The sequence below is a fragment of the Homo sapiens genome, chromosome 4 (genome assembly GCF_000001405.40).
Source record: "Homo sapiens chromosome 4, GRCh38.p14 Primary Assembly".
Lineage (NCBI taxonomy): Eukaryota > Metazoa > Chordata > Mammalia > Primates > Hominidae > Homo > Homo sapiens.
The window spans coordinates 31941540-32229897 of record NC_000004.12 but is presented as its reverse complement, the minus strand read 5'-3'; the positions used below and the strand labels follow the sequence as shown (position 1 = coordinate 32229897).

General features: G+C 35.9%; 5 long non-coding RNA genes across 6 annotated transcripts in view, besides 1 other annotated feature; 3 read left to right on the top strand and 2 right to left on the bottom strand.

The window, feature by feature from the left end:
* The window catches only part of LOC102723846 (uncharacterized), a 13410-nt gene extending 6585 nt beyond the window's left edge, over positions 1 to 6825 (bottom strand). The window contains exons 1-3 of one of the 2 annotated variants that reach the window (XR_427508.4): positions 4777 to 4874; positions 1755 to 1891; positions 1105 to 1310 (exon numbers count right to left, since the gene is read on the bottom strand). This is a non-coding gene — a long non-coding RNA (uncharacterized LOC102723846). Of the gene's footprint in view, positions 1 to 1104; positions 1311 to 1368; positions 1892 to 4776 lie in introns of those variants that run through there. The other variant, XR_007058442.1, reaches the window with a different exon arrangement.
* A 67666-nt stretch (positions 6826 to 74491) lies between these two features.
* On the bottom strand, positions 74492 to 232519 carry LINC02506 (long intergenic non-protein coding RNA 2506). Its single transcript, NR_125936.1, has 3 exons — positions 232076 to 232519; positions 83631 to 83845; positions 74492 to 74584 (listed from the first exon to the last, which is right to left on the bottom strand). It is a non-coding gene; the product is annotated as a long intergenic non-protein coding RNA 2506 (long non-coding RNA).
* On the top strand, positions 89120 to 93434 carry LOC124900845 (uncharacterized). Its single transcript, XR_007058441.1, has 2 exons — positions 89120 to 89203; positions 93298 to 93434. It is a non-coding gene; the product is annotated as an uncharacterized LOC124900845 (long non-coding RNA).
* Positions 95694 to 96253: an enhancer, noted in NCBI's record as "OCT4-NANOG hESC enhancer chr4:32135267-32135826 (GRCh37/hg19 assembly coordinates)". NCBI's record gives its function as "activates a minimal SCP1, AML or CMV promoter by ChIP-STARR-seq in primed H9 embryonic stem cells {active_cell/tissue: H9 hESC(primed)}" and the evidence as "EXISTENCE:reporter gene assay evidence [ECO:0000049][PMID:30033119]".
* On the top strand, positions 207476 to 224045 carry LOC105377651 (uncharacterized). The gene is made up of 4 exons (NR_134682.1): positions 207476 to 207597; positions 220083 to 220146; positions 222185 to 222231; positions 223876 to 224045. It is a non-coding gene; the product is annotated as an uncharacterized LOC105377651 (long non-coding RNA).
* A 6720-nt stretch (positions 232520 to 239239) lies between the features above and the next one.
* Positions 239240 to 245405, top strand: LOC107986222 (uncharacterized). Its single transcript, XR_001741502.2, has 4 exons — positions 239240 to 239638; positions 240071 to 240251; positions 241610 to 241824; positions 243091 to 245405. It is a non-coding gene; the product is annotated as an uncharacterized LOC107986222 (long non-coding RNA).
* The last annotated feature ends 42953 nt before the right edge of the window (positions 245406 to 288358 follow it).

Here is a 288358-nt window from a genome sequence, read left to right as displayed (position 1 = left end):
CAGACAAAATACCAACCCTAGCACCCTAGCATTTGATCATATTTTCTTCCTGGAGAATTATTTCCAATAGAAGGAATCTAGACTTTACTCAGATTTCTTTTGCGATTATTAATGGATGTACATTTTGCAGATGAGTGAATTTACTCCTAACAATCAAGCCCAGATTGATCCATTTATAGTTAATTACAAAACCTTAAGTAGAATAATGGTTAATTATTTCATTGTATTTTGTTTGTATACTCTAACAATTAAAAAATTGGCAGCTATTAGATATTTGCTAAAAGTTAATATTAATCCAAACAAGTTAATTAATTAAAATTAATATTAATGCAAACAAGTTATTTTTCTATAGTTGTAGGAGAAATTGAAAGTTATATGGGTTTTTCTGTTCCTCAATGAGGTGAAATGACATTTTAAAGGACAGGGATAAAAGTATCCCAATATAATGTTCTTAACATAGAGTTAGGTAAAATGAACGATGTGCGCTCTAAATATTCACCGGACAACTAGCATTTTCTAAGCAATTTTCCAGCTTGAAGAAAACTACTTTTCATTAAAATTGTGGCTCATGAGAAAAGTGTAGTCAGGGAATAAAGTGTGTGTGCATGTGTGTAGATGTGTGTATGTGTGTGTGTGTGTTTGGAGAGAGAGAAAGAATATGCTTTTTGAAAACTGTAAACAATTTAACACAGCAATGTATTGTGTTAGACATTAAAGGCCAATAAATGCTATTAGAATATGGTGTTTTGAGGCATATTTCTTTAGAGGTAAGGGGTTCAGAATCAAGACAAATACACATTTATTTTTACTGAAAACTAAATTTGTTTTAAAGTCGTTGAGTAATGTAATTAAAGTCATTCAATTCAATCATTTAGAGTCTTCACCGATACACCAAGAAAGATGAGAAGAGGAAAGCAACTCATAAAGATCATCTAAATATCATTTACAGATTGATTGTAATCAATTACCAATGTCTTCAGGGACTTCATGCTCATATACTTGTGGACTCTGCTGGAGTATGGCTGCTAAATGGTACACTAACGCAAATACAGCATTTATGTGCTTTGTAACATAATCCATCAACTGCCAACATCCATAACTCACCTGACAAATACCTAGGTATTTATTAATTTCAGGTTCTTCTTAATTTTTCTGTTCATTATTCTATCGCTATGCCTATGGATGTATTCATACAAGTCATAGTGTAGCAGGAGAAACTGTTAAAGCAATTTCTTTCCAAAATAACTATCTTTTGCAACAATGAATTCAGTCCAAAAAAGAATTTCTTGACAAAGCATTTTCTTCTTCATCTGGAGAAGAGTTAAAGAAAATAAAGAACAGGATCAAAAGAAAATTATATTAATACTGTTTGAATATTTATTGACCTTTATTATTGGTTTGATAGTTGTGTATAATTATTTCCTACTTTACAATTTCTATACTTTGAAGCCACACCAATTAAACATTTTACAGGTCCATGCCTTAAAAACATTATTGTGTAGAAAAGTTAATTTCCCAATGAATGCAAAGAAAAGCAAACTTTCTCAGACAGTTTTGCAAAGCTAAGAGCTTTATGAGCCCGACATATACAAATAATTATAATAATAATTGCAATGGTAATAAAGATAGATAACACTTATTCAGCTGTTGTAGATATATAAATTTTATATTTAAAAACTAAATTCCAAGATAGATACTATTATCATACCTTTTACATAACATAAACTAAGGCACAGAGAAGTGAAGGTACTTACACAAAGTCACACAGCCAGTAATTTAAAGATTTAACACACAGCCAGTAATTTGTAAGATTATAATTCAAAACCAAGCTGTCCGGCTCCTGCATAAGGTTTCAAATGTTGGATCAATTGCAAGTTGTCAGAAAGGAGCTCTGGGAAAAAATAAAATAAAATACAGTAAAATTAAACTTAAAAGTTCTAAGACTTATTTAGTTCTTGGTAAAGAGCAAAAACTTGGAATTTCTTTGAGGTTTAGGGCAAAAATGACACAGCGATTTATCATGAAAAATCAGGATTTATCAGCTGGCAAATTGATTAGGTTCTCTTTTAATTTAAAAAAAAAAACAAAAATGTAAACATTTGAGTTACTAAAGGGTTTATTACTCAGTAATTAGGCTCTTTGACTTCCTGAGATCAATACCAATATTTAGAACCCTCCATTTGATTGGTACCATGAAGTGCTTTTTTGCTTAGAAATAATGATGCTAGGAATGGTGGCAGAAAAGCAGTCATAAAAGAAGAAGTGGGAAAGAAGCAGCCAATGTCATGAGTTTGTTTGGGAAGATAAAATGAAAGAAAGAGTAGTTGAGGAAGTTAAGGATCTGGAAATTTATTTTATTAAAGCTATTCTTGCTTCCATATTTACCGTTTGGAAAGTCTTCATAAAACCCTTTCAGGTAGAGAGAGTACAAACAAGTAGTCCAATATGAAAAGTATTCAATGAAAGTTCCACTTTCATGTGGCTTCTCTGTATATGCTAAAAGAAGTCTGTAATCCTGGTAGCCAGAAAAGATCATATGTAATTGCATCTTTGTTGTTATTTTCCCCACATTTACCATGCAAATATATTTTTGGTTTACAGCTTTCCTAATGTTATGATATAAAAATATTCTGCAGCTTCTGCTACCCTTTCTTGCTAGCCAGACCAAAGTCATCACAGCAGTTAATTTTTTGCAAGTATTTATGTTCATAAGATCACCTTTTCCCATTTTTATAAGGCTTTGTAACAAGCTCAATAAACAGTAAAAGGATGTATGTACTCCTACATGGGCTTTTCAGCTCTGGAGTTAGTCGGCCTCAATTTTTGCCCAGTCTTCACCACTTACTAAGATGTGATACCTTGTCATCCCTCTGTGCCAAGGTTTACTCATTTGAATAATGGAAACAACCAGAAATATTCGTCTTTTAGGGTTGCTGTGATTATAAAGTAAATTATCATGTGTAGAGCAATTGGCTTGGTGCCAGGCACATAGTAAGTGGTCAGTAAAAAGTTAAGAAGCATTGTTATAATTTAGCTACATGGTATAGCTGGGCAGTTAATTTTCTTCTTCAATTTATAATATCTTATTAAGGATACCATTTATAGAGTACAAATTAACTTCTAGCCACTTGGCTGAGTTTTACATACACCATTTTATTTTAACATCTTAAAAATATTCTAAGGTATATATTATAATGAATTATTTTTACAAAAGAGGCTAAGAAAAATTAAATCATTTGGCTAAATGTACACGTCTAGAAATATGATTAAAATCCAACCCTGTCTGATTGTCCCCATTTTAAATACTTAAATAATTCTTATTTCTTTTAACAGATCCTCTACAGAAGAATGGCATTAAAAGCAAAACCAATAAAAAGCCATCTATCTTTGCATGGAACAACTCTAGTGCTTTCACCTAGCAGATTTACTGGCCAGATTCCTCCTCAGGACTGAGGCTCTCATTCCTCCACTGACTACAAAATGTGACTGCTGATAACTCACAGCTGAATCCCACTTCAATACAGAGGAAAATGCTTTAGTCATGGTTAAGTTCTTCAGTCCTCATTCAAATGCCTGGTCAATGGAGAGATACAAAATCTGGCTCTCCTTATTCCAATTTGGATATCACTGAAGGACCAGCCCAGGTCCAGTATTATCATGTGATCTGCTGGGTGCTTGTTGTAACCAAGTTGCAGCTTAATTTCTTGTTTTTTCCATTTCGGCTTCCCTCAATCTTTACAGTTATGATATCTCCAGTTCTCCCTCACAAACTACCTGCCCTCAAATATATGTCTCAGAATCTGTTTTTTGAAGAGCCGAAGTTCTGATAGGTCTCCTGCTGTTTCTTAGCAGTATATGTTAAAGCCTATGAAAGAAAATATATGTTGCAGAAATTTCCAATACACTAATTCTGTGATGATTTATTGGAAATAAGCTAGTTTTTTAAAAGATATTTCTACTTCAAGTAAGTTTTAATAATTCTGAATTCAATAATAATTAGATATTATATGATAGGATTTTAAAAAACATTTTTCCTCTGTAAAATCAGTTAATTAATATCTGTTAATAGCTTTGGAAAAATGAAAAAAAAAGCTCATCTCTTCCTAAAGTTTTTACTATATTTCCACGCTCATTTTATAAGTATGAAAAAATTAGAGCTAAAACACCCTGTTTACAAAATGTACTCTGGCATAACTTTAGTAGACGTAACATTGGTTGCTGTTGAAATGAAAAAGACCATATAAAAATTGCAATTTCTCTAATATTTTAGAAAACAGTATTTTATCATCACGATTTAGCCTTTTGAAATAATTTGATACAAACTCTGCATTTTATAGATTTAAAAACCGAAGCTTAGTTCAAACAACAATTTCATGACAGAAAATGTATAAACATATTTATATGAATTTTTAAAAATCAGTGATAAATTCTGCTCTCTTATAAATACTATTTATCATCTGTAGAGAGAAAAATCTAATAGTTTAGGTGATGTAAAAGGGAAACTGTGCCCAAAATATATAAGAAATTTTTATAAATCAAGAAAAAGTTTCCAAAAATAGAATATGAACAGAAGAAAGAATCTAAATGTCCATTAAATAAACTAAAATACTTTAATTCCAGGCCATTTGCGGTGGTTCACACCTGTAGTCCCAGCACTTTGGGAGGCCAAGGTAGGCGGATCACTTGAGGTCAAGAGTTCGCTACCAGCCTGGCCAAAATGGTGAAACCCCGTCTCTACTAAAAATACAAAAATTAGTTGGGCATCATGTCACTTACCTGTAACCCCAGCTACTCAGGAGGCTGAGATGACAGGGCCGCTTGAACCCAGGAGGTGGAGGTTGCAGTAAGCCAAGATCGTACCACTACACTCCAGCCTGGATGACAGAGTGAAAAAAAAAATTAATTCCTTTTGATAATCAGAGAAAATATATTAAAATAATTATATGGTGGTATCACATTAGCATATATTAAAATTAAATTCAATTGAAGTAAAAAATATCAGAACATGCTACCTTAAAATATGTCACCTTAATATATAAATTATTTTGAGCTGAAGGTAACTGAGAATCAAAAGATAGAGAAAAAAACCTCTGGGACCTTCCTTGTCTTACTAAAAGCAGAAACTTCTAGGAAATGAGGACTGCCACAAATCCTGTCTACAAGGAGGTGCGTGACCATGAGAAGACAGGAAGCTAGTACTGGAATTAGTCTGCACAAAGAAAGATTATTAAAATAATCCTTTTCTTTAATTGGTTTCCACATATATTGACCTTCCCACAATTTACTAACCTCAGAAGTTCAAACTTCCCTTTCTTTTCTCTAGTCAATTCTCCACAGTTTATCACTTTTTGTTAAAATGGTATATATGTTTCTGAGTCAAATACTTCTGTAGGTTTTTTCTTCTTTTGGTGATACTCTCATATACATAAAAATATTAATAAAATACATAAGACTTTTTTTTTTTGAGATGGAGTCTTGCTCTGTCACCCAGCTGGAGTGTAGTGGCATGATCTCGGCTCACTGCAACATCCACCTGCTGGGTTCAAGCGATTCTCCTGCCTCAGCCTCCAAAGTAGCTGGGACTACAGGCACGCGCCACCACAGCCAGCTGGTTTTTGTATTTTTAGTTGAGACCGGGTTTCACCATGTTGGCCAGGATGGCCTTGATCTCTTGATCTCATGATCCACCCACCTCAGCCTCCCAAAGTGCTAGGATGACAGGTGTGAGCCACATAAGACTTTTATGCTATTAATTTACCTTTTATTAATTTATCGGTACAAGCCCGGCAACTGAACCTCAGAATGTAGTAAAAAAGACATTTTTTTTTCTCCTCTGCACTCCTATTGTGTCTGACAAAGTTCTAAGAGCTTTATCCTCATTGTTTCTTTTTCTGAAAATGTACAGCAAACTAAGGAATGAGTATCTTCTTCATAAACATGAGCAATCTAAAACTCAGGGCAGTTAAGAAATGTAAAAGAAAAACAAAGGTAAAATTTAAAACAAGATTCAATATTATTGAACTTCAAAGTCTATAAATCTTCATTAGGACATATACACAGCCGACTTTTGAAAATCACAAATTTGGATTGCATGAGTCCATTTATATGTTTTTTTAAAAATAAATATTTTGAAAATTGTTTTAGAGTTTTGCAACAATTTAAAAAACTCACAAACCATGTAGTTTAAAAATACTGAAAAAAATCAGAAAAAGGTATGACAGGAATGTATAAAACATACGTAGATACTACTGTTTTTGTATCATTATCATAAAATATGCACACACATTTTAAAAAGTTAAAATTTATCAAAACTCACACACACAAATACTTACAAACTGTCTATCAGGCCACTCACATTTGAAAGAAATGTAAGCAAATGTAAAGATGCAGTATTACATCATAACTGCATCAGATTCACTGTAGTACATACTGTACTTCTCTAATAACTTTGTAGCCACCTCCTGTTGCTATTACAATGAGCTCAAATGTTGAGAGTATCTGCTTAAAACATCTTGTGATACTCATCATCTCTGCATGACCATTTTGTCTCTCCAGTAATTTGCCTGCCATAGTAAAAAGTGATTTCTCATGGTTATTGTGTATTTTTAGCCATGTTTAGAGTAATATTATCAACCTTGAATAACATCATGAGACCCATAAAAAGTGTTGCTAGTAATGTAGAAGCGAAGTCATGACATAACAAGCAAAAGTTGAATTGCCTGAGATGTATTGCAGATTGATATCTGCAGCTGGGATAGCACACCATTTCAAGATAAATGAATCCAGCATAAGGAGTATTGTAAAAAAAAAAAAAAAAAAGAAAAGAAAAGAAAATTTCTGAAGCCATCACTGCAGCTATATACCCCAGGCATAAAAACCTTGCACTTTTAATAAAATACCTTTTTATCTCATATTGGAAATGCAGCTTTTACATGGGGGCAATATTGCTACAAGAAAGACATACCTATAGACTCTAATATGAGTTTTTAAAAATTTGAAGTCATTATATTATAAGATAAAACAAAAGGAAAATGAGAATCTAATGTGAAGAATTTAGAGTCAGCAAAGGATAGTTTAATACTTTTACAAAGGTGTTTGGTTTTTAAAAAATGTCAAGATAACAGAAGAAGCAGCTTATGCTGACCAAAAAAACAACAGATGGATTTCCAGATGCCGTTAAGAAAATCACTGAAGAGAAAATATTTGCTTGAACAGGTTTTTAATGAAGTAAGTGCTCTATTCTATAAAAAAAAAAGCCACAAAGATCATTAATTTGTAAGGAAGAGAAGTGAGCACCAGGATTTAAAGCAGAAAGGAATAGGCTAAGTCTACTGTTTTGTGCAAATGTTGGTGAGTTTATGATTAGGGCAGCTCTTATTTGTAGAGCTGCTAACCCCCAAGCCTTGAAGGAAAGTGATAAATGCCAATTGCCAATCTTTTGTTTGTACATGTTTCTCGGACAATGAGAATACATTTTCCAGATTGGCTCCACTGATGCTTTCTTACTGAATTCAGAACCTACCTTGTCAGCAAAGAACTGTCTTTTAAAATTGCTTCTAATATTGGACAATGACCCTGGTCACTCACAACTTCATGAGTTCAAAACTGAAGGCATCAAAGTGATCTTGCCACGAAAGACAATGTCTATAATTCAGCCTCTAAATTGGGGTGTCATAAAGACCTTTAAGGATTACTCTATGAAAAGGATTGTCAATGATACAAAAGAGAACTCCAATAGAGAGAACATGTTGAAAGTCTGGAGGGTTACACCATTGAAGATGTCATTGTTGTTATAGAAAAGGCCAAGTTTTTCAAGGACCAACTGTGTTTGTATGTGTTGGCTGAATTAGAAGATACAACTTTGTGAAAAAGAAAACTTTGAGCCTATTTCTTCTTAATTCACAAAGATAGAGACTATGCTATAATTATCTTTGTATCTCTAGTACCTACCATAGCAAAAACAACAAAGCTAAAAATTTGATTACATCCAGCACTAAAAGGCTGGTGTCATATTTTTATATCTACAATTTGTAATATTTTGATAACACATTCTAAATTGTGGAATATTTTTATGTCTAAATTTTGTAATATTTTGAGAACACATTCTAAATTACTACCTGGTTCACTGTGAATGGCTTAACCTGGTTAAATGTTTGGCTTGCAGAACACATACATAGAAAACTGGAATCATGCTCTCCATGATAGTAATTATGAAAAATGTATATGACAACTATTAATATATCAATGTACAAGGTACATTTCTTCACAGTATATTTTGACATATCACTATTTTTACCCCAAATAGTTATAAAGCAGAACAAATCAATGTTCTATAGTAGTTTTGATGCAAGATGGACACAGATCTGTCTTTCAATGAAGCCTCCATCTTAGCTTTGGTGAAAACTGCTACATGAAAACCAGAGGCATAGAAAGGAGCATTCAGATGAGAAGAAACCAAATCAGCAAAATACCAGGAAGCTCCAGGTGAACATTCTTTGTGCCAGAAGCTAATTATATGTGGTGAAGAAAACAAATTTCTGTAATACCTATCCCCAAATTTGAAAAAAATTAAATAAATTGAATCTTGGCTGTCAAAAAAAATACTCAATAATAGGTAAATATTCAAAGCAACACCTAGGTCAAGAGATATAATGAATTTTCAACAATCCCAAAGACATCTATATATATTAAAAATTATAATACAAATAAGGAGGCCGGGTGCAGTGGCTCACGCCTGTAATCCCAGCACTTTGGGAGGCCAAGGTGGGTGGATCATGAGGTCAGGCATTAGAGACCAGCCTGGCCTACATGGCGAAACCCTGTCTCTACTAAAAATACAAAAATTAGACAGGTGTGGTGGTGGGCACCTGTAGTTAGTCCCAGCTGCTCGGGAGGCTGAGGCAGGAGAATCACTTGAACCCAAGAGGTGGAGGTTTCAGTGAGCCAATATCATGCCACTGCAACACAGCCTGGGCAACACAGCAAGACTCCATCTCAAAAAAAAAAATAAATAAATAAGGGTTAACCCAATTTACTGTCACATTCTTGTTCAGTAAGAATGCCTTCTCTCTTATTTGTGTACCTAACACTTGCTGATAATTATAAGTTTATTATGATAAGTTCATTTAGTCAAGATTCCTTATGGAAGCTGATTTCATAATCAGAGTAATTAGTTTAAGGAGATTTTAGTAAAATAATTTTTTTAATGTGGGCAAGATTTAAGAAAACCAACAGGGAATAGTTCAGTATAGCAGGGTTAGCAAAAGAGAAGCTGTTACCAAACATGGGAAAGGCAAAAGCAAAGGAGCTATTGGAGAGAGACATAGCCCACAGCAACCCAGGAGAGATGAAGTATATATTTCTGAAAATTACTTTGGGCAAAGAACCAAAATAATACAAACCAGTGCTGGTATGGATACTACTTTCATCGTGGTAAACAGCAGCAGGCCACTTTTGGGAAAGCTTGAGGGAAGATTCACAATGTACATCAGCTGCCATGTTGTAAGATCTGTTCTCAGAAAGACCCGGTATGCCCAAGGTTAGGTCAATCCAAAGCTATGAAGTGGTTAATGCCTAGAAACTTAGTATGAGGCCATTTATCCTCACAACAGTGAGTTGAGTTAGGTGTCTACCTGCTTAATGTGGATATAGTTTTGCTGTTATATGTCAAGCAGCATATTAGTAGCTGATGTTCTATTTTGTTTCTAGCAATATTGTGATAAATTACCCAACACCACAGATACTTGTGTGCACAAATTCTGACCACCATTTTTTGTGTATGGCTTATTGTAATAATTCCTTCTACCTTATCTCTGGTAGTTAAGTCCTGTCACCCACCTCTACTACTTTATTATCCTCATGCCCAGTGAGATCAGAAAATTCAACTTTATTATAGCATCCCACAGTAATCTCTGGCTCACAGAAGACAGCTACCATTGAGCATTTCAAGGATGTTTACAAACCCTCTCATCAAAGCATTTCTTAGTATAATATCTTCCAGTTGTTATCATCTGACTCCTTCAGTTGGTATGAAAAGGCAATGCCTTAACAGATTTTACATGACACATTTCTGGCATTTTTGACTCGTAGACTATAGGCTATTACATTTACCAGGCTTTAGTTAGTTAATTGAACAGATCACTGATGCCACACCCAGGTTCACAAGATAGTACATTCATCTTGAATTTGAGGATTATGAAGCCATGTCAATAGATTTTACCCAATACAACATTACAGTTTATCCTCCTGGACTTTATACCCTGGAACACACTCACATAGATGCTTCTGCAGCCTGAGTGATAGAAATTGGGAATCTTTCACAATTTTTTGGCCCATGTCCTCCAAGAGTAGGCCACATAATTGTAAGATGCATGCCATAGATTATCAGTATTTTCTGGCAAGGAAGCTATATACACATTCCTCAAACATATGAGCGATCCAATCCCAGAATTCCATTTCGAAGGTCTGTTTCCTAGGGTCACTCCTGGGTACCAATTGTTGTATCACTTGTTATCTTAGCAGGAAGCAGTTAGACTGGGTAATTCTAGACAAGTTTAATAAAAGAAATATTGTAATATTCAGAGTTTATGAAAATCAAAAGGAAACGTACAGTATTCCAGTACTAATATGGTGGTTTTCAGATTAAAAAGATAGTCATCCTTAATCCCTGCAGTTCTAGGTGTACCTATTGCTCCTTTCATTGAGAGGCCATATATTTTTCCTCCTCTTCATTTCCAGCTGCCTTATGACTTGTTTTGACCAGGAAGAAAATGTCGTTAAAGTGACGCTGAGTCATTTTTGAGACCAGCTCTAAAGAGGCCTGACTGCTTCTGCTTTCACTCTCTTGGATCCCCGAGCCAATATGTAAGAAGCCTGGCTACCCTCCTTGAGGTAGAGAACCATTCAGGTCTCAGTATTTTCTGACACCCAAGCTAAAACTTCCAGCTGGATCCTGCTGCATGTGCTATCCTAGCCAACACAATGTGAAACAAAGATAAATGGCCCCCCAAGTCCCTGATACAATTAAAGAATCACAAAAAAAGTGAATATTTGTTGTTGAGTTACACAATTTGGGAGCTATTTGCTATGTGGATAACTGAAATAGCTAGTAACAGTGAATCACTGTATCACTCTCAGATCTGAAGTATATGTATTGTATATACCTTTCCAGGATGAGCACAAATTCCAGCTTCTCTTTGAAATTTCATGCAGAAGTAGCCTATGAAACCTCTGGATTTCAGCCAGGCACAGTGATTCACGCCTACAACGCCAGCACTTTGGGAGGCTGAGGGGGGTGGATGACTTGAGGTCAGGAGTTTGAGACCAACCTGGCCAACATGGCAAAACACCATCTCTACTAAAAATACAAAAATTAGCTGGGAGCGGTGGCACACACCTGTCATCCCAGCTACTTGAGTGGCTGAGGCAGAAAAATCACTTGAACCCAGGAGGTAGAGGTTGCAGTGAACTGAGATTTAAAAAAAAAAAAAAGAAACCTCTGGTTTTCTAAATCACTTATTGACAAAATAAGGACTGTATCCTTTATAACCAACATCTTAATTATAATTATTTTAATTATTTTTTCTCCCCAATTATGTTGTTGATCTATGCTATGGGAAATCATTTTCATTTGACTCTCGATATAACCTTGAAAACATTTCCATGAATTAGAGTAGGAATTAACACAGAAAAGACTTTGTGTAAAAATACATGACAAAGATGTTCATCAACAGTGGTCAAAATATTGAATTAGACATGAGATTAAATTTTCTTAACAGAATAGTAATTTTAAAAATTCAGTGCATTTATATATTCACTGGCCATTAACAAAGAGTAACTACTACATTCATAAAAATCAATAACTTTTATTTCTACTATTCAATAATTGCTATCTTTTATCCCTAAAGACTAATATGCTTGTGATATATATATATATATATGCATATATATATATATATGCATATATATATATATATATATATATATATATATATATATATATTCAGTATCAGAATTTGCATCTAAAACACTTACACAGAATTTATAGGTTTTTCCGAATCATTATTGGCCATCAATTATATATGTCACATTGTAATGAATACAGTTTTCAGACATAGTGATTTTCATCATTAGTATGATAGTACCTTTAATCTATGATGAATGAATATCCTGTTAGGAAGCATGAAATTAGTAATTGCTAAAATTTGAAAAGTACTTCCTATATACCCTGTGCTTTCCTAAGAGATTTTCACATTAACTCATTTAACCCTCACAGCAGTCCTATGAGTAATATTATTATGATCCCCATTTTACTAGTGAGGACACTAAGGTACAGAGAGATTATGTGAAATTTCTACATGTTAATTGGCTGCAAAACCAATAGGATGGAGTATTATTTTTTATAAGGTCCCAGCAGCTATGTGGACACACCTTGATATGTGAAGTTTATCATTCCATTTTCTTTTAACTATTATCTTTTGGAGTTACTGTAAAGGTAAGTTATCAAAGAAGCTCAGTGGTTTTTCTCCCTTCTTTTATTTTTGGGTTTTCTGTATCATTTCTTCTGTTCCATCTGAGAACATGCTATCTGTTTACATAGTGTGTAGAAACACATAGCTCAGGCCTCTTAAAATTTTTCACAGATAGCTTAGTCAACTTGCATTTGATACATTTGATATGCACTATTTGTTTGTAACACTGGCAAGAATATTTTATTTATATTATTATTATTATTATTTGAGATGGAGTCTCGCTCTGTCGCCCAGGCTGGAGTGCAGTGGCACCATCTCGGCTCACTGCAAGCTCCACCAACCGGTTTCACGCCATTCTCCTGCCTCAGCCTCCCGAGTAGCTGGGACTACAGGCACCCACCACCACGCCCGGCTAATTTCTTTTTGTATTTTTAGTAGAGACGGGGTTTCACCATGTTAGCCAGGATGGCTACGATTTCCTGACCTCGTGATCCGCCCGCCTCGGCCTCCCAAAGTGCTGGGATTACAGGCATGAGCCACCGGGCCAGCCTGGCAAGAATATTAAACCAGTTCACACTTCGTTATGATTGAGATAGTAATGATGGGAGTGATGGCCCGTCTGGAGTGGCCACTGCCACGACACCAGCTGCAGTGGGGAGGCATGGCAAGGGCCACACACTACACAGAGCTGGTGGGAACTGGGAACCGGCAGAAGCCCCACCCCCTTCCAAGTTGGAGGAGCGGGAGCCTCACCCTCCTAGGCACAGCTGTAGCTGCCCAGCAGTGGCAGTGGACCAGGGCATCTCTGTACTCTTGGGGACCCAGGAAGCACCTCTGCCCCCTCAGGTTCAAAAGTGCCTGCTCCCGTTGCCTGGCCTCTCCCTGCTTCTGACGACCCCACCGATTTTGGAGCAAAGTTGTGGCTGAGCCCAGGTGCTGTCACAATCTGGCTTGGTGTGCACGCATTCGAGGCAGTGCTGACAAGCCAGCCCCTGCCACCTCAGCCCCCTCTGGACATTGAACCCTGACGAGCACAGGACGGAGGCTGAAGGGGGCTGTGAATGGCTTGGTGTGAGCCTGCAGACACCCCTCGGCACAAACAGCCTGGGTGCCATGGGCACCATGGACGGCAGGTTAATGTTGGCAGGAAGCAGACAGGCTCCTGGGAAGAAAGGGATAGGTCCTCAGTGAAACCCCACCTTCAGGCCAGGGACGGCCTGAGACCTGGGGGCTGGGCTGCCAGTTCCATGGACTGGAGTTAGAAATTATGGTGCTCTTTCTAGGCCCACCCATGGCTGCCCATGGACCAATCAGCATGTACTTCCTCCCCTCTGAAGCCCTTGAAAACATCATAGTCAGCCAGACTCAGGCAAATGAAGGGATGAAATGCTTACAGAGAGGAAATATGTATTGTGGGTCTCCGCTCCACTGAGAGCTGGACACTTGGGGATGACCTACCTGTGGAGAGGAGTGATCCACTTTGGGTCTCCTCTGAGCTGTTCTTTTGCTCGACATAAAGCACCTCTTTGCCTTGCTCACCCTCCTCTTGTTCAGGTACCTCATTTCTCCTGGATGCAGGACAAGAACTCTAGGCCTGCTGAATGGCAGGACTGAAAGAGCGATAACACAAACAGGGCTGAGACATACCCCTTGCTTGCCACATTATGGGCCATGAGAAGGAGAAAAGAGTGAAGGAGAGAAGAGCTGCAGCTCTTCTGGGAGCCCAGATGTAGGAGCTCCCCAGGCCAAGTCTGTGACACACTCTTTGGGGCTTTGTGGTTCCTGGCATCTCCAAGCTTTCGGGTGCCACTGCATTTCCCAATGCCAGCTGTGGAAGCTGCTTGCAGTATGCCTGGTCCAGCTACAGCCTCTCAGAGAGCCAGCACCTGTGCCGGCACCTGGAGCTGCCAGCCCCACCACAACTGGCGTGCTTTGCTGTATGACCTGGTTGTGCCGCACGCTCACTCGCTCACACACCCCTTGCCGCTCTGCACCTGGTTGCCGCTCCGCTCCTGGCTTATCCTTGGCAGGTATGGGATCTAGACTGGTAGAGCAAGCCAAGTGCAGCCTGTCAGGCCACGTGAGCAGAAGGAGCCCAGCAAGCCTGAGCAAAACTCAGGCAAATGTGCCACTGGTCACAGAGGTTTCCAGCCAGAAAAGCAACACCCCAAGATCCTGTGACAGTAAGTTAGGCTAAAGAGAATCATGATTCGTAAATATCACAGTCTTCAAGCAGAGTTACAAACTAAAAAGCTAAGTGTTTACCTGGGGAAGAAATTGTGGAGGTGAGCCATGCTTCCACTTAAAATCTGTAGACCATATATGGCTGTCCCTACTCTCATTAAAGAGCAATACATGGAGCTATTTATAAATTAATTTTTCTATGCATTTTGAATTAAAATAATATTCCACGTAAAATATTCCAGTAACATTAAATAAATTTAAAATGTTCTATTTATCTTTCAGAAATAAATGTTACTTTTCTGCTGCGAATGTGTTCATGGAATCACGGTGCAGGTATTGCTTTGTATTACCTGTAATTCTGGTAGGTAGCATTTGTTACTTCCTCACAAAGATACAAAGAGAAAACTGATTTTAGTGCATTAAAAATACTGTGCTCCATGTAAATCAACCTTGTACACATTAAATAAATATAATGATGTTTTTGCCAGGTAGGTAATTGTCACCCAGTAGAGTTAACACACTTCGTTCAAATGAATGGAGAAGATAAATAAGTCTAACTGTGATAGACTGAAATAATTTCCATTTAGAGGCAAGGATGTCAATGAATAGTAACAAATATTTTTTGTCCTTGAATATATCGAAAAAGGTTTTAAAACTGTGTCCAAATTTGTTATATATTTTATATATACATAGAATGCTTTTCATGAACTCTTGATTGGCTCTTGTTCCCAAATCACTCTGACACTCCCACTGTGCGCTCACGGAATGGTGCCTATAGGACGCATTTGAAGGAGCAATTTCAGGCATATTTTGTCCTTAGGGAGGTAGGCAATCCAATCCCACATCATATTAATTGTTCTTCAAATTCAGTTCCATTGAACAAACCACACATCTGCCTGGCCTCCCAATTTCTTTATGACTAAAATCCTCACTGTGTATTTGAATAAAGTAACAGACTTTATTTAAATATCCATTAAATGAATTCCCACCCATGGCTAGGTGATATGCTAGAGAAAACATACTACTGTTATGACTGCAAAAATCAGTATAAAAAGCCTACATTAATTCTTATGTAATGGGTCTTATCTTTCACTCAAATAAATGTATAAAAAATTCTCTATACTCATAACAGCACTTTGGCCAGAAAAGACTTAAACAATGAAATTGGGCAACAGAACCAACTGCTGAGAAACTGATGAGTACTTAAATACAGCAAACATAAAATATATAAAGAAAATGAATCTGCATGCATTAGTGTAACAAGTGAAAACAGTATAGAAATGTAACAAGGTGGATAAAGTATAAACCATAGATTAACCTTCTTATTGGTTGTGTGTCCTTGTACTAGTCTACTATGCTCTCTAAAAATTGTTTTTTCTTTTTCCAAAATGTGAGAAATAATGCTTACAGGATTTTATATAATTGTAGAAATAATAGCCATCTTTAAGCAAATCTATATCAAATCCTATATAGGGTAAGCATTCAATAAATTATGAATAGTCATTACTATTTTTACTAATTTTACTATTATTACTAATAATACTGTTCACTATTGCAGATAACTTTAGCAATATTTAATTTTAAAAACTCTATATTTTAGTTAATTCATTTTATAGATATTTATTAAATACCTACAATATGATGGGCACCATTTTAAGTCTTGAGTTATCCAATAGACTTGGTCTCAATATCATGAAGCTTTATATATTTGTACAGGTAACCATAATTAATTAGTAATAAAATAAATAAAAAGTAAATAAATAGAAAATATTAGAAACCAGTAAGAGTGACAGCAGGTACTTAACTTGTGTGGTTAGGAAAAGCCTTCACAGGAAGCAGAAATGTGAGTTAAGGTTTGCATGATGAAAAAGATCAGCTTAAGTAAATCTCCTGACACTGGGTATATAATTCACCCAAGACATTATCTAACATTTCTCATCTTGTAGAGATTTAAATATTTTAAATACATAATGGACTTAGAGTTATTGATTATTAGCAGTGATATGTAGTGCATGGACCCTCATTAATGATATGGCTTACTTGTAATATGCAATTCATTACTTCATTCCTACTTCATGCTTCAATATATATGAAGCAGTTTTCAAACATTTTAATTTACATATTGAATGTGTTGCCTGTCATGAAGGCAAGCAGCATAGTGGCTAGGAATTTCAGGGCTATATCTGACTTCCTCGGTTCTCTTTCACAAACAACCCTATAACTTGTACAAATTATTTTATATGTTTAAACATTTATAGTGTCATTAAAAATCTAATAATAGTATACATCTTTCACAAACAACCCTATAACTTGTACAAATTATTTTATATGTTTAAACATTTATACTGTCATTAAAATTCTAATAATACTATACATGTCATGGAATTTTTAATACTATATGAAATGATATTCATAACCTAACCTCAGCATCTGGCATATGCCAATGATTTGGTTTTAAGTAATACGATTTAACAAGATAAGAGAAAGGAGCTAGACCACTCTTTTTTTTGTTTTTGTTTTTTTTCAGTGTGAGAGACACTATGATAAAGGCACATGCCCAGGGTGGATTGAAAACACATAGAAAAACCTTTACCTCTTGTTGAAAGGGGGTCAAAGGACAACTATCAGAGAAGATTTTACATGTCAATGAATGAGTGTTCTCTAAATGACTTACATTCATGGTTTTCAGAAGTCTATTGCAGATCTGATGCCACTTGTGAGAGTAAACTGTGAGGCTTGTCCAAGGACCTTTTCTGCTCAGATTAGTCATGTATGTGCTGTTTGAATCTATTTGACATTACAAGTTGGGGATGAATAATAAAATATAAACATTATGTGTAGTTATCTCTAATGTTTCCTTCTTTTTTTTTTTTTTGAGACAGAGTTTCACTCTTGAGTGCAGTGGTGTGATCTTGGCTTACTGGAACCTCTGCCTCCCAGGTTCAAGTGATTCTCCTGCCTCAGCCTTCCGAGTAGCTGGGATTACAGGTGTGTGCCACCATGCCCAGCTAATTTTTGCATTTTTTTTTTTTCGTAGTAGAGAAGGGGTTTAACCATATTGGCCAGGCTTGTCTCAAACTCCTGACCTCAGGTGATCTGCCCGCCTTGGCCTCCCAAATGCTGGGATTACAGGCATTAGCCACTGTGCCCGGCCTCCTGGTTCTAGAAAAATAAAAATAAAAAAATCTTAATTCCTATCATTTATAAATATAAGTTCAGGCCACACATTGAAAGACTAAATCTTTAAGAAGAGGGAATTTAAAAATACATCTGTATTTAGTACTTTGAACAAAACTGTTAAGTTGTGCCTTGGAATGAATAATCAAAATCCAGATGAAAGCCTACTGAGTATCGTCTTGAATCAAATAAGGCATCTAGAGAATAGACACAGTGTGCCCATCTTGTAGAGACAAGATTAGAGGAATGAGGTCTTATTTAGATAAGACATGATATGCCATTTTTATATTTAGCTAAAGTAGTCTATGTCAAGTAAATCATCATTCTACTTCTAGAACTAATCCTCAATTAATGGGAATATCTCTAATTATTAAATGTGTGTGTCCTTACAGCTTTAAATTTTGAAACCTGTTCTCAGCCTAAGCAATGGCATTCCAGTGCACTTGTTAAGACAGTCTCCAAGTTCAACCTCCTCCCCGTTTCTTCTAATTTTGTACCCCAGTTGCTGTATGTCTGCCTTATAGAATAGTTTGAATGCATTGGGCTCTTATTAGGTAACCTACCTCCTTTGTTGCGTGAATAACTTATCTGAGAACCTCACTGTGAACAAATCTGTGCTGTCAAACTAAATACCAGTAATGGCTGATTCACAAATCACTTCTTCTTGAATGAAATTCTGGATCTTACATTTAACTTGGACCATTGTCTAATGGTTCTATGCACTGGAACACCACGTCTTTCCTATCATTTTTTCGGACTGGGCTGACAGTTCATTCTTCAAACTACATTGAATCTCAAAGTATTTATCTCATCATTAGAATAACTGTCCCAGAGTTTATTTTTAGAGAACTCAATAATCTCTTTGGGTTGGGGAAACATACACAAACCAGCCACAATGAAATCTCATAATTACAAAGCATATTATTTGATTTATACCACAATAATCGTATTTCAACTCACATTTTCATATGAAGGGAAAATTTAAATCTATGTTTCACATTCTCCAAGTGACGTTCTGGTTCATTTTAATTTCAGCCACTGAGTTGATAGGGCTCAAAGGAAAACAAAATGGATTTATCCATCACTGAACACAATTAATCGTATATTGGCCTCTTTAGGAATGAAGTTAGATAAAATGACTTAATCACAATTTTTCAGAGGGAAATTATAAATAATTAACCACTCTGACTATGACTCCTATAAAAGAAAGTGAAATTCAGCACACCTAAGCAAATGACAATCAGATAAGGAAATTACTTACGAAGAATATTCCATTATTGTAACTGCTTCTGCCCCATATAGCAATACCTACTGGCTAAGGCTACTACTTTTTAAAAATAAAACTATCTATACTAAGAGTGGAAGTCAAATGTATCCATATAGCGGCACAAATAACTAAATAGTTTACAAATATCTCCATGTTTTACCAATAATTCTGCTTTTCATTAATTCATATCTAGGAAAAATTAAAAATGAATGTGAAGCTGTGCATTTTATCAAATCCCTAAAACTGAAATAGTTTTTATGTCTGAATCCACTACAGAATATGTTTTGGGCATAACCCTGTAGAATTAATCCATGGGGAATTAAGGATTTGTCAAATATAGCTATTTATTTGATACAGTTTTCTCAGTCTGCAGGTTTAGAGACATGCCCTGAAAAGAAGCATATTTGTTGATGATACATAAGAAAGATATAAATAATTTATTGTCATACGAATAATTTCTTGTCAGATGAAGCAAATATTAAGTCCTTTTGTTTTTGGCACGTGCAAAACTTTGATGGTGTCATATGCAGTAAAACATCCAACCAGAATAAACAAACAAACCATATTAGTTTGCTAGGGCTTCCATAGCAAAATACCACAGGCTGAGTGTCTTAAGAAGCACATGTCTATTTCTTCTAGTTATGGGGGCTGGGAGTCCAGGAGGCTTGGCTTGCTCTGAGGCTTGATTTCTCTCCTTGGCTTGCAGATGGCTACCCTCCTGAAGTCTTTTTCTCTTTTTATAAGGACATAAATAAAAGTGAATTAGGGCCCCACCCTAGTGGCCTCATTTTAATTTAATCACCTCTTTAAAGACCTTACCACCAAATATGTCTATATTCTGAGGTACTGAAGATCAAGATGTCAACATATTAATTTGGGGAAATAAAATTCAGCCCATAACACCAACAAAATATAGCAAAAGCTTACTCCTTAAATCCTTCAATTTGCTCTGCAATTTCTTTAATCTCATCTATAAAATACTTTCCAAAATCCTTTGTAGCTGGGTTTCAAAATATTAAAAACATGCTGCAGCTGAGATGCAGCAGGTTTTGCCTCAAAGTTGATGGCTGATGAATGATCAGGATAATGGTTGCTGAGAGTTAGGATGGCTGTGACAATTTCTTGAAATAAGAAAATGATGAAGTTTGCCACATCAGTGGACTCTTCTTTTCATAAAAGATTCAAAAGAACTTTTGCACAACAAAGGAAACTAAGAACAGAGTAAACAGACAGCCTACACAAGGGGAGAACATTTTTGCAAACTATGCATCTGACAAAAGTATAATATCCAGCATCTATAAGAAACTTAAACAAATTTACAAGAAAAACACCAACAACCCCATTAAAAAGTGGGCAAAAGACATGAAAAGACATTTTCAAAGAAAACATACGTGTGGCCAACAATCATATAAAATAAAGCTCATTGTCACTGATCATTAGAGAAATGCAAATCAAAACCACAATAAGATACTATCTCATACCAGTCAGAATGGCTATTATTAAAATGTCAAAAAGTAACAGATGCTGCTGAGATTGTGGAGAAAAGGGCACACTTATACATTGTTAGGGCGAGTGTAAAGTAGTTCAATCATTATGGAAGCCAGTGTGGCAATTCCTCAAAGACCTAAAAACAGAAATTCCATTTTACTAAGCAATCCTATTACTGGGTATATACCCAAAGGAACATAAATCATTATATCATAAAGATACATGCATGTGTATGTTCATTGCGGCACTATTCACAATGGCAAAGACAGGGAATCTACCTAAATGCTCATCAGTGATAGACTGGATGAAGAAAATGTGGTACATATACACGATGGAATATTATATGGCCATAAAAAAGGGCATAATGTCCTTTGTGGGGACATGGATACAATTTGAGGCCATTATTCTTAGCAAACTAATGCAGGAATAGAAAACCAAATACCACATGTTCTCACTTATAAATGGGAGCTAAATGATGAGACATACACACATGGACACACAGAGGGGAACAATACACACTGGGATCTATTGGCAGGCAGAGGGTTGGAAGAAGGAGAGGATCAGGAAAAATAACTAATGGGTACTAGGCTTAATACCTGGGTGATGAAATAATCTGTACAACAAACCCCCATGACACAAGTTTACCTATAGAACAAACCTGCACATACCCCTAAACTTAAAACTTAAAAAATTAATGAACTTTCAATAAATAAAATTAAAAATAATTTTAAAAAGAAAAGTATAAATCACTGCAAGTTCTTCAATGGAGCATACATTTATATGATTTATTAGAAACATTGGAAGGAGAGGACTGAAAGAAAGAAGAAGGGGGTCTCTTGGGGAGCAAAATGAAAAAGAGTTGTTACCCAAAGATTAGGAAGCTGCCTAACAACCCTAGATGAAACCTACAGTCCACAATCAGTGAAGCCACTGAAGGCTTTTGCTACAATTGATACTGGTGTTGAGCAAGATACCGAGAGCCCACCTCTTGCTGATGGGTGTGTCACAACTGGCAATTGCTTTCAGTTCCCTGCCATTGTAGAGATGTCACTGTTACGGGACATGTGAAAGAGAAAAGAAGATATTGTCTACTTTCTTCTTTCTAGTCTCCACCTAGTGCTTCTCACTGGCAGAGCTTCATAGAAAGCCAATGGACAAAGGAGTCATTTTTGCGTAATAATTTTGGCTTTATAATAAACCTTGATATTTGCTTAACGAATAAAAAATATTTGTAGCATGTGATGCTGTTTGATAATATTTTACCCACAGAACTTTTTTCATAATTACAATCAGTTCTCTCAAACCCTGCCACTACTTTATCAACTAAGTTTATTTATTGTTCTAAATCTTTTGTTGTCATTTCAACAATGTTCCCAGCATCTTCACCAGGAATAGATTTCACCTTAAGGAACTATGTTTTGTGTTCACCCATAAAAAAATGACCCCTCATCCGTTAAAGTTTCATCATGAGGTTATAGCAATTAAGCCTCATCTTCTGGCTCAATTTCTAATGCTAGTTCTCCTGCTGTTCTCATCACATCTGCAGTTACTTACTATATTGAAGTCTTGGATCCTTTAAAGTCATTCATAAGAGTTGGAAACAACTTCTTCCAAACTCCTGTTGATGTTGACATTTTGACCTCCTCTCATGAATCATGCATGCTCTTAGTGGCATTTAGAGTAGTGAATCATTCCCAGAAGCTTTTCAATTTAATTTACTTATATCCATCAGGGAAATCACTATCAATAGCCTTACAAAATGTATTCCTTAAATGATAAGACTTGAAAGTCAAAGTTACTCATTGATCCTTGAGCTGCAGAATGGATGTTTTATTCACAGGCATGAAAACAACATTAATCTCCCTGTGCATCCATATCAGAGCTCTTGGGTAATTAGGTGTACTTTTAATTAAGAGTAATATTTAGAAAGAAATCTTTTTTTTTTTCCAAGCAGTAGGTCTCAACATTGGGCTTAAAATGTTCAATGTTCAATAAACCATGCTGTAAATAGACGTACTCTCATCCAAAATTTGTTGTTATACTTATGAAGCATAAGCAGCAGAGTAGATATGACATGATTATTAAGGGCCCTAGGATTTTTAGAATGCTAAATGATCATCAGCTTCAGCTTAATGAACTAATTGAATTATTTCCTAATGAGAGTAATGTAGTGTGGTGCATGCCCCCACCCAAATCTCATCTTTGTATTATAGCTCGCATAATCCCCACATGTCACAGGAGGGACCCAGTGGGAGGTAACTGAATCATGGGTACAGGTTTATCCCCTGCTCTTCTCATGGTAGTGAATAAGCCTCACGAGATCTGGTGGTTTTACAAAGGGCAGTTTTCCTGCACACAGTCTGTTGCCTGCTGCCATGTAAGATGTGCCTTTGCTCCTCCTTCAACTTACACCATGACTGTGGCCTCCCCAGCTACGTGGAACTGTGAATCCATTCATTCAACCACTTTTTCTTTATAAATTACCCAGTCTCACATATGTCTTTATTAGCAGTATGAAAATGGACTAATACAGAGAGCCAGCCTTTCCTTTGAAGCTTTGAAGCCAGGCATTGAGTTCTTCTCTCTAGCTATGAAAGTCTTACATGGCATCTCCTTTCAACATAAGGTTGTTTCATCTACATTGGACATCTGTTGTTTGGTGCAGTTATCTTCATCAATTATCTTAGCTAGATTTTCCAGGTAACTTGCTACAGCCTTGAAGCCTTGACATCAGTTCTTGCTGCTTCACTTTGTATTTTTATGGTATAATGATGACTTCTTTCCTTAAACCTCTTGAAACAATTTCTATTGCTTCAAGTTTTTCTTCTGCAGTTTCTTCACCACTCTCAGACATTATAGAATTTAAAAGAGTTAAGACCTTACTCTGGATTAGGCTTTGGTTTAAGGAAATGCTGTGGCTGGCTTGGTTTCATCTTCTTTCCACATCACTAAAATTTTCTCTACATCTAAAATAATGTTATTTTATTTTATTATTTGTGTGTTCCCTCGAGTAATACTTTTAATTTTCTTCAAGAACTGTTTAGCTGAACATGGTGGTTCACATCTATAATCCTAGCACTTTGGGAAGCTGAGGTGAGAGGATCTCTTGAGACCAGGATTTTGAGACCAGCCTAGGCAACTTAGCAAGACCCCATCACTACAAAGTAAAGAACATTAGCTGGGCATGGTGACATGTACATGTAGTCTCAGTTACTAAAGAGGCTGAGGCAGGAGGATTACTTGAGCCCAGGAGCCCAAGGTTTATAGTGAGCTAAGATGGTGCTACTGCATTCAAGCCTGAGTGACACAGCAAGATCTTGTTTCTAAAAAAAATTAAATGAATAACTTTTTATTTGCATTCGCAAGTTGGCTAGATGTTTGATACAAGAGAGGACAAGCTAATGGACTATTTTAGCTTTCAACATGCCTTTTTACTGAATTTAATCATTCCTCACTTTAGATTTAAAGTAAGAGTTGTGACTCTTTGCTTCATTTGAATACTTAGAGGCCATTGTAGGATTATTAATTAGTCTAATGTCAATATTGTTGTGTCTCAAGGAATACGGAGGAGCAAGGAGAGGAAGAAAGATGGAGAAAAGCCAGTGAGTAGAGTGAGTACTTACAACACACATGCTTATCAATTAAGCTTGCTGTATTAATTGGGTATGGTTTGTGGCACTTCAAAACAATTACAATAGTATCATCAAAAATCACTTATCACAGATCACCATAACAGGAATAATTATAATGAAAAAGTCTGCAACATTGCAAGAATTACCAAAATGTGACTCAGTGACATGAAGTCAGCACATACTGTTGAAAAAGTGATGCCAACAGGCTTGGTCAACATTGGATTGCCACAAACTTTCAATTATGAAAAATGGCAGTATCTGTGAAACAAGAATGAGATGAGGTATACTTATGTTATGGACACACTCCTTTACACACTCAGCTCATTCATTCAACAACTATTGACAGAAATCCATTCTCCTCCACTAAATAGTTTTTAGTTATCTTCATATCAGAGGCCACTCCTTGACCATCTCCATTATTCAAACATTAAAAGTTGTCCTTTCCATAGAGAAATGTCTAGAGCTCTAGTCATGTTTCTTTTCCTGTTGTTTGTTTCTTTGTTTTTGCTTTTTCTAGAACGTATCTCTGTGTTGGTATGCACTACACATTTATTGATAAATTCCATCTTTCCTTTAAGTTCCACAGCCACCTATTTATCTCCATAAAATATTTATGTCCATAAGAGTTTTATCTGACAAGCACCCCTGTGTAGTATATTCTAGAATGAATTATTGCTTTAAATTGCTGAAACCTATTTGTCTGCTTTTTCTTTCATGCTATTAAATCACATAACCATCTATTAAAGACAAAATCATGCACACCTACCTAAATTCAACCCATCTAGGGACACTAGATGTAGAAATTTAATCCCATAGCAAATTCTATCAAATTTGCCCTTAATGTATGTGTGGATTTTACCCAGTTTTCTTCAACTCAACTTTTAACACAAATATCTCTCACTGGGACAGCGGCACTCTTTTCCTACCAGGAATCCCTTCTTTTTACTTTTGTTTCCTTTAATTTATTCTCCAGGAGTCATGCCTAGAACTTTTGAAAATATGTCAGAACTATTATTCCCCAATTAAAATTTGGAGGCAGGACTTCCAGAATGCTGGTATAAGATGCTTAGAGAAACATCATTCATTATGCTGCTGAAATTTAAGCAAAACCAATCATTCAGATTACTTGAAGATTGCTGAAAGGACTTACAGCAGATTGAGAAACATTTATTTAAGAAAATCTATGAAATCTTGGTAAGAACATTGAGAAGCTACGGCTTTCTAATAGGTATTCCTCCCATCTCCCCATGGCTTTGCTTTGTAGAAGATATGTTTTAGCAGGCTCAGGGCCATGTGGAAGTCTGCTTTGCTATCACTTCACTAGGATGAAAGAGCTATTCTGGATGATTTCAGAAGACAGAAGCTATCAGAACATCCTATTTTTCCACAGCTTCATTCTGTAGAAGGACTACATCAAATCAGTAGCAGCAGACAGACAATATCCTACCCCCACCACGAACTCCCACGATGTAGGCAGGAGCCAGGCAAGACAGCTGGTAAACAGCATAGTACCTTTTTTCTGCACAGCACTATGTAGCAGAAAAGCTGAAAGAGTGGGCTTGGCAGCTGCATGGTAGTTCGTATCTTCCCTTACTTCCTTGAACAGAAAATCTATTTCAGGTAGATGCAGCAGCCAGTGAACACCAGCAGATCCCACCATCTGGCTGGAAAATATTCATACTGGTATTTTAGCCCATTGTCTGCTGCTATGACAGAATGCGCAGACTGGGTAATTTATAATGAAGATAAATTTATTTCTCACAGTTCTGGAGGCTGGGAAGTCCAAGGGTATGGTGCCGACATCTGGTGAGAGTCATCCCATGATGGAAGCAAGAGACAAAAGCCAGCATGCAAAAGGAAGAGAAATGGGCCCAAGCTTATCCTTTTATCAGAAATCCAGTCAAGCAATCACTAACCCACTACCACAATAATGCATTCACGAGCACATAGCCCTCATGATGTCATCACCTCTAAAAGGTCCAAACTCTTAATATCATTACAATGGCAGTTAAATTTCAACATGAGTTTTGATGGGGACATTCAAACCACAGCACAAACCATGTTTATAGCAGCCAGGTGTGGTGCTAGTTTTAAGCTCACCTGCACCCCTTCCTCATATGTGCATATGCACAGCTCCTGCTCACAGTGGGGTAGCACATAGAGAATGAGCTACTCATCTCCTTTCCTCCCTCCCAATTGCTACTGTTCCATGAACAGAAGTTCTCCCCATGGAGGGCCTGGCCAAATTTCAAATAGTGGTCTTTGCCAAAGGGCCTAACTACAATCAATTAGAACCAGGAGCAACACATTCTCAGGGATTGTAAAAAATAATATACAGTGGAGGCATCATTTAGAAATTAGTAAAGGCTAGGCCATCAAGAAGCTTAATGGGGAACTCAAGGAAAATGATATTTAAAGACAGCATGGCTTAACCCAGTCAAACCTTGAAGGGCAGAAGACTGTGTACATACTCATGTCCTTGGGCTCTGAAGAATATCAGAAGCTTTATACTCTTTACTGAAATAGTCTAGCCAAGTAACTAAACAAATAAACAAGAAAACAACAACAAACTCTAAAGAAGGGGAGATCAGTCTCCAGAGTTGCTATATAGTGTTTTGTAAAGTGCACAGTTTTCAGTGAAAAAATAAGAGACAAGCAAAGAAATTGGAAAGTGTGACTTATCAAACGGAAAAAAAAAAATGCAGACAACTGAAATTGCCTTTGAGGTGGGTCAGATAAGATGTCAAAGCAGCTGTTATAACATCCTTTGGACATTAAAGACCTAAACTAGTTTAGTTTTAAAAAATTAATATTACTGTAGTTAGCATATTTAGTAGACATAAACTATGTTTAGAATTTAAAAATAATATAATGACAATGTTTTATTGAATAGAGGATGTCAATAAAGAGAAAATTATAAAATATAAGGTATAAATGAAAATTCTAGAGTTGAAAAGTAGAATGCACAAATAGGAAAAACTTCATTAAAGGAGCTATAGTTTTGAGCTGGAAGAAGAAAGTATCAGCAATATTGAAGACAGATGAATGACTATTATGCAATATGAAGAGCACAGAGACAACAGAATGAGGAAAAATGAATAGATACTCCCTATCAAAATTCCAGCTGCTTTTTGGAAAATAATTGACAAGCTGTTTCTAAAATTCATCTGGAAATCAAGAGAACCAGAATAACCATTATAACCTTGCAAAGGAAGAAAGAAGAAAAACATACATTTCATCATGTCAAGACTTTCAAAAGCTACAGTAATCAAAACAAACAGTCATTGACATTTGGAAATTTGTGTGTGTGTGTGTGTGTGTGTATAAAATTGAATTTACTCTTCAAAAATAAATCCGTAAGTATATGATCGGTTAATTTTCATCAAGGGTGCCAAGAGAATTGAGTAGGAAAAAAACAGTCTTTAAATAAATGATGCTGAGACAACTGAATACACACATGCTTTTTAATAAAGTTGAAGCTCATAGCACACACAAAATCAACTCAAGATGACTCATAGACCTCAATTAAAAGCTAAAACTATAAAATCTTAGAAGAAAACACAGGGTAAATCTTTATGACCTTATGTTAGGCAGTGATTTCTTAGATAGAATACCAAAAGCACAAGTGACAGAAGAAAGAATAGATAAGTAGCTTCAAAGAACACCATCAAGAAAGTAAAAAGAATCTACTAAATAAGAGAAAACGTGTGAAATTATCTATTTATAAAAAATGTGACTGGGCGCCATGGCTCATGCCTGTAATCCCAGCACTTTGGGAGGCCAAGGCAGGCAGATCACCTGAGGTCAGGAGTTTGAGCCCAGCCTGGCCAACATGGTGAAACCCCGTCTCTACTAAAAATACAAAAATTAGCTGGACATGGTGGCAGGCACCTGTAATCTCAGCTACTCGGGAGGCTGAGGCAGGAGAATAGTTTGAACCCGGGAGGCGGAGGTTGAAGTGAGCCAAGATAGCGCCACTCCAGCCTTGTGACAGAGAAAGACTCTGTCTCAAAAAAAAAAAAAAAAAAAAAAAGAAAAGAACATGTATCAGGATATATATATATATATATATATATATATAGAAAGAATTCTTGAAACAAACTAATACAAGATAAATAAAAAAATTTAAAAATAGACAAAGGATTTTAATAGACATTTCTCCACTGAAGTTATGCAAATGACCAATAAACATAAGAAAAGATGCTCAACGTTATTAGTCATTAGGCAAATAAAAACCAAACCACAGTGAGATAATATAATATGATATATATTTATTAAGATGGCTATACTCAAAAGCACAGAAAAGTGTTTACAATGATGCAATCTTACTCATAATAGTGCAGAAGGAGAAAACTACAAAGTCCATCAACTGATGAATAAAAAAAAGGTATAGTCATGCAATGACATATTATTCAACAATAAAAAGGAATTATGTACGTGATATAAGCTATACCAAGGAAACCTTGGAAAGCATTATGCTAAGTGAAAGAAGCCAGTCACAACAGACCACATATTATATGATTCAATTTAAACAAAATGTCTGAGAAAAATCCATAGGCACAAAAAGTAGATTAGTATATTCGTGGTGGTCTAGACCTGGTGAGGAGAGAAGGATTGAGGGGAATGAAGAGTGCTTGCTAGTAGGTGCAGGGTTTTTTGGGGAGTAATGAAAATATTTTTAAATTAGATCATTTTGATAACCTATAAACATGATATAAAACCATTGAGTTGTACCCTTCAGATGAGTGTATTGTATGTTGTGTCAATTCTCTCTCAATAAAGCTGTTTTTAGAAATAAGAATAAATATATAAAGAAGAAAAATTTTAATTTATTATCAATACATTAAAATAAATTAAAATTACTTCCTCCTACATCCATATAAGATCCTTTAGTATCCATTCCTGCTTACTTCTTCTTTCTCATTTCTAGCTACCTATCTATCACTCATTTTCTCTAGCCACACTGGGCTCTGTTCATTTCTGAAAATCTGCCAACGTTTGTGTGTTTTTCAATATTAATACAATTGCAAAGTTTATGTCATCTGCTCTCAACTACCCCAACTCTATACTAATGTTTCTTCAGCATTGCTAAAGTCCCAGAAGTAATTTAACAACTCAAACAGGTTTTCTCTGACCATGCTTTTATAATCAGTATATTCTGAACACTGTCTTCATGATACTTCAGAGGACTGTTTACATTTTTAACCTTTTTATTGGCAGTTTCCTTTCACTAGGATTTAGTCTTAATGAACATAATCATATGATTTTCACTCACCTTAGTATATCCAGTGGCTAGTATAACACTTGACATGAAATAGGCTTAATTGTTTGTTAATTGTTATTAGTTGTTAAATTAATAAAAAAAAGCAACTTCTGCATTAGCTGTGCCTACCTAGCACCTACTATCTAATAGTGAACAAAATATTAGGCTAAATATCAGAATGAATAGTAATTCCTCTGTCAGCAGTGAGTGGATGAATAACTTTGGAAAAGTTTGTTAAAATGCAAAATTTTCATTTTTCTCCACTCCAAAATGATGTCTCTGATACCTGTTCTTACAAGTCTTACAAAGACCAGGCGTGGTGGCACATGCCTATAATCCCAGCTACTTGGGAGGCTGAGGCAGGAGAATTGCTTGAGGCCAGGAGGCGACAGAGCGAGACTCTGTCTCAGACAAACAGTTCTCAAAAATAAAACTGTTCTGACAGCTGTCAAAATGAAATCGTACCAAAGATCTCAAAAAAGAGACACGAAAAACAATCTTGCAATTGTACCAACCACAAGTTTTGCAGAAGTTAAAGAAAATAGCAACCTGAGAAAACCCCAAATCACATCGCCTTCTCTTCTCTAACCCTATAAGTCGCTTAGTCTTAAGTGTTACCTAGATTTATAATGTTCTCTGCTGTGGATCAACTGATTTAAGCCTTCAACATCTATTTGAGTCATTTTTTACTATTTGTTTTTCTACTTCGACACTTCTTAAGGGCAGAAAAAAATATTTTTGTATATTGCTCGCACTCCCTCAGACCTAATCAAACTCCCTTGCTCATAGTGGGCTCGCAATAAGGTCAGATGGTTTCACAATCATTTCACAATACAACAAAGCCAAGTTTTGGGTTTCTAGACCTTGTGAATTTTCCACATATATTTCCCATGTAGGTAAAATGAGTTTTTACTCTACATGCTCAATATACGTTCCATATTTTTTCTAGCTAATTAATATGTTTTTAGCATCTGTGTGGTCTTCTCTGCCCTTATTTATTTGTATGTTTTTTATTTTTTGAGACAGAGTCTTGCTCTGTCACCAGGCTGGAGTGCAGTAGCACAGTCTCAGCTCACTGCAACCTCCACTTCCCAGGTTCAAACGATTCTCCTGCCTCAGCCTCGCCAGTAGCTGGGACTACAGGCACACATCACCATGCCTGGCTGATTTTTGTATTATTTAGTGGATATGGGGTTTCACCATGTTGGCCAGGATGGTCTCCATTTCTTGACCTCGTGATCTGCCTGCCTCTGCCTCCCAAAGTGCTGGGATTACAGGTGTGAGCCTCCACCCACATCTGTGCCCTTCTTTTACAATGACCTGTCTCCATTCCAGAATTTAAGACATTGACCTAATTCACATCTCAAAATCATTTACTAATATAAGAGTTTCCTTGAATACTTCTGAGGTTAGTATATTAAAGACTCAACTTCTTCCTATACAACATTACTATTATGGTCAAATTACACAATTTATGTAGAAATCCCTAGTTACCTTTTTAAAACTGCAAGTTGTATAGATCACACAGAATGCAATTTGGAATTATTTTAAAAAGCTTCATAAAATAAGTATGGGAACTTGAGGTCAATAGATTATGAAAATTAAATATGCAAAGAGAGAAAAGGACCTGAACCAAATTAATATTCATGCTGTTAATCCTGGTTTTATGTAATAAAATTTAGGAATATTTGCCAAGAATGAAAACTGAAGCCTGCAAATATTCTAGTATTTATGATTTATAGACCAGCACAAAATACAGTCATTTGAAGAATACAGTTGATACAATAGCATCCATAACAATATCGGAAGTATTTTTATATTTAAATGTAAGTATTTCTTAAGAATATAGAAAGGATCTATATCAGAAGGCTCACCGAGTTTGTAATAGAAAATAATCCTCCAAAGACACCAGATTCCTGATTGTAAAATATACTAGAAAATTAAATATATATAGTTTTATAATAATGACTGATGTTTGAAACTCACTCTGCACTCATTAAAATTGAGCAAGCTATCTGATATCTATAGATAAATCTTTCTATTCAATTGAATCTAAGTAACATTCTTCTGTGCTATGAATATACAGAAAATACTTATTTGATGGAAAAGATTATTTTCAATACAAAAATGTTTTCTAAAGGAAAATCTTTACAAACACATTATAAAAGTGTATACACACACTTGTAAGATTGACATGTTTAGATATAGTTTTGAAATTCAGGTCAATAACAAAAAAGTTTAAACATACAACTTACTATATTTATAAGCATAGTAGAATAAAATAAACATTATTTGAAACACACCAGCAGTTTTAATGCCCACATAGAACCTACATCAGTATGAACAAGCTATGATGTTGATGTGATGGAAACACATGTTATATAGTATGTTGCATCTGGTAGCTATGTGAGCTTGGGCAATTCACTTTGGCTGTGGAAGTTTCAGCTTCTTCATTGCTAAAAATAATACTTCTATTAATGATAATAAAAAGATTTGTTTTTTAATACACAATGTCTGGTGCTCACTGTGTAGGGCTGTGCTCTGTGTACTTTCCAAATACTATTTCACACAATGCTCCATAACTTAGTGACATGAGAATATTAATACCTCCATGTTTTCAGATAAGAAAATAACTTAGAATGGCTAAATAAGCTATCCAGATCAAACAGATAGAAAGGTTTGACTATAATTATAATATTATCACCTAACTTACAAAAATGCTGTGAAAATTAAATGAGACAAGAGTCATGGATTTATTTTGTAAAATAAAATCAACACATACAAAAAGTGTAATAATGGTAATAGACTCAATTTTTAAAGTAATGTTTTAGAATAATTATTTAGCATAAAGCCAAATGAGACATATATATTCAAGTGTATACATTGAAATACACATCGCAGGCTCTCAAACATTTGAAGATACAGGAGTCAGTGCTCAAAGAATTTCCCAAGATAAACAGCACAGAAAAAATATACTGTGCATAGAATTTTATTTCTTCAATTAAAAAACCGAAACTTTATTTATCCTGGCTTTTTTATACATATTCTTCTGGTTCTTTTATTCACCTATTTTATGGATACAAATCAGTGATTTTTGGTAAATTCACAATGTGCAACCATCACCACAGTTCAGTTTTTAAAATATTTTCGTTACCCCCAAATATTCGTTTTTGCCCTTTTGCAGTCATCTCTGTTTCCATCCAACATTCCAGGAAACCTAATCTACATTGTGGTGTTTGTTTTACGTTTTTTAAGCGACAGTCTGGCCGTCACCCAGGCTGCAGTGAACCGGCACGATCATGGTTCATTGCCACCCTTGATCTTCTGGGCACAAATGATCCTCCCCTACCTCTGCTTCCTACGTAGCTGAGACTACAGGTGACACTGCTATCTATGCCTGGCTAGTTTTTGTGGGAGCTTTGTTTGTTTGTTTGTTTTTGGGATTTTGTTGTTGTTGTTGTTAGAAATTGGTCTCGCTATGTTGCCCAGACAGGTCTTAAACTCCTGGACTCAAGTGATCCCCCTGTCTCTTTATCCCAAGGTGCTGGGATGAAAGACATGAGCCACTGGCACCTGGCCTTCTAATATTCTTGTCTCTAGATTTGCTTTTCACATTTCATATAAATAGAATTAAACAGGGTATGCTTTTTTGGAAGCACGGCCATATTGTAGCATGTGTTGATATTTAAAAAAAAAAAATTGCTGAACAGGCCGGGCGCAGTGGCTCATGCCTGTAATCCCAGCACTTTGGGAGGCCGAGGCGGGCGGATCACGAGGTCAGGAGATCGAGACTGTCCTGGCTAACATGGTGAAACCCCGTCTCTACTAAAAATACAAAAAAATTAGCCGGGCGTGGTAGCGGGTGCCTGTAGTCCCAGCTACTTGGGAGGCTGAGGCAGAATGGCGTGAACCCGGGAGGCGGAGGTTGCAGTGAGCCGAGATGGCGCCACTGCACTCCAGCCTGCGCGAAAGTGCGAGACTCTGTCTCAAAAAAAAAAAAAAAAAATTGCTTAACAGTATTGCACTGCATGGATATACCACATCTTGTTTATTCATTCATCAGGTAACAAACATTTGGATTATTTATAATTTTTAGCATTCTTAATAATGCTGCTATGGAAATTTGCTTATAAATTTTGGTGTGGACATACAGTTTCATGACTCGGGTGGGTAGATATCGAGGAGTAGAGTTACTGGGTCCTATGGTAGATTTAAATTTAACTTTTAAAGAAACTATCAAACTCATTTCCAACGTGATGTTGGACATCTTTCCATGTTTTTCTATGGGGAAATATCTATTCAAAGATTTTGCTGATTTTTCATTGGGTTGTATGTTTTCTGATTTTTGAGTGGTAAAGGTTCTTTAGATATTGCAGATATAGTAGTCCTTTTATAGACATAATTTTCAAATATTTTCTCTGAGTTTATTGCTTGTCTTTTAAATTTTCTTAGATGTGTCTTTTAAATAGGAAACGCAACAGTTTTTTTTTTTTTTTTTTTTTTTTTTTTTTGAGACGGAGTCTTGCTCTGTCGCCCAGGATGGAGTGCAGTGGCGCCATCTCGGCTAACTGCAAGCTCCACCTCCTGGGTTCATGCCATTCTCCTGCCTCAGCCTCCTGAGTAGCTGGGACTACAGGCGCCCGCCACCACGCCTGGCTAATTTTTTTTTTTTTTTTGAGACGGAGTCTTGCTCTGTCGCCCAGGCTGGAGTGCAGTGGCATGATCTCTGCTCACTGCAAGCTCTGCCTCCCAGGTTCACGCCATTCTCCTGCCTCAGCCTCCCGAGTAGCTGGGACTACAGGCGCCCGCCACCACGCCCGGCTAATTTTTTGTATTTTTAGTAGAGACGGGGTTTCACCGTGTTAGCCAGGATGGTCTCGATCTCCTGTCCTCGTGATCCACCTACCTCGGCCTCCCGGAGTGCTGGGATTACAGGCGTGAGCCACCGCGCCCGGCTTAATACATTTTTCTTAACCCATATTCACATAGCTTTCTTCTATGCACATGACTTTGATTTGGAACTAAGTTAAATCACAAGAAAGAGTTTGAGTACCTATTTGCTAGTGTGATTTGTGGCAGACATGGCATGATCTGCAACAGAGATAGTTACTTACTGATCTATCACACAGTTTCTTAACACAGCGGCTTAATGAATGGTTCTGGAGTGTCAAATAGTAAATCATTTTCAGATTGCTCATATTACTTGAGACAACAACTTTCTTAATGGCCCAGTTCTGTCACATAGTTCCGTCTGTTATGTCTTTCAGTGACTATCAAATCACTTCTGGCTTAAACTAGTTAGAGTAGACTCTGCTGACTGCTACTAAGAACCCTAGTAATATATATGCCTGCAGAAATTAACCGCAAAACTTTAGTATTCTACCTTGGGGAAAAAGGAACCAATAAAGTGTATTTTATGAACAACAGAAAGTACCTACTGTAGTATTACTATAACTTTTCCTAATATCACTTAATAATGCCACATTTATGAACATCAATATTTTTTATAGTTCTGAATATGTACACTCAAATCTACAGAGCACATAACTATAAAATATCTAAAATTTGAGACATTTAATTTTTTTTCTTTTTTATGTTTATTTTTACATAAATTTGAGATCATATATCTGCTTATATATTTCAGATTATTTTGATGTGTAATGATCATTAAAATTAATGCTGTGAAATTATTGTGAATGATTCTGCAATGAGGATGAAGAAATTAGTCACTATGAAGGCAGTTCAAAGGTTCACTTTTAGCCTATGATTTGATTGATGAGAAAGTCAATTAAATCATAAAAATACAAATTCTGATTGAAGAGAAGGGAAATTCATCCAACAAAAAGAAGAATGAAATTGCCCAAAGAGTAAATTTCTATTTAAGGGAAGAATAAGAAACAAATATAGTTTTTAAAAATATAAACATAAAAATTGTGTTTCTCTTAGTAGAGACAGAAAATAATATACATAAATTAAAATATGTGTGTATATATAAACACATATGTATGTGTATAACTTTGCATATATATTACTTAACATATGTTACTTAAGTTTGCTGTGTCTCGACAGGGGTTTGAAAAGGAAGAACAAGTTATTATGACTATTTAGAACAGAAGTGTTTACGCTTCTGTCTAGATGAGTTGAAAAATATCTTTTAATGACAGGTACCATTCCCTGGCAATTCTTCTCGAGGATTCACCACAAGGCAGATCTATATCAGCTTTATCTATATTAAGTATGTAGGTTATAGTGAGAATGCTGGGCTTCTATCGCAAAATTGAAAAGAATGCAGAAATTAAAATTTTCCGAAATGAATTACAAAGCTGATGCAATTATTTTCTTTCTCTTCTAATCATCTATTATTTCTATACAATTGATAAATTATTATAACATACATTTGCCATTCATTCATTTATTCAAAAACATGTATTGTAAACACGTAAACTATTTGGAGCATTTCTCTTTACCTGGTTAAATAGTAGATAACAGAATCCGTATGAACATTCTTCATCCTGTTTCTCTGTTTTGATTTTTAGAGACAGGTTTTTGCTAAGTTGCCCATGTGGGCCTCAAACTCCTGGGCTCTAGTGATCCTCCCATGTCAGCCTTTTGAGTTGGTGGGAATACAGGCACACACCATCATGCCTGTCCTCCCATCCTATATTATGAATTAAATAACATGTTATTTAAAATGTAAAATTTTCACAAACTACCTGTCAAAATAGTCTTTTTTGAGGGGGATGGGATTCATATTTCTATTTTCCACATAAGGAGACATATAGTATACAGGCTCATTATTTAAAACTAAGAAACAGAAAATATGGTCCACACTGTCTTACAAAAGTAATTCATTTTTTCTAGTTGTCGGTTTCCTTATATAGAAAATGAAGATAATAAGATCTCTAAGATGAGTTTATTATAATTTTCTATAACATTATGAATTCTAGCATTGGAATTTTTAAGCTTCAGAACCAACCAATTTTGACTTTTAAGTTTAATATCTGTAGATAATGAGTTTGATTTTTAAAAATAATGTAAGGAATATAGGGTCAAACATCGCCCATAATCAACTTTAAAGTGATTACTACGCCTGTCTCTTTACATTCTTCCCCATAATTTTTCAGTTCTGATATTAAATTAAAACCCCTAATGTTGCACACTAATTTTCTAATATTCTTGCTCATATAATTTGGTTTACACACTTTCCAGTGCTGATTTTGCATCTTCAGCATTATTTCACATGCGAGAGAATGTTAACTTGCAAAACTGAAATGAGATTTCTATACTTTCGGGATTTTTCCATTCACTACCACATAAGGTTGCCACAATAAATTTTTAAATGCATATGACAATCAAAAATTATGACCAAGAGTTATAAAGATTATATAGACAATCCAAAGTTTTTCTTTTCTCAATTGGTGTTAATAATAACACATCTTACAAATTCAGATAAATTAACTAAATTGTTTAAATCACAAAACTAGTAAATATAATATCAGAGTGAGGAACCCAGCACCAATTTTTAGCTTCCAGGGTCTTGGTGCTGGTATAAAGAAGGATTTAGGTTTCCATCTGAAAAGGAGAAAATAATTAAACATGAGGTTTTGTAAAAAATATTATATTTGGTCTCATCTGTTTCAATGATTTGAAAATAAGCTCCAATATACTCAGGCTACAACAACAAAACACCATAGACAGTGTGGCTTAAACAACAGAAATTTATTTCTCACAGTTATGAAGGGTGGAAGTGCAAGATAAAGGTGCTGATGGAGTCATGTTCTGGTGAAGTTCCTCTTCCTGATTTTCAGACAGCCACCTTCTTGCTGTGTGCTCATATGGTCTTTCCTTGGTGTCTGAGCACACAGAGAGAGAGAGAGGCAGATAGGGAGAGATAAGAGAGAGAAAAAGACAGAAAGAGAGAGGAAGAGAGAGAGAGGGCTTCCTCCTCTTATAAGGCCACCAATCCTAGTGGATTAGGACCCCCACACCATGACCTCATTTAACCTTAATCACCTTCTAAAATGTTTCCATATATTGTCACATGAGGGGTTACAGCTTCAATATAGGAATGGGCGTGGGGGGTGGCGCAATTAAGTTCACAGCAAAGCGCATACTGACTTTCATAACTGCCATATAATCTCCAAAATGATTCTGTCTGGGAGCCAGACAAATTCCTGGAAGACATATGTATTATCTCACAATGATAATTTTAGCTCTTCATTCTTCTTACCAGAAAATGAAACAAGACAAAGTTTGTTATTTTTAGACAAAATTGACCTTTCTGTTCAAAATGAATTGGCACTCAATGGTCTCTTATGTAAAGCAACAGCTAATAAGAGGAAAAATGAAATGATTAAGGAACACTTAAGAATTAGGACTCAGACCAAAATTATCCACAAGTCGAGACCAAAACTATGAATAATAAATATCAGATAAGAGAGGGTAGAGCTAATGCTAGAGGAAAATGTTGTCTGAGTTAATTAAGAGTACCAAGATAAGGAGTTTTCAATAAAAGAAAAATGTAAATTTTTTATTAGCCGTCTATATTTCCTAAATTTATTAAATACCAGCTTCTTGGCCAGTATGTAAATTTAGCAGTTTCATAAACTGATTCTTACAAGTTAGATATGGCTTTTGATTCAAGATAATATGTCCCATTGAACTTTCACCATTAATTAACAGCGCTATGGAACTTTTAGCTTTGTCATTTTAAAATAAACCTGTGAAGCTTTACACTTTAATTTACAATGTATGTGGCATTTATGTTCTCTCAAATTTTCTTTCTTTCTTTCTTTTTTTAAAGTGCAGTTTTCCTTTTGCTTGCATTCTTTTTTTTGGGGGGGGGCACATTTATTTATTTATTTATTTATTATACTTTAAGTTTTAGGGTACATGTGCACAACGTGCAGGTTTGTTACATGTGTATACATGTGCCATGTTGGTGTGCTGCACCCTTTAACTTGTCATTTAACATTAGGTATATCTCCTAATGCTATCCCTCCCCCCTCCCCCCACTGCACAACAGGCCCTGGTGTGTGATGTTCCCCTTCCTGTGTCCGTGTGTTCTCCTTGTTCAATTCCCACCTATGAGTGAGAACATGCTGTGTCTGGTTTTTTGTCCTTGTGATAGTTTGCTGAGAATGATGGTTTCCAGCTTCATCCATGTCTCTACAAAGGATTTTGCTTGCATTCTCAGCATTCTCAGGGTATTTGAGTGAGTTAGCAAAAATTTTTTTTTCCCCTCTGGCTTTTTTTAATTTTTTTTTTTCCAGATGGAGTCTCGCCCTGTCACCCAGGCTGGAGTGCAATGGCATGATCTTGGCTCACTGCAACCTCCGCCTCCCAGGTTCAAAGGATTTTCCTGCCTCAGCCTCCTGAGTAGCTGGGATTACAGGTGCCCGCCACCATGCCCAGCTAATTTTTATATTTTTAGTAGAGACGGGGTTTCTCCTTGTTGGCTCGCCTGGTCTCTAATTCCTGACCTCATAATCCACCCCACTCAGCCTCCCAAAGGGCTGGGATAACAGGTGTGAGCCACAGCGCCCTGCCTTCTCCCATATTTTCACACCATTCTCAGTTTCTCTATGCGATAAAATAGTGATCAATTCATTGATTTCTAAAATGGTTTACAAAATAGAAATTCTCTCTAAAAGCTGAAGGTAGCATGAGCCACAAAAGCTGACTTCCTCTCCATTTTCTGTTCATGAATCAAATAAGACTCCTAGAGAAAGAATTTCTGAATGGTAACATCTGAAATTATATTGTTGCTCTCTCTCCTATCAGGTTCAGTTCTCCATTTTGAGCTATAATTGTAGATATTCTCATCTAAATTCCATCAGGACCACTAACCCAGTTAGTAAACTTTCAGCTAACTATTTTTCTTTTCTTTTCTTTTCTTTTTTTTTTTTTTTTTTTTTTTTTTTTTGAGACAGAGTCTCGCTCTGTTGCCCAGGCTGGAGTGTAGTGGTGCGATCTCAGCTCACTGCAATGAAGGAGCTTCATTGAGCAACAGAACAGCTCTCAGGAGACCCAAAATATGTCGCTCCTTTCTGCAGGCAAGTCATCCCAAGAATGTCCAGTTCTCATCAGGAAGTAGACCTGTGATGGGTAGCTCCTTTCCACAGGCAGGTCATCTGGATGATTCAAGGAGACCTGAGATGGCTAGCTCCTTCCCGCAGCTGGTAGTCCTGATGTCTGTGTGAGTCTGGCTGAGTCCAGGGTTTTTATGGGCTCAGAAGAGAGGACATGTGTGCTGATTGGTTCAATGGTGGGCAATGAGCAGGCCCAGAAAAATCACCATAGGTTCTCCAGGCCACAGACTCCACTCTGAACTGGCATGGCAACCTGGTTCCCAGGCTTCAGGCCGGCCCTGGTTGGAAGGTGGGGTTTCACCAGGGACTTGCCCCTTTCCACCCAGGAGCCTGTCTGCCTCCCACCATCAACGTGCTGTCCATGGCACCCAGGCTGTTCCTGCGGAGGGATGCCTGCAGGCCCACTCTGAGGTGCTGTCAGCATCCCCTGCCTCCCTCTCATGCACGTGAGCACCTGATGTGGTTTGGCTGTATCCTTACACAAATCTCATCTTGAATTGTAGTTCCCATAATCCGCACTTGTCATGGGAGATACCTGTGGGAAGTAATTGAATCATGGGGATGATGGTTTCATAACGGCTTTCTCCCTTTGCTCGGCTCTCATTCTCTCTCCTGCCACCCTGTGAAGAGGTGTCTTCTTCCATGATTGCAAGTTTCCTGAGGCTCCCACAGCCATGTGGAACTGTGAATCAATTAAACCTTTTTTCTTTATAAATTACTCAGTTATAGGTATTTCTACCTAGGAGCATGAAAATAGACTAATAAAGCACCCAAAATCTGGAGGGGGCTGAAGTGGCAAGAGGTTGGTGTGTTAGCATCGCCTTGGGTGCACACACACCCGGCCAGGTCGTGACAGTGTGCAGTCTCGGCCTCAACTTTGCTCCACACTACAGCAGGCACCAGGAGTGGGCAGAGGCCAGGGATAAGGAGCAAGCACTTCTTAGCTTGAGGGAGCAGTGGCTTCTCGGGCCCCCTAGAGTGGACGGATGCCTAGGTCCACAGCTGTGGCTGAATGGCTGCAGCTGTGCCCAGGAGCACCGGGCTCTCACCCAGCCAACTCGGTAGGGGGCAGGGCTCCCACCTGTTCCTGGCTCCCGCTGGACCTGTGGAGCGGGCAACCCTGGCCACACCTCCCCTGCTGCAGCTGGCTTCTTCACAGGGGCTGCTTTACATGGGCTGTCACTGCCATTATTAATAGACCCTCAATTTTATTATGTTGAATTTTCCAAAGCACTCAAGTCTCTACCAAAACGAGTAAGAAACCACTTACTAATGAGGCAAGTTTCTGTTTATTCCAAGTGGGAAAACAAACATTTTAATAGCCAATTATTTGGCTTTAAAACAGGTAAGTAAAAGTGTGATTGAGTCTGTTTGCTAAGATACTGCTATCCTTGTTTCTTTTTTTTTAAACAATCAACATAGGGCTTGTGGTCATGAGAGTATAAAAATAATATAATTTTTAGAAAAATAATTTATTTTTCTACTAAAACTTTATTAACAACTATACCACACTAAAGTGTAGCTACAGACAAAGTTTAGAATTTTGAAATTCACCCACATTAGAATTTTTGTGACCCCTGGAAAAAAATGAAAACATGTACTTCCTCCCATTTCCTAATTGGAAAGTTATGAGTGGCACTAATTTATGGCTTTGGAAATTAATTACTTCTGGCCTAGTGCAAGGAATAGAAAATACAAACCATAATTTAAATTTTAAAGAAAGATTCAAGAAAATTAAAATAAGACTGAGAAAACTTTTTTTCTCTTACAAATTCCCACACTATTCTTTATAACCAATTTATTACAAATATTCATTCAAAAGTTCATTTTAGTTACTAACTCCAACTGCAGAAATATGCAAATAATATCCAACTTTTAGTAATAACTTGATTATTTTTAGTAATAATTCATTCTTTTTGAAAGAGAATCAGTTCAGAGCTAATAAGTAAAGTACAGTAATTTGCCTATTATTATGTATCATAAGCCTTAAAGTTATTGCTCTAAATGAGTATTTCCTGGGAAAGCTATAACTACTTAATTCAAATATCTTTAAAAACTCCAAAATATACTGTGAAACACAGTATTTAGATACATAAGAAAATCTACAAAGACCGAAATAGTTTTCTGATTACTCCATTTGCTTTGTACTTGAATTTCTAATTACAGTGGTTTTTAATCACAAATGTGTCCTGAGTGAGCTGAAGTTTAGATAAGGCCCTATTTTCTGCAGTAAAATAATCAGTTAAAAACATCCAACCTTTATACTAAATTCCATTTGCTTAGATAGTAATAAAATTATGCACTTTAAATAAAAGTAGGGGGTATTTGATAGGTTGAGCATTTTAGCATAGAGAAAAATCTAGCATGCACAAATAAAGCAGAAAATTGTAAATTAACAAAATCGGGGGCTAACAGTGCTCCCCCTCTTTGCAAAAAGGCCATTTAAGATCACTTAGTCAAGTTAGAGATTTTTCTGTTTCATATTATTGGGTTTTCTAAAGTAATGGAATTGATTATAGAATGCTTAAATTTCTATATTACTGAAGAAACAAATTGAATTACTATAAATATTTAGTCAACAAGAATACATTGTTTACCAGTGCTTTTTTTTTTTTTAAGCATTATCTTTGGCTTTGTAATTGACACATAGTTTTAGTATATGGTGGCTTATATGATCATTAAATTAAAATTTAGTAAGTCTTTAAAAATGCAGACAGATAATTAGAATTACCAATAATACAAAAAATAGAGTAATTTGACCCTATTAAGTTAGAATGTGTAAAGTTGGAAGGATGTCTAGAATTTGTCACAGTGGTCATTGCAATCTCTTCATTTATTTCCATTGGGGTATAAAAACATCGCTTTAACTTCCTATATGAGTTTCAAGTATCTAATGAATACTTCTATGTAATAAAATCCCATATAAGTACACTATATGAAAGACTTACTTTATTTTATTCCACTGGAAACATAATGATTGAGAAATATTTTCAAAAACTTGAAACAACAGCTGATGTATAGTATTATCTATTAATTGTACAAATAAAAATGGAATAGAAAATATTAGCAGTATCAGAAAAATATTTAACATAAATTTTCACCGACAATCTAGTCTAGGTTGCAGATTCTAGACTAGATCTGTAGAGTCTACAGATGTAGCATACATCAGTCTGGAAATTCCAAATTTAATTTCCATTCAAAATGATTTGAAATACTATTTCATAGTAACATGTGATAACACATTTGCCAAAATGCCTCTCAATCTGTTTCAACAGATGTTGAAAAATAGCTACTTCCAATTTTATAACAACTAAAATAAGTGGGGAAAAAACTTAGTGGAAATAATCTTATTACCAGGGGGTGGAAAAAAAAGAAAGAAAAACAGATACTATACAGATTTGGCACTATATTACTCTCAAATATTCACTGAACGTACAAAAGGTGCCGGTGTTGTGATTAATACAAAGCAATAGATATTCTGACAAATCATCACCATCTGGCTGTGAATTATATTTCTGTTGAGCATCTCTGTATTTTGTTACACTTTCAACCAAACTATATGATGATATTTGGGAAACTCCTCTTTCCCATGTTTTAAAATGTTTTTAAATTATGTCTGCTTATCATTGGAGCAGAGGACATTTCTAAGAAGAGCATCAAAGCTTTTGCATGCCAAACAGTATCTTTCAAGAAAGCCTCTTAAATGGCACTGTAATAAATAAAATAATAATAATAACAATAACAATAATAAAATCTTAGAGTACAAAATCAATGTTGAAAAATGCTCATGCATAACCAGCAACATGGTTCTAAAAGTCACATCACTCAGCCTGTACTAATAAGAAAAATCCTTCTGATGAACTATTTAATTGAGTTTAACAAGGCTGTTTATAGCTAATCTTAAATGCACTAATAGGAAATTGAAGGCCGATACTCAATGTTAGTTTTTCTCTCTTTAGATCTTGGTCATAATTACAGTTTGCTCTTTAATTATTCTGCCTCTCATTTTCAATTTATGGTTAAGACCAACAGCATGCCCCAGAGATCAAAAGTGCTGAGGTGGACAGGAACAGAACAGAGGACAGCAATTCCTTTAGCCTCTGGCATATGTGGCCCAAACAGATTCTTTTTTATTTTTTTTTAACTGATTGTTCCAAAATAAATATGAAGATCGTTCTAGGAAATCAGCGTGTAGCTCCTCAAATGCAGGCCAAAGCAATATTTTATAGCATTTTAAATATATTTTATTGTGTGACTAGCATTGAATAAACCCATGGATCTTGGGCTATAACACAGTTTATCTAATGCCAACTCTGCAATTTACTGGCTTCATGCCATTGTAGAAGTTTCTTGAGCTATGTTTCAGTCACCACGAGTTTAGGAATGACAACATAGCACCAGTTACAAGAGTTGTTTTGTTGACTACCTCAATTAATATGTACAAATTATTTTGAACAATGTGTAGTACATTGTAAGCCCTCAAATTTATGTAAAATATTACCATTATTTTTTATCAAAATACTTTTTGTGATCATTGGAAGATCTTGCTAATTCCAAATTGGAGGTATTTTCAGTTGACTTGAACACCTTCCTTCAAATAGGAGTGCATAGAATTATGTAATCAAATATTTTTCAGCATAAAACTGAGAAGTTAATGGATACAACAAAATAACAACATTTTAAGTCATTTTATTCATATAACGCATATTGTGTCCACTCAAAGAATCCATAGGCTGCATTGTGAGCTGCTTTTCCATTATAAACTACAAATATCTTTCTAAACTGCCTCAAACATCAGTTCATTGTAACAAAAGAGGAATGGAAAAATCCCAAAAAAGAATTAAAATGTAATTAGACTGTAGGAGTAGCACATATGCTTGACCCTTTAGTGATATGAATAATGAAATAGGTTTAAGAGATTAACAGGACCAGTATAAACCAGTCAGGATAAAGACAGAATCCATTGAGCAGATGATATTTTAATGTCAATCAGGGCAAACAGAACTATGCAGGATATGACATGAGGACATTTATTGATTCATTTGTCGTTTCATGTGGTCTAAAGGAATAAAATGTTAAAAATTAGTTACTCCATGTGAAATAGTTTATTCCTATAGGACTGTTTGGTGTCCTAAATTGTGTTCCTCATAAGATTTTCAAGCTTTCTCTTGTCTCCTTTAAATGTTCAGGTCAGTTTGATGTGTGAATTATGTATCCTTCTAAACCCTGATTATATAATCTGGTCATTCTGTCTTTCCTGATGTCCTAATGCCCAGATGAAAGTAATCTTTCCCTTATCTAAATTCTTATAGTATTATGTCCATGAATCTCTCAATTCCTTTCACTATCATGCTCTAAAAATTATGTAAAAATGTTTGCAACCAGAATTCCACAGATCCTCACAACCTTTGTTAGGAATGAGGCCATATGAAATCGATGGACTCAGGCTTAATTGGCATGTTTCCCCAATATGAATGTTGTTGGGCCTCAACTTTCTCCCTGAATACCTCCAAAATACTTTTGGAGTCCTCATTCCTGAGTCCTTGAGGTATCAAAGAGGCACAGCTTTCTGTAGTAAACAAGGCATGGTGACTTTTTTCTTTTTATCACAAATTATAGGAAGGGCAGTCATAATATAACAATATATTTCCCTGATGTATTGCAAAATTTAGTAAAACTGTTGCTTCAATTTTTTTTTTCTGATAGTCACCTAACTCTCACAGCCTCATATGATAATACTAATTGCTAATACCTATTAAGAACTTACTATCTTACCATGTGCCAAACACTGTTTTAAATTATTTCCATGAATTGTCTTGTTTACTCCAAATCCAAATTCTTTGAGGCAGGCACTATTATTTTCACTCCCTGACCCTTTTTATAAACGGAGAAAATGAATCTCAGGAAGGGGAAACAGCTTACTTCAGGTCACATTCTTTTCCAGTGGCAATGCCAAGATTGGAACCCAGGTGGTCTGACTCCTGAGCCTGCAGGAAAAGAAAGAGGTGGCTGCATAGGGGGCAGATTAGAGTTCCAGTCATTGCAGTCTACTCAGAATTGCTCTACTAAGCTTGTGTACCGGTTTCATCTTCATGCCTGTTTTCTTTCATTGGGTATCACCCTACATTCTGAGAAACTCCAAATAAAGGTATCACTAATGATAGTCCCTCTTTTGTTCAGAGGTCTCAAATTTATAACTCTTTTGGACTCTAAATCAGGGTGGGCAAAAGGTTTACATAAATGGTCATGGAGTTAATATTTTAGGATTTGCAGGCCACACAGTCTCTGTGACAATTACTAAACTCTAAGGTTGTAGAATGAAAGTAGCCACAGAGAATATGCAAGCAAAGGGCCTGGGCTAGACTGTGATGTGAATGACTGGGAAACAAAACTTAAAAGAGGCACTCATTTTCAGGATCATTTCAATGCAGGCTATTGAAAGTGAATGTCTCCTTAAATTTTTTGCCTTGGGGCTTTATGTGTTTCATCCTAGTCCCTCCCCTGAGTATACAAATGGGTGAGGCTGTGTTCCAATAAAATGTTATTTACAAAAAGAAATGGCTAAGCCCTAAGGTGGCCTTTGGGTTATGGATGGCAGATCTTTGTACTACGTGCACTTGATTTCTCATAGTCTCTGAGTGTCTAATTATTACAAAATATATAATTCATACCTGAGTCATTATAATAGTCCATTCTTACATTGCCATAAGGAACTATCTGAGACTGGGCAATTTATTAAAAAAAAAAAGAGGTTTAATTGACTCACAGTTCCACAGGCTGTCCAGGAAACATTGCTGTGCAGGCCTCAGGAAACTTACAATCATGGTGGGAGGTGAAGGGGAAGCAGACACATCTTCACTGGTGGGGCAGGAGAGAGAGAGCAAACGGACAGATGCTACATACTTTTAAACAACCAGTTCTGATGAAAACTCACTATCACGAGAACAGCAAGGGAGAAGTCTGCCCTGATGATCCAATCACCTCACACCAGGCCCCTCCTCCAACATTGAGGATTCCAATTAGACATGAGATTTGGGTGGGGACACAGATCCAAACCATATCAGTCATCTTTATATCCCTTAAGCTACTTAGAAGGAGAGCATCCTGAGCATGAAAGAAAGTGAATCAGTAAAAATAAAAGAACATATCTGTACAAAGATGTAATTCTTTATAGCCTTTGAAATTTATCAGCTCTTAACAACTCACCAAAATACAAGTGACTCTGAGTTGAAAAATCTCAGATGGAGAAATAAATTTTGAGTGAGAAACAGCTGTGTTGCTTCCTTATGTCTTACAGAGTTGTAGGCTGATTTTTGTCTTGGAGGATATTGAAGGAAAGGAGATAATTCAGTGTTTTGACTTCAGAAGAATATGGAAAGAAGAAGAGGGAATATGGATTTCAAAGAGAAGTGGAATGAAAGAGAACATGGCAACAGCTTGGGGAAAAGTGAATAAATACAAAGTCAGGAATTATAATAAGAATTTCAGCCAGTCATAGTTGGCTTGTTCTCTCCAATATCACTACTGCACACTTGGACAAGTGGTTCAAACTTGAACCTGCATTTGGTCTACCACAGGATTGAGATATTGCCCTATGCATTTGGCAGGATTAGGAGCAGTCTTACCAAGAATTCATAAAACATTTTCTCCCACAAGAGTGAGTTTACAAAATAAAATAAAATGCACTGAGGTATTTGGCACCTAAAAGGTGATCACACCTTTTGTTGGTGCCATCATTGGTAGTTATAGGAGAGTGGCAATGAGGAAATTTCAACAAAGTTTCTCAAAGTGATACCACATGCAAAATGATACCACATGAAGGTGCTCGTAAGTGCTGTAAACTATATGACATGTTAATGTTATCAGATATGTGAAACACACTAAGAGAGTCCCAGAAATAAGTAGGCAGTTAGATCAGCAGGAGATTTACATTTTACATGAGAATTTGAGAGCAAGAATAGGACTTATGAGTTTCATGTTTAATATCAATATAGTTGGTCTACATTTGAATATATATCTACTATAAGTATCAAATGATAAAAAAAGCAAAAGACATCTCCTTCTCTGAAACTTCATTCAACAAAATATGTAAAATGGCAGACAAGTATATTAAACATGATTTTCAATACACTTTATTTCTATTTTCCGCTGAGAAGTGACATCAATGTATACTCAAATGTTTTTCTTTCTTTTAGTGACTTGATTTTTAATCTCATCAGAGAAACATTCAGAAATAAGATAGTTATAAAAAAAAGTTGGTATCCTATACACGGGGTCCTGCATACCCTGTGATACCTCAAGACAAAGGGTAAAACTAGGAAAAGTTGCCAGAAAAAGGTCTTCAAAAGTCTTCATGGTTTGAATAAGCATACAAATGAAATCTTATTTCCTATAGTTAATAAATCAGTTTTAAAAATGATGACATTAGGCCTTGTCCATTTTATATTCTGAACGTACAGCACATTCTGAGGAGAAATAATCAGAAGAAAACATTTATAGTATAACTGGGATGAATCTTATTTTACTAATCAACTTTAAAAATAAAACATATTAATTCTTCCTTTCACTACATCTATTCAATGATGCTCAAAGCCATGATAAACTTGGACGTTGGGGTCACTAGATTCCCTCTATCTTGGATTCTTAAAAGAGAGTATGATAGAGTTTGCCAATGTCACTGGACAATTTTTAATATTTCAATATATTTGAAATTAAATGTGTAAGACATGGAAATAGTCTTATTTATTGTGTGTATGTTTTAATTTTTCCTAATAACTCTAAGTTAGAGTCCAGATTTCTTTAGGTTATTTCATCTAGAACTTTAACTACACCCAGTAGGTAATTTCAACTGAACCAAGTGAGAAATTCACTTAATTCCCAAAGCTAAGACCAATTGATAAATGCTGACTTTGAATAACATCTTCCATTGTACTCTGTCAGTAATAGAAAAAAAAAAGGGAGGGGGGGAATCAAGAAGTTACAAAAATGCAAAAGCAGACACAACTTAAGAGGAAGAAAGGTAAGGTGGATGTTGGTGTCTCCTAAAATTTTGTTTTCATTTTCATTCTACTTTAGGGCTGATTTCTTCTCCCTCAGAAAGCACATTCCTTCTAATTTAAATTACATTTATCCTTGTCTATTATTTCAGCAGTTGATTACGTTTCATGTCACTACTGTACTAAGAAAGGACCAAAAAGTTTTTCATCCCCTGCCCAGCATGCATTATACTTTTTTCTTTTTTATTTAGAATTGTTTGTACATTACAAGGAGACTCAAGTGGCCCTATGCAGCACAAGATGACCATTTCTCTTACTAAATCAAAGAGAACATCTCAGTTGCACAGCTAAGAGATTTTGGAAAGTTTTTTGCAAGTTATATCTCCATGCTTTCTAACAGGCTTAAAATAACTGGTCCTTTTTACAGTTCTCCTTTTTGCCCTTACTTCTCTACTCACTTAACTGTTACAAATGTATACTGCTGGCAAACTCAAATTGAGTCAAATCCCATAGGAACTCAAGTTCAGAAACTTTTTTTATTCTTTTATATCACTTATGTTGTGTGATGAGCATAAGAGAATTGATAAATGTGCCCTTTCGTGGGATGGGAGTTTAGCATAATACAATACACTTTTTTTCTTTAATCACCTTACATATCAGAAATTGCAGCATAAAGTAGGATATGTACCATATTTACCTGAAAAATCTGACCAGTTTTAAAATCTAGTAATACAGTTGAAACACAGCTGTGAGAATTTTACAAGTGCAGAATAAAAACAAATTCTAGATAATTCTGAAAAGATGGTAGTGTAGGAAGCATCAGAAATCTATCTCCCCATTTAGACATCAGTGGCACTGACAGAATCTGACTGATGTAACTATTTTGAAATGTTGGAGTCCATTGAAGGCATTTAAATTTCAGGAGAAATCTTAGAGGTTAAATTACAGTTAATTTCAGTCAATTTTAGCTCTTAGCACAGTAGCAGCTACCCATCCTTTACCCCAGCCATGTAACAGATGGCTAAGCATGCATTCCAGGAACAGCTGGCACATAGTTTGAGGGAGCCAGAATGGGTAAAAATCAACCTGTCCTCCAAATATCAGAGATCTGTGCTCTTATATCTGGTTGCTGCTTGATGATCACAGAGGAGTAGAGAGACAAGTGACCATTGTTGTTACACCTTCTCCCATTGTTGCAAGCCCTGCCTCCCTCTGTTTGAATTGACTTTTAAGGATTTAGAGAGCTGGTGTCCTTACCCTTCCCCCTTTATTTTTCTCTTTTTCTTCTTTGGGTAGACAGACATTAAAGACTAGGACTTTCAAAAGTAACTGCATATATGGGGAAAATTAGGAAGTGGTTGTGCATGCCCAGGGAAAGACACAGGCCCAGAAAAGATTTGGAAAGGCTTAAGTTTACACCTCAGGGTGATTACTGACAATCAACTACCCTACAATAATGAAAAAGACAATAAAGAAAATCAATAACCATAAGCAGTAGCAATAGGAAACAGAAATAATCTAATTTCTAGAGTTACCACATTATTAGATGCAATGCTCATTTTTCAACAGAAAATCACAAGACATACAAAGAAAGAGAAACGTATGGACTATTCAAAGAAAAATAAATAATTACCGTAAACGGTCTCTGAAAACACATCATGGCAAGTCGACTAGACAAAGAGTTTAAAACAAGTATCTTAAGGATACTCAAAGAACTGAAAGAAGATATGGAGGAGAAGTAAAAAGAAAAGAAAAGAAAAGAAATTCTGGAAAGTTCTATTGATAAAAGGTACAATAACTGAAAGAAAAACTTACTAGATGGATTTAAAGACAGATTTCAGCTGACAGAAAAAAAAATCAGAGAACTTAAAGATATGAAAAATAAAATTATTGAGCCTGAGGAACAGAAAGAAAAGAGATTAAAGATTGGAGTGAATAGAACCTAGAGGACCTCTGAGACACCATCATTCAGAACAATGTACACATGTAGGAGTTCTGGAAAAATAGAGAAAAGTAAATCGTAGAGAAAATATTTGAAGAATTAATGGTTGAAGAAAATTCCAAAATTTGATGAGAGACATGAATATAAACATACAAAAAGCTCACTGAACTCCAGGTAAGATGAACCCAAGAGACTCATACTGAGATATATAATCAAACTTCCAACAGACCAAAAGAGGAATTCTGAAAAGCAGTAAGAGAGAAGCCACCAATCACAAAGAAGAGATCCTCAATAAGATTATTGGAAGATTTCTTATCAGAAACATTGAAGACCAGATGTCAGTAGGCCCATATAGTCAAAGTACTAAACAAACAAAGAAACAGTTAACTAAGAATTCCATATGTATAACCAATTATTCTTTAAAACTGATAAATAAATTAAGACATTCTCAGATAGATAAAAGCTAAGAGAGTTTGTTAACACTAGATCTGCCCTGCAAAAAATGCTCAGGTCCTCTTGGGGAAATTAAAGAGTACTAGACAGTAACTCAAAGTTGTATATATAAAAAAGAACATCTCAGTAAAGCTCCAGTTAAAACTGGTAGAGGAAGACTGGTTCCAGTTTATCTGGGCTTTGTCATTCTGAGCTCTCAGTCAAATTATGCACAGAAAGATGGCACACTAGTCCCAAATTAATGAAAGGTAGGCCAAACACTTTATACCCCCATCTTTACATATCTTTCACAGACTACTTCAACCAGATGTGAACTGATAAGAGACAAATGGAGATGGAAATGCTCCGTATCTGTCTTTTGAAGAGTAAAGCAGCGGATCTCTCTGACAGCACAATATTCCATTGTTTCTTAAACTCAGGGACTAAGCTGACAAATCTCTAGAAACTGTGACTTTTCCATCCTTCCAAATTCCCAGAAAGTTCCCCTGGAAAGAATGAGGCCACCTGTAATTAATGTAACATAAGAAATTATGATAGACAGTCCTAATGAAGAGCAGATAGATGAGGCTTGGTTCTCCCTAAGCCAGATGCTGGGACGAGGGTTTGAATGCAGATAGTTTTCATAGGATGTGATTTCATGTAAAAGAGTGGGGAGTAACATAAGAAAAGGAAGGGATAAAATGGAGATTTTCAATTTGGGCAACTGGGACTCACAGTGAACCTCTAGGAGATTGTGTAGAGCATGCCTACAACTTGTCACACCTGAGGGCAAAGAAGCTTGGTATTTATCTACTACTCTTTTCCAGGAGTCACTGAAGACTGTTCCTGGGGGTGTTATCTCCCTGTCATGAATGCCTTCTTGCCAAGCATGCTCCAAGCAAAGAATGCCTTTAAGTGCAGAGACCAGGTATTTGCAGGAGAAGACTGTTAAAAGGTAAGGGAATGGTAAATGCAGAGAGGATAAATTTGACACATCAACTCTGTCTGCCACTACCAGGTGGTTCCATTTCAGCATCATTAGTCACAAGTCTGGAGAAGTGAGGAGAATAGAAAAATACAGAGAGACAGACTCTAAGGAACATGATGGAACCATCTATCCATCTGTAGTCACTTTGGGCAGGAAATTATTTTCTTTGCCATCTCATTATTTTCTTTACTCATCTGTTAAATTAGGATATTAATATTTCCTACCCCATAAGGTATATGTGACGTTAAATGAGTTAATATGTGTGAAGCACTTAGAACACTGTTTGGCTCATGATAACTGCTCAATAAATAGCTCAGCTCTGCCTAGTCTGTAGGATCGAGAATACATCGGAAGTCTCATTCCCACCCATGATACAGAGATTGGACTCTCTCTTAATTATTTTAATGTCTTAATACTGGTTGTACAAGCGTTTAGGAGACTCTTGCCTCACTAAGTTGGATAGAGAAAGCCCTTGGATGGACCTAACCTCCTGGACACTTCCTTTCTTATTACAGTTTCTCCTGCTGAGCAATCTATAGGGCTAGCTTCTGCCTTAGTGTCCTGCCCAGTGTTCACACCCTCACCAAGGCTGGATCCTTGCCCCTTCCTTGCCCGTGGACCTTATTGGCAGTACCCTGAGCTCTACCAACCTCTCCACTGGGGGATAGACATTGAATCCCCAACCCCAAGATATTCTGGAGTTTCGATCCAAGGAGATAGGCCCCACTTGCCTTCTAGTATCATGTACTACTAGATATCTCATCTGTTTGTGTCACCCTACCATAGGCCCTTTACATGAAACCCTGAAAGTACAGAACAACAGATTAACTGGATTTAGTAATAGGATCCACAAAAGCCTCTACTCTTAAGCCCCAAACCAAATACACACAAGCAGGATGGGAGAGTGATGAGCAATGACCTAAGACTTGGCAAAGACAGGGTTAGATGGCATGGCAAGCCCATAAGAAAATTGGCCAATAGTCCAGTCTCTATTCCACGTAACCATACTCTACCAACTCACACAGAGCCAGGAGAAGCAGCCTAGCAAGCTGAGGCTGTCCAGACCTATCTGGAAACCAAAACTGGGCCTTGAAAAGCTGCAGTCAACTATCCTTTGCAGGGGTGAGACCTCGAGGCATCAAAGATCCTGAGGCCCTGGTGACAAACCAGGGTACACCTTCCTGAGCCACTCCAAAGAGGCTGAAAGAGGGAGGCCCAGCATAATCATCTGAGCATCTTCTGCCTTGTCCTGTGATGTCACTGCTAAAGCTCCCATCTAAATGAAGGCCACCAAATTTTGTCTGTATCTGATGCCCCTGGTTCTGCAAGCTCTTTTGTAGCACTGGACTCTGTCTCTAGCCTCTCTTGAGTCACCCCTGACAAGGCTTAGCTTTCTATCTGGTATTCTGGTTTTCATTCCGTGCTTTTCCTTCCATGCAGTTCCCAGCCCTGAGCCTGTCTGGAGTTGAACTTCTCTGGGATTGGTCTTCTCCTTAGGGACTGGTGGCCACTGATAACGGCTCTTCCAGAACAGGGTTTGCAAAAAGGTAGGGAAGCAAGCCTGAGGACCAAGGGGAAATACTACTTTCACCTTAGTGGCCCTTTTTCTACTCAGATTTAGAATAAATGTGTGCTAATAGTAGTCTTTTTTTGAAAATGCATTTGCATGTGCTGGGACCTACTAGTGGACTGAAACTAGCTGCAAAGTTGACTGTTTGGTAAATGTAAAGAGTGATGGATTCTCTTAGGTGCACATGACTAACAAGAGATAGTGTCTATCTTAATCAAAGATCTGTTTGAATGAGGAGTGTACTTTATTTTTTTAACTTTAAAAAATTTCACAGGTAATAAATGTTTATTATAGAAAAAGGAGATAGGTCAAAGCAAAATTAAGACAAAAATCTCTCTTCTTCCCACATCTCTGAAATAATCAGTTATGTAAACATTTTTGTGCAAACTTTCCATATCTAAATGCACATATCTAAATAAATGTCTAGCTGAAAAACAGCCAAACAAAGCAAAAAAAATTCTAGCAATGTCCTCATTAAATATCATTGCTTCAAGGCATCAGTTTTCTTTAACTCAACTCAACTGCCATTTTGTTAGGAAGTGAGCTGACAGATACACAACATGAGCAATGGAACCTCTTGCTTAGCCCTGGGGTGTGTAAGCCAGTTCAGACAAGCATCATGAATCTGAAAGGGACTTTGTAGTCCAGTGAAAAGTAGGAGGTAGAGTGATTGCAGATCTGTAATTGGCTCTGTATCCATCAGGATCTGAGGTCTCAATAGGCTTGTCCTATTCCAGTTTGCTTTACCTTGAAACAAAAAGTAACCTGAGGATTCAGGGACTGAAAATCTTTTGTGGGAATTCAATGTATGAGGGAATGTATATAGGAATACACAGGAGCAGAACTATGAAGAAAATAATCTTACTGCTTTTTCAGAGGTTGGCTTTTATCTGATAATGGAAGTCAATGACTTAGCTTTTTTTGCAATGGAAAATTTAATGCCAGTTTTACCTGGGGATGACTTATTCATTAAGTATGTATTTATTGAGCACCTATTTTCAAAGAGCTAGATATTCAACCATGAACAAAAACAATAATTACTGCTGGTCTGTCAGGACCTTATACCTTTAGGCAAATAAGATAGTAACCAAACAAGCAAAAGAAAAGAAATGTGGTAAGTGCTGTGAGCAATATAATAGATATACTGTGTTGTGAGAGCACCTAACAAAGATTTTCACCTTAATTGAGGAATTCTTGGTAGAGAAAGTGACATTTAAGTTAATACATAAAGGAAAAATGCATTGGGTATGGAGGAAAAGAGAACACTAGGCAGAGGGACCAGCATGGAACAAGAGATAACAATGCACATTCAAGAAAGTGAAAACAGGCTTGTATGGGCATGTGGCGCAAGATGAGGACTGAGAAGTCAGTGAGGAGCACACCTCCAAGTTCCTTTGGGCCATGTTTACATCTCCCTCCTTATAACAAAAGTGACAAAAGACTTGAGTGTTGTAAATATGGATGAGTGTATAACAGGAGGTGCTATAGAGGAGGATTGTGTTTAGAAATTATCATTGTGGCCACATAAATAACGGTTTAATTTTGTGGACGTGGGTGTTAGGAGATTATTACTATAATCCACAGAAAAGATAATTTTTACTTGGACTATAGTAAAGATGGGCAAAATCTAGGCAATCAGATAGTTCTGAAAACTCGTTAAGATATAAAATAGAGAGAACTTGACAGACTACAAATGGCTGGCACATGAAAATACTATTTCTAGGCTTCTGGTTTGTGAAAATGGTTTTACATCAGTACTACTCAATTGAGATGGAAGACTCTGGGATAGGACAATATTGGGATGCTTGGCTGTGGCAAGAGATAAAAGCAACAAGAAGACAAAAGGATACCTAGGAAAAACATGATACTAAGAAATTAATATCATATAGCACTTCCCAAAGTTCACTAACATATATCCCATATGAAATGCTTTATTACAGGTATCTTTTATTAAAACACAAAGTTAAGAAAAGTTACCAAGTCAAGTTTAAAAACTAGAAGGTTTTTAGAATTTCATTTTAATTGACAAATAATAATCATATATATTTATGGGGTAAAATAGGATGTTTTGATATGCAGTTGTGATGTTGAATGATTAAATCAGCCTAATGAAATATATCAGCTGCCATGATTTTTTATGATAAAAACATTTAAAATCTACTACTTTAGCAATTTTGAAATCTGTACTGCTTTATTGCTTATTATAGTCACCATTCCGTGCAGTGGCTCACTAAATCTTATTTTTTCTGTCTGACTGAAACTTTGTATCCTTTGATCAACATCTTTTCTTTCCCCATGACACAGAAAGACAAGTACAGCATTATCTCACTTATTTGTGGAATCTGGATTTTAGTTTCAATAATCTGTAGCTGCCTCCAGATTTCAAAGGTAATCTGCTAAAAATGTGTAAGTAAAATAGGTCACACTGATGTTCTTATATATTAGTATAGAATTATCTGATTCTTAGTTTCACTTATCATATATGTTTACCAAGTGTGGAAACCTGAAAATAATTTTACCATATATTCTGAGAATAAACCAATGTAATACCTTAGAACACTTAAATTCTTAAATACTCTATTTAACATTCCATTTCTTTCTTTTCATTTATCATCTGATAAGATTTGGCTGTGTCCCTACCCAAATCTCATCTTGAACTGTAGCTCCCATAATTCCCATGTGTTTTGGGAAGGACCCAGTGGGAAACAATTGAATCATGGGGGTGGTTTCCTCCATACTGTTCTCATTGTGGTGAATAAATCTCACAAGATCTGATGGCTTTATAAGGGGTTTCCTCTTTCGCTTGGCTTTCGGCCACCATGTAAGACATGCCTTTGCTCCTTCTTCACCTTCCCCCAAGATTGTGAGGCCTCTCCAGCCACATGGAACTTGTGTCAAGTAAGCCTTTTTCCTTTATAAGCTACCCAGTCTTGGCTATGTCTTTACTAGCAGAGTGAGAACAGTCTAATACAGCATTCCAAGTCAAGGCATCATAATCTCTCATTTAGAATGCTGAAGTTGTTTTCTAGCCAGTTCTCTCCCATTCACTCATACCTCTCTCAAACCCTTTCTCTTCTATACCACAAGTTTTATCCTTTGAAAATCCAAATCTCTCACCTAATTAAAATCCTTCAAGGACTCCACCATTCTTAAGATAATGACCAAAATCCATTACTGGACAACTTTTCCTGTGGCCCTGAAATAATTATTTATTGTGTTTTCTTTAACTTAAAAATGCAATTACAAATATATATTTCCAACCTATCTTTAAGTACTTGCAAGTTTTAACCTCTGCCGACATCAGCATTCTTATCTCTTTTCACCTCTTACTCTTACTGCATCAACACATTGAATTTCTCATGTGTTCCTTCTCACATGATCCTTCTTTCTTCAGAATGCTTGGTCATGCTTTATTTTCTGAGTCCTCTGTTCCCTTGTACCTGCCTCTGATGTCTCATACTTGTGGAATTAACAGCATTTGAATAGTAAGTCAATAAAAATGTTTAAAGAAATCAAAACAAAATGCACTTCCTTGACCAGTCATGTCCTCTCCATATATGGTAAAAATCTGTCCCCAGACTAAATCAGATACACCTGACATGAATTCCCATTGTTCTCAGTCTGAAACTTCTATTTAAATAATAAATTACATAAATAATCATATTTAAATTAAAAATTACATAAATCATCATATTTAAATAATAAATTACCCAAATCATCGTATCTAAATAATAAATTACACAAATCACCTTCTAATGAGTTTTTTTCTGGCAAATACAAACTCTTTGAGATCAGAGCTAGATTTGTCTTTTTAAATATTCATCTTGTTTATTATAATATAAACTTTGAGGAAAGAGATTATTAAAACTTTCTTCTTCACTACAGTCTTTTAAAGAGCCTCATACTGTTCTTCGCATGTGGAAGTCTCTCAGTGACTATTTGCTGAGATAAAAAATAAAACTAGATTCTTAGACACTCTATATTTTGGTGTCTAAAATTAGGAAATGTGAGTTTCATTTTGAGTCAGGAAAAGTTGGTGATCTTGTTTTCCACTTAGGAGAAAAGGATGGGATCATTTAAGAGACAGCTTCCAGAGGATGACACATTGTGGTCATACTCTAGCTTCTCTGATGTGACTTGCAAGAGAAAGCTCAATAGAGCCTATGTTGTGTTCCAATAAAATGGTGCTAAGTAGCTCTTCAGGTCAACAGCACTTGAAAAATGCAATAATCATCACATAAGGGAAACCAATGCTCCCAGTAGACATCATTATAATGCATTATTAAATGAATAATACAGAAGGCATAATTAAATGAAGATCTAGAAGGCTCCTCTAAAGGGCAGTACATTGAAGAGCAATAAGAATCAGAGAGTGACAAAGTACTATCTATGTCCACTGCCATCTTCCTAGTCTTAGACAGAGTTTGTATTTAATTCATTTTCAGTTTGCATAAATTGATAGCTTACTTTCTGTAAACTTGTTTGTATGTGTTTGAGTCCATAAAGTAAATTTTCAACTAGTGTTAGGTTCAATTGAGAAAGTAACATATCTTGATGGGGGCTCCAGGCAGGTTATAATACACGAAAATAGGACTTATATCTCTTTAAGATAAATTATTAAATACTTAACAAGGTTTACATTTAGGAACTAGAAAACCTAATTTTAAAACAATTTTAACTGTATTTAACCAACCATTCTGATCAGCTATTTCAACATTATGGTATCTAATACTTCCCATACCGAATTCTAGTTACTTTTTTTTTTTTCTAACTACAACTACATTTTCAAAATCCTCTACAATTCAGACCTGTATTTACCTAAGTAGCCCAGGAGAATAAGTTCAGACATAAGGTAGCCAAATTAAATATTCATGGTTAAAAGAAAAGAGTTTATAAAGTTACATGCACACACACATACACATACACTGTGACAAAGATGAAATCATTCTTTTTTAGTTTCTTTGAATTATATATTTTTTAAAAATACGTACTTCTAAAAGATAGAAAATATTTTATTTGAAATGTAAGAGTTTCCTGCTGCTTTGACAAAAGTTGTATTTTGTAAAAGACATGTGATTATTGAAAGATGTGAATATGTTTTAACTTTCCAGGGATGAACTGAATAGTAAAAAATAAAATAGGTGCAATAAAACAGCACTGTAATTCTTACCTTCGATACAACTAAAACCTTTGGGAGCATTTTTTTAAAAGCATGAATATTTATATTCACTTCAGCCAGTTTTTCCTTCTCTAAGTAATTTAGAAAACATTCATTTTGCGGGCTTCAAATTTACTTCTATATATGCATGACATTAGAATATATATTTCTGCCCTGAAGTATTTTCTGGTCATTATCTCCAAATGCCAGGTAACGATTACCACTTAGATGTCCTTTCTGCCACGTCAAATGCAGCATATCTTAATCATCATTGTCTTCCTACTTTGAGTTTAGTATTCCTGTTGAACACAATAGTTGCTTAAGTCACAATCTTACTTTTTCTAAGTGCTCTCTTTCACTAACTTTACCCCATGCCTAAAATACCTGAAGCCTTATATGTTCTCTATGTTAAACACTCTTTGAAGCAAAGCAAGTTACAAGTAAGTAAACAAGCAAGCAAATTTATTAAGTAAAAATAAAACTCCCCAGGCATGGTGGGTCACACCTGTTATCCCCGCACTTTGGGAGGCCAATGCAGGTGGATCACCTGAAGTCAGGGGTTCGAGACCAGCCTGGTCAACATGGTGAAACCCCGTCTTTACTAAAAACACAAAATTAGCTGGGCTTGGTGGTGCATGTCTGTAATCCCAGCTACTCAGGAGTCTGAGGCAGGAGAATCACTTGAACCCGGGAGGCAGAGGTTTCAGTGAGCCAAGATCATGCCATTGCACTCCAGCCAGGGCAAAATGAGGGAAATTCCATCTCAAAAATAAATAAATAAATAAATAAATAAATAAATAAAATTCATAATTATATTTTAGTTAACAAGAAGATGAACTTTAAAATATATATTCTCCTGATCAATCCTTCATAGTGACCTGGATTCATGTCTTTTATTCTTACCACGCTTGATTCATTCTAACTAAGAGCATCACACCCGAACCACTCAAATACAATTTTCATCTTCTTTTCCAAATACCACTGATATGTTTATCTTAGCACAACACAGAGTGATCAGAAAAACAAACAAAACAAAGCAAACATACAAACAAACAAACAAGACAATAAAGCAACTAAAATAAAAAAGGAAACAGCAGCAACCCTTTATTCACAGTTTTGCTTTTGGTGGTTTCAGTTACCCACAATCAAGTTATAAATTGCGCTCTGTTCTGAGAAGGCTGATGAAACCTCATGCCATCTTGCTCTATCCTCCCTGAGACATGAACCCTCCCTTTCTCCAGCATCTCCATGCTGTGTACACTATCTGTAGGATGGTCACATAGTACCTATCTCGGTTATCAGATCAATTGTTGCGGTATCACAGTGCTAGTGTTCAAGCAACCCTTAGTTTACTTAATATGGCCCCAAAGCACAAGAGTACTGATGCTGGATATTGTTATAATAGTTCTATTTTATTATCAGTTACTGTTGTTAATCTCTTACTGTGCCTAATTTGTACATTAAACTTTATCATAGAAATGTATGTATTGGAAAAAAGCATGGTATATATAGAGCTTAGTACTATCTGGAGTTTTAGGCATCTACTGGGGGTGTCTTGGAGCATAACCTCCAGGAATGAGAAGGGACTACTGTATGCTAAATTCATGCAACAAAACATATGCAATGACCAAGAATATCCAACTTGGTGTCCTACTATCTCATTTTCTGCTGAAGCTTTTCACTGATTCAAACTTTTCTATCTGTCCTTCATGGTATATTTATGTTGTATTTTCAGGTGAATGTATATTATGTATTTATATAAATTGTAACCCCTTTGAGGTCAAAAACTGGGACATAAAAAGGTGTATTTTTTTGGTGTCTTTTTGGTATAACAAACAAGTCTTGTGTAAATGCATTTCATTTAGTATATTATCAAAAGAGATTACTTAATTTTCAAAAATTTAAATTTAATTTTTTTAAAAAATAATATAAACTACATACTTGCATTTGTAATAAGTTAATCATATTAAATGAAGCCTATCACTATTAACAACTAGATACCTGGGACAAATACACAAAACTTATATGAATTAGGTGAGCGTTAGGATTACCGTGACTTCTATAAAGAAACTTTCAGGACTGTCGTGTAGGGAGAGAAAAACAAAGCAAAGAAAAACAATCTTGCTGAATCATGAAGAAAGAAATAAAGATTCAGGGAGGCTGAAGTAGTTCACATTTTCAGGGTAAATTACTAGAGAGAAAAGGATTATACAAGGACAGAGGTTTAGAAATATGGACAGTTACTAACATAATGGTTCGACTCAGGGTTTTTTATCTTTATAATGGTGAAAAAGCAACGTTCATTCAGTAGAAACTGTACTTTGAGTACTCATACAACTACTCTGTCATTTAGTTTCAATATTCAATAAACTGCATGAACTATTTAACATTTTATTACAAAATAGTCTTTGTGTTAGATGATTTTACCCAACTTGTAGGCTAATGTCGATATTCTGGGCACATTTAAGGTAGGATAGGCTAAGCCATGAGGTTCAGCAGGTTAGGGATATTAAACGCATTTTTGATTTACCATATTTTCTATTTATGATGGGTTTATAAGGACAAAACAACATTGTAAGTCGAGGAATGTTTCATGCATGAGTCAATATTTCATATTGGATAGAGGAAACCCTCATCCTGATAAGGGAGTATACTGTTCACTGGATAAGTGATTCCTACTTTGCTAGAGAGACAATGACACAAGCTGGACCACAAAATGAAAGTCTTACATATCCATATAGGCTAATTTTAATGTGACTATATTAATATTTTCATAAAAAATAAAAATTCCAGAACAAAGTCGTATTTGGACCACAAGTATTAGCCAGGACTGTCTATGCAAGACACAAGGTACATGCTCGTCTAGAGGATTGTAAGCCTCAAAGGAATCAACAATGGGAACAGGCTTAAAAAAGAAGAAAGAGGAGGAGAAAGAAGAAGGGAAACAGAGGAAGAGGAGGAAGAGAAAGAGGGTGAGGAGGGGGAAAATTAGTGGAGAAAAGAAAAATAGAAGAGGAGAGAAAAGAAACCTAATATTAGGATGCCATAATGAAGACAGACCTCTAGAATAAGTGAGATATCACTGCTTTTTCCAAGTCAATCTGCTATTTCATGGGAATCTTCTATTCACAATTAGACTGAAAAATAGCTAATGATCATTAAATAGTGTTTTGATTATGTTGAATCAAATCAAGTTTTAATAAAGAAGAATGGCAAAGACCATACAATAAATGTATTGCATATGAATAACGACAAAAGGAAATCGGGAGATTTGCTCTGTAATAAGAGTTGCTTTTAAACATGAGAAGGGAAATGAATTAAATGTATACTAAAGGCCACCAAGGAATTTAACTAGGAGGAAAGTGGAACATTAGGAGGAGCTTAATTTTAATTTCACATAAGTAACAGGTTTTCAATAGAAAAGCTGTTTAAAATAATAAGTACTGCCATGGAATGCAGTAAAATTTTAGTCATTAATGTTTCCATTCATCCCTTTATCAATTAATATTTATGGAATGTCAGCTGATAACAAGAAATGATGAGAATAAAATACAGTAGTTTTGCTTCTCCAGAATCTTATAGCTTAGTAGTGGTGATAATCACATACAATAGATATCCAGAAATTGAAATAATATATTAAATATATATATATATATATATATATAGAAGAATATGCACAGTCACTTTGTAGCCAGATAGCATGGTGTCAATTCCCAGCTTAACCATCTGCTAACCTTTAGAGAAGTTAAAGATTCTTTTGAGCTTCTATGTCTCATTTGTATAACTGGGATGACAAAATTCATTATAAAGTAAAATGTTGAAAGTTAACGTGCTTTGCACAGAGACTGGGATATAGAAAGCAAAAATCAGTACCTATTTTATGGAAAAGAGAATCACTGATATGAATCTTGAAAGATGAGGAAAATTTTAACAAAGAAAAAAGAGCATTGTAGGCAGAGGAAGTACTATGGGCAAAGGCAAGCAGGAGTGAGAGCTCAGGATGCACTGAGAAATAGAACATATAAAATTATCAGAAAACTGTGAAGACAGCAGTCATCTAAAATAGATGTACCATTTTGTGACATATATTTTATATATATATAAAATAAAGTTTTCACAATCATAGTCTGTAACAAAGGCAAGTAATCGGAGAACACAGAAGAGTCTTCTTTTACAATATTAGCTTAATATGTTGTTTAACTTAAAATATCGATGCTATGTTCAATTTGAAAAGCAAAATTTGTAAAGAAATATTAGCCAAGTCATGTATTAGATGCTTTGACATATTTCAAGAAATCTTAAACATATTCATGACATCATGCTTGGCAGAAATACTGTTTGTATTATTATATGTTCATCAAATAATTACATATTAGGATAAGAACAATATGTATAACTTCAATGATGCACACTTAAAAGAACTCGATGCAAGAGCTTACCCATAAAATGAGTATTTATGGCATTTACTACTCTAAGGTAACAAGTATTATAATAATAACCACCATTTCATGAGATCACTATATAATTATTTAGTGATATATAATTATATATGTATATACATATACATATATTTGTGTGTGTGTGTGTGTGTGTGTGTGTAAGACTGATAGTCATAAATCACTATGAAAATATATATGAAAATAACCTCATATATATTTTAGTTTCAGTATCGGTACTGAGTTTATGGTGGATAATTCAGGCACTCTCAATTTCGTTCATTGCTATTTCTTCATTGCTCAAAACAGATCCTGGACTTTTGCAAGTGCCAAGAAATAGATGCTGAATGAGCAATTCAATTATATAAAGAGGGCTCATCCCTTAATTTACCACAAGTCTGATCCAGCATGACAATCTCCAGGTTACAACCAATGCAGAATTAATGTATAAATGATGACCGATGTTCATTCAGTTTAACTTCCTGCTGCATTTGGGAAATCAGCAGAATATAGGCATTTCTATAATAATTTTATATGCATTCCATAAAATGTTATCACTTCTAGGTACTAATGTGGAAATTATTTCTAGACCCACAGGATCCCCTCAATATATTTTTAAAAATATTTGAATAGGAGGATATCCATCTCTGGCTTGACATGTTCTCATGTGAGTTAAAATAAATTTGGGAAAGTAGGTCAAAGGAGGGAATGTGACAGAATTACAAAATAATAAATATATGTAAGTTCTGTGTTGTACAATACCCTAGTCCTATTTAAGAAATGAACTGTTGATTCAGTGATGATTTTCTAAATATTAATAAATGGTACTCCTTCGGTGAGTATCTAAGCTACGTGGATTTTATTTTGCATTGTTATCTACTGACCCTTACAGAACTTTTGATTAGAATCATTATACCACAAAATTGAAGATTCAGTGAACATGAATTTCCAGCATATGGCTTGAATGTTTTTTTTTTACTCCTTGTGTTTATTAACATACAAAATTGCTGATAAAAAAGAATATAGTCTGAGGAAATTCCCATGAGTTGGTTAGCAAGAAGTATTTAGAAACAGATGGAAAAATGGAAGAAAAATATGGACATTTGGCAATATTTTCTCTTTTATTCCATTTCAGATATGCATACACACAAAAACTGATGGAAACATATGTTCACAGATATTAAATAATTTCTCTGACTTATTATACACTTCTAATTTCATATATAAGGAATAAAATAGGGAAGTATCACTCATAATAGAAATAACTTTGACTAGTATCGTAAAGTATTCTTTCAGAGAAAGAGAGAACCCAGGCTTTTCATAGAAGCTGAGACTGTAGAGTTTATAGGTGGTTCCTGAAAGGTGCCTGGGTGGGCTCTTGATGCATAATGGTGAACAGCATCCAGAGCAAAGGTATAATTAAGAATCGAGAGACTATATTTCAAAAAATCAAAAGTGATGGCTTGTGAGTAGGGACAGTCAAAAATATGGATATATTCTAAATTAAAATCTCTACAAATAAGGGCACTAAAAAAATAGTGAGCAGATTCAGAAGGGCAAACAAGAGAGGAAACTAAGAAAGAATTGTTTGGCTGGGCTTGGTGGCTCACACCTGTAATCTCAGCACTTTGGAGGCCGAGGTGGGTGGATCCCTTGATGTCAGGAGTTTGAGACCAGCCTGACCAATATGGCGAAACCCTGTCTTTACTAAAAATACAAAAATTAGCCGGGGTCATGGCAGACATCTGTAGCCCAGCTGCTCGGGAGGCTGAGGCATGAGAATCACTTGAACCCAGGAGGCAGAGGTTGCAGTGAGCCATTATTGCACCACTGCACTCCAGCCTGGGTGACAGAGTGAGACCCTGTCTCAAAAATAAAATAAAATAAACAGTTGTTTGAAATAATGTATGCAGTGGGAGAACACGTTATCCACAGAGTACTCATGTTCTTTCAAGTGATATTCCAGTTCCATGACATTCTTCAGAAAAAAATAAAATGTGTCAATAAATGAAAGAAAATTTTGTCTTCTCCAAACAAAGTGAGGCAAAAAGGAAGAGGAATTTTTTTCATCTATAAGGAAAAGTAGAAACAAAAAGTACTTAATATGCAAGAAGGCATCGTCAATGGTACACCAAATTAAGTCATTGTTTGACTTTCATTCAGACAACACAATCATTAGCTTTTGTGGTCTCTGTTAGGTTGACCATCTTGCATATTAACTTAGAAGGTTGCATTGGTTTGGGATGTGATATTGAGATTATCTCCCCTTTGCTAATGATTAAGATGTCAAGTAATGTGAATACAGAAATAGCTAAAAAGGACTTTTTTATTGTTCAGATAAGAATGAGGATATTTTAAGATCTCATATCTATAGTAATAATTTTTTTCAACTGAAATATTGATTTGCCATGTTGTGGGATATACAGTTGTCCCTCAGTATTTGCCAGGGTTTAGTTTCGGGACGTCCTGATTATACCAAAATCTGGATACTCAAATCCTGCAGTTGACTGGGTAAAACCCCCCTGTATGAAAATCCACCTATATGAAAAACATATTCGGCCTCTGTATATATGGTGTTTACATCCCACAAATACTATAGTTTTGATCTGCATTTGGTTGCAGATGTGAAATCCTTAGATACAGAGGACTGGCTGTATTTACTGAAAAAAATTCTGCGTGTAAGTGGACTCATGCAGTGTAAACCCATGTTGTTGAAGGGTCAACTGTATTTTTATTCATGGCAGCCAGCCCACATTGTGAGAATATACTGGTACAGAATAAATAAAAATTAATAAATGGAAAATGACCAAAATAATCAATCTCTTTTAATTTTGTGGGAGAAGTAAAACCAATCAGTCAGCCAAACAAAAAAAAATACCTTTGTCTTTCTGGGGGAGCAATAGCTGCCAAACAAACCTGAATGTCACTCTGACCTCCAATAGAATAAACTCAAATAGAATAGTAGATTCTGAGCTTTCCTGGGTTTAACAGCCACTGTTCTGACTCCTTATAAAGGACTAGTAAGGCCTTTTTCCTTTCAAATTTATTTATAAAATGCCTACACCATTGAGTTCAGGAACAGATCACTTGGTAAAGACCCTAGGCCTCACAAAGCAATGATGTCCCAGTGACATTATCTCTCTGTCTTGTCTTGTAATTAGTTACTCTAATGTGTGATGAAAGCTTAATTTTGTTGTCTAGGATAATAAGAATAAACACAAAGTAAAGGACACCTAAAATATACAATCTTTTGCCAGACAATACAAATTAGATATAAACTAGAAAGTGAAATGATCATACGCTGTATATGGGAACAGTGTAAATGTAGATCATGAAGTCATTTGATGATAGTTCAAGCCAGGGCATACCTTGTTTAACATCTTTCGGATGTATTTAACTTTTAGTGTTGGCTTTATATAATCATTAAGACTCTGAGGAAGTTACTTATTCAGTTATACTCTTTCAAAACTCTCTAGATGTTGCCTAATTTCCCTACTTCTCTTTATTGAAAAAGTATTGAAGCACTTCTTGAAAGAGATGTCTATCCTCACTGCTTGCATATTCTTGCCTCCCATTCTTTCTTGAATCCATACCAGTGAGTTGTTTGTGCCTATTCCTCCACAGGAACTATTCTGATCGATATCAGTTCTGAGTCTTCCTGCATTTCAGCTGTTATCATTGTCAATGGTTTTTCAGATTTCCCTCTTGAAACACTCTGCTCCTGGTTTCTAAGAATCCACGCTTGCAGAGTCTTCCAGAGTATTTTTCAGTATTCTTTTATTATTCCTCTTTCTTACCTCCCAATATTAAGATGCCGAATGGCTCAGACTATGGACTAAACTTGTTTTGTTTATTTACACTCAGTTCTCAAATTTCATTTGACTGCTGATGATTTTCCAAAATGCATTAATAGCCCAGATCTCTCCACTTAAATCAAGATACATATATTTAATTCCATTGAATGAAAAATAATCTCAAAACAGAAATATTAATTTTACTAACCAAATCAGTTTTTTCCAAGTGTTTGCCATCTCAATTTATTCATTTTTGCTCAGTTAAATTTTTCCATTAATTTTTTCAATGCATGCTATGTTATCCAGTCAAAAGTATTTCTTTTGTCACTCTCTTCACCATCTTTATCCTGATATTTATACTTCAAGGCACTTATTGCTATTGTCATAATTTTATATTTATTAATTTATTTGTTTACTCTCTTATCCTTCATAACACATAAACTCTGAGGACAAAAGTGTTTGCTTTCTATTTGACTATTTCACCAATGCCTAAAACACTGGCAGTTGAGTGTTTTTCTGATTGAAAGAATGAATATACTCTACAGTTATATGCAGTTTTTACTCCAGCATATATAAGAATATCTCATATTCTGAGAGAATCTACCATTATATGATCTTGGTAGAATCAGGATCTGTAATGCAACTAGGGAAACTTTACTTTGTACACTCTCCTTAGATGACCAGTGTTTTATTCAAGGATATTGAAATGAAAGGAAATAATGAACAATTACAGGCTATTTGAGAAATCATTAACTCTGCAGAGAAAGTGTTAATTATGCCCAATTGTGTTAGTGGCCCTGTGAGTCTGGCTGGGTTATTAGTGGTAAAGAGCATCAGCTGTGTCTGCCTACAAAGCCAAACCTACTACCTACCTCATCAAAATAGACTGCCCTATTTTTCTACCCCTGATTCTTAGTACACCTAAATCCTGCTGCTTATTTAACTAAAGTTCATCTCTCACTCAGAACATAGAACCCCGGTTGTTATACATGTTCTTCAGGAATGTTGATATGGCAATTATTAGAAAGACCCCAACTCATACCTATGAAGTCAGAATTTCCATTTGAGTTCATATAACTGTCTCTAAGATTGGATTAAATAAATCTCAAAGTAAGTATCTGGTCTACAAAACTGCTTTGAAACAAATATACTATTATTGTTCCTGTTTATTAAAAGTTTAAGTGATTTCCTTAGAATTGCACAGATAATGGAAGGCACAGATGTTTATCTAGGACATAAATGTGCAAAGTGCTTTTTTACCCACAATTTTGTGAATAATTTATCATTAATTCAATTTTAGTTAAAATTTTACAGGCTGAGGCTCAAAGAACTTTTAGGAAGTTGCCTTAGCTTTCAGAATGTGTAAGTTGTAGAGCCTTAATTTGATCTCAGGTCTTTCGCAAGCACACTCACTCTTAACTCACCCGGAGTGAGTCAAGGCTGCTTATCTCCATCTCTTCCCAGCAATCACCAGCACGACTTAGGAAGAAAAATCTGAATTAAAACTTCAAATCTTGACACATACAATATTTTTTAATATCATTGGCAGTTTTTCCCCTAATTTAGAAAACTGAAACAGGCTCAGACTTGTTGAGTGAGAATTCAACAGCTTATTATTTCTTTGAGGCTATTTTCTTCCTAAAATTTCTGTCACTGTAGGAACTGAGCAGCCTCACAAAATGCTGACATTAAACAAAGAGAGCCAATTTTCAAAGAGAGCTGTTGAAGTATTCTGAGGTAGGACTTTCCTATCAGTTAAAGTCTAGAAGTTATTTTCAATTCATAGAATTTAGTTCGAAGGAAAGAAATGTGCACTACTTAATACTAAGGGTAAGGGCAAATAAAAACATGATCTCATCAAAATTCTGAATAAGATAAACCTTCCACTACATTTTCTTCTATTAACTTCAAAATTATTTTTTCTGCTTTCATTTTTTTCTCTTCCTTTTAAACACCTCGGTTTCAGTGCTTAAAGTGATATAACATTTAACATGATTGATACAGTGTCCAGCATAAAGTAAATTATCAATAAATATCACCTATTATTATTTTATTAGCCCTCATTGAAGGATATATTATCTCTGCTAAAAGCCAACTCTCTTAGAATTTTGATTAATAGTATATTAGTTCAATCATAGTGGTGTCATAATAAATAAAAAGAAGAGAACGTAACAGGAGAGAATAAAACTTGATTTAAGCCAAAACTATTCTGAAGTTATTTATATAACCAATATTTTATAATGGTATAAAATATTGGTATAATATTGGTTTATGCCATTATAAAATATTGGTTATATAAAGAGTCACTTTCACTTATGGGTCAGGCTGATTGGATATTAATAAGCAATTAATTTCCTGTAATTTGGTTCATTAATCCACAAATGACAGTGATATTTTTAGAATGACATTGTCTTAAAAATAGATCCATCACGTTCATTTGAAAAGGAGAAAGGAAGGAAGGAAGACAGGGAGGGAAGGAAGGAGAGAAGGAGGAAGGAAGGGATGTAGGGAAGGAAAGAGCAAGGGAAGGAGAGAAAGAAGGAGGGAGAAATAGAAGTTCATACTCCAGAATGTATCTTAGGGGACTCCTCTTGCTTTCCTAGGCTAATTCTGTTTGCTATAGTTTTGTCTTAAATTTGTATGTTTATAGTCTTCTGAAGAAGATTTGGATGATTAGCTATAGATTTAAATTCTACATGTCCTTTTCTCTACCTCAATTAATCCAGAGCTCCACCACAGAAAATCAACAATTGATTATTTATAATTGTTATAATATAAAATAGTATGTGTCATAATCTTGTATCAGGTAAAGTCAGCATATTAAAGTGGTAATCTATATATTTCAAAAGTGACTGGAAGCAGTTAAGATAACTATTTGAAGCCCAGCTAGTACCAGACTTTTTAAAAAGGAAGGGGTTAGTCAAGTTTTACTCCCATATAGCCTTAGTCTCATTTCATGATTTAATTTTGTAGAGGGAAACTTAGCTATTGTTTACCTATGTCAACCTCAAAAGTTTGGGGAAATTTGAATGCAGACAAAGATCAGTGATTAGACAATAGAAACAATTGAAATTGCAACTAAGCTGGCACGGCGGCTTATGCCTGTAGTCCCAGCACTTTGGGAGGCCGAGTTTGAGTGGATCACCTGAGGTCAGGAGTTCGAGACCAGCCTGGACAACATGGTGAAACTCCATCTCTACTAAAAATATAAAAATTAGCCAGGCGTGGTGGTGGGCACCTGTAATCCCAGCTACTTGGGAGGCTGAGGCAGGAGAATTGCTTGAACCCGGGAGGCAGAGGTTGCAGTGAGCTAAGGTTGCACCACTGTACTCCAGCCTGGGTGACAGAGTGAGATTCAACCACACACACACACACACACACACAAAATTAAATTGCAACTAAAAGTAAATATATGTAGTTCTACAGATACACAGTGGCTATAAACGTGAAATAATCACTCTTTTAATCACTCTTTTAAGTATCTTCCAAGATGTATAAAACAAAAGACAAAAACAAGACTGTGTTGCTTAAACATTTTCCGAAAACTGAATACAGGAAAAAAAACATTAATTGAAAATATGCGCTAATGTTTACAAAACTGAGAAACTGGGACTGCTTAGGATTTTTGTACCTTTCATCACTGGTGGCATGATTCTTTATCCCATAAATCGTCCTACCTCCAAATGATATGTGCCTCATGGTCTTTCTTTTGTTATCACTTCCCTCCTACCTAGGTAGTTAGCACAACTTCAAATACCAATTCACTCTGTCCTTGAAGAATTTCTCCTACTTGCTGTGCTTATAAAAAGTCATTATGGAACACTTTGGAGTAATCCCAAGTTTTAGACATAATGAGAGAGAACAGGTGCACAGAGAATGAGAAGAATTTATTATGCACATTATTGGATTTTTTTTTGATAGAGTGAGTCTAATTGGTTAGATCCATCAAAATAAAGCCCAGTATCATATTAGATGACTTATCTCTACATATTTTAAAAGGTGAAAAAAGGAGTGTGGATGAGTGAGTTGTGCAAAAGTCTAGCAGTGTAATGTCTGTGAGGTGTTACCTCTGTATTTACTAATTAGTCTTGTGACTTTGGAACGTGACAGTATTTCTGCCTCTATTTTTCTTAATGTGCTTGTTAAAAAGAAGGGATATGTGGTGAATTAAAATGGGTAAAAATACAAATTCAAAATATAAGTTTTAATCAAAGTGATATGATTAAATAAACAATGATTAAGCACAGTTTTTCCTATGTGGAAATATACTGCTGTAAATTATGCATATATGGGAAACCTGAGGAATTTCTATTTCTTTTATAATCTCAAATATTATGTTAAGTGTTACATAAATATGTATACCATAGAAATACAAAATTTCAAATGCAATATATCAGAAATAATATAAAGGTATTTTTTGGCCATCTGCAACTCAGTTATGTATTCATCTTATGAAATAACCTAAAAGTATAAAACCATTTCATGAATAAAAATTTAGATATGCAGAGCTATTGAAATTACTAAAATATTCAGAATTCATTTTGATTTCCCTTGAAGGTACACATATAATTTTATAATAAAATTGCTTTTGACTACCTAAAGATGATGTTTTCATGCAGAAAATTTCTTCTGTTAGAAAAATTAATGTTAATGAGTTTATTTTGAAAATGCTTAAATGTTTGGTTATTAAGTAGACTTTTGGATGTAATTTTCAGAAAAAAGAATAGTGCATAGTGACCTCCTTGAATACATAAACCTTTTGGCATTAGTTGTTTTGATTATTTATTATTGTAATAATTTTGTTCTCTCATCCATAAAGCCTAAGCAAAAATACAAAACGTTTTTACTTTTAAATAGTATTTTATATATACATACACAACAACAACAAAACAGCAGAAACAAACTTAGAGTGTAAAAGTTAGATATACCTGAAGGAGCCCAGTGGCAAAAGCCAGGCATTTGTAGATATCAACTGGTTCAGGTCCTGGCTGTGCACATATTTGATGTATGATCTTGGGCCTCTTGCAAAAACTGTCTATGCTTCACTGTTTTTTCTAACATAAAAACATTGGAGGAAAAATGTAATATTGATAATGCTTTCCTCATAGGGTTATTGTAAGTCTTAAATAATATAATCCATAAATGTGAAACACAGTGCCTGGGACACAGTAATCATTTAAAAAGTATTGTTATTATTATTAGCCATTACATTTTACATACTCTCTTCATATTATTTGTCCAACAACTTTTTTACAAATAAGCAGCATTTCTTATTTTTATACATACAATCATTGGACACCATGAAAATTAAAATACTTGCTCAATTAAAATAATATAAAGTTCCATAACTGAAGCCAGAATTTCAGATTGAAATATTTAAGAAATTTTCTAATTATTGTTACTTTATTTATTCATCCATCCATTTATCTGGTCATTCATTTAAAAGAATATTTAAATGAATATTTTTGAGCAAATAATACTTCATTCTGTGTACTCTGATATGCTCTAGGAATAAAATGGATAAAATGTCTGCTTAGAAGCAATGGAGGGTAAGAAGGAAGGAAAGAAGGCAATAAACCCATAATGTAAATGGGAAGTAAATGACAGGGGAAAAATGAAAAAGGGTCTTAGTGGGGTTAGCAAAACAAATCTAAGGAATTAGAAAAAGCAATCCCAGGAATAAAATTTAAGCTGAGATTTGATGAAGTTTACCATTAGAAGTAGTAGTACTAGGCCGGCGTGGTGGCTCACGCCTGTAATCCCAGCACTTTGGGAGGCTGAGATGGGTGCATTACCTGAGGTCAGGCATTCGAGACCAGCCTGGCCAACATGGCAAAACCCCATCTCTACTAAAAAAATACAAAAAAAATTACCCAGGCATGGTGGCATGTGCCCGTAGCACCAGCTATTCAGGAGGCTGAGGCAGGAGAATTGCTTGAATCCGGGAGGTGGAGGTTGCAGTGAGCTGAGATTGTGCCATTGCACTCCAGCCTGGGCAACAAGAGCAAAACTCTGTCACACACACACACACACACACACACACACACACACACACAAAACAAACAAACAAAAACAACAACAACAAAAAACAAAGTGGTAGTATTAGTAATAATACTACCGTAAAATGAAGTTTTTGAAAACTTCCCACACTCCAGTATCTATGCTAGTAAGAAGCTGAATGGAGATTTAAACCAACACATTTTCAATAATATTCCTCCAGCAATGGGAGACAGAAGTAGAACAAAGAATCCCATGAGTTCCAGGCAGAGGAAAAGATATGTAAGAGATAAGGAAGGGGCTAGTTTGTTTAGTACCCTCTGAACCAGGTTAAGAAGTTTGAGTCTAATCTATGAGTGAGAACATGCGGTGTTTGGTTTTTTGTCCTTGCAATAGTTTGCTGAGAATGATGGTTTCCAGCTTCATCCATGTCCCTACAAAGGACATTAACTCATCATTTTTTATGGCTGCATAGTATTCCATGGTGTATATGTGCCACATTTTCTTAATCCAGTCTATGCTTGTTGGACATTTGGGTTGGTTCCAAGTCTTTGCTATTGTGAGTAGTGCCACAATAAACATACGTGTGCATGTGTCTTTATAGCAGCGTGATTTATATTCCTTTGGGTATATACCCAGTAATGAACAATGAGAACACTTGGACACAGGAAAGCGAACATCGCACACCAGGGCCTGTTGTGGGGAGGGAGGAGGGGAGAGGGGGGAGGGATAGCATTAGGAGATATACCTAATGTAAATGACGAGTTAATGAGTGCAGCACACCAACATGGCACATGAATACAGATGTAACAAACCTGCACGTTGTGCACATGTACCCTAGAACTTAAACTATAATTAAAAAATATATATATAAAGAAGTTTGAGTCTAACCTAAGGAGTATGGAAAGACAAAGTAGAATTTAAAGTGCAGGAATAATGATCTGGTTTGGAGTTTTGGAATGTCACACAGATTCCAAGGAAAAGAGACAAGTGGTGGACTATATAGAATTTGAGGTGAGGTATGATTGGATAGCACTTACTGATACTGAGATGAGATAGATTCTGGCAATGGTGGTAGAACTGGTTAATATTAATATTCCACAAAGAAACATAGAATCAATGTGATTCTGGAGTCAGGGATGACTCCTGGTTTAGATGTGAATAAGAACAGCACGATGCTTGAGCAAAATGCAGAGATAAAGGATTTAATTTTAAATACATTGAATTAAACATACATTTAAGCTCAGTAAGGTATTTGCTATTATTATGTTTACATTTATGATGATGGTGACGATGATGGTGCTGGTGATGATGACAACATTTATTTGGAGCAAACCCTGTGCCAGGAACTGTTCTTCACATGCAGCAAGTCATCTAGATTCCCCATTGAGTAAAATAAACATGTTAAAAACATTATAATGGATATAACTCATAATACAGTGATTAGTCAGCCAATCAGCAAATGTTAAAGATAGATTTCTTAACACCAAGATAGTTCTGTGTTGAAGATGAAAGACGGTAGGAGCTTAAACTAGGCAATTAAACTTATATGGTGAGGAGAAAACACAAAACAAAACAAAAAACAGCTGGGTGCAGTGGCTTGTACCTGTAATCCCAGCTACTCAGGAGGCTGAGATGGATGAATTGCTTGAAGCCAGGAGTTCAAGACCAGCCAGGGTGACAGAGCAAGACCTTGTCTCTAAAAAGAATAAATAAATAAATAAATAAATAAATAAATAAATAAATAAAATGGACTATAGCAGAAGCTAGCAACACCAATATTTATGGGAAGAATCCAGAAAGAAGCTTATGAGCATGAGATTGAGAAGCTGTATCCAAAGAGCATTTTAAAGTTACTGAGTAAGCAACACTGTCAAATGTGTTTAAACATAAAGTTTTAAATGTTTTCCATTGGGGAGAACAACGGGTTACTTTCTAAAGACTTCTTGTAGTTGAGAGAGAAATATAATAAAAGTAAGTTTAAACACTGATTCAAAAATTTAACTTTGAAGAGAAAGTAATAAATCAGTATCTAGAAACCAAAATAGGGGTTCAAAAAGTTTATTTTTAGATGAGAAAAAAATTGAGCATATTTATTAGGTTGGTGCAAAAGCAATTGCAATTTTTGCCATTAAAAGTAATGGCATGCTGGCCGGGCACGGTGTCTCACGCCTGTAATCCCAGCACTTTGGGAGGCTGAGGCTGGCAGATCACGAGGTCAGGATATTGAGACCATCCTGGCTAACACAGTGAAACCCCATCTCCACTAAAAATACAAAAAATTAGCCAGGTGTGGTGGCAGGCGCCTGTAGTCCCAGCTACTAGAGTGGCATGAACTCGGAAGGCGGACCTTGCAGTGAGCCGAGATTGCACCACTGCACTCCAGCCTGGGCGACAGAGCTAGACTCCATCTCAAAAAAAAAAAAAAAAAAAAAAAAAAAAAAGAAAGTAATGGCATGCTACTGGGAAAAAGCGGAGAAGGAGCAGATACCAAACAGTTGCTGTTTTACAGTGTATTGCATTGTTATAGAGGAATGCCTCAGGCTGAGCAGTTTATAAAGAGAAGAGATTTACTTTGGCTCATCGTTCTGCAGACTGTAAAAGAAACATAGCGTCAGCATCTACTTCTGGTGAGAACCTCAGGAAGCTTAAAATCATGGCAGACAGTGGAATGCGGAACAGCCATGTCACGTGGCAGGAGAAGGAGCAAGGGAGAGAAGAAGGAGGTCCCAATCTTTTTTTAACAACCAGCTCTCACATGAACTTATCACTGGAGAGCACCAAACCATTCATAAGGGATCTGTCCCAATGACACAAACATCTCCCATTAGGCCCCACATTCAACATTGGGAATCACATATCAACATGCAATTTGGAGTGGGCAAACATCCAAACTATATAACTTGTTACTTTCTAAGACAAGATCTCTGAATTGCATGGTTAGGGAGTGGTATTCACTAAGGCAGTCGTTCTCAACTTAAGATGATTTGGCCTCATGTCTGAAAACGTTTGTCACAGCTAGGGGTGGCCGTTTGCCACTGGCATTTAGTGGTCAAAGGGTTGCTGCTAAACAATGTAAAGTGAACCCGTTAAAAAAATGCCAATAGCATCAAGGTAGAGAACCTGTACAGTAAAGGCACAGGTAGAGCCTTATAAAAGAGGAGGAGCTATTGTCCCAGGACAGAGAAGATGCGATGCTGCCTCATTTGAAGACAAAAGAATTGTTGAGGACATCTAATGACATTAATTGTAAAAATACAGACAACAGCAAATAGCTTTTAAAGAGAGTACAGAAGTAGAAGGTTAAGGAAGTGGTCCTGAATGCCACTTAGGGTTGTTAATCTGATGTTTACTGGCAGTGGTCTTAAAGTTATATATATATATATATATACACATACATACATACATACACATACATACATATATATACACACACACACATATATATACACACACATATATATGTACACATACACACACACACACACACACATATATATATACACATAAATTCAAAACCATTTAGCAATCCTGATACGTGATTTGGAAGGCTGGTAGATGGGGTTAAAATTGAATATTTTATGAAGAAATGAAATAGAAGCCGAAAAGAATGAGAGTAGGATAATCATATTGTAAAAGTTAAGCCATGAAGAATTAAGAAGAGGGAATAGCTGAAAGTTGGAAAGTCAATACTCTGGACATTATTGAACTGGTATATTGGGATTAATTGGTATTGCTATTATTTAAATGTTATTAGCCTATTGATAACCATTCATCAGATTATTACATAAATCCACATGAAGTTTTAAATTAAATGATTTATCAATTATTTGACTCATTTTGAACATTCAAATATCATTTTCTCACTCGTGAAAAGTGCAGAATTATGTAATTTAATAATACTGAAATAAATGAAATTAAGTTTGGAAAACATTATAGTTTTTAACATACATATCACAAAAATCATCTAAATGTATTTTGAGTGCTTACATTACATATTTAGGCTTATCAAAAAAAGTTAAATAATGGAAAGAAAAGAACAAAGATGAAATTCAGAGAACAGGGGAGTTTTGTCTTCTTTTGGGTTGCTTTAATTATAATTTAATATCTTTACAAAGGTAATTTGAAAAAATTGGGATTGTCAGGTAGAGGGAGAGTATTGAAGTATGATAAACACCATGTTCAAGTGTTCTGTTAGAATGTCCTTCAAAGTCTTTTTTTTTCTTTTGAAGCTTGAGTATCACATATTTTCATTCCAGAAATACATATTTACTTGCTAGGTCTTTGATGTGTATCACTGAAGTGGGGAAAATAATCCCCCTTACCCCAAAGGATGTTACATTCTTGCCAAGGCCACATATAATAAACAGATATGCAATTGTGTACATAATATGATATTAAATATGATCAATAATATTAAGGAATATAAAGCACACTAAGGAGACAGATAATAGAGTGGGACCTGCTGTTTTATGACGGATGGTCAGAGAAGGACTTTGATGAGGAACTTGATTCCTCTGTTTTGATGATGGGAAATAAGAAACTGCCTATAGGTTCATGACAGTCCCTTTTAACTTTCTTCTATAAAGCTACAAAGTTTTTCTGTTTATCTAGGGCCACAACTTGATAGTGTCTTTTTTTTTAAATATTAAAATACTTGTCCAGGTATGGTGACTCATGCCTGTAATCCTAGCATTTTGGGAGACTGAGATGGGTGGATCACTTGAGCTCAGGAGTTTGAAACTAGCCTGGTCAACACGGCAAAACCCCATCTTTACCAAAAATACAAAAATCAGCTGGGCATGGTGGTGTGCACTTGTGGTCCCAGCTACTTGGGAGGCTGAAGTGGGAGGCTGGCTTAAGCCTGGGAGGTGGAGCTTGCAGTGAGCTGAGATGGCACCACTATACTCCAGACTGGCTGACCGAGTGAGATCCCATCTCAAAATAAAAAAGCCTCTAACTTCATTAATATTAAATCAGAGATATGCAATTATTTAATTGCCACCATTTGATTTTAAAATTTAGATTACTCTAAGCCAATAGAAGATATTGAAAAATAAATGTATTTAAATTAATATTGTAAAATATGAGATTTGGCAGATAATCTGATGATGGTGCTAGCAGGTGGTGACATAAATGAATTCTCCTTGCAGAAAAGTACATTCTTAACTACCATTTGCCCTTAGAATTCCAATATACTATGAAAAGTGAGAATAACCCTCTTTGGACAAAGAAAATGGTTCTTACATAATTCTTCATCTTCAGAAATGGCATCTGTATTTGGAGTTATTATGTAAGCAATATGAATACATAAATAAACTTTAGAAATTATGATATACATTTTCAAAAATAATGTACAACATATAATAAAAACATTTTTCTCTTCTCAGTTAATTAAGTTTGTAGCCAAAGCGAATACACATTTTTTCCTGTAACAGAATAAAATGAAAAGACTAAGAGAATGCACAGAATACCATACAATGGACTAGTATAAGAGTTATCTCTGGGTAAGTAGGGTTAACTTTGTATGGGAGGTATAACAGCAAAACCACTGTGTTGCTCATTTATGAATTAAAAAAATATAGAATGCCTTCTATGTGCAAAGCATGGTAAGAGTTACTACTTATACATTGGCGTATATATAGTCCTTATTTTCATACATTTTATATATTTCTTTTTTTTTGAGATGAAGTTTCGCTCTTGTTGCCCAGGCTGGAGTGCAACGGCATGATCTTGGCTCACTGCAACCTCTGCCTCCTGGGTTGAAGCGATTCTCCTGCCTCAGCCTCATGAGTAGCTGGGATTACAGGCATGCGCCACCACGCCCAGCTAATTTTGTATTTTTAGTAGAGGCGGGGCTTCTCCATGTTGTTCAGGCTGGTCTTGAACTCAGGTCGTCAGGTGATCCGCCCACCATGGCCTCCCAAAGTGCTGGGATTACAGGCATGAGCCACCACACCCAGCCAATTTTATGTATTTCCAAGTGCAAAAGAAAAATACGAAGATAATTTAAACTAGTACGTGAACAGCTTTAGTTTATATTTTAAAATATATGTTACCTCTAATATGGTTAAACTGATGTGTATGTGTGTGTTTCTAGAAGTTAGATATAAGATGGTTAATACAAGCTAGAAATGATACTGCCCTGGATGTTCGTAGTAGTAGTAGAAATGGAAGGTAGTACAAGGATTGCAAAGATATTTTTGAAGACTTGTTCATAGAAGTAATGAGACTCAGAGATAACGAGGAATCAGAGATGAGTTCTAGGTTTCAGGTTTGAGCACATGATATATGGTTATGCATTTAATTAAATAGGGAATAAAAGGGAAATGGAAAAATTTCTGCGATGAGGACAAGTGTCGTTTTAGTTTTGAAATACTGTATGTTTATTCATAGTGACAGAAAGGAATGGGCTGAAGGACTTGGAGTAGGCAGTGGAATCTCATGGGCAAGGAACTCCAGAGGTGCAAAGGCTGGACACACAGAAGCTCACTGATACGTGACTGAGTTTTAGCCATTTTGCTTCCAGGGTAGTCTGTGTAATCCTTCAAGGGCAAAATGCTCATTTCTAAGGACCAACCAAACCAAATTCATCAAGCCTCCCAAGGTTATCCAATAAAAGTTTGTTAGTTAGGGACAGGAACAGCTAGCTGCCCTTAAGCACTTAATCGCCTTGGAACTAACTGTGAGTTGTGCTGTGAAAAAAGTTTTTAAAGAGTCCATTGCTAAAAAACCTTTTTTTCCAAAACATTGAAATCTGAATTTACAGTAATGTAAATAGTAAAACTTTGATGTCAGACTTGCCATTTTCACTACTCTTCAACAAGTTCAGGCTTCAGTAGTTAGTTCAGAATGCACTTTTACAAGAATTACCTTCCAAAGTCAAAAGAATACAAATAGTTTAAAGGGGTTTATTCCTCGAGAATATTTTTATTCTTATGCGCATTTGTTTCAAGTTTTAACTTGTATGAACCTCTCATAAAACAACTGGTTTTTATGAATACACTGATAAGGACAGCTCATTCCTGTTCTTGCCACAGCAAAAATTCAGCCGCTCAAGGCTCCTGCTGGCTGCAACAAAGATTGAACATCCACTTTAAATGCCCTTACATTTTTATCCATTAATTTATATTTTCTTATCTCAAAGATTTTTCCGAGGGAGTCTTTCTTGTCTATGTGGGCAAAAGTGAACAATCATATAGCTATCAAAGACCACCATTCTTCATCTTTCTGAATTGTCTATTTTACCAGAATAAAAATTTATTTGATAATAGAACCTGCCTCTGCAAAGCATGATTTCACAACGCTGTTAAGTGTACCTTTAAAAGTAAGGAAGCTCCCCAAATTACAACTAAATGATCAAACAGAAAGACAATACAACAAAATACGATAATAATCTTTTTTCTTCAATACAATTTTACACAGCCAAACAATTGGTAGGACATGGTTTGAATCTCTATGAGGATTCATAGCCAGGTTCCACTATTAATATGAAGTAGAAAAAAAATAAAATGAAATTATTCCTATTATCTTCTTTCATAAAACAGTAATTCATTTAAAAAGCCTCATGTATATTATGTGCTCTCCAAATATGTTCTTCATTTTAGCTATGAGATTGTCCATTTCCCAGCTGAAAAATACAGATTCTGATGTTAAACCTTGCCATGTCCCTAAAAACTCTATTGGCTTTGTAGTTTAGAGTAACTCCAGGTGAACTAGATTGCTGGACATGTTACAAATAATATTGCTTTTATACGTTTGATTTAATGTTGAGTATGCCTACTAAGTGGGGAGGCATAAAGGAAATCCTAAGAAAAATTTATATGAATGAGTGTATTTTTATTTCGACTTTGCAAAATTGCCTTAGATTATAAGTTTCTTACACATTTTATTTCATGATTTATTTGTGGCAGTCAGCATACATAGGGATTTGACCAGTATTAGGGAGAATAATGATGAAGACTTACTTTCAGTTAATAAATACTTGAGTAGCTAAATGCGTGAGGCGGAGTAACACCAATCTGATAAATGTGATATTTTAGTAAAGACAGAAAAGAAAATCTACTATAAATTATGTATCATATATCTGTTTTTGTTTTGAAATTAAATCTCATTTTAAACAAAAAATAATCACTCTAATTTGGCAAGGTTATATTGAATTATTAAAAAATCTGTACTTATGAGTATATATTAAATTATTTTTTACTATATATAAATATATATTATATTATATATTAACATATTATATATAAACATATATTAATATATTATATATATTAAAAATATATACTTATGAGTGAGATAGATTTTCAGATGTCTATGTGATTTTTTTGTAGATAACAAACTATTTGGAGAAGATGACTTAAATTATTCAGGCAACACATCTTGGTTATGTACATTATTTGATTTATCAAATAATTATCAATAGTTAAATTTGTGCTATATAGAACTGATGTTAGACCGACAGGTTAAAGTAATATTCATGCCCAATAAAATACTCCTGAACTAAGTATGCTATAATGATATGAAAGATGACTTGGCAGATTTTTAGACACAGTAGGTTTCATTTGGCAAAGGAATATTCTAAGAATGTTTTTCCCCACTCCCAATAGCTCTACCAAGTCCGCTCATTTCAATTCTGAGAGTTTCAAAGTTGAGTTTAAAAAAAAGACCTACTTGGCAGCTGTTGCTATTACTCTGTCAAATAACTCACCCATTGTCTAGCTCTCAGTGGTGGTTATGTGGGAGGTCCCATAGTTTCTTTCCAGCTGTTACTTAGTCTTGGATAATGTTTTTGGTTCTGTGCAAATCCCAGCATGCAGACTGCTCCTTATAGCCTCAATAAAATTCCATTTAAGCCAAATGAATTAAAAGTTGGTATAAACAAAGTTTAGAAAAAAATAATTAAGAACTCTCTCTGAACTGGCTCATGACTTGGAAGTTTCATCTTAAATAAACCTGTCACCTTGCAGGATAAAATACCACAGGCAGATTTGCAGTAGCCTGATCCTACCTTTTGCTTTTCTGAGCAAACTCTTAAAAGAGTTAGAAGAGCTTCTACAGAAATATCTGGAGCTTAAGAGTTGGCAGCATCTGTTCAGTATGATAACAGTAGCAGTCTTCTTGGCGGCAGCCTAAACCCTAAAATCCCCAAATATACCCAAGACTGAGAATCAGAGAAAAAAGGTTGCATTAAACCATAGTTTTCAAACCTTCCGAAGGTAATCACATCTGAAAAAGAGCTGTACCCAACTCTCCCTCCTCTGTCTCTCTCTCTCTCCCCCCCCACCAACACACACACACCCCATAAAACTTACGCACACACAGTAGAGGGAAAATGAGCTGGTATAGGACAGTCAAATGCAAAGTGAAAATGAAAATAGAGTGTGGTTTTGGAAACTGACTAAACGAGACCCAGTGGTTATTTACTGAATTAATCAATGAAATGACTTTTGGATATTCAAACCAATATTGGATGAGTAATATGCTTATAAATATATATTGCATTGAAACTTTAACTTTCAGCGACTTTCCCTATTCCTATATTAATATACCTAATTTTTGTTCTCCCTTACCTGTGCTGCTAATTATCCAGCCAGATAGCCTGGGCTTTAATCTCAGCTGTGTTCCTTATTTGCTGCCTCATTCTCTCACATGTAAAATGAAGATAAGCTAAATAGCCATCTCCTTGGTTAAAACAGTGCTAAGCGCATCATAAAGACATGTAAGTGCTTTTTATTATTATTCCGCAATCATTTTTACTAGAAATTTCTGTTGTTCACTGATGTCCTATGCTTAGACGAAAACATCAGCAAATGAGCTGCAACTGGTCAAGTACAGACACATCCTGTTGTTTCCTTCTAAAATGATGCTTTTGTTCAAATAAATTAATTGACCTATTAAAATGGAAACATTTAAATCTTCCCCAAAAGACTAATGTTTTCTGGATGTTACACCTACATAAGCATTGACAAAAAACAAGGCTTTATTTCCTCTTTTTTTATTACAGCATTCATGAGTGACATACTAATGATTGTAAAGTTTTTAAAATGTAAAATAGGGAAACATCTTAAAATTTATCAAGCTCTAAGTACCAAGGTCATTGATTTCAAAGAAAAAAAAATGTCTTCTCAGAATAAGAGATTAAAAATTACTCTAGGGCCAACATATATAGAATTTAAAAAATAATTTACTATTCATGGCTTTGGGCTATTTTTAAAGTTTTTTTTTATTTTTTTCATTGTTCTATCTATTGTACTATTTAGAAACTGTTGGATGGCTCAGAAAAGGCCAGTTTCCTAAAAAGGAGGCCGATTGTATTTAATCAATATTTTAGTTATTCTCAGTCAACTGTATTTTTCAATTGCCTTAGTTACACCACAAATTGACATACAAAGACTATACAATATCTAGGATTAAGGAAACAGACATAGCAAAATTATATTTCAAGAAATATTTTCTAAAACAGAGGATATAAAGAACATAAATACATTGAAAAAAAATCCCCACATTAAAGTGGACTCTATTGGTTATCTTTGTCTAATTTGTTTCATAGGATGTGATTTAGGGTTTGAAATGTGAGGAAAGGATAATGACCATAATTTATATCATTGTTGCTAGTATTAAAATAGCAATATTTATTATTGATATGACTGGTTGGGACTAAAGCCAGCTGTCCGATCCTAAGGACCCAGGGAGAAGTGTTCCTTCTCTGTGCTTTCTGGCCGGCATGGGGGAACATATACCTGCAGGAGAAGTTAGTTTCTGGTCTCCAGGGTCCACACAAAATTCTGCAGAGGGTTAGGTGGGTAGTCTGCCCTCTCCTGGCCTTCCAGGCTGCTGTTTCCTTGTCCGCAAGGCGACCATTTCCTGACACTTCCATTTAGGCTTCATATTCTTTGTTTCTTCCCTCAAGTTCACAAAAGCTTGATTTGATATGTTCCATTTGTAAGCAAAATATCTGCACGTTGGGAAAGAATACAGAGTAGCTTCAGCACTTTGAACCAATGAGGCTTGTGATAAAGCCTTCTTGATAGCATGACTATCTGTTTGCCTGCTTGAAAATGTTGTAGAACGAAAAATGCCTATTGGTTATATTTTGAGGCACCTTCATTCCTCAAGTGTGAATGAAAAATTGCATGGTTATGCTACCTGCTGGTTTCACATACCTTAGCCATTGTAATATGTTAGCTTTCTCATAACAATATCCTTTCTTCCAAGCAATGTTACATCAAGGAGTGCATATCCTCCTTGAGTTTCAAGGTACCTTTGCTTCTCTGTGTTGGACACTGGATAGTGCTAACCTTAACCTTTTTTTCCCATTCTATAATCTTCATTGGCCTTATAATATAGATCAAATTCTCTATTAATAAAGATGCCCTGTCATCAACTACATTCTACGGCTAGGAAACTTGGTTTTGTGCCTTCTATCTATATAGCTGTCTCAAATTCTCCACAGAAATAGAATTCTCAGGTAATTTCCTAGCCTAGAAACTGAGCATTCGTGCTAAAGTTTACTGAAGTCTTTTGGTGTGGCAAAAACAGTGGTGAGTTAAGAGAAAGTACAAGGTAATGTTTACATATATAAACATTTAGTAGTTCCACCTTATCAGTCATTTTGCTTGTTGCAGTTTCACTTACCCCAGGTCAACCTTGATTCAAAAATAGGTGAGTAAGGTATTATACAATGGGGTATTTTTAAAGGGAGAGAGAGAAGGAAAGACAATGTCCATGTAAATTTTTTTATAATATTTTGTTATAATTGTTCTGTTTTATTATTAACTACTGTTGTTAATCTCTTACTGTGCCTAATTTATAAATTAAACTTTACCATAGATATGTATGTATAGGAAAAACATAGTATATGTAAGGTCTAGGCATCTACTAGGAGTCTTTTTTTTAAAATTTTATTTAAGTTCCGGGATACATGTGCAGGATGTGCAGGTTTGTTACATAGGTAACAAACCTGTTTTGTTTGCTGCACCTATCAACCCATCACCTATGTATTAAGTACCAAATGCATTATCTATTTATCCCCCTGCCCCCCGAGAGGCCCTGGTGTGTGTTGTTCCCCACCCTGTGTCTATGTGTTCTCACTGTTCAACTCCCGCATATGAGTGAGAACATGTGGTGTTTGGTTTTCTGTTCCTGTGTTAGTTTGCTGAGGATAATGGTTTCCAACTTCATCCATGCCCCTGAAAAGGACATGACCTTTGTCCTTTCTATAGCTACATAGTGTTCATGGTGTATATGTACCACATTGTCTTTATCCAGTCTATCATTGATGGGCATTTGTATTGATTCCATGTCTTTGCTGTCATGAATAGTGCTGCAATAAACATACAGGTGCATGTATCTTTATAATAGAATGATTTATATTCCTTTAGGTATATACCCAGTAATGGGATATCTGGGTCTAATGGTATTTCTGGTTCTAGATCCTTGAGGAATTGCCGCACTGTCTTCCACAGTGGTTCAATTAATTTAGATTCCCACCAACAATGTAAAAGCATTCCTATTTCTACACAGCCTCGCCAGCATCTATTGTTTCTCGACTTCTTAATAATTGCCATTCTGACTGCTGTGAGATGATATCTCATTGTGATTTTAATTTGCATTTCTCTAATGATCAGTGATGTTGAGCTTTTCTTCATAGGTTTGTTGGCCTTATGAATGCCTTCTTTTGAGAAGTGTCTGTTCATGTTCTTTGCCCACTTTTTGATAGGGATTTTTTATGTAAATTTGTATGAGTTCCTTGTAGGTTCTGAATATTAGACCTTTGTCAGATGGATAGCTTGCAAAAATTTTCTCCCATTCTGTAGGTTGTTTATTTGTCCTGACGATAGTTTCTTTTGCTGTGCAGAAGCTCTTAATTAGATCTCATTTGTCAATTTTTGCTTTTGTTACAATTGCTTTGGTGATTTAGTCATAAAATCTCTGCCCATGCCTATGTCTTGAATGGTATTGCCTAGATTTCTTTCTAGGGTTTTTACGGTTTTGTGTTTTACATTTAAGCCTTTAATACATTTGAGCTAATTTTTATACAAGCTGTAAGGAAGGGGTCCAGTTTCAAATTAGGACTCAGGATTAAGAAACTCACAAAAAACTGCACAACTACATGGAAACTGAACAACCTGGTCCTTAATGACTACTAGGTAAATAACAGTAACCAAATCAGCATGGTACTGGTACCAAAACAGATATATAGACCAATGGAACAGAACAGACGCCTCAGAAATAACGCCACACATCTACAACCATCTGATCTTTGACAAACCTGAAAAAACAAGCAATGAGGAAAGGATTCCCTGTTTAATAAATGGTGTTGGAAAAACTGGCTAGCCATACGCAGAAAGCTGAAATTGGATCTCTTCCTTACATCTTATATAAAAATTAACTCAAGATGGATTAAAGACTTAAACATAAGACCTAAAACCAGAAAAACCCTAGAAGAAAACCTAGTCAGTACAATTCAGGACACAGGCATGGAAAAAGACTTAATGACTAAAACACCAAAAGCAATGGCAACAAAAGCCAAAATTGACAAATGGGATCTCATTAAACTAAAGAGCTTCTGCACAGCAAAGAAACTATCATCAGCATGAACAGGCAACCTACAGAACGGGAGAAAATTTTTGCAATCTATTCATCTGAAAAAGGGCTAATATCCAGAATCTACAAAGAACTTAAACAAATTTACAAGAAAAAAAAGAAACAGCACCTTCAAAATGTGGGCGATGGATATGAACAGACACTTCTCAAAAGAAGACGTTTATGCATCCAACAAACATGAAAAAAAAGCTCAACATCACTGGGCATTAGAGAAACGCAAATCAAATCCACAATGACATACCATCTCATGCCAGTTAGAATAGTGATCATTATAATGTCAGGAAACAACAGATGCTGGAGAGGATGTGGAGAAATAGGAACGCTTTTACACTGTTGGTGGGAGTGTAAATTAGTTCAACCATTGTGGAAGAAAGTGTGGGGATTCCTCAATGACCTAGAATGAGAAATACCATTTGACTCAATAATCCCATTACTGGGTATATACCCAAAGGATTATAAATCCCATGCACTTATGTTTATTATGGCACTGTTCACAACAACAAAGCTTTGGAAGCAACCCATATACACCATGGAATACTATGCAGCCATAAAAATGGATGAGTTCATGTCCTTTGCAGGGACCTGGATGAGGCTGGAAACCATCATTCTCAGCAAACTAACACAAGAACAGAAAACCAAACAACACATGTTCTTACTTATAGTGGAAGTTGAACAATGAGAACACATGGATACAGGGAGGGGAACATCACACACCAGGGCCTGTCAGGGAGTGTTGGGCTGGGGGAGGGATAGCATTAGGAGAAATACCTAATGTAGATGACAGGTTGATGGGTTCATGAATCCACCATGGGACATATACCTATGTAACGAACCTGCACATTCTGCACATGTAACCCACAACTTAAAGTACAATAATAAAAAAAAAAATCCTATAATGCTTACATTAAAAACAAGTTGAATTGTGTAGTTTTCAGAATGAGTTTTTAAATGTATTTCAGATAATGCATCATAAATATCTTTAAAACATTATTGGTTCAGGAAAGTTATGTAGCACCAAATTTATCCTGGCACCTATAATAAATTTTTAATGTACCAAATGTTGTTTTGAAGACTTATCTTATCTCTTGCATGAAGCATTTCCATTTTTCTCTGAGAGTTTGAAGAAGAGGAAGTGAAGTCACTAAACAGTTCTCCTGAGGTGGAATTTACTTCCTTACAAAAATAAGCCTAATTACTCCTTGAATACAAAATTTACTGAAGTAACAAGAAGATTCATATGAGTACTCTGATATGTGAAACAGAAAATATTCAAAGTCTTATTGTCAAGAGTCCATAATTAGAATTCTCTAGACTGAATAGTCATCCTTACTAGACATAAGGATAATTTACTCATACAAGAATTTGTCCATCATTTAAATATTTTGATAGCCATAGAGCACAAAATTATGTTCAGGCTAGCAAGTGAAGTTTTGCATTATCTCTTATGGGGGATTGGTCAGCGTGATGGAAGAAGCTGTAGGGAAAGAAGCAGACCTTTTGAAATGTCAGAAGGCTCTGCAAAACTTTGGAGGAGAATAAGCTGAAGGCAGCTGTTCTCTTACCCTGAAGCAGAGGGTGAGGAGTAGGTACAAGGAAATATAAGAGAGTTTATCTAAATAGGCTTGTTTACTTATGTTGTCCAGAAACCAACTTTTGATCATCCCATTCGAGACTGCTCCCACAAGGGGGAACAACAATGTTAATTACCCACAGATTGTGTTGGTTCCAGGCTTTTGGCATTAGGTCTGTACTGAATAAAAGCAAAGAGCTCCAGCTTATTGAGACTGCTCACTCTTCGGCCACCTACTGCCGGGCAGTCCCTTAACTGCTCTTTCACTGGATACCTGTGTCTGAGTACTCCTTTCATCCGTAGCCCGGCCAGGGTCTGCGGATGGACCCAGCAATCTCTGGCGAAGGCTGAAAAAAAGACTGAAGATGGCAATCTTAAGGTTGATTTTTAAAAAGCATCCACCTACTTGTTTTAGGAAAATTTTCCGATAAATGTTGGTAACAAAAATTAATATCATACATATTATCTGTACATATATGTAAGCATGTATCATGGAGACAATATTATGAAGAATTAAGGTGATAGTTTTCCATTCTTACAGCAAACCAGATCCATCTAAAGCCATTCAATAGCATAGCTACAGTAAGTCAAGGGCAAAAACTACTTCATGAAGTCGACAGAAATAATATAAGGAATACTCTCACCCAATTAGAAAGAAAATTAAAAAAAAAAACAAAACTATTTCTGTCTAAGAGACTGGAACACAGAAAGGAAAAGTGAAAGAATAAAGTAGTCAAACATGAGAGCTCTGGTTCCCTATCAAAACACACACACACATACACACACAGGACTGGGAGATTATACAGGAGATTGAAGGTGAAATTATTAAAAGGCATTTACTAATTGCCCTTTTAGCAGAGTCCATTGTCATGCACAGCTTCTCCAAAATAAGCAGGAAGTGATTAGTTACAGAAGGAGCCTCAGATATTGCTCACAAGCCTCCTGCAGTGACTATGTGGTGTAGTTAAAGTCTAGAAATTACAAATGTTTTGTGGCCAACACGAAACTTATCTGTGAGTCATTGCCTGGGGGGCTTACTTGGACAAGGGCTGAGAGAATTACCAGTAGCTTGAACAGCTTAAGGGCGGGACCAAGTACAGAATGAAGCTCAGACTCTGAAGAATTTGCACTACTAAGGTAGGACTGAGGCAACACATCTGTGCTCTAACTCAGCAATCCCCAACCTTTTTGGCACCAGGGACCAGCTTTGTGGAAGACAATTTTTCCATGGATGGGGTGAAGGGGATGGTTTCGGGATGATTGAGCTGCATTATATTTTGTGCACTTTATTTCTATTATTATTACATTGTAATATATAATGAAATAATTACTCAACTCAGCATGATGTAGAATCAGTGGGAGCCCTGAGCTTGTTTTCCTGCAAATAGTCCAATCTGGGGGTGATGGGAGACAATTATACCCAAAATGTGTTGCTTATGTTCAGTCTACTCTGTATCTCACTTCGATTGTGGTCACTGCAGAAAATCCTGCTTCACAAAGACAGAGTGCTGGAAATGGAAGCAGGGTCCTCAGTGCTTTTGTGGCAATCTCAGGATATTCTACCTTGATTTTAATCCAGAATATATGGAGATCTGAAGTTGTATCAAACATATTTTTAAGGCCACTGTCATTTGCGATATCAAGCAGTTGGTCCTCTTCTAGCATGGCCAAAGTTGATTCACCTGGCTTATTCACATGTAAGTCACAGATCCATTCTTTCCCAGTTTGGGGGTCTTTTGTGGTTAGGTCTTTTGGCAAAGTTGATAGGTGACTATGAACCAGTTGGGAGAAAGAAGGCCCTGGCTCAGTCTCTTTGAAAATCTCTGCTAATGTTTGATACATGTCAAAAATCCCAATATTCACTCATCACCCTGATAATTCCAGTTTGGCTTTGAATGGAGCCACATTATCTGCCAACTTGAACACAGTTGTCATTCTCTCCTGAAGTGACAGATTGAGTTCCTTGAATAGGGTGAATATGTCAAACAGGTAAGCAAGTTTTGCAGCGCACTCTGTGTCACTGAAATGTGCTGCAGTGGTGACTGTTTTTCTAAAAGAAATCTTTGGAGTGGCTCTCACAACTCAAAAATTCTGGGCAGTGGTCTACCTTTAGAAGGCCTGCCTGTAATCCCAGCACTTTGGGAGGCCAAAGCCGGTGGATCACCCAAGGTCAGTAGTTCGAGACCAGCCTGGCCAATATGGTGAAACCCATCTCTACTAAAAATACAAAAATGAGCTGGGTGTGGTGGCACATGCCTATAATCCCAGCTACCGGGAGGTTGAGGCAGGAGAATCTCTTGAACCTGGGAGGCAGAGGTTGCAATGAGCAGAGATTGTGCTACTGCACTCCAGCCTGGGTGATGGAGCAAAACTCCATCTCAACCAAAAAAAAAAAAAAAAAAAAAAAAAGAAAGAAAATAAAGTCATCTCAATTCTGTTTATAAGAGAAGACGTGTGCTCTGCATCTATCTCCTCACAGAGCTGCGTGAACAGACGTGAGTAAGGGCATGTACTTTAATGTGGTTGATCATTTTAATCACATCCTGAAACACGTTATTAAGTTCAGGTGACATTTTTTGGCTAGCCAGCACTTCTCTATGGATGACACACTGTGTAGACTCACATTCAGAAGCAACCTCTTTGATGCAAGTAATGAAACCAGAAAGCCATCCATAGCAGCCGCTTCATCCACGCATATGCCAACACAAAATGGTCAATTCAGTTTTCCTGATATGTAATTATTCAAATAATTGAATAGTTCCGCAGCTGTGGTGTTGATTGGCACCAAAAGTGTACATAACATATCCTCATCCTCCTGAGAAATATGTCACACAAAAACAAGCATTGTTGCCTTGTTGTCAACATCAGTAAACTCGTCAACCTGGATTGCGTACCACAGTGACTCATTAATCCTCTCTAACAATTGTGCCTCATTATCCTCTGCTATTTCATCGATTTGTCTAGTTATGGTGCTAGCTGAAAGAGGAACATGTGCCACCTTTAGAACTGCAGTCACTCCTAAAAGTTCACGGCAAACGTCCTTAGGAGCAGGTGGGGTTAACTCTTCACCAGTAGTAAAGGGCTTCTTAGCTTTAGCAATGTGGTTAGCCACTAAGAGTGATGCTCTTTCTGCAGATGCATTTGATGAAGTGGTGGTCTTCAATAATTGCAGTTTTTCTTTGTGTTCACATTTTTTTTTCTTTTGAAAAACTCCAAGGGCCTCTCTTTTAATACAGGGTGCTTAGACTCCATGTGGCAAAGCAATTTTGAAGGTTTCATGGCTTCCTTGGATAGCCAGTCACAACACAGAATACAAAGCAGAGAATGTGAATCACCTTTTGCAAATAACCCATATTTTAAGTAGGACTCTTGGAATTTTCTTTTAAATGTAGATATCTTTTTGTTGGCACTCTTAAAGTCCTCTGCTGCCTCATCATTGGATTTTTCTCTCTTTTCAAAGAAGCTCTCTGGTGACATTTGTTTTTTACTTATTCTGGCTAGGGTTAGCTTGAGGGCTTACCAATTCTATGACTGAGACAAGTGCACAGTGCAGGAATGAGGCACAGGTGAAAGTGGTAAATAAAATAATGGGTGGACCATGTGCAGACTAAAATAAGTATTGAATTCTGACTTAAAGCCTGCCACCAGAGGCAACTTGTCACTTGCAACTCAGTGATAGAATTTTGATATGAGTCTGCAAGCAATTGATTTATTATGGTCTCTGTATAGTCAAACCTCTCCGCCAATGCTAATCTGTATTTGCAGCCACCCCCCAGCATGAGCATCACCACCTCCGCTCCACCTCAGATCATCAAGCAGAAGATTCTCATAAGGAGTGGGCAACCTAGATCCCTCATATGAGAAGTACACAGTAGGGTTTGTACTCCTATGAGAATCTAATGCCACTGCTGATCTGAAAGGAGGCGGAGCTCAGATGGCAATGCAGCCAATGGGAAGTAGCTGTAAATACAGATGAAGCTTCCCTTAATGGCCCATTGCTTACCTCCTGGTGTGCGCCCTGGTTTCTAACACGCCATGGATTGGTACAACTTTATGGCCCAAGGGTTGGACACCCCTGCTATAACTAAGAATTACTCATCCATACTTCAATAGTGAACTGAGGCAGAGCAGTCAGTGGCTAGTTAGATTAAAGGCATCTCTCAGAGAGAAGGCCCAGAAGATGAAATATAGCCACTGTTCTCCTTGATGATAGAACTGTGACCCCTATCTCATGCCTACCAACCCAAGCCTTCATTTTCCCTGGGACATGAAGTCCCATTTACCCCTACATGAAATATAGGCCTATATTTTGTTCATTAACCTGTGTTCTTGTAACACTGCAGAAGTGTTATCTTGACTAGTAGGGAAGATGTGTTCTATAGGGTCATTCAGGCCCCTGGTTCTTCCATCTTTAGGCACCTCAATTCCCTAAACTGTCAGGATATCGTCTTTATCTACATATTTGAAACAAGGTTTCAAACCATTATGCTTTTTAGCTCAAAAGACGGGGAAAGAAGGGTTTGAAGTCCAACAATTTCCCTTAAAAAAAGGTGATACTGTAAGTTGCACACATCATTTTATGCATGCCGCATGGAGAAATATGGGATGCAAGCAGGCTATGGAATCTAGCTTCTAAGGTACGTTGCCATATTACCACATAATTCTATTACAATGGAAGAAAAAGAAAAAAGCAACCAATTTGAGTAAAAGTTGCTAGTCTACCATACGTAATTCTTGTCAAGAAGACTGAGTTTGTAAAGGATGAAGTTTCTACCACTACCACAGCAATTCTATATCCCTGCCTTTCTTCACTATCTAGCAAGATGATGGATTTACAGAACATTGCACTGGCTATATCAACTAAGAAAAAGCTACATTTCAGTTTCTGATTTTATTGAAATAATGAAAATCTGTGTCTATTACATATATATTCTATTAGACTGCATGTTTAAATTAATTGTGTTTCTTGGTGTATTATATTTCTTGAGACTATAATACCATTTCCATATCATGGTCTGAGATTCCTGCATGATTATTGGTGTGAACTGAATGTTTGTGACCCCTTCCAAATTCATATGTTGATGTGCTAATTTTCTGTGAGTTGGTATTTGGAGGTTGTGTTTTGGGGAGGTAATTAGGTTTAGATGAAATCATGAAGGAGGAGCCCTCATTATGAGATTAGTGCCTTTATAATAAAAGAAAGAGACCGTGCTTCCTTCTGTTTCCACTAGGTGTGTACACAACATGAAGGTGGCCATCTGCAAGCCAAAAAGAGAGCCTTTACCAGAACCTGACCATTGCTGGCACCCCAATCCTGGATGATCCAGCCTCTAGAACTATGAGAAATAAATTTCTGCTGTTCAAGCAACCCAGTCTAAGATATTTTTGTTGTAGCAGCCTGAACTGCCTAAAGAAACTGTGGTCTTGTAAATTTCTCCAACATCATCTCAAATCACTCTCCGAATTGCTCTTGTCCAGGCATGTAGGTCTCCCTGTGTTCCCAGAGCATGAGAATTCACTTCCTTCCCCAGAGGCTCTGAACTCTCTATCTCCTCTGTCTTAATCATACTCTAGTTCTTCACCTACCTGGCTCCTTCTCATCCTTCAGGTATCTTACATAGCACCTCCAGAATGAGCAACACATTTCATGACCATTCTGTCTAAAACCATACCTTTCCTGTTTACTCAGTTACCATAATTAATGATTTTATTTCCTTCACTAAACTTTTCACAATCTGTAACTGTTTTATTTTTAATTATTTAATAGGGCATTGCTTGTCTCCAACATATAAATATAAGTTTCATAACTGTGTAAGTATCTTCTGTGTCTTTGTCACCCTGCTATTCTTTCTGCCAATTACAGTGCATGACACAAAGTGTTATTTAAAAATATTTGTTGAATGAGTGAATTGTATGGATAAGCTCTTAGAAAAACAAATATACAGGTATGTGCATGTGTGTACTGTGAGTTAATCATACTATTTCTCAATAAGTAGACCAAAAGAATCTTATTTACAGAACTCTAAGGCATTTTTTCACAAGTATTGCTAACTTATGACTATAAAACACCATGTTGTTGCCCTTGAGTCATTATGCAATCCAGCTAAAAGTGGATTGCTCTAAACCAACAGTTTTACATTCTGTTCCATACTCAAAGAGAACATATGCCATAGTAACCCTGTCTTTAAGCAAATTTGTGTTGTTTTATATTAGTTCTTGGATTTTATTTTTATGTTTCTTTGAAGGAGTTCGAAGGAGCAAATTTCCATAAAGATGGGGCTTAAATTACTATAGCATCAGTAACTACTCTTCAGACTACATGATAAGCAGCATGATTGAGAAGAAATGTTATTATGTTGTCCTATAGAATAGTGTAATATAGTTTTTCTAATGAGTAGTCAGATTTCCTGCATGTTTAATGACCTCAGGCAAGTGAGGAAAACTCGCAAAGACTTCAGTTTCTTCATCTACAATAGTGAGAATAATGCAGCCCCAATATCTTAGAATTGGTGTGAAGAGCTTCAACTGACACTGTAAATGTTGCCTTGCTTAAACTTACTAAAAACTATATTAGCTAGAAATGATAATCTCCATTCTACGGATGAGAAAATTGAAGCTCATAAAGGTTAAATGCCCTACTGTCACATAGGTGGTGGAAAGCAAAACCAATTTGTTTTCAACATACTCACATTTTTGTGTCCCTAATTAGAATTCTTTATTTAATAATTATTTCATTTTAGATAATTTGGCAATAAGCACCATGGAATAAGTCTTTGAATTTTTTTTATCTTATTTGAAATTATTGGTGTGTTGGTAGTTAAGCCAGTGAGGATGAGGATAGGAGAAAATGAGAAAAGAAAGAGAGAAATGTGGGAGAAAGTCAGATAAGAATGTCTGAAGTGCTAATGATGTCGTATGTTTTAGCAAAATTAGACAAGTAAGTCGTCTCTGTTTCTTTTATTTCACTAAAATGCCCAAGTAATAGAACCTTAGTAATAATTTTTCATGTATTTTTAAGATACATGAAGAAGTCAGTGGAGTGTGTGAGAGAATATCTGCTGTATTATATTTACTTTTTGTTACAAATGAAAGATAGTATTTCAACTCCAATTATGCGGGATGGGAAAAAGCTTTGTCTATTCCACTCTCTTGCTTTCAAAAAAAATACTCTGGAGCAAAATTTGAGACTCTCATTCCTCTATAGTTTTCTATATCCATTTTTCTTTCATTCTTGCTATCTCACTAGAAGCCAAAAGTTACTAATTGAAAAGAATATAAAGTTTTGAGAGCATTAGAGGTGAAAGCTATTTCAATTACTATTTTTGCTGCTTTAACATACTTCCAGTTATGAATGAGTCTGTACGTTAATGTTGTTAAATAAAAAGTGTCTATTTCAGAAACATAATCAGCATATTTTACAAATAACAGACCCAGAGTACAATAGACATTTAAAGTAAATGTTAAGTTGATCCATAAAAAAAAAAATTTTTAGATTTTTCTCTTTATTAATATTCTCTCCCTTTGGCACTACTAGGGTGTTCTGTTCAATTTGAACATCATCATTTAAGATTTAATAATATCCACCCTTTATCGGTTTCTCCTCTCACACATGCGTATAAAAATAACTTACTCGTCTCTTGTCCTGCAACCGCTCTGGCTTAACTCCCTAACATCACTGTGCACGAGGATGCAAGATAGGTTCTTACAAGGTAACTGCTTCACCTTTTTCTGCCTCTCACCTCCAAAAGGGCACCAGAGGCAAATTGAACATTGAGTTATCAAAGATAAGTAATTTATTTTCCAAATAGTTCTCTATGGGAAGAGAGGAGCCTGCCTCTTACATTCATTTGAAGGGCTTATGGCTGTGTGATTCTCTTTCAGCACTCCCCACAGAGAAGCCCTGGGTAGCAGCTTATCTTCCCTGTCCTTGAGAGCAGCATCCAGTCAAGTTGGTTCAAAAGAAAACTACTCACATGCCTATTGTGCTGTTGAATTGCATAGAATTGGATCCTTAAACAATGTTAGTTGATTGCCTTTTGATGAATTTGTCTAAGTTCCTCACATTTTTTTGTCTCCTCATATAACTGGAAATATACATATATTTTGTTGCATATATATATATAATATATATATAAATTATATATAATATATATATATATAAAACCAAGGATCTTAAGGAATTGTTGTTTTTTTAAAAAAAAATCTTAAAAATTAGTAAGGTAGCAAAAAGAAAACCGAAGATTCTGAGACACACAAACAAACAAACAAACAACAATGCAGCTAGTCCATTGTTCTATTCCCCATGTCTGAAAGTGATCTATCTACAGGAAAATTACTCTGGTCATCATTTCAGTAAATGAGAAAGGAGCCATGGGAAAGAGGATTTACTCCACTGTGTTGCCATAGAATACAGCATAACCACCTACAATGAAACTTCAGCAGCTAAGACTGCTCGCACAACAATAACTTACAATGTGATTGCACAACTCACCAAAAATGTCCAAAACAACAGCACTAATAGCTGCTCCAGGCAATCAGCTCTAGAGAGGAATAACCAGTTATGTTTTTGTTTTTGCAGAGATGGCTTTGTTGCTTCCTTGAGGCTACATTTGTAAAAAATATTCTGACCACACTCCACCTATCTGAAATATGCCAGAACACCTGTCAATAAAGGGCAGAGTTTAAACTATGGTGATGTATATTGATTGAATATACAGCTTTGTTTCCGATTAGCTTGCTTCATTGGCCTAATTACTTTATCTTTCTAAGTCTGAATGTTATTTTTGTCACTTAAAAATAGATTTACCTTATAAAATTGGCATATTCTGGGGATTTCAAAAATGTCTTCACATAGAAATAATTTATAACCATTACTATGAGTTTCAATTTTTGAATCTTCTTGTTTTATTGATTATTACTTGTTGGAAATTTAATAACCATTCTTAAATTTACATTAGCCAAATTAAGCAATTAACTTTACTTTGAGAATGACCAACAATGAAAACATAACAAAACCAAACAAAAAACTAAACTGACAGTAGCTAGTAATAATAGGTTACACAAAATAGAAGTGTTTGTTTTTTCTTCTCATTCATAGAAATTTAATATAGAAAAAGAAAATTTAGGGCTAAAATTGCAGCTCCTAGAAGGCCAGGCCCTTTCTATATTGTTTGCTCTATTACCTTTAAAAAACATAATTTTAATAATAGTAATAGCAAATATGTTTTTACTATTTCCTATGGGCCATGAACATAGTAAACAGCTTTACTTATAGCTCACTTAACACTCAAAATAATCAGAATACTATTCCAATTTTACATATGGAGTTACTAAGACACAGATAACACATATGCAGTTGACCCTTGAACATCATGGGTTTGAAATGTGTCAGTCTACCCACAAATACATTATTAAAAATAAGTATATTGGAAAATGTGGGGGAGCATTTGTGACAATTTGAAAAGAAAACTTACCAAAAGTTAGGTATGTCATGAATGCATAAAGTATGTCTAGATAATAATTGATTTTACCATTTTGCTACCATGAAATTTACACAAATTTGCTACCATGAAATACACACAAATCTATTACAAAAAGTTAAAGTTATCAAAATTATGCACACACTTACAGACCATACATGGTGTCATTTGCAGTCAAGAGAAATGTAAATGAAAGTAAAGATGCATAAAACATACCTGCATAAAATTAACTGTAGTGTGTACTGTTGTACTATAATAAATTCATAGCCACCTCCTGTTGCTATTGTGGTAAGCTCAAGTGTTAAATGTGCTTAAAACATCTGCCATGTGATCCTCATCATCTCTGTGTGAGCCATTCATCTCTTCATTAAATTGCGTATAGCAGTGAAAAGTGATATCTCATGGTTCTTGTGTATTTTTCATTGTATTTAGTATAATACTTTAAACCTTGAGTAATACCATGGGACCCATATGAAGTGTCACTAGTAATGCTGAAAGTGCTCCCAAGAATCAAAGTCATGACAGAACAAGAAAAGTTTGAATTGCCTTATATGTACCACAGATTGAGATCTTCAGCTGAGATTGCCCACAATTTCAAGATCAATGAAGCCAACACAAAGACCATTGTAAAAAGGAAAAGGAAATTTATGAAGCCTGTGCTGCAGCTACACCAGCATGTGTGAAAACCTTGCACATTTTGTGAAACACCTTTACATTTTGTATTGAAAATGCAGCTTTCATGTTGGTGAAGGATTGCTATAAGAAAGATGTACCTATTTTACTCTAACATGATTTGAGAAAAAGTAAAGTCATTATATGACAATTTAAAGCAAAAAGGAAGCTGGAGAAATTAATGCCAGCTAAGGATGGTTTGATAAGTTTAGAAAAAGATTAGGCTAAATAATGTCAAGATAAGTGCAGCAGCTTCTGCTGACCAAGAGGCAGTAAATAAGAAAATCACCAAGGAGAAGGATATCTGCCTGAACAGATTTTTAATGCAGAAGAAAGTGACCTGTTCTGGGTGTGGAGTGGGGGGAAGGCACAAAGAACATTCATTAATAAGGAAGATAAGTGAGAACCAGAATTTAAGGCAGAAAGGGATAGGCTAACTCTGCTGTTTTGTGCAAATATAGTCAGGTTTATAATTAGGACTGCCCTTATCTATAAAGCTACTAAATCCGAAGCCCTGAAGGAAAAAAATATACACACCAGCTTCCAGTCATTTGTTTGTATTACAAGCAGACCTGGACAATAAGAACACTTTTTCTGGATAGGCTCCCATTGATGTTTTGTCCCTGAAATCAGGAAGTACCCTGCCAGTAAGGAAATGCCTTTTAAAGTTTTTTTTGATATTATACCATGATTTTGGCCACTGAGAACCCCCTTGAGTTCAGTATCAAAAGCGTTAAAGTAGTCTATTTGCCATGAAACACATGGCTTTAATTCAGCCTCTAATTAAAAGTCATAAGGACCTTTACGGTTCATTATACATGGTACTCTATGGAAACAGTTGTCATCACTATGGAAGAGAACCCTGAAAGAGAGAACATCATAAAAGTCTGGAAGGATTACACTATTGAAGATGTTGTCCTTCTTATAGAAAAAGCTGTGAAAGCCATAAAGCCTAAAACAATAAATTCTTGCTGGAGAAAACTGTCCAAGTGTTGTGCATGACTCACAGAATTGTCAACAGAGACAATTAAGAAAATCATGAAAGTGATGCTGGATATGGCAAAACAAGGTAGGGGATAAAAAGTTTCAAGATATGAATCTTGGGGAAATTCAAGAGCTAGCAGACAGCATACAAAATAAATTAATTAATTTAATTTAATTTAATTCCGGTGCTCACTTCTCTTCCTTACTGATAGAGATGAGTGCTTTCAGACTAGTGTCAGATGGTGAGGAAAAAGATGTAGAATTAGCAGTACCAAAACACAAACTGACAATTACATAATCTACCAGAGGGTTCTGATTACTCAAGACTGCTTTTGCCTTTTTTTAGGATATGGACTTTTGTATTATTTGGGCACTGAAACTGAAGGACATGGTGGAAGAAGGATTGGTATCATATAGAAATATTGTTAGAGAAAAAAAACGAAAAAAATGTCCGGCAGAAATTGCAATGTATTTCCATAAATCTACACTGAGTATGCACACCTGTCTTGCTTTCCCTTTCACTTCCTTCACCTCTTTCTCCTCTGCCACTACTGTGACAAGACCAAGCCCTCTTCCTCCTCTTTCTCAGCCATCTGATGGCCATCCTAGCCATGTCCATCAACATGAAGATGATGAGGATGAAGACCTTTATGATAATCAACTTCCACTTAATGAATAGTAAGTATATTTTCTTTTCCTTATGATTGTCTTAATAATATTTTGTTTTCTCTAGTTCACTTTATTGTAAGAATACAGTATTTAATACATACAACACACAAAACATGTGTTAATTGACTTTTTCTTATTGAAAAACCTTCTAGTCAACAGTAGGCTATGAGTAGTTAAGATTTTCAGGGTCAAATATGATATGTAGATTTTCAAATGCATAGGAGGTAGGCACCCCTTACCCCTATGTTGTTCAAGGGCCAACTTTATTGTCCAAGATCACGCAATCCAAATATTTGTCTTGGCTAAAGCTGCCACATCGGCATTCAAGCAAACAAGAAGGAAGGACACAAGGAAACGCATGATTTTAGGACACTAATTAGAATCCAATGCAATATTATCACAGTGACCTCAACTTAGTAACAAGTAATACTTTGTTGCAAAGTGTACTGGGTAATGTAGTCTTTATTCTGAGAGACTATGTGCCTAGTTAAAATGCTGGAAGTTTCCTATTAAGGAAGAATGGATGTTGGAGAACCACAGGCTATTTCTGTTACATGGATGCATGCACTTCTATTAGATTTTGTCTACATGGATATAAGATATTCTTTATTCAAGCCTACTTTTTAAAATTCTCCTCCTGGAATAGTCCTCCTGCTTATAGCAGATCTTAGTCAATCATTTCCAGAAGGTGAAGGCATTGTGTATTCCACACAAAATATTTTCTTCAAATCATCAAATCAGGCCTCCCTCAAAGTCCTTTCTACTAGTAATTTTAATTTTTAATTTGTTAGGCTAGAAAAGCTAATCTTTTTTCAGACAAGTTCAGAAACTTGGAATGTCTGATCTGTCATTTATTATATATGTTGAAAGTATATAGCATTTCCCAGGCACTTTTTACAGATACTAGTCTTGAACAGATAAATAAGACAAGTCCCTATTTTCACAGATGTTACACTCTAGTGGGGTCAGGGGGTGGAGGAACCAAACAAAATTGTAAGAAAGAAATAATTTGAATTCCTATATTGTTTGCTGAGTGGTTAATATATGCTGTATCTCCTACTTTTAAGAAAGTTAAAATTTATGTGAGAAATAAATATATAGGATTACAAAATAAGTGTAGGTTTCAATTAATAACATAAGTGACCATCATTGTAGGTAGTGCCAAGAACTGCAAAGGGTCTGAGATTTTACTCCCCTTGCAAACCGAGAAGTTTCCTGCCACAGTTTCACAGATCGTGGTACAAAACACGAGACTCTTGTGTCAGAGACAAATGTCATTGCTATTTATAGAACAAGAGGCAGCATGAGATAGACCTTCACATCAATTAACTCTTGCTTCCAAATACTATATAGGTGATCTGGAGTGACCTAGGTCATTATTGTATACACAGTGGATTTGTGTCACAAATGAATAATCCCAAGTTTAGGAAGGTCCAGTTCTTTAAAAGGCCTGCTACCAGACTGCGCACCATTTGCCTTGAAATGGAACATTGTCTTTGTTATATTGGTTAGGGAATAAATATCTCTGCTCTGGAAAGAGACACTTTTTCTATCTTATGAGACAGTTTGCTACACAAACATCTTTGAAGAGATAGCCTAGAATAGCAGCTGATTCAAAATATGCAGAAACCTTGTCTCCCATAGAGAATTGTCTCCCCAAAGATACATGAGACCACAGAATGAAACATTGAGCTGTGTTTGCATAATCAAAGTGGTGCAGGCATTTAAACAACCAAAACACAAGATCAGTATTTTATTCCAGATACATAAAATGAGCATGTTTACGGTATATTATAAGAGATGATGTGAATGAATAGTAAAGAGAGCTTTAAGTGCATTACAGAAACCATACTTCATTCTGAAGAATTCATGAAGCCAGTTAAACAGGCAACATGTATAGTGAAAGCAAAATTTGGGGAAATTTTATAATGAACTTGCTAGAGTGAAATCATCACCATGGATTATGGTCAGAGATGTGTTGCACAGGGAGAATCCACTGACTACATAAGAGCAAAGAAGATAAATACATGCAATGTATTTCCAGTGTCCTAAGCTTAAATAACCATGGAAATTATGGCCCTATAAGGAGAAACAACTAACTCAGAAAGACTTGTTATACAGCTGGAAGAATTAGGCTGATTTGAACTATGTTTAATTTAATCTAGTCTGAAAATATGTAAGTAGAAAATACCCAATAGGAAGTAAGAAATGTGTGATTATAAAAATGTGTTGAAATTGAGCTTTTAGGGGATATGAAACCGTGGTAGCCTTAGTGGTGAGTTTGGTACCAAAGTAAAATCTCAGACCCTTCGCTGGTCTTAAAAAAGTTGTCAATGTTTTTTTCTTGTAAATTTGTTGGAGTTCATTGTAGATTCTGGATATTAGCCCTTTGTCAGATGAGTAGGTTGCAAAAATTTTCTCGCATTTTGTAGGTTGCCTGTTAACTCTGATGGTAGTTTCTTTTGCTGTGCAGAAGCTCTTTAGTTTAATTAGATCCCATTTGTCAATGTTGGCTTTTGTTGCCATTGCTTTTGGTGTTTTAGACATGAAGTCCTTGCCCATGCCTATGTCCTGAATGGTAATGCCTAGATTTTCTTCTACAGTTTTTATGGTTTTAGGTCTGATGTTTAAGTCTTTAATCCATCTCGAATTGATTTTTGTATAAGGTGTAAGGAAGGGATTCAATTTCAGCTTTCTACATATGGCTAGCCAGTTAAGAAAAAAACAAACAACCCCATCAGAAAGTGGGCGAAGGACATGAACAGATGCTTCTCAAAAGAAGACATTTATGCAGCCAAAAAACACATGAAAAAATGCTCCTCATCACTGGCCATCAGAGAAATGCAAATCAAAACCACAATGAGATACCATCTCACACCAGTTAGAATGGCAATCATTAAAAAGTCAGGAAACAACAGGTGCTGGAGAGGATGTGGAGAAATAGGAACACTTTCACACTGTTGGTGGGACTGTAAACTAGTTCAACCATTGTGGAAGTCAGTGTGGCGATTCCTCAGGGATGTAGAACTAGAAATACCATTTGACCCAGCCATCCCATTACTGGGTATATACCCAAAGGACTATAAATCATGCTGCTATAAAGACACATTCACACGTATGTTTATTGCGGCATTATTCACAATAGCAAAGACTTGGAACCAACCCAAATGTCCAACAATGATAGACTGGATTAAGAAAATGTGGCACATATACACCATGGAATACTATGCAGCCATAAAAAATGATGAGTTCATGTCCTTTGTAGGGACATGGATGAAATTGGAAATCATCATTCTCAGTAAACTATCACAAGAACAAAAAACCAAACACCGCATATTCTCACTCATAGGTGGGAATTGAACAATGAGATCACATGGACACAGGAAGGGGAATATCACAGGTGGGGTGGGGGGAGGGGGGAGGGATAGCATTGGGAGATATACCTAATGCTAGATGACGAGTTAGTGGGTGCAGCGCACCAGCATGGCACATGTATACATATGTAACTAACCTGCACAATGTGCACATGTACCCTAAAACTTAAAAGTATAATAAAAAATTAATTAATTAATTAATTTAAAAAAAAAGTTGTCAATGTTGAATTGGAAGGGGTACTGAGAGCCTAAGTAATTTCAAGAATGAGAGTATTCTGTACAAATTGAAAACACTTTCTGCCAAAGAAGGCATTTATTTTCTTGTAATTGTTAATAAGTTGCTATATTTCACAGACCTGAACTCTAGTTTCAATCTGAAAAAATAAAATAAAATTATGCTGTATCTAGTCTGGCAAATAACAGCCGTCAGTTTTTTGTTGTCCAAGAGCATGTAAATACACTGGATTCAGTTAATTAGTAAACTAAACCTTCCTTGTCTAAAAAGACCCTGAATATTTCTTCATTGCTTTATATACTGTGTGGAGTTATATGAAAATTTAAGGAAGATTTAATTATAATTCGAGTTAGTTGAGTGGCACAGAATACACTTTTGCTTTTCCCTCTGGCAGTTCATATATTCATTCCTTCACCCAAACACTTACTTATACAAAAAATGTCTTTCTATCAACAAATGTGCTGGGATGCATTTTGCTAGGTATATATGATACACGAATGAATCAACAAAGTTCGTATCTTGCTTCTTGTGAAGAGTCCTTACGTTGCACCTCAGGTCTAGTAAATGAAACAGTTTGGTTGTGCCTAAACACTTGTCATAACTACCTCAGGCAAGGTTCTTAGCTACAAGCAGCATATACCAAATCTAGCTGACTTAAATAGAGAACGCATTTATTAAAAGGATTGACAGGAACTACCGTCATTCTAGGAAGGCTGAAAACCAAGGCAAGAGCACAGGCAGAAACAAGGAACCCGAGTGGCTGGAGCCACAGCCAAATGTGAACATGTAAACTGAGGACAGTGTATTTTTCAGATCTGTTTCCTGAGTCTGGAGTAGCCCCTGTCAAGAGCCAAGTACATAATGATGTCACTGGCCAGGCCCTATGGATACGTTTACATATCTTGCCACAAGGCATCTCGTGTGCCCTCATGCTTGACCAAGGCCCATGGCACCCCCATCCTTCTGTTACAATTTCCTGATGTGTTCTAATTTTAGTCTTTGCCTGATCCTGCTCCAACACTCTACAATTGGGACTACTCACAAAATTAGCAAATGTAGAAAATAGCCACTCATTGACAAATCCAATGTTTAGATGTTTTGTCTTACACTCCTAAATTAAAATTAAAGCAGCAGTTAACCTTTTTTAGATATTTTGGAGTGTCTAATAAATTCTTGAGGAATTAGATGTGTTTGGGGAATAAAATAGTGAAGACAAATCCTTGCAGTTAGTCACTGTCTGGGGGAAGAAGCTATATAAAAGCTATCAATACTATAACGTACATTCTCACGGAGTTTTGTGTAAAGTATTATAAGAACACAGATGAGAGAATAATTCTGCTTGCAGTAGGCAAGAGAAACTTCAGAAAAAGAGATGCTTCCAGTTATCAAAATATAATTTATACACAAACATAATTTCTCTACTTGTTCAGAGTATGGGTATTTCACTGGGTTTCCACTAAAACATGTATATTTAATTTTTGGTACTTCACAGGGTTAAAGTAGTAAACCATATCCCAATGAACATAATTTGGCTAGCTGCAAACAGCATCCCCGAATCTACAGTCATATGGCATATTGGTCCTATGTTCCCGAGGCCCTAGGCTACACAATAAATTTTCTTAATATTACAGTTGTTGGAATGATAAGGGAAAATAACATGTAACCAGAAAATAGAATCCTAAAAGCTGTTTTTAACGTACCAAGGAAACATATTCTGGAAATGAATTCTTTATCTTTGAGATTTAATCTGCCTGGGGTACATTCTTGGGGAGAGCGGAAGACAAGACAAAGGTAGACATAAATGAAAAAGCATTCAAAAGTTTATATTTTAAGCTTTCCATTTGATATTTAAAGGTGTCGTAGATATTTTTGTGAGCTCTCCCTGTGTGAGCAGAATACATCAGCCTGGTTGCCTGTGGAATGGAGCAAACAGCTCAGCAGTGCTCTCAGCAAGGATCACGCATTTTCACATCATTTAGAGTGTGGGGCCACAAACCCAAAAATGTCACCCACCCTTGGCATCTCCATTAACAGGAGACATTTTATTTGTTTAGTTTTAATTTCACGAAGCAGAATTCCTGAAATAATGGTTTTATCAGCATGTAGACAGATTCCTACAGGGACTGGGACACCTGCTTCAAACTACCTCATTAGCCTAACTCATCTTCTCACTCTGAGCGTGTATTGACCTCTTTTTCTTTCAGGAATGTGAAATATCTGTCTGTTGTGAAATATTTTCTCATCACTCTTTGCTTTCACTGAAAGAGAAATCTTGATTTTTCTGCTGTTGAAAATCATTGCTTTGGATTATAGAACTACCACTAAGAAGGTCCCTATAAAAATATAAATATACAAGAAAATCTAAAATTACAGAAGTGCTTTCCTAGAAACGTTTCACTCACCAATAAATTGCAGGGTATATGCCTCAAGAATAAATGTAAGAATAATTGTATGGATAAATAGATGAATGAAAATTAGTTGGCTATAACTTTAGATAGCAAAGGCTAGGATGACTGGAGAATGAGACTCAGGACACATCCGATTTCTACATTGTAAATATTGGTGAAATAGTTTTCCAGAAATCGTAGGCTCAGATGATGTATTAAAATTGGAAGCAAGCCAAGACATAGACAATTTGTCACAAAGAAATGAGCTACATAAAAAAAGATAAGTCCCCTGTTTTGACAGTATGTACCAAAGAATTACAGTGCGTTGTGTGTATGCATGTGCTCAGGCACATACGTTCACGTGTGTTTAAAAATAGAGCCAATGTGTTTTGCTTACAGGTGTAAGTCAATAAGTCCCAAAAGGCTGTGAGCAGATCCCTGCAATTCCCTGCTAATATCCTATTAATATCTTCAACAAATACTTTACTCCCCTGATTTAAAAAAAAATAAGTTATACAAAAACACTATCCTGATGTTAAGGATTATCTGGCAATTCAGATGAATGCATACACTGATGATTAGTTATTTGATTAGATTTTTGAGCCTGATTTCCCTTGCCATAGACAGCAGCTTCTGAAAAAGCCCAGGAATGAAAATTAATTGTACAAATTAAGATTCATAAGGAGATCTAGGGCAAGTACTTTATCTACATTATATGGACCATCTCTGTTGAGCCTTGCTTTAGTTACCTATCGCAATAGAGCAAATTACCCCTCAGAACTTAGCAGATGGAAAGAGCAAACAATAATTACCTCACAATTGAGGAGCAGCATAGCTGGGTTTTTCTGAATTAGGGTCTATCATGAAGTTATAGTCTAGAGGGTCATCAGAAGGTTCAACTTGGGGAGAATCCACTTCCAAATTTGTTCAGCATAGTAATAGAAGGCCTGTTTTTCAAAAGAAGCTATCGGCAGCAGACCTTAGTTCCTCACCACATGGGCCTTTCCTGAGTCTGCCTGTGTGTCTTTATGACATGATAGATAGCTGGCATTCCCCAGAGTGGGAATGATGAGTGAGGATATAGACATAAATATCATATACCTCTATAAAATAAGGGAGGCTATTACAAAAGGGTGCAATGGAGAGCTATAAAATTAATCTATAATAGTTAAGATTGAACAATAATAGAAAAAAAGGAAAAGTTATAGAAAGCATAATGCAGCTTGACTTGTCAAATACAATAAAATTTAAATAGTCATATTTTCAAAAGAATAAGTGGAATCCCAGAGTCTTACTTGATGTGAAATAAAAAAGCGATAGTAAGCAATATGTACTCGCTCTGTATTAGGGAAATTTTGCTGCATAACGAACTACCCTGGCTGGGCGTGGAGCCTCCCACTTTGGCAGGTTGAGATGGGAGGATTGCTTGAGGAGAGGAGTTCAGGACCAGCCTGGGCAACACAGTGAGACCCTATGTCTACAAAAAATAAAAATAAAATGAAATACAAACTGCTTCTAAAATGAGAGTCTTAAGCAACCTTTATTTTCTTCAAAATTCTCTGGCTAGACTACAAAGGTTTTTTTGGTCTAAACCAACTGTGCTGATTTCTATGCCCAGCCGCAAGCCAGGCTGGTATAGAATGGTGTTTTTCCCATGTCTAGTTGTTGATTGATGTTATCTAGGTTGACAAGGATGGCTTGGCTAAGTGTCTCTCATCATCCAGATAGCTAGCCTAGACTCACTCATTTTATAATAGCTATGTGCTTTCCATGAGAAGAAAGAGAGAGGAAACCTCAGTTTCAAGGTTCTTTTCCAATGTATGCTGGCATCAACATTGCATTTGTCACTGTCCTTTTCTCAAAGTGAGCTCTGTGAACTTTATCTCTTAAAGTGAGATGCTATAAAGTCACATTGTGAAGGGTCTGCAACCAGGGATGTAGAAGACTGGTTACTAATTTTGCAATTAATACACTTTTCAATTATTATTCGCCCCAATTCATTGTTTCTTGAAATAATTTAAGAGCATTAATAATCTTATTTTGGTGAACGGTATACCCCAATCCAATAGAGACTGAAATAAAAGCTTGCATGCTGTAATTGAATTGAAAAAAATCATTCCAAGGAGCAGGAGATAAATGGGAGAAAGCCAGACAGGAAGCAGAAAAAGCCATTACAGTGGCTTTATTATGGAATTATTTAGTTGATGCACTGAGGGCAACTGAGGCTTGATCCCACCAGGACCGTCCAAGGAAACATGCAGAATGGGGAAGGAAAAAGGAGGGAAGGAAAAAAAGAAGGGAGGTTTTTCACCAACCATCACATTCTCATAATTCAGCAGCTACTCCATAGCATGTTAACTACCTCATACTCCCAGGTCATTCTGTCATTAATAAGTGGGTTTCCTTATGTGTGAACCTCAGTAGAGTTAGAAAACCTCCAAGACAGAAAGTGAGAAACACATAGCACAGCTGAGGGGCTGGTTACTGCACAAATGCCTGGAGGAAAATATGGACCAAGAATTCTGTGGGCTACCAAAAATTTCCAATCAGTACTTGAGGAAAGTTATCATTTTGCTTAGAGAAACTACAAAACTCATTATACATGCTGTCTCACTTAACCCCTACTAAAAACATCTGATATACAGAAAAATTAAGTAACTTGCTCAAAGCTATTAATACAAAATTAGTTAGTGAAGAAGTGGGATTTGAAGATAGCTTTCTAACACCAAAGTCTGTGGGCTATTTTTTTTTTTTTGACAGGATCTTACTCTGTTACCCAGGTTGGAATGCAGTGGCATGAGCATAGCTTACTGCAGCCTCGAACTCTGGGGCTCAAGTGATCATCCCATATCAGCTTCCTGAGTAGCTGGGACTATAGGCATGTGTCACCATGCTTGGCTAATTTTTTACTTCTTCTAGAGATAGTTTGTTGCTATGCTGACCAGGCCGGTCTCGAACTCCTGTCCTCAAGCTTTTCTCCCGCCTTGACCTCCTGAAGTGCTGAAATTATAGGTGTGGGCCACCATGACTGACCAAAAGTCTGATTTTTCAAAGTGCTTTACGTCCTATAATTCTTGGCTCATGTGTTTGTGTGTGTGTGTGTGTGTGTGTGGTTTCTTTTTTGGTAGAGATGAGTTGGGGATGACCAGGCACTGATGGAGACTGCACATTCTTTGACATCACTCTATGATGGGATATAGTGTATCTGTTATAATCCACTCATTCTAAAAAAAAAAAAAAAAAACTACTTAGGGACTTTCCATAATGCAACATGGGAGGATATGCAGCCATACAAGAGCAAAGTGACATTAACTGGATGGAAGTTTTCTCATCAGACTGAAGTTGGCTGATAGTGTTTTCTTTCAGGCCACAAAATGCCTGTTCCCTTCTTCATTACATTCTCAGGTAAGAAGGCAGGAAAAAAAAATAAGGGAATGGGTAATATTTTAAGAGGTGCTGGGAATATTCCATTTAAATAAAAATTGTATTTTTATGGTTGTACCCTGGCTTACTCACAAATTCATCAATCAGAACTCTCTATTAATTATCATTTCATCAAATCTTTCAGTAAAAATGATGATGACTGATGAGCATACTGATGTCTCTAATATATTGTGAGTCCATAAAAATACTTCAAGATTATCATTGCAATGAAATCACACTCACTATAGTTTTATCATTGGTTTTATTAAGTTTGGAAAATTACTGGTTCATATACAATATATATGATAATTTCATTAACACTAAGATTTGATTAAAAAGAAAATTTTATTCCTCCGCTTTGCAATAAAACTGAGACTTACTCTAGAAGCAGTTAAGTGTATATGTGTTGCTTCCTGGGATGAACAAAGTTGGTCAAATAAAGAAACCTACTGAATTTTACTGCTGTCTCATAAAGAGTGTATATAGCACCCATAAAGAATATGGTGGGAAAGTAAATTATTTACTGTGAGAACCTTGGCTGTGAAATCATTTATATACCACTAAGGGATTTGCATACAGTGGAGGAAGGAGAGCCTGAGAATTACATTTCTATGCATTTTTCCACTTTTTCCATCTGAGTATAAGGCATTAAGCTTCTTAGGTTTTAGATACAGAATAAAAATCTCTATCACAAAATTTCTGGGGGATAATTGCTGAAGGGATTTCTGATATTTTAAAATTTAATTGTGGTGTTCTTTGTTCTTTAAACAATATAATGGACTTTCTATAACTCTCAGTGTGTTTAAAAGCACTTTATTACCAGGCACTTTATGTGTATTCTGTGTAATTTGAAATATTATTAAACATCTGCCACTGTGGTTCTTAGAGTGTCCACTGAGCCCGACTTGCATAAGAAACATATAGAAAGATCATGCCACTGGGAAATCTACTATGGCTAAGATTCCTTAAACCATTTAATAATACTCTATAAACAGTCTAACGTTCTTAGAGAGTAAGAAATTCTTAGGAAAGAAAACAAAACCATTTTGACAACTAGAGTACCTCTTCACTGAAAAGTAGAATGTCAATCATTTTTGCTTTTTTAAGCCACTAAATGGTAATGTCTTGGCACAGTTGAGATAAAGCAGCAAAGAAACACCTTTATAAATTTTTGAAGCCCATCTTTTTACACAGCACAATAGAGTTCAAAAATGTGTTCACTTGCATTATACCGCCTCAACTACAAAGCAAACACAGGCATTAGAAATAGACAATATCACCATTCTCATTTCACAATTGGAAAAGCAGACACTCGGAGAGGAAAAATGACTTTTCCAAAGTCACACGGAGAGGTAAGAGAAAAACTGGAACTGGAATGTTAAAATTTCATTCTGTGCATTATTTACTCAATATTCCCCGATTTTGCCCTGAATGTACAGAGAAGACAGGGTGCTTTCTATTTCTTGCTCTCTCTGTTACTGTAAAATCTCTCTGGTGGTCCAAAGTGTCATTGCTCTGAGGCTAATCAAACCTAGGTGAGAGATTTTTGAAATAGATTTATTTTCTTAAAACTTTGAGTTATTTTCGGTGAAACCCCATCTCTACTAAAAATACAAAAAACTAGCCGGGCTTGGTGGAGGGCGTCTGTACTCCCAGCTACTCCGGAGGCTGAGGCAGGAGAATGGCGTGAACCTGGGAGGCGGAGCTTGCAGTGAGCCGAGATTGCGCCACCGCACTCCAGCTTGGGCGACAGAGCGAGACTCCGTCTCAAAAAAAAAAAAGAAAAACTTTGCGTTATTTTTTACCTGTAACTTTATGTCATTTCATGCACATTGCACTGTGGGAATAAACAAGAGTAAGATATCAGTAACTTTTGATTATACATGTGCTAGTATCAGAATAGCAAAAAACAAACTTGTGGCTTTTGTTGTCATGACAGTAAATGACCCATTTTAGATATCCAGATGACTGATTTAGGGCACTACAGACAGAAAAATTAATTTTATGTAAATTTCCAAACTAGCATCTATTATTACAGCTGGAATGCAGAGCTGTGATATTTAGGTATCCTGAGAATAGCCATACTATCGTATTTGAGGGAATCTCTACTGCCCCCCTCTACTTCTCCCTCCCCCCTCCACTCTTCTCAAGCCAGACCTTTTTTAAAAATAACTTACTGTAATAAGTCTTTTGCTTTTTTTTATTTCTTACGATAAATTTCATTTTGCTTTTTTAAAGTTACCTGCCATTTTCTCAGGAGACTATAAAGTAAGATTGGTAGTATACATTTTAAAGTTGGACTGAAAATTGTCAAGCTAATAAGGAAGCATACTCATCAGTGATGTATTCTAGGCAATTCTTTTTTTTCACATATTATTAAAAAAAGAGTCCAGGGGTCTTCCCAAGGTCATGGGTCAAGTTAATAATACACTTTGGACTTGATACCAAATTATCTAACCTCTAGGAACACTTCTTTTCTCTCTATACTATGAAGGCATTTATAATCATCAAACACAAATTGTGCATCAGGAAGCGTTATTAGTTTAAAAGTAATTTTTAAGCCAAGAAAGGAATAGCTATGAAAATGTTCAGTAAGTCTGGTGAATTACACTCAGAAAATTGCTAGCAATCATGGTGGCTAACAACCAGAATGAAATCAAACTATGTACCAGGCTTTCTATGGAGTCATATTGTCATTGCTGCCTTTGGACACTGGATGTAGCTAATGTCTCTCCTTCCCTAGAATGAGCATTCTAATGCTGGGAACCCAAATCCAAAATACGTTGGCTTTTTCAGCTTTAATCATGTAAGACTGCTGGTCTTTCATCAAAACTTCCTAAATGTAAAAAATATTACTTTCGTGAAAGAAAATGCTAAGCACCAATAAAAAGAAATGAGAATTATCTATACATTGGAGATATATTAGCAAATGAAAGAAATAGTAATTCCTAAAACACTAAAGGATTTATTTGACTACCTACCTCGAAACTATGTGATGTTTTTTCATAACAAATTTAGCTTTTTATTATAATTTTTTATTTAAATCATGTATCTTCTCAAAGAAAAACCTATCAGATATAGCTAATAGTTTTTATTCTCTTTAAACAAGTTAAGAACACTGATATTCATTGAGTTCCCCAAATTTGAGCAGGTTTAAACTGAAATTGCTAATGGAGAAATTTTGATATTATGAAAGATGAATGTAACACCAGGCGATGTAATGGCATTTTATCTTTGTTTCTCAAAATCAAATATGCAAATACACATATGAAAATAATAGTATGCTTTTTGAGTTTTGAAGCCATCAAAAATTCAAGTAATTATTATGAAAAAGATATGATAAAAATAACTTTTGCTTCATATGTGTTTTTTTCCTTATTAGGTTGTTACATACTTGTAGGCAATATTTGCTTCTCTGTAATTGGACCAATACAAATATAAAATGTATTTACAAGTGGTTTTTTTTTTTTTTTTTGCAATTCCTTTAGGAAATATCAAAATGTGCACAATAAATAAATACAATTTTGTCAATTAAAAATAAAATTTTAAAAGTATATATGAAAGGAGTTCTCAATGTATCTTGCTGTTTCCCAAAGTCTATTGCTTTGTTTATGAATAAGGATAAACATAAAAATAATTGAATGTATAAACTTATCTCCATATATATGCTATGGTGTTTCATCTTACTATAAAATATTATATGCTCAGTAGATGGATATCAGTTCAACCACATTTAATATTTGGCATTCTGTAGCAACTTCTTCAAGACTGGCAGTGGACAAAAAAAGTTTTAGTCTTTATGAGAAGTTTTCACAGTAAACATTTATTTTTTTCATTAAAGTTACATCACATTTACTTGTGTAGCCCAAGTCAAATGTACACTCATACTTTCTCAGATATAAATTGGAAAAAAAAAAAAAAACTAGAGAGACAGAGAGAAAGAAGGTGTATGAACTAGCTTTTACTTAACCAACTAATGCTCAAGGTCCCCATTCTCCCTGGAAATGCTTACAGCAGAGAAAACTCTCTTTGCTAGAAGATCAGTCCCATGCTCGCAGAGTAAGATTTTTATTCTCAAACCTCTTTATGCCAGTTATGCTTGTTATTGTGATAAAATAACCCAATTATGGCTCACGCCGGTAACGCCAGCACTTTGGGAGGCCGAGGCGGGCTGATCACGAGGTCAGGAGTTTGAGACCAGCCTGGCCAACGTGGTGAAACCTCATCTCTACAAAAAATACAAAAATTAGCCAGCCATGGTGGTGGGCGCCTGTAATCCAAGCTACTTGGGAGGCTGAGACAGAAGAATCACTTGAACCCGGGAGGTGGAGTTTGCGTGAGCTGAGATTATGCCATTGCACTCCAGCCTGGTTGACAAGAGCAAGACTCCATCTCAAAAAAATAAATTAATTAATTAAATAACCCAATTAAATATTATGTAAACCTGTAAAATATGAGTTTGCAATAAAGGTGATTTTTATGTCCATGAAATTAAAGGTTTTTGGAGGACTTAAGGCTATAAAAGAACAAAGATGAATTTTTGGATGGGATGAATGTCAAAGTGTGGAATATATAATAATCAAGAAGTTTCTACTCTCAAATTGCTTTGTAATGTCTAAGTGTGAACCCCACCATAAATAAACTCATACTAGAAAGGGTAGAGGGGCATTTTGGACTGAATTGTTTGCAAAACTTCGAATATGAAATTATATACCAGCAGACTAAAATAGGGAAGAAAGGGAACCTTTGTTCCATATCCAAAGTTTGAAGAATAAATGCATAATATGATTACGTTAATGTATTTAAGAGATGGTTAAAAGTAATGAAATGTTTGATTTTTACTTAAATCTTGGTAAGCTTGTACAAACTTAAGCGTAGTTCTCGTTTGAATTCTAATAAGTGGGACACCTTCATGTACTACTGAAGTGCCATTTCTATGATGTTTATGCATTCTTACACATATTTTGGATACAGCAAATAATTTATGTATATTTATAAGATGTATATATTTTTCTTAATCCTGTTTACTTTAAACTTAAAATGGTATTTAATAATATATGTATAAATTATTTATGTAGTAATATAAACAACCTTTTGCATATTTATTAGTTTTCTTCAAATTTGGAAAATAATTTAGAAAAAATAGCATGGCCTATTGAAAAGAAGAACTCATAAATTAATCTTTAGTTCCCCAAAAGTTAAAAATGAGCATATTGGACACAAATGAGCATATTGGACACAAACCATGTGTTTGTTATGTACAATTACTATTAATTTTAGATTTTTAAATATTTGATATATCTGTATCTGATATTTACATATACATATATAATCTATAATTTCCCCAACACGCATTTGTTTGTATAATTCTATTAGCTTAGTAACTTTACTGCTCTCTGTCCTCTTTTTCCACACCTTTACAATACAGAATAAATAGGTTTTTGTGAGAACTGAGCCAATTAATATATGAAAACCACAAACAAACAGAATGCTAAGTTTTCACATATTTTATCAATACTCTAAATACTGTTAACTAAGTGATACTGAAAACTGTATTTAAATTCTACTACATAATTAAATGATTCTTGTTAAGCTACCCTTGAATACAGAAAAGGAAAAAATATATATTACTATTTTGATAAATACTGTGATTATAAAATGGCTGCTTTTCCTTATATGTGTAAAATCTCATTCTGTTTTCATAATTCTTTAAATTGACTCTTTTAACAATCTAGGAATACAGTAAGTCACTGGAATATTTTATATCATAGATTTATTGCATGGTAGTTTATTTTTTACCTGATACACTAACAACAAATTATAATAGATGAATAAAGCACAAAGTTATATTTTTCCAAATATAAGTATATACACATTATTTGGCAATGTTGCACTACATAAAGTGGCTCATACCCTCAATTTTAGCCTTATGTTATGCTCTCATTGTGTTAACTGGATATAATTATTAAGTTGAGTTCTTTCGATTTTTGTGTTTCCCCAAACTTATAGAATCAATAACAGAAAGATTATATTTTGTTTTTCATAACTATATTATAATAAAAGAAGCAATACAACATCTAATGGAAATATAATTAAAATTCTTATATTCACTAAAACAAAATTAAGATTTACACATATACAATACCATTTCTAAATGAATATGTACATTATTGCAAACGTAAAGAAAGAGTCCATAAACTGCTGGTGGGATTATAAAATGTAACAAGTTTTCTGAAGAAGGATTTAGCCAGATGTACAAATATTTTTATGTGCCTATATATGTGTGTGAATATATATATATAACATATATATACACACAAATGTATGCGCATATATATTTAAATCCCCTTTTAAGAATGATCCTCAAGAAGTGTTTAGAAAATTCTAAAAATATATGAATAAATTTGATAATTGAAGCATTAGTTAAAATGGTGATAAATTTAAAATTACCAAATCTTTCAAAACTTTGAAATTAATTACAAATTATGGTCCATTTAAATACTGGTGTACTATGCATTCATTAAAATTATGTTTCTGCAAAATAAGCATAGGAATATTAACCCCTCTATAATATGCCATTATAAATGTGATAAAGCCTCAAATTAATTATATATATGAATAGATATACTTTTATAAAACTATATTATATATATCAGATATATAAACATATAGTTTATGTATCCTAATAAACTCTATGGATTTTAGAGAACTGCACACAATCAATAAAATGTTGAATAGTATTCTTATATTAACTACATACAAGTTTCTGGAGAAATGAGCTTTAGCTAGGAAAGTAAAAGAAACCAAGATAAATAATGCAAACTATTGACTTAGTCCACATATCTTACCAATGGATTTTTGTCATGAATGTCATCTGGCTGTTGATATTTTGTACAGAAGACTTGAATTGCAATTTTTAGTGATGAAAGCTATTTTTATTCCTGTTAAATTATACTTTTATGATTACAATTGACATCATTTTGTGTGAAACAAAGTGGAGTGATATAGCCAATTTCACAAATGTAGTTATGTCCTGCCTGGTAGAAACAAATACTTTGTTAAGTGAATAGTAGGGACACATCAAAACTCAGGATAATTGATCATGATAATTTATATCTGTTGAAATTTAGTTCTGATTTATCTTTTTATAACCAAATAAGAAAAAATTAACTATAACTTCAAATATAGAAAGTAGTCCCTCTACACTTAACTTACTCAGTTTTAACATTTTACAAAAATGAAAGGTTAAAATATTCTACTTCCAAGAACAGAATGAGTATACAGAATTTTAATAATTAAATAAATTAATTTTTGCTTTATGTCTTTGACTTCAAGAATTATTGCTTTATAGAATCCATTCACTTATTAATTTTTAAAAGATTGACCCAGAATTTGGTGTTAAATATGCAATAATTGCAAATTAGTGAAAAGCTTTGGACAGTGAGTCATTCTGCTAGCATGAATCTCTAGAGAAGGTCCAACTGGCTACACCTGCAGAGCCTGAGTGACTGCACCATAGTCTAGGGAATGAGTCTCAGCATGTTAGAATGAGAGGCATCTATTTGACATGAATAGAACCACCATGACAAAATTTATCTGACTGGGGAACAAAAATAAAAGGAAAATGGATTTGTTTATAATAAGAAATATAGCTGCTAAGGAAGCACTCCAGAGATGGCAAATTCATTTAATATCTGTAGATGAATTTCCACATTTCTCCTATGATTCATTGTGTATTGACATGCAAATATTAGTTCTAGAGGCCAGTTTCCTCATTTCCAAAATCTGGGAAATCTTCAGTGTAGTCTCTCCCTCATTCCCTATAATGTGATATTCCCTTCCTTCTCCTCCTCCAAAGAGAGAAAAAACAAAATATTGTTGACAAGTGTATTCAATTGCATTATGCCTCAGAGTCCATTTTGCCTGGCTTGTGTTTCCTCCAGTTTTTAGACGTATTGTCCCTGTGGATGCCTTTATTCCAGCGTGAAGAATGGCTATTCCACCTTCGCAGTGTCATTTCAGAATCTGTGGCAATCAACTAGCTTATCTTCATGTCCTGGGATTAACGTTCCTCACATAGGGCAGTCCTATAAGCTCCCAGTACAGAAGTAACACAATTCCCCTTGACACTCACTTTTTAAAACCTTTTGGAAAATTCTTCATCTTTATTAATAAAGCTTGAGATTTTGGATCAGTTCACATTTAAGGTATTCTTTTTCTATTTAATTTTAAAACAATGCATATTCTGAAAGCAAAATCAACTGTACATTATTTATATTCTGTTAAAAAAATGTCAATGGGGCTGGGTGCAGTGGCTCATGCCTGTAATCCCAGCACTTTAGGGGATCTGAGGCGGGTGGATTACCTGAGGTCAGGAGTTTGAGACAGCCTAACCAACATGGTGAAACCCCGTCACTACTAAAAATACTAAATTAGCCGGGCATGGTGGCACATGCCTGTAATCTCAGCTACTTGGGAGGCTGAGGCAGGAGAATCACTTGAACCAGGAGGCAGAGATTGCAGTGAGCAGAGATGGTGCCACTGCACTCCAGCCTGGCCAACAAGAGTGAAACTCTGTCTCAAAAAAGAAAGAAAGAAAAAAAAGTCAATGGCATTGATATTCTAATTTAATGAATTCTTTGTCTTTAATAAAATATTTTGGTTTTAGAGGCAACAAAATGTACAGCATATTATCAAAGTTTGTCAAATCATGGGCACTACAAAATGTTCAAGTATTTATTGTTTTTTAAGGCTTTTCTTAAATAAATCTTGGCTAAAAATCTTTTCATATTTCTCTATTAGTGGTCAAGGTCTAAGAAAAATGTTAAAGTTATCAATAACTTCTCTTTGTTGGTGGGGCATGCTTACTAGTCATTTGAAAACAGCACTAACAAGCCCACTGCAATCTCTCATACTAATATTTTTTTATTTGTATTAAGATGTGGATAAAATGTCAACACCATGCACAGTAAAGCATTCAGAATATGTAAAGAATTTCAACTTGTAACTCATTTTTTCACGATGAAATATTCAAAGTCTAAAGTGAACATTTAGTCTTTCTTTTGTAATATGTTAAATATGTTCAAAATGATATAAACAGTATCAATGTGCAAGGTAATACTAACCTCATAATCAATCTTACTGTGGCTAATATGGAGATAGTACATGTGATCTCAATGGATGTTTTTTCAACTGAAAAAAAAGGAATGGAAATTGCAATTGTACATCTTATGAGTTGTCTAACAGAAAACTTCTTTTGCAATTAGTATGGAATTATGCCATGAATGTAGGAAACACTAACTGCATAGTTTTCAATAAAACAACTTTTTTCTGTGAGTTCATCCAAAGGGATTTACATCATAGAGTAAGGTAAAATAAAAGAAACCACACTTTATTGTTAGGTGATGTTATGGCCCCAATGTCACAGAATCCTATTAAGTTACACGAGATCATGGTGGAAGATTCTTTCAGCCTGATATAAGTAATCTAATCAGCCCAATATCAGAGCACACCATTCTCCCAGGCAAATTCTGTAAAAGATTTTCCTAAGAATGTCCTAAAATTGTTCTCTAGAAAACTGTCAAAAGCCACAACAATTCTATTGTGCTTCCTCATATCGTTACATGCATGTTCCTTTCTCAGGGTCTTTGCTCTTGCCCATCTCTCCCCTGAAATATCTGTCCCTTACATTTCTTTATGTCTTAGTTTTTTCACTCTCTTCAGGCCCTGACTCAAATTTTACCAACTCAGATGTATTTTCCTAACTCTTCTGTCTAAATTCATCAATGTTCTCTACCTCTTTAAAGTCATTATTCCCCTTCTCTTAATCTTCTCTTAGTTATATTTACAACCACCTAAGACTTTATGTATTTCATTTATTTATCACTAACTTTGCTCCTTATAGAATGATAGCTCCTAGACAAGGACAGAGATTCTAGGTTATATCTCCAGATAACACAATATACTGGACAGTAGAATTTATATATGAGACTTACCTGAGAGTCACCAGCTTGCAGCCAACACTGTGAACTTGGGTAGGTCAATTTTCACAGTATATGGCACATAACAGTTATTCAATAAATACTTTGTAATGGGTGAATTAATTGCTCCCTTTTATTTTTAAAGAATGTTTTATTGGAAAAGCAATGCATGCATCTTTATAGAAAACTTCCCTCTTCAAAAGAAAGTATGTGTTTTTTTCAGAACTAGCTCGTATCTTTAGGCATGTATATGCATAAGTATGTAGATGTATATGTATATTTTAACATTTTTGTAAACAAAAGGGAACATACTAAAACAAATTAGCAATACATCTTAGAAATTAACATAAGATATCTATTATGCTTTCTAATAGGAACAATATAACTTATTATTTCTGTGGATGATTCATAAATTGATCTATCTAGGACTCCTTTATGAAAACATAATATACTTTTATTAATGCATAATATTTAACTGTTGTATAATTTTAGATGCAATAGCCCTTTTTGCAGAGGTAGAGAACAGTGACGATTTTAAATTGAATGGAGAAGACTCTCTGAGTTGGTGATACTTGAGTCAATATCTGAATTAAACAAGAGACCAAGACAAGAAGCAATTTAAGAGATGGATATTCCAGAAGTGGGAACAGCAAGTGAAGAGGTCCTGAGACAGGAAAACACCTCTAATATGTTCAACAATAGCAGGGTAGCTGTTGCCAGTTTTTATGAGAAAAAAGTTGGAACAATCCTAGGAAATTACAAGGTATGTGTCTGGGAGAATTACATCTTAATTTTTAAAAAAATGGCTTCCAGCACCATCCATGTCCCTATAAACCATTATCCTCAGCAAACTAACACACGAACAGAAAACCAAACATCCCATGTTTTCATTTGTAAGTGGGAGCTGAACAAAGAGAACACATGGACACAGGGAGAGGAACATCACACACTGCGGCCTTCCGGGGCAGGGACAAGTGGGGAGGGAGAGCATCAGGATAAATAGCTAATGCATGCTGGGCTTAATACCTAGATGATGGTTCGATAGGTGCAGTAAACCACCATGGCATACATTTACCTATGTAACATATCTTCATGTCCTGTACATGTATGTCAGAACAAGATACAATTAAATTACATTTAACAAAAGAAGAAAGAAATAGCACGCTAAAATGTATTGTAAATAGAACACTGATTCATTTAAAAAAATTACTTGGTTTAGGAAAATTATTTTAAAAATGCACAAACAGTACAATGTACTGCTTTTCAGCTATCTTGCCATTTTCTTAAAAATATAGTATTTTGGGCAAAATGATTTCTGCAGTCTCCTCCTTGGCTGATAGTGTATAAATGAATAACCATATTAAGTAAAGGAATGTGAAGTTCTAACTTTTCATGAAAATAAAATGAAGAAATGAATAGCCCAAGTTCATTGTGGGAGTTAGTGGCAGAGATGGGAGTTTCTAAGAAGAGTCTGTGAACTCTGTCACTAGCTAAATTATGAGAGCATTTAGGTATTTGATTATACTTAGATGCATCCATTTCTACAGGAATGACCTCAGTCAGCCTTGCCTCTTGATGGACACTGCCAGATTTGCCTTTGAGAATCTCTAGTTTCCAGGTACCTCAAGCTAACACATTCTCTTGTAATAAGCAAGTCTTCTCTACACTTTTTTTTTCGTTTTTTTGAGATGGAGTCTTGCTTTGTCACCAGCCTGGAGTGCAGTGGCAGGATCTTGGCTCACTGCAACCTCCGCCTCCCGGGTTCAAGCGATTCTCCTGCCTCAGCCTCCCAAGTAGCTGGGATTACGGCCGCCCGCCACCATGCGAGGCTAATTTTTTTGTATTTTTAGTAGAGATGGGGTTTCACCATGTTGGCCAGGATGGTCTCGATCTCCTGACCTTGTGAACCACCCGCCTCAGCCTCCCAAAGTGCTGGGATTACAGGCGTGAGCCACCGCCCCCGGCCCTCTACACTTTCAAGTGAACAGCTTGCCTGGTCACTCTGATAGACTGAAAAATGTGGATGGAGAAAAAGGTGACTAAACCATTATCTGCCCAGGACTTTCTATCAAGTTTCTTGGGGCAGGTATACTCAGGAGATGCAAGTATTGACTTGGGACCATTATGGCTACTACACAGAAAAGTCTGTGCAGAGTGTGAAAAGAGAGAAAGTCCCATGACATTGTTTGTACCATTGGATCCAGCCACCCCAAACTCTACCATATGGATTTTGGTGATTCCAGGATCCATAAAAACTGGAAACTCCTGGAAACTCTTTCCTTTCTCCTTCCTTCCTTCTTTCCTCCCTCCCTCCCTCCCTTCCTTCCTTCCTTCCCTCCTTCATTCCTTTCCCCCTTCCTTCCTTCCTTCCTTGCTGATAGACTGAAAAATGTGGATGGAGAAAAAGCTGACTAAACCATTATCTGCCTAGGACTTTTTATCAAGTTTCTTGGGGCAGGTATACTCAGGAGATGCAAGTATTGACTTGCATCTTCCTTCCTCCCTCCCTCCCTTCCTTCCTTCCTTCTTCTCTACCTCCCTCTCTCTCTTTCTTTTGGCTTCAGTTATTTTTAATTGAATTTTTGTCAATTTATAACACAGAACCGAAGTGTCCCATACAAATTGTTTAATCTAATATTTAATTTAGCCTCATATCTATCTTATATCTTGTACTAAGAATAATTTCCAGAAAATAAATACTGCCAGATAATAAAATAAATTCACTCAGGATACAATCTATTCTTAGTCATCTAGATATATTTTTTCTGTCATTTTAATGTGATTTTTTGATATCTCATTGACATTAATCCTAGAAGCCTGTTTTACCTCTCTTATTACCAAATTGTTGAGGAAAGATTCACAGTAAGTAACTTGATAGCATTTGCTAAATAATTTATACATATCTAAATTTAATATTTATTAGAAACGTTGTAAGTGCAAGGCCCTGTGCTTGGTACTGAGGGTAAAAATGTGTAGCCTTTCACCTCAATTGTTTGCTGGTGTTCAACGAAGAGACTTTTATTATTATAGTGTTAGAAAGTAGAGTAATGTGGAAAAATGGATTGCTAGAATAAAAAATGAAAGGATGAAAGTTTATTGAATAATTGTTGGGTATATTCAAAGATCCACTCTAAGAAAGCTAAAATGCTAATTCTCTACTAGTTGATATTCCAACCCAAAGATGTGGGATAAAGTTTCTGAAAGAGAAATGAAAGCAAGACACATGTTTTTAAACGGAGTACTTTGTGGAAAGTACTTTACTGTATCCAGTAAAGACTGTGTTGCATTCCCACTGCTCCCAATTCATAATTCAGGACATAATTTCTCACCAGTAGAAGGCTTTACATGGTCTTCTTTCCTTGATTTATCCTGGCATTCTCCCATATTGATATGATAATATTTATAAGATGCAAATCTTAACCTATCACTCCCATGTTTAAAGACTTCCAGTAGCCTCAGAGTGACCTCACGATATATTCTACATTCCTCTTCCCTGTCTGTTCAGACCCGCTATGACCATCCATTGCCCAGCATTATGCCATCTCAACACAGTTGCTTCTTTCTTCTTAGGGCATGAATACATCCTTCTTTGATGTGTCACATTTTTCTTGCTCTTTTTCTGGTCAAAGACCTTACATCATTCCAGTATTTGTTTACTGTATTTTTTTCCCATCTCACAGCTTGGCCTCACCCCCTACTGATTTCTTAAAGCCAAGGATTTAGAAAAATGATGCAGGCTACCTGCATCTCCAGGACCTGGCACTTGGAAACTACTCAATTAGCATTTGTGGAGTGGGTGAATCAGTGAATGAGTCAAAGAATGATTACTAAAAAATACTAACTTGACTTTCACCTCGGACCTTGATTCATCTCTTTGCCATTTTTAGGTTAAGCCCAGGTAGGAGAAAGAAGACACGATTTTATCATTTTTTGAGCCTTCATTTAGCTTTTACATTGAAAGGTAAATTATGTATTTTTCTTTTTTTTTCTTTTTACCTTACTTGATGCCAAAACAGCCCTAGTCACCCCTGAAAAAAGCCGAATGATTATCTACACACTTCAAAATAAAATTATTAAAAATCCTGCCTGTTTCTTAATCTGTGTTTTCAGCTCAGCAGCAGAAAATGCAAGCCTTTTGTTGTCAGCCATTTCTGCCACTGAAGATAATAGCAATGCTTGGTTAATGGATCAAGGAAAATAAAATGAACCCACCGAGTTCTGTTTTATTTATTCTGTTATGATATTTTATAGCATGCAATTTCATTTATGATACTATTTATCATTAAGTAATATGCCATAAGTGATATGACAGGGCTTGAAATATTGAGAAAATATAATATTTTTATATTTTGTTTTAACTTTGAATTTAGAGATGGAAATGCTAAGGCAACTGAAGGTAGAATTTTGGGGGGATACCAGCTCAAACAAACTGTAAGGTTTTAGAGAAAAAAACTTATTCTCAAATCCTTTCCTTTTAATAACCACATTGTTCATTAAATCAAATGAACAATTTAATTTTATTAAATAGAATTTAATTTATTTAAATAAAATAATTTTATTTTATTTAAATAGAATTTAAATCTATTTGCTAAAATAATACCAAATATCAGTGCTACTTTATGCCAAAACCAATTTTCAAAATATTCCTCTATCATTATCATTTTAAGATTACTAGGATTTCAATATATTTAAAGTAGTTTATTGTTTTCACTTTGTTGTTCACATGAGCTAACAGAAAAATCATTATTTCCTTACAATTAGCACTCTATGTCTCCATTCATGTTAATTCTCAAATTGCCTAGTTTGTTTTTACATGTAATTCACATTTGTAAAAATAATAAATTTGGCATAGAGGTAGAAAGTTCTAAAATTTATACAAGTGAAAAACGTCATTAACAATACAAACATTTGTTTTAGTCTTCTTAGTTGATCTTTTTAAACTCCCTTCTCTCAATATTTCAATGCTGTTAAAAAAATAAGAAAGAAAGGAAGCAAAAAAATAAATAAATTTTGTGGTTGAAAAGGTTATAAGCAGAATAAGAACGTTCTGCTTCTCATCTGAGTTGCCCCAACTAACCTAATAATTTTTTATTTTTGTCAAATCGGAAGAAGATTGGAGGATAGCTACAAGATGCTTAATTTTGATAAAAAATATGAAAGAGATTATTTCTCTTTCTGGCCCTCTCATTACACTTTCAGAGGCAACAATCCATACAAGATACTGTAAAATCCAACCCAGAAGGTCATCTGCTAAGTTTATTTTAGGGCTGCTGTGTTCACTTTTAATGCTATTTTCATAGAACTGTTATAAGAAGAAATATCAAAGACTATTTCTACTGATCCATCAAATGCAATTATTTTTATTTTCTACTTTTCTGGATCCCCATTCCTAATTTGAATATGGGAAACATATTACTACATTTAAAGGCTATACGGAAAACTAACCGATACAAGAAACCAGTGACAATTGATACCTATACTAATCACGCTGCGGATTGCATTCTGGACATAATTCTTCTCACAATAAAAATTAAACTATAAATTTCATCCAGTGTCTCTAGAATAGTATTTCACATGATGGAAGAGGAACAGTTATAGAAGAAAAGAACATGTATAAATGGGTGCATCCCAACTTCAACAGCCCTGTACTTCTGTCCTTATTTTTTTCCTTTAATTTTTGCTACTAGATGCTGCCTTAGCAATTCAGACTTACAAGCAATATAGCAGGGTTTTGATGCGTTCTCTTCATCCCTCCTAATAGATGAAATTTTTGACTGCATGTGAAAAGAAAATGTTAGAACTTTAGTCAGATGTTTATGAAAAATTTAGCTGTGTTACCAGTGGAGGTTGTCCAGGTTCTTGGTGTCTTGAACAAGGAACTGGACCTAACACAGAAACAAAGCAAGGAAAGAATGAAGCAGCAAAAACAGAGATTTACTGAAAATTAAATTACACTCCACAGGGTGGGAGCGGGCGTGAGCATAAAGGGCTCAGGAGTCAGGTTACAGAATTTTCTTGGGTTTAAATACCCTCTAGAGATTTCCATTGGTTACTTGGTGTACGCGCTATGTAAATGAAGAGGATAAAGTAAAGTTAAAAAGTCATTTACTTGGTGTACGCCATATGTAAATGGAGAGGATCTTTCCTGTCATAGCTGAAGTGTTTCCATTTGATTTAGTTTAAGAAGTCAGCGTGAATTGGCCTTATGTTCTCCGCCTCCAGATCCAACTCCTGCCTCAGCTGGAGATATCTAGCAGACAATTAGATAGGTGACTCTGCCCTAGATGACAAGAGTAGACCAGACTCTAAGAAAAGCAATACCTCAAACCCAAATTAGGAGTTTCTAGTTGAGAAAGTTGCCATGAATCAATACTAGAGATAACCCTGAGCTGGGGGCACATTAATTGTGCCTCCCCAAGCAAACCCCCATTATGTAAATGAGTCTTTGGGTCTTCTGGGCAAATAGATCATAATTCTCACATGTCTTATATTCCTGTAAGATCTATTTGTTAATAAGTATGTGGCAGACTGAAGAGGAAAAAAAAGAAAGGAAAAAAAAGGAAAACATTTGGCACTAAATTGACTTAAAGGAAACCAAGCTCCTGCAGTCTGAGTTTTTACCGGTTTTGTTAACTGATGAGCCTACATTGGGGCTGAATAAATACTTTTGAAAGAGTAAATATATATTTAAACTTTGTCATTTATTTAGAAAATTATCTTTATTTAGAGAAATATATTGATAGCCACTAACCCACACTTAATAACTGTAGTTTGTCATGTTTTTTAGTTTTGTTTGTTTTCTTTTATGGCTAACTTTAGAGCATCAATTAAGTGACTCTCACTTGCAAATTAGTTCAAAGAGATAAAGTGAAAAGAAATATACTGCCTCATAATTATAGGCTTCAGTTAGTATAACTGGGTTCAGTAACTTAAAAAATCATCATTTTGGCCAGGCGTGGTGGCTCACGCCTGTAATCCCAGCACTTTGGGAGGCGGAGGCGGATGGATCACGAGGTCAGGAGATCCAGACCATCCTGGCTAACACAGTGAAACCCCTTTCCACTGAAAATACAAAAAAATTAGCCGGGCGGGGTTGCAGGCGCCTGTAGTCCCAGCTACTCGGGAGGCTGAGGCAGGAGAATGGCATGAACCCCGGAGGCGGAGCTTGCAGTGAGCCGAGATTGCGCTACTGCACTCCAGCCTGGGCAACAGAGCAAGACTCCGTCTCAAAAAAAAAAAAAAAGGTCATCATTTTATTGTCTTCTCTTAGCTCTTCTACCTTTTGTGTGGCTTTCAGATGGCAGCTTCTTACAAGTTTAGGCTCCATATTTAGACCCAACATGAACAGCTTGCTTCTATTCCAACAACCCCAACAAAACTCCTACTGTATCTTCCTGATGTTTGTCAGATCACATGTCTATCCCTAATGCAAAGATGTTAGCCAGAAAAATGAAATGACTAATGGTCAGACTTGCATTATTAAAAGGAGCATGACAAAATGAGAAGGAGTTCAGAAAAAGAATGATCATGACAGATAAAGTGTAGTAATGCAACACAGTTTTATGTCTAGGATTTAAATATGTATGTGAAACAATACACTACATTCCTGGAAATATGAATAATGTGTGTCTCCCTCACTAAAGCTGATGAAAATATAACCACACTCGTGCAATCTATTTTAAATATGAATGTTTTAAAATCATATAGTTATTGTTTTCCATTGGATACCACAGAGAAGAGAATACAAATCCCAAATAAATTATAGACAAAGTAAACAAAACTAAACCAAACCTGAGAAACACTGATACATATGATCAGTTCTTTTAGTGACTTACTATAAGGTAAATTTATGTTTGATCAAGGGGTTTTATTCAAAAACTGTAATAAAATCTAAATTAAATAATATTGATATGCATGTAATTTTCATATTTATTCCATTTAAAATGTGTTTAATAAGCAATACTATGCTAGCCTTTGAGTTTATAAACCCTACTTCACTGGGAAGATGAATATGTTCTTGCAATATCTGACTAATGATGGAAAGGTAGCAACTAAATAAATAATCTGCTGTATAATATACATTTATAAAACATACTGAAAGGATTTTTAAAAAAATAATTCAGTATATTAAGTAAGAATATATATGTCACACCCAACAAATTGCAAGATGTTTGTTCATTCCAATTTTGTTCAAGTAAACTTTATTTCTTATGAACCTATATTTGGAAGGAAAAATTAAAATTTCCCCTATATTTTTGTAGTAAGTTTAAAAGGATAAAGTATTAGTTTGTCATAAGGATGAAAGTTTTGATGTAGAATGCACAGAATTGTTAATATAATGAGAAAACATTTTTCATATACTAAAAAAAAACACAACGAAATTGTTGCAAAGTTTAAGTGGTTCTATGATTAAAGCATTATTATTTGCTGAAAAGATAATAAATAAAACATTGTAATAACAAAACAAGTAGTTAGAGATGCCCCCATGAGAAGATAATATCATTTTTACAAATATTCAATTTCACATATTTTCAAAGGTCTAATAAGGAACTCTATTTTTTATCTGAATAGCTCAATAAAGATTTGATCAAGATTTTGTAGTAATCGAAAACAAAACAAAACAAAAAACAAACAAAAAAAGAGACAATAGCAACAGACACACTGGTTCTGGAACAGTTCAGTGCTTTAGCCATTGCAAGTGTTCAGCTGATAATGAATAATAAACTTCAGGTTTAAAATAAAAAGCAGATTTTTTTATGACAATTACATAATAAAAATGTTTATTTAATAGAACTTGTGGTATGTGGGCAAGTTATTCATTCATTTCCCCCACCAATAAAATAATGATATTAATGAGGTAATGATAATAATTACAATCAATGCTGATGCATTTTTTATTTAAATATGAAGTAAATTGCAAAAAAGAGAGTAATATACCTTTCTTATTTTTTCCCAAGCCAATATAGGTCCGAAAGAAGAGACTTTTTAAAAAGTTTTATTTTTTAATTTATTGGTATATGCATAATAATGACAGATTTTTAAAATCAAAAGAATGCTTTATTTATCAACCAAAATACAGGACAGCTGAAGCAATCAGCAGCTGTTGGTTGATCATCTGGAAGAATAAAAGAATGTATTTATAGGAGAAAAAATAGCATGCTATTTTCCCCAACCCATCACATAGCCTCATGTACTTGGAATTAATGCCTATAACCTGCTAAGCAATTTTGAAAATGGTTGATTGTAAATAAAATGGCATTGAAAAATAGATTGTATAAAGTTAAATTTATTATTTTCCATGCATACTGTTGTATTATAATGTTTTAATATGGATATCAGTTAAAAATAGTTAATTTATTTTAAAATGTAATATTTTAAAATACATTCTACATTGAATGTTATGGCACTTATCCAAATACAGGCTTTAATTAATAGGTGTTGGTACCATGGCCTATTTATTTATACACTTTTACAGCCACCAAATCTGCCTTCAATACTTCAATATGCAAAAAATTAAACATAAAGCTAATTGTAACCATGAAGAAAAACAAAAATAATCATATGATATATTTTAATAAACATATTTAATAAAATTTTTTATTTTAATAAAAATAAAAAAGGTGATTTCAAGATGATCATGACAGTTTAAAATTTGACTTCCTTTTATATGTATTGATTCAGATTAAAGTCCAATTTCTGCATTCATATAATTGAATTTCTGTTATGAATCAACGAGGGTGGGAAGACTGAATACATGTAGTTATATTTTCCACAAAATTAAAGTTGCACAATTACTGATATATTATTTCAGTGTTTAGGAAAACTCTTATCAATATCTTGAGATTAACAGATATTGGTTGGTTATTATAAACAAAAAACATGAAGTAAAGGATTCTAATAAATAACACAAAATATACCTTACGATGATTTTTATCTTAACTTCATATATGGAAATATACTTCCATTCACCAACATTTTAATATAAAAGCAGGGCTTATCTTTGAGGATAGGCAAATGTCTTGAATTCAAAACCACACTGCAGAATTCTTTGTGACTTTTACCATTTTATTTCATTTGCTTTCAGTGTGTTTCTCAAACTTAACTCTAGAGTATTTTAATCCCTCATTTTAATCAAGTCTTTACAAGCAGCTACTCCCTGCATGATGGACCTTACTTGTAGTCAGATGATATTACCTGTTTTTCCATGCCTCAGCAGAATCTTTTTATTAACATCTTAAAATGATTCAACTTCCATTGGTTTTAAAACTTGACCTGTGTTTCCCGTGGTCACTTTTCCTAGCACTTCTGACCTGCCACCCTCATAACTCAGTGGTTTGCATTCTTTCCACACCTCTCTCACTACCTATTCTGCCTAATATAAGACAAGTTTTATAGAGGGGAGGGAGGGAAAGCAAAATATTTTGTTTGTTTTGTTCGCTAACATATCACCTGTGTCTGGAAGAGTACCTGACACAAATTAGATATTCAATAAATATTTATGTAATGAATGAAATAATTATCTAATTTCATCATAATTTCTATGGATTAACAATAAAGTTGCTTATGCATATAAAGTTGCCAAATATTCTTCGAAGTAAAATGATTTTTACTCCTAAGACATTAACACTTTGTAATACATATTATTTTGCTTCTTTTCTTCTTAATTTTTTAGCACTAAGAATTACATTAGACATCTAAGTTGATGATAATAATGAAAGCATCTTTAATATATTCAGTAGAAACAAAAGGTTTATATCAACAAGAGGATTATTCTGGTATTAAGCTTATGATAAATAATACTCAATAAATTCATCCAGTCTTTTTCAGGGTTTATTGACAATAAACAATTCAAATATTTACTTAAATATTTGAATATTTAAATTCATAGCATTTTTGTTTTTGTTCATTAGTTATAGCACGAAGTTTGCTGTGAACTTATGTATAATAAAATCACGATAAATAAACACCTTCACTCTTTTGATTTATTTCTCCAGGGATGCAAATGGAAGTCACACATTTAATAAAGTCCTAACTTCTTGGAAGTGTAATAAAATAGAATAAGAGCTTATAATTACATTCTCTCCAGAATTTATTTTACATGCACTGAAAACAAAGCCACCCTTATTCACAAATGTTTATCTGTAAATATGAAAGAAAATAATGTGATAAAATTTAGGCTTTGAAATAAATAGAAACCGATGACTTAATAAAAGTCTCAATGACACAACCAGTGAGGTAAATACAACCTATTAGTATGTGATTCTTTTTTAAGGAAAGCAGAGAAAATAGAGTGACAGAATATTAGAAGCAATACAATTAGACAACTAAAATGTACAGAAGAGTCAAGGGGAAAAAATATACTATTTAAGCATATGATGTATTTTATAATATTTCTACCAGATCAGTATGATCTATAAAGACAATACACATTGGAACACAGACTAGGTGATGTCTATTTTTTAGTTTGAATAGTAAATATAGATATTTTATTAAATCTAGTAACCAGACTAATTCTGTAGGTGGTTATAAGAAAGAAAAAGAATTGAAAATAAGTAAGTAAACTAGCCATGTAAAAATTTTTACATGTTTTCTATACACTTCTAATATTGAGACACATATTTATTTATATTCAAAGACATATTAATAGATACATATTATCTATTAAAATATACCTCTATTTTAATATGAAATAACTCTATTTTGTTGTAAAACATGTGTCTAAAAACACAGTTGTATAATACTACAAGGGTTTAATTAAACGAACTGACCTATATTCCTCAGAGCCATAGACAAACCATTGAAGTTGTTCATCTGAGATCCATATTCAAGGTGAATTGAAAGGCATATTTTAGTTAATGCTGAGAATAATACTAAAATATGTTTCAACTCAAAATCAAATAGCTTATTTGATATCTACATGAGCCTCATATTGAGGATCTGATAAGAAATCCAATGATTTTAACACAGAGCATTAATTTTGTTTAAGAAAAGTCTAAGAAGGTAAAAAATATCTTTGAGTTTCTCAGATGTATGTTTCTGCAGCATACATATTAGCAAAGAAGCTGCAGTCTTACTATGCTTGTAACTTATGTGTTTATTTTTTGTTATTATTATTTTAAAAATCAACAAAATGTTCTGAAGACATCATATTCAAACCTAAACGAAGAAACCTAAGGTGCTCAAAAAAAAAAAAAAACCCTCAGTAATTCTGTAATAAATCTTATTTCTCTTTCTTTATGTGTGGTAAGACAAATGGTACTCGAGTCATTACCTGTATTAGTCAAAGCAAAATTAGAACAGGTAAGGGGACTACTGATAAGTAATTGCACTTGACACTATTTTTGCCTAAAATGATTGATAGCATGTCATAATGTTCATTGTTTTAGAGTTCATCATACAACTGAGCACTAGAAAACTAGAGAAAATTAAGCAGAAAAAAAAAAACATCTTTTGCATCTGGACACAATGAATAACTCTATGTTTTTAGGAAATTAGAGAAAGATCAACATATCACAAGTTTCCATAATATTGCTTTAAATGTTTTATAAGAAGCAGCAACTTTTAATATTAATATTTCAAAATTTTCAGAAAGATCTAAGCATTTACTGGAAAATGTTATTTTTCTGTACTCTTAATTGAAATTTAAAAATGTCTTTTATCACATGATAATGTAAATAAAGCGAAAAGACTAGCAACACTAGAAGTATATATTTGGTGGTTGTAAAACCACAGAGATTCATATTCAGAATACATAAAAATCCCCCACATATCAATTTCAAAATATGTGTAAGCAAAAGGAAATAGGCAAAACTTATTCAGGGTGCTTCCAGAGAAGTTTACACAGTGTGTAGTAAATATCTTCTTAAGTGTTCATGTGTAATCAGGGCAATTCAAATATAAACTCAATAAGATTTGACTTTAGAAATAAAAATGAAAGTCAAATAATCCTAAGAGTTGGGGCAAGTGGTAATCAACAAGAACCCTTTACAGTGCAGGTTGGAGTATAATAGTTTGCAACCACTGTGGAAATGTGTTGGAACATACCTTAACCCTTTTGTTTGTTTGTTTGTTTGTTTGTTTTTTTGAGACACGGTGTCATTCTTTTTGCCGAGGCTGGAGTTCAATGCTGCGAACTCGGCTCACTGCAACCTCCGCCTCCAGGGTTCAAGCGACTCTCCTGCCTCAGCCTCCTGAGTAGCTGGGATTACAAGCTTGTACCACCACGACTGGCTAATTTTGTATTTTTAGTAGAGACGGGAGCTTTGCTATGTTGGCCAGGCTGGTCTGGAATTCCTGACTTCAGGTTATCCTCCCACCTTGGTCTCCCAAAGTGCTGGGATTACAGGCGTGAGCTTCCATGCCCAGCCCAGTTTGTACTGAATACCTAGAAAAACTCCTGAATCTGTATAGAGACAAATTTCCTAGAAGAATATTTTAGAATAATAAATACTTGAAAACAATGCAACTTTTCATTGACAGAAAATCCAGTGTAATCTAATGTAGCAATGAAAGGAATATACCAATGCCTCAAAAATAATGTACAAATTTCAAAATCAGAGGTGGTACTGAGAAGTGCAGTGCTGTTGTAACAAATATCTAAAAATGTGGTAGCAGTTTGAAACTGAGTAATGGGTAGAAGCTGAAAGAGTTTTGAGGTGCATGCTAGAAAAAGCCTACGTATAGCTTTGAAGGAACTTAAAGGTGATTCTGGTGAGGGCTCAGAAATTAAAGAGGAAAGCTGTGGAGAAAGCTTTCATATTCTTAGAGTACACACAAATAACTGTATACAGAATGTTGATAGAAATATGGGTTTGAAGAGCTATTTTGGTGATATCTAAGATGGAAGTTAGTAACATGTTATTGGGCAATAGAGAAAATATTATCCTTGTTATAAAATGACAAATAGCTTGGCTGAATTGTGTTTGTGTTCTAGTGGTATTTGGAAGGTAGAACTGTGAGTGATGAAATTGGATATTTATTTGAAGAGAGTTCTAAGTACAATGTTGAAAAAGCATCTTGATTCCTCCTGACTGCTTATAGTAAAATGAGAGAATGAGAGAAGAGAGAAATAAATTGAACATGAAGATGTTAAGCAATAAGCAACTATAACTTAAAGATTTGGAAAAGTCTCAGTCTGTTCATGTTACAAAAAAAAAAAAAAAAAATGAGATTTTGGAATTCCCAGCTTCCAAAACTGTGATAAATACATTCTGGCATTTAAGCCACCCAGATTATAGTACTCTTTTTCGTAGCAGCCTAAATTGATCAAGCCAGACACATAATTACAAAATCAAATATTCAATAGAAGAGTTGAAATAAAAGTAAAAAGATATCCTCTATATCACAGAATATAAAGAAAATAAAAGTATGAGAGGGAATGAAAGAAACACAAACAGTAAATTTGAAGAATTCCAGAAAGAACTATGAAAAAAGAATAAGAATTTAAAATTTAAATAATTTTTAAAAGAACAAAAGAATTTTTTTAGAAAAATTATTTTCAAATTAAAATAATCAAAGTGTTGAAAAAACAAAGCAATAATATCAGAGAAGGAAGAAAAACAGGAAGAGAACAAGAAGGCCCCATAATGAAATATTGTGATATTGAGGATATCTTAGGATATTGACAATAACTTTAAAATTCTTAGAAAATTTATAGAAAAAAGAAGTAAAAAGAAAATTAAAACTAGTTCTAACAGTAGAACAAATTTTAGATTCCCATGAGTCTTATCAGCAACACTGGCATGTAGAAGAATATAAAATTATGCCTATATATGTCTGAGCACAAATTGTTTTAAATTAGTATTCAATACTCATCCAAACTATCAAAAATGAGAGATGCAGACATGCAAAAATCCAGAATTTATCTATCTCCTTTTGTCTCTTTTGGGCATAGTTACTCAAGGATATGAAATAAAGAAGCTAATAAAGAAAGAAGACACAAGACCGAGGAAACAATGGATTTAATCTAGAAATAGAGTAAAACAAATACCTGAAGGACAGCATTACAGTGATACTAGAGAATAACCAATGCAATTGGAGAGAAAATTTGAATAATTTTTGAGTAAAATCTAGAAAGAGGAAATCCATGGTTAGTGAGATAAGCTTAAGTTATGTTTAAGGCATATTAGGCTTTGGTAAAAAAAAATTAAAAAAGCAATTATAAACTCAAGGAAACAACATAAATTCTAATTTTTCATGGTGGTGAGCAATAGTTTTCAAAATAATATGAGAAAAAAAGCTCAGTCATAATATTTATAGTGATATTGATAATTATTGAAGATATTTAAAGACATAGTTAAAAGATGTTACTCTGAGTAATAAGATAGAAGTTTTTTTACATATTTTGTAATCTTATACTGAAAATTGATTATCTTGCTAAAAAATGCATTTTAAATTATGAAGCTGAGCTTCACTCTTAGCACTGAAAACTAAATAAAAATAGTCAAATTCCCAATTTATTTTACATATTCAGCATAATCTTGATTAAAATTACAGCAACTTACTTCATGGATATCAACAAACTGATTCTAAAGTTTATGTGGAAACGACAACAACTTAGAAGAGCTAACACCGTATTAGATAGAACAAAGTCAAAAGAATATTAGTACACAACTTCAAGGCTTACTATAAAGCTATACTGATAAAGACAGTGGTATTTGTTAAAAATTAGACAAATAGATTAATGAAATAAAATAGAGAACCTAGAAAGAAATCAACACAAAAATTGGCAATTTTTGACAAAGGAGCAAAAGTCATTAAATGGAGGAAGGATAATTTTTGCAACAACTGCTGCTTGAACAACCACACATTCAAGTGCTATCTATCTATATCTATATATCTATATCTATATGTATATCTATGTACACACACACATATATATATATAGACTTTACATATGTTATAAAAATTAACTTAAAATGAATAATAGATAAAAATGCAAATCTCAAAATTATAAAATTTCTAGAAGATATCAAAGAAAAATATCTATGTGATCTTAGGTTTGCTGATGTGTTTTAAGATACAATACCAAAAGCATGATTAATGAAAAATAATAATTAGTAAGTTTCACTCCATTGAAATTAAAAACTTCTACTGTGTAAAACACACTTGTTAGCATCAAAATGTTAATTGAATATAGGCCCTAGGGAGAAGCAACTTCACGGGCATGCAGATTAAGAGACAAAAATAGTGAAGTATGATCTTCCAGGCACACTCCACCGGAAAAAGAAAGTCTCAGATGGGTATGCATATAACTCCCTAAATACACTGTCTAATCCCAAGGGTAAGGAGAACACTGTGCATGGAGAAAATCCATCCTCAGGGAAGAATCATGAGAAAGAGGTGAGCCTATAAAGTCCCAGGATCAAGGTTAAAGGAACCTTCTTTTTCTCTCTTTGACCTTTAGGAGCCCACTTGGAACTCTTCCACGAGTTCTTTCCTTTTTTTTCCTGTTCTAAGGCCTTCTAAATAAACTTCCATTCCTGCTTTGGAACTTCCTTCAATCTCTTTTTCTGCCTTATGCCCCTCAGTCAAATTCTTTCTTCTTAGGAGACAAGGGCTGAAGTTGCTGCAGATGGGTATGAATTTGCCACCAGTAACTTGGGGTAACTTGGATCTCTTCCACCACTAAAAATATGAGTTGTTAGGAAACAGTTCAACTCATAACAGATCTGAACAGACACTTAATCAAAATTGATACAGATAACTAGTAAGCACATGAAAAAATATTCAACATGTGAAGGGTCTTCAAAGTATTTATGGAATATGTGTGGTTTGAGAAAACTCTGCATAGACCTTAATTTTTTGCATTAAAATCAACTCATATTAACTTGTTGTAACATGTCTAAACAGGATATATTTTTAGGTGCTGAGAAGGATAAGAAACTAGTTTGAAAAGAGTTCCTATCAGAGCAACATGAATTTGGCTAAAATTGAAGCCAAAACAAACATAAAATATATGCTGAAGCTTGGGTGGAAGAATAGTGAAATCACTGATTTTTTTATGAAAAGTTTATAGTACATTTTGATAATGCCCCAAATAAATCAGCAGTTTACAAATGGATAATTTATTCTAAGAAGGGATGAGATGTTGTTGAAAATGAAGCACACAGCAGCAGACATTCCATATCAATTTGCAAGAAAAAACTTAATTTTGTTTGTGCCCTAGTTGAAGAGAACCATCAATTAACTGTAGAAACAATACTCACCATCGTGGACATTTCAACTGGTTCAGCTTAAATAATTTTGACTGAAAACTTAAAAGTTGAGCAAACTGTCCACTAGATGGGTTCCAAAACCATTGTGCTCAGATTGGCTCCAGACAAGAGCAGAGAATTAATGGAAATTTTAAACAAGTATGATCAAGAACCAGAAGCAGTTCTTTGAAGAATTGTAACAGGAAATAACATAGAGCTTTATCAGTACAATCCTGAAGACAAAATACAATCAAAGTGATGGCTATCAAGAGGTGGAACTGGTCCAGTCAAAGCAAAAGTGGACTGGTTATGAACAAAGATGACAGTTTCTTGGGATGATCAGGGCAATTTGCTTGTTGACTGCTGCAAAGCCAAAGAACAATAACAGTATCTGCCTATTATGAAAGTTTTGAAAATATTAGCCACAGCTTTAGCAGAAAAATGCTCAGGAAAACATCATTAGAGAGTCTTTATTTACCATGACAATGCTCCTGCTCATTGTCTCATCAAACAATAGTAATTTTGTGAGATTTTTCAATGAGAAATCATTAGACATCCACTGAATAGTGATGATTTAGCTCCTTCTGGCTTCTTGTTCTATAATCTAAAAAATACTAAGTAAAGGATACCCATTTTTTTCAGTTAATAATGTAAAACAGGCTGGGTGCAGTGGGTTATGCCTGTAATCACAACACTTTGGGAGGCAGAGGTGGAAGGATCACTTGGGCTCAGGAATTTGAAACCAGCCTGGGCAACACAGTGATGCCCTGTCTCTATAAACAACCAGAAAATAGCCTGGCATGGTGGCATGTGCCTGTAATTCCAGCTACTTAAAGGCTGAGGTGGGAGGACAGTTTGAGCCCAGGAGTTTGAGGCTGTAGTAAGCTAGGATTGCACCACTGCACACCAGGCTGGGTGACAGAGTGAAATGTCTTCTCTAAAAAATTATAAGTTAAAAGACTGCATTGACATGGTTAAATTCTCAGGACCTTCAGTTCTTTAAGGATGTACTAAAGAGTTGGTATCATTGCTTATGAAATTGTCTTAAAATTGATGAAGCCTAGGTTGAGAAATAAAGTTATATTGTTTTTATTTTTCTGTTTTAATTCTATAGTTTAATACAAACATTTTGAAGTACACTTGTATGTGATTAGAAAAATACATATTAAAATAACAAGGAGGTATTACTACATGAAAACCAGAATGGGTAAATACCAAAATACTAACAGCATGAAATAATGGTGAGGATGCGTAGCAATAGAAACTCTCATTATTTGCTGATGGAAATGCAAAATAATGCAGCAACTTTGGAAGACACTTTATCAATTTCTTACAAAGCTAAACATAGTTTTGCCACATAATTCAACTATTTTTTTGCCTAGGTATTTACACAAATGAGTTGAAAACTTATATCCTCACACACACAAACTCCATATAAAAATATTTATAGAAGTTTCATTAGGTGCCAAAAATTGGGAGCTGTATGTCAGTTGTTGAATGGATAAATAAGCTATATCACATGCATATTATAGAATACTATTCAGCAATAGAAAAATGGATTATCAAGCCACAAAGAGTCCTGGAGGAATCATTAATGCATATTGCTAAGTGAAATAAGCCAGTCTGAAAACACTATGCACAGCATAATTTCACTATATAATAATTTAGAAAAGATAAAACTACAAAAACAGTAAAAAAATAAGTGTTTTCTAGTGTTTGGGGAAAAAGGAGAGAGGGACAAAATGGTTTTATAAGGTAATTTTTAGAGCAGTTATGCTTCTCTGTATGATACTATAATGGTGGATACATCACCTGATATATTTGACAAAACCCATAAAATTCTACATAACAGTAAACTTAATGTAAACTATGGACATTACTTAATAATAATGTATCAATATTGATTAAATTATAACAATGTATTACACTGCTGCAAGATGTTAATACAGAAAACTGAGGGTGGGAGGAGAAGGAGTATATGGGATCTTTCTGTACTTTCTCTCTGGCTGAGTTTTCTGTATACCAAAGGTTGCTCTAAAAATGATCTATTAATAAAATATGTATATATACACACATAAAAATAAAATATATATAATAAAATATACATGATAGCAGCAGGAGGCAGACAGGAATGGGTCCCCAATGAAATCTGACCTTCAAGCCAAAGACAGTTTAAAGCCTGAAAACCAAACCACAAGTCTCAGATGAATCCCTAGACCAGATTAAGAACCTCTCTTCCTTACTGGCGCACTTTCCTCTGAGTGATCCCCACCCTTCACCTGTTTTACATATACCTACCATTCTCTAATTGCTTTTTACACCGTCATGTCCATCTTTGAATGGTACCTTTCTTCAGCCTTTTTTGCACACTCACAAATCAATCAGCACGTGCTTCCTCATTATGAACCCATAAAAGCCCTGGACTCAGCCACACTTGAGGAGACTACTTGACTTCGGGTAGAGGGCTGCCCTTTTTGAGTCCCCTTTCCACTGAGAGCTGTCACTAAATAAAATTCTCCTTCATACTCATCCTTTTTGGATGTGGGACAAGAATTCAGGACCCACCAAACGTGGGTATGAAAAAGGCAGTAACACCCTTTAGCCTTCCACTAGAAGTGGGTGGTTGTCCCATGCAACGGGGGCAGCAGTGGAGCCAGGCCAGCCCAGGAGCTGCAGGCTGGAGCAGGGCAATGGTACTGAAGGAGCTGTTAACACACCCCATCCGCCAAGCTGTGGACGGCAGAATAACATCCCCTTTGTGGCTCTGGGATTTCTAGCTTTTTCAAGTTTTTCAGGTTCCCCTCATTCAGATACTGGCACCCAAGACAAAAGCAGGTTGCGGCATGCTGGCCCAGTGGTGGGCTGAGCACAGATCCCTCAACAAGTGCCGCCAGGACTTGGGGAAGAAAAGGACAGAAAATAAAAGGAGATGCCTTTTTTTCTCTACCTCACACACCCTGAATTTTTGCAGAAAGAAAGGAATTAAAGGACACATTTTCCTTCTCTTTCAGATGCATAACCAATCGTCTTCATCCTACACTCCTCTGGTGTGTATCCTGAATCACTGGGACTCAGACTCTGGAGAAAAAAACACCTCATATTCTTTTGCACAAGTGTTTGGCCAGGTTATGTTTTGCACGTAGGACAGGCTTGGTGTCAGGAAGGAGCATTAATCTCAATACCATCCTGCAGCTGGACCTTTTCTGTAAACGTGAGGGCAAATGGTCTGAGGTCCTATATTTTCAGGGTTTCTGTGCCTTAAAGAGTAATACAAACCTTTGCTGGCACTGTAGGATTGATTCAGCCCTCTTAGTGGTCATATCAAGAGAAGCTGCAAAAGTCAACCCCAAGGAACTGGAGAAACAAACCCCAGAGGTACCTCCAGCAGGGATGCCAGCTCCCTCTGGCCCTGCTCCTCTTGGCCCATCCTGTCTTCCCTATTTATGTTCTCTTTCTAGCTTGCCCCATTCTAGAAATCCTCATTTTAGCCAGGCCTCAGTCTCATTCCTGCCCCTGCAACAGATACCTGAAGAATATGGCCCCAGTAAGGTCTAGGTCCCTGTCTCTTTACAGGATTTAAGGCATATTAAGGGGGATCTTGGCAAGTTTTTAGACAACCAGGACAAATATATAGAGTTTTTCCAGAACTTAACCCAAGTATTTGAACTCTCCTGGAAGATGCTATGTTACTTTTGAATCAAACCCTGATACCACTAAGAAGCAGGCTATCCTACAAACAGCATAGAATTTTGGGGATGAGCTTTGTATCTCATATAGTGCCAAGGAAGAGGATGAGCTTCACCGAATTGGAAGAATGGCAGTACCATTGGAGTACCCTAGATGGGACCCCAGTGATGAAATGAGAGAATGGAAGAGGAAACACTTTCAGTTGTGCATGATGTATGGCTTACAAAGGACTAGAACTAAGCATCTCAGTTGCTCCAAACTATCCATAATAGACCAGGGATTAGATAAGAACCCCTCTGCCTTCTTGGAGAGGCTAAGAGAGGCATTGTTAAAGCACACCTCTCTATTTTCTGATTAAGTCAATCCTAAAAATTAAGTTTATTACTCAGGCAGCCCCTGATATCAGGAGAAAGCTACAGAAACAGGCCATGGGACCAGATAGTACTTTAGCGAACCTCCTGAAAGTGGCCACCTCAGTCCTTTACAATAGGGATAGGGAGGAGGACTGAGAGAGAGAGCAGACACAAGAAAAGGGCAGAGACTTTAATGGTCGTCTTGCAGGCTCACAAACCCCAGAATCCTTGAGATGCATCTGTTAACTGCTACAGATTTGGCAAGCCAGGCAGCGCACTTTACAAAGGAATGGCTGCCCAGACAGCAAGAGGAAACCCCCTTAACCCTGTCCAATCTGTTATGGGAAGCACTGGAGTTCAGAGTGTCACCAGAGATGCAGGTCACTGGATCCAGAGCCAGTCTCCTAAATGGTCCAGGAAGACTGATGAGTCCCAGGGCTCCTCTCTCCAGCTCCGGTGGTTCCGGACCACTGTTATAATCCAGGAGCCCTGTGTAATTCTGGAAAATGAAGGGAAGAAGGTGGACCTCCTCCTGGACACTGGAGCAGGCCTTTCAGTTCTTCTCTCCATGCAGGCCCCCACTCCTCTCTTAGCATGACCCTGAGAAGCAACTCAGGAAAGCCTTTAACATGATATTTTTCTCAACCTTTTAGTTGTAGTTGGGGAGATCTCTTATTTACCCATGGCTTTTTAATCATGCCTGAAAGCCCAACTTCTCTGTTGGATATTCTGGCTCATATGGGAACCACCATTGTTATGGCTTCAGGAAAGACTCTGTCTTCCCCTAGTGTATACTAATATTAACCCAGAAGTTTGGGCAACTCAAGGAAAATTGACCACAATGGCCATATTGGTCAGGATCTACCTTCAGGATCCCATCTCCTTTCCTAACCAGAGACAATATCCCTGAAACCAGAAGTTAGGAAAGGACTAGAAGCCATCATTGATAACACGAGGATGTAGGGCCTCCTCAAACCCTGCAACACCCCTTGTAATACCTGATATTGGGGATACAAATCCCAATGAGAATAGAGGCTGGTCCAAGACCTACACCTCATTAATGAGGCTGTGGTTCCAATTCACCTGATGGTTCCTAATCCCTAGACCCTGCTAACTCAAATACCTGAGGAAACTAAATGGTTCACAGTTCTCGGCCTAAAGGATGACTTTCTGCATATCATTAGACTCGGACTCCAGTGTTCTTTTGCATTAAAAGATCCCTCCAATCAGACCACCAAGTTAACCTGGATGGTGTTACCTCAGAAATTCCAAGACAGCCCCCTCCACCCCAGTTTGAACAGGCATTGCCAAAAAATCTCTCTGAGTTCCTTTATCTTCAGATTAAAGTTTCATAATATGTAGGTGACATTCCCCTCTTTGCCCCAACTGAGGAAGTCTCTCAGGAGGATGGTAAGGCTCTTCTTAATTTTCTGGCTAACAGAGGATATAAAGTCTCAAAATCTAAGGCTTACCTCTGTCAGACTTCAGTGAAGTACCTAGGACTAGAATTGTCAGGGGGAACAGGGCACTAGGCAAAGAAAGGATTAAGCCCATATCCTCCATTCTTCTCCCTCCCAAAAACCTGCAAGCAATTGAGGGGATTCTTGGGCATTACAGGATTCTGCAGACTATGGCTACCTGGATACCATAAAACAGCATATCCCTTATATCACCTAATAATGGAGACTTAGGCAGCTAAAACTCACTCCCTGATTTGGGAACCAGAGGCTAAAAAGGCTTTGACCAACTAAAATAAGCCTTGCTTGAGGCACCAGCCCTTAGTCTTCCCATAGAGAAGACATTCAATCCTTATGAATCAGAAAGGAAGAAAATGGCCATGGGAGTTCTAATCCAGGCCCAAGATCCAGCCCAGCAGCCTGTAGGTTACCTAAGCAAGGAGCTTGGTTTGGTTGCTAAGGATGGCGGGCCTGCCTCCAGGCAGTTGCAGTGGTGGCCTTGCTGGTATCAGAGGCTACTAATTTAACCACAGGAAATAACTGAACCGTTTATACCCCATACAATGTGGCAGGATTTCTGTCTTCTCTGTCTAATGGACAACTGCCTTCTCAAATATCAAGCTCTGCTATTAGCCTCTACAGTCCAATTAAGAACCTGTCCCACCCTAAACCCAGCCATCTTCCTTCCAGAGGAAGCTGGGAAACTTGAACATGACTGTGAACAGATAGTAGTGCAAACCTATGAAGCCAGAGAAAACCAAAATAAAAAACAAACAAACAAACAAAAAAACAGACTGGAAAGTTCTTCTGTAGAACAAGCATATTAATTTTTATACTGTTATGAAGAAATACCTGAGACTGGATAATTTATAAAGAGAAAGAGATTTAATGGATTCACAGTTTGGCCTGGCTGGGGAGGCCTCACAATCATGATGAAAGACAAAGGAGGAGCAAAGCAAAGGGATGTCTTACATGGCGGCAGACAAGAGAGTGTGTGCTGGGGAACTGTCCTTTTATAAAACCATCAGATCTCATGAGACTTATTAACTGTCAAAGGCCCAAACCTGTGAACTAGGGTCACCTCCATTCAACCCAGGGGACCCAGTACTGGTAAAGGCACTTGCTTCCCTTTCTCTCTCTCTAGGCCCAGAGTAGGTGAGAACTTACACTGTACTTTTTCTACTCCTTCAGCAGTAAAGGTCACTGGAAGAAATTATTGGATTCATTATACTCAAGTAAAGGCCTGGGAAACTGATAGAATTACCTCTGTTGACCCAGAAGGGTTCCTGAAGTACCAGGAAGCACCTCAAGCTAAAAATCACAAAAGATAAGTGCCAATAATTAACTTTCTATGAATGTCCTCTGTATGGTCTTGCCTACGCTTGCTGTTCTTACCTTCATTCTGTCCCTCACCATGAGGCATCTTGGTCAAGGACCCCTTAATCCTGAACACCCATGGGATTATCTACTCCCATAAACAGTTATCCCTCTTCTAAAGTGTAATTGTCCCTAAACAAGATTTAATCTCTTTCACCAGAATGAAACAGCTCTGGCCACAACATTGTTTTCAGAATGATTCTTGTATTTTACTTTTTATTTTTGTTATCTTGGGCACTAGATTTTTTCCTTTTAGCTCCTCTTTGTGTAATACAAATACTTGTTCTGTGAATATTTAACTTCTTTGAAAAATTTGTTTCTTCTCACCTTCAGGCCATCAAACTCCAAAAGGTCATGCAACTGGAGCCTCAAGCAATGCTTCCCATTTACTGGGGACCCTTAGGCCTCGGAGAGAGATTTAATTTCTGTCTTCCCAAACAATGCCCTGCATCAGCATAAAGCAGTTAAGAGCAGTCATTGTCCGTATCCTAATGGCAGTTAGTATTACCTCTTCAGAGGGGGGATTGATAGTAGCAGAAGGCAGATGGGGCAGGTCCCCATTGAAACCTGGCCTTCAAGCTGAAGACAGCTTAAAGCCTGAAAACCAAGCCACAAGTCTCAGATAAATCCATGGACCAGACTGAGAATCTCTCTTCCAGTGTGGCATGCTTTCCTCTGATTGATCCCTACCTTTCACCCATTTTATATATACCTACCCTTCCCTAATTGGTTTTTCACACTGTCATGTCCATCTTTGAGTGGTGCCTTTCTTTAGCCTTTTTTGGATACTCACAAACCAATCAGCACATACTCCCCCATTCTGAGTCCATAAAAACCTCAGACTCAGCCACATTTAGGGGAACTACCCTACTTCAGGTAGGGGGCTGCCCTCTTAGGATCCTCTTTCCACTGAGAGCTGTCACTCAATAAAACACTTTGCCATGCTCACCCTTTGGTTGTCAGCATAACCTAATTATTTCTGGACATGGGACAAGAACTTGAGACCTGCTGAACATGGGTATAAAAAAGGCAATAACATTGTAGTCCTTCACCCTCCACTGGCACCAGTTGGCTGCCCCACATGACAGGAAGCAGCAGCAGGGTCAGGCCAGCCCAGGAGCTATGGGCTGGAGCAGAGCAACGGGACTGAAAGAGCTGTTAAGATGCCCTCATTCACCCAGCTGCAGACAACTGGAATAACACCCACTTTGTGGCTGCAGTGTCACTGGCATCTCCATGTTTTTCAGGCACCATCATGTTCTTATCCAGTTGCTGGTGCCCAAGACAGAAACAAGTAATGGCATGCTTGGCTCAGTGGCAGGCTAAGCATTGATCCTGAAGCAAGCACGGGATCCAAGATGTAGTGCAAGCCAAGAGCAGCCTGCAACATTAAGTGGGTAGGATACATCCTGCAGCAAGCCCAGAGCCAAGCAAGGCCCTGGGCAGGGGCGTTGCCAGCTGTGGAGGTCTCCAGCAGGTGAAATAGCACTGAAAAAATCCTGCATCATATATACATAAAAGCAAATGGACATTTTAAAATAAAGTCATAAAATTAGAATAATACTACTTTTTATACAATAAAGTTTACACTAGCAAAACCTTTTCATTGATTGGTATCATACACCAACATTACATGCAGAGGTAATATAACATTTCTTAATACTATAAACCATGTGCTTATTTAATCATTTCATTATAAGTTGCTTCCACTTCTTTCATAAACATTGTGTTCTTAGTGGCTAACACCTTAACTCATTGACTTTTTTTTCTACTTGTCAAATTTTAATAAAAAATAGCTATGCTTTACCAGTTTTATTGTTATGCTAAACTTGATGAATTGAATTCAAATTCTTATCTAATCTGTTATTGTTGTTGTTGTTAACATTTGGATAATTCTAACCTGAAACTTCTACTACTTTTTTTACTAACCCTTTCTGGAGCTCCTGTAAAATACTTGTTTATTTGTGTTGGCTACTTATTAACAAAATCTAAAAAATATCAGTCATTTTTTTCATGCTGACTTTTCTTCTCTCATTTGCATATTATCACATTTTTACTTATCTCCAAAGATGAAAAAAATGCCAGTACAGAATATTTATATTGGCTTTTAATAAACTTTGCAACTTGTGTTTATATTTTCACTTATAAGACTTAATGCTTGCAATAAAATGTAAGATAGAAATAGTTATATGATGCATAACAACCTTTTGGAAAAAGACTACATATACTATGGTGATCCATAAATTCAAATGGAGCTGACTGCATAAAAGATGCAGTTTGGCAGAATGAATTTAATAAATCACAAACTAAATATCTGCTATTTTCAAGACACGCATCTAAGACATATGGATTCTTATATACTCAAGGTAAAGCAATGGAAAAAGAAATTCCATGCAAATGAATACCAAATGTGAGCAGCAGTTTCCATTTTTATATCAGATAAAATAGATTTTAAAGCAGCAACAGTTAAATTAAAAAAAAAACAGACAAAGAGGGTCATTATATAATGATAAAAGGGTCAGTTGAACAAGAATACATAACAATTTTAAATATATGTGTATCTAACTCTGGAGCTCCCAGATTTATTAAATAATTGCTACTAAACCTAAAAAAAAAAAAAGGGATAGGAAGCAACACAATGACTAGACATATCATCAAGGGAGAAAGTTAACATAGAAACACTGGATTTAAACTGCACTCTAGAGCAAACAGACCTAACAGATATTTACAGAAAATTCTACCCAAAAATCACATCATATACATCCTTCTTTTCAGAGCATGAAACATTCTCCAACATAGACCATATGATAGGACACAAAACAAGTCTCAATACATATTGAAAAATTAGAATCATATCAAGTATTTTCTCAGACCACAGTGGAATAAAACTAGAAATTATACCGAAAGGAAATCTCAAAACTATAGAAATACATGCAAATTTCAAAAAACCTGTTCTTGAATAATGTTTGGATTAATGATAAAATCAAAATAAAAATTTAGGCTGGGCAAGGTAGCTCATGCCTATAATTCCAGCAGTTTTGGAGGCCGAGGTGGTGGATCACCTGAAGTCAGGAACACAAGACCAGGCTGGTCAACATGTAAATAACCCTGTCTCTACTAAAAATACAAAACTTAGCCAGGCATAGTGTCACGTGCCTGTAATCCCAGCTACTCAGGAGGCTAAGCCAGGAGAATCGATTGAACCTAGGAGGCAGTGCGCTGAGATCTCACCACTTGCACTCCAGCCTGGATGGCAGAATGAGACTCTGTCTCAAAAAAAAAAAAAAAAAAAAGGAAATTAAAAAATTCCTTGAAGTGAATGGTAACAGTAATACAACTTATAAAAACCTCTGGGATACAACAAAAGCAGTACTAAAAGGAAAGGTTATAGTGCTGAATTCCTGCATCAAAGAATCTGAAAGATCACAAATTGACAACCTAATGTTACACCTCAAGAAACTAGAAAGATGAGAACAAACCAAACCTAAAGCTAACAGAAGAAAAGAAATACAAAAATCAGAACAGAACTAAATGAAATTGAAACCGAAAACAAAATATAAAAGATCAATAAAATAAAATTATTTTCTTTGAAAAGATAAAATTGATACGCCATTAGCCAAATTAATCAAAAAAATGAGAGACAAAATTCCAATAAGCTCAATTAAAAATGGAAAATGGAGACATTGCAATTGACACCACAGAAATACAGAAGGTCACATGAGACTACTGTGAATACATCTATGCACATAAACTAGAAAATCTGGAAAAAATGGGTAAGTTCCTGGAAATATACAACAATACTAGCTTGAATAAGGAAGAAATAAATATCATGAACAGAACTATAACAAGCAGTTAAATTTAATAAGTAATAAAAAATTTGTCAAAAGATGCCCAATTCCAGATGGATTCATGGCCATATTCTATAAGACATTCAGAAAAGAATTGGTATCAGTCCTACTGAAACTATTCCAAAAGATTAAGAAAGAGGAAATTCTCCATAACACATTCTATGAAGCCAGTATCATTTTGATGCCAAAGTCAGGAAAGGACATAACAAAAAACAGAAAACTACAGACAATATTCCTGATGAAAATAATTGAAAAATCCTCAGTAAATCACTAGCAAACTGAATCTAGCAGCACATCAAAAAGATAATTTACTATGGTCAAGTGTGTTTCATTCCAGGGATGCAGGGATGGTTCAGCTTATGCAAGTCAATAAATGTGATTTATCACAAAAACAGAATTAAAAACATAACCCGTATGATCATTTCAATAGACACAGAATATTTTATAAAATCCAGCATCCCTTTATGATAACAACCTTCAACAATCTAGGCATAGGAAGAATATATCTCAAAATAATAAAAGCTATATATGACAAACCTACAGCCAAAACAAGGATGCCCACTTTCACCACTTCTATTCAACATATTACTGAATGTCTTAGGCAGAGCAATCAGGCAAGAGAAAAATAAAGGGAATCTAAATTGCAAAAGAGGAAATTAAACTATCTCTGTTTGCCAATATTATGATCATAAACCTAGAAAACTTAAAGACTATACAAAAAAATCCTAGATTTGATAAATGAATTTAGTAATGAGTCAGGTTACACAGTTAATGTACACAAATCAGTAGCACTGCTATGCACCATGACCAAGCTGATAATCAAATCAGGAAGTCAATACCTTTTACAGAAATTGCAAAAACTAAAAAATAAAATAAAATACCTTAGAATATACTTAACCACAGAGGCAAAAGATTTCTACAAGGAAAGCTACAAAACACTGCTGAAAAGAATCAAAGAATCATAGATGACATAAATAAATGTAAGTATATCCTGTGCTCATAGATTGGAATATTCTATATCATAAAAATGACCAAACTGCCCAAAGCAATCTATTATAGATTTAATGTGATACCTATCAAAACACCAATACCACTTTTTACAGAATTAGAAAAAAAATCCTAAAATTTATATGAACCAAAAGAGAGTCTGAATAGCCAAAGCAATCCTAAGAAAAAAAAAAAAATCCGAAGGAATTACATGACCTGACTTCAAAATATACTTCAAGGCTATAGTAATCAAAACAGCATGGTACTGGTATAAAAGTAGATGCATAGACCAGTGGAAAATAATTCAGAACCCTCCCTCAATTAAGGCAAATACTTACAACCACCTGGTCTTCAACAAAGCATACAAAAACATGAACTGGAAAAGAACACTCTATTTAATAAATGATGTTTGGAAAAATGGATAACCACATGCAGAAAACTAAAAGTGGATTTATCTCTCTCATCATATAGAAAAATCAACTCAGGATGAATTAAAGACTTAAATCTAAGACTTGAAAATCATAAAAATTCTAGAAGAAAACCTAACAAAATCTCTTCTAAACATTCGCCCAGTCAAATAATTTAAGACTAAGATCCTAAAAGCAATTGCAACAAAAACAAAAATTAATAAATGAGGCCTAATTAAACTAAAAAGCTTCTGCACAGCAAAAGAAACAATCACTAGAGTAATCAGACAACACAGAATGGAAGAAAATGTTTGCAAACTATGCATCTGACAAAGGACTAGTATCCTGAATCTAAAGGGAACTCAAACCATCAAGAAAAAAACAAATATCATTAAAAATATGGGCAAATGACATGAATAGACATTTCTCAAAAGAAGATATACAAATGGCAACAAAAATGAAAAAAATGCTTAACATCCCAATCATCTGGGAAATGTGAATTAAAACCACAGTGAAGTACCATACTACCCCAGAGAATATGGCCATTATTAAAAAGTCAAAGAACAATAATGTTGTCTGTGGATGTGGTGAAAATGGAATGCTATATGCTGCTGGTAGAAATGTAAATTAATACAACCTCTATGGAAAATAGTATAGAGATTTCTCAAATAGCAAATAGTAGATCTACCATTTGACTCAGCAATCCCATTATTGGGTATCTACCCAAAGGAAAAGAAATCATTTATCAATAAGACATTAGCATGTTTATAATTATTACAGTACAATTACAATTGCAATGATATGGAACCAAACCAAGTACCCATCAACCAATGAGTAGATATAGAAAATGTGGTATATATACACTATGACATATGATATGGTTTGGCTCTGTGTCCCCACCCAAATCTCATCATGTATTATAGTGTCCACTTGTCCAGGAAAAAACCTGGTGGGAGATAATTGGATCATGGGGCAGTTCGCCCATACAGTTCTCATGATACTGAGTGGTTTCTCATGAGATCTTGTTGTTTGATAAGTGTCTGGCACTTCCTCCTCCTCCCCTCTCTCTCCTGACACCATGTAAGACCTGCTTGCTTTCCCTTCCCTTTTTCCATAATTGTAAGTTTCCTGAGGCCTCCTAGCCATGCTTTCTGTTAAACCTGCATAACTGTGAGTGAATTAAACCTCTTTCCTTTATAAATTACCCAGTCTCAGGTAATATCTATATAGCAGTGTGAGAATGAACTAATACAGACAATTGGTACCAGGATAGTGAGGTACTGTTATAATGATAACCTGAAAATGTGGAAGCAACTTTGAAACTGGGTAACAGGCAGAGGTTGGAACAGTTTCAAGGGCTCAGAAGAAGACAGGGAAATGTGAGAAAGTTTGGAGCTTCCTGAAGACTTGTTGAATGGCTTTGACAAAAATGCTTATAGTGATATGGACAATGAAGTCCCGGCAGAGGTGGTGATCTGAGAGAAACTCATGTTTAAAAGAGAAATGGGGCATAAAGGTTTGGAAAATTTGCAGCCTGACCATGAGGTAGAAAAGAAAAATCTTATTTTCTGTGGAGAAATTCAAGCTGGCTGCAGAAATGTGCATAAGTAACGAGGAGCCAATGTTAGTAGCCAAGACAATGGGAAAAATGCCTCCAAGCCCTGTCAGAGATCTTCAGAACAGCCCCTAACATCACAGGCCCAGATGCCTAGGAGGGAATAGGCTGGGTCCAGAGCCCCACTTCTCTGTGCAGCCCTGGGAATTGGTGTCCTGTGTCCCAGCTGTTCCAGCTCCATCCATGGCTAATAGGGGCCAAGGTACAGCTCAGTCCATTGCTTCAGAGAGTGCAAGCCACAAGCCTTGGTGGCTTCAATGTGGTATTGAGCCTGTGGGTGTACAGAAGACAAGAGTTGAGCTTTGGGGACGTCCACCTAGATTTCAAAGGATGTATGGCAATACCCGGATGTACAGGCAGAAGTCTGCTGCAGGACTAAAGCCCTCATGGAGAACTTCTGCTAGGGCAGTGTGGAAGGAAAATGTAGCGCTGGAGCCACCATACAGAGTCCCCACTAGGGCACTGCCTAGCAGGGTTGTGAGAAGAGGGCCACCATCCTCCAGACCCTAGAATGGTAGATCCACAAATAGCTTGCATCCTGCACCTGGAAAAGCTACAGGCACTCAACACCAGCCCATGAAAGAAGTGGCAGGGGCTGTACCCTGCCAAGCCACAGGGGCGAAGCTTCCCAAGACTGTGGGAGCTCACCCCTTGAATCAGCATGCCGTGTATCTGAGACATGGAGTCAAAGAAGATTATGAGCCTTAAAATTTAACAACTTGAAAGGGCACAAAACAATATAAAAATATTTAAAAATATTTAATGACTGCCTAGCCAAGTTTTGGACTTGCCTGGGGTCTGTGACCCCTTTGTTTAGACAAATTTCTTCCATTGGGAATGGCAGCATTTACCCAACGCCTATACCCTCATTGTATTTGGAAGTAACGAACTTGCTTTTGATTTTACAGGCTCATAAGTGGAAGGGAGTTGCCTTGTCTCAGATGAGACTTTGGATGTTGACTTTTGAATTAATGCTGGAATGAGTTAAGACTTTGGGGGATTGTTGAGAAGGCAAGATTAGTTTTGAAATGTGAAAAGAACATAAGATTTGGGGAGGGCCATGGCAGAATGATATGGTTGGGCTCTGTGTTCCCACCCAAATCTCATCTTGAATTGTAATCCCCTTCTGTCCAAGGAGGAACCTGGTGGGAGGTAATTGGTTCATGAGGACAGTCTCCCCCATGCTGTTCTCATGATAGTCAGTGAGTAGTGAGTTTGAATGAGATCTGGCTGTATGATAAGTGTCTGGCACTTTGCTCTTCTCTCTCTCTCTTCTGCCATCATGTAAGACGTGCTTGCTTCCCCTTCACCTTCCTCGATAAATATGTTTCCTGAAGCCTCCTAGCCTTGCTTCCTGTTAAGCCTGCATAACTGTGAGTCAATTAAACCTTTTTCCTTTATAAATTACCCAGTTTCAGGTAGTATCTATATAGCAGTGTAAGAATGGACTAATACAGCATATTACTCAGCTGTAAAAAACGAACAAAATAATATCTTTAGAAGCAACTTGGATGGAACTGAAGGCCATTATTCTAAGTGAAGTAACTCGGAAACAGAAAACTAAATATCATAATGTCATCACTCCTAAGTTGGCACTAAGCTATGGGATGCAAAAGTATAAAGAATGGTATAACGAACCTTGGAGACTCAAAAGAGGGGAAGGTGAGAGGGAGGTGAGGGATAAAAAAACCACATACTGGAAACAACGTACACTACTTGGGTGATGAGTGCATTAAAATTTCAGACTTTGCCACTATACAATTTATCCATGTAACCAAAAACCACTTATATTCCTAAAGCTATTAAAATATAAAAAAATTCAAAATAGGAAAAGAATTCTAACGACATTGAAAAATTCCTAACACCTAGTGACATCATAGCTGTTTTAATGTCCTAGTACAAAGTATTACTCAAATATTTGTGGTGATGCTTGTATAAAGAAACCTACTGTGCTACTGTTATAAAAGTATAACACGTAAAATTAAATACAGTACCCAATAATATTGATAATGATAATAAATGATTGTTAATGATTTATGTATTTACTATACTTTTATTGTTATTCTAGAGTGTATCCCTTTTACTTATTAGAAAAAAAAAAAGTTAACTGTAGAACAGCCTCAGGCCGGTCCTTCAGGCAGTATTCCAGAAGAAGGGATTGTTTTCATAGGAGGTCACAGCTCCATATGTGTTATTGCTCTGGAAGACCTTCCAGTGGGACAAGATGTCAAAGTGGAAGACAGAGATATTCATGATGCTGACACTGTGTAGGCCTAGGCTAATTTGTACAATTATGTCTTAGTTTTTCACAAAAAAAAACTAAAAAAAAAATTTTTTTAACTGGAAAAAAGCTTACAGAATAAGAATATAAAGAAAAAATATTTTTTGTACAATTGTACAATGTATTTGAGCTTTAGGTTTTATTACAAGAGTCCAAAAATTTTAAAAATTTAAAAAATTATATGGTTAAAAAGTTACTACAAGCTATACTTTAATTTATTGTTAAATTAAATATATTTATTACAATTAATTTATTATTAACAAAAATATTACAATACATTAATTTATTATTGAGAAAAAAGTTGTGAATTTAGTGCAGACTGATTGTACAATGATTATAATGTCTACAGTAGTGTACAGTAATTTTTTTTTTTTTTTGAGATGGCGTCTTGCTCTATCTCCAGACTGGAGTGAAGTGGCGTGATCTCAGCTCACTGCAACCTCTGCCTCCCAGGATCAAGCCTCCTGTCTTAGCCTCCCGAGTACCTGGGAATACAGGCACATGCCATCACGCCCAGCTGATTTTTGTATTTTTAGTAGAGACGGGGTTTCACCATCTTGGTCAGGATGTTCCACATCTCTTGACCTGGTGATCTACCCGCCTGGGCCTCCCAAAGTGCTGGGATTACAGTCGTAAGCCACCATGCCCGAGCCACGTACAGTTATTTTCTAACCTTTCTCATTCATTCACTTACTGTCTCACCCAGAGAAATTTCCATACTGCAAGCCCCTTTCATAATAAATGTTCTATACTTGTGTACTATTTTTAACTTTTATAGCATTTTTTTTTTACCGTATCTTTTCTACATTTAGATACACAAATAGTTGCCAATGGTTTACAATTGCCTACGGTATTGAATACAGTTACATGTTAGCAATAGACTATACCATACAGCCTAGGTGTGTAGTAGGCTATACAATCTAGGTTTGTGTAAGTACACTCTATGTTGTTCACATAATGACGAGATCACCTAATGACACAATTCTCAGAAGGTTTCCCTGTCATTAAGCAATGCATGACTATAAGTTCTTGTCATTGCTCTTCAGAAAATTGATGCTTAGATATTTTAATATTCATCTCAATTTCACCCCATTAAATAAGAGGCTGGCTCTTGAATCCTGCTTTAAAATTAATACCCTAAATTTCATTGTCATTATGTTTAGTTACTTAATTTTATGTTTTTCCTTTCTCCAATATTGTACACTTACAATATGATCAATAAATGAAAATGATGGGACATGACTCATATGATTTGGAGGTTTAAAGTATATTATCTGTTGCCTTAAATATGTATGGGTAAAAATAAATGAGATACAAAATAAATTTTCAAATTACAAAGAACTTTTATCAAATAAACAATAAATATCTTATAAATGTGAAAGATTGGAAGTGGGGGCTGGAATCTTTTCCATTAAATAATCTACCAGTTTACACCCTGGAGATTTTCTCCAAGATTCCTTCACATTGCCCTATGGCTCTATATTTGTTTGTAAATTATAAGTATAAGGATAAAAGAAAGAGAAAGAGAGAGAGAGAGAAAGCTGTACTCATTTAAAAGTCAGTCATTACTGGATACTCAAAGTTAGAGTTGGGACATCAAAAACAAATAGTACCTCATAAACAGAGAGAGAAGAAGGAAGAATTACAAGAACAAGAGACAGCATGAAAAAAGCCCCAGAAACAATAAAGCTATAACACCATTAGAAAATAATTATACCAGTAAAAATACAAACATAAATAAAAAATGATTAACAGCAACAGACAAGGAAATTAGATAGACCTTGTAATATTCTGGCAGGACTCTAGGCAGCCTAGGATTTCCCTCTCCCCTTTCACACTTCCTCCCAGAAACAGAACAAGAATGGAGCTGACTATACCATACAAGATAGAATAGTTACTGAATTTGTATTTTACAGAAAAGAATTGCCAATTTTCAATAGTTTCTAAAGGTCTGTGGTAAATAAGCGAGTAGATTTTAACTTAATATAATCATGTTTTCTAGATCCTTGTTTTGTTAAAGTGTCCTTCAAATTCTGGTATAATTTGGAGGATAAAAATAAAAGTAGTTATCAAGAATAAAGGTGGTACCTTTCATGTATATTTTTAACCTGTACTTTTCACTTTCAACTAACGTTTGCTAACATGATATCGCCATTTTATTTTAGTTAAACACTGTTCAGTTATCTGCTTGCATTAATTTCCTTACACATTTTGGAATTTTTTAGTTTATTTTTATACCAATTATGTTCTAGTGATGGGAACTTTCTGTCATATCCCAATCCATCTGTTATTAAATAAGCCATTTTTCAAATAAATAAACATTTTAAAGCCATAAATATTAACTTGCTTAAAAATAAATTTAATATGGGTTTATTTAATAAAATCCAATTTAGCTAAACTTGGGTTGATTATGATTGTCTTGGATATATTATGGAGAATAATCCTGGGAATAAATTATTAGAGATGCCTTTATTTAACACACACAAATGAAGGCCATTATTTTAAATAATAATTTTAACAATATGCTGCAATATATCAAGCTTTATAGATAAAGGACATAGCAAAGTGGATTGAGATTGATGCTTGCACTTCACTATATTTCCTGCAAATCCTTTATTCACACTATGGGCAAATTTGGGCATGTGCAGCATGTAATATTTGTCTTCCAGAGGCTCCATTAAGAAAGAAAAAAAGATCCACAAAAGTGTGTTGTTCAATTTCAGGTTAAAATGAGGCTCAGGGAATATTATGATCACTTTTTTTTTTATTTTTTAGAAACAAGGTCTCGCCATATTGTCCATGTAGGGGTGCAGTGGCTATTCACAGGCAAGATCATCGAGCACTATAGCCTTGAACTCCAGAGCTCAAGCAATCCTCCTATCTCAGCCTCTTGAGTAACTGGATCTACAGAAGCATGCCATTGTACCCAGTATATTCACATTTTTATACAAATAAATCATAGGTAAGTTTATTATAGAAATCATTTGATAAGTTGCATGTGGACTATAGAATACTTTAAAATATTTCACTAAAGAATTATATTGTCTTGCTTTGTTAAATACATCTCTATAAATGTTTATTCAAGGATTTAAAGAATACTATAATTTTGGAAAGTTATAAAAAATTCAAATAAATTTTCTGAAAATTCATATGAAAATTGTACTACTATATTAAGTGAAAATGACAGAGAAAGATATTTATGTACAACAGTCCACTTTGATTTGGTTTTATATGTTTTACATATTATTTTACTTTTTATTTTTAAGGTAGACTTGCTGAACTTAATAGAAATCTTTACATAGAACTTGAATGTTATTCTGTAACTAACATGATTTCCCCATTTTTACTATTTGCTTAAAGGTTTTATGAGGAATTTCTCCCCGTCCTTTCACCAGCTAAACATTTACTATGCTATAATGTTGTAATTCTGTCTCCTGACATAACATGATACTTCAAATGCTTATTTTTTAACACAAATATATCCACTTTTGTATGTCATCATGAATGCATATGTTCATATATCTTCTCTAACAAGCTCTATTGAAGATGGAGTTTATTGTTTTTATCTTTGGAGGCACAAACTGGTTTGTAAAATATCCTGTACACAGTAGTGACATTAATCTACCTGTCAAATTAGTATTATCCACATGTGAGTACTTGTTCAGTTACATACCATACTATGAAGCAAACACAACATAGAATAAGAATGTTCTCTTAGTCCTATAAAATGTTTGTTTAAAAGAATTCCTTGGCCAGACACGCTGACTCATGCCTACAATCCCAGCACTTTGGGAGGCCAAGGTGGATGGATCACCTGAAGTCAGGAGTTCAAGACCAGCGTGACCAACATGGCAAAACTCCATCTCTACTAAAAATACAAAATTAGCTGGGTGTGGTGGTGGGCGCCTGTAGTCCCAGCTACTTGGGAAGCTGAGGCAGGAGAATCACTTGAACCCAGGAGGTGGAGGTTGCAGTGAGCCAAGATCATGCCACTGCACTCCAGCCTGGGTGACAGAGCAAGACTCTCTCTAAAAGACAACAACAACAACAACAACAACAACAACGAAAATTCTTTTATATAAACTGAATATATTTTTTGGAAATGAATAAATTTTACTTAGAAATTACTAATAAATATCTATAATAAAACACAATTAATAAATATTTTTTATATTGATTTTACCTAAAATTTTCCTGAATTCATTGAAACCCATGATGATAATCAATGAAATTATGAATTTTATAAATTATAAAAATTATGAAATTGGAAATTATGAATAAAGATTAATCTGATTTAGATATTACAACTTTAAATGCAAATAATTGTAAAAAGACATTATGTAATCAGGGTAATGTGTATCCATGTTCTATTTGTCATTACACAGGTAAATAGAAGATAGTTTGGAAGTCGCAAGAAAGACAAATTTTGAAGTTAAAATCCTGTCCTTCATAACAGCTGTATAACATTGAGGAAGTTACTAAAGATTTCTGATTTTTTGGATCCCTCTTGAACAACCGACACATATTTCATGAAGTTCTTTGAAAACTGAGTTAGAAATGTATAGCTAATACAGTCACAGCCACATAGTAAACATTCAATAAATATTAGGATATCCCTACTCATTATTTTCCCTTCATTTCTCATATCTGAAATGCCTGTATGCCTGCCTAATAATATTATGCCTAAAGAGCACACTGTGGTTAATTTTCACTGAAGAGAAGAAAAAAATTCCAAGTTTATGTAGTGTGCTCTATAAATAAAAACTTCTGGCTTAATTAAATTTCAATAGATAAAAATGCATTTGCTTAGCTGAGTTTTCTGGTTAAAAAAAAAAACAGATTTGTGCAATTCAAGGGCATTCTTTTATAGCTAGCAAATTTCTTTAGCCTTAGAGAAGTCCAGTAGCAACTGAATAGTTTGTTATTTTTTTCTCTTTATAAGCATTAGCTAAACAGAATTTTTTTTTGAAATATATATGGAGATTGGAACAAGATAGCTGACTAGACACAACCAGAAAGTGCCAATTCCATTGAGATAGCAAGTTTTCAAGTAAACCAACATAATTTGGACATATCTTTGGAGAAGAAACACCAAGAATGGATGGAGATGTGACGTAACGTAGATGCTGAGGCTGACGAGGGACGAGGCTGGGACCCTGCACAGGATACTCAAAAGCTTGGGCTAGTTTCTGGCCCCAAATGGCTCCTGGAGAACAGGTAAGTGAAGGGACCAGGGAATTGCCAAACCTCACCATGAACCTCTTGGATTCTGACTCTAGGAACCTCCACAAATTCCCTAAGGAAATTTAAGTTGACATGGGGATCTGCCTGGAGAATAGACAGAGACAGGACTTCAGCTGGTATGAAACCAGAAGCCTTTGTGCACAGGGCAGCTCCAGTGTGGCATGGCTGTAGGTGCCCATCCTCCAGGGCTCCTCATCTCCCTCCTAGAAGCTGTAGTCCTAGCTGACTGCTGGGCCAGGAGAAAGCAGGGCCAACTTTCTAGTGAGTTTGGGGTGCATCTGTTCTGCAGGCCATCCTGCCTACCAGTCCCTCTCAGGGCCCCTGCCTGGCTGCCTCGCAGAAGCATGTGCCCAGCACAGCCTTTGCTGCCTAGCCTGGGTGCTTTGCTCCAACTGATTACATTCCAGGTGGCCTGGGAGCATTTTGGATCCCCCAGGGCACCCAAAACCTGATGTCAAGGGTTCATAGGACAAAGCTGTGTGCTGATCCAGGGCAACCCAGGGCTGCTACATGCAGCTTCAGAATGCCAAACCAAGATCTGTGGCCATGGAGCAAGAGAGGAGCCTCCACCTCAGAAAACTGAAAAGGATGAGATGTGTGTGTTCATGGAAAGGAGGGGGAGTGGGGTATGCCTCCCTCCATAGGGCCAAACCAGAAAAGATGCGAGATACCTCTACTCTGGCCTCTGCACAGGAAGCCCTTTGGCCTGGAATGCCTAACAGAAAAAAATGTGGGCATAGTGCCAATGATCCGAGGTGATTCCCACAAGACCTAAGAACATACCAGGTGAGAGGATCACCTCTCTTCTCCACGCACTACAGAGCATAACTGCAAATCCAAGAAAATACAGAGCAACAGCTGTGTAAGAGCCTATCTGCTGTCCATATAAATACAAACTCCAAAGATAAATGAGCTAAACACCCTACTTAAATAACATAGAGTGGTAAGCTGGATAAAAAGACAAGACCCAACCATCTGCTGTCTTCAAGAGTCCCATCTCACATGTAATGATACCCACAGGCTCAAAGTAAAGGCATGGAGAAAGATCTATCATGCAAATGGAAAACAAAAAAGAGCAGGAGTCACTATTCTTATATCAGATAAAACAGACTTTATACTGATAAAAATTAAGAAGGACAAAGACAGACATTACAGAATGGTAAAGGGTACAATCTAATAAGAAGACTTAACTATGCTAAATATATATTTATCTAATATTGAAGCACCCAGATTCATAAAACAAGTTTTTCTTTGCCTCTGAAAAGACATAGACAACTACATACATAGTGGAAGACTTCAAAACACCACTGACAACTTTAGACAGATTATTAAGGCAGAAAACTAACAGAAAAACACCTCTGAAATTAAACTTGACACTTGACCAATTAGACCTAAAAGTCATCTACAGAACACTTCACCCAACAACCACAGAATACACATTCTTCTCATCTGCACAAGGAACATATTTTGACTGAACACATGCTCAGTCATAAAGCAAGTCTGAAACAATTCAATATAATTGAAATCATACCGAGCATACTCTCAGACCACAGTGTGATAAAAAATAGATATTAATAGCAAGAAAGCCCCTCAAAATTACACAAATACATGAAAACTAAACAACTTGCTTTGGAATAACTCTTGTGTGAACAAACCTAGCAGAAGATAAATAACTAAAGTTGGAGAAAAACTGAATGAAAAGGAGTTGCAAAAGTCAATAGAAAAATTAGTAAAACCAAGAGTAGCTTCTTAAAAAAATAAACAAAATTTACAAACCATTAGCTAGATTAACGAAGAAAAAAAAGTGTAAAAATCCAAATAAGCATAAGCAGAAATGGCACAGATGATGTTATAACTGATTTCACAGAAATATAAACTATTCTCAGAAAAATACAATGAAGAATTATATGCAGAAAAATTAGAAAATATAGAAGATAGGGACAAATCCCTAAAAACACACAATCTCCCATGATTGAATCAGGAAGATATTGAAACCCTAAATAGACCAATATTGAGCTCTGAAATTGAATCAGTTAAAAAAACTAACAACCAAAAAAAAAACCTCACACCAGGTGGTTTCACAGCTGAATTCTACCACATGTACAAGGAAGTACTGGTACCAGTTTTACTAAAACTAGTTCAAAAAATCAAGGAAGAGGGAATTCTTCATAACTCATTCTATGAGGCCAGCATCAGCCTGATACCAAAATCTGGCAGAAACACAACAACAATAAAAAAATTTTAGACCAATATTTGTGATGATTATAAACACAAAAATCCTCAAAAAAACACTAGATAAACAAATCCAGCAGCACATCAAAAAGTTAACACACCATGATCAAGTAGCCGTTAGTCCTTGGATGCAAGGCTGGTTCAACAGATGTAAATCAATAAAAGTGATTCACCATATAAACAGAGTTAAAAGCAAAATCCAAATTATTATTTAAATAGATATAGGAAAAGCTTTTGAAAAATTCAACAGGACTTCATAATTAAAACCATTGACAAACTAGTCATAGAAGAAACATACTTCAAAATAATAAGAGCCACCAATGAAATACCCACACCAAAAGCCATACTCGATGGTCAAAAGCTGGAAGCATTCCCCTTGAGAACTAGAATAAGACATGGATGCCCATTTTCATCACTCCTATTCAACATAGTACTATAAATTCTAGCCAGAGCAACCAGACAAGATTTTTTTTTTTTTTTTACAAAAAGCTATCCAAATAGAATAGAAAATGAAGAAGTCAAGCTATCTCTCTTAGCTGATGACATGATTCTATACCTAGAAAACCCAAAGACTCTACCAAAAGGCTCTTAGAACTCATAAATGACTTTAGTAAACTTTCAGGATACAAAATCAATGAACAAAAATCAGTAGCATTTCTATACACAAATAATGTCCAGGCTGAGAGTCAAATCAAGAGCATAACACAATTTACAATAACCACAAAGAAAATGAAATACCTAGAAATACAGCTAACTAAGGAGGTCAAAGATCTCTATAAGGAGAACTATGAAACACTTCTGAAATAAATAAAAAATGGTGGCCAGGCACGGTGGCTCACTTGTGAAATCCCAGCACTTTGGGAGGCTGAGGCAGGCGATCACGAGGTCACGAGTACAAGATCAGCCAGACCAACATGGTGAAACTCCATCTCTACTAAAAATACAAAAATTAGCCGGGTGTGGTGATGTGTGCCTGTAGTCACAGCTACTCAGGAGGCTGAGGCAGGAGAATAGCTTGAACCCAGGAGACGGAGGTTGCAGTGAGCCGAGATCACACCACTACCACTACACTCCAGCCTGGGTGATAGGGTGAGATTCCATCTAAAAATAAATAAAAACAAACAAACAAATAAATAAATAAAAGATGACACAAATAAATAGAAAAATATTTCATGTTCATAGACTGGAAGAATGAAGATTGTTAAAATGGCCATACTACCCAAAACAATTTACAGATTCAATGCTATTTGCATCAGACTACTAATGACATTCTTCACAGAATTAGAAAACTATTCTAAAATTTACATGGAGTCAAAAAAGAACCCAAAGAGACAAGGCACTCCTAAGCAACAAGAACAAAGCCAGAAGCAACACACTATCCAACTTCAAACGACACTATAAGGCCAAAGTAGCCCAAATAGCCTGGTACTGGTACAGAAACAGACACAGAACAATGAAACAGAATAGAAAACTCAAGAATACAGCTGAACACCTACAATCATCTGATCATAGACAAGGCCGGAAAAAAACAAGCAATGGGAAACAACTCCCTGTTCAATAAATGGTGCTGGGATAACTGGGTAGTATTTGCAGAAGAATGAAACTGGAACCTTACCTTTCATGATATGCAAAGATTAACTCAAGGTGGATTAAAAATTTTAATGTTAAGTCCTCAAAAAAAAAAAAAATCCTAGAAGAAAACCTAGGAAATATCCTTCTTAACACTGGCCTTGGCAAAGAATTTTTGGCTAAATCTCCAAAAGCAATGACAACAAAACAAATATTGACAAGACAAGAGGGATCTAATTAAACTAAAGACCAATGCACTTCTATTTTCATCGCCACGCTATTCACAGTAGCAAAGACATTGAATCAATCTAGGTGCTCATCAATGATGAATTGAATAAAGAAGATGTGGTACATATACACCATGGAATACTTCACAACCATAAAAAAGAACAAAATCATGTCCTTTGCAGCAACATGGATGCAGCTGGAGGCCATTATCCTAATCTAATTAATGCAGGAACAAAAAATCCTAGAAATTTCTTACAAGTAAATATTTGATTACTTATAAGTGGGAACTAAACATTGAGCACACATGTACATAAACATGGGAACAATAGACGTTATGAAGTACTAAAAGGGGAAGAGAGAGAGGAGTCATGGGTGAAAAAAATACCAATTGGATACCATGCTCACTACCTGGATGACAATATCCATACTTGAAACATCAGCATCATGCAATAAATCTGCATATGTACCCCGTGTATCTAAAATAAAAGTTCACATTTAAAAATATGTATATATGTATTCAATATAACTTATACTACTCATGAGTCATTGAATATTTTTTATTGACTGTATATTTTAAGTATTAAACAGAAAATATAAGGACAACTTTGTTTGTATTTCATTCAAACAATTCCATTTTATAAAAATAATGATGTTGCTACATTAAAAATACACTAAAATAAATGAAGTATAATTTTTTAAACAATTCAGATAAAATTAGTTTATGCTGTGAGGTCTGGCATTCAATGCTGAGGGGTTATAAAAACTTTTTAAAATGCCATTTTAAATACAAATACCCACCTACTGTCACTTAAGTTCACTCCAAATATACTACCAATCATCCTGGTTTCCATCTTGTGCATCCATGAATGGCTCACTCATGGTTTATCCCAAATGAAGCACGCATAGCTACATGTTTGAGTAAGAGAAAACTGAATACAGAAGTACAGACAAAGTCATTTAGAAACCCTGGCAGAAGAACTAGCATTTTCACTGCTGCTACAGTAGATCAATATTGAGATGCTTCAAAGGGAAAAAACAGTATCCATCAGCAATGGGTATTTTTTTAGCGCTAATAAAAAAGAAAAATCAATATCCTTGTTCCAAAAGAAGCTGTATACACCGTGACAAATTATCCTAATGACCATCAACTATATAAGTAATGATCCTGTGGAATATCGCCAAGAAAAAAAAAACTGTAGTCACACAAAATAATCATATTACCAACACAAAAATCCTTTACACACATAGGAAAACATTTCTTACCTTTAGTTGATAATTGATAGCTGTTTATACTAGCCATTGTGCTACTCTGCGATGTGCTTATTAAGTCCTTTGCACATTTTTCTTTTGAGTTGGCTGTCTTTTTAACAATTTATTTGTTGTTCTTGTTTTTTATTATATGCAATGCAAATATCTTGTCTTCCCATGTGATTTGCCTTTTCACTATCTTAATTGTGTCTTCTGATAAACAGAAGTTTCTAATCTTAATGGAGGACAGTTAATTAATCCTTTAATTTATAGTATTTTATGAGACCTAGGAAATACTTTCTAATTATAAACTCCTGAAGCTATTCTCCCATGTACTCTCCTGAAGAATTTATTGTTTCACATCTTGTACTTAAATCTACAATCTACATATAATTGTTATTTTTTTCATATAGTGTTAAGCAGGAAATAAGATTAAAAATGTGTCTTTCTATATGTTAGAACACTGGGCATATTTTTGAAGAAGAAAGTAATAAAATAACTTTTTCATACATTGACAATTCTGAGAAAAATGTTCCATATAGTGTCATTAAATATGACTACTGTCATTTGCAAATACTCTTTTTTACATTATGGAAGATCTCGTTCATCTCTTGTTTGCTAGGAATTATTATGAGTAAATGTTAGATTAATACAGATATAAAAGTGTTATATTTTCCTGATGGAAAGGTGATTTCCAAAAAATTTTTCTGAAAGATCATTATTTCAGTGACACTTTGACTTTAAAAATCTACATTGTATGATAAGACATAGCTACACCAGCCTTACTTTGATTACAGCTTATACATATCATTTTTCCCTTCTTTATATTTCATACTTTCTGTATTTTTAATTTAGGTGTATCTCTCATGGGAGCACAAATTTTTTCTAACACCGCCCTCCACCCCCTACTTGAAATCTGATAATCTGATTTAATTGGAGAACCTGATTCAATTGAAGAATCTGGTTCTATTTATTTTTAGTGTAATTATTGTATTTGGGTTTTAATCTACTACCTTCTATGCACTTAACTATTTTTTAACCCTGTTTAAGTTCTTTGTTTTTCTAATTATTTTTTTCTCTTGGATTAAATTATTTATAATACTGAGGTCTTTTTGTTCTACTATTTTTATTCTATAAGTTCCATACTATTAATTTGTTAAATGCCCACTTCTTAAATGCACTATTTTACTAGTGGCTACCCTAAAACTTATCAAATGCATTTGCAATGAATTCAAATGTAATTGGAATTACTTTTCAAAACAAAGCAAGGACCATGAAACATTAAAACTCTACTTTCTCTCTTACCTTCTGTGCGACTGTTCACATGTGCTTAAATTCTGGATGTGTTTAAACTCTACAAGTTATTGTTATTATTACACCAATATTCATTTAAATTTATCCATATCCTTGCGCTCTGCAATGTTCTTTCTTCCCTCCTGCTTTTCCATAATTTCACCTTGGGTGGTTATAATCCTACTGCTTAAAAAATTCATTTTATTATTATTTTAAATCTTTGTTAATACTGATTTTTTTCAAAGTTTGTATAAACATGCCTATTTTGGCCTTCAAGTTTTTATTAATTTTTTTCTGGCTACAGAATTACTGTTTGGCAGGTTTTCTTGTTTTTGTTTTTTAGAACTGTAAAAAGTTCATTCCATTTGTCTTTTCTTTTCCAGTAAATCTGTTTCATAAGTGAGCTGTCAGATTTATGGCTCATTTGTTGAAGATGATGTGTCTATATTGTCCTTTGGCTTCTTTTAAAATTTCTCATTGTCTTTGATTATCAGTACTTCTACTGCTATTTTCCTGTTTCCAGGCACAGTAGCTCACACCTGCAATCCCAGTACTTTAGAAGGCCGAGGCAGAAGGATTACTTGAGGCCAGGAGTTTGAGACCAGCCTGGGCAACGAAGCAAGACCTTGCCTCTACAAAAAATTAAAATTAAAAAATAAAAGAAAAATAAAAATTTTTTTCTGGATGCATTTATATTTGCATTATCATGCTTGAGATTTGTAGCATTTCTTTTTTCTGTAGCTTGATGTATGTGATCAATTTCAACATTTTCATTAAGTAGCTTGTAAAATATTGCTTCTATCTAATTCTCCTTCTGTTTGATTTCTCTCTCTCTCTCTCTCCCCACCTCACTCACTCTCATTCTCACGCTCACTCTCTATCTCTTCATTGATTATTGTACAATATACTTAAATTTTCTATGAGTTAAATTTCCGTATTATGCCCCATAAGTCACCTGTACTCATTTTGGGAGTCTTAAAATTATTTTCTCAACATACTTCAGTTTTCATACTTTTTCTATTATCCAATTTACTAATCATCTATTCATTATGAAGACTATTTATTACATTTTTCATTTCTTTTTTTTTTTTTTTGAGACTGTCTCACTCTGTTGTCCAGGCTGTAGTGCCACGGCATGATCTCAGCTCACTGCAGCCTCAACCTCTCAGGCTCAAGCGATCCTCCCACCTCTCGGCCTATCTAGAAGCTGGAACTACAGGCACATATCACTACTCTGGGCTATGTTTTTATTTTGTTGTTGAGAATGTTTTGCCATGCTGACCAGGCTGTTCTCAAACTCCTAGGCTCAAAAATCTACCCACCTTGGCCTCCCAAAGTGCTGGGATTAGAGGCATGAGTTATCATATCTGGTCATTACATACATAATGTTAGGTATTTTTCATTATAATAATGATTATCTGATTCTTTATGTAGAGTTTTATTTACCTTTTAGTCTAGTCCATGTACATATTTAGTTATGACATGAAATTTTCAATCACTTATAGGTTTCTGTCAATTGCCTGCTTTTCCCTTTTGTTTTCTAGTTATGGGTTTATTTTGCCTGGTATATTTTTAATAGATTCCATATTAAGTATAAAAATTTTAAAGAAAATTTGAGGATCCAGATGGTATTGTTCCTCTAAAGATAATTTAATGTTGCTAGAGACTAGCAAATGCAGTAGGAGGCTGATGATCTTAAACCAATCAGAAATTGATCTGATTCAAAGTTGGGCTTCAATCTTTGTAAGTCACTCTCCTTCAGCACTGTGCTAGAACTAGAAACTATTCATTTTCTCCATCTTTCACTTATTAAAATTGAACAAATGACTTGAGAAAAAAGAATCGTGAATATTAGCCTCATCTCTATATACTTTTATTTAGAATTTTGGCCTCTTAAGCCTTTGATGCCTTAACAATTTTGTTAGGCTGGCATATTTGTTGAGTGACCTGAAATGCTGCCAGTTCTGAGTGAGGTTCAGAACAGAAGAGGGTTCTGCAACAGGTCCAGGCTGCTGGGCAAGCTGCTCTGCCACTTGGGCCATATGACCCAAGCAGATTCAATGTGTTTAAGGTTTCAGAGGCAGATAGGGATTGCATTAGTCAGGGTTCTCTAGAGGGACAGAACTAATAGAATATATTTATATATAAAAGAGAATTTATTAAGGAGAATTGACTCACAATCACAAGGCAAAGCCCCATGATAGGCCGCCTGTAAGCTGAGAAGCAAGGAAGCCAGTAGTGGCTCAGTCTGAGTCCCAAATCCTTAAAAGCAGGGAAGCTGACAATGCAGCCTTCAGTCTGTGGCCTAAGGTCTGGAAGCCGCTGGTAAACCATCGGTGTAAGTCCAAGAGTCCAGCAGCTGAAGACCATGGAGTCTGATGTTCGAGAGAAGGAAGAATCCAGCAAAGGAGAAAGATGAAGGCTGGAAGACTCTGCAAGTCTGTCTCTCCCACTTTCTTCTTTCTACTTTATTCTAGCCACACTGGCACTTGATTGGATGGTGCCCACCCAGATTGAGGGTGGGTCTGCCTCTCCCAGTCCACTGACTCAAATATTAATCTCTGGCAACACCCTCACAGACAGACCCAGGAATAACAGTTTGCATCCTTCAATCCAATCAAGTTACATATAACATTGACCATCACAGAGATGCTGTTTAGAGCCTTTGGCAGATCCCCATAGGTGAATCACAGTGGAGGCCTCTAGGATTTTGGAGCAAGGACCTGTCATCTTCTGCAGATAACTACTCTGCTTTTAAGACAAAGCTCTTGACCTGTTACTGGGCCTTGGTAGAAACTCAATGTTTGACTATGTGTCACAAAGTTACCATGAGACCTGAACTGCCTATCAGGAACCGGGTGCTTTCTGACCCATCTGGCCATAAAGTTGGGGATGCACAGCAGCATTCCATCATCAGATGCAAGTGGTATATATGAAATCAAGCTCAAGCAAGTCCTGAAGGCACAAGTAAGTTACATGAGAAAGTGGCTCAAATGCCCATGGTCCCCACTTCTGCCACCCTGCCTTTTCTCTCCCATCCTGCATGGATGGCTTCATGGAGAGTTCCCTCTGATCAACTGACAGAGGAACAGAAGACTGGGGCCTGGTTTACAGATGGTTCTGCATGATACGCAGGCACCACCCAAAAGTGGACAGCTGTGGCACTGCAGCCCCTTTCTAGGACATCCCTGAAGGACAGTGGTGAGGAGAAATCTTCCCAGTGGGCAGAACTGGGCAGTGCACCTGGTTGTGCACTTTGCTTGGAAGGAGAAACGGCCAAATGTGGCTGTAGCAAATGGTTTGGCTGGTTGGTCAGGGACTTGGAAGAAGCATGATTGGAAAATTGGTGACACAAAGAAATTTGGGAAAGAGGTATATAGATGGACCTCTCTGAGTGGTCAAAAACTGAAGATGTTTGTGTTCCATGTGAATACTCAACAAAGGGTGACCTCAGCAGAGGAGAATTGTAATAATCAAGTGTATAGAATGACTCATTCTGTGGACACCACTCAGCCTCTTTCTCCAGACACCCCTGTCATCGCCCAATGAGCTCATGAACAAAGTGGCCATGGTGGCAGGGATGGAGGTTATACATGGGCTCAACAACATAGAATTCCACTCACCAAGGCTCACCTGGCTATGGCTACTGCTGAGTGCCCAATTTGCCAGCAGCAGAGTCCAACGCTGAGCCCTCAATATAACATCATTCCTTGAGGTGATCAGCCAGCTACTTGGTGGCAAGTTGATTATATTGGGCCTCTTCCATCATGGTATGGGCAGTGATTTTTCCTCACTGGAATAGACACTTATTCTAGATATGGGTTTGCCTATCCTGCATGCAATTCTTCTGCCAAGGCTATGATCTGTGCACTCACAGAATGCCTTATCCACCATCACAGCATTCCACACAGCATTGCCTCTGACAAAGGCACTCACTTTATAGCTAAAGAAATGTGGCAGTGGGCTCATGCTTAATAAATTCGCTGGTCTTACCATGTTCCCTATCATCCTGAGGCAGCTTGATAGGATTGATGGAATGATAGAATAGCCTCTTGAAGTCAAAATTTCAATGCCAATTAGATGACAATACTTTGCAGGGCTGGGGCAGTTTTCCAGAAGGCTGTGTATACTCTGAATCAGTGTCCAATATATGGTATTGTTTCTTCCATAGCCAGGATTTACTGGTCCAGGAATCAAGGGCTGGAAGTGGAAGTGGCATCACCCCACTATTATCCTTAGTGACCCACTAGCAAAATTTTGGCTTTTTGTTCCTCTAACATCATGTTCTGCTGGCCTAGAGGTCTTAGTTCCAGAGGGAAGAATGCTGCCACCAGGAGACACAACAATGATTCCATTAAACTGGAAGTTAAGATTGCCACCTGGCCACTTTGGGCTCCTCCTACCTCTAAGCCAACAGGCTAAGAAGGGAGTTACACTGTTGGCTGGGGTGATAGCCCTGAACTATCAAGATGAAACCAGTCTACTACTCACACAACAGGAGTGAGAAAGAGTATCTGTAAAATACATGAGATCCCTTAGGGCATCTCTTAGGTTACCATGCCCTGTAATTAAGGTCAATGAAAAACTACAAAGACCCAATTCAGGCAGGGCTACAAGTGGCTCAGACTTTTCAGGAATGAAGATTTGGGTCACTCCAACAGGTAAAAAACCATGACCTGTCGAGGTGCTTGCTAAAGGCAAAGGGAATACAGAATGAGTAGTAGAAAAAGGTAGTTATCAATACCAGCTGTGACCATGTGACCAGTTGCAGAAATGAGTGTAATTTTTATGAGTATTTCCTCTTTATATTGTTAAAAATATGTTTGTGCATGTATACACTTATACTAAAAAAAAAATCTTCATTTTCTTTTCTTTTTTCTTTATCATGTGACAGAAAATTTATTAACTTTATATCCTCATTTAAGTGTTGTTAACATTATGTAACAGCATTTAGGTTAAGAATTAATGTGTTTCTGATTATACGAAGGATAGCTATATGATGTTAGGTGTAATTACAACCTTATTTTCTTATTTGAAGGTTAAGTATGATTTCAGATGTATAGGGGTTCAGGTTGACAAGAGGTGGACTTGTGATGGTTAATATTAAGTGTCAACTTCATTGGATTGAAGGATGCCTAGAGAGCTGGTAAAGTATTGTTTCTGGGTGTGTCTGTGGGGGTGTTGCCAGAGGAGATTAACATTTGAATTAGTGGACTGGGAGAGGCAGACCCACCCTCATTGTGGGTGAACTCCATCAAATTGGCTGCCAGGCAAGCTAGAACAAGGCAGGTGGAAGAAGGAATAAGCTGGCTTGCTGAGTCTTCTGGCTTTCATCATTCTCCCATGCTGTATGCTTCCTGCCCCTGAACATTAGACTCCAGGTTCTTTGGCCTTTAAACCCTAGACTTACACCACTGATTTGCCAGGGGCTCTTGGGAATTCAGATGCAGACTGAAGGCTGCACTGTGAGCTTCCATACTTCTAAGGCTTTTCGATTTAGACTGAGCCATTATGGCTGTCTACCACCTCAGCTTGCAGGCAGCCTATCCTGGGACTTCACCTTACGATTGTGTGAGTCAATTCTCCTTAATAAATTCCCTTTCATATATACGCATACCCTATTAGTTCTGTCCCTCTGGAGAGTCCTGACTAATGCAGCTTTCAGCTTTGAAATAAGCATTTTTAACCTTTATTATCATCCAAAGGATTGGTTTACCACAGATGGTTCAAAACAGTAATGGTATACATATATAGATGTGTGTGTGTGTATATATATATAGATGTGTGTGTATATATATGTGTATATATATATGTGTATATGTATGTGTATATATATGTGTGTGTGTGTATATATGTGTATACATATAGTGTGTGTATATATTATATGGGGGTTTTGTTGTGTCCCTACACAAATCTCATCTTGAATTGTAGTTCCCATAATCCTCATGTGTCGTGGGATGGACTGCTGAGAGGTAATTGAATCATCAGGACAGTTAACCTCCATGCTGTTCTCATGATATTGAGTTCTCACAAGACCTTATGGTTTGATAAGGGCCTTTTCCCTACTTCACTCTGAACTTCTCTCCCTGCTGCCATCTGAAGAATGATGTGTTTGCTTCCCCTTCTGCCATGATTGAAAGTTTCCTAAGGCCTCCCCAGCTGAGGCAGGAAAATAGGGTTTGGAGGCAGGGAACATAAGGCCAATTCACACTTAAGCTATAACAGGAAATATCCTCGCCATAGGGTATATGCCATAAATATCTTTGTAACTTTACTTCATTCTCTCCATTTACATAGGGCATACCCGAAGTAACCAATGGAATCCTCTAGGGGGTATTTAAACTCCCCAAAATTCTGTAATGGGGCCTTTGAGGTACTATGCTCAGGCCTGCTCCCACACTGTGGAGTGTACTTTCATTTTCACTAAAACCCTTCATTCCTTCCTTTTCGTGCGTTTTGTCCAATTCTTTGTTCAAGATGCCAAGAACCTGGAAGCCCTCCATCGTTAACATAGCCATGATAAACTGTGAGTCAATTAAATCTCTTTCCTTTATAAATTACCCAGTCTCTGGTATGTCTTCATTAGCAGTGTGAGAACTGACTAATACAATAAATTGGTACCAGTAGAGTGGGATGTTGCTGTAAAGTTATCCCAAAAAGTGCAAGCGACTTTGGAACTGGGTAACAGGGAAAGCTTGGAACAGTTTGGGGAGCTCAGAAGAAGACAGAAAAATATTCGAAACCTTGAAACTTTCTAGAACCTTAGCGGGCTCAGAAGACAGGAAAAAAATGGGAAAGTTTGGAAATTTTTAGAGACTTGTTGAATGGCTTTGACCAAAATGCTGATAGTGATATGGACAATAAGGTCCAGGCTGAGGTGGTCTCATTGGAGGTGAGGAACTTGTTCTGAACTGGAGTAAAGGTCACTCTTGCTATGCAAAGAAACTGGTGGCATTTTGCACCTGTTCTAGAGATCTGTGGAGCTTTGAATTTGAGAGAGATGATTTAGAGTATCTGCCAGAAGAAATTTCTAAGTGGCAAAGCATTCAAGAGGAGTCAGAGCATAAAAATTTGGAAAACTTGCAGCCTGACAATGCCATAAAAAAGAAAATCTCATTTTCTGGGGATAAATTCGAGCCCACTGCATACTAATGAGAAGATGAATGTTAATTGCCAAGAAAATAGGGAAAATGTCTCCAGGACATGTCAGAAACCTCTGTGGCAGCCCTTCCCATCACAGACCTGGAGGTGTAAGAGAAAAAAAAATGGTTTGGTGGGCAAGGCCCAGGGACCCCCTGCTGTGTGCCACCTAGGGACTTGTTGCCCTGCATCCCAGCTGCTCCAGATGTTGCTAAAAGGGGCCAAGGTATAGCTTGGGCCATGGCTGCAGAGGATGCAAGCCCCAAACTGGGGAGCTTCCATGTCATATTGAGCCTGTGAATGCACAGATGTCAAGAATTGAAGTTTGGGAACCTCCACCTAGATTTCAGAGAATGTATAAAAACACTTGATGTCAGGGAAAAATGTTTGCTGCACGGATGGAACCCTCATGGAGAACCTTTGCTAGGGCAATGTAGAAGGTGATGTGGGGTTGGAGCCCCCATACAGAGTCCTCACTGGGGCACTGCCTAGTGGAGCTGTGAGGAGCAGGCCACCATATTCCAGACCCCAGAATGGTAGATCCACCAACAGCTTGCACCATGACCCTGAAAAAGCTGCAGACACTCAATGCCAGCTCGTGAAAGCAGCAAGAAGGGAAGCTGTACCCTGTAAAGCCACAAGGGCAGAGAGCTGCTCACTGTGGGAGCCTATGTCTTGCATCAGCATGTCCTGGATGTGAGACATGGAGGAAAAGGAGATTATTTCAGAGCTTAAAGACTTAATTACTGCCTCATTGGATTTTGGAGTTGCATGGGACTGGTAGCTCCTCTGTTTTGATCAATTTCTTCCATGTATAATGGGTGTATGTACCCAATGATTGTCCTTCCATTGTATCTAGGAGGTAACTAACTTGCTTTTGATTTTACAGGCTTATAGGCAGAAGAGATTCACCTTGTCTCAGATGAGACTTTGGAACTGGACTTTTGAGTTAATGCTGGAATGAGTTACTGTTGAAGGCCATGATTGTGTTTTGAACTGTGAGGACATAAGATTTGGGAGGGGTCGGGGGCAGAATAATATGGTTTGGTTGTGTCCCCACCCGAATCTTATCTTGAATTGTAGTTCTCATAATCCCCACGTGTCTTGGAAGGGACCTAGTTGGAGGTCATTGAATCATAGGGGCAGTTACCTCCATGCTGTTCTCATGGTAGTGAATGAGTTCTCATGAGATCTGATGGTTTTATAAAATAATTTTCCCCACCTATGCTCTGCACTTCGCTCTCTTGCCAACACGTGAAGAACAACATGTTTTCTTCTCATTCTGCCATAAGTGTCCTGAGGCCTCCCAAGCCATGCCCAATTGTGAGTCGATTAACCCTCTTTCCTTTATAAGTTACCTAGTCGCCAGTATGTCTTTATTAGTAGTAAGAGAACAGACTAATACTATAAATATATATATATATATATATATGTATATATACATACACACACACACACAGAGGGAGAGAGACTATTTTATGCTCTAAATTATATTACTTATCATTCTATGTGACAGCATGTTAGATTTTTAAAACTCTTAAAATAGGAATTATTATGAACTTTCAATTTGCAAAAATAGTACAGAAAGTTTTAGTGTACTCTTCATTCAGCTTTTCCCAATGACAACATCTTACACAAATGTTATCTGTGCAAGTACATTAGCAAAATTAGAAAATTGTCTTTGTACAACACTATTAACTAGACAATATAACTTACACCATATGTGCATAAAACTAGTTTTTTAAATGGTTGGTACATTTGATATAATTATATGACCTACTTATATTTTTTTCTATTTTTTTATATTGTGTTATTAATCTTAAAGTACTTTGTGTTTTAAGAAATTAGCACTTTGTCATATGAACTGAAAATATATTACCAGTTTGCAATATCTTAGCAACTTATCTATGAAGAAGGGTGCATTTTATGTAATTAAATTTATTAATCTTGTTCCTTACGACTTCTACATTCATTTTTTCTGTCTTTCAATGGAGTTGTAAATTCATTTTCACTTACACCCCATGCATATTCCTGAGGCTTTTACCTTCATTGTAAGAAAATTAAAACTCTTTTCTTCTCTTTCAGTTTTTAGATGACTTTAAAAATAGTTATTGACAATGCATTGATTTTATGTAGTAATGTAATTACTGAATTCTCATATTTTTAAAGAATTTTCTCATTTTTTTATTTTTCAGTTATCAATTTTCTTCTGCCAATGACAATTTTGCTTTTTTCTCTGAAATATTTATATATGATATTTACTCTTCCCCTCAAAATGTCTTGATTAGCATCTTAGAATAATGTTAAATGATAAAGATCGGAGTAGATATCCTTGTACTGTCCTACACTACAAAAATTACTAGCTTTAGTGGTTCCCCATTTAGAATGCAGCTGCCTTTTAAATATTTATAGCTCTATATCCATGTAATAATTCTATGTATATTTATCATGTTAAATACATATCCGTTTTGATTTGTTAAATAAAATTCAGCATTAATTCCTGATTAAAAAACCAAAAAATTATAGTTTTTAGGATGTATTGATTTTTCTTTTATTATTTATTGATAGAGTCAATAATATTTATACATTCATAACCATGAATAACTTTTGGATTATGTGATATATATTTACATTTATATATTTATATATGTATGGAATTTCTGAATGAAAATTGGCAAAATTTTAATAAGACTTTTGTGTTATATTCATTAGTAATCTGAGTTTATGTCAATTGTTGTGTGTTAATTGGGATACTTTTTATGAATTTTGGTATCTATACAAAGTTTGAATCCAAAAACTATCTTGAATCTTTTGTGATTTTTTTGTGCTCTTAAATATTTTGAATAACATCAGAATTATTTCTTTATTAAATTTGAAAACATTTAGCAGGAAAATCATCTGGATTTGATATGGTGTGTCTCTGTATCTCCACCAAAATCTCCTGTTTAATTGTAATTCTCAAGGTTGGAGGTGGGGCCTCATGGGAGGTGACTGGCTTATTGCGGGGGGTGGTTTTAATGGTTTATCACCATCTCCCTAGTGCTGGCTTTTGGTGGAGTTCTCATAAGATCTGGTTGTTTGAATATGTGTAGCACCTCCCCCTTTACTCTCTCTCTCTCCTGATGGCCATGTGAATATGTACTTGTTTCCCTTTCACCTTCAACCATGATTGTAAGTTTCCTGAGGCTTACCCAGAAGCAGAAGCTTGTACAGCCCCAGTACAATGAGCCAATTAAGCCTTTTTAAATAAATTACCCAGTTTCAGTTAGTTCATAGCAATGTGAGAACAGACTAATACAGAAAATTGGTAGAGGGAGTGGGCAATTGCTATAAATATTTCTGAAAATGTGAAAGTAACTTTGGAACTGGGTAACAGGCAGAAGTTGGAACAGTTTGGAGGGCTCAGAAGAAGACAGAAAGATGAGGGAAAGTTTGAAACTTTTTAAAGACATTAAATTGTTGTAACCAAAGTGCTGATAGTGATATATACAATGAAGTCCAGGCTGAAGTTGTCTCAGACGGAGATGAGGAATTTATCTGGAACTGTAGTAAAGGTTTCTCTTGCTATCCTTTACCAAAAAGACTTGCAGCATTGTGCCCCTGCTCTAGAGATCTGTGGAACTTTGAACTTGTGAGTGATAATTTGGGTTATCTGGTGAAAGAAATTTCTAAGCAATAAAACATTTGAGATGAGGCCTGGCTGCTTCTAACAGTATATGCTCACATGTGTGAACAAAGAGATTACTTGGAACTGGAATATATATATATAATATATATGTATACACACACATATAAAATATATATAATATTTATATTTATATAATTTTTTTTTAGTTCTCCTGCCTCAGCCTCCTGAGTAGCTGGGATTACAGGCATGCGCCACCACGCCCAGCTAATTTTTGTATTTTTAGTAGAGAAGGGCTTTCACCATGTTGGTCAGACTGGTTTCAAACTCCTGACCTCATGATCCACCAGCCTTGGCCTCCCAAAGTGCTGGGATTACAGGTGTGAGCCACCATGCCTGGCCTGGAATGTATATTTAAAAGGGAAGCAGAGTATAAAAGTTTGGAAAATTTGCAGCCTAACCATATGGTAAAAAAAGAAAAAAAAACATGTTCTAGGGAAAAATATAAGCAGGCTACAGAAAATTGCATAAGTAAAGAGGAGCCAAATGTTAATAGCCAAGACAATGAGGAAAATTTCTCCAAAGTATTTCAGAGACCTTTACAAGGCCCCTCTCTTCATGGGCTCGTAGGCCTAGAAGGAAAATGTGGCTTTGTGGGACAGGTCCAGGTCTCTGTTGCTCTGCATAACCTTGGAACATGGTGCCCAGAATCCCAGCCACTCCGGCTCCTGCCATGGCTAAAAGGTCCCCAAATACAATGTCTCAGGTTGCTGCTCCAGAGGGTGCAAGGTGTAAAATGGCTTGGCAACTTCCATGTGGTGATAAGCCTGCAGGTGTGAAGAGGGTAAGAATTGAGGCTTTGGAGCCTCTGTTTAGATTTCAGAGGATATATGAAAACACATGGAGGTTCAGGCAGAAGTTTGCTGCAGGAGTGGAGCCCTCAGGAGAACCTCTAGTAGGGCAATGTGAAAGGGAAATGTGGAATTGGAGCCCCCTACATGAGTCCCCACTGAGGAACTTCCTAGTGGAGCTATGAGAAGAGAGCCACCATCCTCCAGACTCCAGAATGGTAGATTCACCTACAGTCTGTACCGTGTGCCTGGAAAAGCCACATACGTGCAGTGCCAGCCAATGAAAGCAGCTGCAGGGACTGTACTCTTCAGAGCCACAGAGATAGAGCTGAACAAGGCTGTGGAAGTTCACCCCTTGTGTCAGCATGGGTGTGAGCCATGGACTCAAAGGAGATTATTTTGGAGCTTTAAGATCTAATGACTGCCCTGCTGGTTTTCAGATTTGCATTTGGCCTGCAGCCCCTTTGCTTTGCCAATTTCTCCCTTTTTGGAACAGGAGCATTAACCCAACACCTGTGCCCCCATTGTATCTTGAAAGTAACTACTTTGTTTTCGATTTTACAGGCTCATAGGTAAAAGGGACTTTCCTTGTCTCAGACGAGTCTTTGGACTTGGACTTTTAAGTTAATCCTGGAATGTGTTAAGACTTTGGGAGACTGTTGGGAAGGCATGTGTTTTGAAATGTGAAAAGAACATGAGATTTAGGAGAGACTGGGGTTGGAATAATATGGTTTGGCTCTGTGTCCCCACCAAAATATCATGTTGAATTATAATTCCCAATTTTGGATATGGGGCCTGGTAGGAGATGATTGGATTATGGGGGTAGTTTCTAATGGTTTAGCACCATCCCCCTAGTTCTGTCTCATAATAGAGTTTTCACAATGTCTGGTTGTTTGAATGTGTGTAGCACCTCTCATTTTGCTTTCTTTCTCTTTCCTGCTGGCCATGTGAAGATATGCTTTCCTTTTGCCTTCTACCATGATTGCAAGTTTCCTGAGGCCTCCCCAGAAGCCTATACAGACTACAGAACCATGAACTGATTAAACCTCTTTTCTTTGTAAAATACCCTTTCTCAGGTAGTTCTTTACAGCACTGTGAGAACAGACAAATACAGACAATACAGCACTTAAACATATTTCTAGCAGCTTTTGTATTTTTTTCTTCTCATAATATTCCAGTTACTATTTTATCTGTCTTCTGTATTGTCTTTAGTCATTTTTTATATTACCCATTGTTTCAAGTGAAGTTGAATAGAGGTAATTTTATTTTTAATTTATAATTTAAGCTCTGGGCTATTTCTAATCTTCAGTCTTACATATTCCTCTGTACAATCGACAGCTCTTCTGAAATGCAAAATACACTTGAAAGATTTAATATATTCAAAACCAGTTCTTGAAATTTCTCTCAAAACTAATTTTCCTTTGACAGTTGCCATGTCAGTAAATAGCAATTGTAAACATGCACGTTTTTAAGACACTGAAAATACTTTCTTTCTGCTCTCTTTCTTTCAAACCCCATCAGCTAATACTATTGTCTTCTCCTTCAAAAGATGTTCAGAAACCATAACCTACTCACATCTTCATATTAACACACTATCCATGGCATTATCATGCCTCTTTTAGAGGGCTGCATTAGACTTCTGAACCATGACCTCACTTCAGTCTTGGATTCACCATGCTAAGTGTCATCTTTTAAAATATGAGAAAATGTCTCGTCCCAATATTACTCAAAACCATACCATAGCTATTTCTCTTCCCTTGCTATTTCCACCTTATTTTTTCTCCTTTCTTCTAAAAAATTTATTATGTCATTATGTAGTACTAATGGTCTAGCAAGTTAGTGTCCCACCAAACAGCTGGAAGGGGTCCTGTCATGGCCCTGATTGTGGTGTTGAGGGCTAAATAAGAGTAGTCTAGAAAGTGGCTGAGGGGCACATTGGTTAGAAATATTGCATCATGAGTAGGGTAACAAGGTGCAGGATGGGGAAGCTAGGTAGCCTGTTTATGGATTAGATGGAAAGTGTTGGATGAAAAGTGAGAAGTGCAGAGTATTTGAACTCTGGCTAAGTGAGAACGGTTTCCAAAGTGAAAAGAGTGAAAAAAAAAAAAACAGTGGCCTAAGACAGTGTGTCAAAAGAGCCTGAGTGAGGGGTGTATCTGAGTGGGGCATAGGAAGTAGCTATGACAAGAGCAAGGGCCACCACAAAACTACATTTAAAGCATCTGCTAGTGTCACATTTGCTAGCATTCAATGATTAAAACAAGCATCATGTTAAACCCAAAGTCAAAGTGATGAGGATATATACTCTGTCTACTCTATTGGAAGTCACATAGCAAAAAGTATGTAGAATTTTATTACCCAGACAAATAAATTTGAAAAAAACAATCATTCTTCTTCATCCATCCATACTATTAACCTCATTTTTTATTAATAGTTTAATTTATGAACATTTACAGACTATATTATATACTTTTTTTTTTGAGATGGAGCCTTGCTCCGTCACCCAGGATGGGTTGCAATGCCACGATCTCAGCTCACTGCAACTTCCGCCTCCCAGGTTCAAGCAATTCTCCTCCCTCAGCCTCCTGAGTAGCTGGGATTACATGCATGCACCACCACGCCCAGCTAATTTTTGTAATTTTAGTAGAGACGGGGTTTCACCATGTTGGTCAGGCTGGTCTTAAACTCCAGGCTTCATGATACACCCGCTTCAGCCTCCCAAAATGCTGGGATTACAGGTGTGAGCCACTGGGCCCAGCCAATATATTATATACTTTTATGGATACATATGTGACACGTAAAATCTTAAGTTGTAAGTATAGGATCTCAGTATTCCCCGTTGTATATATCCACTGTACAGACAATTTACAGTTCATTATCTGAGGCTTTGGTTAGTTTTATATCCAGTTTCATGGGAAATACATTTCTTGCCCTGATTATTCAATGTTTTTATAATTTCTTATGCATTATAAAAATGGAATAAAAGTTTCTTTACTTTGCCATATTTTACCTAAATTTTGTTTATTTTTAAACCATATTACCCATATAAAGTGGATTAAACCCTTGATTGTGTTATCAGAGCAAAATATTTCACCGTTTTAGGCTCTGCCACAACAAACGAGGCCTCTTTATTTATCTTTTTGGCCTTTTTTTAAAAAAAGCATTTTCTAAGTACCTGCTGTATTTATTTAACTGGCTTCCTCCTTATGGATTTCTTCTACTTATTATACTTCATTTAATTAGTACACTGATATTAGTACTTACACTGAGATTTGATTCACATACTCAATGACAGAAAAGAAAAAAAAAAGTTTATAACTACTACCAAGGGGATTAACAATATCTTTTAGTGTGTCTGTGGCTGTATCTATAGAGTTTCAAACAAGGCTGCATCATAGTAAATGTGGATTTTGTGAGTGTGTTAACTAGTTCCGATTGGTTTCCATGATTTATTTAATTGCACTAGTGCTATTGAAACATAATGAACTTGTAATCAAGAAACTTAAATTATCCTATAGATAATGACAAATAATTAACCTATGACTTTGGCAACTCACTTTAACCTGTGTTTTACTGTTTTGTTTTGTTTTGTTTTTTCACATGTCAAATGAGTATTCTGGATTCTACATACGATCTATCCATAATAATCTGATGGAAATTTTTATGCCAACTTAAAATAATTTAAAATAATAATTAAAATAATATCTAGAGGCATGGTCTCTATTCATGAGTTTATATTCTACATGTTAAAAGAAACGTAAAGTTTGGGAATAATTTTCAGTGAAATGAAATAATGTAATTAATCAGGAATGTTAAGGGTCTTACAATTGCATCAATGATACCAGTGGTTTTAATACAATGCTTGAGAATTGTTTTTGAATATCTTATAATAGTCATATTAGAAGAACTAATAATGTTTTGCAAACATTATTATGGCAAAACAAACAGATATTATGTATAGCAAAACTAGAACTAATTATCTAGAAACTTCTACCAAAATATCAACACAAGAATTTTGGAATAAAAGGGCCATATACATTCCTTCTAAAGTAGAGCATTATTTTTCAAAACTGAAGCTATGGTTTACCTTAATTGTTTGATTCTGTCAAATTGGTAAAAGTCACTTGATAAGATGAAAAATTATATGCCTGGAGATACACTATAGAGACAGTTGAACAGGCAAATGCATTTTATATATCTTTTTAGAAGCATTGAGTAAAAAAATATATCTTTCGAATTCCTATGTTCTTAAAGATCTGTCATACAGGAGACATATAGACATGCTGATGTGTGCAGTGATTCTATTGAAAGGTAGGGCCCTAAATATTCAGCACTATCCATTTCCTAACATTCTGCGCAGAATACGGATATAGCTACGCATGAATCAGGAGATGATTCTAAGTGTGTTCTTACATTAATAAAATAAAATCTGAAGGACTACTGCAAGAGTAAATTATTAATCACACTCTTGAGCCAAAATAATTTATGGTCATAGCAGCATATCAGCAATGTCTGCCACCAAGAAGCTGTTGGGCCACAAACATTTTAGGAGTTCTTAAAAGAGGGCAAAAAAAAAAAAAAAAAAAAGAAAAGGTGAAACATTAAACGTTTTATGATTTTTGAAAAAGAAACAGTTTGGAGTATTCCAGAGTTAACACACCAGTTATTAAGGAACTAAAATTTATAATAATGCTGTATTAAAATGCTGATGTTACTAAGAAGAAAAGACTATTTAAGGAAGAGTGACATCAGCAACATTATGGTATAGAAATTTTCTACCATTGTCTTTCCATAGGAGCACTAATTTTGACCATTATCTACTAATGAAAGTACCTTTCTGGGAGTCCAGGAGTACAGAAGAGAAGGTCTAGCACACCTTTGGAGCAAAAAATCTGACAATAAACACATTGAAAAGGTTAAGAACAACAGTTTCACTTAAGCCATATCATCCCTCCATGAGGTAGCACAGCTCAGTACCAAAAGAGATTGAGGTACCTTTAGCCCGCAATTTCTTCCATGGAAGAAAGTGAAAGTACAGTGGGTGAGTGCCTGGATTCTTACTCTGTTCAAGTTACTGCCCAAGAGACCCACTTATTTTTCACACCACCCAGATTACTGAGGTAATCAGTATGGATGAGTGGTTGGGAGAAGCTGGGAGCAGGGAAGAGAGGTAGGATTCATAGCAAGCAAAACTCAGAACTCAACAAATAGCCACATTTAGTATAACCTCTAGTCAGACTCCATTACGGTGCCTGTCTATGAGTCACTTGGGATACAACTGTGAACTTCTCCAAGTGACCCACTGGTACCCCCCAATACTGGGAAAAAAAATGGGAAGATCTCAGCCCCTGACCTCCCTTTGCAGGATTAAAAAAAAGACATATGATCCTAAGAATTTTCTCCCCCAAGAGGGAACAGAGGTATGGAGCAGGAGTATTTATATAAAAGGTTCAAGAGAGCCTCAGAATCCCTAGCTGGGCTTACTGGTGAAGGTGTTTCTTTCCCAAATCCAGTCACAAAGGATAGGAGATAGTAATCGCTTCTTAAAATGTGAAGATTGAAATGAAAGGCTTCAAGGAACATTGAAACTCAAGGAAACATGATACCACCAAAATAACACCATAATTTTCCAGTAATTGGCCTCATAAATGGGGATTTATGAAGTACCAGACAAATAATTCAAAATAAAAAAACTCAGAGTGCTAAAAAAAAAAGATGGAAAATTCAATGAAATCAGAAAAAAACATGGAGAAAGATGTTCAGCAAAGACAAAAATTATATAAAAAAGAAGGAAACAGAAATTCCAGAACTGAAGACTATAATGAATTAAATGAAAAATTCAATGGAGGTAATCAACAAATGATTTCATCAAGCAGAAAAAATAATCCAGGAATTTGCAGACAGATGACTTGAAATCATCCAATCAAATGAGAAAAAACAAACAGAAATGAAGAAAGACTACCAAATTTATGTGAAAATATCAACAGAATTAATATAAAAATTATGAGATTTCCAGATAAAGAAGAGGTAAAGGGTGAAAAAGCTTATTTAAAGAAATACAATTGAAAAATTCTCAAATATGAAAAGAGATAAAGATATTCAAGTACATGATGCCCAAATATTCCCAAACAGGCACAACACAAAGAGTACTTCACTGAGACACGTTATAATCAAACTGTCAAAAATCAAAGACAAAGAGAATTTTGAAAGCAGCATGAGAAGAGAGACTGGTCACGTACAAATGAATTCTTATAAGACTACTAGTGGATGTCTCACCATAAACCTGGCAAGCCAGGAAAGATTTGGACGATACATTCAAAATACTAAATGAAAAAAAAACAAAAACAAGTCAACCAATAATAATTTACCTGGTAAAGCTGTACATCAGAAATAAAGGAGAAAAATTATCCCAAATGAAAAAAAGCTGAGATAATTCATTACTACTAGACCTGCCTTGTAAGAAATGCTAAAGAAAGTTATTTAATCTGAAATATAATCATGATAATTAGTAACACAAATTCAAATGAAAGTATAAAACTCACTGGTAAATGCAAGTATATAGACAAATTTAGAATTCTTTAACACTGTAATTATGGTATGTAAATCATTTTTAACTCTAGTAAAAGGTTAAAATTGAAAAGTACTTAAAATAATAAGAGCTATAATAACTTGCTCATAGATATATATTTAAAAAGATGTAAATTGTGATATCGAAAACATAAAGTGGGGGAAATGAAAGTGTAGGATTTTTTAATGTGATAGAAATTAAGTTGTCATCAGTTTAAAATAGACTATTAGAACTATATTCTATTTTATATGAGCCTCATGGTAATCACAAGGCAAAAAATCATAGCAGATATACAAAATATAAAGAGATAAGAATTAAAGCATACTGCTACCAAAAAAATCAATGAATCATTGAATCTAAAAGAAACAGTGATAGAGGGACTAAGGAACTTAGAAAATACAAAGATACATAAAAACCGGAAAACAATTTTTAAGATGGAAATAGTCCTTACCTATCAATAATTACTTTAAATGTAAATGGATTTGAATTTCAATCAAAAGATACAGAGTGACTGAATAGATTTAAAAACAAAAACAAGACCCAAGTATATATTGCCCATAAAAGACTCACTTCAGCTTAAAGGACACACATAGGCTAAATGTAAAGAGACAGAAAAAAACCGGTATTCCATGCAAATGGAAATAAACAATGATCAGGGGTAGCTATAATTATTTTAGACAATATAGACTTTATGTCAAAAACTATCACAAGAGGGGAAGAAGGTCATTATATATACAGAAATTTGAAATCAGGAGGCTATAACAGTTTTAAATATATCAATATGTTGGAATACACACAGCATTGGAGCACCAAAATATAAAGAAAATATTAACAAATTGAAGGCAGAAATAGACAGAAATACAATAATAGTATGATAATTTAATGCCTAATTCTCAATACTGGATAAAATATCCAGACAGAAAATCAATAAGAAAACTTTTGGAATTTAAACTACACTTTAAGCCAAAAGGATCTAACAGATATATGCAGAACATGTCATCTCACAACAGCAGAATAACAAATAACAAAAAAAAAGCTAAACATCACTGATCATTAGACAAATGCAAATTAAAATCACAATGAGCTGCCATCTCACACCATTTAGAATGGCTATTACTAAAGTCAAAAATAGCAGATGCTGGTGAGGTTGTGGAGAAAAATGAACGCTTATACACTGTTGATGGGAGTGTAAATTAGTTCAACTGTTGTGTGAGACAGTATGACAATTCCTCAAAGAATTAAAGATAGAAATACTATTTGATCCAGCAATCTTCTTATGGGGTATATACCCAAAGAAATATAAATCATTCTATCATAAAGACACATGCATACGAATGTTCATTACAGCACTCTTCACAATAGCAAAGACATGAAATCAACCTAAATTTTCATCAATGATAGACTGAATAAAGAAAATGTGATAGACATACACCATGAAATCTATGCAGCCATAAAAAAGAATAAGATCATATGTTTTATGGCCCCTAAATGTCTTCTTTCCAGAAGTGTCTATTCATGTTTTTGCCCACTTTTAATGGGGCGGTTTTTTGTGTTTTTTTTTTTCTTTAAATTTGCTGAAGTATCTTGTAGATCCTGGATATTAAACCTTCTTCAGATAGATAGATCGCAAAAATTTTCTCCCACTCTGAAAGTTGTTGGTTCACTCTAATGATAAAAACCTCAATATCACTGATCATTAGGGAAATGCAAATGGAAACCACAATCAGATACCACCTCACACTAGTTGGAATGATGATTACTAAAAAGTAAAGAAACAACAGATGCTGGCAAGGCTGTGGAGAAATAGGAACACTTTTACACTGTTGGCGGGCATGTAAATTAGTTTAACCATCGTGAAAGACAGTGTGGCAATTCCTCAAAGACCTAGAACCAGAAATACCATTTGACCCAGCAATCCCATAACTGGGTATATACCCAAATGAATATAAATCATTCTATTATAAAGATTCATTAATGCATATGTTCATTGTAGCACTATTCCAATAGCAAATAAATAGAATCAACCTAAATATCCATTAATGATAGACTGGATAAAGAAAATGTGGTACATATACACCATGGAATACTATGCAGCCATAAAAAAGAACAAGATCATGTTCTTTGCAGGAACATGGATGGAACTGGAAGCCATAATCCTCAGCAAACCAATACAGGAACAGAAAACCAAACACCACATATTCTCACTTATAAGCAGGAGCTGAACAATGTGAACATATAAATACAGGGAGGGGAACAACACACACTGGGGCTTATTGGGGGGTGGGGTGAGAGAGAGCATCAGGAAAAAATAGCTAATGCATGCTGGGCTTAATACCTAGGTGATGGGTTGAGGGGTACAGCAAATCACCATGGCACATGTTTACTTATGTAACAAACCTGCACACCCTGGAACTTAAAATTAAATTAAAATTAAAAAAGAATGAGATCATGCCCTTTTCAGGGACATGGATGGAGCTGGAGGCCATTAGCCTTAGAAAATTAACACAAGAACAGAAAACCAAATATCGCATGTTCTCACTCATAAGTGGGAGATAAATGATGAGAACACACAGACACGAAGAGGGGCACAACACACACTCAGGCCTTTTTGCACGGATGGAGCTAGCGTGGAGGAAGGGATCAGGAAAATAACTAATGGGTGCTACTAGGGTTAATATCTGGGTTATGAAATAATCTGTACAACAAACCCCATAACACAAGTTTACCTATGTAAAAAACTTGCACTTGTACCCCTGAACTTAAAATAAAAGTTAAAAAGAACCACATTTTCTTTTTAAAAAGAGGCTATTTAGGAAAACATGGTAACTGTAGTCATATGTTTGAGGAGCTAAAGCCCACTGCAAATAGGAAAAATATTTGAAAAATAAGACAATTCTGTTTCTCATGTGTCCAAAATCAACACATATTTTTATATAAGGAGAACTCAAGTGATACAACCAGGAATAATGAGTAAAAGAAAATGAAGAAATTGTTTATTTAAGTATTAACTAAATATTACAAATGCATTATATGTTTTAGATTAATGAAAAACTTTGTGACTTCATTGAAATATTCATCAAACAATCCTGTAAGATAGTTATTTTTATCTATAGTTTTAGTTGAGGAGACTTCATTTCAGGCTGAAGAAAACAAATTGCCCAAGGCCAAAGAGCAAAAATGGAACACAGGGACCTATTCTCAGGTCTCACGACTCCCAGACTTTCCTTTCTAATATTTTTCTAATATTCTAAGCTCATGTTCAGAATCTGGGTGAGGCAGTTTTTTGTTTTGTTTTGTTTTGTTTTTGTTTTTGTTTGGAGACGGAGTCTTGCTCTGTCACCCAGGCTGGAGTGCAGTGGCGTGATCTCAGCTCACTGCAAGCTCCACCTACCCGCTTCATGCCATTCTCCTGCCTCAGCCTCCCCAGCAGCTGGGACTACAGGCGCCCACCACCACACCTGGCTAATTTTTTGTATTTTTAGTAGAGACGGGGTTTCACCGTGTTGGCCAGGATGGTCTCGATCTCCTGACCTCGTGATCTGTCTGCCTCGGCCTCCCAAAATGCTGGGATTACAGGCGTGAGCCACCGCACCTGGCCAAGGCAGTTTTTATACTGCTGTACTAGCACTTACTAGAAAGATTACCTTGAATGAGCTCCAACATCTCTGACCTCAGTATGATCACCTCATAATATGGGAAATTCTACTACCTACTCTATACGATTATTTTTGGTACTAATTGGCTTAAGGTATAAAAATGTTTACAATATCAGTCCAAATAAACTTCAAATGTTAGCTAGTACTGTCATCGTTAATATTTCCTAACAATAAATGGCTTTAGTGCTGCACTGAGAAATGTTAAAACAATTGATTCTAGTGCTGCACTGAGAAATGTTAAAACAATTGACTCTCCAGGGAAGAGAAGAAGCCCCAATTTACTCATTTCAATTATCTAAATGTTCCCTCCACCCCTCCTTCTCTCTATACAGGCACCACTTTAAAGCTGCCAAAGTGGCATTACTGAATGTAGAGTTGGGAAGACAGCCACAAAATCTGTGTGAGCTGGTTTCAGCATACCACTTCCTACTATCATAATTTAAGTAAGGAAATTTCTTTGTTGTAAAATATTTCGTGATAATTTACTTAATATGAGATTTGGATGTAGGCAGGAAACAAAGTAATGAAAGTGATCATGCAAAGGCTTCATAAGAGAAAAATTGGCAAATTTGCTTTTGTTTCTCAACGGGAATGTGAGATGAGAAGAAAGTAATAAAGAGGAGGGAGGGAGAATCAGGAGAAGAACCGTTGATGTGCCAGTGGCTGGAAGACAAGGACATACCCTGAGAGTAAATATTTGGTTAGGAAAGAACTTTTATAGGCAGGATTGTCTAATGTAATCTGAACTTGTTTTTGTAAATGATTTTGTGTGAAATATTTAAACTCTTTTTAGCTCACTCCAGTTAACATGATGATTTACAATTCTCTGAATTGTTTGCTCTGTACCTTGGGACACATAGAATAAAGCTTTCCTGAGACTCCCAAATGTAGGCTGTAATTTGCTGTAGATGCTGGTGATTGTAAATTTTTTACAGTGATAATTTTAAAACCATATTTTTACAACTATTCAAAAATTTACAATTGTTTGCATTATATTTAACATTATTTGTATGACTTCTATTGCAGACTTTGTGTTATTTTAGTGGCTTACCAATTCACTGGTAGAATTCCACCAGCAGAGAGCAGTCAGTGCTCTGGCAGCTTCCTTTCAATCTTCCAATTTGGTCTTTTTATTATTTAGGCTGGATGCATTTGTTACCAGCAAAACCCTTTGCTTGAATTTTTTACAACTTTTTCCTTTCTGTTCCATTTAATTTGCATCTCTATTTTATTACAATTTGTCTTAAAAAGGAAGATATATGTCTGTATACTAAAAAGAAACCTGCACCCCATCTATTGCAGCACTATTTACCATAGCAAAGATACAGAACCTATTTACATGCCCAGTGGACTAATGAATAAAGAAAATGGGGCGTATATGCACAGTGGAATACTATTTGGTCCTAAAAAGAATGAAATCATGTCATTTTCAGCAACATGTATAAAAGTGGGGGAATTTATGTTAAGCCAAGCACAGAAAGACAAATATTGCATGTTCTGACTCATATGTGGGAGCTAAAAATTTGATCTCATGGAGGTAGAGAGTAGAATGATAGATACAAGATGCTAGAAAGGCTGTGTATTGGGAGAAGAGGGATGAAGAAGTGTTAGTTAATGGGTACAAACACACAGTTATATAAAAGGAATCAGTTCTAATGTTTTATAGTGGAAAGGATGACTATAGTTAACAACAATATATTGGATATTCCAAAATAGCTAGAAGTGAGGACTTGAAATGCTCCCAATATGTAAAGATTTTAAATAATTAAAGTGATGGATACCATAAATGTAGTTATTACACATTCTATGAATGTAGCAATATAGCAATGTATCACATGTGCCCCATATATGTGTAGAAATATTAGATATCATAAAATAAAATAGAAAGCAATAATATTATTTTCAAAAATAAAAATACATATCTAATTGTTATTCTTTGAATTAACAATATTTGAATACGAGGTATCCCTACATAAAACATAATCTTATAAATGTTCATGTTTTTATGTTTTTTTCTGTATTATTTTATTTTCTAGCTTTTTATGTCAATCAATTTAGCTTATTTGGATAAAACAAAATATGTATTTTTAAAATTAAATTATTGTTGAATGTAATTTTTGAAGAGACTTCTGCTTTCAACAGAAGTACAGCTAACGTAACCTCAAAAAATCAATTTTACGGAATAATTTTGACACGATTTTACTAAATATTGAACTGTTTTTTATATTATCATGATTTTTATCCATCCTAAAAAATTGTGTCACATGCCCAAGGAACTACTCCTCAGAATTCATATGAGTAAGACCTCCACCTTTGAAGTTTAGATTTCATCCCCATGGGGCCTGCATCCCTCAGCTCAGTTGGCCATTACAAAATATCAAAGACTCAGTGGCTTAACTGACTTGTATTTGCTCACAGTTATGGAAGCTGGAATCCAAGATCAAGGTTATGGCAGGGTTGGTTTCTGGTGGGTCCTCTCCTCCTGGCTTGCAGGTGGCCACCTTCTACTGTGTCCTCACATGGTCTTTTCTCTGTGTGCATATACTTTTTATGTCTCTTTTTTTCCTTATAAGGACACAGTCCTATTGAATTTAAGCCTCACCCTTATGACCTCATTTAATCTTAATTATCTCCTTAAAGGTTGTATCTCCAAACACAGTTACAATAGAGTGTTGGGATTCAACCCATAAATTTTGGAAGGTCACAATTCAGTCCATAATTAAGCCACATCTACATTTATAAATTTTGATTATTTGAAACTCCTCTCTTTGTTCCTTTAGGGAGAAGGGTGGTAACTTTCTATTATCTAACTAACATCTTTATACCTCATTAACAAGCTTTTAAAGAAATTATTTTTGAATAACTGGCATGTATTCTGTCTCCCGACTAAATCTGACACATACACCACTCTACTAATACTGACCTTGGCCATTTCAAGTGTCTTAGTCAATACTATGGTAGCTTACCTGTCAGCAAGGTATAGTTACCCTTATCTTTTGAGCCTCTGACAATCGCTATGAAAACTTAAGAGCTTACCCCAAGTAGCTGCTCTCCTTTCGGACTTTCCCCTAAAATAAAGTCCTGTGGAGCTCCAGCCACTGCAGTCCAACAGAGCTGGCCAGATGAGACCAATCTATACGTAGGAGAACAAACCATTGCTGTTATAAATCACTGAGATTAGGGGTGGCTGCTATTTCATATTACTCTAACAACAGTCTACTGGTAAAATACCTTTCCGCAAGTTCTGCCTGGTATCTGTAGCTCGTGGTTCTTTTCTCCCATAGCTAATATACTTGCCCAATGAATATGAGAGCTTAAATCTGGGTCTATGAAATGGTGGTAAGTAGATTAACCAGTGTACCATTCTTTCTTAATAAGCATTCAATGTTGTTACTTATTATTATTATTCTCTATATTACTTGTTAAACATGCTGATTAAGGGATTCCACCTATCCCCCTTTGCTGGGCCCCAAAAGCTGCATATTAAGAAACTTCATACTTGATTCCAAATAATCTTTATAACTGACAATCTTTCTGTGAATAATTTCTGATTCTTACACATCATTTTAACAAGTCTAATTATTACCCAAAAGCATTTTATGCTTAAAAATTGATAAGATATCATTCTTGTTGAATATATACATTATTAGTCTTAGTTTTCTATTGCCCAAAAGCATTTTATGCTTAAAAATTGATAAGATATTATTCTTGTTGAATATATACATTATTAGTCTTAGTTTTCTAAGGCAGAGATTATCTTTTATTTGTTACTTTTACATATAGAAACTACCTGCAGTGAGTTTAAAATAAATGGTTCCAGAAAGTCACAAGTGGAAAGAGGGGAGGAAATAACACAAAGAAATAGATGATTTGGGGATGGCCTTGGGGACAAAGGAGAGAGGATGTCCTTTCTTGATAGAATCTTAACAGATGGTAGTTTTACAACAATAAAACTTGATAACTTTGTAAATTTGTCTGAGGCCACAACCACTTTTGTTATCATTAACAACCAGATCTCTGACAAATATGCCATTCATTTCCACTGCCTATACTTAGGACATCTGAACCAAACTACCCAAGAGAACAAATGGAAATTCACCCAAGGACCTGAGAGATAACATATAATTTAACAGTATTTAATAATTTTTAAAATATATTTAGGTTAGACAGTATCTTACATCTAAGAGTTCTGAATTATGGGCCAGGCACAGTGGCTCATGTCTGTAATCCCAGGACTTTGGGAGGCCAAGGCAGGCAGATCACCTGAGGTCGGGTGTTTGAGACCAGCCTGACCAACATGGAAAAACCCCATCTCTACTGAAAATACAAAATTAGCCGTGCGTGGTGGCACATGCCTGTAATCCCAGCTACTCAGGAGGCTGAGGCAGGAGAATCGCTGGAACCCGGGAGGCGGAAGTTGCAATGAGCTGTGATGGCACCACTGCACCCAAGGCAACAAGAGCCAAACTCCATCTCAAAAAAAAAGAGTTCTGAATTATAGCTCTACCTAAAAATCTGAATTTATATTTATTTTCAATACATATATTCATTATATACATATATACAAAATAGATGTGTGTATCTTTATTATAAAAACTGAACAAATTATCTATCTTATTTTTCAGCAAATTCCCCATATACTTATACATTTCTACTCTCTTGCTGCTGGATTTATACCCGGATTAATGATATTATATCTTTCAACATTTACACAATGTCTTGCTGTGCTCTGCCATCATAAGGCAGAGCAAAGCATTATTCAATGTGTAAAGATGTTATTAAGTCACATCTCAGTTATATGAAGGTAGAAGATAGTGGTGAAAGCAGAGGGCTTGACCTAAGACTTTAGCATACAACCTTCTTCCTTTTTGATAAATAAGCTTAAACCTAAAGAGATTAATTCAACCTATTCCACTGTGGCCTGCAGCCTTAAAAGTGTAGCAAGACACCAAAGGCTTCACAATCAGATAAAACATGCTCTTGTTATTTTCTATAGTGAAGCAATAGAGTGGTGATACTATTTGTAAGGAAATCCCTGACCTACTTCAATGCTCACCTTTTTATCCCACTGAGAGCATTATTCAGCCTAGAGAAATAGATACCGCAGAGGCCAGCAGTAAGTTATTTGGTTTTACAGCTTTATAACATGTCAAATACTTTGAAGGCTTAAGAAATCAGGGAAGCATCATTAGAATAGTATAATTAATCCCAAAATAAAAATACTAAGAGGAGAGAAAGGATATAGAATGATTTACAACTCAAAGAGAAAAATATGCCAGTTATGTGAGAGAATGAGGGAAATCTCTTGGCAAAGAAATGGGGTTAGAAATTTAATTGACTGAAGGGACTTCACCGAGTGAGGATTAGGAGAAACAAATCTAAACATATAAAGGGGACAATCAATACAGGATGCTTATGAGGAATAAAAAATTAATGAAGTTAACATAAATGACAACTTGAGTATTTTAAATTGAAATAATCATTTTATCTTGTAAATACATAGCAAATGATGTGATCTGAATGTAACCAAAATTACAATTTAAAGTTAACTCTGTGTTATAATTTAAATATCAAGATTTAGCTGCAGACAGTTTTGTCTCCAAATTTCATTGAAGAGTAGTTCACTTGTTAGTTCTTATCAACTTTAGAAGCTTACTTTCTTTCTCTTTTTGCTTTTCTCGTTCTCTTGTTTTTCAATTTGAAATTTGTTTTGACTGATAGTAAAACTTACAATGTAATTTTATTATCACATAACAATAAAAGCTGTGATTTCTTTCAACACTAAGCTAAAATGACAATTTTTTCATATATATTTAATTTTATATTACAATTATACTGTAGAAGCCAATGTACTTTCAAAACAAATTTTAAAACTTTTAAAACCACAAGCCTTTTCTAATTTCTGTTAAAAATACATACTTATAATTATGCTTTTCTGAATTCAGGGAAATCCCTTTATTTAACATTGTGTGTTATTATGGCGATTTGTAATTTTTCACCAGGTAAGACTTTATAAAACTCCTTTAAGCTCAGGCTGCTTGTACCTATGAATGAGTTAATTGTTAATTTGATCTCTTCTAAGGGAAATGAAGCATCCACACCCAATCAATCTCCTGAAGTAAGCATAGGATGAATGCCTTTTTTTAGAAATCAAGAGAGCATATCCTCCTCCAGTACTTCTGATGAAGGATGTAGGACTCTATAACAGAATTGGAATGCTTGGTTAATTGCCATTGCTTGCATAAGTGAGTGCCCTCATATGTCTGTTTAATAGGACAAAGCTATTTCAGTGAGTTTTCAAATAATATTCAAGAGTTTATGAATGTTTTCTAATAGAATTTGCATAAATTATAATGATCAGCATCTAGGTCATTGATATAATAATAATCATGGCAAATATTTATTAAAGATATATTCTATGCTAGATTCTTTATATACCTTAACCCTTTTATCTTTTCATGGCCTAATTAATAATTCTTTTTCAATCACAAAGAAAAGTCAAGTCTTAGAGAGGTGATATATGATAAAGACATACTTTAAGAAGAAGTCACACAGGGCAGAACAAAAATAAAAGACACCATGCTGTCTATCTGAATCCAAAACTTGTCTGTAAGTACTTCAAATTATTTATTACAAGATCTGCCTCCTACTCAAACTACAGCAATTGTTAACTAGTTCAAATATTTGAAAATGTGATACTAAGACTGTTTTTTTAAATAAAAACACAGAGTTTAAGGAAAGATTTTGTAGTTGCCTGGTGATTTCTTCCTACCCACTGCACAGTCAAAACCAATTCACTGAGACCACAACATTGCAATGAAGAATCTAATTGATATGAGACCAGCCATGCCACGTGGGAGACAGTTACTACTCAAATCAATCTCCCTGAAAATTCAGAGGCTGGGGTTTTTCAAGAATAGTTTGCTGGGCAGGTGGTTAGGGGAATGGGTGTTGCTGTTTGGCCGGGGATGCAATTATAGGGGTGTGGAAAATGGTCTTCAAGCACTGAGTTGGCTTTGGAGTAGGGTCACAGGACCTGTTGAGCCCGGAGTTAAGCGTCCAAGTAGAGCCAGTTGGTCATTAGATATGCAAACTCTGGAAAAGACATCTCACAAGGACAACTTTAGTTTCTACAATAGTGAATTGGGTAAGTTGCAAATCTTGTGACTTCTGGAATAATGGCTGGCAATTTGTTAACTCCACCTATGTCTTAGAATTCAGGCATCTCTCATCCTCCTAACCTACTGAATTCTATCTGAATTCAGAAGTGACAATAGGAGTTTAAACTTCTATTATAGATGGAGTGTTAAATTAAAAGAAATTATTCATGGCACATGTAAAATTTTGTAAAATGTTGATGTAATTGTAGTAAATACTATCACATTTGTTAGCCTAGTAGGGCAAACCAAATGCAAACAAAAGCACATATTTGAACAAGGAGGGGCTACTAGCATGAGGCTTTTAGTAGGATAGAGAGATTGGGGTAAACTCTGAATTGAAGAAAAAGTGGGAATTTGTAGCTAAGGTTCAAGTTGGGGGTCAGTGGATAAAAAATTACCAAGAAAAGACATCAAAGGTAATGGGGCTTTTGTCTAAACTGACTTAACAGGATTCTTGCTAAAGGTAGACTAGAGTGATTAGACATCATCTGGAGAATAGTGGAGGATAAAGAGCCCAATCAGATATTTAGTGTATCAAATATGAAAGATGGGGCCTTCTGGATAAACTGGCTTAGCAGGATTTTTGCTGAAATTAGACAATGCAGAGGTGGACACAGCAGCCTAAAATTCAAGGCTTGAGAAAAGTGTCAGAGGAGCCTGACTAGAGTTTGAACAAGAAGAAAATTTTTGTCAAGAATGATCATATAATTTGTCACTCAGTCTGGAACCCATTAGAGAGTGAAAGGAAATTTTTTAAAAAAACTGTTAACCCAAAGCAATAAGTATACAATGGAAATGTCCTGGGAAAACCAATACTTATTGTCACTCTATACTTGGGCTTATAGAAGATATCCTAGTAATAAAGATAATAGAGCCAGAGAATATTGAAAAAGCCTATATATCTATACTATAAAACCTTAATACAAGATTTGGGCTACCTTCTAGGTATCACTTATCTATCTTTTTAGAGTTATTATTTCTATCTTTTTAGAGTTTCTATCTTTTTAGAGTTTCTATATTTTTAGATTTATTATTGTCTGGTGGTTTTTTTTCACATGTGATAGAACCTAATCATAGCTAGCAGAGTAATTGAAATAAGTACCTTGTTTTACATCTGATCAATTCTAAATAGGATAAGTTATGTTACAGGAACAAAAATCCCAAAATCCCCGTGGCTCAATACAATAAAAGGTGTTATTTATTTATCTATGTATTTTTTTTTTTTTTGTCAGTCAAAGTTTACATGTGAGCCTAAGCAGTTTGCTGTCCACATTTCACACTAAATAGATCTTGGGCAATCCTATCTTAATTCAGTGCAGAAAAGGAGAAATTGAAACTACTCCAAGATTTCCTACCCATAGGTTGCTTAAATCAAATATATAACTTTTATTAAAAACAGAAAACTACATGATTATGCTTAACTGCTACAGGTTGTCAGGAGGCAATGGGAGAGATATGCAATCCTTGTATACATGTACTGGAAAGGGAAGAAACCACAAATGTTGATGTAATTGCAGTAAATACTATCATATCTGCTAGCCTAGTAGGGCAAACCAAATGCAAACAAAACTAGAACACTAATGCAAATGCTAGAAAAAAAGAAAAATGTTGAAATTTGCTATTGTCTTCTTGATTTTTTTAAAGCAAATTCCCATAAGAGAAAGATAAAATTAGGCAAGGATATATCAATATGCAGAAATAGATGAAAATGAATTTAGATTTTCTAAAGAAGGTACTCTTTACCTGCATCTTGCAGTGCAGTTTTTGTTGTTGTTTTTGTTTTGTTTTTTATAATTTGAAAACTTACAGGATTGTCAAAGAAAAAGGAAAGGAAAAAAAGCCAAAACCTGATGTCAGAAATTGGATAGTTAACTGATATTGCCTTCCCATTCAAATTTTCATTGAGATGGTAGAAACAGGTGTTCTAAGATAGAGAACAGTAGGTAATAGACTTGAATTTTCCTGCTTGTGACATTACAATGGTGGGGTTCAAAACACACCACCTCTAAATATGGTATCTTGCCATTTGAGAAAACAGCAGAAGCAGAAATATCACTTTCACCTTCCCCTTGATCCTTTTCTGCTGAAGTATGCCTTAAAACACAGCTGACTTTCCTCTAAAGTAGGTCATAAGACCTTCATTTTAGAAGTGTTTTTTCCTATTTTTGGGGAAAAGTAATATACTTTTTCTCTTCTGGAGAAAAGACACAAAGATGCCAAGAAGAATCTGATCCAACAGGCATTGTTAAGTTCCCTGTTTATTACCAGAGGATAAATAAATATTTCCACTTTATTGTCATTTAGTCAAACAATTTTTGTCTTTCAATCATATTTTTCCACAAAATATTTTCTATTCATTCATTAAACTTAGCATAAAAATATACATTTTTTCTGTTTCTTTGAGTCTTTTTTTCTGAAGGCTGTTACATATTAAAAATGTTATATTCAATAAAATTATATACTTTAACTCTTGTTACTCTTTTACTATAGGGGCCTCATTTATAAACCCAGTAATGGATGAGAATGTATGTTACGTTCCCTCTTCTGCCCCCCAGCAATATAAGTCTGTTGGCTTTGGTTATGTTTATGCATGGAATTGACCAAAAGCTAACTGGACAAGGAGACACAGACAATAAACTATAAATATAAGTAAGTTACATAATATTGCGGTAGGTGATGAATGCTTTGGAAAAATGTAGAAAGTATAATTATTGATGAGAGATATTAGGAGCATTAGGAGATAATGCTCCTAATATTGAATTTTTTAAAAAACATTTGGCCGGGCGCGGTGGCTCACGCCTGTAATCCCAGCACTTTGGGAGGCCGAGGCGGGCGGATCACCTGATGTCGGGAGTTCAAGACCAGCCTGACCAACATGGAGAAACCCCGTCTCTACTAAAAATACAAAAAATTAGCTGGGCATGGTGGCGCATGCCTGTAATCTCAGCTACTTGGGAGGCTGAGGCAGGAGAATCGCTTGAACCCAGGAGGCGGAGGTTGCAGTGAGCTGAGATTGCGCCATTGCACTCTAGCCTGGGCAACAAGAGCAAAACTCGGTCTCAAAAATAAAATAAAATAAAATAAAATAATAAAATAAAAATAAAAAATAATAAAAAATAAAAAAGATTGAAAATATTATATATTTATAAAAAGTTGACATTTGAAGAAAGACTTTAAGCAGACAAATGGAATTAGTTTTCTGAACATCAGGGAGAAGACTGTCCCTGTCAACGCAAAGGAGCAAAGGTGAAGTAGATCTATCCTGTTCATTGAGCCTTACAACAAGGAAGACAGCATGACTGCGGCAGTATGAGTAGCTGATGAGATTTGAAAGCAAATAATAAGGCATATTATGTAGGCACTTGTTGGTCTTTGCAAAGACTTTGATTTCCCCTATGTGAAAGGAGAGACCACCAGTGGGTTTTGAGTAGAGAAAGGGCAGAATCCAATTTGTCTTTCAAAAGAAACTTCCTGGCTGCGATCTAAAGATTAGGTTATACGCAGTCAAGAAAAGCAGCAACGGCACCAGTTAAAGTTCTACAGTAATCCAGGAAAGAGAGGATAAGTTGGTAGAACTGGAAGTAGTGCAAAACATCAGGTTCTAAATATACTTTGATGGTAGAGGTCATAGTTTTCACATTTAAAAAAAAAATGAGAAAATATGAGTGTAACCTCAAGACTTGTTGCCTGAGTAACTTAATATTGACTTGTGTTTCACTTAGATGAAGAATATCATGAGTAACAGCTTGGGCACTGGGATAAGTAGGAGTGGAAAGGGGTTATACTTTTTGTTCACCCATCATAAAACTCACGGCCAAAATTACTGTAATAAAAAAACAGGTTAATAAGAGAAAATAATAAGTTTATTTAACTAAAGTTTTATGTGACATAGAAGACTTCAGAAGTGAAAAGCCTGAGAAAACTATTTTATGCTTAAATTCCATGAATAATAAACAGTCATTGATATGGTTTGGTTTTGTTCTGTATCCCCACCCAAATCTCATCTCAAATTGTAATCCCCATGTGTGGAGGGAGGGTCCTGGTGGGAGGTGATTGCATCATGGGGACAGATTTTCCACTTGCTGTGGGTTCTCACAAGATCTGGTTGTTTGATAAGTGTCTAGCGCTTCCCTTTTCTTGCTTTCTCTCTCCTTCCGCCACGTAAGAGGTGCCTTGCTTCCCCTTTGCCTTCCGCCATGATTGTTTCCTGAGGCTTCCCCAGGCATGGGGAACAGTGAGTCAATTAAACCTCTTCCTTTAAAAATTACCCAGTCTCAGGCAGTTTCTTTTTATAGCAGCATGAAAACAAACTAATGCGGTCATGTAGAAATGTGACTGACAAAATGTATAATCTACTAGTAATAGGCTGAGTGGGGAAGCCCAGGAAGGCCTTTATATTCAGATACTTTTTGGTCTGCCTGTGTAATATTTTTTTTGCCCCAAGTATAGGGCATGACCTTTCTGTAATGAGGGTCTTATTACCTACTTTTAGACAAGATAGGTCACAGAATTTCCTTATGGCCAGCTCTCATTCAGAAAGGTGGGGAAAAGTGAGAGTAAACCTTCTTGCTTCTGAGGCCCTCCTCATCTTCCTTGGCTTAAAATACTTCAGGGTAGCATTTTCTGAGTCCCAACTGGTATAAACGAGAAAGAAGAGATAATGCTCATATGGATATGCTAGGTTTTAGAAATCTGTTAGATGTCCAGGTGGATGTGTTAGTTAAACTATTGGATATGCTTATTTGAATTTGAGGAGAGAGGACAGACTGGAGATATATATATATATTTATATATATATATATAAATATATATATAAAATATACATATCAGATATATTTGATATATATATATCTGATATATATATATTTGGTGTTTGGCAAATAGATGATATTTAAGTCCTTAAGACTGGATGAGATCATGCAGGAGTTACTACAGATAGGAAAAAGAAAAGGGGAATAAAGGAATTAGCCCTAGAATACTACAATATTAAAATATAAAGGAGAAGAGAAGAAAACCTGACAGGAGGCTATGATGGAGTGATCAATGAAGTAGGAGGAAAACTATTAGTGTGGTGTCCTGAATATGAAATGAAAAGAGGTTTATTAAAGAGGAGTTCCTTGATGTAGCCAAACTGCAAAATCTGGAGGCATAATCCTTCAAAACTATCCTCACTCAGGAAACGAACTGTTAAGTGCGGGGGGTTCCCCAAATCCCTTTAAGTATGACAGTTCTCTAGGAGTACTCACAGTACTCTCTGAAAGCTGTTATATTCATTGTCATGTTTTGTTACAGGGACAATATACATTAAAACCAGCCAAAGGAAGATGCATAAGGCAGAATCTGGAAAGGTTCCAAGCATAGTTTTTATTGTCATTAGGGCACATTACTCTCTGGAATTGATGCATGACGATATGCACAGTGTATTTACAAGCAGGGAAGCTCACCAAACCTCAGTCATTCCTTCATTTTGTAGGAATGACTGATTATATGATTGTCTACTTGGGGAACCTATTTTCTAGCCCTAAATCCCTAGAAATTGAGCTGATAACAAGGCCCACTATAAATCACTTTTTTATCATAAATTATTAGGTGCAGTTCTAGATGCCCATGATCAATAATAAAGACACCCCCATCACTCAGGAAATTTCAGGCTCTCAGAGGTTATCTCTTGCCCTAGCAAGGGCAAAAGGCTAGACTTCTCTTTGGGCAAGTCCAAATTCATTATTACACATGGAATGAGTGGTTAAATAGGTCAAACGCTGCTGAAATGTCACATAACTATTGAAGAAACATAGCATTTTTATATGCTGGTAGTAATGATCTTTTAGGAAGTAAGTGTTGACAATGTAAAATGGAATAGAAAGAATTTCTGAAGGAAAAGTTTTGAGTAGATAAGATCAGAAAAGACCTAACCCCAAAGAAGATCAGATAAGACCTAACTCCAAAGTAGAAAGACTGACTATAGACAGGGGCATGACATTTCACCCAAGCTAAGGTGAAAAGCACAGTAGGTGGTTGCAGATACTGAAAGATAGATTGATGTGGTGGAACTCTGTAGACATTCTTTTCTGATTACTATAATCTTTTTCACTAAAGTATGAAGCAAATTCATCAGAAAAGAGTTAAGATGGAAGAAGAGGTGTTAAACATTTAACAAGAAGGGTCTGGAAAAAGACTCCTGGAAGTACAAGAGAGCTAATGGATTAAAAATAGTACATTGTGTTTCCCATCATCCATAAAGGCTTAGTTGAAGTTAGTCATTATAAATTTATATGCTCTAATCATTGTGATTTTCAGGTTTTCCTCCAGCAAAATTTAGATGCATTATGCAGGTGTGGAGTGGGAGGAGAGTTGGATTTACTAGGATTGTGGTTTTGCCAAGCATACAAGTTTTCATCATTTGGCTTAGCCTTTCTTCTCCATTCTAGATTCATAATCTGCATGTTTAACCTTTAATTTGCATCCAGAGAGGTTGATCCCTATGGATGGTATCACTAGGGATCCTTTGTAGCTGACATTAGATTGAGGTTCAATCAATGGAAGGTTCTAATAGGAGACTGGGGGTGGGAGGAAAAAAAAATATCAGATTATCTTTATCTGCACTTCCTCTGCTCTGGATGATCTTTCCTGTAAGCAGCAATGTCTTTGTCACATTTCTAGTTCCTAACGTATCAATCTAAAAAAGGACACTAGATAAAATTATCTCTAAATATGTTGGGCTTACTCAGAAATAAGAAATAAGGATTATAAAGTGTGCTGATTCACAGCTTAATCCCTATGATTTTGGAGGCCAAGGTAAGAGAATCACTTCAGCCCAGGAGTCCAAGACCCTGTCTCTAACAAAGTAAGTAAAAAACACACACAGAAAAAACAATTATCCAGGTGTAGTAGGACACGCCTCTAGTTCTAGCTACACAGGAGGCTAAGCTGAGGCAGAGGCATCACTTGAGCCCAGGAGTTTGAGGCTGTGGTGAGCTATGGTAGAGCTACTGCATTCCATCCTGGGCAACAGGTCAAGAACCATCTTTAGAAAAAAAAAAACAAAAAAGATTATGAACTAGAATGCAGAGAATGGCAGATGCCGCCAGTACACTCAGCGAGGGAAGGATAAGGGGAGCTTTTCTTTGCAAAACGAGATTTTCATAAGCTGCTTAGAAAGAGTTCATTGGTTCCGGAGGCTCAAAGTCAGAGTTGTCAATTCTTTAGTGGAGACGCTGTTACTGAGCAAGGGTTCTTTCAAGAACATCTTATCTGAATTACTACAGTCCTAATGAATGTCTAGTGATAGACCTTATCAAAATAGGATATGTGTGAAGGATGTTAAAACATTTTTAAAAAGTCCTTGGAAACCATTCTTATCTCAGACATGTTCATGAGCCTCCTCTCTTGCAGTCCTTCCCCTTCTGGATCTATTTTGTCTGGGTGTGACAAAAGTGATTTTATCATGGTATCTGCAACTTTCACATTTCCCCCTTTTGATCAAGATCTTTCTCCAAAAGCATCATTGATCAATTAGCATTAGTTAGGTTTTAAGTGTTCCTCAGTGCTGGGCTGGACTTTTTCAAGTAAGTTGGTCTTGTTCCGCATTGAAGAAAGGTGATTAACAGCTTGAAGTCAGTGTCAAAACTCTTGTAGCTACATTTGAGCAACAAAAAGGCCAGAAAGAGAAGCTTTTAGAATTAGTTTGTCTGAATTTTATATTAAAATTTGATTTTGTCTATTTCATAGACATTGGCTATCATTTCAAGCACTAGGCTAACATTATTTTGTAAGGAGTTTTATTTCTAAAAAGATTTTACAGACAACACGTACAGAGTTTAAAATAAAAATACAAAGCATAAACAACAGCAATATGACAAGTCCAGTTTTCATGATGGTTTTGAGCCATGACCCTTGACTTAAAGGTAACTAACTGAATAGATCAAATGATCATAGGGAACTGAGCGAGACTTGTTGTAGCCAGGTATGCTGTTTTCTTATTTTACATAACTGAGTCTTAACTTCCCCAGAGGAGTTTACTTAGGTAAAGCATGCAGTATTAGCAATGGCACAAACATTACTTTGATTAGCTAATAAATAATCAAGAGCGACTCTGTTATCTAACACTACCCTGTCTAGAAAAGCTAATGAGTGCTGCTGTGCAACAATGGCCTTTGCAGTGGAGTCTGCAATAGGGTAGCAGATACATTTTTTATCATTTCTTCCTTAGCAGAAACATCATACCATGGCACAAAAGATCTGCAAAAGGAAGAAAATCCAGCGTCCTGTAACCCACTTAATGACTCATGGTTAACTCTTTGATGTAGTAAGAGGGTCTAGTCCAATGATTATCCAAATGATAATTTTTAGAACTATTATGTATTGACAAAAGAACAATCAGATATTCCAACCCACATTAACCTTCTGCTATCCAAGTGTCTAAACATCTGGAGCCCCATATTGAGGTATCTCACCCATAAAAGTAAATGTATATGATAGTAGTACAGAAAATTCTTCCATCTATGAATTTTCTATGGATGGTAGAATGAAACCAGGAGTCAGTTACATTACTAAATATTGCTATTAGCCCTTTCTTTTGCAGTTGGTCCATATATATATTTTTTCTTTTTACATATGTTAGGAGGACCCAAGGAGGTTTCCCCCGGGACTACAGACTGAGAAATGCAGATGAGGACATCCTCCTTCTAGGGAGAAAATAAAGTTAAGAATTAGAAGAGAGAAAAGGGCATACAGGCCTGGCCAAGGTATCTTGGGGAAAAAAAAACCATCTACTCAGATGTTGTCTACTTCAAGTCCTAGATATTTTAAGACAATTTCTAGTTTTAATTTGTTGATAAGAGTACAGGCTCACTTAAGAGATAATAGATTTTTAGATGAGGTACATGTATCCAGCAATCAGTTTCTTTAAGCTTGGCAGTGCAGATGTTTTTTTTTTTTAACAAATGTGACATGGGCCTTTCCAGTGAAGTTGGAGGGAGTCTTTTCCAGTAGACAAAATACCATGATTGTAGGTTATAATGTTCTAGTTCTTTGTCCCCTGGGAGCACACTTTGGAAAGATTGTTCTACCAGAGTATAATTTTTATCTGTAGCCTTAATTATAACTTTATAATATTAAAGCATTTCACCTTCTATTAATTTGGGGTCAAAAGAAGTTGGGGCCAAATGCATAGGGAGTGCAGTAATTATCTGAAATAGTGAGAGCTTATGTAATCAAAGGGAGTAGTGTCTAAGTTCAAATTCACTATACATAGGGCTTTTGGCCATGGCACGTGTAACACTCCCAAAAGCTTTTCAAATTGATTCTTAAGAGTGCTATTGTTATGTTCAACTAGTATAGAGAACTGAGGATAATTAACACAATGAAAGTTCTGTAAGATTGGTTAGAAACCACACTCTTGTTTGATAACTTGCCTGGTAAAATTAGTTTCTCAGTGACTGTGGAGCTTAAGGGGTAAAACTCCAGGTAGAATTTTTTTTTTTTTTTTTTTTTAATAATAGGACGTTAGCCATTCCAGAAGTGCTTGCTCATCTTCAGGAAAAGGTTTCAACCCAATAGGAAAACATATAGATTAAAAACTAAAATATAATTGTATTAATGTGAAGGAGATCGGAGATCGATGAATAAAATCCATCTGCTAATTCTCAAATGGCCCATTATGGTGGTTAAAATGGCCTGGGGCTGTACATACTTGCTTTCTACGATGAGGGGGGCAGGATAAATAAACATTTTTCAACTGCGGTGTTGACCTTGCCCTATCAGTATTTTTTCATAAAAGTAATAATCTTTTCTGTAGTCTAATGACTTAATTATGTACAGTATTTAATAACAAAAATTTCATGGGGTCTGGAAGAAAGGTTTTTTGTTGTTTTTGTTTGTTTTGTTTGTTTGTTTTGGCTAAAACCAGAGTTCCTCTTTATCATTAAAGCAGCAGCTGTTATTTTTCCAATTTGGGTTTTTTGTTTTATTTTCTGTTTTTGGCCTCTATTGCCCAATTCTGTGCATCTTTAGTAATTATTTTAAATTCATCTCTTAGGAATCTTTCTAGTTGGGTCATGACAAAGATTTGATCAGAAGGATCTTTAAGGGCACCATTCTTTGTTGTGTTATTAGCCAGGTAATTTCCTCTAGTTCCCATAGCGTCTGGTTTTGAATGGCCTAAAAATTTGATAATGGCTAGAGGGCGGATAGCTGTATTACATCTAATAATTCTGTTATATACAATCCAATTCTTTATTTTGTCTTCACTGGAAGTAAGGAAACCTCTTTGTTTTCATAACATTCCAAAGTCATGAGCAATTCCTAAGGACTACCAACTGTCTGTGTAATCATTAACAGTCTTCCTCAGCAAGGAGACAGGCTTGAGTGGGGCAATTAGCTCTGCTTGCTGGGCTGAAGAGGCTAAAGGCAAAAGAGCTGCTTTCACCACCTCAAAGGCATTAGTGATTATAGCGCCTGCACAATACTTGCCAGAGTCATTTTGTAAATATGAGCCATCCGTAAACCAGGACAACTAAGCATTACCTAGGAGACTCTCTTGGAGATCCTCCCGAGGTCTATCAGAGTTAAGCAGTCATGTGGTGCCTCTCTTGAAGGATATGGCACAAGAGTTACAGAGAGTTAAGGTTATTGCAACATGGGTGATATAAGAAGTAGCAAGTAGGAGAAGTTCATAAGAAGTAAATCAACTAGCAAAGGATGCTATATTAATCTGTTATCACGCTACTAATAAAGACATACCCACAACTGGGTATTTTATAAAGGAAAGAGGTTTAATGGACTCACAGTTTCACATGGCTGTGGAGGCTTCATAATCATGGCGGAAAGCAAAGGAGAAGCAAAGCCATGTCTTACATGGTGGTAGGCAAGAGAGCTTGTGCAGGGGAACTCTCATTTATAAAATCATCAGATCTTGTGAGACTTATTCACTACCACAAGAACAGCAGGAGGGAAATTGCCTCCATGATTCAATTATCTACACCTGGCCCCACCCTTGACTTGTGGGGATTATTACAGTTCAAGGTGAGATTTGGGTGGGGACACAGCCAAAGCATATCAGATACTGAGTGAGATGTGAGTTTAAGATAGCTTACTAGAGAGTGATGTTGGTCCCTATACTTTGGGTTAAGATTCCCAATGTGTTTCCTTTCTTTACATATATAAAGAGGAAAAAAAAGAGATTTTATAATTAAGATGCCCTGGAGCTGAAAAATGTACCAATTTTTCCTTTGGTTTAAAAACTTTTCAGATTTTGCCCCTAAAGAGACAGATTTGATTCAGCAGTGATGGGTGGCATTATTTTTGGTTTTTGAACAGGCAATGACATAACAAAGGAGGAAATTTGGGAAGTCAGAAGACTCCAAGGTTGAGTCAGCACAGTTTGCCTTGTCAAATTCTAAAATTATTTCCCTGTTCTGAGGGAAAAAAAGTTCTAACATAGTATTTTTCTTGAAAATCAAGTCCAAGGAGGAGGTAGATAAGGAAGAATTAACAAGCAAAAAAGGGACAAGTGCCTTGGAGAGGGACAAGTTAGAAAGGGATGGGCTGGGAAACAACAACAGCTAAAAGCTTGTTGGAAACTCCCATATGTATCTTTTTATTAGCCCAAGGCATGGGCTGACTGTGGCTGGTGGGGTTAAAAATTGATACTCTTGCTCCAGTATCTGTAAGCACAACGACCTCATTCCCAACTTGAAGAGTGGTTTCACCTAGATGACTGAGGGAACTGGGAAGAGCCCCTGTAGTCCCTGGTGCCTGAACAGGCAGACTGAAGAGTTGTCTCCAGGTGGGGAAGAAGGGTTGGGTAGCTGGGAAATGTAAACAATACTTTTTGAGGAGTAGTAAATTACTAGGGAGAATAAATGTGAGGTAGGAGACTGGCAGAACTTGTTTCCTGGTCACAATCTTGCTGATCAAAACAGGATCTGTTCCAGACAGGATAAAGAGAAGAAACTGGCAGGAACAAGTGGATGGAGATGAAAGTGATCCTTAGCTGCTCTCATTGCTCATTGACATAAGACACTCCCACCAGCACCATGACAGTCAGGCATTGCCATCCCTCTCTAAGGCAACAACCCAGAAGTTATTGCCCCTTTCTGAGAATGTTCTAAATAGCCAGACCCTCAGTTCGCATTGACATACCCTTAATTTACACGTAATTGAGAGTGTTCTTTCCTGAGTATAAATACAGTTGCCAAGAGCCCACACATTGTTCACTCTGGGCACACGGCCTATGAGGTAACCTTTCTCCACAAGGAGCAGTACCATTTAATAAAAATTGCTATCTAATGTCATCAACTCACTCTTGAATTCTTTCCTGGGCAAAGTGAAGAAACCTCCCAGGCTAAGCCCCAATTTGAGGGCTTGTCTCTCTTCATCAGATGAACCTGGGACATGGGAGGCAGACATTAAGAGAAGGTGAAAGGTGAAGTTGCACAAGAAAAAAAGGCTTTTTTATTATGTAGATAAAGCACCCCAGGTAATCTCTTGGAGCTGCCCTTAGAAAAATAGATTAAAAAGTGTGTTTGGGTGTGGTAATAAATTCCAGTCTTTTCTCTTCTACAGTGGTTGATCTTTCCTTGTTATTTGATGAGATCTCTAGGAAGAGGACTTAAGGCAATTGCATTTCTTTTGGAAAGAGTTTCTTGAACAGAGAAAAAAATTTCAAAGGGAAACTCTTTCTGAGTTTGGTGTGATCCAGGTGAGATTAGAAGGACCTTGGTTCTAAGGCTGCTGCTAAGGCCTTTTAGCATCTTAAAGCACCAGTCTTTAGGGTTATCACTTTGTGAAACCCAACAGAATCATATAGTATGTAATCTTTTGAGACTGGATTTTTTTACACTTAGCATAATTTTCTGGAGATTTATTAAAGTTGATGAGAAAGAGATTTTCTGGCTTTTTTGGCACTCTCTTTTCCAGTGGCCTGGTTTCTTATGGTAGTAGCCTGGCCGAGGATGCTTTTTCCTAGTGTTATGTCTGGGAAGCTCCATCTGCTGTAATAGGAGATTTAAAACTTGAGTGGTTTTCTCTGTATTAGTGTCCTCACAGGTGCCAGCAAGCTGATTTGCCAAATTATCTAGATCAGAAGTAGGTATGGTTTTCCATTCTATCCAGGCTCTTTGGACAAGCTGAGAGAGTACTCCAGAAAGGAGAACTGTAATTCTGCTCACAAACAGAATAAAAGGCTACTTGAATAGATTCAACATCTATAGGTAATTCATAATTTTCTCTAAGTACAACCTGGATTTGATATAATTTTTTTTAAACATGGCCTGGAGTACAACTGTAATGGCTGGAAAGTGGCTCATTAGGTTCTTAAATATGGGAATGGATTTTATTGCAGTCTAAATGTAACGCCTAAGGTTCTTGCCTAGCCACGCCAAAGAATTGGTGTGGCGGTTGACCCCGGCGAGTGATAGAGACACGGACCAAGAGAGAGAAAAAGCTGTAGGCTTTATCGAGCAGAGTGAAAGTACAAAGCTTCCACAGTGTGGAAGGGGTCCCGAATGGGTAGCCAGAGTTAGATTATATGATTGCTTTTTAAACTCCTTAAGGTGGGAAATACCTGAGGCGGGAAGATGTTACTAGAGCAAGAAACAAAGACAGTAAATTATTTTGTGACATGTCTTAGATTTGGACGAAAAATGGAATTGCAACTTAGGTTTCATCTACTTTATGACCTTGCAGAGGCACAGCAAAGGAGACAGGATCTTACAGGACTTTACAAAGTATGTTTACAAGGAATTGGAATTGGAGTATAGATAAGGTCCGCTGGTCACAGAAAAACGGGCAGTTAACATTTCTTTTAGTTTCGGGGGAGGGGGAAGGGAGAGAGGGAGAGAGGACACAGGGAAACTTACAGCAAAATTTTCGCTGTTCACAGCTTTCTTGGGGAAGAAAACACATGCACAAATCCTGGTATTAGGAATATTTTAAGCATATATCTTCACTATTATTCATCCAAGACTGAAGTAAGTCCTGATGCAGGAAATGAGTGACTTTCACAGCTTTCTGATCCAGAACTCGACTCAGTAAGCCCAGCTGGCACCTCCTCTCATAAAGTTTTTTTTTTTTTTTTTTTTTTTTTTTTGAGACAGAATCTCGCTCTGCCACCCAGGCTGAAGTGCAGTGGCACGATCTCATGAAGTTTTAAGAAAAGCCTCAAGAATGGCCTCATGGCCTCATGGAAGTTTTTGCTATGCCTTCAGTTCTGTCACAGTCTTTAGAGGTGTTTTTGTCTAACTCTCCCTCAGGATCACACCAAAAAGCCTTGGTCATTCAGCATGGTGCCTGACCTTCAGCAAATATGTGAGTCAACTGGTATAGATCAGAAAACCGGGGGATGATAGGCCTGACTTACTATCTTGAGTTACTCAGCAAATTGGGGAGGGCCCTCAGTGATCCTTGGAAATTCCCTGGCAATGGCTTGAAGTTAAGCTTGCATAAAAGAAAAATGGGAATTTGAGGTTTAGAAGAATTATCAGTGAGTTTAACTTTAAAATAACAGGTTTTAGCAGACCAAAGAAGGATAGAGAGGAAGAACAGAGGAAAGAGAAGGAGATGTCTCTTCTAGAGAGGACAGAGTCTGGACCTAAGGCCTTCCTTAACTGTTTCTTTGTCTCAGTTAATTTTGAGATAACATATTACTACTCTAATAATTTACACGAGATAACAAAAGCCCAGATTGTTTTTTGTTTTTGTCATTGTTGTTAATTTTTTATTTGACAAATATCCCAGACTAGTTAAATGACAGAAAATAGAACTAGAACTAATGACTTCTTATTTTAAGTTCAAAGTGTGTGTGTGTGTGTGTGTGTGTGTGTGTGTGTTGAATGATACCCTGCTTCCTTATCAAAGGACAGAGACACATTGTCTCTGTCATAATGGTAGAGTAGTCCAATATTCATGACAAACAACCAACAGGAAATAAAGAGGAGCTCAGATTAATTCAGTTTATTTCGGGCCCTTTTTGAATAGTAGAATTCTTTTCAATATTTCTACAGTGCCTCTGTGTGTTTTGTTTTCAATTGTGCTCAAATGGGTCAACCTCTATTTTCATAGTTATTACATTCATACCTCAATCACAGAGATTAAAATAATTAAAAGCACCTATAAAGTCTTAAGTTCATAAATCACTTCTGACACCATAATTATGTACATAAGAGACTACTGCCAAAATTAAATCCCTATGTCTCCATGTTTTTGTCTGAAATTCCTTTGTCTAGTACTAAGGAGTTAAGAAAAACAACAACTTCTACAATACTTCCTACAAAAAACAACCCCACAAAAAACATCTACTTTAAACAGGGTTACTGTGATTAAAGATGCAAATTTTTTTTTTTTAATTTAAAAACTAGGAACTGAGCTACCTATACAGCTTATTTTAATTGAATGTTTATTTCTCTTTCTATTCAGTCTCCTGGTGACCAATTGAATTGTCAGAAGAAGGCATTTTATGTACAAAGTGTTTATCTCAGATAAAAAGGACTATTCAAGCAGACAACAGAAATAAATAATGCCTGATGAATTCTATCTACTGAACTAATTCTCATTTAGTGGTAACTCTACGGTCTACAAAAATGAAAATGATTGTATAAGTTAGTTGATATATTACTGTATTGCTTCTATTCATTGTTTCTGAACTATGGAAAGTACTGAAATGAATGCACATTTGTGGAATACAAAATGCAAATCAACCTAATTTGGAAGTAGGATAAACAAATTAGAGAGAGTTAATTGCTTTTTTTAATGTAGCATGGTTGGTTTAGGACTTCTTACTCAAAGACATACTATAGCCTAGAACTTTTATGTGTTTTTTAAAAATCTATACTCTAGAGTTTTGGCGGAAGAAGTAATTTGGGTGCTAGTATGGGCATTCTATTTTGATGACTAAACTCCCAAAGCTCACAATGTGGGTATCACCACAGTCCATGGTTTGGACTTCAACCTTTTAGGTATCAGGTTGCACCTTTACATTTATTCAGCGTTAATAAGACTTAAGAAATTGAACAAATAATTATCTCTAGAAGAGTTGAAGTTAAAAGAAAAGATTACCTATTTCTATGGGCTGACTTGTGTTCTCCGAAAATTCATATGTTAAAACTCCGATCACCAATACCTCAAAATGTGACAGTATTTGGACACAGGTCTTTAAAGAGGTGATTAATTTAGAATTAGGCCCTTTGGGTGAAGCCCTGATCCAATATATTTGATGCCCTCATAAAAAGATAAGACACTAGTGGCACTGGAGCACAGAGAACTTGTAAGGATACAAAATGAGGTGGTGGACATCTGCAAGCCAAAGAGAGGGGCCCAATAAGAAATCAACACTGTTGACACCTTGATCTTGGGCTTGTCATCTCTGAAACTGTGAACAAATATGCCTCTGAATTTTTTTTTTTTTTTTTTGTAGACATGGAGTCTTGCTTTGTCGCCCGGGCTGGAGTGCAATGGCATGATCTCGGCTCACTACAACCTCCGCCTCCCGGGTTTAAGCAATTATCTAGCCTCAGCCTCTAGAGTAGCTGAGGTTACAGGCATGTGCCACCACGCCTGGCTAATTTCTTTTGTATTTTAGTAGAGATGGGGTTTCACCATGTTGCCCAGGTTCGAACTCCTGAGCTCAGGCAATCCGCCCACCTCGGCTTCCTAAAGTGCACGTTTCTGTTTTTTAAGCCACCCAGCCTGTGGCATTTTATTATGGCAGCCCTAGAAAACTAATACGTGCATTAATTGTTATAAAATGAGATTATAAATATAAAATGGAACAGATCATATATCTTCTGACCAGCACATTTTTCTGTAAAAGAAATTTACACAGGCACCAAGGAAGTAATCAGACAATAGATTCTTAGTTACATAAATAATTAAGGTTTTTTAAATTTTTAATTATTTGAACCAGGAGAGCCCAGTTTGAGGCTCACAAATTGAAGTCCAATAGCAGATGCAAGTCAGTGATGATCTTTGGAGAAAAGACAACATTAAAAATCTAAAAACACATTGTCTTGCTAAATGTCCTCAAGGAACTGTACTATCATCTCAATGTTATCATCTGTCTTTCACTTAGTGTATATGATTTTGTGGGCATGAGTTTGGATGTGGGTGAGAATGGGCTGTAGTAAATTTCCAAATACTTTTTTAACAGGGAAAATAGAAGAATCCTCTGCTGGCCTCTCCCTTGTCTAGTTTATTTGTTCTTGTGTATCAAGAGTTCCTTTGGATCCAAGCAAAAAATTTCCAATTAACAGTAATTAAACTTATAGTAGTTTAGTTTTCTCATGTAACAGATGCACATCCTAAACTTAGGATGCTTTTTTATCCTAAACTGATAAGTTTGCCTTCAAATGATTCTAATATGATTCATTTTCTTTTTCTAGGCACAAAAATCAGGGAAAGACTAACAATAAAAGGCTTTTTAATAACATATCTTATAAGGCACTCTCTTACTAAGCAATTCCACATATATCCCATTGTTCTTAATTGTGTCACATGGTGACCCTCGTTTGAAAGATTTTCAGCCTCAGTAAAAGAAGATAAGAGAAAAATGGTTGTTGAGGACTTAAAATAGCCAATGGACAGACTGTGTCAGCCAACCCATGGAAGGAAATAGCCTGTAAAACTCTATCCAACACATTTAATCTTCCCAGGGAGACATTTTTGCTAATGGGACCAGTTGAGTTCTATGCTTAAACTCTTATTGAAATTATCTCTGTGGTTGCAGTTTGCTTTACATCTAAAAAGTAGCTTTCTTCGATTTTTTTGATAAGCTCTTTCTTGCATCTCTTCAGATCCATGTTTTCTCTCTTTAAATATATAAATGTATTTAATTAGGTTGAAGTAAAATATTACTAGGGTGAGAAGTCATTCTGCTTTGTTAAATTTGAGTTCCATTATTGCTACTGAGACTCATTCTGTGTTGACTTAGGGTAACTGTCATAAGCCTCTCTAAGTGAGAAGATCACTTATACACTGTGAAGTGGGTAAGACTTCACCCACTCGCAATCTAACAAGTCAGCCTGGCACAGTTTTAAGGATGCTGCAGAATAAACGAAACCACTGGGTTAGAGACTTTTGACAGTCTATTTCTGACAACAAAAGCAGCAGCCAGAGTACCAGCACTTTTTTACACTGAATTCTGAAGTACCAATTTCCATGGAGTGACACAAAGAGGGACAGGGGATACTTAGGCAGGAGGTGGGTTTGTTATAGGTAAGAAACTCTGAGCTTTGGAAACTGGACTCTCTCATAATAGTCAGGAAGCATGCCTGTGCTTTGCTCTGGATGGAGTCACTATATCTTTCAAGGTGATTTGCAACATAAACATCTGTGAAAAGATAATCCAACACAAAGGGTACTTAGAACCATACTCCCAAGACTTGCAGATATGTGGATAAATGTAGCTTAATATAAGAGACCATCTTCTCTGAACTAAGCTTCTTAAAGGTAATGTGAGAAAGAGAGAATAAATGTAGAGAAGAAACTCCTAAATACCAGAAGACCAATAAAATTAATTACATATTTCTTAATGTTCATGAACATATTTTTAATTGCTTAAGAACAGAACAAAAATATCTCTTCAGAAAAATGGAGCTGGGCGCGGTGGCTCATGCCTGTAATCCCAGCACTTTGGGAGGCCGAGGTGGGCAGATCACAAGGTCAGGAGTTCCAGACCAGCCTGGCCAATATGGTGAAACCCTGTCTCTATTAAAAGTACAAAAATTAGCCAGGTGTGGTGGTGGACACCTGTAGTCCCAGCTACTCAGAAAAATGGAAACTAATGCCAATTTACAAAATGTCTGAAGATATTTTTTCCCCTAACTCGTATCCTTGAGTTAATGTACAAATACCAAATTTTGTAATAGAATAATTATATTTGTTGCTTTACAGTTCAATGAGAGGATAAGCTAAATAGAACTCTACAAATAGCTGGATGTAATAAACACTATATAACAGAATCTAACATGTAATTACTATATACCTGAAAATAAAAATATTTAAATACAAGAATGTACCCTTACTAGAATAATAAAGGCAAAATATCATGCTATTTTTATAGATATATTTAAATTAAATTCCTTCTTTGAACAATTTTTTTTTAATTTACTTAAATTTTGGAATACTAGTTTAGTCTATGAAGTAAAACTACTTAGGTAGAAAAGACAACTCTCTTTGATTTGGTTGCAGTATACACAATAGGCATATGCTGTATTCCATGTTATCCATTATATGTTATATGCTATATGATACATAATGTATTATGTATATTACTCCATATTTACAGCAGGCACCAGTCTTTCTTACTGGTCCTGAAGCAAATTGCTATGACTGTCTATGGAGAAGGCCATGTGGCAAGTAACTACTGATGTCCTCTATGTTATAAGACAAATTTCCAACCTACAGCCAGTAAGAAGCTGGAGCTTTCATTTATACAGCTACACGAAACCAAAGCAGATCCTCCCTACATGAAACTCCAGCAGAGAGGCCAACACCTTACTTGGAGCCTTGAGGAACCCTCAGCAGAAGACAGCATAGCAAGAGATAACTAACATAATCTCTATGCTCAGAAAAGATGCAAAACCCACAGAGGCCCATAGAGAATCTTCTCCCAACATTGCACTGAGGAGCTCTCAACTACACATATTATAAAAGTTAGTAACTTTCCCAGTTAAATAACAAGCTGTCAAATTCAATAAGACAACTGAAAAGAGGGCTCACAGAGTATAATTAGCTGTATTTTTCCTTTTTCCACACAAATGTTGTAACACTTCTCATTTGTAAGGTGTTATCATAGTATGTAACAGAAAAATAAGTGAGACATGGATAATGTATTAAAGAATTTTCCATCTAGTAACAGATATGAAATACTGTGCTACTCAATTGTTACATCCTTTGCTCAGACACAATCTTAGCCTCATATGTAGCTAAATGTGCCCATCTGTACACAATTGTCTAATGTTTCCAGTTCATACTTTTTTTTTTTTTACAGAAAATGTACTGTATTGAGTTCACATAAGGAAAAAAATCTTGTTTTTCTTAGCATCAAAATTTCCAATTACTCTTCCACTCTATTAGCTCAGTAAAAAGATGTGTTGGAGATGATCCTATCCTTGAAACACTTGGAATACAAGGGATAATCAATTGATTGGTGTGAGCTTTCCGAGAATCCTAGGTTATGCCAGTACCTATGCAGCTTTTGTTTTGCTCTGTGGCATATGCAAGCTGAAAGATAGCATTGAATTATTTAGTTATGAAGAACAACTCTAGATGCTATTTGTGGACAGGGAAAGGAAAATGTAAAAGGTGATGTAGTGATAGAGCTGGTGACCAGAGAATATCTCTTGAGAAGAGAAAACAGATTATTTATCCATCTGTCCATATATCTATCTAAACAACTATCGTCTATAATGTGTTGTCATATAGTGTACAAGGGAAATAAATTTTCCGTGTATTCCTTGACATTTCAATAAAATCTATGACTCTGGGAGTGATATTTTTAGGGAATAGACTACTTGTTAAGGTGTTACATTCTCCAGGTCAGTGCAGAGTGGAAAAAAAAAAAAAAAAAAAAAACACCATTGGGATCCCAGCTACATTTGAACTAAAATTTTAATGCACATTAAAATTTATGTGCCTGTCTCTAATCAGATAAATCAGAAATTCTTTGGAATTCTTTAGTATAATGTGTGTATTATTCATGTTTGTATGTGCTGCACCTGACACAGCACACTGCATGGTAACATGCATGTAACGTAATGAGCAATCTGTCGGGTTTTTTTAAATTTTAAATAAATAGGTAGATGAAGACTTTATAGCCAACTTCCAACAGAAGTATGGTATTGTGGCCATAGGTTAAATCAGAGACAAGCCTAGTTGTTGTCTTTTACATACATTGACTTCTACAGGTTTTCTTTTGTTTTCGTAAATCTTGATTATAAATATTTAACACATTGAATGTTTTAGCTATCATATTTTCTTAAGAATAACTAATATGGCTGGGCCCGGTGGCTCACGCCTGTAATCCCAGCACTTTGGGAGGCTGAGACAGGTGGATCATGAGGTCAGGAGTTCAAGACCAGCCTGGCCAACATAGTGAAACCCCATCTCGACTAAAAATACAAAAAATTAGCTGGGTGTGGTGATGGGCCCCTGTAATCCCAGCTACTCAGGAGGCTGAGGCAGGAGAATCGCTTGAACCCGGGAGGTGGAGGTTGCAGTGAGCCGAGATCATGCCATTGCACTTCAGCCCAGGCGACAGTGAGAGACTCTGTCTAAAAAATAAAAGAATAATTTCTCAGAGAACAAGTACAAATCAAATACCTGATATCTTGTTATATGATGTAATATTGTTTTAATTCATACAAAACAAGTATATTCTAATGTTGCAGAAAGTAAACTAAGTTAATACTGCAATCTGATTGGTATCAGTACTAAAGTATGTGACAGAACATAAAAATGTATTTGAGAAATCAAATCACCTGTCAGTGATTTTATTGAATTAATTTTTAAATTTTGCCAATTATATATTCATGTTCTGAAATACAATTTTCAGAACATGATCAAAACTTTAATATTTTACATGGCTTCTATTTGCAACCAAAACAGAACTGCTCTTAACTACTTAGTCAAGAGCAGTGTTTGTCTGCAAAGAAATTCCACTGTGCTGTGTTCACTCACAGGGATACAAAATCTAGATTATTCGCTATGGTCATGCTACAAAACAACAAAATATTTATTTTAATTGAAAAAATCTTTTTAAAAATTTGTTTCTTCTAAAAAGAAAACAACAGGATACATGTGCAGAACGTGCAGGTTTGTTACATAGGTATACGTGTGCCATGGTGGTTTGCTACACCTACTGACCAGTCCTCTAAGTTCCCTCTTCGTAGCCCCCACACCCCAACAGACCCTGGTATGTATTGTTCCCCTCTCTGTGTTCATGTGTTCTTAATGTTCAACTCCCACTTATGAATGAGAACATGTGGTGTTTGGTTTTCTGTTCCTGTGTTAGTCTGCTGAGAATGATGGCTTCCAACTTCATGTATGTCCCTGCAAAGGACATGATCTCATTTGTTTTTATGGCTGCATTACATTTTCTTTATCCAGTCTATCATTAATGGGCATTTGGGTTGGTTCCATGTCTTTGCTATTATAAATAGTGCTGCAATAAACATACCTGTGCATGTGTCTTTATAGTAGAATGATTTATAATCCTTTGGGTATATACTCAGTAATGGGATTGCTGGGTCAAGTGGTATTTCTGGTTCTAGATCCTTGAGGAATCACCGTACTGTCTTCCACAATGGCAGAACTAATTTACATTCCCACCAACAGTGTAAAAGCATTCCTATTTCTCCATAGCCTTGCCAACATCTATTGTTTCCTGACTTTTTAATAGTCGCCATACTGACTGGTGTAAGATGGTATCTCATTGTGGTTTTAATTTGCATTTCTCTGATAATCAGTGATGTTGAGCTTTTTTTCATGTTTATTGGCCACATAGATGTCTTCTTTTGACAAATGTCTGTTCATATCCTTTGCTTACTTTTTGATAGAGTTTTTTTTTTCTTGTAAATTTGTTTAAGTTCCTTGTAAATTCTGGATATTAGACCTTTGTCAGATGGATAAATTGCAAAAATTTTCTCCCATTCTGTAGGCTTCCTGTTCACTCTGATGATAGTTTCTTTTGCTGTGCAGAAGCTCTTTAGTTTAATTATATTCCATTTGTCAATTTTGGCGTTTGTTTCAATTGCTTTTGGAGCTTTCGTCATGCAGTCTTTCCCTTGCCAGTGTCCTGAATGGCACTGCCTAGGTTTTCTTCTAGTGTTTTTATGGTTTTCAGTTTTACATTTAAGTCTTTAATCCATCTTGAGTTAATTTTTGTATAAGGTGTAAGAAAGGGGTCCAGTTTCAGTTGCTGCTTATGGCTAGCCAGTTTTCCCAGCACCATTTACTGAATCCTTTCCCCATTGCTTGTTTTTGTCAGGTTTATCGAAGATCAGATGGTTGTAGATGTGTGGTGTTATTTCTGTAGTCTCTGTTCTGCTCCATTGGTTTATATATGTCTGTTTTGGTACCAGTACCATGCTGTTTTGGTTACTGTGGACTTGTAGTACAGTTTGAAGTCAAGTAGCATGATACATCCAGCTTTGTTGTTTTGGCTTAGGATTGTCTTGGCCTCTTGGGGTCTTCTTTGATTCCATATGAAATTTAAAATGTGTTTTTTTTCTAATTCTGTGAAGAATGTTAATGGTAGTTTGATGGGAATAGCATTGAATTTTTAAATTACTTTGGGCTGTATGGCCATTTTCATGATATTGATTCTTCCAATTCATGAAGATGGAATGTTCTTCCATTTGTCTGTGTCCTCTCTTCTTTCCTTGAGCAGTGAGTGGTTTGTAGTTTTCCTTGAAGAGGTCCTTCACATCTCATGTTAGCTGTATTCCTAGGCATTTTATTCTGTTTGTAGTAAGTGTGAGTGGGAGTTCATTCATGATTTGGCTCTCTGCTTTCCTATTGTTGGTGTAAAGGAATGTTTGTTATTTTTGCACATTGATTTTGTATCCTGAGACTGATGAAATTGCTTATCAGTTCAAGAAATTTTGGGGCTGAGATATTGGGGTTTTCTAAATATCAAATCATGTTGTCTGCAAACAAAGACAACTTGACTTCCTCTCTTCCTATTTGAATAACTGCATTTATTTATTGTTTTATTTTGCCTGATTGCCCTGGACAGAACTTCCAATACTATGTTGAATAGGAGTGGTGAGAGAGGGCACACTTGTCTTGTTCCGGTTTTCAAAGGCAATGCTTCCAGCTTTTGACCATTCAATACGATATTGTCTGTGGGCTTGTCATAAATAGCTCTTATTATTTTAATATGTGTCCCATCAATACCTAGTTTATTGAGAGTTTTTAACATGAAAGGATGTTAACTTTTATCTAAGGCCTTTTTTGCATCTATTGAGATAATCACGTGGTTTTCGTCTTTGGTTCTGTTTATGTGATGGACTAACTTGATTGATTTGTGTATGTTGAATGAGCCTTGCATCCTAGGGATGAAGCCAACTTGACGAAGCCAGCTTGACCATGGTGGCTAAGTTTGTTTACGTGCTGCTAGATTTGGTTTGCCAGTATTTTATTGAGGATTTTTGCATTGATGTTCATCAGGGATATTGGCCTGAATTTTTCTTTTTTTGTTGTGTCTCTTCCATGTTTTGGTATCAACATGATGCTGGCTTCATAAAATGAGATAGGGAGGATTCCCTCATTTTCAATTGTTTGGAATAATTTCGGAAGGAATGGTACCAGCTCCTCTTTGTATTTCTGGTAGAATTCAGCTGTAAAGCTGTCTGCTCCTGGGCTTTTTTTGTTTGGTAGGCTATTAATTACTGCCTCAATTTCAGAGCTTGTTATTGGTCTATTCAGGGACCCAAATTATTCCTTGTTTAGTCTTGGTAGGGTTTATGTGTCCAGAAATTTATCCATTTCTTCTAGATTTTCTAGTTTATTTGCATAGAAGTGTTTATAGTATTCTCTGTTGGTAGTTTGTATTTCTGTAGGGTCAGAAATCCCCTTTATCATTATTTATTGTGTCTATTTGATTCTTCTCCCTCTTCTTTATTAGTCTAGCTAGAAGTGTATCTACTTTGTTAACTATTATTATTATTTTTTTAAACAGCTCCTGGTTTCCTTGATTTTTTGGAGGGCTTTTCGTGTCTCTATCTCCTTCAATTCTGCTCTGATCTTAGTTATTTCTTGTCTCCTGCTGGCTCTTGGATTAGTTTACTGTTGCCTCCCTAGATCTTTTAATTGTGATGTTAGGGTGCCAATTTGAGTTCTTTCTAGCTTTCTGATGTGAGCATTTAGTGCTATAAATTTCTCTCTTAATGCTGCTTTAGCTGTGTCCCAGAGATTCTGGTACATTGTCTCTTTGTTATTATTGGTTTCAAAGAACTTCTTGATTTCTGCCTTAATTTTATTATTTCCCCTCCTAAGGAGTCACTCAGGAGCAGATTTTTCAATTTCCATGTAATTGGGTGGTTTTGAGTGAGTTTATTAATCTTGAGCTCTAATTTGATTGCACTGTGGTTGAGAGACTGTTATAATTTCCATTATTTTGCATTTACTGAGGAATGTTTTACTTCCAATTATGTGGTCGATTTTAGAATCAGTGCCATGTGGAACTGGGAAGAATGTATATTCTGTTGATTTGGGGTAGAGAGTTCTGTAGACATCTACTAGGTCCACTTGATCCAGAGCTGAGTTCAAGTCCTGAATATCCTTGTTAATTTTCTGTCTCATTGATCTGTCTAATATTGACAGTGGGGTGTTAAATTCTCCCACTATTATTGTGTGGGAGTCTAAGTCTCTTTGTAGGTCTCTAAGAACTAGTTTTATGAATCTGGGTGCTCCCATATTGAGTGCATATATATTTAGAATAGTTAGCTCTTCTTGTTGAATTGTTCCCTTTACCATTATGTAACGCCCTTCTTTGTTTTTTTTTTTTTTGATTTTTGTTGGTTAAAAGTCTGTTTTCTCAGAGACTATGATTGCAATCCCTACGTTTTTGTTTTGTTTTTTTGTTTTTTATTTTTTTGTTAGCTTTCCATTTCCTTGTTAAATTGTCCTCCATCCCTGTATTTTGAGCCTGTGTGTGTTTTTACATGTAGGAGGGGTCTCCTGAATACAGCACACGAATAGGTTCACTTCAGGCCTTATTCATCCAATTCACTCCTGTGCCTGTAGATACCATTCAAGGAGGCTGGAGAGCAGCAAAGACGAGTGCCTGCTCCTTCTTCTGGGACCTCTGACCTCGAGAGGGCACCAACCTGATGCCAATAGGATCGCTCTTGTATAGGGTGTCTAACAATCCCTGTTGGAGGGTCTCACGCAGTTGGGTGGCATGGGGATCAGGACTTGTTTAAAGAAGCACTTTGTCCCTTGGTGGAGAGGGTGTGTTTTACTAGGGGAAAATCCACTTGTCTGGGCTGCCTGGATTCAAGGAGGAGAGTCTAAGTCTGCTGGTCCACAGACTGTGGCCACCCCTCCCACTAGGGGCTCAGGCCCAGGGAGATCTGAATTCTATCCCTGAGCCTCTGGCTGGAGTTACTGGAGATCCTGCAGGGAAGCCCCGCCCACTGAGGAAGGATGAGTCAGGGTTAGGCCTGAAGAGGCCCTCTGTCCACAGACTGCCATAGCTGGTGTGTTGGGCTGTGGGGACAAGTCACGGGACCAAGCTATCCAGCCTCCCTGGCTCCAGCAGGGGAAAAGAGCAGCCTGGAGCTATAGAGATGGGTGCTTCTCCTTTCACAGAAGGAGCTTAGCGTGTTAGGCAGTTACAGGTCCCATTGCTGGTTACTGCCCCTCCCACAAGGAGCTTGAAAGGCTTAGACAGGGGGCAGCCGCAGCCAGTGCTGGTCGCCCTGCCGCCCGGGAGTTTGGTATTCTTCAGCAGAATCTAACTGAGATGCTCTAAGAATCTACACCTTCCAGGTTTGGGACGCTAGGCTCCGGTGGCATGGGTTCGCAAGTGGGATCTTCCGATCTTTGGGTTGCATAGTTCCGTGGAAAAAGAGCAGTTTCCCCAGCTGGGTAGCGCACTGCCTCACTGCCTCCCTGGGGAGGGTTAAGAGGGTTCCCCTTCCCCATGTGGCTCTCAGGTGGGCTGCTGCACCACACTGCTCTGCCTTCTTTCTGCGCCTTCTAGTCAATTTTGATGAGAGAACCTGGATACTTTGGTTGCTGGTGAAGGATTCACACGCTTATTATGTTTTTTTTTTTTTTTTTTTTTACAGTGGGAGCCTCCGATTCCTGCTGCTTCTAGTCTGCCATCTTTGCCACACCCCCAGAAAATTCTGAGTAATGTCTTTTTAAAATATAAGTGTAGTAGCATTATGATTTTATCGCAGTTTACACAAAATGACAAATATGTAACCATTGTTTGTATGAATTATATGCTATACAATAAATTATGGAAAAATATATGTTATATAATAAATGTTACATTAGATTTTACACTGTATTATAAATTATACATAATTTTATAGCAATTTGAATTACACAAGTATTTCTGTTTGCTGGTACTGAATACTGATCACAGAAGAATATAACTTCTGTTCTACATAAATCCATATAATATATCTACAACAAGATTTCAAGGAAAAAGACATTAATTTTTTTTTAGAAATTAAAGATTTTAACCCAAAGAGTTTATATTATGTAAACAACTTACAATAGAAGAGCTACAGACTCTAGAAAGATAGAATTTGTAAAAGAAAAGTACAGGATGTTTGTTAATCTTTGTGTTAGTTGTAATACTTTAGTGCAAGTCACCAAAATCCACTAAAACCATCTTGAGTACAAATGAGCTTTCATGAAAATAAAAAGGGATTTAAGTCTAATGAAAGCATCAGAACAGCTTCAGGAACCTTGGAAAAAAATGTTTGGACTGGAAAGTCCACAAAAGAAGTTATAGCACCAGGTTACTGTTGCTATGCCTCAACTTTAGCTCTTTCAAGAATTTCAAGTCTCGTTAAGTAAAAAAATCCTGAATAATAATAATAAAAAAAGCTGCAGCAATGGGTATGGTTATTTAGTAAAACAGCCACTGGAATTTTGTTCCACTATGTGTATCAAAGTTTTGTTTGTGTTTTTGTTTGTTGTGTCTATTAAATGTTTTGGCATATAGACAATGAAAACAATCCAGAGTTTACCTTTTCCGACATGGATATACGAACAAATAATTTCTCTTTTGAAGAAAAGGAAAATGAAAGTGAAGAGTGTTCACAGACAGCTTAGCTAAGATGCTTTGTTAAATGCAAACAAGAACTAAAATTTATTAGTGAGGATATTTGATTACAACGATGATTAAAATCTCTTTAGGTTTAGCTAATTATCTTTTAAATGGTATCCTATACAAAAGTTATGATTTCAAGCTCATGAAAAAGTTTACTAGGTAAATTCCCTAACTATATAGTTAAATAAGCTGAACATAATGGAATTAAATGATATGACTATGGTCATCCAGCTACTTAATAAAAGAGACATTAACATGAGATGTATCAGTTTGCCTTGAAATATGTAATGTATGTGCATATGCACACGTATCTTTAGTGGTTTTATTTCAGCATTTATACATATAAGCATCTACACAGGATAATATTTTGTCTAGAATGTTCAATTTGACATGTACTTCTGTATGAGTTCATTCTCATGCTGCTGTAAAGAACTGCCCAAGACTGGGTAATTTATAAAGGAAAGAGGTTTACTTGACTCACAGTTACACATGGCTGAGAAGGCCTTAATAAACTTACAATAATGACAGAAGGTGAAGGGGACAAAAGGCACCTACTTCACTGGGCAGCAGGAAGGAGAAGTGTCAAGCAAAGGGGGGAAAAGCCCCTTATAAAACAATCAGATCTCATGAGAACTCACCCACTATCATGAGAACAGCATGGGGGTAATTGCCCCCATGATTCAATTACCTCCCACCTTGTCCCTTTCTCAATATGTGGTATTATGGGAACTACAATTCAAGATGAGATTTGGGTGGGGATACAGCCAAACCATATCAACTTCTATGTTTATCAATTTCTATCATTTCCTAGTTTATTGTTATTATTGTCTATCAGTCTGCATCTATCTATTTATTATCTATCTTTCAACTTAATGTATTCTTCCATCTTATTAGACAAAATGTAAGACATGGAATGCAATAATATAGATGGTCAAATAGAAAATATATAAATATTATTATTTAGGAGAATATGGGAATTGAGATAGCTGTTTATTTTACTTTTGAAAAATCTTAAAATTGAGTTTAATTTTTTGTATGTATTCATATTGACATATGAATGTCATGCATGACTTTAAAAATATCTTTTTTTTCTTTTCTCAGCTATTCAATTTCTACTATACCAAAATTAGACTCCTCCTCCCGCTAAGGTAACCTATTTTAACAATATAGCATGTATCCTAATAACCAACTTTGTATTCTACATTTTTCAGTGCTCAAATTACCCTATGCAAATAAGAATGCGTGGTATGCATATACACATATATATTTATCTATAAACATGTGTATATATGTATACATAGATGTGTATATATATATATGTGTACACACACACCCACCCAGACACATATACAATAGATTCTTGTTATATGTGATAGTCATATTTTTATAAAGACACCACAAACACTGAAATCGTGAATACTAAACCATTGCTTTTAGCTGAAATACAGGGTTAGGTTCCTGCAAGCATCTGTTAACAACATTTTTATCAACCACTCAATACATAACCTTGTTTTATGTGTTTGTTTAAAGAAATCTTATTTAACCTATATTATTGCTTCATTAACATTGAACTCATAGCCAATAGCACTATACCTCATGCCCAAGAAAATCTTATCTAACACACTCCATAAGGCACATCACAACCATCTCACATTTTGGCACTCTTGGAAGGACTTTAGCCGTACATTTGGGTGCCATTTTAAACGGTGAAATCACCAAAAAAGCACACGTGGCACTAAATAAACCATGATAAGGATACTTGTTTACATTATGAGAGCTAAAACAAGAAAGCAGATTATTGTTTAGTTCAACTTCAAGTGTATCAGACAAGTCAAAAATTCCACCACTCTGTTCATGTCTGTGAAGAATTGTGAAAGTGACCTGAGTATCAATTTTGGGGTTAAAAATAAATTTTATGGACATGTATCTGCAGATACAGACTCTTCAAAAAATGAAGATTAAGTGTATTTGAACTACATATGTACACGTTTTCTGTTGCATAGACTTTTATGTGTAACTCTGTACAGAGTTTATTGTCTTTTTATTCTATAAAAATGGATGTCACTAGCTACATTAATTAGGAAGATTGCTCGTTGAACATATATACATATATATAACTTTAATAGATTTTATATTTCTTGTAAGCAATAAATGATATAGCTTTTAAAAATTTAAGATTTGCTATTCAAACAATATATTAAACTTAATTTTTAATTTTATAACAAAATTTGAGAATTTTTTCATATATTATTTGACTTTTGAATTTGATATTTTCTATGTATTTATTCATGTTCTTAGAGCATATTTTTCAACTTGACCATTTATTTTTTTCTGACAATTTGTAAGTAGTCTCATATGACACTGACAGTATTCCTTTGTCTATAATTTGTGTGACCAATTTTTTTGATATATGTTATGTTTATTGATTTTGGTTTTGATATATTGCCCAATGCAACTTCTATATTTTCTCCATTTATCAGTACCAATGGGTTAAGAGAAAAAAAATCTGCACTCTTTAATCAAAAGATAGGAAAGGGGATGACAGAAAGTCAGAAAATATTTATAAAATAATTCTGGTACAATTAAACTGCCCAGGAAACTATCTGGCTCCACCCATACCTACAATACCAAAGAGGAAGCAGAGAGCCTAGATTTCCACCCTTAGCAGACTATAATGAAGCACTCTCAACCTTCAACTGGCGTGGTGTGAGAAAAAGCTAAATAGAGAGCCAAGACTTTTATTCCTGCCAGACTATAACTTCTCTTCTCTCCCAAATTGCTTCCTCTGCTAGGAAAAGTGGTGACAACATGGGCATATGGACATTCATTCCCACCTTCAGCAGAGGGAGGATATGTGTTTTGAGAAATGGTACTAGAGCAATTCAACATAGAAGAAAAGAAGAGAAGATGAAGGAGAAGAGGAGGAAGAGGAAGAGGAAGAAGGAGGAGGAGGAGGAAGAAGAAAAAGAAGAAGGAAGAAGAGGAAGAAGAAGAGGAAGAAGAGGAAGAAGGAGAAGAAGGAGAAGGAGAAGAAGCAGCAGCCAAGTGCAGTGACCCAGCCTGTAGTCCCAGCGCTTTGGGAGGTCAAGGCGGGCATAGCAGGAGGTCAGGAGTTCGAGACCAGCCTGGCCAACATGGTGAAACCCCATCTCTACTAAAACTACAAAAATAAGCTGGGTGTGGTGGTGTGCACCTGTAATCTCAGCTTCTTGGGAGGCTAAGCAGGATAATCGTTTGAGTCCTGGAGACAGAGGTTGCAGTGAGCCGAGATCATGCCACTGCACTCCAACCTGGGTGGCAAAGCAAGACTCTGTCTCAAAAAATAAATAAATAAATAAATAAGAAGGAAGAGGAGGAGGAGGAAAGAATAATAATAATAATAATAATAATAATAAGGGGAGCACCTTGACCTAAGTCTCACTTTCGCACCTACAAAATTTAACTCAAAATGAATCACAGACTTAAATACCATAGAAAAAAAAAACAGGGCACCTGTGTGTTCTAGCACCAGTTAGAGAGTTCTTTGACCGGATTCTGAAAGCACTATCCATAAAAAGAAATTTTGGTAAATTGAAGTTCATTAAAATTGGAAACTTTTGTTCTGTGAAAGACCCTGCCAAAAAGATGAGAAAATAAGCTACATGCTGAGAGAAAATATTTGCAAAGCACCTATTTGACACAGGGTTAGTATCTAGAGTATATAACAAACTCAAAAAGCTCAAAAATAAAGGAAAAAAAATCCATTAGAAAGTAAGCAAAAGACAGAGAGAGGCAATTCACTGAAGGGAGTATAGAAATGCAAATTAACATCATAATAAGATATCACTACACATTTATCAGAATGACTAAAATAAAAAGAAAAATAGTGACAACATTAAACGCCAGAAAGAGTGAGAAGAAACTGGAACACAGACTTTGCTGCTAGAATGTTAAATGGTAAAAATATTTTCAAAAATTGCTGAGCAGTTTTGTTGTTGTTGTTGTTGCTGCTTAAATAACAACAATACACAAAAACATGTAACTACAATACAATCCAGAAATTTCACTCTTAACCCTGTAACACAGATAAGTGAAAACCTATGCTCATGTAAAACTCTGTACATGAAAGTTCATAGTAGCTTTATTTGTGATAGGCTCAAATTGGAAACAACTTAGTTGTCATTCAAAGGGTGAGTGTTTAAGCAAATTGTGGTACATCCATACCATGGAATAGTACAGAGTAATAAAAAGAAATAGACAACTGATACCTACAAGAAACTGAAGGGATCTCCAAAAAATTATGCTAAATGAAGAAAGCCAAATGATTGTAATTATATAACTCTTGAAATGACCAAATTGTACAAATAGAGAACAGATCAGTGGCTTCCAGACATTAAGGAGATCTTTATTCATTTGCATTTTTTAAAAGAGAGATGAAGCAAAATATCCCTCCTGATATCTAATCCCCAGTGTTATGTTTATGTGAGTCTCTCCTCTCAAGTTGGAGTGAGATCTGTAGCTTGTTTGTAACTAATGCAATATTCTGTAAATGATAGAATGCTATTCTCTTAATAATGTCCTATTATATAGCAAAGGTGAAAAAAACTTTCTATCTGCAATTAAGACCCTAACCAGTTGAATTTAAATTAATCAAAAAAGAGCAGATGCTGTTAATTCCATGGCTGCAAGGAAATAAATTCTGCCAACAGCTTTGTGAGCTTGAAAGCAGACCCAAGTCTCAGATGAAATTGTAGATGAGATTCAGCCTCATGATACCTGGATTCGAGGACCCAGTCAAGCTGTGCCCAGACTCCTGACTCTCACAAACTGTGAGAGAGTAAATTTATGTTGTTAAAGATGGTAAATTTATGTTGTTAAAGATGTTAAATTTGTGGTAAATTGTAATGCAGCAATATAAAAGTAATACAACAGTGTCTTAGTCTATTTGGGCAGCTTTAGTAAAATATCATAAACTGTGTGGCTGATAAACAACAGAAATGTATGTCTTACAGTTCTGAGAGGTGGGAAATTCAAGATCAAGGGACATGCAGATTGAGTGTCTGATGAGCACTTGTTTCCTGGGCTGCAGATGGCACCTTCTCGCTTTGTTCTCACAGAGTGAAAGAGACTAACTCCTTCAGGGCTGTTTGGCAAGGACATTAATTTCTTTCATGAGGGCTCCTTCCTCATGATCTAATCACCTTCCAGAGATCCTACCTTTTAATAATATTACACTAGGGATTAGTTGTCAGCATATGAATTTTGGAAAAATATAAACATTCACTCCATAGCAACTAGTAAATAAAGATTTATTTATTGTTGGCAGTTGCTTTTTTTACTTTTTTTTAAACCCGAGTTATCTTTCTCTGAGTTTAGCTTTATTATATATTTGTTAAATGTATTTTAAAAATGTTTTCCTAAGATAGTTTGAATTGAAGGTACACTCTTTGGATTTCTTGCATATCCTTAAATATTTTTCACTCCGATAGGTGATAAATTTCTAGACTACATAATGGATTCTTGAGTTGAAGTTCACTCATTTAACAAGTCTGACTGTGCTTATCTAATGTTTTCCCATTTTTCAAATGCTTTCCCATTTTTCAGGAGCATTCAATCAACCTGTCATTTAACAAATATTTATTGACCTTATAATTTCAAAATAAATGTGTATTTTAATTATTTATTTAGTGCCTCTTCTCCCTTATTTTGTTCCCTCTTCCTAAAGCTTCTATATTTTGCCTCAGTAATTCAAATAAGGATATTGTCTTCCTATATGAGCCTATTGTTTCAGATACGTTCAAGGCAGAAAGTATTAAATTGAGAAAGTGAACCAGGAAGCCAAGAAAGTGAAGAAATAAAGCAGAGTTAAAAACAATATCAAGACACATGGAACAGACAGAAAGAAAACAGTTTAATATACTTCTGACATTTATTGGAAACAGCATTGCCAAGGAAACCATGAATCTGAGCTTAAAAAGTTTTTGATTGTGACAGTTTAACTTCTAGAAAAATTATCAGACAACCAAACTTGTACCATCAAGAAGTGGGCTATAAAAGTTCTTCAAATCCCAGAGGAGCTGCACAATACTTCCCACATATTGCTTTGGATTTAGCCATGCAACATCACAGTCAAGGAAGAATCTCCCAAAACTGGGGCCGTGAAATACATGGACAAGTTAGTTCCTTCTGTCAGGTAGAACCGGGATTTAGTAAAGACATTCCCTCTGCTGCCAAGGTGAGAGGTCGCCACAATGACTAAGCAGGATTCGATTATTCCTAAAAACCAGGCAATGCTGGGTGTTTCCCATTTTAATTAAAAACAATGTTTTGAATGGGAATTATGACTGTGGATATTATGTCCCTATTCTAACAACATTGCATATTGTACATGTGTTTATGTGTGTTTATATGTCAATGGACAAGGGGGAAAAGAAAAGAATTTCATTTAGAGTATAGATACATTTGTTTTAGAACAGATAAAGGAGGAAAATTATGGATACAAAAATACCATAGGACAACAATACATCTTCTTTTTCTATGGCCGACGAAGAATCATAGGTTTTTGCAGAACTATGATATGATCAGATCTGACCTTTGGGGAGACTTATTTAGAAGCTGTGTGCACTAGATATGAGTGAGAGGAGCCTGGAGAGCTGTGTGCACTAGATATGAGTGGGAGGAGCCTGGAGACAGACTGTGAGCTAGCTATCTTTAAGGCAAAGTGTTAGTTATGTATCTTAATTTCTAGTCTTTCCCAATAAACAGTTAAAGATGACCTAATATTCTGTATTCCATGAGAGAAATCAAGATAGTAATATGTATCTAAAATCTGTGTTCTCTTAGAATAGTACAATTGTTTACCTTTATGTTGCTTCAAAATTATTTAACTCGTACTTGAATGTCTATAGCTTTATCACTCTAGCTATATCACTCACAAACTACATAGAATATGTGCATTTTCATTTTCTGGCTCTATGTATGTTTAATAGCACTTTTTAAGAAAAATATATTTTCTTTTTTATTATTATTTTATATATTTTTTATTTCAGTGGGTTCTTGGGGAACAGGTGGTTTTTGGTTACCAGGATAAATTCTTTAGTGGTGATTTCTGATATTTTAGTCCACCCATCACCCAAAGAGTGTACACTTAGGTTGAAATAGCCCCCTTTAATTTTATTTTATATTTTTGCATTTTGTGGAATTTATAACTCATTATTTCCACCTTGTTCTCATTTTACAAATGCCAACAATTTCTTTCAATTTTTGAATTATTATTATCAGAAAAAATGATAATACTTCTGTTCTTCCACAGGTAGCAGAATTTTATCTTGGAATGAATATGGATGTTGGTGTTTGTCTCTGCTCTACTTATCTATTCTTGCTTAACAAACTTCTCAAAATGTAGCGATTTAAAACAGCTATGTTTTGTAGCTCATAATTTGGGGAGCCAGGAATTCAGGCAGAGCTCAGCTGAGTGATTCTTCTGTGCATTTGGTGTTGACTGTGTCACCGCGATATGTGGCTAAAGACTAGGCTACTCTGTAGGCTCTGAGACAGCTCCACACACATGCCTGTAAACTTGAAGAGAGAGTAAGAAAGCTGGTATCAGATAGGTGCATCTTCCTTTAGGTCTCAGGGCCTCTCTAAATGTTTTCTCTGGCAGGAAACCTGGTTAAGTTGATGTTCAGCTTTCCAAGAGTAAGTATTTCAAGAGCAGGGAATAGTAGTAGCTCTTGTAATCAGGGCCTAAACACTGGCAAAGCATCACTTTCACTGGTTAAAAAAAAATCATGGAAACCAGATTCATGGTGAAAGGAAATGGACTTCGCCTCCCAATAAGAGGCATAGAAAAGAATTTGTGGCATCTTTAAAGTATCAGTGTCAGAACTGTTAGGTAATATCTTCAGCAGCTAACTAGCTTTTGACATTGGGTGACCAGATTATAGTTTCCTTAATCCATAAAAGAATATAATTTACCCATGAAATTGAATTTTTCAGAGTTAAATCACAGCAGCATACTACCTTTCCCAGAGAAAATGCTCAGCGCATCTCGAGTTTTCTTCCCATTGTCTTCACTCTATCTTATGCAGGCATTATCTTAACTAGATTATTTTATTTTCCTTTTCTGAATTTCTACAATTATATAAAACATTTATGTTATTAATAAAAATATTTTGTTTTTATTCTTGTGATGACATACTATTAGATTGTAAACAGACTTTTGTCCAGAGATTATTGAAGTAAGAAAATTTCCTATGAAGTACATGGCCCAAACAATTTTTAAATAAAATAAAATTCTCTATCCTGAGATTAAAAAGCAGTTACGGTGCTTCACATTTTTGTCTGCAGTAAACCTAGTTATGGAACAAGGCAATTCCTTTAAGTAATGGAAAATTGAATTATCTAATATGGCCTCTGGAATGCAAATACTAATGGCAGTCAGACATTTTCTAAGCCCAACTTATTAAAAAACATTTAATAGAGATAATTCAAATAGGTCTATGGTGGATATAAACCACACAGAACTATCTTGAATCAAAGAAAAATATATATCATATATGATCTAAAATAGGCAATGTGCTTTTAAATATATTAATACTAGTTGACATGAAAATTGAAAAGTTCATGTAATACAATGACTTGAGATGAGAGCTCTTACATTCTCTGGTACATTCTTCCTAACAAGCTTAGAGGAAATTAAATTTACAAGACAAGCTTTCCGTCTGTGAGTTTATCATTCTGCTATACAATTAAGATTGCAGATATCATCTCTCTTCTTATTAAATCCTGTAAATGTGCCCAGAGGGTACTGCAAAGGGAATATCCACAAAATGAGATCAAGAAATACATAAATAAAAAATGTGAGTTTAGTATTCATTACTCATGATTTCCAAAGTGTGCATGGAGAATGAGCAGAACATTTATACTCATTCTGCTTTACTAATATTGACCTAGTAGAATGTTTTCAATACAACATTGTGATGTTAGGGACTGTGGGCAGAAAAGAACTTAGAGGTCACTGGCCCAGGACTTTCATTTTACAGATGAAAAATAAATAAATAAACAAAAACAAGCAAACAAAATTCTGATGCTCAGAGAAAGAAAACCACCTTCCTGAAATTTAAAAACTTAGTAAATTACAGAGCTGAAACTTTAATCTGAGTATATAAGTTTTAAGTATGTTTTAAGTTTACAATTATCTTCACTAATTCATTCTAATTGTTATTCTGAAATTTATTAACACGATAACATACATTCTAATATTATAAATTGCCTTTAATCTACCCTGATGGTTCAATTGGTAATGTGATAACCTGTATTGTCATGAGAACTAAGGTCTCTCTCTCTATTAAATATATATAAATCTATTCTTTCCTCCCACAATTAACAATGATGAAATTGCATTACTCAAATAATAATTTGTCATCTGATTTTTTAAAAAAACTTAAAATTAAACACTTAAATACTTCAACTTTCAACTGAAACAAGATTAAATATTAAACAATGATCTCAGAATGCCCAGAGCCACAAAATACAATCAGAAGCATGTTTTTTTTTGAAAATTTTAAAAATGAAAGCTAATTATATTTTCATATATTGTGATTAAACACACAGGATAATATATAAGACAAACCTGAATTATAATCCCCTTTCCTCTTAATAATAAAATGATGCCTAACAGTTAGTTAGTCTAGTTAATTCTCCGTTTCATTATCTATATTCGTAATTACATATTCTGCACTTTGGGGGGGAGGGGCAGGTGTGTGTGTGTGTGTGTGTGTGTGTGTGTGTATGTGTGTGTGTGAGAGAGAGACAGAGGCAGAAATAGGGAAACAGGAACAAAGACAAAGATTGCTCAGTGATCAGAACCCACTAAATTTTGAGCAGGCAGCATGCCATAATGGTTTAGCTTTTGGTTAGAGTTTGGCAGTCTGCAGTTTGAATGTTGTCTTCATCACACCAGAGTAGGATACCACCTTAGGAAGAAAAAAATTAGTTTTTTGAGTCTGCTTCCTTGTGGGGATAATTGCAGTGCATATCTCTTCGGGTTTTTACAAGGATTAAAAACAAATTTCTCATTTAAGATGGACTCAAAAAAGTTAATGTACTATTTTGTAACCAAGAAGTATATCAGAGCCAAAACTCTCAACATGCATTATACACATTCAAGAGCTTGCTTAATTATCATTTTTTGCTCAATAATACTGTTTTTTCCATAAGGGACTAACCATTTATTTTGTCAAAAAGTCTAATTTTTTAGAATCTCTGTTACTATTAATAATTATCTGGGTATGGAATTTGTAGCCATATTCCAAAAATAGTATTTAAATTTACACTAAATTCAAATTTAGCCCTGTCTGGTTCAAACACAATCTTTTTACGAAGTATAATGCATTATAATTAGAGTTTACTTATAGAGAACATTAAGATGTTCACACTGGTAAAACAAAACGTCCGGATTTTTTTCTTAAACTACAGAAGTTAAGTCCAGTTTTTAGAAAGAAATGATAATATTGAAATATTATAGGTATTCGAAAAATATATAAAATTATGGAATTTAGTATATGAGGATTCAGCTTAATTTGGCCCCCTGAAATTGTGATAAACACTGCTCTGATGGAGAGAACATATATTCACCCATTCAGCAAACATGAAGTAATGCCTATTATGTCCTAGGCAGTTTTCCAAACACCAAAAAATAACAATGAATAAGATACATCCCCTATTCCAATATTTCTTTCAGATTTATGAAGGAAATCGATATAGAAACAGGTGTGATAGGAACTTGAATAATGAGCACATACCACATAAAACGTCTTTCTGAGCCCACTTTGCCAACTTTGCTTGAACAAACAGGACAAAGACTTGACTTTGAAACTGCAGCCATTTTGAGAAGTGGCACTTGGCAGTTAGATTGTCTCTGGGCACATCATGTGGACAGAGAGGAATTTATTCAAGAACAGTGGGGCCAGAAAGACTCTCCACAGATTAACAGTAAAGACAGTATCTTACCTTTGTCTAGGAGCTCCCCTCTGCCTTTGGTAGTGTGTCTGGAATTGGTGGGTTCTTGGTCTCACTGACTTCAAGAATGAAGCCGCGGACCCTCGCAGTGTTGCAGTTCTTAAAGGCGGCGTGTCTGGAGTTTTTTCCTTCTGATGTTCGGATGTGTTTGGAGTTTCTTCCTTCTGGTGGGTTCGTGGTCTCTGGCTCAAGAGTGAAGCTGCGGACCTTCGCAGTGAGTGCTACAGCTCTTAAGCCGGCGTGTCTGTAGTTGTTCCTTCCTCCCGGTGGGTTCGTGGTCTCCTTGGCTTCAGGAGTGAAGCTGCAGACCTTCCCGGTGAGTGTTATAGCTCATAAAGACAGTCTGGACCCAAAGAGTGAGCAGCAGCAAGCTTTATTGCAAAGAGCAAAAGAACAAACCTCCCACAGTGTGGAAGGGGATCCAAGGGGGTTACCACTGCTGGCTTGGGCAGCCTGCTTTTATTCTCTTATCTGGCCCCACCCACATCCTGCTGATTGGTCCATTTTACAGAGAGCAAAGTGGTCTGTTTTGACAGGGTGCTGACTGGTGCCTTTACAATCCCTGAGCTAGACACAAAGGTTCTTCACGTCCCCACCAGATTAGCTAGATACAGAGTGGGGACACAAAGGTTCTCCAAGTCCCCACCAGAGTAGCTAGATTCAGAGTGTCAATTGGTGCATTCACAAACCCTGAGCTAGACACAGGGTGCTGACTGGTGTGTTTACAAACCTTGAGCTAGATACAGAGTGCCGATTGCTATATTTACAATCCCTTAGCTAGACATAAAGGTTCTCCACCTCCCCACCAGAGTAGCTAGATACAGAGTGTCAATTGGTGCATTAAGAAACTCTGAGCTAGACACAGGGTGCTGACTGGTGCATTTACAATCCCTTAGCTAGACATAAAGGTTCTGCAAGTCCCCACCAGACTCAGGAGCCCGGCTGGCTTCACTCAGTGGATCCCCCACCGGACTGCAGGTGGAGCTGCCTGCCAGTCTCGCGCCTTGCGCCGGCACTCCTCAGCCCTTGGGTGGTCGATGGCACTGAGTGCCGTGGAGCAGGGGGCGGCGCTCGTTGGGGCGGCGCTCGTTGGGGCGGCGCTCCTTTGGGAGGCTCCCGCCGCACAGGATCCCAACGGAGGGGGTGAGGCTCAGGCATGGCGGGCTGCAGGTCCGGAGCCCTGCCCTGCGGGGAGGCAGCTAAGGCCCGGTGAGAAATCCAGCGCAGCGCTGGTGGGCCGGCACTGCTGGGGGACCCAGCACACCCTCCGCAGCCGCTGGCCCGGCTGCTAAGCCCCTCATTGCCTGGGGCCTTTAGGGCCGGCCGTGCGCTCCCAGTGCGGGGCCCGCAGATCCCACACCTACCCAGAACTCGCGTTGGCCCGCAAGCACCGCGCGCAGTCCGGGTTCCCGCCCACGCCTCTCCCTCCACACCTCCCGGCAAGCTGAGGGAGCCGGCTCCGGCCTCGGCCAGCCCAGGAAGGGGCTTCCACAGTGCAGCCGCGGGCTGAAGGGCTCCTCAAGTGCCACCAAAGTGGGAGCCCAGGCAGAGGAGGTGCCGAGAGCGAGCGAGGGCTGTGAGGACTGCCAGCACGCTGTCACCTTTCAGTGGAACCAGGCTAAGTAGAATGGTAATCTGGTGGTTCTCACTGAAAGTATCTCGCCTTTGTCTAGGAGCTCCCCTCTGCCTTTGGTGGGACCAGGCTAAGTAGAATGGTAATCTGGCGGTTCTCACTGAAAATACCAGGGTTCTAGCCTCATTTGGTCACTACTCAGTAATGGAAATGTTAGTGTAAAAGTTACATGTAAAGAGCCTTTTATATTGTCTTTCACATAAATATTCTGTATGTGGTGATGATAATTATTACCCATGTCTTGAATTATTATTTTTTTTGCTTCAAATTAAAAAAACGCCTAAAGAATGAATGAGGTTGTCAAGAAGATTAAATAAGTAGCACTTTTACTTTGACATGCTTTCTAGTAATATGTTTCCATATATTATATACAAATAAGAGGATTATTAGAACAATATTATTTTCTTCATCTTAAATATGAGGAAACTAAAACTAAGAGAATTTCAGCTACCTCATCAAAGTATTATATCTAGTTATATCTTTGACGTAGTAAAGTAATTTAAACCATATTATTTGTTTCGGCACACTTTGTCAACTAAAGAAATGTTTGAGAAAGTTAACATGACATTTTTCTATGTAGTTTTTATTCATTCTGTTAAAGTCTGAAACTAGCAAAAGAACAAAAATGTCATCTTTATGACTGAGATCTCAGAGTTAAAACAAAACGCGGTGGCCATGCCTGGGTGAGGGAGCAGCCAGGTATTCTGTGTTCTTAGAAAGATTTTGCAAAAGTATCACAGGATCTCCCTTTCTACAATCAAGGCAAACTAGTTCCCATGGTGGGTGCTGACATAGGATACTCTGCAGCTGAATATTCCCCAAATGATCATCAACAGAACACCTGGTGCCAACTGACCAAACACCTGGAACCGACCAATTAAGAGTGACTAGTGATTTGGGGGTTAAAGGCCATCCAGTCAAGACCCTGTTCCTTACCCTGTTACCTATCCTGCCCTGCCCTGCAGTTCCTGCCTTTATAATCTCTAACTCTCTACCCTCCACCCCCTTCAAAGCATGCTTTCATTTTACACTGCAGGCTACATCTCGCCAACCTGCAGATTGTTTTTAATAGGAATAAAATTCTCCATTTCTTTTTCCACAGATCTCATGATCTTTTGTTAACAATTCTTTCTTTCACTATAATTTGGGGTGTGGGGAGGGGGACCAGATGACCAACATGACAAATGAAATAGCTAGTAAGTTAGGTAGAGATACTTGCTAAGGAGAAAAATAAATAAATAAATAAATAAATAAAGGAGGAAAAAGAACAGGAAATGGTGTGGGTGGATTTCAGTTATACAAAGGATGGTCAGAAAAAGTTTCACTCATCAAGGTGACATTTGAAAACTACAGAAAGTGAGGAGTGGTCCAGAAACACTCCAATCACAAAGACCCAGAAGTTAAGAATGTGCTGGTTATTTTTAAGGAATAGCAAAGTAAACAGAAACAGAAAGAAATTTGAGGGAGAGAAAAATCAGAGATGAAGTTAGAAAGTTAACAAATGAGAGGGAGAAGGTTGATATTGTTAGGCTTTGCTTTTTTTCTTTTTTCTGAGTAAAATTGGAAAACAGTGTAAGACTGAATTTATAGCATAATCTTGCAATGTTGTGTACAAATCTAGTTCAGGCCATGATGGCAAGTGGGGAGTAGGACAGACCTCACTGTACCCTCCTCCTATTGGAATTCAGGCACAACTGACCAGCATTAACATTAAAACAGAGATCTTAAGACAGACAAAACAGACTCTTGTGTAGCGATAAGACACCGAATTCCAACCTGACTAGTATAGATTGCAGACCCTGAAAGACATTAAAGTATTTTTACTCAAAATATATTTCTTTGACAAATTTTGAAATGGCCCTGGAAAGCTACCTTGTAGGGAAAATTGAAACATCTTTGCAAAAATTATAACTGAGAAAATTATCATAGTGAGGTCGGGTGCAGTGGCTCACGCCTGTAATCCCAGCACTTTGGGAGGCTGAGGCGGGTGGATCACGAGGTCAGGAGATCGAGACCATCCTTGGCCAACATGGTGAGACCCCCGTCTGCTAAAAATACAAAAAAAAAATAGCTGGGTGTTGTGGTGTGCTCCTGTAATCCCAGCTACTCAGGAGGCTGAGGCAGGAGAATCGCTTGAACCCGGGAGGCAGAGGTTGCAGTGAGGCCAGATTGTGCCACTGCACTCCAGCCTGGCAACAGTGAGACTCTGTCTCAAAAAAAAAAAAAAAAATTATTATAGTGAAAGAGATCTGACGTAACTGAGTCCGTCTTGCTTCTAACCTCCAAGCTGTCCTTGTTTACTCCTGGAAATAGGACAAACTAACTTTAGGAGGATCTTAGTTTGTCGTTTAACTTTAAAACATAGATAACAACCCTTTCCCAAAACAAACCCCCTTCCTGCCTGGGGACTAAATACCCTTTGCAGGACTAACAAATTAGCCACAAGTTTAGAAATGGTTTAGGAGTCATGCAGCTGGAGGCTGCAGGATTCTGAACCTCCTCCTCAAATTGCTCCTGGGGATAACCTCACTGTTGTAAAACCTAAAATCAGTGCTTGAGATATTTTGCATACCCTGTATGTGATGGCGCACCCAGCACCACCCAGATCCAAAAACTGACTTACCTGGTATTGTGGCCTCTACCCAGTAATTGACTCAGCACAAGACGACAGCTTCAACTCCCCGTGATTTCCTCTCCAACCTGACCAATGAGTACTCCCTACTTTCTGACCCCCTACTCGCCAAATTGTCATTAAAAACTCTAACCTCCAAGTTCTGGGGAGACAGATTTGAGTAATAATGAAACTCCACTCTCTTGCACAGCCAGCTCCATGTGAATTAAACTTCTGTATTGCAAAATCTCTTTCTTGATAAATCAGCTCTGTCTAGGCAGCAGGCAAAGAGAACCCACTGAATGGTTATAAAATCTCAATTTTGTCTAGAATCCTCTTCCCTTTTCAGGTCTTTCTCTGACTCAAGAGAGAATTAACTAAGAGTCTGGCACCATCTTAGGTCTGATGAGAGCTCTGAAGCCTGCTACCTGGAGGCTTCATCTACATGATAAAAACTTGGTCTCCAGAACCTCTTATCTTAACCCAAATATTCCTTTCTGTTGATTTCAGGTCTTAAAATAATAACTCTTTCAACAAATTGCCAATCGGGCAATCTATTTTTTTTTTTTTTTTTTTTTTGAGACGGAGTCTCGCTCTGTCTCCCAGGCTGAAGTGCAGTGGCGCGATCTCGGCTTACTGTAAGCACTGCCTCCCGGGTTCACGCCATTCTCCTGCCTCAGCCTCCTCAGTAGCTGGGACTACAGGCACCTGCCACCCCGCCCAGCTAATTTTTTGTAATTTTTAGTAGAGACGGGGTTTCACCGTGTTAGCCAGGATGGTCTCAATCTCCTGACTTCATGATCCGCCCACCTCGGCCTCCCAAAGTGCTGGGATTACAGGTGTGAGCCACCGCGCCCGGCCCAATCAGGCAATCTTTAAATTCACCTATGACCTGGAAGCCTCCACTTCAAATTGTACCACATTTCCTACCTGAACCAGTATACATTATGCATGTATTGGTTGATGTCTTATGTCTCTCTACAACACTACAACATGTAAACCAAGCTGTAACCTGACCAACTTGTGCACATGTTCTCAGGACCTCCTGGGGCTGTGTCATGGGCCACTGGTCATATATATTTGGCTCAGAATAAATGTTTTCAAGCATTAAAGACAAAAGTCCTGGAATTCTCTAGAGAGGAAAAGAGGAGAATGGTTTTAGTAGGCTTAAAATAATTTAAGCCATACATTTTTGCTATAAAAAACAGTTGGTATATTAATAAAGTTGTACTGTGAACATTATAAACAACACCTATGGCTTGCCTGACTAGACTAAACATACTTATGACCATTTAAATCCACACTTGTTTGGAAATATAGGATGTTTAACATAACGTGAAATACACCATGACACAATCCTGCTACTTTATGTGAAATGACACTTTCTTGTCATCTTGACATTTTCTTAACATCTTGACATGAAGAGATGGATTCTCTGTTCAGCCTCCACACCTGTGTCAATAGATACTTTCAGAGTGGAGATCTCACAGGTCATAGTCTGCTTGTTTTGCCTAACAGGTTTTTCTCCAGCCAACTAGTTCAGAATCTTACTTTCTTCTCTCTTGATTATTGCAACAAATTGTAAGCTTGTCATTTGGCCTTCACCCCAACTTCCACTTAATTATTCAAACAACTGCTGGAATAATTCTCTTAAATAAAGGTCTAATTAAATTAATTATCTATCAAAAGACATATTTTGATAATAATTCTTTCGACCTGTTGCCACCCTCCTTCGAGTTGCCCTGCCTTTCCTGGCTGAACCAATGTACATCTTACTTGTATTGATCGATGTTTTATGTTTCCTTAAAATGTATAAAACTAAACTGTAGCCCAATCACCTAGTGCACATGTTCTCAGGCTCTCCTGGGACTGTGTCATGGGTCATGGTCCTCACATTTGGCTAAGAGTAAATCTCTTCAAATATTTTACAGAGTTTGACTCTTTTTGTCAACAGGAAGCTAACGCAAGAATCGAGGCAATGGATGATGGTGATTTGAATTAAGATGGTCAAATTTTGTATATTGTTGGAAGCTAAAGCAAAATAAAATTTTTGATTGGTTAGCTTGGTGATGAGAGAAAGAAAGGAGACAAAAACTGACTTTAGGGTTTGGCACCTGGTCATCTACAAGAATGATATAACCATTTCATTGGTAATGATAAGGGAAGAAATGATTAAGGGCAGAGATCAGGAACTCAATTTGGGGATTATTAAATATGAGATGATATTCGATCTTTAAGGGGTGTGTGTGTGTAAATCAAACTAATGTACCACAAAATCTATTTCTTTGACATATTTTGAGATGGCTGTTCAGAAAGGCAGAAAACAGAAGTAACCCAGAAATGCTGTCTTTTGTGGGAGAGGTTTATGTCTATGGAGAATCTGCCTTGATGCAGTTAGACTTTCCCTTTTCCTGATCTAGGAAGGATTAACTAAGAGTCAAAACACTTTTAAAGGTCTGAAAGAAACATTTATTGGTCAGGTGCGGTGGCTCATGCCTGTATTCCCAGCACTTTGGGAGGCCGAGGTGGGTGGATCACAAGGTCAGGAGTTCAAGAGCAGCCTGGCCAAGATGGTGAAACCCCATCTCTACCAAAAATACAAAAAAAAAAAAAAAAAATTAGCGGGGCATGGTGGGGGGGTGCCTGTAATCCCAGCTATTTCGGAGGTTGAGGCAGAGAATTGCTTGAAACTGGGAGGCGGAGGTTGCAGTGAGCCGAGATCGTGCCACTGCACTCCAGCTGGGGCACAGGGCAAGACTTCGTCTCAAGAAAAAAAAGAAAAAGAAAAAGAAACATTTATCATCTATGCTTTTTGAGGGCTGCTACCTATGAGGTTTTTACATAACAAGACCACTTTTGCTAGCCAGGCCTCCTCTTTTTTTCCTCCCATAACCTGTCTTGCCACTGTAACCCGATTTGCCACCATAACCTGATTTTGACTATACTGTGACTCCCCATTCTTTTCTGTTGCCCCGAGATGGTATCAAAGCTTCTGCACCCCATGGGAGAGGTAATTACTCTGTGGTTCTTACCGGTGTGATATTAATAAATTTGTATGCCTTTTCCCCAAATTAATCTGCCTTTTGTGAGTTGATTTTTTTTTTCTTTCAGCGAAACTTCAGGGGCAAAAGGGAAGCCTTCCCTTGGCTCTGACAGTTTATATATATACTCTTCTGAAACAAAAATCAATGATACAGATGAAAGAGAAAGAGAATTGCTGGGTGGTATTTTTGAGAAGATGACGTGCTTTACTGTACAAATTGATAGTTTGACCTTAGTTTTTCATCCGTTTGATTAGAACAGCAATTATGTAAGTATATGGTCACAAATATACATAGGTAGAAGTTATTTTCTAGTTGTTTTAATTTAGTCATTGAAATAGGAAGTATAGTTACCAGATGGGAGTGAAGAGGAGGGATTTGATATTGGGGAGAATAAAAAAATCAGGAAAGAGATGCTTAAGAAATTTGGAGAGTGAATGTATTAAGGAACAATTGTATTCTTACCGTGCAATGGTAAACACTTGTTTGAGATAAATGAACATGAGTGTTGAATACTAGTTGCATACATATAGAAAGGAGATTAGTGGATAGAAAGATTTAAACAAGATTGGAATTTGACCATATGAACACAGCACTGTTTGAGAGAAGCCACGGAGTAGATTTCATATACAAAAGCGTATTTTTAAATATTGTGAAATTTAAATATTATTTTAATAAATTTTTCAATTTACATGCTCCAGGGATAAGGATATGAACATATTGACAGATGAAGTATAAATTTTTTCATCCACTGCAACAAAGGAGGTAATGTTTTATAGTGATGCTACCAGTGGTGAATCCGTACAGGTCTGCAGCAACCTCAATTCTTGCCTCCTCAGAAGAAAGAATTCAACTGAGGGAAAGGCAGAAGAAGAGACAGAGGTAAGTTTTAAAGCAGGAATGAAATTTATTAGAAAGTTTTAGAGCAAAAAAGAAAGGAAGGAAAGTACACTTGGAAGAGGTCCAAGCAGGCGATTTGAAGGACGAGTGTGGGATTGAACTTTTGACTTGGGGTTTTATATGTTACCATACTTCCAGGGTCTTGCATCCCTTCTCCCATGATTTTTCCCTTGGGCTGGGCTGCCCACATGCATGGTGGCCTACTAGCCCTTGGGAGATAAACATGCATAGTGTGTTTACTGGAGTTGTATGTGTGCTCACCTGAGGCATTCTTCCCTTTCTGGTGGAATGCCCCAGGAAGGTCATATACCAGTTAAATTCCACCATTTTGCCTCTCAATGTGCTTGCTTGAGCTCATTCGCCCAACTCCTGAGATTTTATCAGGAAGCTACTGATCACCAGTGTCAGGTTTTTTCTACCTATTGGGAAACTCCCCTTCCCTGGGGCTGGTTGCAACCAATTATTGCTTTAGAAAGGCAGTGTGACGACTGCCTTTTCGTCACCTCATGGTCCCCTCACTTTCCTGGTGGGGTGTAGGGGCCCTCTCTTGCCCTGTTCATGTCTGCCTAGCTACCTACTTGAACAGCGATGGAGTTTACACTTGAGTGGGAGAGAATGCTTCTATGTAGTGTATGATTTCCATTAATTTATGTGTGGTCTAGTCATGTGCTGTAGCATTTGTATATTATACTGTTCTGAAATTTAAAAATGTAGTGAAAGTTGACTGAAGTGCTACATTAATGAGGAGATGTGGTAACTCATCAAGTATTTGGAGAATATTATATAACACCAGAGCGTGAACAACTGCTTAAGGTGACAAAATTATAATCAATTTCACCAGACATCTCTTTAAGGCATAACTAATGAAGGTTCTACCATTTCTTTTTCTTTTTTTTTTTTGGAGAGAACTGAGAACACCTTAGTGAAAGGAAGTGGATAATTTTTAGAGCACTGTAAACAACACCCATCACACTGAGGAGTGAGATGCTGAGGGAAGCGCCACCTAAAGACTAGCTGATTGTAGTAAGGGAAGGATGCACCACATCATGGTACAGGCTGCATTTCATCAGGGTGCCTGGTTTATGTAAATGGAAAATTCTTATGTGAGATCATGTAGCTGAGCCTATCTTATAAAAATCATAAGCTGTTCATTTTACTTATATTCCTTTCTCTTTGTCCTTTTCTTCCTCCATGCACGATTACTTGAACTTTGTTATTTAGGTAGAGGATGGTCACCAATTCACTAATAATTTATTCATTTGTGTCCTTACCCAGGAGGCTGCCCACAAGACTAGTGAATTTGTTTTCTTTCAAAGAACAATAACCCTTATATCATGCAGACCTCCTTGATCATGTCCAGACCTGGTGGATCAGCCCTTGCCACACCCTGAACTAGACCTGTTCACAGATGGAAGCAGCTTCATAGACCATGCATGTTATTGTGCTGGATACACAGCCGTTATATCTCAAGGTACTGTGGAAGAAAAAGCATTACTTCCAGATACCTCAGCTCAACTGGCCAATCTCATTGCCCTTACGCATAACCTGCAATTGGGTAAGGATAACATTTTTAATATTTATACAGACTCTAAATATGCTTTCTTAGTGGCACACACCCACAGAGCTATGTGGAAAGAAAGAGGGCTTCTGGCCAACCATAATAAATCAAATATGCCTCTGATATTTTGGCCTTCTTAGAAACTGTTAATGCCCCTAAATGGTAGCTACCATCACTGTATTGGTCATAACAAATGAGACTCCCAAATAGTCAAGGGAAATCAACTTGCTGACCTGGCAGCCAAGCAGGCTGCAAGAACATTGGACTTTGAGGCTATCTTATCTCTGTCAATACCTCTGGTTGATTTAAGTTCCAACCTTGCTGTACTGAGGGAGATTTAAAGAAGTCAAGGAATGGAGATTCACATCCCAAGCTCCAGCCTATCCTGACTAGAAATGTAATTTGGAAAGTATCATATTGGTTTCTGGAGCCCTCTTTAAAGATACAGCGAGCCAGTGTCATCAAAGCACCCATTAGGGAAAAGGTGCAACCCTTCAGTGACTACATGAGTATTTGGTCCCAATATGCAATGGGTCATTTAAAATGCGATCCATCAATGCAGGCTTAGTGCTCAAAACCACCCTACAATTTGATCCCCACACCCTCTTCAGAGGTTACAACATTGAGCAAACTCTCCATGCAAAGATTGCCAAGTAGATTTCACCACAATGCTGCAAGTGACCAGAGGCTACACATTTTTTGTTTTTTTGTAGACACATTTATGGGATGGGTGGAGGTGTAACCTAACCAAACAGAGAGGGCCTCCAAAGGAGCCTGCACGTACCCCAAAGAAATAATTTCCAGTTATGGTCTCCCTTTGACAATTCAGTGTGAGACAATGGAGTGGCATTCATCTCTCCGGTAGTACAGTGAGTGTCTCAAATCTTAGACATTGAATGGAAACTTCAAGCAATGTAGTAATCATAATCCACAGGAAAGTCTGAAAAAAATTAATCATACTATAAAAAGAAAAATTGCTAAAATTAGTCAGGAAACTAATCTACGTTGAGACAAAGTATTGCCCTCTGCCCTTTTGAGAATTTGACTTGCTCCCTAAAGCAGGCTCCAGTGGAGCCCTTTTGAAATTATGTATGGGAGACCCTTCCTGGCCATTCTTGGGTTACAATCAGGAGATTAAATCTTAGAAAAAGAAGGAGGCATTATTCTTTATTTAAAATTATTTAATGAAATACCAACCTTTGTTCATGAGTTTGCTTCTATCAGGTTAGCCTTTCCCATGGGCATCCACTTAATCCCTTCCAGGATGAAGACCAAGTCCTATTTAAGACAAGGAGGGAACTGGACCAGATCATCAACTAGCCCCTCAATGGTTAAGACCCTATGAGGTCCTTCTGACTACTCATTCATGTGTAAAGTTGGCCAGAGTTAAACCATGGATACATTCTACATGGATAAAAATTGCCCCTCCTCAGACTGGTCTGTCACATAATGGACCTGAATGAACCTGTGAAACAACTGAAAACCTGAAGCTGCTTTTTAAGAAAATCTACACAGATAAGTAAAACCTTTTGTCATTTAATCATGAGATTCTGGCTAATCCCCACAGTAATATATGGGGTTAGGCTGTTTGCTGAAACTAATCATTTCCTACCATGGGCGCATTATGCAGATAGCTGAAAACAGGAAACTTATTGGGTTTGGGGCTGTTCCAGTCTCTAGCATTTCTGGATTACCTTAGTGGGTCTCACCCCTACAAGGTAATAATGGATTACAAACCTTTATGAAAAACTATTCACAAGAAAATCAGACCCCTGGGATCCTAACAAAAGGAAATGGAAGGTGATGGCTTGGCATTAATGTAACCCTTCACCATGCATGTCACAGAAAACCTTGTATATACATCAGAGAATTCAACAAATTCTGAGTGTGGTATTTCTCTCCTGATGGAGTTTCCCTCAGTAGAACTCATAATTTTGTCTATTAACAGCTGCTATACTGAGGAAGGCTTTTATCAAATTTGGGATGATTATATTTGGATGACCCCCACTACCAGCCACTTACATCAAATTGCTCTCTTATGCTGGAAACCAAAAGTTATTCTTTTGATTATTGGCCAAATATTACTAAGAATGTGGGCTGGATGCCTCCACACTGGTGTGAAGATACTCCAGTGCTTCAATAAACCCACTGGTTCACTACTGATTGGACACAGAGGCTGTGTGGGACTAATGATTGGAACTCACTACTGAGTGGTGATTGGAAATCACTACTGATTGGAACTCATTGGCTATGTGGGACTAATCGTTGGCCCTGGCTGCCCATTGCATGGATAGAATGGTGCATGTTGGGTTTCCCATTGGTCCAGAACCATTTGACCAAAACCACTGGACAAACTGCAAATTTCTCTAATGTGTTGTACCAATGGAACAGACCAGTTTTCCACTGATAAGACCATGTCCTATCTAATTTTAATCCCCAAGTTACTTTAGAAAATATTATCTGGCATGTCAAGACCCTCACAAACTATAACCAACAAGTGCTAAAGGATGAATTCAAAGACATCTTTTTAGTGACTCTGAAATGACCACAAGGAGAAAAGCAGCCTTGCAGAATTTCATGGCCCTTGAAGTTCTCATGCTGCACAAGGGGGAACTTGTACCATAAACAAAACCAAATGCTATGTGTACATTCCAGACAATTCAGGAAACATCACCCTGACCCTTCAAGATATGCACAAAAATTTAATGCTATGTCCAACCCCACAATGTCACTAAACCAATAGTTATCTTTGTGGTTTAGATTAGAACCCTCTTAGTGGAAAACAATATTAATAATTCTAGCTGTGAGTATAGGAATAGAAATATTTTGTTGTTGTGGATTATATTGCTATTGTATTACATGTATGATATTGCAAGATTGCCTCTCTCAGAGGCTCCCGACAACCTGTTTAGTGATGTTGCAACAAATTGCCTCTGTACAACCTGGGACTCTTGAGTATTTCCAACTGCTGGTAACTAAGTTCCTTTCCTTGGCCCCATAGCAACACCCCTTTCGGAGGAAGTAGTTAGAATGAGTCAACACCCCAACTCTTCAGTACTGAGGCATGAAACAGTGACAGTGGGGATGTTGTAACTGAGCCTATATGATAAAAATCCTAAGATGTTTGTTTTACTTATCTTCCTCTTTCTTTGTCTTTTTCTTTCTCCATGTATGATAACTTGTACTTAAGTCATTTCAGTAGAGGTGGTCACCAACTCACTAATAACTGATTAACTTCATATCCTGACTCCTGGTGGCTGCCAATAAGATTAATGAACCTTTTTTTTCATTCAAAGAACAATAATCCTTATATCATGCAGACCTCCTTGATGTTGTCCAGAAGTTTGATCAGCCAAGGGAGGTAAGCAGCTTTGATCATTGAGGTCTCACCTCCTACATACCTACTGTATTCATAAATGTTCAAAGGCAGTAATGTTCAAAGGCAGGTCAGATTAAATATTTTGCCTGTCCTGTCTTGAGGATTTGGCCAAATTGTATAAACCTTTCTCTGCTCCTAAGCACTAATGTGTCAGTATTTGGCTTAGGATGCATGCAGTACTTGAAACTTGCTTTTGGTGTTCTACGGCAACAGTGCTTCCTCAGGAAACTTCAGCGTTTTATTCCTCAAAATCTCTCTTCCTACAAGGATTGAAAGAGAAAGTGTCAGTTTATTATTATATTTTCTTATTCCATGCTCCTCTGAAGAGTCTTCCCAACGTCCTATCTCTTAGCCTTGAAGAGCTTGCAATCTCATTGGAGATAAATTACAGAAAATAAGCAATCAGAATAAATACTTTTAAATTACAGGCTATGATGACTTTAAATTTAAGGGATATTAAGAGAAGAAAAAGATATAGACCAGGAATAAATAACATTTAGATGCTCAAGTCTGTATTTGTTTGAACACTTTCCTCTGGGGTCTGTGAGAGTTAAGGAGAGGACATAGAGCTTCATCAGATAGAAGAGATTCATTCTCATTATGTTGAAGGGTTTTCTATCTTGCCTAACCTTGTGAAGGTTTTGTTTGGCTGCTCTGGAGCACCTTAGCACATTTGTAAAAGCACTTTGGCAAGCACACTTGTCTTCATCAACAAAGGCAGTGACAGTCAAATGCTTTGTCTCCCAGTCTGTCATCTCCCTTTCTGCTTTTCCTGCACCATATCATATAGAGTTGTTGCTCAGGAACTTCCAGGCAGCCCAGTGTATCAGGCTGACTCAAACCTGTTTTAACAACTCTTAATAATGGTGACTGCCAAAATGAGAGTTGGGTGTGACTCAGTCATAAAGGAAATAAAATATTTCACCCCAAAATTTACTTCTTTGGCATATTTTGAGATGACTGTTCAGAGAGACCATAAACAGTAATACCCCTGCAAAGCTGCCTTTTGTCTGGGAGATTTGAATCTATAGAAAATTTGCATTGATGCAAGCCGGCTTTCTCTGAGGTCTTTCCTTGTCCAGGTCTAGGGAAGATTAACTGAGAGTCTGACCCCCTTAAAGCTCTAAAGAAACATTTTCCATCTATCTTCTCTGAGGGCTGCTACCTATGAGATTTCTTTTACATAACAAGATCACCTTTGCTAGCCAGGACTCCTCTTCTCTCTCTCTTATAACCTGTCTTACCACTATAACCTGATTTACCACTATAACCTGTTTTTGCTTATACTCTGATCCCCTATTCTTTCTGTAACTTCAAGATGGCATCTAAACTATTTTTTTTTGCCTGTTCAGCTGTGCTTTTATATCTATATACATATATACAGATATATATTTATAAATATATCTATATAGACATCCATCTTATATATGCTTTTATATAGAAGCTTATATATAAATGTTAATATATTTAGAAGCTTATATATAAATATTTATATATAATTTTCTCTATATATAATATATATTTACATATTTGTATATTTTGTGTGTGTGTGTGTGTGTGTATGTGTGTATAAACTTCTGTACCCCATTGCGAGGTTGGGCAATCACTCTGATTCTCCCTGTGTACACATTCATACATTTGTGTGCCATTTCTCTTGTTAATCTACCTTTTTTGAGTTGATTTTTTTTCCATGAAACTACAGAGGGCAAAGGGGAAGTTTTCCCTTGGCCCTTTTGGTTTCTCTCTCAGAAAGTCATCACCAACTAACTTTTGGGGCATACAGGACGTTTATTAAACATATATTTACCAGGGAGAAATGGACACAGCTTGTCTTACAAAGATAATGAAATTTCATGTTTCTGTTGTTTCAGATTCTTCCACCGCATCTTTAATAAAATGTTGACTTGTGTTAGGCACAATTATACAGGAAGCAGAGCTTAGTTCACAGAATAAGGCATCCTGAATCCTCTGAGTCAATAGCTAGACTTAGAAACATTTTGAAATAAACGTCATTCCTTATTCCTAAGGATTCAGACTCTGTAGCTTGCTATATGCAAGAGTAGAAAGTATATCTCAAATGTATTAGCCATTCACACACCCTGTACATCAATAATTTTACCAATGACAGCCCATTTCTAAAAGGTATTGTCATAATTAATGGGCCATTGATATTACAAAACAAAACTGATTTCCAAAATTTATTATAAAAATTAACAAACTTTGGTCATAAAGATAGTTGAAATATATAAAACACTGCCCTCTGTAGTGTGTGCTTTCTCTTTGAATGCTAGTTGACTCTCCTGAAAGTGTGTAAACTCCTGATTAGAGAACATGACAGCTCCTTCAGTACAGACAAATATGGAATTACACACACAAACACACATGCACACATTATATGTAAATATAAATGTACATATGCTGCTAACATATTATAAAATAAGTCACAAATGATTTAGCACGCTGGTTATTCAATATCAGGCCATAAAAGAAGCAAATCCTAGGGTAACTTACATTGCAGATCGAGGTATAGTAAATATTGTGAAATTACAAATTTCAATGTTTAAAATCTAATTTAATTTTTAAAAAGCAGAGAATATCCTCCTTTATTTTCCTGCATAACTATTTCATTCTTCGTTTCTTTTCTTTGTGAAAATTTATTTAGTTTTTATTATGTACTTGATACCACACTTTAATTTGGATTTGAAGGTGAAGTAGTATTATCTTTTCTGTCAAGAACTCAAATTGAGAATATTGATGCAAAGTAATTAAAAAATCAAACAAAATGTATCATTAGCAATAAAGAGGATTAAAAGAAAACCTAACTTTGCCTGTGAATTTTAGGGAACTCTTTATTAACTCAGTTTGATATTTGAAACAAACCTTTAGACAAATGAGTAGGCAGAGATAATCACTCTACATAGAATAAATTTTATATGCAAATGCGTAAGGTAGAGTATGGTCCTTTAGGGAAACACGAAATATTTCACAATATTTGTTGTATAATATAAGAACATGCCAGGAGATCAAGCTAGACAGGTAAACCAGGGTCAGATGACAAAATTCTTTAAAAGCCAAACTCAAATGAATATTTATCTTGAAAATAATGAGAGCCAATTGAAGGAGAGAACCATGAATACATTTACAAAGACAAAGGAGAGAGGATCTCTGCACTGAACAGACCACCAAAGAAAACATGGCTATGGGCCGGGCGCGGTGGTTCACGCCTGTAATCCCAGCACTTTGGGAGGCCGAGGTGGGCAGATCACCTGAGGTTAGGAGTTCGAGACCAGCCTGCCCAACGTGGCGAAACCCCGTCTCTACTAAAAATACAAAGAATTAGCCGGGCATCGTGGTGGGTGCCTGTAATCTCAGCTACTCGGGAAGCTGAGGCAGGAGAATCGCTTGGAACGGGGAGGCAGAGGCTGCAGTGAGTCAAGATCGCACCACTGCACTCCAGCCAGGGTGACAAGCGAAACTCCATCTCAAAAAAAAAAAAAAACAAGAAAGAAGAAGAAGAAGAAAACATTGCTGTGAAGGCTATACAATGATATCTAGCCATCTTACTCTCAAAAGTTAGATATAGATAAATATTTGAGTAATTTTGGCTATAATAAATGTGTTTATAGCAAATGTAGAGGAACTAAAACAACTTAAAAGGATTATTACAGATAAAAACTGATAGCTTTCTTGATCAGTTCTGTAATTGATTACAGAATGAATTTTCTAATGGGAAAGAAGAGAATTTTTATTTTTTTCAAAGTAGACAGCACAGGACAGACTAATTGCACCTGGGAAGTTAAGGAAAAGACAGAAAAGAGAGATTCTCAGATTTCTCACTGGAACATCTGGGGAGACATGTTGACATTCACTAAAATGGAGAGTTCATAACGTTGCAATACAATTAATAAAGTACTTTTAGACATTTGAGATGTCTGTGCAACTTCTAGAAAGATCTCTTTAGTGATTAATGCATTTGGTTCTCATTCTGGAAGATGTCTGTGGAGTATAAGGTGATTAGCACTCCTTCTTTTCCCCATAACATTCTCATTTTGGCTACTCTTTGTTTCTTTTTTGCTCTGTTTTGTTATTTCCCCAATCAGTAAATACAGAATTTCCTGTGCTTCAGTTCCTGGTTCTTGTTTCCTCTCTACATAAGCTCATTCCTTGGTTAATTCATCCTGTCTCATACCTTTAAAAAAACTATAGGCTGATGATTTTCAAATATAGATCTTAGCCTGGATCCATTTCTGAAATTTAGGCTCATATCATACAGTCTTGTTGGTATCTTATTTGGATATACAATAGGCTTCTCAAACTTACCATGTTCTAAATTGAGCTCATCTCAATATTATCCCTCTCAAATAATGGTAACTCTATTCCTGCGGGTATCACAACTCAGAATTGGAGTTCTCTTCTCCTCTCTGTCTTTTACAACCCGTATTAAGTCTGTCAGCCACTGATACTGTCAAATTTTCTCCTGAATAGTCTCTCATCTTTCATATTGTCTACCATTCAGTTGTCAACATAGGAGTCAAAAGACAATTTAGATCATATCACTTCTGTGCTTGAAACCTGCTAATGGCTTCTCTTGTCACTCAGGCAAAAAGGCAAAGTTCTTACACTAGTTCACAAGGTACTTCATAGTGTATTAAACTTTACTTTTAATCTACAATATGGTGACTCCTATATTTTTAATCTCCTATTCAGATCTCCCTGTGAATTACAGACTTGTACAATTCTACATTCTACTTCTTACTATATATCTCAACAAGAATCTCTAATAGTATGTCAAATCCAATATATGAAAATAGCATTTTGATTCTTAGTTCATCTCTTGCCTTTGTACTTTTTCTATTCAATGTATGCATTCAATTGCTCTAATAGATAGCTTATGAGTTGTGTCTCGTTTTGATCTCTCATTTCTACCTTCCCATCCTAACCTGTCTACAAATCCTGCCCATGCTATGAACAACTCTTTCTACTTTCACTGACATCATCATAGTTGAAGATACCAACATCTCCAGTATGATTTATTCAAATGGTAGCTTAACTAGTGTTTTTTTTCTTCTGTCTTCAGCTAATCCAATGACTACATAGTAGAAATATTGAATTCTGAAAGATTTAGATAAAATAATATTATTCCCAGCTTTATTTATAGGTCCACATTACATTCATTTAAAATAAACTCAAAACTGTACCATAATCTGTAAATTTCAATATGATCAGCCCCTGCCTTATTTTAACTTCATTTTATATGATTTTTTTCTCTCTCTCATTATGTTTCAACCATGTTGACTATGCTTTGTGAAAAGAAAAGAATTCAGACCCTTTTAAATTGCTTATGCCTATGTTATTCTTTCCCTCACATTTTACAAGACCATCTCATTTTATCCCTTTGAGCACAAAATAAACACAATTTCTTAAGAGAGAAATCACTGACTAACCTATATCTAACCATCCTCCTTCCCACTTATCTCACTGATAAGACTTACCAGTGTTTATTCATTAATTACATATGCTTTTAGTCATTTGTATCAATTCTTTAAAAATAGCAGCTGTATTAGTTTCTTATTGCTGCTGTAACAAACTACCACAAACTTGGTGACTTAAAGCAATACAAATTTATTGTCTTATATTTATGGATGTTGTAAATCCTAAAATCAAGGTGTCAGCAGTGCTGTGTTCCAGCTGTAGCTCTGGGGGAGAATCGCTTTCCTTGCTTTTTCCAGATTCTAGAAGTCACTTACAAATCTCAGCTTGTGGCCCTTTCCTTCATTTTCACAGTTTGGCAGCATAAAATCTTCTTTTGTCTCTGACCTTTTTCCAATGGCATGCCTTCTCTCTCTGACTCTGATTCTCCTGCCTCCTTATTATAAAAACTTTATGATCATTTTGGACTCACCCAGATAATCTAGGAAAATATTTCTCTCTCAAAGGGATTGTCTGAAAATCTTTCTTAATCATGTCTACAAAGTCCCCTTCACCATACAAGTTAACATAGTCAAAGGTGCTGGGGATTGGGATATAATAAAATAATTGGAACAATATTCTTGAATAATGGACCCAGGTCCAGTTTTCAGATCTGGGTGGTGCCAAGTGATCCATAGCATACAGGGTGTGAAAACTATCTGGTACTTGTGGAATTAGGAAGTGGATTACTCTAGGCAAATCATTGTTCTGTCTGCTATAGGAAACTTATCATTATTTTCCCCAACCCCGGGGGAATTTCCAGAACCTTAGTACCTACCTAGCCAAGTATGTAATTGATATATAATAAATATTTTCTGATTGAGTAAATAATATACTTGATTAAATGGAACTTTAAAATTACATTTTTCATTTCTTTTTTTCTTTTTTTGAGTTGGAGTCTCACTCTGTCATCCAGGCTGGAGTGCAGTGGGACAATCTTGGCTCACTGCAACCTCTGCCTCCCAGGCTCAAGCAATTCGCCTGCCTTTGCCTCCTGACTAGCTGGGATTACAAGTGTGTGCCCCCACACTCGGTTAATTTTTGTATTTTTTTAGTAGAGACAAGGTTTCACTATGTTGGCCAGGCTGCTCTTGAACTCCTGACCTCTGTTGATCTGCCCGTCTTGGCCTCCCAAAGTACTGGGATTACAGGTATGAGCCACCGCACCCGGCCTACTCGTGCCTTTTAAAAGAAAATATACACATTTTCAAACTGGTTATTAAAAAATGAGAATATTGCTTTAGTAAAGCTGAGCTAAACATTTTATTTATAGAAAAGTTTCATTTGAAACACATGCAGTCAGTGACCTTCATTCAACATGTTTAATACACTTTTGCCTGACTCACCTCTGAGCAGAAGGTGCCATATATTTATAATGACTCTTCCATGTACAGAAGAAGTTCAACTGAAATATACCAGCAAAATTATTTTTGTTTTGTTATGTTGTTGTTCATATTGACATAAACGTGCTCTTTAAAAGGTAAAACTTAAGAGGGGGAATATATAACTATGCATATTATAACAGAAGAAAAAGTGGAACATGTCCCCCTGTAATTAAGCATAAGCTTATTCATGCCAAATATTCACCATGAAATCACCTTCATTATAATTATTGATCTTTTTGGCTGATTATAACCATTATTCCAGTTATCTCATGATAAAGAAGATAGTGTTTGAAGGCCACTGACTATTAGCGTGTATTTTAAAGCAGATTTTCCAAAATACTGATATATTTATTACATTAAGAAACTTGCAGAAAGTGCAAAATTCCTTAGATTGACTGGGAATGTGCTGGTTGCATGGTATTCACTCCTGTGAAGTAGAGAAACCATATTGTTTTCCCTGAAATATTACAAAAAAAATTGTGAAATTCAAAAAATACTAGGAACAGGTGAAAAACTTCAAGTTGAATTATAAAAAATATAATATTTTTACAAAGAATTTTCTAAACTAACAGTATTTTATCTTAATATCTATCATCATGATTAAGGGATAATTATCATGCACTTAAGGGAACCATAAATTTCAATACATCTAACATATTTCTCTTTCTTTTAATGTTTCATTAAGTAAATGGTACATGCTAACAACACATTTTAATTTGGTATACTTTATTTCTTCTTTGTTTCTATTTTTGAATTATTTTGCTCTTACGGAACTTTTAAAAGTCTCTATCTCACTTTAGTGAAGCATTGTCTGCCACCTTTTTAAAAAACGGTGTCAACTTTTGTGTTACTGAAGGTTTCAAATTGTTGGTTAGATTTAGTACCAAGTTGTAACATTTTAATTGGAAGCTAAGCTTATTTTACACTTGGGTGTGGATTTTACCAACACTAGTGATTCAAGAACATTTAAAAATTGGTTATACACTTAGAACCACTCTTTCCTTCTTACATTACATATGGATTTTCTTTGGAAACAAAATTGATATTTGGAAGTTCAGATTCACAAAGAGAATGGAACTATTAAAGATAATTATTTGCACTAAAAAATATTCATGAGTGGATTACATTGAATTATACTTTCCTCTCATGCATTTAAAATAGGTTTTGATTTTTCAAAGTTAATTTATATTTTTATTAAAATATTTACTATATGAACTGTAATGATTCTTCTAAATATTTTATATCCATTTAATGTTTTCATTGGTACATAAAATACTCAAGTTATTTCAGAGCTTTAAGGAAATCGCCATCATTCTTTTTGTTAATATAGGTATATTAGAATTCAGTATAAAGGAATAACGTATACATGTTTTCAAATTGACCCAGTTTCAAGTTTTATCCTTCATTTCATGCAGTTAATCCTGAAAGATTCCCTGCAGGGTGAACAAAACTACTTATTTTGTTTTATATTTTCTTGCAAAAAAAAAGCAAACAAATAAACTACAAATTCATTGCTTAGTCTCAGTCATTATATCTAGAAATGAAGTTGGATTTCATCATAAAAATTATTAATTTGATTATCTTTACAGACACAATATTTTAATTTCATTGACGGTTCCATGGGTCCCTAGTATATTGTCAAAGTCTTCCCATTGTGTATATTACCCTTGACTTTTTCTTTTGCTACTTTTTATTATAATTTAAAATTGCTACAATCTGCCAGCCTAATGGGAGGGACAACACAACTTGAGAGTTGAACAGTGGTTTCTAGAACCTTATATGCCTTCATGAAAGTGTTGGCTCCACCATTTGACAGCTGGGTGGCCATGAATGAACCACCGAATATATATAAGCCCTACTCTTTATTTTAAAAGAGATATTATAAAACTATTTAACTTAACAGGGCTTTTATTATGATTAAATTAAATATTATATGTCAATATATTTGCACAAAGTGAGAACACAACAAATCTTTGTGAATATATTTGAGACTTTTTACAATTTGTGGACAAACATGAAAAATCTTCTTGGTTAAAGTTCTCAGTGTGAGCTTTTTTTTCTTAATTAGTTATTCAATGCACTTGATGCATTTTTGTAAACAAACACCAATCTAATCACCTTTAGCTACCTAAGAACTCAGAAACGATACCCCCAAGTGAAGTCCTCAGAAGCAAAAGTTTATTTTTGATCTTGTCCTGCCCTCTTGTCTCAGTCCCATTCTCCTCTGAAGCTAATTATAGACACTAGAATCTCTCTTTCCCCAATTCAGGCCACAGAAACCAGAATATCTTTTCTCTAAAGCCAGCTATAAAACCTAAAGAATATTAATTTTCCTCTGCCTTTCTGTGTATAAATTGGCCATAAATAAATTATCTGACCTATTTTATTTGACTGTAGGTCATAGACCCCATTCAAGAGGGTCCTTCCCCATTCCCAGAAGAAAAGAACACATGCTCACAGAGATGAAAATAATCTGGATGGACAGACCTCATTGGGTCTCCCTACTCAGTCTATTAGATCAAACACTTTTTGTCCAATTATATTTCTACATGGTTGTCCATACTTTGTTTAACCTAAGCGTAAAAGGTGACACTTTCTCCTGTATCTTTGAGCCTTCATTCTGAATTTCCTGAGTACTCATGTTAAATAAATTCATACGCCTTTTCTCCAGTTAATCTGCCTTTTGCAAGTTGGTATCTCAGCAAACTTTCAGGGGGCAAAGAAGAGCTCTGCCCCCTACAGCTAAGATACGCTCCTTTGCGAGAAAGCACATCTGATAAAAACCTGTATTAATAAACCGCACAGTATATCAAGGTGTTAGCAAAAAGGGGTCCCTATCCAGACCCCAAGAAAGGGTTCTTGAATTTTGAGCAAAAAAGGATTTGAGGCGAATCCATAGAGGAAAGTGAAAGCAAGTTTATTAAGAAAGTAAAGCAATAAAGAATGGTTACTCCATAGGCAGAGCAGTGGCATGGGCTGCTAAGCTGCTTATACTCGTTGTTACTTCTTGATTATATGCTAAACAGGGGGTGAATTATTCATGAGTTTTCCAGGAAAGGAGTGAGCAATTCCCAGAACTGAGAGTTCCTCCCCATTTTAGACTATACAGGGTAAATTTCTGACATTGCCATGGCATTTGTAAACTGTCATGGTCCTGGTGGGAGTGTCTTTTAGCATGCTAATGCATTATAATTAGCATATGATAAGTAGTGAGGAGGACCAGAGGCTACTTTTGTCACTATCTGGGTTTGGTGTGTTTTGACCAGCTTCTTTACTGCAAACTGTTTTATCAGCAAGGTCTTTATGACCTGTATCTTGTGCCAACCTCCTATCTCATCCTGTAACTAAGAATACCTTAATCTACTGGGAATGTATCACAGTAGGTCTCAGCCTCATTCTACCTAGCCCCTATTCAAAATGGAGTTGCTGTGGTTCAAATGCCTCTGACAAAGATTCATCTTGATTTTTCAAAAAGAGCTTCAGAATCACAATATCTAACCAATACCTTAATGAATACCTGAATTTCAAATGTACAAAATTATTTTGTAAAAACAACACAATAGACATCCAGGGTTAATATTACGGAAGGATATAGATCTGACCTACAATTTGATATTTCCTATTTCTGAAGCCTCTTTTGACATTCTCTTTGCCACTTCCATTATATTTATTATATATTGGGGATCAATGAAAAAATATTAATAATTGCTAGGATATATTTTTTAAACATGAATTTGAAAATCATGAATTCATCAAATAAAATCAAGCACAGAGATAAAATTATGTGATTTTAGCTATCTTTTATTTGTATTAGTAGTAGTAGTAGTAGTAATGATATCTGAAGATATCATTCAGGTATGAATGATAACTAACCTCTGAAGAGAAAACTCTGAAGAAAAAAAAATACCCAAAAAACTTAGTAAGAGTTCTTTAGTTAGAATACAGACTGAATAATATGCCCTAAAATAAATCACTGTCAAGTGCTACTATTTTTTGGTAATCAGTGGGATAATTATCAATTAACCAAGAGAGCATTAATATTCCTCTTAGCTTGACTGAGCTTCAGACAAATTTCTTTCTGACTGTAGGCCTTGATCAACTTTTTCTTAGAGCATTGACTTTAGAAATCTTATAATTGTAAATTCTTTCTCTGAACCTTTGAGATGTAAATTTTAACAAAAACTCCTGACCAGTTTTGCAAACCAGGAATGTCTTTTTTGAGAATTTGGGAGTCATCCCTTTCTTTGAAATATAACCACAGAGAAAGACAGTGCCTCTATCTCCCATTCTCTATGGGAGGCTAGGAGCCTAACTTCCCCAAGAGCCAAGTAGCAAACAGAGATGGCCTAATCAAATTGACCAACCTCCCCTGAAAAGTCCTCCAGCACATTTCCACTAGCCTATCCCAGTGCTTAAAAACTCTCATGCCATTTGTTTCAGTGGAATTGAGTTCAGTCTCTCTACCATATTGAAATAGCCTTGGCCTCCACTGCAATAGTCTTGAATAAAATATTACTTAACTTTATTCCGTGTAGTTTTTCTTGACACCATCATAAGGCAAAAGATGCTTCCTGTTGAAACATGGCCCAAAAGAGATTCTCAAGGCTCATTTCAGGCAATTAAATGTGTCTTGAGCAAAGCTTCTAGTAGTTTTACTCCTTATGGCTGAGTAAATCTTAAGCTTATCATCTCTACATTTATGAATATAAAACTCTACTCAGGGCCTTTTTATGCGATGAACATAACCTTTTCAAAATTTGAGGAATGATAAAAGAATAAAACAAATTTTCTCAGTAGAATTTAATAAAAGAGGTTATACATGGATGTTGTAATTCAGAATAATTTACATTTCATTTGATTTTGCAGGTCACTGCTCAAGCTTAGATGAGTAGCTCTGTTGTTGATTTGCTGACAGACGTTTGAAACTTGCTTATACAGCCTGAGAAAACAAGGCATATACTGCTTGAATTTAAGGCAAACTCAAAACTGAAAGTTAATTCAGCCTAAATGCTGTGGGAAATTTTTCTTTGGAGGAAAAAGTAGTACATTACTGAGAATACATGATTTATCTCTTTAGAATTCAGTTGAATATGTTCAATTTTTAAGCATCACACTCAACTTCATCTGCACAATTATCTTTTTATATTTAATTATTGAATATAATTGTTCATTATAAAGAACTAAATGCAAAAGTCTCTGAGGGTTATTTTCATCCATAGAGTCATTGATAGTATTATAGTTTGCGGCGTGGAATGACCGCAATGGTCTTATTTTAGTTAAATATTGTATTTGATTCACATAAAATTTAGGCCAACGGATTAATTTATTTATCATAGAAGTAAGTAATTAATTCCTCAAAACTGACCAATCTACCATCAGAAGATTGTAAGTTGACAAATGCTCAAGAAGTTAAGAAAAAGCAATTCTTCTGAATGTCTTTTGTTCTTTTACAAAGTAGATTTAAGGGAACTGTTACATATCTATAAACTAGAAACTCTCATGTAGGTCTTCTTTCAACTTTAGCAGATGCAGCTACTCATCTAGAAAACTGGCAGTGGTAGGTTGCTTGTCTTCATCACAAATAGCTTGCCAACTTTCCATTTCCCAATTCCTAAAAGAGTTAAATATTCCCATTCATAAATGTATGTTTATCTTATACTAAGATAACACTAAAAATGTTGAAGTGCAGGTAAACACACTTGATATTGTCAAAGAACATGCTTCAAAATGACAAAGACTGCACGATCTTTCTGCATACTTCATTATACTTAGGTAACTGCGGTATCCACAACCTGTGATGATAAAGTTACAATTTTAATATTTTTTTATTTTTTTCTGGTGTAAAAACAATTTTAGTGCAAAGAAGTCAAGAGATCAATATACAAAATTCAAATTATACAATATTCAAAATATACAAATTTGAAGGTAAAGATGTGGTCAATAAATGAATAGTATTATTAGTATCAACTGTGATATTGTGATACTGCTTTAGACTAGAGCTGATGAGATGTGTTTGTGGAACGTGAACAGGGTTCTGACCAATTGGACTACAAATTCTTCTTTGCTGTCTAAAAACCTGCTGTGTGAACATAAAGAATTTAAGTGTTACAGACTGTTATAGCTCTCATCACCTCAAATACAATATTGCTCCAAAGATATAAGAAAACAGTTCCTTCAATATTTTTTATGTAGGTAAAAATCTGGATTTTGGATAGTGCCAGAATTTTGCCTCATCAAGCTCAAAAGTTATTTCATCAAATCATTACATATTCTGTGATATATTTACATCTGTATGAATAGAGATACTTGAGAACACTTACGTAGTTTATTGTGAGTTTTTCTTCACAAAATATGAGGATTTTTACCACCAGCAGTATAAAAAAGGTGGGTCACAGTCATTTTAAAAGTGTATTTTGTTTAATAAGTGTGTTCCTTATTGTTTTTATATTGATAAGATGTATAGTAAATAACTTCTGAGACATCTCAGCACTGTGAATCTAAGAAAGCATTGTATCTTAAGATGGGACACATGAACTAGCTTCAGTGATAAAATACTGGTCAAATAGAAATGAGTAAGTGTAATGATAGTAAGTCTCAATGGTATACAAAACAATAGAAATGTAATATAAAATATTAGAAATTCAAGATGCGTCTCAGATATTTCAGCTGAAAGCCTACTTTGGATTTAAATTTGAGCTAAATCTACCCTTTCTTATCTTTCATAACATCCTCTATTTACTGCCATTTTTTCGTCCGCCTTATTAAGTTCACCTTATCAGTTTCTATGGTACCTACTTTGACTCCTTAAAGAGAAAGTCAATGTCTTATTATTTTTGATACATTCAACCAAGATTTGGCACAAAGAATATATCCAATAAATAATGGCTGATTATTGATTCTTTCCTTTTACTTACTAAACTGTGGTCAAATCTTTATACATTATTGTATTTTATTATGTGCTGTACCCCAGAGAGAAGGAATTTGAAGAATCATAAAACAGATGTGAACATGAATCTTATTGAGAATAGATTAAAAAGAGAGAGAGGCACACATCTAAGTGATTATCTGGAGAGAGCCTTAAACAACAACAAAACCCTAAAATCAAGGCCCCGGCAGGTAAGAAGACTGTGAGAATGTGACCGGGGGTAGGTGACTCTGGGACAGGAACAGTGTGCCAGAGCCCATACGGGAGGAGATGGTCATTTGTATGAAGTGGGGATATTGTGGAGGAGGTCATCCGTGGAGTCTCAAAGTACCTTTGTATAAATTATGTTTCAATTGCAAAATACAAAAAAAGAGTAACTTTATAGTGGCAAAGGTTTTTGGAAGACCCTGCCTAAATCAAGGATCAAAGTCAAGATCGTCAATACTAGGACATATTGAAATTGTAGGCCAGCTGTTGGAACGCAATGAGAAGAACACAGTATTACTTCTGACATTTTTGCTAATATGAGGAAACACTAGACAGACCCAAATTGAATGTCATTCTTCCCAACAATTGACTTATATTATTTAAAATTGTCCACATCATAAAAGTCAAGAAGCAACTATCACAGAGAAACAAAGAAAGTAAATGCAACATAGATTCTGAATAGTGTGTATCTCCTATAGAGAACATTGTTAAGACAACTGACTAAACTTGAAAAAAATCTGAAATGCAGATTTAAGTAATGAATCAATGTTAATTTCTTGACATTGATGAGTATACTGTAGTTATATGAGATAATATGCTTTCTTGAAGGAAATGCACTTGAATATTTAAAATATTGGGACATGTTGTCAGCAACTCTCAATACATTCAGGAAAAAAATCTGTTAGTATATATATTTTTTAACTTTTTCTCTAAGTGTTACATTGTTTCAAATTAAAACATTTTTAAAAGTGAAAAGGTAGTATATAAATATTATATATTTTTACTTCACATCCATGACAGATTAATGAAAGAATGTGTGCTTCTTTCATTGATATATTATTAGCAACATGCATTAAATCAAGTATGAAAGTTAGAAGCATACTCTGCCTTTGGGGTAAACTGAGGTTTCTCCATATGTGCTATTATTTTATTAAAAAATAGTTGTTAAATTTGTTCAATTGAATGTAATGCCACAGTGAGTTTATTCTATGATGTGGCTATACATCTTATTTTTTCTTGCTACCTCCGAAGATAATAGAAACATAAAAAGCATATTAAAAAGATATACACGGCTGGGCACGGTGGCTCATGCCTATAATCCCAGCACTTTAGGAGGCCAAGGCAGGCGGATCACGAGGTCAGGAGTTTGAGGCCAGCTTGGCCAGCATGGTGAAACCCCATGTATACTAAAGATACAAAAAATTAGCCGGATGTGGTGGCACACACCTGTAATCACAGCTACTCAGTAGGCTGAGGCAGGGGAATCACTTGAACTCAGGAGGTGGAGGTTGCAGTGAGCCAAGATCACACCATTGCACTCCAGCCTGGGCTATAGGGCGAGACTACATCTTAAAAGAAAAATAGATGTACACATGGAAGAATTTCCCATGCAGGCTACCAGGTATGTTGACACCATATGGCCTGTTTGAATATCAATAGAGGTGCAATTGTGTGTATGTGCATGTCTGTGTGTGTGTGTGTGTGTGTGTGTGTTTGCATATCCATGTTATATATAATAGCTTTGAAAGTCTGGGGACCAGGGGCACCCAACTGCTCCTATTTCCCTCTAAAAGGACTCATGAAGAAATGGCTGAATCTGAAATAGTGGAGTAACAAAGGTGGCCACAAAAATTTTGTTAAACCAGAAAGAGGAAGTGCCTCAGTACTACTGAAGTTATGTCAAAAAGACACAATGCCCTGTGGGACGGGGACCCTGGCCAAATTCTGTACAAATTGAGCATCCAAATGTGTAATCATGACAATAAATTATACTGAAACAGAATCAAAAATTTCGTAGCAATTAACAAAAATAGGAAGAAAGAAGTCATGCTTTTCTTGAGAAAAAAAAGTAAGTTAAACTTCAAAAATTTTTTTTACTGCCCTTACTATATGAAAAGTTTCAGATATATATCAGAAGTGGAGTTAATATGTGCAAAGGTCTGGGGATTCAATATACTTATTGCCTCAAAGTACCTTTCCATAGTGTATTTATCATTCACAAAAGGAAATAAATGTTTCTCTTAGAGTAGAGAGATTATAGACAGTGCCTCCTTGAGTAAGCGATAAAAGTAAGCATCACCAATATGGGAAAAAAATGACCTTCTATGTTTCTGGTATAATATAATGAGTAACACACCAGACCAAATACAATACCCTTTTGTAGTATTTTTACCAGAAATATTTAACTGACTTTATTTAACCACAGCAGTGAAGTACAGCTGGATTGCTGGAAATTCCACAAGCCACTGGCCTGAACTCCTCAATAGTATCAATATCATAAATGACCCAAAAAACTGTAGGCGCTCTTCCAGATTTGGGAAAACTGATACTAAATGACAACAAAATGCAATCTGTGATAGCCTAGGTTTGTGGAAAAGCAGCTATAACAAAAATTTGGGGGACAACTTGGACATTTTGAAAATATACTGTATATTAGATAATTCTATATCAATAGTAATCAACTTCCCTATATGTGATCATGCTATTGTAGTCATGTGGCAAATAACCTTTTTTTTTGTTTTTGTTTTTGAGTTAGATTCTAAAGGCAAAATCAAAAAACATGGGGAGGGGAAGAAGTGGGAAAGGGAGAGGTGGGAGAGAAGAGAGAGAAGAGGGCTGGAAGAGGTAAAGCAAAGTGGCAAATGTTACCAATTGGCGAATCTTCAGTGAATGGTATACTGCAGTTATTATTTTATACCTTCTTATTTCCTGTAAATTTCTATTTTTCATAATACAATTTTAGAAAATATATAAACAAGTGGGCCACCTATATCAACTCACAATATATTCATTATTATTCATAATATTTCCAACTTTGTCCACTTTTAAAGTTTTCTAAAAATGCAGACACATATGCCTCCCTTAAAACTTGTGCCTGCATGTCCAAAACACCAAAAGCAATGGCAACAAAAGCCAAAATTGACAAATGGGATCTAATTAAACTAAAGAGCTTCTGCACAGCAAAAGAAACTACCATCAGAGTGAACAGGCAACCTACAACATGGGAGAAAATTTTCACAACCTACTCATCTGACAAAGGGCTAATATCCAGAATCTACAATGAACTCAAACAAATTTACAAGAAAAAAACAAACAACCCCATCAAAAAGTGGGCGAAGGACATGAACAGACACTTCTCAAAAGAAGACATTTATGCAGCCAAAAAACACATGAAAAAATGCTCATCATCACTGGTCATCAGAGAAATGCAAATCAAAACCACTATGAGATATCATCTCACACCAGTTAGAATGGCAATCATTAAAAAGTCAGGAAACAACAGGTGCTGGAGAGGATGTGGAGAAATAGGAACACTTTCACACTGTTGGTGGGACTGTAAACTAGTTCAACCATTGTGGAAGTCAGTGTGGCGATTCCTCAGGGATGTAGAACTAGAAATACCATTTGACCCAGCCATCCCATTACTGGGTATATACCCAAAGGACTATAAATCATGCTGCTATAAAGACACATGCACACGTATGTTTATTGTGGCATTATTCACAATAGCAAAGACTTGGAACCAACCCAAATGTCCAACAATGATAGACTGGATTAAGAAAATGTGGCACATATACACCATGGAATACTATGCAGCCATAAAAAATGATGAGTTCATATCCTTTGTAGGGACATGGATGAAATTGGAAATCATCATTCTCAGTAAACTATCACAAGAACAAAAAACCAAACACCGTATATTCTCACTCATAGGTGGGAATTGAACAATGAGATCACCTGGACACATGAAGGGGAATACCACACTCTGGGGACTGTGGTGGGGTGGGGGGAGGGGGGAGGGATAGCATTGGGAGATATACCTAATGCTAGATGACGAGTTAGTGGGTGCAGCGCACCAGCATGGCACATGTATACATATGTAACTAACCTGCACAATGTGCACATGTACCCTAAAACTTAAAGTATAAAAAAAAAATGCAAATAAATATGAAGATGAAAAAAAAAAAAAAAAACTTGTGCCTGCTTCTCCACAAGCAAGGATATTTATATATATCCATAATTTATGCGAACAGAAATTGCTATTTGTCTAACACTGATCATTGTAGTGTCATGTTCATTTATGATGCTATTTAGATAAATAAAATAATGCTCCATTTGTTATGCATTTTATTGCACTCTACTAAAATAAACATTTAGAATTGATGTTTCAAATAAATGTTGAACTCATATTTATTATCTCTGTCATACATTCATAATAAAATAATATATTTGATGTTTCATGACATTTTTATAATCTGAAAAATCACTTCAATTAATCTATGAAATATTCACAACTGCTATATAGCAGAAAGAAAAACCATGTTTTAGAAGTATTTCACATTCTTAAAATGTGACAGCATTTTTTTCTAACTTAAAAGGCAAAGTCTCTTTTCCCATCACTTGAATCCAACTGTCCCTGTGAGTTGCTTTGGCTGTTAAAATACGGCAGAAGAAGTTGCACGCCAGGTCAGAGTCTAGGCCTCAAGAGGCTACATGTGCTTCATTGGGAGCTACATCACTCAAGGAAAGTAACAGGGTGTGAAAGTTGCAACGTCTCCGCAAAGTAACACCAGCATGGTCAAATATTCGTATCCAAAGGCTGTCACCACATTTTTATTCAGTTATTTTCTGCTGCTTTTTCATTTTTCCACTATTCTTTTTATGTCTAAATATTATTATTTGTTTTATATATACTGTATAATAAATCATAAGTATGTTTTATGAAAACTTAGTTTGATGCTATCTACGTCAGCCTTTTCTACTTCTGATATTTCATTGAAATTGTCATATACATGTGTGTATATATATAGATATATATAGATATAGATCATATATAGAAACATTTTATACATATTTTTCATATATATCTATCTAGAGAGAGAGAGAATATCAATCTATAGTTAACCAATTCAAATAAACAAGCTCTGTAATAAATTCACAGCCACCAGGAAGAATGAGGTCATCAGATCTCACACCTTTCATTTAGCTGTCTGCAAAAGCATTCAAAACCTCCAAAGAAATATTTCCCCTTAGTAAAGAAGATAAAGATGATGGGGACATACACGTTCTTGGTTAATATTGTAGTATTATTTCTTGATTCACTTTTGTGTTTCCCTTTCTAACTCTCCTGTTCTTTTTAATTAAATGAGTTAGAAAAAAAGTGCTGAAGTAGAAGTAAAAGTGGAAATAATCTCATTTACCAGGTGGAATTCTCTTCTGCCTTGGCTCTAATAAATTATAAAGTCCCCAAACAGCCATGAATCTTCATATTAATGTTGAACATTTTGTGAAGGAAAAAATAAAACTTGGTTCAATAAAGCCAGACAACTCAGCAAAAATAAGTAAGTAAATAAAATTTACTTAAAAACTGTTGATATAGAGAGGCTGAAAAAATAAGATTAAAGCTGTTTTTTTAATGTTAAAAACATCAGGTAATATGTATAGCTGCTAATATTCTTCATTTTTGTTTGCTAAAAGTTCTCAGAAAGGCCAAGGTTGAAGTCTCAACTTGGCATCTTTAAAATAGGGCTATAATAGGTGGAGTTCCAGAGTATGATAAAAGAGCAAACCTAACCTTGTAGGAATTAAGAAGAAACTGTAGTAATTTTTTCTTAGCTCCTTCTATCTTTTTAGGTTATAATTGTTAGGATATTTGAGGCTGCTTTTGATTAATGATGCTTGGAATCAATGAAAGAAATGTAATGGAGCTTATTTATGAATGATTTTTGAAAACTAATACTTTTTATTGGGACAATTTCTGCTTGACATTTTGTGTTTTGACTGGCATTTTCCTGTTGCCAGCTGTCATAAAAAGGATTGCGACACATGCCGTTAGCAGCATATGCCTTTTTGGGTGCTGAACAGCGTTTTCATACAAAAAAATCAAATGATCCATAACATATTATGCTGTCATTTGAAAGCAGCATCAGAAATGAAACATTTTTCATGCCTGTAATATATTTAGTTCCCCAAGGCTCAATCTAGCATTTCCTCACTAGTTATGAAAATATAATAAGGTAAACGTTTATTCTTTTAACTCACACTATTAGGGTTTTCAGAATACTAATTTTTTTTTTTGTAAGAAAAGCTTGCAGGAATACATTTGGAATGTTCCAAAGAGTATTTTCTAAATAGTAGATTATGACAATAGTGTATTCTTAATAGCATACTCTATTTTACAACTTTTTTTTTTTTTTTTTTTTTTTTTTTTTGAGATGGAGTCTCGCTCTGTCGCCCAGCTGGAGGGCAGTGGCAGGATCTCGGCTCACTGCAAGCTCCACCTCCCAGGTTCACGCCATTCTCCTGCCTCAGCCTCCTGAGTAGGTGGGACTGCAGGCACCTGCCACCCCGCCCGGCTAATTTTTTGTATTTTTTAGTAGAGACGGGGTTTCACCGTGTTAGCCAGGATGGTCCCGATCTCCTGACCTCGTGATCCGCCCACCTTGGCCTCCCGAAGTGCTGGGATTACAGGCGTGAGCCACCGCGCCTGGCCTATTTTACAGCTTTTTAAATAATCTTCTGTCCTTCAGGTATACCTTTACAAATACTTACTAAATGTCAATAATTATATATATATGTACATATATACACACACATATTTATACATAATACAGACATAATTATATATACATAATTATACATATATACATAATTATACATATACATATATACATGATTGTTATATATGTGTATATATATAAACACATATATAATATATATGTGATATGTTTATCTCCATGGAAAATGACACCTTAAAGACTATTTATTTAGCACTTTGCATTGGAGCTTACAATAATACATATGCAAAACAAAGAAATTGATTAAGCTATAGTAAATGGTTAAATGCATTAGTAATTTGACTTAATTTGTTTTATAATATATATTAAATAATAGTTTAGGATTTAAGGTATAGAAATATTATTAAAACTTAAAAAACTAAAATTAGTAAAACTTCTTTTTACAATTTGACCCTCAAACCTCGATACTGTATTTAAACATAACTTATTTTTTATTTTCTCTCTTCATTTTATTTTACTGAATCTCTAGAAAACCAACATTGCATTTTTTTTCTAGAGAATAGTCTATATTTGTGTTTGTCAGACAAAAACACGGTTAAGCATGATTACTGCCATTCTATATTTCTAGAGTCTGATGACTAGAAAAAGTACTAAGCTGTATAAAAATATTGTTGGTGTCTTTTAATTTCTTTTAGTTAAAACAGGATTTGCCTTAGCAATTAATCTTAACCATTTCTCTGTTCTTCCCAGCATCTGCTTTAGTCCTTGACACAAAAGCGCTAAATATTGTTTGAGGGATTCAATTTGTGAATAACAGAGGAAACACATAAATATGTTACACAATGTTGCTTTTTATAAAAAAAAATTTGAAAGCTGATTTATTACTGTAAAAATATTAAGCAAAGAGACATCATGCGATAGTTAATTTTATGTTTCAACTTGACTGGTCAAATACCCAGACAGCTGGTAAAACATTATTTCCAGGAGTGTTTCTGGAAGAGAAGAGCATTTGAAGAAATAGACTGAGTAAAGAAGATTCCCCTCACTAATGTGAGTGGGCCTCATCGAGTCTGTTGAGGTCTGAAATAGAAGACAAAGGTGGGAGAAGGGCAAATTCTGTTTCCCTCTCCTTGAGTTGACACATCCGTCTTCTCCTGTCCTCAGATGTCCGGAGCTCCTGGCTCTTGGACCTTTGGACTCTTGAACTTATACTAGAGGCCCTCCTGGTTCTCAGGCCTTCAGTCTCAAACTAAATTAAACCACTGGCTTTCTTGGTTCTCCATCTGGCAGACAGCAGATCGTGGGACGTTTTGCTTTCCATTGTCACATGAGCCAATTCCCATAATAATCTCCTCTTCTATGTCTGTATATATTCTATTGATTCTATTCTCTGAAGAACCCTAATACACATCATGATGAATTATGTGAATTATTAACATCATGAGCTGACTACTGCCTCTGAGAATCCCATAGTTCTTGAAGGCCCCTTGCATATCAAACATCACTTTAAAATGGAGGATTTAACATTCAGTGCCTACATCTGAAATGGAGGGTGCTTTTTGCCTAACTAAAGAGGTTTTGATTAGGCAGTTAAGATGCTGATTCCCTAGTCCCAACCTTAGTGAATGTGAAATATTAAGTCCTCATTAGTTGCCAGCACTTTTCATATGTGGATCTGGAGTGAGACATTGAGCAAGGATCAAATTTGCACTCTGTTTTCCACCTGGAGACCAAATGTGCTTCTAATTGGTGGATGCCTTACTGAAAATAGCTTTTAATACACAAAGACAGATAAGTCAGAAATGTGATATGAGTCGGTGCTTGTCCAGATATTACCCAGATTTGTAAAGTGATTTTTAAGAGAAGACTAAGAAATTTACCTTAAATGTCTTATGACCAGACTGTTAGGAGGTTTGAGTACTTTGTTGTGTATGCTTGTCAGTGAGGAGATGGTTCAGAAGAAATAAATTAAACTTAGAATGTTTTAAGCTGAAGGTATCATTGAGCAGGCATTTGGTTATAAATCAAAATCATTTATATTTCATGAAAAGAATTTTGTTTCTCTTGAAGCAAGGCTGATTCATGCCTAAATATTTTATTCATAGTACATTAATCACAACCATTTTGTATCATTGCTTACTAAGGTTATGGCATATAAGCAGAGAAGGAGACTAATGATGAGGTTATTTAGATAAGATGAAAACAGTGCTTTTGAATGAAATTTGTAAATAATGTAACACAAAAACATTGTTAAGAATAATAATCTACATGATAGTTTAAATTTGGTGCATATAAGATCAGTTAACTGATATCCTAATGATATGCTCTCACACATGGCCTGAAAGCATTTCAAAAATGGGTTATAATTTAAACTTTATGTTTAGTTTTAATTAAAGCATATTTTGAACATATAAAATAAAGTATAAAGTTAAATTGAATAGTGATAAGGTGTGGGGATTTATTAATATGATATTTATTAAAGAATTATTGCCTGTGTACATATAGTATATATTACTGAATCAAAATAAATTATATCTCTTTTCTTTAAAGAAGTATGTTGGCCGGGTCCAGTGGCTCACACCTGTAATCCCAATCCCAGTGCAAGGCTGGCGGATCACAAAGTCAGGAAATCGAGACCGTATTGGCTAACGTGGTGAGACCCCATCTCTACTAAAAACAAAAAAATAAAAAATACAAAAAATACCAAAAATTACCCGGGCATGGTGGCGGGCACCTGTAGTCCCAGCTACTCTGGAGGCTGAGGCAGGAGAATGGCATGAGCCCGGGAGGCAGAGCTTGCAGTGAGCTGAGATCGCACCACTGCACTCCAGCCTGGGCCACAGAGTGAGACTCTGTCTGGAAAAAAAAAAAAAAGAAGAAGTATATTTAAAAAAAAAGGGAGAAAGAATAAACATTTGATGTTCAACTGAGGTTGTTATCTGTCACTTCATATGAGAAGGAAACATATCCTGTATACTTTAAGTTGCTTATAAAATCCATCATCTTGCATCTAGCTATGTGTCAGAGAATCTGTATTCCCTATGGATTAAAGGAGAAGATCATATTTTGGCTAAACATATTTGTAAAAGAATATGAGTAAACTGGAAGAAAAAATAAAAAGCTTAGTGAGAAAATGAAACAAAAATTCTGAAAAGCATCTGATTTAATTGGAAAGAGAAAATAAATGACAAGTAAGTTCTGTTTATTTTTTTCTTAAATTGTCAATGAGTTTTTCCATGGTAACAGATTTGGTAATGTAAGTTTGGACAAAAGCAAGAGCGAATTAATAATGGAAGTGTTTTACAACAGCAAATTGCTCAACATAAAATATAAGGGGGAAGAAAGAAAATATTTTTTTTAATATTTTTTAAGCTTTTTGTCTCAGTCTTAATTTCTGACAATAGAAAAATATTTGGATCTGGCCAGGTGTGGTGGCTCATACCTGTAAACCCAGCACTTTGGGAGGCCAATGTGTGTAGATCACTTGAGGCCAGGAATTTGAGACCACCTGGCCAAAATCATGGTGAAACCCTGTCTCTACTAAAAATACAAAAATTAGACTGGCATGGTGGCACATGCTTGTACTCCTAGCTACTCGGGACACTCGATCTCGGCTCACTGCAACCTCCACCTCCCAGGTTCAAGCATGAGAAGGAAGGAAGGAAGGGAAGGAAGGGAAGGAAGGAAAGGAAGGGAAGGAAGGGAAGGAAGATGTTTGGATTTAAGAAGAGGTAGATATCCAATAGGTTAAAAAATAATGAGTGAGATCAGAAAGAGAATGATAATTGCTTGAACCTGGGAGGTGGAGGTTGCAGTGAGCTGAGATTGTGCCACTGCACTCCAGCCTGGGTGACAGAATAAAACTGTCTTGAAGAGAGAGAGAGAGAGAGAGAGAAAGAAAGGAAAGAGAGAAAGAGAAAGGAGGAAGGAAGGAAGGAAAGAGGGAAGGAAGGAAGTGGGGAAGGAAGGAGGGAAGGAAGGGAAAAAAGAAGGAAAGAAGGAAAGAAGAGAAAGAAGGAAGGAAGTAAAGAAAGAGAAGGAAAGAAAGATGAGAAAGAAAGAAGAGAAAGAAGAAAGAAGGAAAGAAAGAGGGAGGGAGGAAGGGAAGGAAAGAAGGCAGGAAGGAAGGAAGGAAGGAAGGAAGGAAGGAAAGAAGATAGATGTTTGGATCTAAGAAGAGGTGGATATCCAATAGGCTAAAAAATAATGAGTGAGATCAGAAAGAGGATGAAATTGTTATCTACTTACATTTTTTGTAACATTTCCTTATGGAGGACTGAATATATAAATGGACAATTGTTAGGCTACATATGAAAATGGAAACCCAAGCCACATCTGCTGCAATTGGGCCAGAACAGTCAGGAGTTGGTCAATAACTGTCAACTTTTATAATTTTTGTCACTTCCTCTCTACCTCTCATCTAGCTCAGGACTAACCAGAGAAAGCCAAATATGTTCTCCAAACCAGTAATGTGGGGAGCTTCATTTCTTGCTAGTCCACTTCCATCTTCCCCAAGTGAACACCCTCCATTCAGAGCCTACCTAAAGCCTTCCCTTTATTTCACTGGAAATCTTTTCTACTCCCCTGCTTGTCTTGAATTTCTGCCAAATGTAAGTGATGGTGGGTAACTCCGTTGATATAGCAAGCTCCGAAAAAATTGTCTGCATTTGTTTGTATTTGGTTTGTCTATGTTTATTTCTACATCTAAAGTCCTCACAAATTTATATTCCTTTGTAATTGACTATAATCCATTGTCCGATTACAACTGTGATATTATTGTTCTTATAACTTCGTGTTGAACTCAGTGCTAGAGTCACTTCATAATTAGTATTCTTTTAATTGAAGCTTCAAGTAAGCATATTAATAATCTACCTCCTTTAGAGTTCTTCACTGTATTTTATCTTGAGAAATGTTATGGTTGGTTGCCTTTCTTCCACGATTACAGATTATGTATGTCTGACTAGATGGAGTCACTAGGGTGGCTTGTGAGAAGTAATCATTCTACCCAGATTCAAATCATTTCTCTTCACTTGCCTGGACCTCCGTTTATAACCTACTAAAGAAGAATATCAGCCTATATTTTATATATATATATATATATATATATATATATATATATATATGTTTTTTCTTTTTACAATATTAAAACTTATATTTTAGACAAATATCTATTTGCTTCACTCACATTTTTCACTTAAATATCCTAAATATCTCTCCCCAAAAATAGGAGATCTCAATGAAATTTTTATATCCCTAAAAGTGACTTAAAACCCCTCATGTATAAAAAAATTCAAAATTGTCACTATTTATTAAAAGAGACTCCAATTTTTCCTACCAATGAATCACTCCTTTAATCCTTGTCCACAGGCTAGGCATAGTGGTTCACGTCTGTAATCCCAGCACTTTGGGAGTCTAAAGCAGGAAGATTGCTTGAGGCCAGCTTGGGCAGCATAGCAAGACTTCAGCTCTACTAAAAATTAAGAAAATTAACCAGGCATGATGGTGCAGGCCTGTAGTCCAAGCCACTTCAGAGGCTCAGGCATAAGGATCCTTTGAGTGACGGAGTGAGACCATGTCTCAAAAAAACAAAAACTATTGCCCACACTCTCACTAATGCTATCATCCCAAAACACCAATGTCATCTAATATTTTACCTAATTTAAACCTTTATAAAATCATGATTTGTGGAGGAAAATTCCAACATTTTTTATTATGATAATTATTCATTAAGGTAACTACCAGTACAGAAACTCCTTAAGTATAGAAATTTCACTGTACTCTTCAGTGAATTCATAGGCCCTACCACAGAATGAAAAATTTGGTAAGCATTCAAAAATGTAAGTAATAACAGAATGGAAGATAAATTTAACTCTGGGTTTTAACAGGAATTGAAAATTGTGTTAGTAATTTTTTTGCATTGATATAAAGGAAGAACTGAGACTGGATAATTTATGAAGGAAAATGGTTTAATAGATTCCCAGTTCTGCTGCTGCACAGGAAACACAGTGGTGGCTTCTGCGTGGCTTCTGGTGAGGGCTTCAGGAAGCTTTTACTCAAGGCAGAAGGCAAATGGGGAGCAGGCATATCACAGGGAGCAGGCATATCACATGGCAAGAGCAGGAGCATGAGACAGAGGAGGAAGAGGCCATATCCATTTAAACTACCAGGTCTCCTGTGAACTCAGAGCAAGAACTCACTCATCACCAAGGGGATGACACTAAGCTATGCGTGAGGGATCTGTCCTCATAATCCAATACCTCACACCAGGCCCCTCTTCAACACTGGGGATTACATTTCAACATAATACTTGGAGGGGACAATCACCTAAACCATATCAAAAGTTGCACTACAATTGGTGAGATATGGTTTGACTGTGTCCCCGCCCAAATCTCGCCTTGAATTGTAATAACCCCCATGGGAAAAGGTCAAGGCCAGGTAGAGATAGTTGAATCATGGGGGCAGCTCCCTCCATACTGTTCTTATGGTAGTGAGTAAGTCTCATGAGATCTGATGGTTTTATAAAGCAGACTTCTCCTGCATATGCTCTCTTGCCTGCCACCATGTAAGATGTCCCTTTGCCCTTCCTTCATCTTCTGCCATGATTGCAAGGCCTCCCCAGCTATGTGGAACTGTAAGTCCATGACACCTCTTTCCTTTATCAATTACCCAGTCTCAAGTATGTCTTTATTAGCAACATGAAAAGGGACTAATACATAGTGACATTGGATAAATTTCTCCCACTAATGGTCTTCTTAAGTGCAAATTTATCACCTACATAGTGACAAAATTTTAAAGAATTCTTCGGAAAAAGAAATACAAGTTGACAATAAAGTCCCATTAATATTTTGATCTGCAAAGAAAGCTGGAGGTTGTCCTTGGTCTTATCAGTTCGCTCCATGATATTAACAATCCCCTGACATCTATAATTAATATTCAGCTCATTAGCATTTTGAAATATTATTTTGTGAACATTCTTCCCAAAAGTATGGTATATTTGTTTTCTTTAACAGGTTTCAGCAAATAAAGTATTGTTTATACTAGAAAAAAATCATACAATTAATTATTTGCCTAATTATTCATAATGTTGCTCTAATAGATCATGCAGCTAAATAATGTCTTAGGAGTAAGATACTTTTAGGTTAAACTTTCCAACACATTTGCATACTTTTCAGTGATAAAATTAAAGCAATCAATGATGAGAAAATGTTTTTGAAAAAAGCATATAAAATACAAAATAAGTCAGATGTAACCCCAAAATATGGAAAATACAGAAACAAATAATAATTGTGATATTTTAATATTCTAAAACAAATAAAATATAATGGATTCTAAGTTAAATCTATATTTAAAACATGTTTTAAACATGAAAAAATAAAGCCAATATATTAAGATTTGCTATATGCTTAAACACAGTTGATCACCTGAAATTTTTTCTAATTGTGTAACTATTTATTTTTCCAAAAATGTGATACTGTTTTTAATTGCCTAATGAATAATTAAATGAAATTGTTTATAATATTGAAAAGAATTTTTAAATTTTTTTGAGTTTCTGATCTCAGTATTACAGTTAAGTAGAAATTATGCTGTTAGGTTATTATGTATAGGTAATGTGTGATAATTAAATTCTTTTTTGAGAAAACTTATTTTTGTATGAGTCTCCCAGCATCTATCAATGATGTAATATCAAGTTAAAAGGGAAAAGAGAAGTGCTGCTTCACTTTTGAGAAAGAAGCTACAACTTCCTTCTCTCTTGCACTAAATACTTGTCCCCTGAAAGTGTTATTGACACTTACTTATACTTATCTGTACCTCAATTTCCTGAATTATAAAATGGGATTTTAGAACTAAAATATTGAATATACTAATATTAAAAGGCTCAAAATAATTTTTCTTATTTTTCTTGCCTTAGAGTTTATATTAAGACTGTTGATTTGATTCTGTTAGTGTTTTTTTTCCAATTCTGAAAATATGACACTTCTTCAAGAATTGCGTGTGTGTGTGTGTGTGTGTGTGTGTGTGTGTGTATGTGTTTGTTGGTTTTCTTCTCCATGGGGACAGGTATTATTCTTCTATTATTGTTAATATGTAACCAAATTAAACTTATGTAATAAATAAAATCTTCACACTAATAAACATTAATGCAATTAATCAAAATTTTTAAAAATCTGTATTTGCAGTTACTTAATCTACTTTCGTTTCATAATTAAAATATTCATTTTCACTTATTCATTCTCATTAATTTACTATGAGAATACCTTCTGTTAATTGAAAATATATCTGCATCTCAGTGTTTTTGTCCTTTCCCTTATGTCTTATGTCATGGTTGATATATAAGATATATATAAGACACATAGTAAAATACATATAAGGGAAAGTTTTTCACACACAATGTAACATATAAGATACAAGAAACAGAAATGATAAAACCTATGTGAACTGCTTGATTTCCCAAGTGACTCTGCCACTGATTAGTATATATGCATTTGTAGACAGACCGTAAATTTGGAAGAGTTAGCTTTTTTAAAAAAAATCCTATCTTTTGGCACACCAGCAAGAACAGGTGTCACAAAATGTACAGAGACATGTGGAGTCAATGTGGCAAAGCTGTCAGAAAAGATAGACTTCCCTGTGCTCTTCCAACTTCACAGATGTTGTAAGGAAAATTCTGCAAGATGCCTTGCTTAAACTTCATATTACCTAGCTCCTCAGGCTGCTGCCAGTGCTGCCAAGGGTCCTACCAATCCTTGAGTAGGCCGTATGCCATGGAAACAGATGGGCAAAATTACAAGGCACTACAATATAAGTCCTGAAGATGAAATATATGTTTCTAAAGATTGTCATCTCAGGTGGGAACATTGAAATGACTGCTATGTGTAGAGCAGGTATTTTTATCAGTGGCAAATTCAAGTTAGTTTTAAAGGAAAACAAAACTAAAAAAAAAATTGTAAAACCACTTCTATATTATATAACCTGATTGCTCCTAGTTACTCTATTTCTCAGAGTACTAACAGCATGCATTTTTCTTCCATATTTCTAATTCATTATTTTCCTAAAGAACTCACTATTGCTTATTAAAAGCAATAGTGTTCCTTCTTTCTTTCTTTGCTTCTTCACACCTACATTCTTCACACGTCTCCTTACACACTTATACTTCTTATTCAATCTTGCTCCATTTGACTTCATAAAGCGTAACAACAACAGTAACCGCTTTCTACACAAACAACATTGATTTTTCTGTCTAGTCTATAGTCTAGTCTGTAACACATAAGTAAACTCTTTTTACAATTTAACTCTAATAGGTAGGGACAGCTCCTGTACCATAGGAGTTAGTAAGCTCTCGGCATAATGTGATTTCTTTACCCATCTACCCTGGGAGTTTTCTTCTTTACTATTTTGTTGTTATTGTTGCTCTTGAAGTCTTTCTCATTCTTTAGGTCCAACTGAAGTGCCATTTTTCTTGGGCAAATTAACACAACTTTTTTTTTTTCTGTATTCTCACTGTATTTTTTTTTTTTTTTAGAATTCAACAATAATTCTTATTTCATTCTTCCTTGTGTTATAAGTATTTTTGGTACTTCCCTTTCTCTGTAGTCAAAATATAATCATACTTTGCAGGGACATTGTTTGGCTTAACTTTATATTCCTCTTATTATAAGGAAGATTTTGGGTATGTAGTAGAGACTTATTGAATGTTTTCTTACCAAACATTATTTGAATAAAGCATATTTAAATGGACAATAATGTTTTAATTATTCCATGTGAGAAATCTCATAAGATTTCTAACCATGAGCTTTGAGGATATTAAAGATCTCTAAAAATTTTATAAGCACATTTATCAATTTGAATTAGCATTCAATTGATTTAGGGCTAAAAGTCCATCAAATATAACCATAAAGGCAAAGATGTTAGGGTGACTATTAAGTATTTGCTTTATTTTTGGCATAGAATTAAAAACATTCAAATTGTGAAAAAGGAAGATATCTATGAAATATAAAGTAATAAGAAGTAGCTTAATATTCCCTGGCAAGCATAGCACGTCAGACAAAAGAAATAAAAATAAAATGTTTATTACATAAAACTAATGAACTCACTAAAATGTTAAGCTAATCTCTATATAGTTGCAGCTGGAAACTTTTCAAATTTGAAGAACAAAAATATATTCTATTTATTGCTTTTATGTATGTTTTTTGTATATTATTTCATGAATTTTGACTATGAGCAAAATGTAGAAATTATTTTTCCATGGTAAAGTTGAAGAAATAGCATCAGTTAAGAGTTGATTTTTTTTCCACAGGTATATCTAATTCTCAAGTTTAAGCATCATTGATTGCTACGTCTGCACAAAATATAGCCCCCAATCTACAATCTAGTTTTAATAAATTCCAGCAGAACTTTTCCTGCAATATTTTAAGGCTGTGTTTTCACTATGCCTCCACCTCTCCTTTATTAGTGAGACAACAAATTATTTTATTTCGAGTCTCAAAATATACAGAAGTAATAACCTCACTCAAAACATTTGGACTCTATTAAAATAATTAGCTTTATAATTTTAAAATAAGTAAATAAAAATATGTAGCAGTACCTAAATACATTGCATATTTGAAAATATTGTGAAATTCTAAGTAAGTTGCCAAACCTTTGATATTCTTGGGAGAGTCCTACAAACTCATGTGACCTTTTGCTGATCTATAACACTTATGTCAAAACCATTCTTAATGTTGTAATTTCAAATAGAATGTTCAAAACTTGGATTTAGATTCCAGATCTTTGTTGGCATACAATGACACTTCCTTCAAAACAGTCAAAATTAATTAAATGCTTATTAGTTACAATAGGTAGGAAGAAATAAGACAGCTAGTTGCCCATATGACTGTATAGTTAACTAATGTGGAATAGCATCAAACAGATTGATCAGAGAAAAAATAAGTACTAGAAGAATATACTAAGAAATAAGTTATAAAATGCGAGTGATATAGAAAGCAGGAGATATGATTCTTATTGCATGCATAGGAATAGGGTATAAGAACAGGAATAGGAAAAAGGATAGAAGATATGATTCTTATTCTATAGCAGTAAATATGATTCCTATTGGTGGCAACAAACAGCTTATTTAAACAAGGACATCAAATAATCATTGTGAAAATGTGTGTAATTTTCCCTCTTAAATTATGGGTATTTCAAAAAATTATATATAAATTTCAAAAAAATGTCAGATTGGCAGAGAAGCAACATCCTAAAAAGTGAAAACTACAGCACTTTAAAGTTGTGTATAAACAAATGAAACAATGAATGAAAACAAGTTTTAGTAGCTTCCAATTATTTATTGATTATGATGGGGCAAGCTATGTATCAAAGACATTATATACTTTCATAGGTTGAATTCTGTAACTAATCTGTAGGATAAGTGTCAGACACATACTTTCACATATACATTTTATAAATAAAGATACAGACTCAGTTTAAGTAGCATGCTCAGGAAAATATGGGTAGTAAATTGGAGCTTCAAAATTTTAACTCAGATTTACTGATTTCAAAGCCTTTCATTATAAATCTAAGAGGCAGATGCACAGAAATATGTTTGTCTGCAAAGAGTTATGCATTTTTATGACTGTATTTAAAGAAGTAATACATTGCCAAAGACATAAAGGTTGTATACCTAATGTGTTGTGATTCATTGTATATTTAATCTATTTGTAACAGTCCTTGGTGCACAGTAAAAACTCAAAAAATATTATTTTAATTTTTATTATTGATACAATGCTGAACAATTGAAAATACAAGATTTTAAAAAAGGAAAATTTTATTCAAGTCATATACTTGTAAAAAGGTAGATAACTGAGGTCTAACACTAAATCTATTTTAGTTTCTTAATTATTCAATTTAGTGGGGTAGATGACCAAAATGAAGCAAATAGTGACCATGTAGTAACTATTTTCAGGAATGTTTATACACAGCTTATTTCTTTATAGCAACGGTGAACCAATTTAAATTAGCATCACCTCTACCTAGCACTACAGAAAATTGACTGATACAAGAGTGTTGGAGGTGTCAAAGCATAGATTGCATGATAACACACAGCAGGCAAACCTAGTCTTTCGCCTGAATATGATATGCTTATCCAAGTTGTAGTGGTGATTGCACAAATCTATGACTTACAATAATTTCCTTGCATTTAATCTATTCAATATTTAACGTATAAAAATTGTATAGATGGATTATATTGAGTATATCATATTTTTATTCTAATATGTGTAAAACATAGGTATTTCCACTAGAAAAAAAGTGTTATCTATTTTATCAAAATATAATATTAAGCTTATTAAATTATATTATAATCTTTATTATAGGATTTAGCCAGACTATAAGAGGATTGCTGCTCTTCCTTGACTATAAAACCAAGTACAAACATAAAGAATCAAAGTTAAAAAGAGGGCTGTTAGAATTCCTTTGAAGAATGTAAAAAGACTCAATTTTTGCTACCATGGCGGTGGAGTGAAATTGGAGATTATCCACTATGGGAGTAGCGAGGTTTTAAGGTGAGGCATTCAAAAAGCTCTTCTTTGAATACATTTGTTGTGCTTTTGATCTTTTCTGGGGAATAAAAAAAAAAAAGAGAAAAAAAATCACATGTTATGCCGAATATGACAAGAGCTTTAGACATAACTGGAATTGCACTGCATTAAATCTATTGCATTAAAAGATATAAATATTGCACAAGTGATGGTTTGGAAGTAGCTGAATGGTAGTCAAGTGTAAAATGTACTATCTATTTTTTTGCACAATTTCTCAAATGACATGAGCAGTACAGAATTCAGTGCAGTGGTTGTAACCAATTTTATGAAATTTATTGACAATTGAAATAGTCTTATAGCAAGATATATTCTGACAGCTGTTCTCTGATATGGTCTGCTTTCTAGACAGCAGTCAAATGACAGTTTTGTTGTTTTTTTTTTTACTATTGCTGTTATGTTTTCTGTAGTTGCAACATAGCATATTTAGATATTCTGTTGTCAATACTGAAAATAAAAATACATAATGAGACCACCTACTTCTTCATTTTACAATCTGTTAACAATGGAGATAAATTTATAATACTTTTGGCAAATCTGTGTTGAAATCTCTCTCTAACATGCAATAAGGAAATAAATACTTCAAAGGATAAATGGGGTTCACCGTAAGCTTGAAAATCAAGAAAGTTACATGTATCTAAATTGCCATCCAACTAAACAGGCTATTTCAATTAAATAATAATTGCATTTGAAAAGAGCAGTTTCAGTTCTTTTTATAAGGATTCATGAGCATTCAAGGAAGATGAGTCTTCTTGGTTCTCATAGGAATGACCTTTCCACATGAATCAACTCTCTTTTTAATATTCCCAAAAAACTTCTTTTCCTTCCATGTGAAAAAAGGAAAATTGTAATAACTTTAGATATCTTGACAAACACTTTCTTAAACACTGCCTGACAGGTACATTGATGATTTCTGGAAAAAGATTAAAATGAAAACCCATTAGTGGGAAAAGGAGAGAAACTGAATTATCGATGTCCAGGCAGAAAGATCATCTGTTGAGATAAAGTCAACACGGAAAACATGCTTAAGGAACACCAGGATTTTCCAGCCCAAAACCCTCATTTAGGCCAATGTTACTCCTGAACTGGAAAAAGAAAGCATGTGTTTCACCTTGCTAGTAAGCTGAGATTTGTATTCGAATTGTTGTGACCGTATGCTTATAAGACAAAACATGTGCATATGTGAGGCTGTGTCGGCATTTGGCGGAAAAGTGAAAAATTCGTCAGGAATTTGTCTTATTTATATAATTTCTATCAGACATCCAGCTAGTATAAAAATAAAGAGACCTTTTTTTCAATTACCTTTTTACAATAGCGATATGTGGGATTATGGGATGACTCTTGTTGGCCACTGTTCTGGTAATAAGTTTCAATCAGGCTTTGACCAGTCACTTACAGTTGAGATTTGACTTTGCCACTACTAAGACCTGTACCTAGTGCTTCTCAATTCCCATACCATGGCTTCTCTAACACTGTGGTGTGTGTTACATCTGCAGGAATTCTTTCACATTCTAGCACAAGCAGCATACAAGTGCAGCAGAGTTAACACCTGAGGAACCAACCTTGACCAATGGGAGAAAGAAGTCAAGGGATACATTCTTTCACTTATTGTCTCCTGGGAAAATAGTTTTGAGATGCATAATGCTTCTCTGACCTACCTGTGAGATTGGGCACTAGGCACCTGCAGTGGTGGCCAACTCAATAACTATGTTCATAAAGTGGTTTCCTTTCCTTTTATTTAAACTACTGGTCTCCTAACCTTTTTACTAGAACCTGCTAGTCTTTGTCTTTGGAGAACCCAAGGTAAGTTAGTGGATGCATCTTGTTAGAGTAAGTGATATAATGTTTTTCTAGGTAATGACTTTTTCTTAACTGTCTATCTGGTAGTTCCTCTATATCTGAAAATCTATGAATATTAGTCAATTTTGTGTTTTTGTTTGTTTTTAATAGTTATACCATCAGCCTTCCTTATATGCAATTTTCACATCTGCAAATTCAACCCATCTTGGATTGGAAAGATACAAAGCAATAATAAAAATGAATATCTATTAGAAATATAACAACTATTTACACATAATTTATATTAGATTAGATAATATGCATAATCTAGAGAAGATTTAAAAGTACACAGTAGAATGTACATAGGTTATATAAAAACACACCATTTTATATCAAGACATGTTATCCTCTAGGGGGACGGGGACACCCTGGAGCCGATCCCCCTATGGATACTTAGGGCCACTGTACCACATTAAATTGAGCCATCCTAAAATACTTTTATTCCTTGCCATTGTCTATGCAATAAAGTCCAAATTCTTTAACCTGACTCATGAAACATTCAGGATCCCCGGAATGCATTTCTGGCGTTCTTTCCTGTCACCAGCCACCAGCAACCACCCCTTCAACAAACACACACATTAACACAAAAGGCAGACACTCATATACAAACGCACAAAGTCTACACTTTAACAAAACCAAAATAACATTACTCACTGTTCTCACAGCCCATTATGCATTTCCATGTTTCTTGGCCTTTCTGTATCTTATTTGATTCTATAATGAATGATCCCCTATTTGACATCAAATACATCTACTATTTATTTTGAATATCTAACACGGAATCTTTTTATCTCTCAAATAAATTTATATGATTGTCAATGAACTTATAAAAACTTTTTCTATGTGGCCTATACAAACAATGAAATAGAAATCCTATCATTTGCAGCAGCATGGGTGAAACTGGAGGTCATTATGTTAAATGAAATAAGCTAAACACAAAAAGAAAAATATTACATATTTTCACTCATATATAGGGGCTAAAATACTGTAGCTTATGAAAATATAGAGTGGATTGGTTACCAAGGCTGGGAAGGGTAGGGCAGATGGGAAATGAAAAGAGGTTGATTAATGGGGACCAACAAACAATTTGATAGAAGAAATAAGACATGGTGTTTGATAGATCAGTAGGGTAAATATAGTTCACAATAAACTGTTATAAATTTCAAAATGCTAGAAGAGAATTATTGCCAATGTTCCTAGCATAAAGGAAAGACAGATATTTAAGGTGACAGACATCTCAATTAAACTGATTTGATCTTTAAACAGATATGGATGTATTAAATTATCATATGTACCCCAAAATATGTACATCTGATATAAATAGGCTTTGTGTCTCCACCCAAATCTTATCTTGAATTGTAATCCTCAGGTGTTGAGGGAAAGACCTCATGGGAGGTGACTGAATCATCGGGGTGGTCTTCCCCCGTAATGTTCTCATAATAGTAAGTGAGCTCTTTCAAGATCTGATGGTTTTATAAGGGGCTCTTTCCTCTTCATTTTCTCTCTTGCATGCCACTAAGTAAGATGTGCTTGCTTCCCCTTCAGCCCTGATTGTAAGTTTCCTGCGGATCCTAGACATGCAGAACTGTAAGTCAATTAAACCTTTTTCCTTTATAAATTACCCAATCTCAGGAAGTTCTTTACAGCAGTGTCAAAATAGACTAATACAACATTTATTATAAATCAAACATTTTTTTTAAAGTTTTCATGTGCTGACTGTATAATTCAATATTTAAATAAGTGCTTATTTTAGTGTATTGCATATTAAACTGAGGACAGGGCTTTGTTCTGTTTATAGTTCTATCTCCAATGTGTCAGAGAAGATGGGTTATAAATATTTGAGAATAAATTAATAATTGAATTATGATAGAATTTAGACCTCTCCTAAATATCTAATTTCTCTGTAGAGTTCTTCATACTGATAACATTGGTTGAACTCTTATTAAATAAATGAAAGAGCATATCTCCATATTATGGCTCAGCAAAATAAGTTTGTTTTACATGCTTTAATTTCAAAGTTTTCAGGTTACTTCTATCATATTATAAACTCTTTTATAATATGCCTATTACATGTAAGGCACTGAGACAAGCACTTGGGAACAAAGAAATAAACATAGTGCTTCTTTTCTTAAACAGTTATTTAGAAAAATAATTGTTTTCTTGCACTCTAATTTCAGTCTAAGTGAGGAAACCAGAAATTAACATCTGAATAGGTGTGTTAGGACTTTTTTACTTTACCAAAAAAAAAATAATAACAAAAACTGGGTAATTTATAAAGAAAAGTGAGTTAATTGACTCATGGTCCTGCAGGCTGTAGAGGAGGCATGGTACTGGCATCTACTGGGCTTCTGGGTAAACCTCAGGGAAGCAGAAGCAGGCATGTCACATGGTGAGAGCAGGAGCAAAGAGGGGTGGTGTCACATGGTGAGAGCAGGAGCAAAGAGGGGTGGTGTCACACACTTTTAAACAACCAGATCTCTCAATGACTCACCCTCTATCATAAGGACAGTGCTAAGCCGTGACATATCCACCCCCATCACCCAAGAACCTCCCACCAGGCCACACCTCCAACACTGGGAATTACATCTCAACCTGAGATTTGGAGAAGACATTCAAACTGTATCATTCTATTTCTGGCCCAAAAAAATCTCATGTCCTTCTCACATTGCAAAATACAATCATGCCTTTCCAAAGTTCCCTAAAGTCTCAACTGATTCCAGAATTAACTCAGAAGTCCCAAGTTCAAAGTCTCATCTGGTGATGAGTTCCATTCATCTATGATTGTGTAAAATTATAACAAGTTATTTACTTCTAAGATACTATTGGAGTATAGATACTGGATAGACACTGCCATTAAAAAAGGGAAAAGTTAGCCAAAAGAAGAGATCTAGAGGCCCCACGTGAGTCTGAAACCCAGCAAGGCAGTCATTAAATCTTAAAGCTCCAAAATGATTTCCTTTGACACCATGTCCTACATCTAGGGCACGCTTGTGCAAGGGATGGGCTCCCAAGGCCTTGGACAGCACCACCCCTGTGGCTTTGCAGGGTTCAGCCCCACCCCTGTGGCTTTGCAGCGTTCAGCCCCACCCCTGTGGCTTTGCAGGGTTCAGCTCCCCTGGCTGCTCTCGAGAGATGACATTGAGTGCCTGTGGCTTTTTCCAGATGACAGGTGCAAGCTATCACTGGATCTGCAATTCTGAGGTCTGGAAGATGGTGGCTTCTTTCCTACAGCTCCACTAGGCAGTGCACTGGTGGGGACTTTATGTGGAGTCTCCAACTGCACATTTCCCCTCTACACTGCCTAGCAGAAGTTCTCTGTGAGGTCTCCGCCCCTGCAGCAGACCTCTGCCTGGGCACCCAGGCTTTCTCGTATATCCTCTGAAATCCTGACAGAGGCTGCCGAGTCTCTTTCATATTTGCACTCTGTGCACTTACAGGCTAACACTACATGGAAGCTGCCAAAGCTTGTAGCTTGCACACTTTTAAGGGGTGGCCAGAGTTATATCTGAAGCCCTCTGAACCAAGGCTGGAACTGGAATGGCTGTCATGTGAGGAGCACTCTCCTGGGATGGTGCAGAGCAGTGGCATCCCAACACTGGCCCATGAAGCCATTCTTTTCTTGTAGGCGTCTGGGCCTGTGATGGGAGGGTTTCCTCAAAGATCTCTGAAATACCTTCAAGGCCTTTTTTTCCATTGCCTTGGCTATTGGCATGTGGCTCCCTCCTAGTCACGCAAATCACTCTACCAAGTGGTTGCTCCACAGCTCACTTGTATTCCTCTCCTGGTAATGTTTTTTCTTTCTTTGCCACATAGGCTACAGATTTTCTAAACTTTAATTCCGTGATTCCATTTTAATTATAAATTCCAACTTTAAGTTATTTATTTGCTCCCACATCTGAGTGCAACCAGGCCACCTCTTAAATGCTTTGCTGTTTAGAACTTTCTTTTCCATATGCCCTAAGTCATCATTTCTAAGTTCACACTTTCATAGATACCTAGGGCATGAACACAACACAGCAAAGTTTTTTTTTGCTAAGGCATAACCAGAGTGACCTTTGCGCCAGTTGCCAGTAAGTTTCTCATTTCCATCTGAGACCTCATCAACCTGGACTTCTATATTAGCCCATTTTCACACTGCTATGAAGGCATTCCCAAGACTGGGTAATTTATAAAGAAATGAAATTTAATTCACTCAGTTCTGCATGGCTGGGGAAGCCTCAGGAAACTTACAATCATGGCGAAAGGAAAAGAGGCACATCTTACATGGTGACAGGAGAGAGAGAGAGAGAGAGCAAATGAGTGAAGGAGGAAAAGCCCCTTATAAAATCGTCAGATCTCATAAGAACTCACTCATTATCACAAGAACGGCATGACAGAAACTGCCCCCATGATCCAATCACCTCCCACCCGGTCCAGCCCTCAACACATGGGGATTATGGGGATTACAATTTGAAACAAGATTTGGGTGGAGACACAGAGCCAAACCATGTCAATTTCACCATCCATATCACTGTCAGCATTTTCGATAAAACTATTTAACTAGTCTCTAAGAAGTTCCAAACTTTCTCTTAGCTTCCTATTTTCTTCTAAGCCTTCCAAATTATTTCAACTTCTTTCAGTTACCTAGTTCCAAAGTTTCTTCGACATTTTCAGGTATCTTATAGCAATGCCCCACTCCTTGGTACCAATTTTTCGTGTTAGGCTATCTTACATTGCTATAAAAAATACCAGAGACGGGGTAATTTATAAAGAAAAGAGATTTAATTGTCTTATAGTTCTGCAGGCTGTATAGGAAGCATGGCACTAACATCTGCTCAGTTTCTGGGGAGGCCTCAGGGAAGCAGAAATAGGCATGTCCCCTGGCAAGAGAGGGGTCCCGGGAGGTATCACATACTTTTAAACAATCATATTTGTCAAGAACTTACCCACTATCACAAGGAAAGCATCAAACCATGAAGGATCTACCCCCATGACCCAAACACTTCCCACCACACCCCACCTCCTGAGAGAGATTATATCTCAATATGAGAGTTGGAAGGGACATCCAGACTCTATCAGTAAGTAATTTAATGACAAGTTATGATGTGTGATATAAAGATAGTGAACAGCTTGTAAAGAGAAAGATCAGCTTTAAAGAGGTGAGGGACAGCTTAATTTAATAATTGACTGTGAAGCTATATGAAGAGGAGGGGGAAGACAATTTACAGCAGAAGGGAAGGTATATAAAAAAATTCTGATGTGGCAAAAAACTGATTATCTTCAAAGAACTAATGGAAAAATGGTGTGGATAGACTTGGTGAAGCAGAGGAAGAGCTGGTAAGGCATGTATTCAGACAGGAAAGTAAGGCCAGACCAGGTTAACATAGGCTATCTTCAAAATTGGGCTCTGTTTGGGGTGCAGTGGGATGTTTTTGAAGGTTTTGAAGTACAAGTGTTACAATATGTGCTGAATACTTTATAAATAATTGGACATACTACTCTGGAGAACAGAGGGGAAGAGATTACGAGTAGAATATAAGTTAGCAGTTAGATAAATGTATCTGCAGCTAACAGAAAAGTTGCACATGAGATACAAATTTGTGAGTCAATATTTAAATTTTATTTCAAAGAAAGTAAATAGATCGGCTCACCAAGGGAGAAAATGAGAGAAAGAAATAAGGGGAAGACTATCCCAGAGAGGATTCAGCAAAGGCAAACCCAGACTGTCCAAGAGAAATTCTAAAATATTTAGTGTTCCAGAAACTATAAGATGAAAATGTTTGAAGATATTGAGGAGTATTAGCTATGTCATGTACTTTTGAGAAGTTCTAGAAAGTTTATCACCAAGTTCATTATTTGAAATTGGTAAGGGCCAGGTACAGTGTTTCACCCCTGCAATCCCAGCAGTTTAGGAAGGCCAGGAGGGCACATTGCTTGAGCCCAAGAGTTCAAAACCAGCCTGGGAAACATGGCGAATACCCATCTCTTCATAAAATACAAAAATTAACAGGACATGGTGGCATGCACCTGTAGTCCCAGCTACATGAAAGACTGAGGTGGGAGGATCTCTTGAGCTGAGGAAGTTGAGATTGCTGTGAGCCAAGATTGTGCCACTGCACTCCAGCCTGGGCAACAGAGCAAGAGTCTGTGTCAAAAAAAAAGAAAAAAGAAAGAAAGAAAAGAAAAAGAAATTGGCAAAATGTAGGCCGTTGCCAATTTTAGAAGAAAGTGATTTCTACTTACTTGGTGAGGAAAACATCAGATATGAATGACAGAATGTTAAGAATGAGTTGTATTGTATATTTATTTATTTTTTGTAGTAAGTTTGTTTGCCTACAATGAAGCAAATGCTGGGTGCTTCAGCAGTATGGCAACAAGGATATGAAAATCAGGGTGAGCCAGTCAGAGAGTCAGAGAAGACTTTTTACATAAAGCAATTGCTTAGCTCCTTTCCTAGAAATGAATAAGAGCTATTCAGCCATTGTTGACAGATGGAACAACACTGGGACAAGGTGGAAGCAAAAGGGGAAATTATAATGAATTGGGGGAGTTTTCACACAACCTTCATCCATTAAGGCATGAGAGCTTACCATTTCCTCAGAATAGTATCCAAATTCATCAATTCAGTTAAGTTCAGATTCATATTTTTCTTCATATATTCTCTTTTGAATGCATGGGAATTGGAGGGATTGAATCTCTGCAGGAGTACTAGATCCACAGGTTAATTTGCAAATAAAATTTTAGTAAGTATTCTTCTGCAAATATTTAACTATGTTTGATCTTCAATTTTTGTGGGCTTTTTAAAATTTTTAAATGTAGTTGTGTTTTCTAAAGTCAAATTAAAATACCTATTTTTGCAAGTTATAGTTTGATTTATGCCAGCTCAGTTCAATTTGCAATCTAACAATATATATATTTAAAATATGCTATTATTTAAAATACTAGAAATTAAATATCATATTCATTTTCTGTATAACTTTTTAAGGTCCTTTATTGGAGGAGAATATTATTACTTTATATGTAAGTTTCTTCTATTACTTTTCTTAAAGGATCAGTGATAATAAGATGCCCAGGTACATTAAAGAGTGAATGATGTGCTAAATTTTTAAGGGAACATTCAGGCAGGTGGTCTCTAAGAAAAATCTACACTCTTGAGAGAGGTTTTTATTGGGTATTCTGATGAACATTTTATATTGTCACTATGTCTTCAGTAACAGAATATGTTTTCTAGGAACATCTTTGGCTATAAATTCTGGAAACAGTGGGATTGATTTATCATTTTTGATCAGAACCCAATAAACTGAAAAGAGAAAGACTCATTTTCATTTCAACATTCTGGAGAATAAGGCACTGACACACAAAAGTCATACAACTATATGACCTTAGTTTGGAAAAGTAATATTAAGAAGGAATCTTGCCCCCAGTTGCATGACTTGGGATTTTTTTGTCTCTAGTCCTCAATATAATACTGAAATACACATTATTGAATTAGTTTATTGTCAATGAAAATAAGGAGCATATGAAAAATTATTGTTAAGATGATCTTGATTAATTGCTTCTCTATCCTTGTAAAGAACAATGCATAACAGCAACAAAAAATGAAAAAATAATTTTCTTATAACTATTGTGGAAACAACATTTGCATTTAAGTGAGGTCAAATTGATTATTTCCAATAAAAACTTAATAAACAATTTCTTAAATTATGATATTACACTGTGGTCTTTTTAAATTTCTTCATTTCTTTTTTTAAAAGTTACCTATTTCTATTGAATCTATATTTATTAAATCAAGTGGTGTTAATAAACAAGCAATTACTTTTCAAAACTTGACTGTTTTCAAGACCTAGAACAAAAATCGTTACTTTAACTGATAGAAATAAAGCTGAATTATTACATATTTAAGTAAATAATAGGTATAGAATATTTTTAATATAGAGATGCAGATACTGGAAGCTAGATATAGTCAAAGGGACGTGGATAAACTAGAGTCAGGGAGCTAGCTTGTTCGCTAGCAGCTTGGACCTTGGTGGTTACTACCTATTTCCCCAAGGAGCAGTGTGCAAATCATAGAAAAACATATTAGTTGGTATATATTAGTTTGCTTGGGCTTCCCTAACAGAATATTACAGACTGGGTGGCTTAAGCAAGAGCCATTTATTTTCTCCCAGTTTTGGCGGCTAAAAGTCCAAAATCAAGGTGCTGGCAGGGTTGGTTTCTGGTGAGGCCTCTCTTCCTGGCTTGCAGGCAAGCCACCTTTTCAC